This window comes from Schistocerca nitens, chromosome 3, assembly GCF_023898315.1.
Source record: "Schistocerca nitens isolate TAMUIC-IGC-003100 chromosome 3, iqSchNite1.1, whole genome shotgun sequence".
Classification (NCBI taxonomy): Eukaryota; Metazoa; Arthropoda; class Insecta; order Orthoptera; family Acrididae; genus Schistocerca; species Schistocerca nitens.
Genome location: NC_064616.1, coordinates 377586476 through 377874833, shown reverse-complemented (window position 1 = coordinate 377874833; position 288358 = coordinate 377586476). Strand labels below are relative to the sequence as shown.

Sequence of the window (288358 nt, the reverse complement as noted above, 5' to 3'; positions counted from 1 at the left end):
CTGCAGCCTTGGCTGCAGCATCCACAGCCTCATTCCCAGGCACTCCATGTCCGGGAACACACAGAAAGCTGACAGGAGAACCATTATCAGCGAAAGAATGGAGGGACTGCTGGATCCGGTGAATCAAGGGATGTTCCGGATAGTGAGCTCCAAGGCTCTGAAGAGCACTGAGTGAGTCAGAGCAGAGTACATACGAGGAGTGGCGGTGGCGGCGGGCATACTGAACAGCCTGATGGAGAGCAAAAAGCTCGGCCGTAAAGCTGGAACATTGGTCGAGGAGCCGGTATTTAAAGGTGGCGGCCCCGGCGACAAAGGCACAGCCGACACCATCGTCAGTTTTGGAGCCATCGGTGTAAATAAAGGCGTGACCGGCAAGTCGAGCATGAAGTTCGACAAACCGTGAGCGATACACTGCAGCCGGTGTACCCTCCTTCGGGAGTGAGCTGAGGTCGAGATAAATATGAACCAGAGTCTGGAGCCAAGGTGGTGTCGGGCTCTCACCCTCTCTGAAGGTGGTAGGGAGGGCAAAATCCAATTGTCGAAGCAGGCGACGGAAGCGGACTCCAGGGGGCAGCAGGGCAGACACATACAACCCGTACTGACGGTCGAGAGAATCGGCGAAGAAGGACTGGTAAGAGGGGTGGTCAGGCATAGACAACAGCCGGCAGGCATACCGACACAGCAGTACGTCGCGCCGGTAGGTCAATGGTAATTCGGCAGCTTCAGCATAAAGACTCTCGACGGGACTAGGGTAGAAGGCTCCGGTCGCAAGACGTATCCCCCGATGGTGGATGGAGTTGAGCCGGCGTAAGAGGGATGGCCGAGCGGACGAGTAGACGAAGCTCCCATAATCCAGCTTCGATCGGACAATGGACCGATACAAGCGAAGCAGGACTGTGCGATCCGCTCCCCAAGATGAACCGCTAAGGACTCTGAGGACATTAAGGGAACGTGTACAATGGGCCGCCAAATAAGAGACATGTGGAGACCAACACAGTTTCCTGTCCAACGTGAGCCCTAGAAACTTAGTTGTTTCCACGAATGGGAGAACAACGGGACCGAGATGTAAGGATGGCGGAAGGAACGCTTTATATCGCCAAAAGTTGATACAAACCGTCTTCTCTTCAGAGAACCGGAAGCCATTTGCCACAGGATCAACAAGGACCTCACAACCTGAGGACAGGCCAGGTACCGAGGAGTGGGCCTTAATGCCCGACAGCCGGCGCAGGCCACCCCAAACGACGGAAGAGGGAGCAAAACTGTTAAAGGATCTGGTGAAAGAGGCCCAACAAGCTTTTTGCTGTCTTTGATGACTCGACGGCATTGCGCTCGGAGTCGTTTGTATTCAATACAATTCGCCAACATAGGATGGCGGCGAAAGGTGCGTAAAGCACGTCGTCGAGCACGGATAGCGTCCCTACAAGCCTCGTTCCACCAGGGGACGGAAACGCGACGTGAAGAAGAGGTAGTATGAGGAATGTAACGTTTGGCAGCATTGATGATAACAGCCGTGAGGTATTCGACCTGACTGTCACAACTGAGAAAATCGTGGTCCGGAAAGGTCGCCATGGAGGAGTAAAGTCCCCAGTCAGCTTTCGGTATGTTCCAGCTCGAAGGACGTGGGGATGGGGTGTGGTGCAGGAGACGAACGACACAGGGGAAGTCGTCGCTCGAATAGGTGTCAGAAAGGACATACCACTCGAACCGACGGGCAAGAGTGGTAGAACACATCGAGAGGTCCAAGTGGGAGTAGGTATGAGTAGAGTCCGAGAGGAAAGTCGGGGCGCCGGTATTGAGGCAGACAAGATTGAGATGGTTGAAGACATCCGCCAAGAGTGAGCCTCTTTGACAGGATGCAGGAGAGCCCCAAAGGGGATGATGGGCATTGAAGTCGCCAAACAATGAAAACGGCGGGGGAAGCTGAACGATCAGGTGCATCATGTCAGCCCGACTAACAACAGATGACGATGGAGTGTAGATGGTACAAACTGAAAAAGTAAAAGCAGAAAGAGTAATACGGACAGCTATTGCTTGGAGTGGGGTGGCCAATGGGATGGGATGGTAATAGACATCGTCCCGAACGAGCAACATGACCCCACCATGAGCTGGGATACCATCCACAGGGGTGAGGTCATATCGCTCCGAGGTATAGTGGGTAAAGGCAATATGGTCAGTCGGGCGCAACATGGTCCCTTGAGACCAAGGACGAGCGGACAGTGCAGGCGGAGGAGCAGTTGTAATTCCTCCTGATTAGATCGAATACCTCTTACGTTCCAATGTAACAAAGCCATCGCTAGTCAAAAGAAAATGGGGAAACGAGACGGGGGAAGAGCTGGTCACCTCGACGGCCGCAGAGGGCCAGGTTGCGAGGGAACAACGCTACAACCGGCGGGAGGCGGATCCGGTTCCATCGAGTCGTCGCCAGCTGCGGCCGCTGTCCCTAGTTGTGTAGGAGGGGCAGCGTCAGTTGCCGACGAGAGGCCAGCTGAGCGCCTGGCAGCAGAGCGTCCCGGCGAAACTGAGGACGGCCGGGAGCAGCGACTCACGGATGGAGCGTCAGACGAAATGCGCCGGGGTGGAGAGGGGGATAGAGACTTCTTCTTGGAGGCCTTCTTGGAAGGCCAAGGAGGCACAGGGATGGTGGGCTGGATCCGAAGAAGGTCCTCACGCGCGGGGTCCGTTTTGGAACGCCGGACCTCGGAAGCTGGGGTCCGGAACGTTTCCCCGATGGATGCCTGAGAAGAGGATCGCTTCTCAGGTGGCGGGGGGAGAGGAGGAGGAAGGGTGGCCCCTGGGGCAGAGGGGGCAGGGGCCACGGGGGAGGAGGATTTGGAAGGGAGGGATTTGGGAGGTGGAGGCAGAGCCCCCTGATGGGTGGAGGAGGCGGAGGGGGGACAGGATAGGGGTGAGGATACCGTGGAAGGAGTGGACACAACTGAGGCAAACGAAGTGGTCAACGGCACGGGATGAAGGCTGTCATACTTCTTCCTGGCCTCAGAATAAGGGAGCCGGTCCAAAGTTTTGAGTTCTTGTATCTTCTTCTCCTTCTGATATGCGGGGCAGTCTGAGGATCTAGGCGAGTGGATGCCAGGACAATTAATGCACCGAGGTGGTGGGGTGCATGTATGTTCCTCACGAAGAGGACGTCCGCAATCGCCACAAAGGGGCTCAGCCTCACACCGTGACGACATGTGCCTAAAGCACAAACACCGAAAACAGCGCATAGGAGGCGGGACGTAGGGTCGCACGTCGCACCGGTAGCACATCACCTTTACCTTCTCCGGGAGAACGTCCCCCTCGAAGGCGAGGATAAAGGCCCCGGTGTCGATGCGACGGTCTTTGGGGCCGCGCTGGACTCGCTGGACTCGCCGGACGAAATGCACGCCTCGGCGCTCCAGGTTGGCCCTGAGCTCCTCATCAGATTGTAGCAGGAGGTCCCGATGAAAAATAACCCCCTGCGTCCTATTTAGTGCCAGATGCGGGATCCCTGTGTTGTCAGGGGGCTACACCCTAGAGGGTACATGATGACCCCACCACAACGGGCTGGCTACCGTGCTGGATTTCTGGTGCCATGGAAAGTCCATCATGATCGTAAGTGCAGATGGGGACGCACTATGGGCGTAACTTGTACAACCCATCAGGCGTTTAGGCCCAATTTGAGGAATAATGGGTATGGTTACAACGCCGGTACAATGCTGAGTGCCAAGGTCTTAGTGCACTTAGGACCAGTGGTACACCACCTAAGGTGTCCTTCCCCAAAAGGCTCGTACTTCTGTAGAATTTTGAAAAATGAAGGTCAAACCCCAAAGGGGGACCATCACATGGAAGGCCGAAACGGTTGAAACTCCTTTTAGTCGCCTCTTACGACAGGCAGGAATACCTCGGGCCTATTCTTACCCCGGACCCGCAGGGTGCCAAAGTTGGTGAGGTTGATGGGCTGGTAGCTACCTGCATCAAGTGGGTTTTGACCGGGTTTAGGTACCGAGATGATGGTGCTATCCTGCCATTGCCATTGGAAGACGCCATCGCACCAGATCCAGTTGAATATGACGAGATAATGTAGATTGTGGTCAGACGAGAGAAATTTAATCATCTGACTGTGGATCCGATCTGGCCCAGGAGCTGTGTCGGGGCAATGTGCAAAGGCGCTGAGGAGAACCAACTCTGTAAATGGGGCGTTATAGGGCTCACCGTGGCATGTAGCGAACGAGAGGACTTGCATTTTCATCCTCCGTTTGAGGGTGCAAAAGGCTGGGGGGGGGGAGGGGTAGTTCTGACACAGATGCTTCAGCATAGTGCTTGGCAATCGTGTTTGCATTGGTAGATAGCACGCCATTGATTGTAACTCCAGTGACACCTGTTGGGGTCTTGTACGCAAAGAGATGTTTGATGCTCATCCAGACTTGCGAAGTTGACGTACAGCACCCAATGGTCGACATGTATCTTTCCCAACACACCTGTTTCCATTATTGTATAAGCTGGCGAATGGGGGCACGGAGCTGCTTAAAGGGATCTAGGGAAGGGTGATACTTATGTCACTGTAGAGCTCGCCGGCGCTCTGATTGCCTCAGCGACTTCCAGCGACCACCAAGGGACTATCTTTCGCCAGGGGCACCCTAAAGAACGAGGGATAGCGTTTTCCGCTGCAGAAACGATCGTTGTAGTAGCCTGCTTAACGACAACATCGATGGCACCATGTGGGGGAGATTCAGCGGTGACAGCAGAGGTGAAGGCTTCCCAGTCTGCCTTGTTTAAACCCCATCTGGGTAGGCGTCCATGGGCATGGCGCTGGGGGAGTGACAGTAAGATGGGAAAGTGGTCACTACTACACAGGTAGTCATGTGCTCTCCAGTGGATAGATGGGAGAAGGCTAGGACTGCAAACAGAGATCAATGGCCGAATATGTGCCGTGTGGCACACTGAAATGTGTGGGGGCTCCTTTGTTTAAGAGGCACAGGTGGAGTTGTGACAGTAAACTTTCGACGTCCCTACTTCGACCAGTAAGCATGGCGCCACCCCACAAGGGATTATGAACTTTAAAATCTTCCAAAAGTAGGAAACGTTTAGGGAGTTGATCAATCATTGCAGCCACAGCTTCAAGAGTTGCTTGAAGGGGGCACAGGTTCACTACAGACTGGGTTTAGGACATAAACGCAAACTTCACCTGGCATTATTATAGTCGCTGTTGTTTCTGTAATATCCCTTATAGCCACAGAGGGCAGGGGTCCACATTGCTGTGAACCAGGTTTCCTGGAGGGCAATGCAGAAAGCTGGTGTAAAGTTGAACAGTTTCTGTAGCTCAGCCAGGTGGTGGAAAAAACCACCGCAATTCCACTGGAGGATTCCATGATCGTGAGACTGGGAAGGCATGAAACACTCAATGAGGCAGTCTACGCCTCAGGGTCACCTGCTGCCACCAAATGAGTACCTGTGCAATCGACATTGAGCGAACAGCGAGATCTAGGTCCTCAGCAGACGCCAGAATCTCCACCTCATCGACAGAGACAGAGCTTGTAGGTAGTGGTGGTGTGGGTGCCACCACCGTTCCTTGGTTCTTGGAGTTTTTTTTTCTTTTTACATTTCTCTCACTGCTCCTTGGGTTTGTCTGGCTGGGAGATCTTCACTGATTCAGTCTCAGGGACTGAGGAGCGCCGTGAAGCCCGACAACCAGCTAGCTGTGTTTGATTCAGACACTGGCAGATGTGAACTTTGCCACTGTTAGGAACCTGGGACAGGAGTGACCCAAGGGATCCCTTCCCAGCGAGAGGAGCCGAAGGAGCCTTACCCTTCTCCAGCTGAGAGATGGGGACTGATGTCCTCGATGGCTAGGGGGTGTTGCTCCTGAAGTAGGTTGTGCAGGAGCAACAGGGAGGGATGTGCCCCCACCATGAAGGGGGCAGGTGGAGTGACTGCTCAGAGCCAACTGTACGTGGTAGAACGGAAGAGGGTAGAACTGTCATAGCGGAGGTGTAGGTTGACATCATAGGCACAGGATGTAGCTTCCAATATTTTCTCTTAGCCTCAGTGTAGATCAGTCTGTCCAGGGTCTTGTATTCCATTATTTTTCTTTCTGTCTGTAGAATCCTGCAGTCTGGTGAGCAAGGCGAATGGTGCTCTCTACAGTTGACAGATGGGAGGCAGGGTACAGTATTGGGATGTGAAGGACGCCCAAAATCCCGACAGGTGACGCTGAAAGTACAGTGGGAAGACATATGGCTGAACTTCCAGCACTTAAAGAACCGCATTGGGGGAGGGATATATGGCTTTACATCACAGCAGTAAACTATCACCTTGACCTCTGGTAATGTGTCATCCTCGAAGGCCAAGGTCCTTCACTGGTGGCAACATTATTATCCCTCAGATCCCAGTGAGATCAGATCTCCCACGCCAGATGAAATGGACACTTCGCCGCTCTAAACTGGCGCGCAGCTCATCGTCAGACTGCAAAAGAAGGTCCCTGTGAAATATGATACCCTGGACTATATTTAAGCTGTTATGGGGCCTGATGAATACAAACATCCCCAGCTTGTCACAGGCGATTAGTGCTTGTGACTTGGAGAATGCTGTTTTGATGAAGACCGACCCTGACCGCATTTTGGACAAGTCGTCAACCTTCCCAAACTTGTCCTCTAAATGCTCCACAAAAAACTAAGGTTTCATTGACAAGAAAGATTCCCCATCAACTCTCATACATACAAGGTACAAGGTACTGGGGTGAATAAACTTCACTGGCATCCTTAGCCTGGCGTTCCTCCCATGGTGTAGCCAGTGGGGGGGGGGGGGGGGGGGACGATTTGGGGTCGTATTTCTTAGCATTGGAGTTAGACCTTGATCGCTTAGAGACTGCTGGTGTTTGACCACCAGCAAGATATGACTTACGTGTCATGGTGTGTCATCCGCCATAATGCCACCCACTCCGACCAGGGGCCCTCCCCACAGGCGCCACCCAGCCGCAGCAAAGGCCACCTGGCAGGATGGCCATTACCGGGAGTTCCTACGCCCCAGGGTGACTGGTATCTACTCCTTGGCATACGTGGGGAGTTAACGGCGCAGGCATCAGCAGAGTGACCCGTGTGTGGTCAGGGGACTACAACCAACATGATACATGGCAGCCCCACCACAACGGACAGGCTACTTTGCTGGATATCAGGCGCAAACGGGCTAAGTAGTCCATTATCGCCAGCAGCGCAGAAAGCGATACTGCACAGAGGATGCAGGAAAACTCACCCAAGAGGGTGACCTCACCCAACAGCTGGAGAATGAGCGGAAGTGCATATCCACATCGAAGTATGCGAGAGGTCTCAGCGCATGATTGACACTATGCATCATGTAAGGCGCCCTTTCCAAGTTGGCTCGCTCTTCGGGAAAATTGAGAAATGGAGGTCAAACCCTACAGGGGACCATACCAAAGGCCGAAGCGTCAGACTTCTTTTAGTCGCCTCTTACGACAGGCAAGAATACCTCGGCCCTATTCTTACCCATGGACCCGCAGGATGAGGAAACACTGTTACAGACCATTGTACACACCCTGTCCGAGGCTATAAGAACCATTTATATTCAAGTAATAGGCTCGATTTGGTGGTGTTTTAGTGTGCAAAAACATCGGAGGTCATAAGCGCCTATGTCGTAACTTAGAACACCAATAAGTAACATAGGTTAAAAGCGACTATACGTTAAGCCTAATCGACAGAAGGAAAAAGCTTAAAATAAGGACTTCCACTTTGAGAAAGGTCCACAAAATAGCCGTAGAGACAGCGGAGGTCCCTTACCAAAGATTAAACGTCCGTCATTGTTACGACGGATAAAAAATAAAATGCCGTCGACAGTCCTCATCGTTCGCTAAAACGGTCGCTAACTCAGATTGCAAGCATACACTAGAACGTGAGTGGTTAAAAAAGGACACTGGGTCAGGAAATGAAAGAATGTGCAGCACGACACGGGTGCAGACTGCTGGAGCAGAATCATGTTATGGGAGACAGTTTCCTGCGCCTGCATAGGACGTGTGGTAGTTAATCTAAGGCTGACAGCTAGTTGCGTTCCTTCATGGCTCGACATCTTCCCCGATTGTCATGTCAGCTTTCATCAGTGTAATTGTCCTTGTCCTGGAGCCAGAACCATGCTACAGTGATTTAAGGAGCATTATAGTGAACTCAAGTTGATGCCGTGGCCTCCGAATTTGCCTTATGTAAATCCTTCGGAACCCCTCTGGGTCGCTATCTGGCGCCATCACAGCGTACGCAAACCATCGGTCCCTTTTTTACGCGAATTACATAACCTGTGCGTAGACATCTAATGCCACATAACTTCACAAACCTACCAACAAACAGTCGGATCCCTCATATGCAGAATCAGTGGTGTATTTCGTTCCAAAAACGGACACACAAACTATTTAGCAGGTGGTCATAATGTTTTGACTTATCAGTGTATAATTAAACTGATTGTGTTCCGAGTGCTGCAGTGCAGGCTGTGTACATAGGATACTGAAATAGTTACAATGCTCATTAATCGCTGCTCTCGCGAGATACGCCGAAAAAATTCCACTTCCTGAAACCAGGTGAAAATATAGCGACGTTTCCTGTTTTGACGTCAGTATGGTGTTTGTCTCTTGGTGGCGCGTGTTTATTGCTCTTGTTAAGTGACTGTTGGTGTAAAGGATTAAGACGGTTGATTTTCCCCTAAGAAACAATTGCTATTGAAAAGAAAGACCGTGCACTGCTGCTGAAGTTGTTTTATGAGAACTGCAGCAATAGCAGTGTTGCGTTGCGCGAATATCGCCGACAAACAGTTGCGAGGAAGCCCCGTGTCAATAAATGGGCTAAGGAATATGATGAAATTTGAAGCAACGGGTGAATTATGTGGTGCAGCAGGGAGACTGAGGCAGTTGATTATCATGAAGTTGCTGTAGCTATAGTCGATTGTGCAGCACATGGCTTTTTTTTGGTTTTGGTTTTAGGGCGAAAAACTGCTATGGTCATTAGCGCCCGGTCCGTGACTTAGGAAACAGTAAAAAACCGAAAATGGAAACCAGCAGCAATGGGAACGAAAGTCATAAAATTGGAGAAACAAAGCAGAAGGAAGGCTTAAAAATCCACTACAGAAAGGGGTTGGTTGTCCCCAAAAAAGCTTCAAATGATTGACGTCATTTCACTGTCACTAATAAACTGTAGAACGCGATCGGCCGAGCGCGTGTCATCTGAAATGGACGATATATCAGTATGCAGCTGTAGACGGGCGCGTAACGGAATAAAATAGGGGCACTCAATTAAAAGGTGTCTTACCGTCCACAGCTGAGAGCAGTGGGGACAGATTGGGGGAGGATCGCCGCTTAAAAGATGTCGATGGCTAAAAAGACAGTGCCCTATCCGGAGTCTAGTTGAAATTACCTCCTCCCGACGACGCGTTCGGGAGGAAGAGGTCCAAGCGCAAGGAAGGGCTTTCACTTCCCGCAATTTATTATGGGGAAGTGTGGACCAATGCGCATGCCATAAATGAGCAACTTTGCGACATAAACCGCTCCGTAGATCGGTGAAGGGAAGCGACTGAATAGCTGGCCGAGGAAGAGAGACTGCAGCCTTGGCCGCTATATCGGCCGCCTCATTCCCACAGATACCAGCGTGTCCCGGAAGCCAGAGGAACGCCACCGAGACGCCCCCCAGGTGGAGCAAGCGCAGACAGTCCTGAATCCGGTGGACCAGAGGGTGCACAGGGTAAAGAGCTTGGAGACTGAGGAGAGAGCTGAGAGAATCCGAGCAGATAACGTACTGTATCCGCTGATGGCGGCGGATGTAGTGGACAGCCTGGAGAACAGCGTAAAGCTCCGCAGTATAAACCGAACACTGGTCGGGAAGCCGAAAGTGATTTGGGGTGTCGCCAACAATATAGGCACTCCCTACACCTAACGATGTTTTCGAGCCATCGGTGTAAATAAATTTGGCTTCCGTCATTTGTGCACATAGAGCAGCAACTGCCCGACGATAAACAATTGAAGGGGTACCATCCTTGGGAAATCGACAAAGGTCACGGAGCTGGCAGATCCGGGGACGGAGCCAAGGCGGTGCTGTACCCCAAGTTGTCAAGAAGGTTTTAGGAAAGCGGAAGGAAAGAGAAGAGCAGTTGACGGAAGCGGACTCCCGGTGGTAGGGAGGAGGGGCGGCCTGCATACCCTACATCAAAGGAGGCGTCGAAAAAATGTCATGGGCTGGATTAGCAGGCATAGTAGACAGATGGCTAGCATAACGACTCAGGACTGCTCGCTGATTGGACAGCGGAGGTTCAGCAGTCTCAGCATAAAGGCTTTCCACAGGGCTGGTGTAAAAAGCTCCAGACACTAAACGTAATCCACGGTGGTGGATAGAGTCGAGACGCCGAAGAATAGACGGCCGAGCAGAGGAGTAGACTATGCTTCCGTAGTCCAATTTCGAGCGCACTAAGGCGCGACAGAGGCGGAGAAGGACCACTCGGTCCGCTCCCCAGGAGGTACCATTCAGGACACGGAGGGTGTTGAGGGATCGCAGACAGCGAGCCGAAAGATAGGAAACGTGGGAGGACCAGCACAGTTTTCTGTCAAACATAAGACCCAAGAATTTAGCGACATCTGAAAACGGAAGGTTGACAGGTCCTAGATGTAAGGAGGGTGGAAGAAACTCCTTACGTCGCCAAAAATTAACACAAACGGTCTTACTGGGAGAAAAAGGGAAGCCGGTTTCGATGCTCCAAGAGTGGAGGGGATCGGGACATCCTTGAAGACGTCGTTCAAGAAGGCTGGTCCGTCGAGAGCTGTAGTAGATCGCAAAATCGTCCACAAAGAGGGAGCCCGAGACGTCAGGAAGGAGACAATCCATAATTGGATTTATGGCAATGGCAAACAGTACAACACCCAGCACGGAGTCCTGGGGTACCCCGTTTTCTTGGGAGAAGGTACGGGAGAGAGTAGTGTTCACCCACCCCCTATATGTGCGCTCTGCCATAAATTCGCGAAGAAAAAGGGGCAGCCGACCTCGAAAGCCCCAAGAGAACAGTGTGCGGAGGATGCCTGTCCTCCAACAGGTGGATACCATCCGGTCCTGGGGCGGAGGAGCGAGAAGAAGAGAGTGCATGTTGGAGTTCCCGCATGGAGAAAACAGTATTGTAGCTTTCGCGATTTTGAGAGGAGAAAGGAAGATGTCGCACTTCCGCTGCACGTTTCTTCGGGAGAAACGCTGGCGGGTAATTTGAAGAGCTCGAAATCTCAGCGAAGTGCTGACCCAACGAGTTAGAAATTGCGACGGGGTCCATTATTGTATCATGCACGACAGTGAGCCCACAGACTGGGGAGAAACTAGGCGCGCCTGAGAACCGTCGAAGCCGACTCCAAACTTCCGAGGAGGGAGTGAAGGTGTTAAATGAGCTAATAAAGAATTTCCAGCTTGCCTTCTTGCTATCGCGGATGACACGACGGCATCGCGCACGGAACTGCTTATAGCGGATACAGTTGGCCAAAGTAGGATGGTGGCGGAAAACGCGAAGAGCACGTCGCCGCTCACGTATTGCGTCACGGCATGCCTCGTTCCACCAAGGAACTGGGGGGCGCCGTGGCTATTCGGAGGTGCGTGGTATTGAATGTTCCGCAGCTGTAAGAATAACGTCGGTAATATGTGTGACCTCATCGTCGACGCTGGGAAAGTGACGGTCATCGAATGTCGCTAGAGACGAAAAAGTGTCCAATCGGCTTGGGCAAACTTCCAGCGTCGCGGGCGCATATATGGCAGTTGAGGCTGCAGTCTAAGGACACACGGAAAGTGGTCACTCGAGTGTGTATCATCAAGGGCGAACCATTCGAAGCGCCGAGCTAGCTGAACAGTACCGACCGCAAGGTCCAAATGAGATAAATTTGTCGTGGAGGCAGACAAATGTGGGGACCGCAGTGTTGAGGCAAACTAGATCCGCTTGGTGGAAGACGTCTAGCAATAGTGAGCCACGTGGACAAGGATGTGGAGATCCCCAAAGCGGGTGGTGGGCATTGAAGTCCCCAACCAGCAAATAGGGGGGTGGAAGCTGACCAAGAAGATGAAGGAGATCAGCTCGTGCCATTGGTGTGGACGATGGAATGTATACAGTACAAAGAGAGAACGTGTATCCAGAAAGGAAACGACGGACGGCGACAGCTTGGAAGGAAGTGTTTAAATGGATTGGGTGATAATGGAGATATATCGGACGGACTGAAAATGAGGGAGAACAAAGCGGTCATGGGGACGCAGCTTTGTTTCCTGAAGACAGAAGATGACCAGCGAGTAGGATCGTAAGAGGATCGACAATTCATCCCGATTGGCTCGAATGCCGCGGATATTCCAGTGGATAATGGACATAGGGTGAACATAAAATGGAGGAATGTGACCAAAGTTGCTGTCAACTCAACGACTGCTCAGAGCTTGCGACCGAAAGCATGGAATGGCATTCAGCCGATGGCAGAAGATCCTGATCCATAGGTAGTTCTGGAGCAGCTCCTGCCACCAGCGATCGGCCGGTTGATCGGCCGCCAGCAGTGCGCCTCAGCGACACAGAAGACGGCCGAGGGCGATTTCCGCCAGGTGGTGCTATAGATGGGACACGCCGTGGCGGAGAAGGAGATTAACTGGATTTCTTTGTAGCCTTCTTGGAAATATGATGTTTAGAAGAATGAGGAACCGATGGTTGTGAAGTTGGGGTACGTAAAAAATCTTCACAAGTATGCTCTTTTTTCGAAGTCTTTGTGTCTGACTTTTGGGCTCGAGATTTAGCAGAACCCGATGAAGGGTGAGCCATAGAGTGGGCAAGCGAAAGTGGTGAGGTTGAACGGGCGATCTTTGCGCTGGCCGATCTGACGACCGTGGCACTAAAGGTGAGGCCGCAAGTCTGCGTGGCTGCCTCCTTTGTTGGCCGAGGAGAAGCAAGGACAGTGCTGTATTTTCCCGTCTGAGGCACGGTGGGCTGTCGACTGGCGAATAATTTTCAAGCAGCAAAGGTCGACACCTTTTCCATCACTGATTTCCTGGATGAGCTTTTTCGTCCTTAAAAACGGGGCAATCTCGAGAGGAAGCAGCGTGGTCACCCATACAGTTGATGCAGTGAGGGGATGGAGGTGGACAAGCACCCTCATGGGCATCCTTGCCACACAACACATTTGGCCGGATTGGAACAGGACTGGCTGGTGTGATTGAACCGCTGACACCGATAGCAACGCGTAGGGTTTGGGACGTAAGGGCGAACGGAAATTATCTCTTAGCCTGCTTTGATTTTCGATGGTAGTTGAACTTTGTCAAATGTCAAGAAGACAGTGCGGGTTGGAATGATGTTCGTGTCGACCCTTTTCATAACCCTATGAACAGCCGTTACACCCTGGTCAGACAGGTAGTGCTGAATTTCTTCCTCAGACAATCCATTGAGGGAGCGTGAATAAACGACTCCACACGAGGAATTTGAAGTACGGTGCGCTTCAACCCCGACATGGAAGGTGTGGATCAGTGAAGTAGGCAGCAATTTTTGTGCCTGGAGGGCACTGACTGTTTGTAACAACAAGGTGCCATTCCATAATCTGGAACAAGACTTTACAGGACCTGCAATTGCGTCGACACCTTTCTGAATAATGAAAGGGTTGACCGTGGAGAAGTCGTGACCTTCGTCAGACCGAGAAACAACAAGGAACTGTGGCAAAGATGGAAGAACTGTCTGTGGCTGAGACTCAGTGAACTTACGCTTGTGAGCAGACATAGTGGAAGGTGAGGAAACCATTGCGGAAGAATCCCCCATGATTACCGGCGTCTCCGATGGCGCGCTCCTCCCTTGTAGGGGCCCTCTCTGAGGGCACTCCCGCCTTAGGTGATTGTTCACACCTCAGGTCACACATCCCGACAAACGGACGGAGGGACCAATCGGCACTTTCGGAAGGTATCAGCTCGGGTAATCACCCCTCCCTGGGCCTGGCCGTTGCCAGGGGGTACGTACGTGTCCTACCTGTCTACCCAGGGCGGGGAATTACGCGTTACCCAATCACCAGCTACGCACAAAAATGTGTGGGTCGGCCTTCAGACACGCACAGGGAGGAAGAAAGAGAAAGGGGAAGGGGAAAAACAAAGAAAGAGGAAGGAAAGAGGAGAGGTCTCAAACGCCCCAGCAGAGAAAAGGGTGAAGAGAAGAGGTAAGGAAAAGAGAAGGACCAAGGAAGGATGAAGACATACAAGCAGAGAAGGCGAAGAATGCGGTACATTTACGAGCGTCCGTCTCCGGATGTAGGCACAAACCATACTCCCAGAGGGGGAGAAAGGAAAGGAAAGAGCCAGAGGTGAGGGGAGGAGGGGCGAAGATGGGGGAGAGGGAAGGATGCGGAAAAGGAAGGTATGCAGCCCGGAAAGGAAGGAGGGCCACATTAGCTCGGGGTCCCGTGCTCGCTACGCACGTATCCACAAAAGAGTTGTGGACCCCCTGGGGGGGCAGCACATGCCTGAAATCCTGCAACAAGTGCTCGAGCTGTCACTGGGAATTCTCTCTCCCCGTAACACTTCAGAAACTCTTGCGACGCATTTTACACCGTTATCACTGCAAGATTCAAAATATGCAACACTTGCCCGAAATGGGCTTTGCCCTTCGTTTTTTGGTAGACGTTTATAGATGACATATGGACAAGGCACATTTTACTCTGCGCAGTGCGGTGAATGCACAGAACTTCCGCATACGGGGTTCTACTCCACCATGTGTTTCGTAGGAACAGCCACTCAGCTGATGCGACTGGTGTGGTTTCACTATCTCCTTCATTCTATGTTTTTCTTCGAGGAAATTACACCTCATGGGCGGGTTAGGTGTACAGTTACATCTGCACGTTATAAGGACCTCGTTGTACAACACTAACTCTAGCGTTGCATGAACGCAGCTCTGTCCAAACCACTGTTTCCATGCAAGATGGGTTGACACTACATGTCGCTTGCCAGGTGAAAGATTTGCTTTGAGAAACCTTCGGTAACGACTGTACATCTCTAAGCAATTTTAAGATGTGTGGCCTTTGAGATCCCCTGACCAAATCCATGTGGCTTCTGGCTAAGGGGATATGTGAAAGCTTGTGTTTAGACACTTTCTGATTTGATGCATAGCATACGATGACGTATCACTGAGTATAACAGGTATTCTTCGAGAAACTGTCTACCTTGCCGTTTTGCGGATGCAGCAATTTGCAGTCAGGAGACCATACTGAACACACGTTTTAACTCGCGACTGTGTCCTAATAAATGTGCCAGAAATACCGTTATCACGAGTGATCCTTCCAGTCCTTTTTCTGTACCCACACCACGTTCTGATAGCTTACAGAGCCATATTTTAACCTGGTGGCAGAACGTGGAAATTTTTTCAGCACACATCCCTATCGCACCGATTGATGAACCTATCTACAATGTTTCAGCGTTCTGCTATGTATACAGCCTGCACTACACCACTGAACTCCATCAGTTTAATTATAACCACCCGGTACATCCCACATGGAGCTGTTTACCATGAAACCTTTTGCTCGGCAAAAGGTTTATTTTCTAGGGATGTCAGGCTTGCGCTCGCAACCACACGCCCCAGCAAAAGTTTTTCCCCATGATCTCGGCATAAACAACTTTGCGAGAGGATGCACATCAACTTTGTCGGTCCTCCTCAGCAGGATGGTTATTAGTGGGGGATGCACACTAATTTTCCTCGCGTGGCATGTGTTGCTTGCACTGCACACACTACAATCCGAGTTCTAGATACCAGTTTCGCTATTCAGGTAACCGTTGCACGCACTCCCCGTAAAGGACCCTAGGGGTGTGTGTGTGTGTGTGTGTGTGTGTGTGTGTGTGTGTGTGTGTGTGTGTGTGTGTGTGTGTGTGTGTGTTTCAGAATGAGGCATTCCACCAATACGATAGACTACAGCACCTGACCACCGCCACTTTCCATCCAGCATCGAACTCTGAAGTTAAATGAATGGTCAGAACTTTCAAGGCGTAAACCAGAAAGGCACTGGCGTCGACGCTCGCTAAAGAAGCTTTAACGTTCCTTGCCACCTACCGGTCCACTCCAGCCAGATGGTAACTGACTGAGCTACTGACAGAGTGTAGGCCTTGTACGCTTCTTCATGTGCTGAATCTTTCACAACAGACCCGAACCCAAATTACATATCACACTACCAGCATTCAGCCGCCGTGTACGCAGTATTAATCAGAAACGGAGCGAGGACGGGTACAATGTTCACTGTTGTATAGCTTAAAAATCAAGGGTCTGCTGTTACGTCAGTGCTATATTGGCCTCACCGTCCCCTACACTTCCGAGAGTGCAATGGTCACTTCCTACTCGTCGACTCGTCCCCTGACTAAAACGTGCAGCGGTGTCATCAGCGTGCGAGTTTTCAGTAACTTTCACACTTCTCTCGTTACCATATTGAAATTTACGTCTTTTGCCAAAAGTTGCCAAGTTTACAAACATTCATCTTATGAACATACTACTACAACTGTAATAGATACGGAATACTGAATAAGTGGTTCAGTAAACGAGCAACAGACATGACGTGCAAAAACAGACAATGTCTGAAGTGATATCGCAATCACTGGCTATACAATGTTACATATAACCCGCCTTGATTGCAAAAACGTTTATTCACATAGCCGGTTTCGGTTCCTCTAGAACCATCTTCAGATCTGCAATTTCGGTTACAGGAGTAAACCGTCCACACACAGCAACCTTCACAAGCTGAGTCAGATTCAGATGCAGTGAACGCTTGACGAAAGAGCGATTAGAACTTCAACACCACTTCAATGATTGTTTAGTACGATGTACACTGCTTAGCAGTTTTAATCTTCGGTAGGCTTTCATCTGCTCTGTAAAAATTTAGTGGTTAACCCTGCGTCTTATAATTCTAGGTTAAAGGGTTTCCTTGCGACAGACTTTACTGTATGTTGGCTCGTCGCAGCAGCTGAGAACTATGTAATGTGTTATTTGGATGCTTTCGCATTTTCATGTTTTATTAATCCATTGATTGGTTGGTTGGTTTGGGGAAGGAGACCAGACAGCGTGGTCATCGGATTAGGGAAGGATGGGGAAGGAAGTCGGCCGTGCCCTTTCAGAGGAACCATCCCGGCATTTGCCTGGACTGATTTAGGGAAATCACAGAAAACCTAAATCACGATGGCCGGACGCGGGATTGAACCGTCGTTGGTTGGTTGGTTGTTTGAGGTTTAAGGGACCAAACAGCGAGGTCATCAGTCCCTTGATTCAAATATACTCCATTCTGCTAACGGGACATCGCGGAAAAGTCAGAACAATAAAACGGAAAAAGGGAAAAACGTAAAAGGGCAGTCACGTTGTCATTGGTAAAAACAAATGAGGGAAGTCGGCAAGAGAACGAACCCAACACTATGCTGAAGCAGCATAGGCAAGACCACCTGTGACTTAAAAGGTACAACTGCTATAATGCAGAAAATACGTATGGGAATAGAAAGACTAACCAAGCCTTAAAAAAAGGGTAAAAAAGAGTAAAAGGGGAAGAAAAGAGGATTCCTGTCAGGGAGGTGAATCGGGAATCTCTGAACACTGCCTACAGTGGGAGACACCAAAACACTCACCGCCCTGCCCCAACACCAGAGAGATTAAAAACCTGAAAACTGAGAATAAAAACCACTCTCCCGGAGGAAACCGAGAACCAGAGAGACCATCCGGGAATCGTCAGCCAACATCAAAGGTAAAGTGTGGGGGAGTCTGTACTTAGCACGCAGAGCCAAAAGAAGGGGGCATTCAACCAAAATGTGGGCCACTGACTGGAAGGCTCCACAACCACATAGCGGGGGTGGCTCATCACGCAAAATAAAACCATGGGTCAGCCTGGTATGGCCAATGCGGAGACGACACAATGTGGTCGAGTCCTTTCGGGAGAGGCGAAAGGAAGAACGCCATGGGCCTGGTGTCACCGTAATTGCACGAAGTTTATTAGACAGTGGAGTAGCCTCCCAAGAATTGGCCCATGACTGTGCGAAGTGGGATTTGATGTGAAGCCGTAAATCCGCTGCAGGAGGGGTTACAGAAAACGGGGGGTAAGTAACTGCTCCCCCAGCCAAACGATCAGCGAGCTCATTTCCTGGGATACCCACATGGCCAGGGACCCATAGGAAGTCAATGGAACAAGCAGCACGGTGAATATCAGCGAGATGGTCATGGATGGCAGAGACCAAGGGATGGCGCGAAAAACACCGGTCAATAGCAAGAAGGCCACTCATCGAGTCCGTACATAACAAAACGCGGTTGTGTGGGGATTGTTTAATAAAGGTAAGGGCCCGGGAAATTGCCATCAATTCCGCAGTAAACACCCCACATGTAGGTGGCAGCAGATGATTTTCCGTTCCAACAGAGGACGTGAAGGCATACCCTACATGAGCAGCAGATTTAGAGCCATCAGTGTAAAAAACAACAGCATCCCGAAACTCCCATAAAATTTTGCGGAAAAAGGAACGGAACACCACCGGGGGGATGGAATCTTTCGGACCGCGGCGGAGATCCATCCGAATTCGAGGCCGAGGAACTAACCAAGGAGGGGTGGAGGGGAGGGAGCGAGGAAGACAGGACAAAGAAGGAAGCTGAAAATCACGGTAAAGAGACGCAGGCGCAGCCCAACCAGTAAACCCGCCCGAGGGCGGGAGTCGGGTGGGCGACGTCCATGGTCTGGGAACAGGATAGAATAGGAAGGATGAGTGGGAGAAGAACGGATAGTGAGGGCATAAGACACCAGAAGCTGGGACCGCCGAACAGAAAGGGGTGGGATCCCAGCTTCAACCAGGAGACTATCAACAGGGCTAGTAGGGAAGGCACCGGTGGCCAAACGGATACCACGATGGTGGACTGGATCCAGCACGTGCAGTGTGGAAGGAGCAGCTGAACCATAAACTTGACAACCATAGTCCAAACGAGACAGAACTAGAGCACGATAAAGACGGAGGAGGAGGGAACGGTCCACACCCCAAGAGGAGTGGGCAAGGAAGCGAAGGACATTGAGTTTACAGAAACATCCTACCTTCAGGAGTCTGATATTGGGCAACCAAGTGAGCTTGTTGTCGAAAAGAAGACCCAGGAAACGAAACTGTGAAACCACAGGCAATCGTTGTGCAGCGAGATAGAGCTCTGGATCAGGTTGGACCATAGTACGGCGACAGAAGTGGACCACCCGCGATTTTAAAGGAGAGAATTGAAACCCGTGCGAGAGGGTCCATGCAGAGGCACGCCGTATAGCCACCTGGAGCTGCCGTTCTGCAGATGCCATCGAGGAGGAACTAACCCAAATGCAGATATCATCCACATACAGGGCAGGGGCGACCAAGGGACCGACAGAGGCCACAAGTCCATCGATAGCAATGAGGAAAAGGACACTCAAGACAGAACCCTGTGGGATGCCCGTCTCCTGGGTCCGTGGAGAACTAAAAGCAGTACCAACTCGAACTCTGAATGACCGATGGATCAGGAACTGGCGGATAAAAGTCGGGAGTGGGCCCCGAAGACCCCACTGATGAAGGGTTAGTAAGATGTGATGGCGCCAGGCCGTGTCATAGGCCTTGCGAAGGTCAAAAAACACTGCAACCAAATGGCGGCGCTGGGAAAAAGCCTGCCGAACTGCGGATTCCAAGTGAAGTAAATGATCGATTGGAGATCGTCCCTCTCGAAAGCCACACTGGTAAGGGGACAATAGATCCCGAGATTCGAGGACCCAAGTGAGCCAACGGGCTACCATCCGTTCAAGTAACTTACAAACAACATTGGTCAAACTAATTGGCCGATAGCTGTCAACAGATAGGGGGTTCTTACCAGGCTTAAGGACAGAACCACAATGCTATCCCTCCACTGAGAAGGGAAGTCACCCTGGAGCCAGATACGGTTAAACACCCGAAGAAGATGTTGCCGTTGTGGAGCACTGAGATGTTGAAGCAGTTGGTTATGAATGGAATCTGGGCCAGGGGCCGTATCATGAGAAGAAGATAGAGCAGAAAGAAATTCCCATTCAGTAAAAGGTTCGTTATAAGATTCTGACTCACAAGTGGTGAAACATAAGGTGAGAGCTTCAGCCTGCTGTTTTTGATGAAGGAAAGCAGCTGGATAGGAGGCTGACGCTGATGCCACTGCAAAATGGGTCGCAAGATGTTCTGCGATAACTAATGGGTCCGTACAAATGCCATCTGGGAGGTGAAGGCCTGGTAGGGTGGACTGCCGATGGCAACCTTGGAGAGAGCGAAGTGTAGCCCATACCCGTGACAGAGGGACAGTGGAACCAAGGGAAGAAACGAATCGTTCCCAACATATCCGCTTGCTCTGTTTGATTAAATAACGGGCTTTAGCGCGAAGGCGTTTAAAGGTAGTAAGGCTGGCTACGGATGGGTGCCTCTTGAAGTGTTGCAAAGCTCGACGGCGATCACGGATGGCAATGGCAATGGCCGGACTCCACCACGGGACGTGCCGGTGACGAAATAGTCCAGATGAGCGCGGGACAGCAACGTTAGCAGCGCGAACAATCGCGTCAGACACGTCACGTAGGACGTCATCAATACAACCCGACAAAGAGGGAGAAAACTCGACCTGTGCAGTGTATAGAGGCCAATCGGCGCGGTGGAAAGACCAACGAGGTAACCTGTCCATCGGGGAGCGCGAAGGGAGCGTGAGAATCAACGGGAAATGGTCACTATCACAAAGGTCGTCGTGTGGCGACCAGTGTAATGAAGGGAGGAGAGAGGGAGAAGAAAGAGAAAGATCAATGGCAGAAAAGGTACCATGACCAGCACTGAAATGAGTAGGGGAGCCATCATTAAGAAGGCACAGGTCGTGGTCTGCAATAAATTGGTCTATAAGAAGACCTCGTCTAGATGGAAAGGCACTGCCCCACAAAGGATGATGAGCATTAAAATCCCCAAGGAGGAGGAAGGGAGGAGGAAGTTGCTGAAGAAGGGTGGTTAAGGCAGCAGGTGTAAGAGCCCTGTCAGGAGGGAGATAAAGATTGCAAACGGTGACTGCAGATTCTAAGTGGACCCTAACAGCAACCGCTTCCAATGTAGTTTGGAGAGGAATCCACGTGCAAGCAATGTCGGTACGGACCAACGTACAAACGCCACCAGAAGCCCGCAAGGGTCCGACCCGATTGCGACAGAAAACACGGAACCCACGGAGGGTCGGTGAGTGAGCATCAGTAAAATGTGATTCCTGGAGAACCACACAAGCTGCAGAGTAGGACGAAAGAAGGGATTTCAATTCCGGAAGGTGTCGATAGTAGCCATTACAATTCCATTGGAGAACCACAGAACGATGGTTTAAATGAGGGCTGAACACGCTAAATCCAGTCATACTGCCGGGTCCCCACCCGTCACAGACAAGGAGGGGGCGACATCCATAAACGACAGGTCAGAATCCAGTTGTGAAGTCGGGGAAGGGACCTCCGGTGACACCAGAGGCTCTTTGTCCCGGGACTTATGTTTCTTCTTCTTTTCAGGCTGAGATCGAGGAGGGCTGTGTGGCATAAAGGAGCCAGCTGCAGCAAGATCAGGAACAGAAAGAGACCGGGCGACCTGGGGGCCGACAGACCGCGGCTCTCGCGGTCGCCGCGCGGCAGCAGACCTTTGACCTGGAAGGTGCCGGGAAGGGGCATCCCGGGAGAGGCGCCCTTGACCGGCAGACGCCGAAGGAGTGGGACACTTCTCCGGCTGGGGAGGGGGAGCAGCACCCAGAGGAGAAGGTGTGGGAGCCGCAGGGGAGGGGGGGGAGGAGTGGGGTCCGGGATGGGGGTAAGGAAGGGGGGGGGGAAGGGGGGAAGATGTAACCAAGGCGTAACTTGATGTCATAGACACAGGGTGCAGTCGTGCATATTTCTTACGGGCCTCTGTGTAGCTTAAACGATCGAGGGACTTATACTCTTGGATCTTTTTTTCTTTCTTATAAACTGGGCAATCTGGTGAACGTGGAGAATGACTACCACGACAATTTACACATACAGGAGGGGGAACACAGGGACTCCCCTCATGGAGTGGACGTCCACAGTCACCACAGAGAGGGTCCTGGGAACAGCGAGAAGACATGTGGCCAAAACGCAAGCACTTAAAACACCGCATAGGAGGTGGGATGTACGGCTTCACATCACAGCGATAGACCATAATCTTAACTTTCTCAGGAAGGGTATCCCCTTCAAAGGCCAGGATAAAGGCACCAGTATCAATACGGTTATCTTTAGGACCCTTCTGAACACGCCGAACAAAGTGAACACCCCGCCGTGCGAGATTGTCCCGAAGTTCCTCATCAGTTTGAAGGATGAGGTCCCTGTGGAAAATCACACCTTGTACCATATTTAGAGACTGGTGAGGGGTAATAGACACAGGAACTGTGCCAAGATGGGTACAGGCACGAAGGGCCGCAGATTGGGCAGCTGAAGTAGTTTTAATCAGCAACGAACCCGACCGCATCTTGCTCAGGGAGTCCACTTCGCCAAACTTGTCTTCAATGTGTTCCACAAAGAATAAAGGCTTGACACTGGTGAAAGTATCTCCATCAGTCCTGGTGCAAACTAGATAACGAGGGAAAGGTTTTGCCCCTAGACGACGGGCCTGACCCTCTTCCCAGGGGGTAGCCATGGAAGGGAAGGCCGAAGGGGCAAGAGAAGCAGCACTTGAGGAATCAGTACCACGCAGAGAGACGGCCGCAGAACGGCCAGAGTTTTGGACCCTTATGCGTTTCATCTGCATAGCGTCCGCCCTGATACCACCCACTCCGATCAGGGGCTCTCTTCACGGGCGCCACCCAGCCACAGCAAGGGCCGTCTGGCACGGCGGCCATTGCCGGGAGTTCCGATGCTCCAGGATGACGAGCAACCACTCCAAGGCATGCATGAGGAGGTCACAGCTCAGGTATCAGAAGTGTGATACCTGTGTGTTCAGGGGGCTCAACCAAAAGGGTACATAGCGACCCCACCACACGGGTTGGCTACCGTGCTGGCTATGCACCCTAGCATCAGACCACGACGTGAAAGAAAAGGTGGAATGTACTAGGAGGGCGCACGTCGGAGACACTAGGTAAGGTGCTCTTCCCCAAATGGCTCACACTACGGAAGAGAAATTTTGGAATGGAGGTCAAACCCCAGAGGGGGACCAAGGAATGCCAAAAAGAGGAGATAAGTACGCAACAAAGCCAGAGAGTTAAACCAACAGAACCAGGAGGATAGCGGGGCCAACATAAGCAAGGACACCAATAGTGGGAGAGGAGAGGGCGAGGGGAAAGGAGCATGGAGGGGAAAGGAGGGGAAGGAAAAGGAAATGCAGCCCGGGAGAGAAAGAAGGCTGCAATGGCTCGGGGCCCCGTGCTCGCCACGCACGTATCCACAAAAGAGTTGTTGACCCCCTGGGGGGTTGAACCGTCGTCCTCCCGAATGCGAGTCCAGTGTCTAACCACTGCGCCACCTCGCTCGGTATTAATCCATTGATTATAAATTTTCTAATCCTCTTTCTCAACGGTGTATTGATCCGTCTAATGACGAAGTAGCCCTAGCTTGCACTGTGTCGTGGATTGCGAAAAGGAAAGTACGTTTATGTGACCAGCGAAATACAGTACCGGATATGAAAAAGCCGACGGACGTACAGAACAAAATCTGTTCGTTTCTAATAGCCGAAGTAAATATTTGCAATGGTGGTTTACTAACGTGCCTTCACTACGTCACGCGTTCATCAGCTTACTGGCTGGTGTGCCTACATCAGTATCAGCAACGTTACTGCACTTTTGAAAATGCACAAAATCTTTCATTTTGCAGCGTAATTAACCGGTTTTAAATTTAGAGGGTCACCAAGAATCAGTGTCTAGATATCCTTTTCCAATGCTACTTTCTGAAACATTAACCTAACTACATTCAACAGGAACAGGTTGTTACGGGTTCAGATTGTAGTTCGCAGCGACTTTACTCCACAGCAAGTTGTCGTGTAAAAGACGCCGACCTCAGGGAGACTGACATCCTGGCTACAGTGATTTCATATCAAATATTTGCGAAACTCTGGCGTTAAGCATTAAAACAAATTTCAAAATACGATGGTATAATTTAACCTGAACAACCCCTTGTCTAACGGTTTAAGGTATCTCAAGGTTTCAATAAACGATAAGGATGATAAAGGTATTTTGGTGCTATCGAGTTACTGGAAGAACGTTTTCCTTCACATGGTATGAAGAACTTAGGGAACTCACTACCGTGATAGTCAATTCCTACGTCACCTCGTGGAGATGAACAGTTGGCTGAATGCGAGGCTAGAGTCTGCCTGCCTGTCTCCATTTCCTTATACACATCCCTTAACAGAGATGAAACAGTGCTACGAGTGCGGATTGTGACTTCATATTGACACATTGCCCAGTTATTCTGATGATATACACACAATGGAATTTGATGCGTTACTGTACTACCATCATCATTCGTATGTAGCTAGAAGTTAGATCGCGAACAAATAAAAACTTTAAATGTTTCAATATCTAAGACGAATTTAATACTAACAAAAGACTGGTCCTCTGTGTACCAGCATTTTCCATAACCGTCCTTATATCAAAAATGGCCGTTACCGAGTGACTCACTTTTTTCTGTAGTTTACCTGAAATTTAGGTATCATGCACTAAAGCTGCAGTGTGTATTCTAGAATATCATGTCTCTAGTGCAATGTCTCATTAGAATTTCATTGAGTAAATATAACTTGTGGTAATCAAAATATAAAACCGTCCAAGAAAGCGTATCAATGGCCAGCCTGCTGAATGCGTGGGAGGCGAGCCGGCACCAGGAGCTACGGCCCCGCCACCCGGCATCGCTGGTATCGCCGAGATTTTTTTTTGTTTGGGGTTTAAGGGCGCTCAACTACTGAGGTCATTAGCGCCCAGTCACAATTGTTAGAGCACATAGAATCTAGTAAAACTCAAGGGGAGAGGGGGGGACACCAGAAAGTTCTTACAAAGATGCAGATAAAATAAGTGAAGGAGTTAGATGTCTTTGGACAAGCCAGTCAAAGTAACGAAACGAAGAACACGAGCAGCTGCTCGAGCGTCATCAGCTAAAATATCCGGTAAAGTAGATGGCAGGGACAGGACAACACGAGACTGACTAAAGCGGGGACAAGACAATAAAACATGGCGCACTGTTAATGCTTGACCACAAGGGCACTGCGGGGCTGGGTCACCGGAGAGCAGGTAGCTGTAGCTAAACCGGCAATGCCCAATCCGCAATCTGGTCAGAAGGACCTCTTCTCGCCGAGATGGTCGGGAGGAGGATTTCCAAGCGGTTGGGAGCGGTTTTACTGCCCAGAGATTGTTTCCTTGGAGGGATGACCAAGCATCCCACAACGACACACGCTTCTTACAAACAACCCCACGAACGTCAGATGACAGGACACAATGGGAGGCTGGCCGAGGCAGGAGGACTGCAGCCTTGGCTGCAGCATCCGCAGCCTCATTTCCAGGCACTCCTACATGGCTGGGAACCCACAGAAAGCTGACAGATGAGCCATCATCAGCGAAAGAATGGAGGGACTGCTGGATCCGTTGCACCAAGGGATGGACCGAATAGGGAGCTCCAAGGCTCTGAAGAGCACTGAGGGAATCAGAGCAGAGTACATACGATGAATGGCGGTGGCGGTGGGCATACTGAACAGCCTGATGGAGAGCAAAAATCTCGGCCGTAAAGCTGGAACATTGGTCGAGGAGCCGGTATTTAAAGGTGACGGCCCCGGCGACAAAGGCACAGCCGACACCATCGTCAGTTTTGGAGCCATCGGTGTAAATAAAGGTGTGACCGGCAAGTTGAGCACGAAGTTCGACAAACCGTGAGCAATACACTGCAGCCGGAGTACCCTCCTTCGGGAGTGAGCTGAGGTCGAGATAAATATGAACCGGAGCCTGGAGCCAAGGTGGTGTCGGGTTCTCACCCTCTCTGAAGGTGGTAGGGAGGGCAAAAGCCATTTGTCGAAGCAGGCGACGGAAGCGGACTCCAGGGGGCAGCAGGGCAGAGACGTACAACCCGTACTGACGGTCGAGAGAATCGGCGAAGGAGGACTGGTAAGAGGGGTGGTCAGGCATAGACAACAGCCGGCAGGCATACCGACACAGCAGTACGTCGCGCCGGTAGGTCAATGGTAATTCGGCAGCTTCAGCATAAAGACTCTCGACGGGACTAGTGTAGAAGGCTCCGGTTGCAAGACGTAACCCCCGATGGTGGATGGAGTTGAGACTGCGTAAGAGGGATGGCCAAGCAGACGAGTAGACGAAGCTCCCATAATCCAGCTTCGATCGGACTATGGACAGGTACAAGCGAAGCAGGACAGTGTGATCCGCTCCCCAAGATGAACCACTAAGAACTCTGAGGACATTAAGGGAACGTGTACAACGGGCCGCCAAATAAGAGACATGCGGAGACCAATAAAGTTTCCTGTCCAATGTGAGCCCTAGAAACTTAGTTGTTTCCACGAATGGGAGAACAATGGGACCGAGATGTAAGGATGGCGGAAGGAACGCTTTATATCGCCAAAAGTTGATACAAACCGTCTTCTCTTCAGAGAACCGGAAGCCATTTGCCACGCTCCATGAGTATAGGCTGTCAAGACAACGCTGAAGGCAGCGCTCCAGGAGGCATGTTCTCTGGGCACTGCAGTAGATCGCGAAGTCATCGACGAAGAGAGCCTGAGACATTAGGTGGAATGCAATCCATAATTGGATTGATCGCGATGGCAAAATGGGCTACGCTCAAGACGGAGCCCTGAGGCACTCCGTTCTCCTGGAGGAAGACGTCGGACAATACGGAACCCACACGTACCCTAAACTTTCGATCCGTTAAAAAGGAATCAATAAAAAGGGGCAGGCGACCGCATAGGCCCCACCTGTGCATAGTGCGGAGGATACCTCCTCTCCAACAGGTATCATAAGCCTTCTCCAAATCGGAGAACACGGCTACCGTTTGGCGCCTTCGCAAAAAGTTGTTCATGATGAATGTCGACAAGGTCACAAGGTGGTCAACAGCGGAGCGGCGGCGACGAAAGCCGCATTGGACATTGGTAAGTAGCCGTCGAGATTCAAGAATCCAGACTAACCGAGCATTAACCATGTGCTCCATCACCTTACAGATACAGCTTGTAAGAGAAATGGGGCAGTAACTAGAAGGAAGGTTTCTATCCTTCCCGGGTTTGGGTATAGGAACAACGACGGCATCACGCCAACGCATGGGTACCCGACCTTCGGTCCAGACGCGATTGTAGGTACAAAGAAGGAAGCTTTTGCCCACCGGAGAAAGGTGTGCCAGCATCTGAACGTGAGTGGCATCTGGCCCCGGAGCAGAGGACCGGGACAGTGCAAGCGCACATTCGAGTTCCCGCATAGTAAAGTGGGCACTATAAGTTTCCAGATTCAGCGAGTGGAAGCAAGGTCGCCGAGCCTCTTCTGCCTCTTTCCTGGGAAGGAAGGCAGGGTGGTAATGGGCGGAGCTTGAAACCTCCGCGAAAAAGCGCCCGAAGGCGTTGGAGACAGCCACAGGATCAACAAGGACCTCATTACCCGAGGTCAGGCCACGTACCGAGGAGTGGGCCTTTATGCCCGACAGCCGGCGCAGGCCACCCCAAATGACAGAAGAGGGAGTAAAACTGCTAAAGGAGCTGGTGAAAGAGGCCCAACAAGCTTTTTTGCTGTCTTTGATGACTCTACAGCATTGCGCTCTGAGTCGTTTGTATCCAATACAATTCGCCAACGTAGGATGGCGGCGAAAGGTGCGTAAAGCACGTCGTCGAGCACGGATAGCGTCTCTACAAGCCTCATTCCACCAGGGGACGGAAACGCGACGTGAAGAAGAGGTAGTACGAGGAATGGAACGTTCGGCAGCATGGATGATAACAGCCGTGAGGTATTCGACCTGACTGTCACAACTGAGAAAATCGTGGTCCGGAAAGGTCGCCATGGAGGAGTAAAGTCCCCAGTCAGCTTTCGCTATGTTCCAGCTCGAAGGACGTGGGGATGGGGTGTGGTGCAGGAGACGAACGACACAGGGGAAGTCGTCGCTCGAATAGGTGTCAGAAAGGACATACCACTCGAACCGACGGGCGAGAGTGGTAGAACACATCGAAAGGTCCAAGTGGGAGTAGGTATGAGTAGAGTCTGAGAGGAAAGTCGGGGCGCCAGTATTGAGGCAGACAAGATTGATATGGTTGAAGACATCCACCAAGAGGGAGCCTCTCTGACAGGATGCAGGAGAGCCCCAAAGGGGATGATGGGCATTGAAGTCGCTAAATAAAAACGGCGGAGGAAGCTGAACAATCAGGTGCATCATGTCAGCCCGACTAACTGCGGATGACGATGGAGTGTAGATAGTACAAACTGAAAAAGTAAAAGCAGAAAGAGTAATACTGACAGCTATTGCTTGGAGTGGGGTGGTCAATGGGATGGGATGGTAATAGACATCGTCCCGAACGAGCAACATGACCCCACCATGAGCTGGGATACCGTCCACAGGGGTGAGGTCATACCACTCCGAGGTATAGTGGGTAAAGGCAATACGGTCAGTTGCGCGCAACTTGGTTTCCTGGAGACCAAGGATGAGCGGACAGTAGAGGCGGAGGAGCAGTTGTAATTCCTCCCGATTAGATCGAATACCTCTTACGTTCCAATGTAACAAAGCCATCGCTAGTCAAAAGAAAATGGGGAAACGAGACGGGGGAAGAGCTGGTCACCTCGACGGCCGCGGAGAGCCAGGTTTTGAGGGAACAACGCTACAACTGGCGGGAGGCGGATCCTGTTCCATCGAGTCGTCGGCAGCTGCAGCCACATTCCTGGATTGTGCATGAGGGGCCGCATCGTCCGCCGACCACAGGTAGCATCATTTGCCGTCGAGAGGCCAGCTGAGCGCCTGGCAGCAGAGCGTCCCGGTGAAGCTGAGGACGGCCGGGAGCAGCGACTCACGGATGGAGCGTCAGACGAAACTCGCCGGGGTGGAGAGGGGATAGAGACTTCTTCTTGGAGGCCTTCTTGGAAGGCCAAGGAGGCACAGGGATGGTGGGCTGGACCCGAAGAAGGTCCTCACGCGCGGGGTCCGTTTTGGAACGCCGGACCTCGGAAGCCGGGGTCTGGAACGTTTCCCTGATGGACGCCTGAGAAGAGGATCGCTTCTCAGGCGGCGGGGGGGGTGGGGAGGAGGAGGAAGGGTGGCCCCTGGGGCAGAGGGGGCGGAGGCCGCGGGGGAGGAGGATTTGAAAGGGAGGGATTTGGGAGGCGGAGGCATAGACCCCGGATGGGGGGGAAGAGGTGGAGGGGGGGACAGGATAGGGGTGAGGATACTGTGGAAGGAGTGGACACGACTGAGGCAAACGAAGTGGTCAACATCACAGGATGGAGGTGGTCATACTTCTTCCTGGCCTCCGAATAAGAGAGACGATCCAAAGTTTTGAGTTCTTGAATCTTCTTCTCCTTCTGATACGCGGGGCAGTCTAAGGATCTAGGCGAGTGGATGCCAGGACAATTAACGCACCGAGGTGGTGGGGTGCATATATGTTCCTCACGAAGAGGACGTCCACAACCGCCACAAAGTGGCTCAGCCTCACACTGTGACGATATGTGCCAAAAGTGCAAACACCGAAAACAGCGCATAGGAGGCGGGATGTAAGGTCACACATCGCACTGGTGGCGCATCACCTTTACCTTCTCTGGGAGAACGTCCCCCTCAAAGGCAAGGATAAAGGTCCCGGTGTCGATGCGACGGTCTTTCGGGCCGCGCTGGACTCGCCAGACGAAATGCACGCCTCGGCGCTCCAGGTTGGCCCTGAGCTCCTCATCAGATTGCAGCAGGAGGTCCCGATGAAAAATAACCCCCTGCGTCCTATTCAGTGCCAGATGCGGGACAATGGACACTGGGATGTCCCCTAGTCGGTCGCACGCCTGGAGCGCCGCCGACTGTGTGGCGGAGGTGGTCTTTATAAGAACGGACCCCGAACGCATTTTACTGAGAGCCTCTATTTCCCCGAAGATGTCCTCGATGTGCTGAACAAAGAACATGGGCTTGGAGGTGGCAAACGTCCCCCCATCAGTTCGAGAACAGACCAAATAGCGGGGGAAGTACTTCGCCCCAAGCCGGCAGGCCTGTCCTTCCTCCCAGGGAGTGGCCAAGGGGGAAAGGGCAGGAGAACCAGAACTAGAAACGGTACCTTTTCTTTTGAAAGACTCTGCCGCAGAGCGACCTGATACGTGTTGACGTTTCATCTGCGAAACGTCCGCCCCGATACCACCCACTCCGACCAGGGGCTCTCCCCACGGGCACCACCCAGCCTCAGCAAGGGCCACCTGGCAGGATGACCGTTGCCGGGAGTCCTGATGCCCCAAGGAGACGGGCATCTACTCCTTGGCCGACGTGGGGAGGGTGCAGCTCAGGTATCGGCAGTACGATCCCTGTGTTGTCAGGGGGCTACAACCTAGAGGCTACTGACGACCCCACCACAACGGGCTGGCTACCGTGCTGGATTTCGGGTGCCATGGAAAGTTCATCATGATCTTAGGTGCAGATGGCGACGCACTATGGGCGTAACTTGTACAACCCATCAGGCGTTTAGGCCCAATTTGAGGAATAGTGGGTATGGTTGCAACGCCATTACAATGCTGAGTGCCACGGTCTTAGTGCACTGAGGACCAGTGGTACACCACGTAAGGTGTCCTACCCCAAAAGGCTCGTACTTCTGTAGAATTTTGAAAAATGGAGGTCAAACTCCAAGGGGGACCATCACATGGAAGGCCGAAACGGTTGAAACTCCTTTTAGTCGCCTCTCACGACAGGCAGGAATACCTCGGGCCTATTCTTACCCCAGACCCGCAGTGGGAATCGCCGCGATCGTCTAGGCGCCGCGCTACAGGCACAGCACACGCTCGGACACACTGTCCAGACCATCAGTGCTGTTGTCTCTGAGGCAGTGTTGGGTAAAATACTGAAAAGCTCGAGATGAATTTGAGTCATGTCTGTGCCCAGAACAAATCAATAAAACACTATAAATGGGACGGAACTGCTATTACAGAGGCTGGTAGAAAAATCCAAGCAGCTTCAGCAATATCAGAGACGCAATCATCTGCCATTTCGAGATTCCAAAGAAGAACAGAGGTCACCGTCGAATTAGTGATGCCTCTCATCCAAAAGAAGCTAGCCGTGTAATTTACACTAATCAATACAGACGGAAGTCAAAACGGGACGTAGGATTTACGAAACCAAAACCCATGATCTCTTTTATACTGCACAGAAATATCCGTGTTCTTCTGAGTAAAGAAGAAACTAAGTCAAATATAATATGAGGAGATCCCATTTCTGAATGATTAAATATTTAGAGCAGTGCTATTTCTCGATTTCTGCGACAACGTGTGGGCAAGGGATGTCAGGTTAAAGGCGAAGGCAGATGATGGTGGTAACAGTGCAAATTTGTTCGAAAGTCTGTACTGAGGAAACAAGAACACGTCAGGTTTTGAAGGCCACTAATTGTGGCTGTTGCTGCTGTAGGTCGTAGTGAGCCATAATTTAGTCATGTATTTGCTGATTAATTGCTTTATTTTATTTCTTATTCGAATTATGAAATACTGTATTTAGTTTTACTTGCTTCCCCCCATGAACCATGGACCTTGCCGTTGGTGGGGAGGCTTGCGTGCCTCAGCGATACAGATAGCCGTACCATAGGTGCAACCACAACGGAGGGGTATCTGTTGAGAGGCCAGACAAACGTGTGATTCCTGAAGAGGGGCAAGCAGCCTTTTCAGTAGTTGCGGGGGCAACAGTCTGGATGATTGACTGATCTGGCCTTTTAACACTAACCAAAACGGCCTTGCTGTGCTGGTACTGCGAACGGTTGAAAGCAAGGGGAAACTACAGCCGTAATTTTTCCCGAGGGAATGCAGCTTTACTGTATGGTTAATGATGATTGCGTTCTCTTGGGTAAAATATTCCGGATGTAAAATAGTCTCCCATTCGGATCTCCGGGCGGGAACTACTCAAGAGGACGTCGTTATCAGGAGAAAGAAAACTGGCGTTCTATGGATCGGAGCGTGGAATGTCAGGACCCTTAATCGGGCAGGTAGGTTAGAAAATTTAAAAAGGGAAATGGATAGGTTAAAGATAGGTATAGTAGGAATTAGTGAAGTTCGGTGGCAGGAGGAACAAGACTTTTGGTCAGGCGAATACATGGTTATAAAGTCAAATAGGGGTAATGCAGGAGTAGGTTTAATAATGAATAAAAATAGGAGTGCGGGTAAGCTACTACAAACAGCATAGTGAACGCATTATTGTGGCCAAGACATACATGAAGCCCACATCTACTACAGTAGTACAAGTTTATATGCCAACTAGCTCTGCATTTGATGAAGAAATTGATGAAATGTATGATGAGATAAGAGAAATTATTCAGGTAGTGAAGGGAGACGAAAATTTAATAGCCATGGGTGACTGGAATTCGAGAGTAGGAAGAGGGAGAGAAGGAAACATAGTAGGTGAATACGGATTGGGGGAAAGAAATCAAAGAGGAAGCTGTCTGGTAGAATTTTGCACAGCACACAACTTAATCATAGCTAACACTTGGTTCAGGAATCATAAAAGAAGGTTGTACACATGGAAGAATCCTGGAAATACTAGAAGTTATCAGATTATATAATGGTAAGACAGATTTAGGAACCAGGTTTTAAATTGTAAGACATTTCCAGGGGCAGATGTGGACTGACCACAATCTATTGGTTATGAACTGTAGATTAAAACTGAAGAAACTGCAAAAAGGTGGGAATTTAAGGAGATGGGACCTGGATAAACTGACTAAACCAGAGGTTGTACAGAGTTTCAGGGAGAGCGTAAGGGAACAAATGGCAGGAATGGGGGAAACAAATACAGTAGAAGAAGAATGGGTAGCTTTGAGGGATGAAGTAGTGAAGGCAGCAGATGATCAAGTAGGTAAAAAGACGAGGACTAGTAGAAATCCTTGGGTAACAGAAGAAATATTGAATTTAATTGATGAAAGGAGAAAATATAAAAAAGCAGAAAATGAATCAGGCAAAAAGGAATACAAACGTCTCAAAAATGAGATCGACAGGAAGTGCAAAATGGCTAAGCAGGGATGGCTAGAGGACAAATGTAAGGATGTAGAGGCTTATCTCACTAGGGGTAAGATAGATACTGCCTACAGGAAAATTAAGGAGACCTTTGGAGAAAAGAGAACCACTTCCATGAATATCAAGAGCTCAGATGGAAACCCAGTTCTAAGCAAAGAAGGGAAAGCAGAAAGGTGGAAGGAGTATATAGAGGGTCTATACAAGGGCGATGTTCTTGAAGACAATATTATGGAAATGGAAGAGAATGTAGGTGAAGATGAAATGGTAGATACGATACTGCGTGAAGAGTTTGACAGAGCACTGGAAGACCTGAGTCGAAACAAGGCCCCGGGTGTAGACAACATTCCATTAGAACTACTGCGGCCTTAGGAGAGCCAGTCCTGACAAAACTGTACCATCTGGTGAGCAAGATCTATGAGACAGGCGAAATACCCTCAGACTTCAAGAAGAATATAATCCCAGTCCCAAAGAAAGCAGGTGTTGACAGATGTGAAAATTACCGAACTACCAGTTTAATAAGTCACGGCTGCAAAATACTAACGCGAATTCTTTACTGACTAATGGAAAAACTAGTAGAAGCCGACCTTGGGGATGATCAGTTTGGATTCCGTAGAAATATTGTAACACGGGAAGCAATACAGACCCTACGGCTTATCTTAGAGGCTAGATTAAGGAAAGGCAAACCTCCGTTTCTAGCATTTGTAGACTTAGAGAAAGCTTTTGACAATGTTGACTGGAATGCTCTCGAATTCTGAAGGTGGCAGGGGTAAAATACAGGGAGCGAAAGGCTATTTACAATTTGTACAGAAACCAGATGGCAGTTATAAGAGTCGAGGGACATGAAAGGGAAGCAGTGGTTGGGAAGGGAGTAAGACAGGGTTGTAGCCTCTCCCCAATGTTATTCAATCTGTATATTGAGCAAGCAGTGAAGGAAACAAAAGAAAAATTCGGAGTAGGTATTAAAATCCATGGAGAAGAAATAAAAACTTTGAGGTCAACCAATGACATTGTAATTCTGTCAGAGACAGCAAAGGACTTGGAAGAGCAGTTTTTTTTTTTTTTTGTGGTTTTCGGGCGCACAACTTCAATGGTCATTAGCGCCCTGACTACTCTAAGAATGCACCGCGAGGCACAAGTTGACAACAACAACTAAAAGGGAAAACACAATAAAAGACAGACTGACAGGCATAGGATTAAAAAACATCATCAAATGTCCTTAGCGAGGTTTGTCAAATTGATAAAACAAAGAACACGAGCAGCTGCTCGTGGGTCATCCGCTAAAATGGCATCTAAAGTAGTAGGCAGGTTAAGATCGAGGCGCAGTGTTTTAAGATCGGGACAGGACATTAAAATGTGACTAACCGTCAGCAAGTGCCCACATGGGCAGAACGGCGCCGGCGCAGCCGTCAGCAGATGGCGATGGCTGAACCGGCAGTGTCCAATTCTTAACCTTGCTAAAACGACCTCCTCCCGCCGAGAAGGGCGTGAGGACGTCCAAGGCACGGGAAGAGGTTTTAAGGCCCGAAGCTTGTTGTCGGTAAGTGCAGCCCAATCAGCATGCCACAGCGACACAACGCGCCGACAAATGACCCTGCTAAAATCGGACGAAGGGACACCACAAGAAGCTGTCCGAGGCTGGAGGACCGCAGCCTTGGCCGCGGCATCTGCAGCTTCATTCCCAGGGATACCGACATGGCCAGGAACCCACATAAAGCTAACCGGCGTACCGACGTCCACCAGCTGCTGAAGAGAGCGTTGGATCCGGTGTACGAAAGGGTGAACCGGGTACGGATCACTAAGGCTCTGGATGGCGCTCAGGGAATCTGAGCAGATGACATAAGCAGAATGTCGGTGGCGGCAGATGTACAGAACAGCCTGGTAGAGGGCAAAGAGCTCAGCTGTGAAGACCGAACAATGGCCATGGAGCCGGTATTGGAAACTTTGTGCCCCGACAATAAAGGAACACCCGACCCCGTCATTGGTCTTAGAGCCATCTGTATAAATGAAAGTCATGTTGTTGAACTTCGAACGAAGTTCCAAAAAACGGGAGTGGTAGACCGAACCGGGGGTGACCTCTTTTGGGAGCGAGCTGAGGTCGAGGTGAACGCGGACCTGAGCCTGGAGCCAAGGTGGCGTGCGGCTCTCGCCCACTCGAAAGGTTGCAGGGAGTGAAAAATGAAGGTGTTGAAGGAGGCGACGAAAGCGAACTCCAGGGGGTAGCAAGGCAGAGACATACAACCCGTATTGAAGGTCAAGAGAGTCGTCAAAAAAGGAACGATAAGAAGGATGGTCGGGCATTGACAGTAGCCGACAGGCATACCGACAAAGCAGTATATCGCGCCGGTAGGTGAGTGGCAATTCGCCAGCGTCAGCATGAAGACTCTCTACGGGACTGGTATAAAATGCTCCGATCGCAAGTCGTAAACCCCGATGTTGTATGGAGTTGAGGCGGCGTAAGATGGATGGCCGTGCAGAGGAGTATACGAAGCTCCCATAATCCAGCTTGGAGCGGACGATCGACCGATATAGACGAAGTAGGACGGTTCGATCCGCTCCCCACGACATACCACTGAGAACACGGAGGACATTTAAAGAACGGGTACAACGGGCGGCCAAATATGACACATGTGGAGACCAGCTAAGTTTCCTGTCAAAGGTAAGGCCTAAAAATTTGATTGTCTCCACGAGTGGGAGAGCAACGGGACCGAGTCGTAAGGACGGTGGGAGAAACTCTTTGTAGCGCCAGAAGTTAATACAGACCGTCTTCTCGGCAGAAAAACGGAAGCCATTGGCGACACTCCAGGAGTAAAGACGGTCAAGAGAACGCTGAAGACAGCGCTCCAAGACACGTGGACACTGCGCGCTGCAATAGATGGTAAAATCGTCCACGAAAAGGGAGCCTGATACATCAGCTGGGAGGCAATCCATTATTGGATTGATCGCGATGGCGAAGAGAGCGACGCTCAAAACTGAGCCCTGTGGCACCCCATTCTCCTGGCGAAAGGTGTCGGACAGGACAGAACCCACACGTACCCGAAACTGTCGATCCATTAAAAAGGAACGAATAAAAAGAGGGAGGCGACCGCGAAAGCCCCACGTATGCATGGTGCGGAGAATGCCCGCCCTCCAACAGGTGTCGTAAGCCTTCTCCAAATCAAAGAACACAGCCGCGGTCGGGCGCTTCCGCAAGAAGTTATTCATGATGAAGGTCGACAAGGTAACCAGATGGTCGACAGCAGAGCGGCGCCTTCGAAATCCACATTGTACATTGGTAAGTAGGCGGCGAGACTCGAGCAGCCAAACCAATCGAGAGTTAACCATTCGCTCCATCACTTTACAGACACAGCTGGTAAGCGAGATAGGTCGATAACTGGAAGGCAAGTGCCTGTCCTTCCCCGGCTTAGGAATCGGGACAACAATAGACTCGCGCCAGCATGCGGGAACATGTCCCTCAATCCAGATGCGATTGTATGTACGAAGAAGAAAACCTTTACCCGCAGGAGAAAGGTTCTTCAGCATCTGAATATGAATAGAATCAGGCCCTGGAGCGGAGGACCGTGATCGGCCAAGTGCGGTTTCGAGTTCCCGCATGGTGAATGGGGCATTATAACTTTCACAATTCGAGGAGCGGAAGTCACGTGGCCTAGCCTCCTCGGCCTGTTTGCGGGGGAGGAAGGCAGGGTGGTAATGAGCGGAGCTCGAAACCTCGGCGAAAAAGCGGCCGAAGGCATTGGAGACAGCCTCAGGGGCCACAAGGACTTCATTCGCGACCTTCAAGCCAGAAATTGGGGAGTGGACCTTAGTGCCAGATAGCCGGCGCAGGCTACCCCAGACAACAGAAGAAGGAGTAGAACTGTTGAAGGTGCTGGTGAAAGCAGCCCAGCTGGCTTTCTTGCTTTCTTTAATAATACGACGACACTGAGCACGTAATCGTTTATAATTAATACAATTCGCCACTGTAGGGTGGCGTTGAAAGGTGCGTAAAGCACGTCGACGAGCACGTATAGCGTCCCTACATGCTGCGGTCCACCAGGGGACCGGTACGCGACGTGGAGAAGAGGTAGGGTGAGGGATGGAATATTCAGCAGCAGCGAGAATGACTTCCGTGAGGTGTGCGACCTGACGATCGCAGCTTGTGAAGGTTTGATCCTGAAAGGTCGCCCTGGAAGAGAAGAGCCCCCAGTCTGCCTTGGAGATGGTCCAACGAGAGGAGCATGGAGAGGGAGTATGCTGCAAGAGATGGATAATACACAGGAAGTGGTCGCTCGAATATGTATCAGCAAGGGCATACCACTCAAACCGGCGTGCAAGTTGGGGAGTACATATAGAGAGGTCTAAATGGGAATAGGTATGAGATGTGTCCGAAAGAAAAGTAGGGGCGCCAGTATTGAGGCAGACAAGATTGAGCTGGTTGAAAAGGTCTGCTAACAAGGAGCCCCTCGGGCAGGATGCTGGAGAGCCCCAAAGAGGATGGTGGGCATTGAAGTCTCCAGTTAACAAAAATGGTGCAGGGAGCTGAGCAACAAGTTGCGTCATGTCTGCCCTGGTAACGGTAGATGACGATGGAGCGTAAACGGTACAAAAGGAAAACGTAAAAGTGGGGAGAGTAATGCGGATGGCAACTGCCTGCAGGCCGGTGTGCAACGTGATGGGATCGTAGTAAATATCATCCCGGACCAGCAACATAACCCCTCCATGAGCTGGGATACCTACCACAGGGGGTAGGTCAAAACGCACAGAGGTGTAGTGTGCCAAGGCAATTTGATCGCATGGGCGTAGCTTCGTTTCCTGGAGGGCTACGACGAGCGGACGATGCGAGCGGAGCAGCAACTTCAAGTCCTCTCGGTTGGAGCGAACGCTGCGAATATTCCAGTTAATAAGTGCCATCGGAAGAAAAGGAAGATGAGAGAAGGGGTCACCTCGAAGGCCGCTGAGGGCCTGGCTTCGAGCGAGCACTGCCGCCGCTATCAGTAGGCGGACAGTCATCGTCCATTGGTTCTGTAGGTTCATCGGCCATCTTGGGAAGATGGCCGGGAGGGGGAGCTTCCTCCGCCGGTGAACGGCCAGATGTTCGGCTACCAGCGGTGCGGCCAGGCGAAAGGGATGACGGCCTGGGGCGGCAACCGCTGGGTGGCGCAGGAGAAGAAATGCGCCGTGGCGGAGAAGGAGAACTGTGCTTCCTATTAGCCTTCTTGGATGGTCGTTTGGTGGAAGTACCGGACGAAGGCTGGGAGGTCGAGGTACGTAGGAAGTCTGCACGGGACGGTTCCTTCTTGAAGGCCCGTGCATCTGACTTCTGGGTCTTCGTCTTAGCAGAAGCTGATGAAGGGGCTGGTGTCTGTGGGGTGATGGGACGAAGAGGAGACGTCGACCGCGCGATCTTAGCACTGGCCGAACGGACGACCGTGGTGCTGAAGGTCAGATCGCATGTCTGGGTTGCCACCTCCCTGGTAGTCCGAGGAGAGGCGAGGACAGTACTGTATTTCCCCGCTGAGAGCAGCGTGGGCTTCCTACTAGCCAATAGCTTGCGAGCAGCCGAGGTGGACACTTTCTCTTTGACTCTAATTTCCTGGATACAGCGTTCTTCCTTATAGACAGGACAGTCGCGGGAGGATGCGGCATGGTCACCCTGACAGTTCACACAACGAGGAGACGGAGGTGGACAGTCACCCTCATGGGCATCCCTGCCACAAGTGACACATTTAGCCGCATTGGAACAAGACTGTCGAGTGTGATTGAAACGCTGACACTGGTAGCAGCGCGTAGGTGTCGGGACATAGGGGCGAACAGAAATAACCTCGTAGCCCGCCTTGATGCGCGATGGCAGCTTAACACTATCGAAGGTTAAGAAAAGTGTCCAGGTCGGTACAAGGTCATTGTTGACCTTTTTCATGACCCGATGGACAGCCGTCACGCCCTGCTCAGCGAGGAAAGATTGAATCTCCTCGTCAGTCAAACCGTCGAGGGATCTAGTGTAGACCACACCACGAGACGAATTCAAAGTTCGGTGAGCCTCCACCCGGACAGGGAATGTGTACAGGAGTGTGGCCCGAAGCAGTTTTTGTGCCTGAAAGGCGCTCTCAGTTTCTAGTAATAAGGTACCGTTACGCAACCTGGTACAAGATTTGACAGATCCGGCTATGGCATCTACGCCCTTCTGGATAACGAAAGGGTTGACAGAGGAAAAATCCTTTCCGTCCTCAGATCGAGAAACTACGAGGAACTGTGGGGCAGGCGGTAGTATTTTTGTCACTGTTGGCTGGTCACGTTTCCGTTTATGGGTCGAAGTCGAAAGCGATGGAGTAGAATCCATTGCGGAGGAATCCCCCATGATTGCCAGCGTCTCCGATGGCGCGCTCCTTCCTTGTGGGGACCCTCTCAGAGGGCACTCCCGCCTTAGGTGAATGTTTACACCTCAGGTCACACCTCCCGAGAAACAGACGGAGGGACCAATCGGCATGGTCAGAAGGTATCAGCTCAGGCAATCACCCCTCCCCGGGCCTGGCCTTTACCAGGGGGTACGCGCGTGCCTTACATGTCTACCCAGGGCGGGGACTTACGCGTTACCCCGTCACCGGCTACGCGTGCGAACGCGTGGGTCGGCCTTCAGACACGCACAGGGAGGAAGGAAGAAGAGGGAAAAGAAGAGAGAGGGAGAGAGAGGACAGACTGTCTCAAACGCCGAGGCGGAGACCAGAGAAGGCAAGGAGAAGAAGGCAATGAGAAAGCAAGGAGAAGGAGGCAAGGAGAAGGCAAGGAGAAGAAGGCAAGGAGAAAAAGGCAATGAGAAGGCAAGGAGGAGTCAAGGGAAAGAGTCAGGAAGACAGTGAAGTGGAGAAGAGCAAAGAAAGGAACCAACAAAAGGAAGGAAGAAACGAGAAGTGAAAAACCAAAAAGACCACGATTATAGGTCGTGAAACCGTCCGTCTCCGGACGCAGGCGCTAACTACCCCCGTGAGGGGGATTGACTCCTTTTAGTCGCCTCTTACGACAGGCAGGAATACCTCGGGCCTATTCTAATCCCCGGACCCGCAGGGGGGGGGAAGAGCAGTTGAATGGAATGGATAGTGTCTTGAAAGGAGGATATAAGACGAACATCAACAAAAGCAAAACGAGGATAATGGAATGTAGTCGAATTAAGTCGGGTGATGCTGAGGGAATTAGATTAGGAAATGAGACACTTAAAGTAGTAAAGGAGTTTTGCTATTTGGGGAGCAAAATAACTGATGATGGTCGAAGTAGAGAGGATATAAAATGTAGACTGGCAATGGCAAGGAAAGCGTTTCTGAAGAAGAGAAATTTGTTAACATCGAGTATAGATTTAAGTGTCAGGAAGTCGTTTCTGTAAGTATTTGTATGGAGTGTAGCCATGTATGGAAGTGAAACATGGACGATAACCAGTTTGGACAAGAAGAGAATAGAAGCTTTCGAAATGTGGTGCTACAGAAGAATGCTTAAGATTAGATGGGTAGATCACATAACTAATGAGGTGTTGAATAGGATTGCAGGGAAGAGAAGTTTGTGGCACAACTTGACTAGAAGGAGGGATCGGTTGGTAGGACATGTTCTGAGGTATCAAGGGATCACCAATTTAGTATTGGAGGGCAATATGGAGGGTAAAAATCGTAGAGGGAGACCAAGAGATGAATACACTAAGCAGATTCAGAAGGATGTAGGTTGCAGTAGGTACTGAGAGATGAAGCTTGCACAGGATAGAGTAGCATGGAGAGCTGCATCAAACCAGTCTCAGGACTGAATACCACCACAACAACAGTTTTACTTGAATTTTTATTTAGCAACTAAACAGACTAAGTGTTATTCATTAGTGCCATTAACAAAAGGACTCATTCTTTTTTATGCGAATTTTTTTCTATTTAGGGCAATTCGTTTTACTATCGCCCCTTCTATATCCCACGACAGCAGCGATCTCAACTGACCTTAGCCATAACACCTCTTACTCCTCTCACGCCAGCACATTCCTCATGTTGTGTAACCAGGCAGACATTGACCCGGAGCTGGATGTCTCACCTACCTGCAGTATCCTTGCGCATGTTGCACCTCCATCTATGTTATTGTTCTGCAACTCCCACTTTGGTGTTTAGCACAGGATTCATAGAACCACTTTCGAACTATTTCTCTACTGGCTGACACTGTAATACCACTTGACAAAAATGAACAATTATATCTTATCGTGGATACTCTTACTTTCATACACTGATAATTTCTCCTTATATAGAGGGAAATAAAATATTTTGGCGTTCTGAGGAGAAAGTTGGTGACTAACGATTGACACCACAACTAAAGTATCAGTGACACTCCCTATTAGGCGAAAATACATGGCGAGCTGCCCTTCTTTGAAATTTTTCTATGTCTTCTATCAATCCTATCTGGTAAAGATCCCATTCCGCACAACAATACTCCGGGAGCGGATTGACAAGCTTAAGAAAGGCAGCCTCATTAGTTCATTTTTTGTACCTTAGAAGTGTTCTGGCAATAAAACTCAGCCATTTGTTCGTCTTTCCCCTACAACATTGTCTAAGTTTTTATTTCCAGTATAAGTTCTTCACAATTTTAGTCCCTAGGTCTTTAGTTTACCTGCCAACCTCAAATTTTGGTTCATTGTGTAACAGGAATTTAACGATATTTTAGGGTCTATAAACTTGTTTCTTCATGATCACTTTTCGCACCATGCCAATGTCTTGTTCACATTTCAGTATTTAACCGTCATATGACAAACAGTAACCGAGAGTCTTCTGCAAACAACTAAAACAGCTAGTTAATTTATGTCTTAAGTCCTTTAAATACTGTAGCACACAATGCTTATAGAACTTCCTGGGGAAACCCATATATAGCTTCAGCTACAATGTGTGATTCGACTTATCAGCCAGTGACCTTTATGGCAATCTAATCGCAAGGAGACTGGTTCAAGTCCCAGCCACGGCAAACAAATTTTAATTCATTTCTTCAGCTATCATTATAGTAGATAAAGATGAGACAATTGCCACAAGGAAAATTTAATTACATCATATCTATAGATCATATACTTAGAGGTGGTATGAGCCCCCTCTCATATTTCCATCTTACTCTGAGTAATTCGATTTTCCTCTCTAATTGCATGCAGTGAAACGTTGCTATTCCTTCACACGCGGACTTGCCACGCAGCGTCCCTCGTCACTCGGGTGGTCCAGTGACAGGCTGGTTCTGCTGATCTTGAAATGGTTAAGCCGAAGGGTGTGAGGGAGTCTAGTGGATGCTTTCCAGATGCAGACATTGTCGTAAGAGCGGGATCGACACGCCCACAGGGGTCTGACGGAGCGGCTGGGCTAGAGATTCCGTTACTTCGCAGAAACTTTGTGAAATCACTTTCTGGCGGGCTACCAGCGAGGCGTGGGAATGACTTGTGTTCCCAGGCAGTCTTGGCGGGCAAATTCCCGCGTTTTCTGCAAAATCATAACTGTGATTGGCTTGCTCAGGGGATAGCTCCGTGACGTAGCAAAATCGGCGTAAAAATTGGCCCAAAGTATCTCCATTGGTGGAATAGTAATGGGTCGGCAATAGAGTGAAATTTTCCGCCGGTTTTCGAGTTGCTGATTGAAACGTTTAACCACGGCCACTGTCGTGGGGGCGTGAATGTTCTGTGTTCAGCTTGTATGGGTGCTCTTTGAGTAGGCTCTCGCCTTTCAGTCGGGGTACGTTACAAGACTGAGCTCTCGATGCTCTGGATAGCCTGCCTTCCATTGGCTGCCTAATATACTTATATTTAATTGTAACTGACGAATTTGCTGAAGTTTCGACTTCAACGTAACTTTCCGAGCACAGTTGGCAATTGAGCGTTCTGCGTTCAAGCGGCCTATGTTGTCCGTCTTTAGCAGTTTTGGCTAAAGTTGACTGTCTCAGAGTTACTGTGTGACTTCGCTTGTTAAAATCAGTCACTGTACCGTCAGTGATTGTGTGGCGAGCCTTCTTAGTCTCCCTCAGAGGCGCATTTGTATTGACAGGAAGTCTTTAGTCTGGAACAAGCAGACCAGGATAATTTGTTTCGGGCTATACTTGCGACATTATCACCACCACGACAGGATGTCGAAGCAACCAGCCATCTGCCTCTGGTACGCCAGATCGTGTCCTTGCAGTTAAGACAGCTTGGTAATGTATGTCCGCAGCACCGGCAGATTAGGGAATTTTGCTCTGTGATAATCAGAGCTCAGCAGAGCGCACCTGTTCGTCTTTCCTTACATGGTTATGTCTTGGATGTTCATCGAGTTCTCACTACTGTAGCAGCAATTAATGTTGGGTTGAAAGGAATTGGCTCCACATACCACTTGGCCATAAACTTCACAAGCTAGTTTATGGACAACTTCACCTTCACAACATTTGAGTATCCAATTTGACGTATTTTAAATGTTTCATGTGTTTTGTTTATTATTTTGAGTTTAGTCATAATAAATCAAATTGTTATTTTGGACAGAACTTTCATTCTGTGGATCAGTAAAGCAACCCTTTCATTTCTCACTACGTTAATGAAACTTTCCTTTATAAAATTAATTTCTATCAAATTAAATTATTGCAGGTGCCAAACTCTTCTACTCCACTTGCAGGGTCGATTACAGTCAGTTCACGTTCCTTCTTAATCCATGTGCAACAGCAAAAGTCGGAGTTAGAAAAGGGGGGGCTTAGAGCATCATTTCCATATGAAGATTCTACAAGAATTTAGTGTTAAATACACTGCTAGCCCCGGCACCTCGCAATACGTCTGAGGTACAGGCAGGATCACCCCATTACGTCCAATGCTAGGGTGCCATTCCAATACCGGATAGCTTCGGCAATAGCGACGATCTAAGAAGCGGAAAATAAGCTGAAAATGTGAAATGAAATGTGTGTCAGGGAGGACAGACTAGTGCAGTCCATGCAGCTGTGTTAATTAAAATGCTGTGGTGGTGTAATGGCTTGCACACTTGCCTAGGAAGCAAGGTGAACTGCTTTCAAGTCCTGGCCTTGGCACGAATTTTAATTCATTTCTTCAACTTCCATCATTGCTGTGGGAATTTGATTAGAAGCTGTTCGCTGAGAATGGCATAAAAAACCTTCTGGAAAATTAGGAATATGGAATCAGCATAAGATGATCTTTATGTCATTTAGTGCGAATAAATATCCAGTCGTGTTTTGCATGAACAGTATTTTATCAACCCGCGTTGGTTGTGTGTCAATAGATTGTTCGAACATTGTGAAATAGTTAGAAGAAAACACAGTCTTGTGTGGGAGCTCGCGCGCTTACTAGAAGTTCATGTCTATGATAAGGGCTTGTAATTCAGCAGATTACTACTATTTCCTTTCTTTTACATTTGTGTGGACCTGTCAACATGCGAATCCCTAAGTGCGGGTCTTGCGTCGAGCGAACGGTTGTATACGATTCCTAAATATGGAGATGCTTCATCAGTGTACTCCAAAAGGAATCCAATTCGTATACAATCCGTAGCAGATAACTTTCCTTTATTATGTGACGTTGCTTCGTTGGATCGAGAGCATCTGCCAGTCAATTACAAATGTTGCAGCTGTTCTTGATTTACATTCTTTAATATTTATTCCATATTCTTTGGTGATAATTTCTGAAAACCGTGTTTAGTGGAACACGGTTGTAGTAGCACTGTCGTGAACATTAACTATGCTATCACGAGTGAAAGGAACTATTCTGCCTTGAGGCTAGTGTACTTGGCATACAGCCAGAACCTCAGATTTCTGCCAAATTTCAAGACAGTTTAGTTCTGGAAACTACCATAGCATATGTAAAGTTTGTCAGATTTTGCTGTCTTGCTTCTGCAACTGTTCTAGCCCGTTGAGTACGACAGAGGGTGTTTCCCATGTCTTATTAATTTTCTAGGTACAGAACTCATTTGCCCTCAGTATTACTATGAATTTGGGCCACCTTTGGTCGACCGTTACATAATGTGGAAGGAATGGAAGCCGCTTCTTTAAGAAAATGTCAAGGGAATTTTCATCTTTTTTAATTGATATATTTTGCGTTTATTTTTCGTGAGTTCAGGCATAACGGTATTCAGTCTTTCTACAGCGACCTTTCTGTCACTAATACCTGCGTCAGTCACGACAAGCTGTCTCTTCCCTTGATTGAGTATCGCTGGAAGTTATAATGCATTCAGAATGAGATTTTCACTCTGCTACAGAGTAATATTTCAGTTCCAATGTATTTCCACAATCATTTACACTTAGTGTGGCTTAGTGAAAATTGGTCAGAATTTTCATACAGCACTTACTATAATTTCGGACTATTTTATGCCTACCAGCGACTTTAAAATTTATTTCTGCCCACCTATCCAGACCTAGATGCCTCCGAGAAATAAGTGAATGAGACGGGTACTTATTCAAAACTAAATTTGCTTTTATCCTTTCAATAACATATCTGTGTCGAGGCAGGGTGGGAGGTGGTCGGTAGATGGGAATTTATTTGGATTGCCGGGCATAACTCCTACCCCTGCTAACTTCAGGAATTTTCTGCTTCCATTTCACAAGACAAGCTACTAAAAGCAACAGACACGTGACCATCAACTGAATTTATAACTTACGTACACCGTTACGTCCTTAGTGAAGAAAGTCGACAGAACTTATCTCCGGCTTTAGCCAGCTTTCATTACCTACAACGATTTTGTTTTAATGCTTTCCATAGGTGTTTGGATTTTTGGTTCTGCGCCCTACAGTTACGAGAGTTTAAATTTACAACTACGACGCAGATATTTTGTGAGTATACTCACGCCCTGATCCTTGTGAGATTATACTCTTGTTTGATATTTCTGGGACATACTGTCGTTAAAAAATCTGCCAGTCCACTGCACACAGCCTTCGCTTCCTGTGTAGCAACATCATGCGTTTAGTGGATTCCTTATCTATTTAGCGGATCCCAATACCACCGTATGACAAGTCAGGGAATTTGCAATCCCCATTAACGCAAAACAGCTTCTGATTCAAATCCTCCCACCGCCTGTGTGCCATGATCCGCAATTGTACTATCACCTATGCTGCAGATGAACATCCTTCTAGCAAGAGTAGCTGTCTTCTTCGCTGCAGATAAACACCAGAGGGGAAAATCTTCGGAACCGAAGCGACACCTATTCCACAATTGAGATGACTCCCCAGTACGTGGAACATCCACACCGGATGTCCCACACCCTGGCAGCCATAGCCCTAAGCGGCTCCATCATGCACCTAACACTGGAGCTCCAAACTACCAATAATCCCACTATTAATGGCTAGGCCTAACAAGTTTAAAAGGATCCTCTGAAACCGGGTAAACTACATATTGCTCATGACCTTCATCGGCTACAGATGATGCCTGAAATCTGTGTCAGAATGAGGCTTTTTGACTGGTCTCGCAGTAAGTCTGTAGCTCTTTTGTATGTGAAAAAATGGGAGTTAACCTCACCGCGGGCAGTAACCGAGCCGACTACAGCAGTGGACCGAACGGGGAACGCTTGGAAGGTGCTTGGTGTCCCTTGGATCCCTAATGTTCAGCTGCCTCATAGTTATGCTCATTTTCAACTTCAAACTAAACCCATCAACCTCACGTTGCACACACAAATTTTCAATCTTCGCCTGCTTTTTTTTAAGGGATTCCACCACATATATTTCAACATTTAGATGTTCATAAAAAGCTATTTGAGCCGTGACTCAAATAAGTCACTCCCACCAGCTCCATATGTCTATGACGGCTGTGTATAAGAAACGACAGATGCAATAGATGGACGGTGTAGGGCGCCAGTGGATAGCGCGCACACACACACACACACACACACACACACACACACACACACACACACACACACAAGTTATGTCTAGTACTACACATGTAACTGCATTGAAGACGATTGTATACAGGGTGGTCCATTAATAGTGACCGGGCCAAATATCTCACGAAATAAGAATCAAACGAAAAAACTACATGAATGTTTTAGTTGCACCACTTTTTTCGCTTTGTGATAGACGGCGCTATAATAGTCACAAACGTGTAAGTACGTGGTATTACTTCACATTCCGCCAGTACCGGACGGTATTTGCTTCGTGATACAATACCCGTGTTAAAATGGACCGTTTACCAATTGCGGAAAAGGTGGCTATTGTGATCAAAATGTCCAACGGGCGTGTGTTATGTTGGTGCTCGGTATCCTGGACGACATCATTCAAGTGTCCGGACCGTTCACGGGATACGTTATTTAAGGAAACGAAGTGTTCAGCCACATGTGAAACGTCAACCACGACCTGCAACAAATGATGACGCCCAAGTAGGTGTTTTAGCTGCTGTCGTTGCTAATCTGCACATCATTAGCAGACAAATTGCGCGAGAATTTGGAATCTCAGAAACGTCTGTGGTGAGACTGCTACATCAACATCGACTGCACCCGTACCATATTTCTTTGCACCAGGAATTGTATGGCGACGACTTTGAACGTCGTGTACAATTCTGCCAGTGAGCACAAGAGAAATTACGGGACAATGACAGATTTTTGCACGCGTTCTGTTTAGCGATGAAGCGTCATTCACCAACAGCGGTAACGTAAACCGGCATAATATGCCCTATTGTGCAAAGGAAAATCCACGATGGCTGCGACAAGTGGAACATCAGCGACCTTGGCAGGTTAATGTATGGTGCGGCATTATGGGAGGAAGGATAATTGGCCCCCATTACATCGATGGCAATCTAAATGGTGCAGTGTATGCTGATTTCCTACGTAATGTTCTACCGATGTTACTACAAGATGTTTCACTGCATGACAGAATGGCGATGTACTTCCGACATGATGGATGTCCGGCACATAGCTCGCGTGCGGTTGAAGAGGTTTTTAATATATTTCATGACAGGTGGATTGGACGTCTAAGCATCATACCATGGCCCGCACGTTCACCGCATCTGACGTCACTTGATTTCTTGCTGTGGGGAAAGTTGAAGGATATTTGCTATCGCGATCCACCGACAACGCCTGACAACATGCGTCAGCGCATTGTCAGTGTATGTGCGAACATTACGGGCGGCGAACTACTCGCTGTTGAGAGAAATGTCGTTACACGTATTGCCAAATGCATTCAGGTTGACGGACATCATTTTGAGCATTTATTGCATTAATGTGGTATTTACAGGTAATCACGCTGTAACAGCATGCGTTCTCAGAGATAAGTTCAAAAAGATAAATGTGTCACATTGGAACAACCGAAATAAAATGTTCAAACGTACCTACATTCCGTATTTTAATTTAAAAATCTACCTGTTACCAACTGTTCGTCTAAAATTGTGAGCCATATGTTTGTGACTATTACAGCGCCATCTATCACAAAGCGAAAAAGTGGTCCAACTAAAACATTCATATTTCTTTACGTACTACACGAATATGTAATAAAAAAGTGCCCATTTAAAGAAAACTCAGTTGATGTCCGTTTGAGCTATGGCAGCGCCATTTAGCAGGTCAATCATAGCGCCATCTGGTTTCCCCCTTCAAGCTAGACAAGTTTCGTTCTCTGAATTTTTTCGTTTGACGCTTATTTCGTGAGATATTTGGCCCGGTCACGATCAGTCGACCACCCTGTATTTGTTCTTACCCCTTAACAGAGGGGCTACGTGGGGTTTCCTACAAGGATGCAGCAGGTAGCGAAGCTGTCCCGAGCAACTGTTTCCTTAACGAGGTGTTTGCGAACTCAGCCTCCCCCACTGCTTGTCTACCCGAGTCGCTCACTCTTAGTGCAGGTGTTGTCACCGTTTCTCAGACAGTGTCGTCGTCGATAGCTTTCGTTCCGTGCGTTTTCCTATACGACTTCTGTTCTATGCAGTGTACATGATGGAAGTGATAACGAAAGTGAGGCCGTGTCTTATCAAGGATGGTCATCGCTACCGTATTTATAGGAAAGATGAATATACGAACTGGATGTGCGTCAATTATGAACGGAGTAGGTGCAAAGGCCGTTTAAAAATTGCGAATGGTGAAATCGTTGCTCAACAGCAACATTCTTGTCCACCTGACAAAACAGATGTGGAGATAAAGGAAAGACTATAACTGCAGAAAAAGAGTTCGTGAAGAAAAGATAGTGCCTGTAGCCAAAATTTTTAAGCAGGAATTTCAAGATTTGAAAGATAAAGGATTAGAATTCGTTGCATATATTCCGAATTATGGCAGCTCCAAGATTCAATTGCCCAAGTCGAGGAGAGGAGCTATTGGGACAACCCAGAACCTTGGCTCTAGTTCGGAAATTTACCTTAGTGAAAATCTTTTGAAGTTAACGGAAGGTAATAGTTTTTTGAAGATAGATGATGGCTCCGTTCCAGGCAAGGGACTTCTATTATTTGCTTGTGAAGAAGCAGGGAAAATCCTTTGTGTCAATGGAATTTTGCTTATGGATGGGACATTTGACAGATGTTCGAAACAGTTCAAACAATTTTACGCAATCCATGTAGACATCGGAAGTACAGAACAGGCAACAAAGGTATTTCCTGTTTTATTTGCTTTGCTGCCAGACAAAAGTCAAAATTCATATGAAAGACTTTTCTCTGGATTGAAATCTAAGATGCCTGTGTGGTCACCAAAAATTGCAGTGCTAGATTTTGAAATGGCTACAATTAAAGCAATGAATTCATTGTTCCCTGAAACAACTTTCCGGTTGTAATTTTCAGTTTAACCAGCGTCTGTGGAAGAAGATACAGGAACTGGGATTAACGGAAGACTACAGGGATAGGGAGGAAGTCCCAGTGTTTTGTCGCATGCGTGCTGCAGTGGCACATCTTTCACTTAATACTGTCGAAGCTTGGATTATAATAATGGAACAAAATCCCAGTGGAGAGAAGATCACAATTTGTAGACTATATGGTTGATCAGTGGATGGAAAATCCTAATATACCTATTGAAATGTGGACTGTTTTTAATCAACGACACAGAACGACGAATACTGTCTAAAGTTGGAATAGAAAACTGAACTCAATAAATCGGAAACATCCAAATGTGTACTTTCTGATTCAAAATCTGAAGGAGAAGGAGGTGAATGCTATTTTTGAAATTAAAAAGATTCCATTGGTCTACCTCTTCAAAAAAAAAAAAAGTACATAGATCTTGACAAAAGATTAAAAGACATGAAAACATATGAAGACTGGAGATTCAAAAAGGTGTTTAAAATCTCTAGCCTTTTTACAAAAAATTTAATAAGAAATTAAGATTGATAAGAAAAAGTTATCAATTTGCTACTGTAATGTTGAACAATAACAAAATAAAATGAAAAATCATTTTAACATGCCTATGTACTACATGCATAGCCAGTCCTAAGCCTGGATAAAATGTGAAGGGATGTTATTTTCATGTCAGTCGGAAAGTTTACGTTTACGATATTTATTTGTAGTCTGAAACATGAGCGTTACCACGGAAGGGGTGTAGAGATTCGAAAAGTTGGATGATAAATTTACCGTTATGGTCTGTATGAAAAATTCTGGGATTTGCTGTGGGCCTTGAAAATATTATTTCAAAACGGTATGTGTAAATACAGCACACATTTTATCTGCATCAATAATTTCGCAAAGAACTTGCCGATTCTCGAGTTTCGTCATATGTCATACGAAACTAATTATTTGTATTTGGCGGATCTCATTCACAAAAGTACGCTTTTAACGGTATTTCTATAGTTCTAATACAAAATCTGCTATTTATTGAATTTTTAACTCAACAAAGTGAAATTTTACTTGGTAAAAATTTCTTACATAACATGGTCACTCGTCCTGTGAAGCTTCCAGAATTTTTCGTGAGGAAGGCGGAATGAGGACTGACAGCTGGTTGCCCAATTTTCTGTTAGTCTTTTAAACACGATCATATTTGCCTTTCTTGTGCTTCAAGAGGAGCATTTTTCAGCTGATTATTATGTAGTTCATTTTGTGAAGATGAAATTCCAACTAGATGAACTTTGGTGGAGTCATATTAAGCAACGAATTTTATCGTCTGTAGATATCAAGAACAACACTAGTTATCGAGACCTTATACGCCGCATCTAACCAAAGGAAAATATACTGTAATTTCTTTCACATGGACACGCCCATTGTCGCGTAAATCTTTAATTACTAACAGTAAACCCAGTGTTGCCCGAATATTTATTCATCCCAGTTTTATGTCAGTTCACCCCCTCTTCCCTCTTGTCCATTTAGTCCTATCTCGTCTCTCTATGCACCTCCTCCTCCTCCCACCCATCCATATCTTCCCATCTCCTCCATCCGCCCCCCCCCCCACCTCTCACAACACTTCCATCTCTGTCCACCTCCTCCGCTTTTTCTAATAGTACATCAAATTCACAATAACACCCCTAATTTATATATTTATTACAGTGTTCCATTAGTCATTCACCACCTTCCCACTTTCTCTGTTAACCTGCTGCTCTCTCTTTTAATCTGCTTCTCTCACTTCTCTGAATGCACCTCGTCCCCCCCTCCACGGCCCCATCACGTTCTCCTCTCTCCGTATATTTCCTCCCCGCCTCTGCCATGCCATCACCTCTTTCCCCACCTATGAAAAAATACGTATATCTGTCAACTTTCATGCTGATTGACGAAACGATGCTGTATTTATTTAAAGATAGGCCAACCCTCCGCCATCCAGCTTACGTTGGCTTTTATAAATGCCTTCACCACAAAAACATACATACATGAGCCAACTCCCAAGATGATCAGTCAAAAGGTGTGTAATTCTGTTGTAAGGTACTCGCCGCCATACACCGTATGAAATTTCACGTAGACGGTGAGGTTCCCCTTGTTTTGAAGATCAAATGTACAAAATTTTATCAAGATCGGAGCAACACTGGCTTTTGTTGAAATCCGTAAGTAAAGTACACTCCACCATGCACTGAACGAAGTTTTATGTAGACAGTGACCTTGCTCTAGGTTTGGGAAATAAGGATTCATTTTTATACACCCCGCTCGCTCTATGCCGACTTAGTTGCGAAACAAATAATAGATTCCAACAACAGAAACCATGTAATGATTTGTCGTATAAGGGGGCAACATAGCTATTAAATAAAAGCAACGAGATTACGAGAGCAGTCACTTTCAGTGTTACGTAAAATAACGTTATATCTTGTAAATTATCACGACACAAAATAAGCAATGTGGGACTTCCGTTTGCGTTTGAAACTCTGATAACGCCTGTGTGGTGAGGAGGGTTGGAGGGGGCAGCAAGGGCAGCCTCAATTTGTTTTGTCGGCCCGGGCCTCCGACAGGTTTAGTGCGCCACTGCGCGTAGGAAATCCCACGACACCAACAGAGGTGGTTCACATATCCTACACGAACGTCCGAAAGTAGCCTAGGCGAGTTCGCCTGTTTCTAAACTCACCCTTGAAGTGTCCTATCGACGTAAGAGCATACTATTGCTGGTAAACTAACATTCTGTCGAACAGCCACCCCTCTCCCACACTGCTACTAAATTCAAATGTATCCTTCCTTATTCAGATGTGACGGTAATTAAGCTCGCACTTACACATAAATAACCGTCACAGCCTCAGATACATTTACAACGGAATCTCAGAACCTCTCAAAAATCTGCACCTGGTGTGTGTGCGCGCCAACGACAATTTTCATAATCTGTTCATTGGCATACCCAAGAAAGAAACCTCGATTACATGTAGAGATTCAAACCACATCCGTCTATTTGAACTTACAGTTGACGCTTCCTTCCCGTCCCCGAACAAAAGACAGAATCGATTTAGTAACTTACTGGAATATGACATATGGCACCCTGGCAAGAAAAATGTTAAGTCGAACAATGGCACCTTTAGTTTGTCACTCAAAAATACGTGTGACGTGCCCAACGTGCACGAAAAGTACAATGCAATTTACTGTCAACAATACTTACTTGAAATTTTATGGAAGCTTATACTATATCGTTATAAGTTTTATAGGATTATTTAAATTGAGATCTCAATTACAACATTTTTGCCGGGGTGCGATATGCTACCCTGGAAACGTGTGAAGGGAACCTCTACCATAGCTAACATATGTAAAAATCTCTACAGCTGACCCCATTGCCCCAGTGGAAAAACAACCAGCACTACAGCCACAGCACAAATGAAACTTCTTTATTACTTCAAAGAGCTTAACGGGAGCGACGGAAAATCTGTCCTAAGCATTATACTGGCAATATTCTCAACAATCCATCATGCAGATAAAATTATTTACTGGACATGTTGCATTACAGTCCACATGATCGATCATTGAACTATTCTCTTACAGCTTATCTTCAAACACACTGACCACAAGCGCTTTCCTTGAAACCTGGAAACGGTGGTTTAAGCCATTATCCAGAAAGGACGCTGCCACAGCATCCTCTAGAAACAGTTCCCTTTGTATTCCTCCGTACTGTAATAGAAAATACAGTTAATTAACTAGCTAAATACAATCTGCTAGACGAATATCAAACAAGTTCTCGCCAGCATCGCAGAACATCTGCTTTAACAAAGTGACAAATTGCCTGAAGATAGCCACGGACAGGCAAGAGGCTACTATCATGTGCTTTATACTTTCAGGAAAGCCTCGCACACAGTAATTCGATATTGCACAAGCCAAAAGTAGTAGCGTAAATTTCTTTCCCAATGCACTGCAATGATTTTCCTCGTACCTGACATCCTGCCAACAATGCGGGGTGCATTATGGAAGTGAGCACAGAATATAGTGTTTAAGTTCAATCCATACAAAACCGAAGCGATCCTGCTTGATCATTCTAGACTCATTAGCCCGAAATATCTGGAATCCTTGGTATTTTTAATCCAAAATGGAACTAATATTTATTTCTCTCCCCCTCAGCTAAGAATGTAGGAGTTGTAAGAGATGAAAACCTAAAATGAGCTCAACATACAGCTACTACGTGCAAGAAGCATTCAGCTTATCTATGCACTAAAAAAAAAAATAGAAAACTTTTCGCCTGAACAACTTGCACTAACGCTTCTATTTCCAATTATTCTGTAACTTCTTTTTCAGGAAAGAAAGGCGCTTGCCACTGGAACCCCTGCGTACTAAGTATTTGTGGCGTTCGACTTTGGATAACATTTCACCGTTATATAGCCAGTCATCCAGACTACGTGAAAGCAAGCGCAGCGATTGTCCATATCATTAACCATTGTAGCGTGTATACACTGGTGTCCAAAATTAAAGCAACAAACTAAGATTTCCCTGTCCTGTCTTTCACGATTTAATCATGCAAACAGTAAACAGGTGTCCGTACAATCGTGTTCTGCATGGAAGATAGCATTCCATTCGACGAAAAACAACGCCAACGATAACGTCAGGACACCTCCCAAACGGTGTAGTCCCACATCCACAATAAATGTAGACAGTAACAGACGGTGCGGTATGGTTATAGAGAAGACGCCTACCAGGCGCTCTGCGCTGGAGGGCCATAGGAAGAATTGAAGCAGGACAGTCGCCAGCTGATGTGGCCCGATGGATTAATGTAAATCTTTCCGTTGCTTCTCGGACGTGGCGACAGTTTGTGGAGACAAATTGTATCCTGTAGATCATGGAAAGGCCCACCACGTGTGACCAGAAAGGGACGACCTTTATTTGGCTGTAAGGGCACGTAGGTACTGTCTTACAATTAGTACTGCATGGCAGCTGGCATCTGATCTCGCAACATGCACTGGATGTGTTGTATCGAGGCAAACGATGCACAGAAGCCTTCGGTATTGGCCTTGATTGAGACCGGTATGTGTACCTGTGATGTGTCTTCACATAAAGGAACGTGGAGGGTTGAATCGTCAACATTTCACCTGGACGGTCGAACAGTGGGCCAGTGTTGGTCTAGAGAGTAATTCTTGACGGACTTGCATCGGGAGGGAACGTGGAACACGATTTCGTGACCCAAACACCGTGGAAAGAGATCGATATCTAAGAGCATCAAATAAGCATCCTCCAACCACATTCCAAAACTTGCAAGCAGTTCTGCTGGAAGAATGGGCGTTCTTGTCTCAAAATAAGATTGATGATATTCACAGCATGTCCCGTCGTTGTCAGGCCTGTATTGCTCCCAGAAATCGTCACACACCATTCCAAGGACATTAACCAGTTGTCGGAATGTGTGTAAACCCGTTAAGTTTAAAAAAAAAAAAGAACTTTTGGTCTACCTTTATACATATAGCAGTTTACGTTCTGTATTCTTTACATTATTTCTGCTTTACTGTCGCCTGTTTGTAGTATTTTGTGTCAAAATAAACGCAATCTTGCGATATTTCCGTCTGTTGCTTTAATTTTGGACACCAATGTAGTCCCTCGCAACTCCACTCGATATTAACGCTCTTGTCGTAACATAGAATACTATCCTATCAGAATCAAATCCTTTCTTCCCCACTGCACCACTCAATCGCTTCCTCTGTTCTCTTCATCACCAAGAACCAGACTACCTTCTTGACTATCCGAGAACTGAGTAACTTCCGCAGTTGACATACGGAGTGGTCAGAAACAGTCTGAAAAGCTTTTAAGGGTGTTTCAGAGTAGGATGAACAGAGAACTGTTAAAAAACTATATGTTGCACCGTTTCGGAGTTAATTAGCACTGAAGTTAGTCAATCTGGCCGCTGCGCACGCAATTACAACCTGCCAGAGGTGTACCTCGTTTGGTTTCCTAGAATCGAACAAGAGTGCGATACAAAAAGTGGACATAGGACGGTTATACGGATCTAATCCGAGCCAAAGATTGAGCAGTCTCGTGCACTGTCATCTACGCTATGAGAAGAGCTGACACTAATGATTCGATGCAATTCGATTTGCGCACGCAGCGGCCTGATTAGCTAACTTCAATGCTAATTAACCCAAATGGGGCAATGTATCTAATTTTTTCGTAATTATTTCCAGGCACAACGTACTCTGCAACATCCTTACAAGATTTTCAGACACTCTGAGCGCCTTGTATATTGAAAATATCACCACCTATTAACACACAGTTCTCAGTACTGTTATTCACATTGTCAGTAGCCACATTTCAATCAGTTCTATTAATACCATTTACTACCATGTATTAAGTTGAAAGTTTAATTTCTTAAACTAACATGTAAGACGTACCGAATGTGTAAAACTTTACATGTAAGAGGTCCTGAGGTGCTGTTCTTATCAGGTTAAATAAAATCTTTTATGGCCTATGGACTGTCCACGTTACATGGCCCGTTGTCTAATCAGGTACGGTAATATGTTAATACTATGTACTTCAAAATGAATTATCAGCAAACCGCGTAACATCCGCGTATTAGGCAGATTTCGTCTGCGGTCACTTTCGCGTTTGCCTGATGAAGTGGTCATCTTACTGACATACTGTGCGATCCGCAGAGGTTTACTTACCGCTAAATGTGTAAACCAAGTTGACAAAGTTCTGCCTTCAGTAGCTGACCAATGCTATGCATATTACGAACGTTTGAATGATTTGAAGAATCATATCACGGTGAATGTCATGAGTTAAGATCGGGGGTCGAAATTAAGGTGATGAAGAAAATAGATCATTCTAGTGGCAGTCACCTCTAAGTGGGATGTGTGTAGTACACAGTCTCAAAGACTCTTGCTTCCAGAACCCGAAACGCTTTGCCATGAAGCACCAATCCCTCGCCGAGTGCGCAACAGAACGGTTAACGTCAATACAGGCAAATTTCAAAATACATAACTTGCATCGGTTATTTATTGTTATCACTGCACGCATCAGACTGTCTTACTACAGTCAGGTGGACTTCTGACAACAGGACATATTCGCTTTGCATATGCGACTTCACGGTAATCAGCATCACTATCTGGCAGTATAAGAAATTATTTTCTTCTGAAACCAAAATTTATGTGCATAATTTGATTGCGCAGCATGGCACAGCTTTTCGCCTACTGGCAGAATGCCACAAGATGGCCATCAAAGTCAGATGAACTTATGGCTTTATTTATGCAATGAAGTCACCTCACCGAGGCATAATACTCTAAAATGGGCAGTGGGAGGAATAAATACAACTTTAAAAGCAATTAATATTTTCAAATCTATATTCATAACCATCTATCAAATCTACGTACGTTGTTCACATGGCAATATACGAAAATTAAGGCAGATCAATGTTGTCAAAGTACCCAGATACATTTTTCATAGTTTATGCTGAGTATTGTACTAGTAGTCAACACATAAATTACTAAACATAACAGACGGTAAGGAGCGCCCTCTTGCTTTTAGTCCATCAGCGTCAGTGTATGTGTTTCACTTTATTACAAAGTTAATACGCAAGGCTGCATTATCGTTTTACGTATTTAATTCCATTACTTACAGCTTAGAGGTTTTTGCGAACTTTATTTACCATACTGATAGTTAAAATACTTTATACGAATCTTTTTCATGTCAGTTGGCATGAGAACTACTTTGCAAAAGCCATCGGCTTTAACTATGACTTATGCGTTGTGCGGCTAACACACATCATACAGCAGAATACTGACATTTGTTTGGTTTCCATATTAATTTTCGGACTGATGACAGTGATCTGTAACGTTACGAATTGTAGGTTAAGTTGGAAGGTTGGTTGTGAATTGGTTAACAACGAATGTGTCATGAAATAACCCACGATATAGCTATCATACACATGTATTCGACAACGGTAGGTCAAGTAGTTCCGGAAATTGCATGAGAGAAATACCAGTGGTATCTACCAGGTCAATATTTGCGGTTAAACTATTCTGAAACAATTGAAGCCATTTTCTTAAGGTAAAATGAAGAGTAAATCTCATGCGTAGACGGGATTTCGAACGACTTTCACAGTAATATCACATTGTTCTACACCTACTTCCTACGATTTACGACATTCCTATATACACCACGCAGACTGGGCGGTATCTTGGTTCAGTTTTTTGCATGTTCCGTAAATCATATTCGCCACAACTCGCTGTGACGAACGTGTCAATAGCTTTTTAATTATAAGACGATTAACATTCTTGTTGTGAGCTATAACACTGAAAATCCGAGATGAAATAGTAGATACAGTTTATCTGCGGATCCGACAAGGAACTTTGTCTTTATATGAATGTTCTTAAAAGCTGATTTACGACACATGAATGAAACCAATACTAGTAGCTTATCCGTTGACATCTCTATTTAATGTCTCTATCACTGTCCTAAAATTGCAGCAATAACTTTTGCATATAAGTTCTAAAATTCCCTTACCTGTCAACACGTATTAATGCCAGAATAAAAACAGGTTAGCAGTTTGAGGGAAAGGTCTACTCTTATATGTCAAAATATAGTCAAAGACTTACCGTACTGCAGGCGCAGTCTACAGCAGAAAGTTGAGAACAAATAACACAGCGTAGCTTGTGCTAGGATTGCTACAGTGGCGCCAACCCGTGGCAGTCTCGTGCCTTGCAGTGCTTTGAGGAAGTCGGAGTCCATGGCGGTCTCATCTGCGGTTTTCATTCAGAGATTTAAAACCGTAAACTGATGTTTATCAGTTACAATTCGTGACTAAGCAGCACGTTAATAGTACGGCACTGAAGCATGTCCTATTATTTTGGCAACACGAACATTTTTCATTTCAGAAAAAATAGGATCTGTTGGTCGTCAGAGGGCAAACAGAGTAAAGCAGTCGTTTCTATAACAAATATTAATGTGTTGCCTATGTCTTTAAAAAATGACTATGTTAGCAATGAGAGGTAACATCCACATCTATCCTCCACAAGCCACCTGTAGCGGAGCGTACTTCTGGTACCACTATGGCCTTCCCCTTCCCTTCTGCATTCACGAATAGCGCGAGGAAAACATTATTGGTGACTAAACCTCTGTATTAGCTCCAACTTATCGAATTTTTGCGTTGGAGTCATTTCGCGAGACATATTTGGGAAGAAGTAATATGTTGTTTGATGAACACACTCTCTCGGAACTTCAGTAGTAAACCTCTCCGTGATGGACTACACCTATCCTCCAGCGTCTTCCACTGCGGTTTGTTGAGCATCACCATAACGCTCTCACGCCGACTAAACAGCCCAATGACGAAACGCGCCGCTCTTCATTGAATCTGTCTCTCTCTTCTATTAATCGGGCTTGATAAGGGTTGCATAACAATATTCAAGAATCGGTAGAACAAGTGTTTTTAAGCCACTTCTTTCGTGGATGAACTGCATTTCCTTAAGATTCCTTCAGTGAATCTCAGTCTGGAACTTGCTTCTCCTACTATATGTTTTGTGTGGTTATTCCACTCAAAGTCGGTCCGGCTGGTTACTCCTAGATATTTTACGATAGGTACTGCTCCCAGTAATTTGTCATCAATGGTGTAGTGGTACACTGCTGGATTTCTTTTCCTGTGCACACACAAAATGTTGCATCTATTTCCGTCAAGGGTCAACTGCCAGTCCCTGCACCGATCCACAGTCCTCCTCACGTTTTCATGCTAATCGCTATAGTATGCTGGCGTTGCTATCTTCTTATAGACAAAAGCTTCATCTGCAACATCATCCGACATCATCCGACATCATCTAGTGGATCATATTTTCTGTATATGTAAACAGTAACGGTACTATTACACTTCCTTGGAGTACTGGTGAAATTACTTTTACCTCTGTCGAATGTGTTCCGTTAAGAACAAGGTGTTGAGTTCTGTCTGCAAGAAAGTTTTGGAACTAGACGGAAATCTGGCCTGAACTCCGTAAGCTCGTTTTTTCTCCACTAAATGCCAGTGCGAGGCAAAGTCAAATGCCACCCTAAAGTAAAGGAGCACGGCATCAACCAGAGTGCTGATGTCTGCAGTGCTGTGGGTCTCTGTTTATAGGCGACATTTCCGTTCTCCAGAAACTTCAAAAAACATTGTGAGCGTGTGGGTGCTATTCTGTCATTCTGCACAACGGATTAATCTGAGATGTACCCTTTACCTCGTGGCTCCTGCAAGATGCAATTTCCACCCCCACACTACTACAGAAGTCAGACAGACGCTCCTAACGTTCTAAAGAGAAATGCCTGAAAAACTTTCAGCAATAAATATCTTCTGGAGTCGTCTGCTGTAAGGAAATGACACAAAAATTCACAAAATTTCTTACGTAACTAGTGGGATACTTGGGTACTGGAGTAGTGCTAGTTAGTGTAAGAAAAACATGATACTTACGAAAATTATTATTTATTTTTGCAAAAATTCTGAGAAATCACAATAGCACTTTTAGTTATGAACTGAACAAGTTATTTCCCGTTTTTTTTTTCGGAATGTGAAGTTACCTCTTAATGATAGGATTCGCTAATGAAATTTCTATACAAAGTTTAAGATTGTTATTGACTTGGCAGAATGGCTGAGAGCCGCGCCTACTCAACTTGAATAATTATCCGTTAGAATGTTGCTAGGTATGGTCAAGGCTGTCGCGTGTGAAATGCAGTGAAGTGTATTGTTGTGGAGGAAATATGGGGCTCCCAAGAGCTGTAGCGCACAATACCGTAAGCTGCAGTGACTGCTGTCTGCGCCACTCGCTGCTGACAAATAAGATAACTCTCGTTCTATCTGGGTTGGCCTTTGCCAATCAAACTCTCCCTACGCCTTGATGAAGTTAAGGACTCCTATTCACTCCTAGTCTAACTATTGGCATGGTACACCGGTCAGATAACCAGACCACCGCGATGCCGCTCAAAAATTCACTCGCAGCCATTTAACTATAACTCTGTCCGTTCACACCGCACAATAAGTGTGGTGGCCAACACACAGTGAACAACACTTAATCGCAAGGACCCAATATAGAGTCACACTCTGATTCGCTCTCAACAGAGGTGCTCTCCCAGTGAAGTACTGAGGAGAGACTTGTCCCTCGCTCTTTGAGTACACGTACGAGCGCACACGCTCTCGTTATGTGTTCTCGCTCCAAGAGCGACAACGGAATGGCCCCTCTCCACACCAGAGGTGAAGGGGTATATCTTTCAGTCTCTTCCATTACTCCTTCAGCTCAAGGCATCAGGAATATTGTCTGCCAATCAGCATTGCTCTTCTAATATGGGAGAATGACGTTCCGTTTAAGGCGAACAATCCGGAAATCTGTAGCATCGGCGTTTGGCGTTTGCTGTCTCCCTGTGAAAACCTCTGAAACTGTGTGCTATGTTTGTAAAGAATGCATAAGCTGGGCGCTCCCACAAAATGTAGCGGAATTTGCTTTCAAGCCGAACACGGGGACGTTCTCCCCTTTCACTCGGGCAAACGCTGTCCGCTCCACAGGCGGTCGGCAGACGCCGTCCGACGTAGATAGGCTGAATCGTCCTCTGAAGGGACCGGCCTCTCGGCGTGCGGTCCGCCTCTCTCGAACTAAAAGCTCTTGTGACCGTCGTGTCTTGAATTTGTGTGTGTACGCCAGCCTCGAGTATGTCAACCCCGGTGCGCACTTGTTATTTGCGTATCGTTTACATGAATTCATACAACTTTATCTTATCGAGTTTGGGTTCGAATATAGCGTCTTGATGTGCGGAATATGATTGTGAGGGCGGAATATGTAAGCAATGAATGTCAGGAGACCACGACGTCTTACAACATGAATATAAAACATGTTTCATAATGCATCTTTTCTATGACCTTTCTTGAAAATGGAATGATTTGTACATTTTTCCAGTTACGTGGTACACTGCTTTGCTTCAGTAACCTACGATAAACTACTGCCAGGAAGGGAGACGGTATTTCGAAAAATCTCTGTAGGATCTTACAGATATGTCACCTAGTCCAAATTCCTTTCCACTACTAAGCGTTTGTAGTTACTCTTCTATTCGGTGATCACTTATATCAGTACCTGTCACTTTGGCGTTCATATGATGATACAAATAAAGGACATTATTACGAACTTTCGGGGTTAAATGATTTCGGAAGGGCAAATCCAATATTTCGTCCTTCTCTCTGTCATTTTCCTATTTGGCCCCAGTATGGGCACTGAGTAACTGAACAGATGATTCCGATCCACTTAGAGATTTTACGTAAAATCAAAACCTTTTACGGTTTGTAGTAAGGTCGGTTGGCAAAATTTTATTTTCAAAGTCATCGCTCTCCTTACGCTCATTTGCTCCTCGTTCAGCTCTTGCTTATGAACTGGGTTATGATATCCCTTAAATCTGTAATGAGGCTGTCTTTGTTTACGTAGCAGTCTTCTGACTGGGGTATTAAACCACACCAGGCCTTTCCCACTCTTAAAGTCTTGCTTGGAACATACTTGTCTAAGGCGTACTGAACAATGCTTATTCAGCAGTTTGTATCGCCTCACTTTTGCCAAGAAAAATTATTTTCCTACCTTTCTTCACAGTCCATAACACGCCAAGTCATTGATGCCATGATAGCCTTATGAACACTAACGCTCTCCCTTATGTTAACTGATTCGAATAAACCAGATCTATTTGTTGCTAGGGGGCCTAGGGCGTTACCCTTACACTTTGTTTCTCCCTGCTCGATGTAATTTTTCGGTAAAGATATTCAGAATTACGTCACACGAATCACTGTCTACAGCACCAATTTTTATCATGTGGCTCTCCTATTCTGTACCTGGGAAGTTCATGTTTCTCCCTATGACAATAGCGTGGTCAGGAAACTTATTCAAGAAATTCTGCAAGATCCCTCCAAAGCGTTCTGCCACTACAGCACCTGACATAGGCGGCCTATGAAAGTGTCTGACTACCATTTTTGACACATCTTTGATGCTCAACACAATCCAGATTATTTCACACTCAGAATCCGTAATAGCATCGAGACAAATGTCAGCTAGATAGCTATCTGTATAGTTTCAGCTGTTTAGGAGGTAATATACTTCACTAGACTGTAAACATTAGTAGTAAGCCAAGGAGAGAACTAGATACTCTTCAGATGACCTTTGCTGTGATATTACAACTGAGAACACTAAATAAGTCATACTTTGCAGACATCAGCATCAGTACTTCCATATGTCCAAGGTTGTTCAACGAATCATGACATCACTACACATGTCAGAGTCAAGGAGGGGAAGGCCTTCCCAGTCCTCTGCAGTTCTGCAAATTTACAGCAATTAGCTGAAATGAAGAAGGAGAATATCGCTACATATTATGTTAGTTTATCTCTAATTGTTACTATCTTTAGGTGTGTATGCTGCATTATAATTATTTTTTTGTAATTCTTACAGACATACAGCGGCAGCTGCAGCCTACAGGATGTTCGGCGTCGTTAGACTATGCCATAGCATGAGTAGAGCTGCTGTGATGAGCGCATGATATAGTGCTGAACAAGGACATTCAGTCACAGCACACAAGATGTCTTCCTGACATTTCAGACCTTGTGTCATTCGACTATGCCTTACCAAAACCACAGCAGCCAAGTCCACAAGAGTCTAGTTATTTGCTGACACATACAATGTACTCTCAGTTATTCTAAACATGTAAATGTAGATTTGGCACCTGATAAGACTTTGAAGCAGTTATAGAGGTGTTTTTCAAAAAGAGATTGCATAAGTGCAGAATGACTTTATTTACATAACAGCAACTGATCAACTACACAGAATTTACAGCAACTGACATAAATTATACTAAGATAATGTTTAAAATTATTTACAATATTTACAGCAGAAGCGGAAGCAGGTGAAGAACGACAAATAAGCAAACAATCTTCTTTTACAAGCACACACAGTGAGCAGTCATGTACATGGTACACGTAATAACATACAATTTTCATACATGCATCATCTACTTCATGGTTACGAAGTAGATGAAGTTAATGAATTCTGCTGCCTAGGCAGCAAACTAACCAATGACAGACAGAGAACATCAAAAGCAGACTACCACTGTCAAAAGAGGCATTCCTGGCCAAGAGAAGTCTACTAGTATTAAACATAGGCCTTAATTTGAGGAAGAAATTTATGAGAATATACATTTGGAGCACAGCATTGTATGGTAGTGAAACAAGGACTGTGGGAAAAGTGGAACAGAAGACAATCGAAGAATTTGAGATGTGAGGCTTCAAACGAATGTTGAAAATTAAGTGGACTCATAGGGTAAAGAATGAGGAGGTTCTGTGCAGAAAAGGAGAGGAAAGGTATATTTGGAAAACACTGACAAGGAGAAGGGTCAGGTTGATAGGGCATCTGTTAAAAATCAGGGAATGACTTCCATGGTACTAGAGGGAGCTCTAGAGAACAAACACTGTAGAGGAAGACAGAGACTGGAATACATCCAGCAGATGTAGGTTGCAAGTGCAAACTCTGAAATGAAGAGGTTGGCGCAGGAGAGGAATGCGTGGTGGGCCACAACAAACCAGTCAGAAGACTGATGACTCAAGAAAAATGCTTGCACACACACACACACACACACACACACACACACACACACTCACACTCAAAATTCAAATGATACACTTGCTGAAAAGTTCAAAGAAAACTAAAGTTTAGTTTCAAACACATACCCAACTTATATAATTATAGTTGGTGATAACTTTAATTTACCCTCAATATATTGGCGAAAATTCATGTTTATATCCGGGGGTACGCATAAAACATCACCTGATATTGTGCTAAGTGCGTTCTCTGAAAATTCATGAGCCCACGCGAATAGTAAACGGTTGTGAAAACACACTTGACCTCTAGGCAACAAATAATCCTATGCTAACAAGAAGCATCAAAACGGATACAGGGATCAGTGAAACAGGGTTGCCGTAGCGAGATTGAATATTGTAACCCTAAGTCCTCTAAAAATAGACGAAAAATATACCTACTCAAAAAAAGCAAATACAAATTCACTTGCTTCCTTCCTGAGAGACAATCTCCACTCCTTCCAAATTAACAATATAAGTGTAGACCAGATGTGGCTTGAATTCAAGAAAATAGTATCGATGGCAGTTAAGAGATTTATACCAAATAAATTAACAAACGACGAAGCTGATCCTCCGTGGTACACATAACGCGTCAGAACACTGTTGCAGAAACAACGAAAAAGAAAATTCCAAATTTAAACGAACGCAACATCTTCAAGTCTGGCAATCTTTTACAGAAGTTCGAAATTTAGCGCGGACTCCAGTGCGAGATGCTTATAATAGTTTCCACAACGAAAACTGGCAGAAAATCCAAAGAGATTCTGGTCGTATGTGAAGTAAGACACAATCAATGCCTTCTCTGTGCGAAAGCAATGGAAATACTATCGACGACAGTGCTGCCAAAGCAGAGTTACTAGACAAAGCCTTCCGAAATCCCTTCACCAATGCAGACGAAGTAAACATTCTAGAATTCGAATCAAGAACAGCTACAGACATGAGTAACGTAGAAGTAGATATCTTCGGAGTAGTGAAGCAACTTAAATCACTTAACAAAAGCAAGTCTTCGGGTCCAGACTGTATACCAGTTAGATTCCTTTCAGAGTTTGCTGATACAGCTCCATACTTAATAATCATATGCAACCGTTCGCTCAACGAAAGATCCGTACCCAAAGACTAGAAAGTTTCACAGGTGACTTCAATGTTCAAGAAAGGTAGTAGGAGTAATTCAGTAAATTACAGGCCCATATCATTAACGTCGATATGCATCAGGGTGTTTTCAATCCAAATGTAGAGTTGCTTCTCGCCTCTAGAGAGTAGCAATCAATCTACGTGTTTACGTTGCTGAAAACGTCGGAAAAGTTGAGAGGTCTAACTACCTTATGCTTCACATCTCCTGGCTCGCTTTTATTCTCATCTACTCGCAGACAGTAAACATGAACCAAGTAATTAGGATTCTGCCTTTCGAATTTTGGCAAACGGGGAATGAGATACGTTGAACGTTGTAATGCCCTCAGATGTTCGCTGTCTTGTATGTTCCCCAAGATGCTGCTTTTTTTCTCTTTTCTTCTTAGTTATATCTATTGCAAGCCAGAAGTGAACACGTGAGACAATATTTATCCCCTTACTTCGTATTACAGGAGTTAATACGTGATATATTAGTACAGAAATATCATCTGGAAGGCAGATGAAACTAGTCTGAACCCCCATATTAAATATTAAATGGAACAAAAACATACAAATACACATCAAGGTAGAGTACTTAGCTGATCGCCTTACCAGACCCTCTTCCCTTTATATATATATATATATATATATATATATATATATATATATATATATATATATATATATTCAGTAAATTACAGGCCCCATGTTGTAAAGGCCCCATATATATATATATATATATATATATATATATATATATATATATATATATATATATATATATATATAAGGTGGAAAAAATTGTGTCACGAAATTTTAACGCTGGATAGCTGATTGCAGTAGGAACCAAAATTACTAATGTGTAGGTCGACAACGTGCAATTTTAAACTACGGAAACTTGGCGCCCTGCGCCCCGATTGGCCGCGGAATTGCCCTGTTGCCGGATGCTCTGGAAAACGCATGACCGCGAATGCTTTGCCTGTCGAGAACGCGATGTATCCAAGGCGACCCGCACACTCGGTGGTAGCTCGCCAGTCTTCCACTCTGGGGGCCTGGGGGCTAATCCGCCAGGGTACCGACACATCCGTTGTAGTTTCATGATAAGACGTACCAGGAACAAAAACCGTCAACAGTTGTTAGTTCGCGTACATAAAGTCTTTCACAAATTGTGTCGGCCCTGAAACTGGCCTATTTTGTAGCTAGGACATGGTTTACTTAACTGGCGACCCTCCAACGCGACACAAGCTTGATAACGTCGAATGGTGTTTTGATGAACACTTTCAAAGATTCTCGGCATTGCCCTGATGTGATTGGCGGCGTGTTGAATGCGGCCCATTAATTCCTCTTTGTTTCTACGTGGTTCGCATTCGGGGGGTGGATGAACTAGGATCTTGAAGAGCGCCCCCCCCCCCCCCCCCCCGTCAGGAAAAAGTCCGGTGGCATGAGGTCTGGTGATCATGGGGACCATGTCCTACGAGTACCTCTGCCATTTACCCGGCCGTCGAAGGGTTCATTTAAATATCTGCGCACAGCACGACTCTTATGAGCGGACGCCCCATCATGCTACCACCACATGCGTAGCCGTATGTCCAGAGGAACATATTCCAGCAGTCCAGGTAGAGTTTTTTGCAGAAAGTGAAGGTAATTTTCTCTCGTAAGTCGAGGAGGTAGACGGACTGGCCCAATCAGATGGTCACCCACAATGCCTGTCCAAATGTTGAGCGAAACTCGTGTCTGGTGTCCGTGGGCCTACGTGACGTGAGGATTTCCCCTTACCCAGTAATGAAAGTTTCGAATGTTGTAAAGGCCATCCTGATAGAAGGTGCATTCGTCGGTAAACAACACAATGGCGGGGAAGTCGGGATATCGTGCAACACGTCGCAGAAACCACTGGCAAAACCCTAGCCTGTGTTCATAGTCCTCCACAGGACTTAGGTCTAGGACAGGGTGGAAACTAAATGGATACTGGCCATCGTTCCTCAAAACCACGTAGACTAACCGATTAGCAACCCCCATGTCGTGTCCAACCGCTCGAGTACTTGTCATAGGTACTTCCTCGAAGCGTTCGAGAACAGTCTCTTCAAATGCAGCATCCCATCGTGATCGAGGTCTTCCAGCATCACCATGATACCCTGCTAACAAGCCTGTTTCGCCAAGTCGCTGATGGATTGCTGTAAACGTTTGTGGGTGTGGGTGGCGTCTTCCTGGGTATCGTTTCTCATACAACCGTCGAGTTTCATGCTCATTACAATCGGCTAGTCCATAAATAAAAACTATATTTCGTCGTTCTCAAATAAATACTGTGCCACCATGCTTACTGTATGACTAAATCGCAGGTGACGTGTGTGTGCTCCGAAGCGAAGCTTACGTGTGAATGACTCTGACGTGAGGTGGAGGCAAAGAGCAAGACCTATTTACGTTGGGGCAGCGACGGGGCGAGGGACGTTTGTATGTGCGAACCGACAACCATAGCGCTGCCCGTGAACCGACGAACAGCAATAGGGCAATCCCACGGCCATTCGGACCGCCTGGTCCCAAGTATCCGTAGCTGAAAATCTACACAAAATTAGTAATTTTACCTCCTACTTGCATCAGCTATCCAGGGTTAAAATTTCGTGACACAATTTTTCTCCACCTTGTATATAACGTCTTAGTAGGACGCTCTCGGTGAAAGTTCCACACCACTCTGCAGTTAACTTATACTGCCGTATCACACCATCCTTCCCCCACAGTTTGACGGTACTTATCACTGCTGCCTTTTTTATGGATGTGCATCAGCTCACAGTAGACAAACACTTTCCCCCTGGTGGCAGAATACCTCTGGGCATTGATAATTCCATTTCCATTTAAATGTACAAAGGAAGGTAGCCGGATCTAGAAATCCAGCACTGATGTTATCAATTTGGCACTGTAAGGAGCTATCCGTGAAAACATCAGCAATCATGGAGTAGTCTAGCGTGATTTATCTGCTGTTGGTGAACACGAAGGACTTTGGGGCTGCTACAGCTACGTACTGGGTAAGGTGATGACAATGATATTGACGGTACCGCCCTGCTACCGCTAGGTCAGGGGCAATAGTCTGACAGCTTCGGACAAGGTGATCTAGATATCGTTGGCAATGCTCCGCTACCTCTAGGCCAGGAATGGTAGCCTGACAGACCCAGCTGAGGTTCAAATGGTTCAAATGGCTCTGAGCACTATGTGACTCAACTTCTGAGGTCATTAGTCCCCTAGAACTTAGAACTAGTTAAACCTAACTAACCTAAGGACATCACAAACATCCATGCCCGAGGCAGGATTCGAACCTGCGACCGTAGCGGTCTTGCGGTTCCAGACTGCAGCGCCTTTAACCGCACGGCCACTTCGGCCGGCCCCAGCTGAGGGGTGACGGCGATGACATTAACGGTACTTCCCCGCTACTGCTAGGCCGGGGGCGATACCCTAACGGCACCAGCTGAGGTGACGCAGATGTCGACGGCACCATTCCCCGCTACCCCTAGGCCGAGGTGATGCGGACGTCAACGCCCGCATCTGTGACGGTCTGGCGACAGTGTTGTGAGTCCGCCTCCTTCTTCAACGGAAGAAGAAGCGAAATTTATTAGTATCACACACAGATACAAGCGATAGACATGTACATCCCCCAATAATAATTAAGTTCAGATTCGTCGGGATTCACTGACCATAATTGCTTTCAGCCACTCATCATCCTCATTATTAATCATAATATTAGATCTGCTGTATTCTAATACTTTTTGGTTTAGTTCCGTTTCCACTTCGCTTGCAATATCAGTATCAAGTAAATCTAGAAAAAAAGTCTGTATCCAACAATAAAAAATTATTATTGTTGTTGATAGAAGAAACAGTAATACAACTGCTACTACTACTACTACTACTCATATATCTGCCTCTCACGAACTGTTTTAATTCCGCATGAGCTCTGAGAGGAAAATTGCATCACTGATGCCAGCTGTGACAGATCGATATCTATCTGTTCACCTATAGCAGAAAAAAACAAAGGAGCACGTAAATATCACATGCAAACACGAAGAAAAAGACAAATTAGACGCTTAGACAAAGAAAAATTTCTTACGTTCACCTTCACGTAAATCATTAATGAGAAATGCCATTTCTTCATTATCGAAAAGTGGTGACATTTTGCTTGGAACCAAGCTGTCATCGTTTGACAAACGAGCGCGTTTACCAGTGCCTTCATCATCAGCTTGTGCAGAGGGCTTTGTGGCTCATCAAGCCATTCAGCGTTGATTTACTGTATATACACGCGGCGTATGCTCTTTGATGCAGGTACATATGTACCGAGAGAAGTAGACTTTGTGTTCATGAGAATCCAACACAGTACTGACGTCCGTGCTTTTTGCGGGAACGAGACATGCACGTGCAGCTCATCTCTGCCTATACCACTACGTACACACTTTTCATGAGAGCGGGAGTTAGCTGTAGTTCACATATGTACGTATGTGAAATTCAAAACTGTTATGTGCTTATTCATGGTACTTGTAACGCAATGCCTCTGCATGTGGCGTGTATACGGCACGGCAATAATGTCCCGGCGTGATCTAACTTAGGTTGCACAGACAGCTGCTGCATTTTACGTCGCGTGCTCTGCTACAGCCGCCCCACAGCCCCTTGCAACGATCCCTGGCTCCTCTCCTCATGAGGAGTGCTACAGAAGAAGTAATGTAAATATTCATCTAAAACCTCCAAGTGCGGAGGTGAAAAATAGGAAGTGAATAAATAAACGCAAAGATCTTTTAAGAAGCAATTTATTTATTAGTAAGCCAACTGAATAATATTTGTTCATTTTCTGAATTACTCATAAACCGACATTGTTCATACCTCTTCTTCACTTGCTTTAGGGCAGGACATGCTTCTGTTTCCAGACTCTGCATAGACGCACATTTATAAATTTCTTGAAACCGGGAAATCTTCTCACCGCCTTTGACAAACTACGTTGTCTCTGTGATAAACGCTCGGAGCAACGACACCATATCTTCTCGCATCATCCCTTCGTCGTCCGAGCGATTTAAGTGGTAACATCGAGTCAACCACACAGCTGTATTTCGAGTTTTAACACACTACACTCGTCATGAAACCCTTGTGACTGCAGCTATCTTGCCCTCATCTCGTGGTCGTGCGGTAGCGTTCTCGCTTCCCACGCCCGGGTTCCCGGGTTCGATTCCCGGCGGGGTCAGGGATTTTCTCTGCCTCGTGATGGCTGGGTGTTGTGTGATGTCCTTAGGTTAGTTAGGTTTAAGTAGTTCTAAGTTCTAGCGGACTGATGACCATAGATGTTAAGTCCCATAGGGCTCAGAGCCATTTGAACCATTTTTTTGCAACTATCTTTGCTCTTTGAGGCATCATTTGTATGACACAATGTATATTGTGTAATGCCTCTACATCTACACCACATGTACAAGTCCAGTTAGTGGTGGCGAGTAGTTTACAAGATGGTCGTGTAGCATTAACGCATATGCCTCAGTGCCCCCAGGAAAGTTTTCGGATAATTCGAATTCGACACGTACGTCACATTTCCAGCCTTCCCTGCATCGTGTGGCTTTGAATAATCTATCCCCAATCAATCCAATGGATTTGAGATACTCGTAATTGTCGCGTGTTATCGCATTCTGCTTCCGCTGCAAAGTGGTCTTCTGATGGTTAGGCAATCCACATTTATATTTAATACGCATAATTTTGCTTCAAATGAAGATGTACTATAATTCCCTCACCGCAAAAATCGATTAGTATCGCGTTCTGATTGGTTGGTTGATTTGTAGGAGGGAACCAAACAGCGTCGTTCAAATGGTACAAATGGCTCTGAGCACTATGGGACTCAACTGCTGAGGTCATAAGTCCCCTAGAACTTAGAACTACTTAAACCTAACTAACCTAAGGACAACACACACATCCATGCCCGAGGCAGGATTCGAACCTGCGACCGTAGCGGTCGCGCGGTTCCAGACTGTAGCGCCAGAACCGCTCGGCCACCATCGGCCGGCAAACAGCGTTGTCATCGGTCCCATCGTATTAGGGAAAGATGGGTATGGAAGTCAGTTGTGCCCGTTCAAAGGAACCATCCCGGCATTTTCCTGAAGCGATTTAGGGAAATCACGCAAAACCTAAATCAGGATGGGTGGACGGGTGTTTGAACCGTCGTCCTCCCGAATGCGAGTCCAATGTGCTAACCACTGCGCCATCTCGGTTGGTTGCGTTCTGATCTACAATATTTAGCTCAAGGTGGTGTAATGTCTGAACAGTCACAGAAAGATATGTTAAATCCTGAAAACGTCTGCAGTTTTATAACCACGGTCACTGTAGGAAAGGCTGTGTACATACTATGGACTTATCTGTCGTTAACGTACGAATTCGACGCGATGTTACTCTCTACATGGACTGGCATTATGTCCACTGGTTGATCTGATTCGTAAATTTTATCAGTATTACGGGTACGCTCCAGCACTAGTCCCCCGAGAAACCTAGTAGTTATCCTGTTGAACCTTTGTGACTAAGTTCGCTGCCTTTTCCGTTGTTTTTATATCTGTTTTCAACGCTATTAACGTTTGCATGTAGCTCACATCCTTTTACAAATCGTTTTATATATGCATTTAAATCGTCACTGTCGTAGCAGCCGGAAGGTATTACCACAATTTCCCCATTCCCTAGATACAGTTAATGGTCTACCTAAGTGTCATTAGCTATGCTGTTTTACGTTTCCAGAGCGATCAATGTTATCCTCCACTTCCCCCTGATCAGATCTATTGGAGGCAAATAGTTCGATTTTAATTTAGATGAACGTTCTTTTAGAGGTAGAATGAACGACATCACATATCAACCTCAAATGATGCGGTGATGTGCATACTGCCTGTTTTTATGCAATTATCAGGACAAACAGTAGGCAGAAATGTCCACAGAGGTATGAACTGAAGTCTTAGTAGCGTGAAGTAATAGTACAGTCCTTCATGCGACTTAAATCACCGAATGAGTCAAAAAGTAGATGTTTTCCAGTTTTTTTTTAACATACGCAATCCAGTGAGTTCCATACACCCCCTTTAATGTAAATCGACAGTTTCACATTCTTTGCATTCCCACATTGCTTCAGGCAATATATCCTACATAAACAAGCCCCGAAACTCTGGACTGAGTTTTCTGACGAGTTTAAGCAGAGCGAAGTATGTGAGAAGTCTGTCCAGTTCTTTTACGTTTATGTGCAATCCAAGCCCATTCCTGTATGCTTTTAAATATAGGCCTTTAGCGATAGCGATGGTTTCCGTGGCCATTATGCCTTTGAGCTTCTAGTAATTGCTTCTCGGCGTTTCGGGCATTCTATATGCTAGAATTATGGCAGCGGCTCCCCCAGCTAACGAACCAATGGCCGATAGCCCAGCAAATGCAAGGATTATAAACGGAATTTTGCTCCAGATGTCTTTGGTATTGGCAAGATCCTGGGCGTTTTAACATGCCTTTTCCTTCCTCCTTTCTGCCTCAAAGAACCATTCGCCGATGCCACCGCTGATTCACTGCAATTTTTTAAACGTCCTATAGATTTTTTCTTCTTCTTTCGTGTGCGAAGAGCTAAATTCATTGTTTGCTTCAAGGTTATTCCAGCATCCTGTTTAAGTCTGGGACACATTGCCTTATCGACCACGAATGCAGCAATAAGTTGTCCTATACCAATATCCTTTCTTCGATGTTTCTGTCTAGCGTTATCAGCTAATATCTGCGACGATCTTTATTTGTAGCATAAGCAACGTCACGCTCTTTGCATGTGTCGTCTAGGATATTAATCCTCTATCACCACGAGCTAAGCGCTGTTTCAGTTTCGTTCCAGGTTCACAAAAATTGTATCCAAAGATATGAAGTTCGGATGGTAGATTCTCGAGTATACCGCCTGCACCTCTGTTGACACGTTTCGTAGCACTCACGTCGCGCTATTGTGTGGTTTGAGGTTTGATTATCTTATTATATAGCGAACTGCGAGCGTTCACCTAGCTGTTGTGTTTTGATGAGAAGCCGAGCCATTTCACCAATACCCTGTTCCCTCGACGCCTTATGACCCGCTCTACGAACACGTTCAATTCAGAGTTTTACTGTAATTCCTCCGTGTAAAAACTTTCTGCGATTTCTTCACCATCATTGTCTTTTGAGAGGTATGTTCTCAGGTGTTTGTGCTGTACCTTGGAAACTGTAAATATCTCTGTTGACCAGTCTGATAGAACTTCTCAAACGCGATTTTGTATTTCGAAATTATGTACCAAATCATCTACATTGAATTTCTGATTGTGAGGCTCCACAATCTTAATAATGTTGTATACCATATTTAGAAGTCCATTATCATGGCCGGCCGGAATGGCCGAGCGGTTCTAGGCGCTTCAATCTGGAACCGCGCGACTGCTACGGGGGACTGATGACCTCAGATGTTAAGTCCCATAGTGCTCAGAGCCATTTGAACCATTTGAACTAGTTAGTGCAAAACATCAAAACATGAAATGTATATCCATTATTACTAAACTTAAGTTTACTCATATTTCCAAATTGCTTAAGCAGCTAATTGGATGTCAACGAAATGCTACATAGCATAATCTGGTCTTTGTATTCTCTAAATTACTTCGGGAAAACTTAGCGTGAGTGTTAGCTTAGTTTGACAATGACAAACAAACATATAAACAAAGTGTGTGTGTAATCATGGGATTCTTACTTTGGGAACATGTGTAACTCGACACATTTACAGTACTCACTATATATACACTCCTGGAAATGGAAAAAAGAACACATTGACACCGGTGTGTCAGACCCACCATACTTGCTCCGGACACTGCGAGAGGGCTGTACAAGCAATGATCACACGCACGGCACAGCGGACACACCAGGAACCGCGGTGTTGGCCGTCGAATGGCGCTAGCTGCGCAGCATTTGTGCACCGCCGCCGTCAGTGTCAGCCAGTTTGCCGTGGCATACGGAGCTCCATCGCAGTCTTTAACACTGGTAGCATGCCGCGACAGCGTGGACGTGAACCGTATGTGCAGTTGACGGACTTTGAGCGAGGGCGTATGGTGGGCATGCGGGAGGCCGGGTGGACGTCCCGCCGAATTGCTCAACACGTGGGGCGTGAGGTCTCCACAGTACGTCGATGTTGTCGCCAGTGGTCGGCGGAAGGTGCACGTGCCCGTCGACCTGGGACCGGACCGCAGCGACGCACGGATGCACGCCAAGACCGTAGGATCCTACGCAGTGCCGTAGGGGACCGCACCGCCACTTCCCAGCAAATTAGGGACACTGTTGCTCCTGGGGTATCGGCGAGGACCATTCGCAACCGTCTCCATGAAGCTGGGCTACGGTCCCGCACACCGTTAGGCCGTCTTCCGCTCACGCCCCAACATCGAGCAGCCCGCCTCCAGTGGTGTCGCGACAGGCGTGAATGGAGGGACGAATGGAGACGTGTCGTCTTCAGCGATGAGAGTCGCTTCTGCCTTGGTGCCAATGATGGTCGTATGCGTGTTTGGCGCCGTGCAGGTGAGCGCCACAATCAGGACTGATACGACCGAGGCACACAGGGCCAACACCCGGCATCATGGTGTGGGGAGCGATCTCCTACACTGGTCGTACACCACTGGTGATCGTCGAGGGGACACTGAATAGTGCACGGTACATCCAAACCGTCATCGAACCCATCGTTCTACCATTCCTAGACCGGCAAGGGAACTTGCTGTTCCAACAGGACAATGCACGTCCGCATGTATCCCGTGCCACCCAACGTGCTCTAGAAGGTGTAAGTCAACTACCCTGGCCAGCAAGATCTCCGGATCTGTCCCCCATTGAGCATGTTTGGGACTGGATGAAGCGTCGTCTCACGCGGTCTGCACGTCCAGCACGAACGCTGGTCCAACTGAGGCGCCAGGTGGAAATGGCATGGCAAGCCGTTCCACAGGACTACATCCAGCATCTCTACGATCGTCTCCATGGGAGAATAGTAGCCTGCATTGCTGCGAAAGGTGGATATACACTGTACTAGTGCCGACATTGTGCATGCTCTGTTGCCTGTGTCTATGTGCCTGTGGTTCTGTCAGTGTGATCATGTGATGTATCTGACCCCAGGAATGTGTCAATAAAGTTTCCCCTTCCTGGGACAATGAATTCACGGTGTTCTTATTTCAATTTCCAGGAGTGTATCACAAGCAGAACAAAACAAAATATGACATCAGTATAAAAGCACAGAAAAATGAAGTTATCCTAATCTCTGAGTTTAACTGTCTTTAGACAGCACACATCTACTGAATCACTTCTGTTACAGAAGTGCAGTTGGAATTGACTGAGACACAATGTACAGTTTGAGGACAAGCAGATTACTTCCGTGCAATTGTCTGGTCGTCACTCACAACATGGGTGCGTTGCATCTAGTAGAAGTAGTTAGAACAGAGTGCAGCAGATGGACTGTCTTCCAGTCTTCCAATGTGCAGTCCACGGGGTGACAATGATGCTGAGTGACAGCAGCTCACTCGAAGATCTGTGGCTACCAGTCTCCCATCATAACAGTCCCTTTGCCACAGGTCTGTCCATGAACAAGCAGTTGGTATTGTCTCCAATGTTCACGCCGATGTGACTGGTGTTGGTCACAGTTGTCAATTCAACTGTACCTTGACAGGGTTAATACTTCACTTGCTAGAGCTAAACAAGAACTAGATATGGAATAGCTTGGGCAGTTATTCTGCACTATTCAAAGGTTCTATTGAAACAGGGTATGCTGATCTGTACCATACATCATAGTGCACACTCTGAGGGAGTTCTTGGTGCGGGGACGGAGATACTGCAGACGATGTTGTGCACCACAGTATTGTGTTGTGGTGTGACTGGCTAGTGCATACTGGTCTCCAGTAGGAGAAAAGATTAACTTGGACCATGATGTGGCTGACACATCTTGTCCAGAACTGACACAGTTAGAAGTTCATTCATTGTGGACCAATGCCAGCATACCGATTCTGAGGGCCCTTGTACGACACAGGCACTCTTTGTTGACATCAGTTCTGTTGCCGAAATACAGTGCAGCTCACCTTGGGCACCATGTACCATTCACCAGTTGCCATCCACCCCTTGTCTCTTTGGACCTCACATTTGTGGGCCTCTTCAAGCTGAGCACCATTCAGTGCCTCACTGAAAGTTGTTGGACACATGTGGCCTGGCTGATCGTGAGGGCGTCCACTGTCAGCTGGGCTGGGTCTCCCATGTCCCCATGCTGCTGTCCTGTGCCATGTGCTACCTTAGTTTTCAGTGTTCCCCTGCCACTCAGTGCCCCATTACGTCAAGCTGCCAGCATGCTGCATGTCGCCTCTGTTCAAATGGCTCTAAGCACTATGGGACTTAACATCTGAGGTCATCAGTCGCCTAGACTTAAAACTACTTAAACCTAACTAACCTAAGGACACCACACACGTCCATGCCCAAGGCAGGATTCGAACCTAGGACCATAGCAGCAGCGCAGTTCCGAACTGAAGTGCCTAGAACCGCTCGGCCACAGCGGCCGGCTGGTTGCCTCTGTGTCCCCGCTCATTGTCTCCATGTGGTTCTGCACATTCCACAATCTTTTCCATCCCATCTGTCCACTGGTGTGCTGTTGGTTGACTGATGATTGACTGACACCATGTGTTTGAGATGGAGGAAGTTTTGGTGGGAGCTACACCTTCCAGGAATTGCCAGCACCAAAACAGTGGTCATGTATATAGCGACAATATGAGGAATCACTGCTCTTGGTCTCCTTGAAATAGAACACTGACACATCTGGTACTCTGTCACTGTGGAAGATGAAATTAAATGTAGCAGCTGCTGGAAATGCTCCACAGTGCCACAAACTTTTCCAGTTTCTATATGTTATGATGTCTTCCATATTTTTGTCAATAAGAAACATTGCCTCTGTGTTTTATTTCTACCATCCTGTGTGTTGGGGGATCAGCATAGTTTACACCATGCGATGGCCAGCTTTCTGTGAAGGTCATTAGATTGAAATGTATTAATGTCCGTTTGGCACCTGACACAGACTTCCAAATCATGGTAGAAAACAAAATGTATTGCTGTGTAGACAGCTGTAGTCATACACTGCATCGACGTGTTAGCGCAAAAAACAATGTATCAAACTACTTATGAAGCAACAACAGAAGAACCCTCTTATTATGAGTGATAGTCTGTGGGATGCGGTCTTCCTCCAGTACAGGCAACAAAACTTCACGCAGATCCATGGAAGCGACTTCGATCACTGGCTGCCTGCTACAGTGAACCAATAAATGTATATTTATTGGGATCAACCCATATGATCAGTGTCAACACATACACAGCTTTTTTTTTCTGATATATCTGAAGAGAGAGACGTGATAAAATCTTATTGTGTTTTCTACTAGGCGACGATAGTGAGGTTTTTACAGTTCATAGTTTTACTCCGTTGGATGTTAAAAGAATAACGAGGAGAGAGAGAGACACAGTGCTGTCGATGAAGACTCAGACACCATTACCCTATCGTATTTGTAGTGCGGTAATAATTGGAACATGGTAAAGGAGCTTAGGTCATGTAGACAGGGATTTTTATAAATAGTCATTCTGTTATTAAATGAAACAACAAGTTTACTGTTACCAGTCACCGTTTTATTTTATTTTTTCCACGACGCGTTTTGAAGGTTTAAACCTCCATTATCGGGTGGATTTACATTAGTTAGTATTACATATGTGTGTATATGTGTGTCGTAACACAACATACACACATATGTAATACTAACTAATGTAAATCCACCCAATGATGGAGGTTTAAACCTTCGAAACGCGTCGTGGAAAAAGTAAAATAAAACGGTGACTGGTAACAGTAAACTTGTTGTTTCATTTAATGTCAGTAACAGTCACGGTAAAGCCTAACCTAAAAATGTTCGCATTTAAAGATAGTCATTCTGTATTGATGCATTGTAAGTGTTATGCTACTGAATTCCTTTGTGCAGTCCATGTATACTCTGCGTGGTTGTGAATTTCCTCCTGTATGTTAGTGTGCTATTTTTCTGATTGTGATAGCTCTCCACACAGTCATTGACGGGTGGAAGACTAGATGGTCTTGTAAATAATAGAACAGTGCTGTCGGAATGTGATGAGAATTCTAGATCATTTGCAGGGGTCTGTAACTTCGCAGCGGACAACTCTTACTCGTCGAAATAAGGTGGATTAAAAGGCTGGAGGATTCGTGAGAATATGGCAGGTAAGGGATACTCTGACGAAAGCGGAGTCGAGAGATGCAGCCTATACTGTTTCTTCTAAGTATTGTGGACCAATGTGTTACAGCTTCTCACATACGTCTCGCAAAGTGACTGAAGTGAGAAAATTAGGGGCTAATACGAAGGTTGCAACAGAGAGACAGCCAACAGTAGAAGTTCCATCTTTCTTTTTTTTTCCTTGATAAATAAGAAACAACATTCTTTTGTGAGTTTTGTGTGCCTGTAAATGGATGGGCTGACATCTTGATAGGTATACTAAATTTATATCTGCATCTATGTGCATATCCAGAAAGCCATCTTGCAGTGTGTGGTGGAGGGTACCCTGTACCACTAGTAGTGATTTCCTTTCCTATTCCACCAACAAAGAGAGCTAGGGAGAAAAAGACTGTCTTTATGCCTCCTCATGAGCGCTAATTTCTCGTATTTTCTTTCGTGGTCCATACTTGAAATGTATGTTGGCGGCAGTAGAATCCTTCTGCAGTCAGCTTCGAATGTCAGTTCTCAATTGCATTCCTTCAAAAGAATATTGCATTCTAACCAGTGGTTTCCATTTGAGCTCCCGAAGCATCTGCCCACTAATTTAGTGGGGGCCAATAGGAACACTTCTATAGGGCTGTATTCTGAGGGAAACCTAGGTCTGCAGACTCGTGTACGTTTGGGATGTGGTGGTCAGCTGATAGGTATTTTGCTATTGCTCACTGGGTCAGCATTTCCGGGATATTTTGAAAATATATCTCATAACGTTTTAGTTTGTAGGAGGGATGAGAGGAAGCATATTTTTCAACATCCTGGTATTTACCTCAGTGGCATTTAATCGCCCAGTTCTTCTGAGAAGGATAGGACAACTTTTGCGGGTCTGGAATCACTAACAGCTGTCCGGCATGGTGAGCAGTGGGTCGCCCTGATGCACTGTCAGAGGTTTGCGACCTGGTGGCAGCTGTGGCAGATGATCATATGGGACCCTGTGGCAGGGTTGGGCATGGGGGCAGAGGTGTTGTTGGGGTGGAGAGGAGAGTGAAACATCCTACTGCTCCCACAGACTGACAGGTCTCAGCAGGATTAGTTCAGGAACAGTATACCAGAATTCTAAGTGATGTACTTCCACCAGCATGACAAGGCAACTGAGAGACAGAACGCAATCAGTGTTGGATGTCTTCAGCTATTTGATGATGGTTACCACCAATGTTATTATCGGAGGTTCAAATGGTTCAAATGGCTCTGAGCACTATGGGACTTAACTTCTGAGGTCATCAGTCCCCTAGAACTTATAACTACTTAAACCTAGCTAACCTAAGGACATCACACACATCCATGCCCGAGGCAGGATTCGAACCTGCAACAGTAGCGGTCGCGCGGCTCCAGACTGAAACGCCTAGAACTGCCGCTGTCCACCTACACAGAGAGAGATGACCATCGTAATAAAATCAGCTATATTACCGAATTTATAAAGTGATACATAGCATAAACCTGATATTTACAACATATATCTGTGCTGTTATATTGAGAGACCACATTTGTGATGAGGAAGTTGTTTACTATAAGAGATTTCGAAATCGAGAAACGCATCCTGTGACAGAGGTAGACCATTCTCTTAGCACTCCGTCGTGAGCCAAAAATCAGTTTAATATTCTAGTCCAGTGATGCAGGTCATAGCAGATATTAAACTGTTAAGAAAAGATATTTTTTCACCTGATGAGAAAATTCTTACAGGATATATACCCTGCTCCACAATGTTGTATAGGATTTTCACAACAAGTAACGATACTTTAGCGCCGGCCGCTGTGGACGAGCGGTTCTAGGCGCTTCAGTCCGGAACCACGCTGCTGATACGGTCGCAGGTTCGAATCCTGACCCGGGTATGGATATGTGTGATGTCCTTAGGTTAGTTAGTAGTTTTTAGTCTAGGGGACTGATGACCTCAGATGTTAAGTGCCGTAGTGCTTAGAGCCATTTTTTTATACTTTAGCGATGTGAAAACGCGTGTATAGTCCGTGTGCTTCTGTCTTCAAAAATAACTCGTATAAAAGGGAAGAATCTACATTTTGCATGAGAAATTCAAGGTCCATTGACAAAACAACATCCCTAATTCGGAGTTTTTGACCTGAGGAGTCTACGTAAGAGGTGGAACTGCAGGTCCTTAAGTTACACCCGCTTGTCTTGCATTGTGCTATGGACAGCAGCAGAAGTGGTCACGAGGGAGTCGGGCAATCGGAAGTCGCACCTTAAGGCTGTCTCGAGCAGCAGCTTCCAGGCTCGCTAGCTCTTCAGGTGCACAATACACTTGGTAGATGGTGCTAGGCTAGACTGGAGGTGTCTGGTCAATTTTCTTTTTCATGTTGACACGCTGTGTACAAGTAAAATAATGAGCAGTTCATTCATAAATAACTGCTGGACGTTTCCATGTTTTTGTTGGTTACGATGCGACTTGCGACTCATAAATAGGTATTAGTTTGTTTCAGTCCCAAATGATGTTGCTACAGAAGTCCTGTTATAGGGGAAGGGATTTTTAGCCAAACTGTGACAGTGGGTTGGCGCTCTAATCCTATTACCCATCCTTATGTTCTTCCAAGCAGCTGTTCACTTGTAGATTGGCAGGAGGCTACTCCCCTGTACTTCAGTGATAGATTGCTCTCCTATTATAATTACCCATCCTTTCCATAGAGGGCTATTGGTTAGACTGGCTGGAGCACTTCTCTAGTGCTACACTGACAGCGAAAATACCCACTCCACATCAAACATTTATTGACAAAACCGGATGGAGCTACTGTGTACTGCTCGATCAATGGTAACTAGCACTACACAACTTACATTGTTTAAATAAACAATATTCCTCACTGCCTTGGCTTCTGCAAATTCTTTAAATAAAAAATATATAAAAAGTATCCCAGAAATTGTTTGAACAATAATCAATACACTGTAATCTACTTGATCAGATAATCTAATGTATTGAACACATCATACAAAACAGAGACTTACCCCTATCCTATCCAGCAGCTCAACATAGACTGAAGCTCCCTCAGAAGTGGAAGAGGAGAGGGAAGTAGGAGAGAGAGGAGTGTGAAGAACCAATAGTGCACTCTGGTTCTGGTATCGTGAGCTATGACAGTTGGCCTCCGAACCTCAAGGTGAACACAAAATTTGATATTCCCGCCAATAAATTTGAATTTCCCACCATTCCAGTGGTGGAGGAGGGGAGAAGAGGGGGAGAGACCCACATGCCAGCCAGGAAAAACCAGAGACATCACAAGGGTATGGGGGTAATTAATTGATCCTTGAATTAATTTGCATAATTAATTTGATATCAATTTTATATAAAATGTCCTCATACCCCTATTACCCTACTACTAAAACCAACACTGAGTGAGACTCGCTTTTAGAAACGACTTTGCTAGACCAAAAGCACTCTATGTTGATCGCTTTTTAAAAGAAGAGGCCAAGATTGTAAGTAATGCGGTCTATGTGAAACTACATGCAACAGAAGCAGAAGTCAGAGAAAGACATATCCACCACCTTCTGCAACCCATGTAGAAACAAAACGAGCTCTGTTAGTGCAACAGGACCGCGTTTTGACCATTCAGTGGAAATGCGCACAATGTGGTACATATCCGAACTAGATACAGATACTACAGACAAAGCAGATCTAGGGGACTGATGACCTCAGCAGTTAAGTCACATAGTGCTCAGAGCCATTTGTCCTGCAGCAACTTCTACTTCTCTAGAATGCATCAGTCAACCATTAAATCGTACCACGTTACAGCTCCATCTCAATCGATCACCCCATCCACTCTCTGTTATCCTTTAACTTAGATGCAACTAAGCTTAGAGGTGAAGGGTTCTCTGTCTTCCTGAAAAGCATCAAATACGGTAGTCAACTCGCGCCAATCACTGGTACCTCAATAGACATGCAGTATAATGCAGCCTCGACGGAAAAAAATTGACTGCCTCCCTGATTTCCTTTCTTTTCGATGTCGACGTTTTCTCGGATTCCTCTTGTTGCCACATACTTGTTCCCATGTACAAATTGTTCGGCCCGAGCCAGAAGATACACAAGTACTTCCTCAATTTCCCGCATTTCGGTATATATTCGGTCAATTTATACCTATTCACTCGTCATTTTTCTCAATTCTATCAATTTTATATTGGATATATCCATGCGATCATGGCATAACCTCTCGTTCTATGTTCTAAAATTGCTTGTAACTGTAGCACAGCTGCCAACACCTAGCCCAAATGCACTGATCGGGAAGTGTAATATAGCACTCTATTCGACTGTATCCAGTCACCTCCACGTTTGGAGAGCGTTTGCTCTCTGTCTTGCCATCCACCCCACATTCTTAGGTAAGAGGAAGAAGAGATTAGATTATAGACTTTCATGTGATGTCCGTTGGTGGCGTAGAGTACCCCTTCCCTCCCAAGACTGGGATTCCCTGAGATTGTTTGGTCAGAAGAGGTGATGGAGCTAGTGAGTTGTTATTTGAATGTGGTGGACAGTGAATAGTGAGACAGTTTTCGTTGGTTCAAAATGGTTCAAATGGCTCTGAGCACTATGGCACTTAACTTCTGAGGTCATCAGTCCCCTAGAACTTAGAACTACTTAAACCTAACTAACCTAAAGCCATCACTCACATCCATGCCCGAGGCAGGATTCGAACCTGCGACCGTAGCGGTCACGCGGTTCCCGACTGAAGCGGCTAGAACCGCACGGCCACCCCGGCCGGCTGTTTTCGTTGGTGTTTGCGCAAATATAAACATGTTATACGTCTCTGAAAGGCATGATGAGAGATATAAACAATGGTTTATGAGAATGGAGGAAAGCGATAAAAAACGTTATTGCAAAGTCGTGTTACTTGCCAGGTTGGGAGATATAGAGAGGTATAATAAAACAAATAAGCAAATAAAAGCAGCGGGAACATTCAGTGGTAACCGGCAGTGTGTTTTACCATACAAACCAACCAGACAAGAATCGGTATTGGTGGAAGGGCGGCTGGCACTTTTTATTGAAGAACATTGTTTATTTCAAACTGTAGAACACTCGTGTGATCTGTGTAAATCCTGCTTTTCTGTCAGTAAAGAAGCTGTGGATCTTAAACTCCACTGTGCAAAGTAAACAGCAATGGCCTGTAAGATGTTAGTACCGCATTTTGATCAGCTGTTAATAGATGATTTAAGAGGCCTAGGACATAGCTTAATTGTAGATGAAACAAATGCCATTTCTGTAACCAAACTACCAGAAATGGCGATTAGGGACTATTCCACAGCAATAAATATATAGGGTCATCCATTTGAGATGTCAGGGAAGTATAATGTTATTTTGATAAGTTAATATATCTATCATTGAGAAGTTTTCTGCGATGTACATGAAAATGGTCGGAGTTAACATTGACTGACCACACTCCGGGAGGCAAGCCAACAGCACATAATTTACAGTGAAGACTCAAGACGTCAGAAACAGACTGTATAGGTTAAATGAAAGAGCAGTATGCGGTACCTCAGTTACAGCAATATGGGATGCAGGACACCATTACCTAAAAACAGCACAGTGGTCAACTACACTGGGCTCTCACAGTGCAGGAACAACTAAACCAGACATTCAACGATTCCTGGTGCGGCTGTGGTGGACCTAATCCAATGCCCTTCTCATAGCTCCGACCTAACGCCTACAGATATTTTTCTGTAAGGCTACGACATATTAACAATGTATCCACAAAGACTACAGAATCTGGCTGACCTATGGAGGTAGATTACAGTGGCTTTTCACCAAATCACTCCCAGAATGCTGAGTGCCATATGGCGCAATACAGACACGAGGTACGATATCTGCCACTTTAGCAACAGCAGACATGTTGAGTGGTAATGTTCCGTGACACAAACTTCAGACACTCCAGACTCTCCTACACATGTGTGTACCGTTAAGAAGCAATGAATTTGCCAACACACAAAGGAATTACAGAAATTGGCTGCGAGTGGGCATTGATTTAAATCAACGGGGAACTTCAAAAATTTGAACTTGATTCGAACCCCGACTTTCTGCTTACAAGGCAGATGCTCTGGCCACTTAGCTATCTGTTTTTTTTTTATTATTAAAATCTTCTTGTGTTCAGTATCGTTCGTTGCGTTTGTTCGAGGCGGATATCCCATGACACCCGTTGAAGCACATCGTTGATCCATTTACTCAGTTTTTTTATTACAGAGGGCAGCTAACCCTCTGACCGAACACGCTGAGCTATCATGCCAGCAACCATCTGGACACAGTGGCCTTCAGAACTGCACAGATTACCCTAGCATGCATCCCATCAGACCCCAATTTCTCAACTTTTCCATACACTAATAATGTTGTGCCCCTTGCCCATTATCCTCATTACGCGCAGCATTTCGCCGATTCCCGTCTTTCAAACATGTCTGAAAGAAGAGACATCACATATATGTAATTAAGGCGAGAACGGCCAATGATATCTTCAGTGCGCATGCACACCAGGCTCGAACTCTTACGGGAAACAGCAAAAAGTCGCGCGTTATGAGGCTAATGAGTAAGGAGCACTACATTAGTAGTGTGTGGAGAAGTTGGGAATTTGGGTTTGCCAGGAAACATGGTAGGGTAATCCGTACAGTAACGACGACAACTGCAAACGGATGGCTTAGTGGTCAGAGCCTCTGCTTAGTAAGCTGGGGACCTGCGTTTGAATCCCAGTCTGGGGAATTTCTTTGTGTCTTAATTCATAGTGGCAGCTGGACCAAAATGGTGTATGTTCTTTCAGACATACATGTAACACATTTGCATAGTTTCTTGTACGTAGTGCTAGAAATTGTATGTTGGACAAACACACTGCAGATGGAATTACTGAGGCCCTTAAAAGCTGTTTTTCTAAAAGAGATATGAATTTAAATAAGCTTCTTGCTATAGGCACAGATAATCTCTCTGCCATAGTAGGGATTAACAGTGGCATTTATGCTAAACTGAAGTGTGAAATTTTGTTTCTTCTATTAATTAGGTGTGTGTGCCATACCTTGCAGCTTCCGATTACATGTGCTGCTAGTGACCTACTGTCAAGGGATTTAGAATTCTTAATTAAAGAGACATAAAACTGGTTCTCAAATTCAGCAGTGAGGCAAGCTACATATAGGGAACTATTTGATACAATAAACGATGGTGATTTGCCATTAAAACTAGTTCAAATGAGTCAGACGAAATGGTTATCCACTGAAAGGGCACTAACCCGAATACTGCAGCAGTGGCTGGAGCTTAGAACTCATTTTGAAATATCAACATTGAGAGAACGCTGTTATGCTGCTGAAGTTTTGTTTTCTATGTACAATAACGAATCTAATTACTTGTATCTTAGCTGTCTTAAGCCTACTCTACAGGAAGTTCAGAACGTGAATAAGAAATCTGAATCCAAACGTCATGATCCCACAAAGCTATTGAATGATCTAATCCTTTTCATCAAGTCACTGTGTTAAAAAATTATGGTTCCTGAGTTCGAATTACATTTACTGAATTCCAAAGTTGAGGATCACTTGCAGCCACATCCCTATCTTGGATCTGAATGCGAAACAAAACTTTCTTCGAGCAAACTTCTTGTTAGTGCAGTTAAACAGTTGTGTCATACATATGTTCAGTTTCTTGAGGAACTTATATAACAAGCGCGGCGACAGCTTCCTGAGAACCTTAAAGTTCTTCAATATATGTAGTTTTTTTACTCCAGGATAGTGTCTAAAATCAATAAAACGTCCTGTTATCGAATTGGCAATGTTCTTTGTTCGGAATCCAAGTATCACGACAATGATAGATAATAAGTGCAAGAAATGGATTGAAGAACAGACATGGCAAAATTTTGGATAAAGTTACTTTATACAGATATGCCAATGGGGAAAATCCATTTGCTAAAATTGTGAAAATTGCAACTTCCATCCTTTCCACATTCTAATGCGGATGTTGAAAGTGTCTTCAGCCAAGTAAGAGTAATGAAAGCAAAACAACGAAATAGACTGAAAGGGAGAACCTTGAATTCCATTTTGGCTATAAGATTCGGACTTATAAATGCAGGGAAATGTTGCTGTGACTTTGATTTATGCTACCCAAAGTCACTGTTGAGCTTGCGGAGCTACTCTCCGCAAGAATCATCTTCATTGAAGGATAACACAATTTTTGTGGCACAATCTGACGAAGAGAACAATTTTTAAAGTGAATACAATATAGGCCTGCGTAACTTACATAATTGTACTCGATTATATTCGATATGGTTACCACTATGTAACATTGTTAAATTGTAGCATTACCTCTGGGGCCATTTTAATTGTTTCACCTGTCAAAGTTCAAACTTCACTACATGTATATAACTAGTTTTTCTATTTTGCCAACATTCTTAACACGGTGGGAGAGCTATCGAATGATAACCGTGCTTGTTAGTTCTAATGCGTGTCTAGTGCTTTTTAGAGAAATATTCGGTGCGTTTTCATTTTCCGAGTTGGCTATACTGCTGCTAGCAGTCTGCCAGCGGTACGTGTTTATGTTTGCAAACAATTGTGTACCTACATCTCGTGTTATGGTTTCTAAAGTAAATTCTATGCGGTATTCAGGTGAACTGTGTGTGTGTGTTTTGTGTTTGGAGTGATACCAACGAAGTACGATGAATCGGGAGCGTCTAATGCTTTATAGAAAGTTATCCATGAAACTGTAGTACACATGACGTCTCTTAACAGAGGATACATACTTACAGGTGGTAAGTTTCGTTTGTCTTCATTTATATTCAAACTAAGTTTTTTGTTGAACAGTTCATCTCTTTGCACAACTAGTTCAGTGTTTACATTTCCGCATATCCACCACATTATTTTTTTTCTAGTCGTGTTTACTGAAAGTTTATTATCTTTCACCCAGAGCAACGTATTTTCCAGCATGTTGACAACTAGTGAAGTGATTAGTTAAGTTGTGTACTTTGATCATTAGTGAAAAGGTTACAGCATAAAAGCCAAAAATACAAAATAAATTCACTTGACTGTGCAGCAAAAATTAAGTCCACGATATCCACCAAAACGATTCATTAGCTCCTATATCCCACAAGGTTATGCCGTATGAAAGAATTGAGTGAAAGTGTACTAAGCAGCCTCGTCTGCAGTTCAACACAGTAAAACGCAGATCTACGTGAAAAGTATGCAGAACTGAGCTTTCTGGTTAACATACCATATGACATACTGGTGCCACCTCTGTTTGTTATCCATCTTTATGTCCAAGAGCTTCAGTGTGTACCTAGCCAGTTTCTTCCTATAGGGCACCACAGCCATGTACCTATTTGTTAAAAGTCATTTAAAAGCTTTCGATCATCTGTTATTGACAAGTATTCACTTTATTAAGTGAATACTGGTCAACAAGAACCGAGATGGAAATCTTTAAAGTGTCTTTTAATCACATACACCTCTTGTTCTCTATTTCTAGTACTCGTACTTAACTTTAGTTTGTTTGTAATTGCATAACATGGCTGTAATATTAAAGGTTAAGCAGTCAGCTGTGAACAAGTTGTATGTCTGTTCCATTAATCTTCTGGCTATATCCGGTATGAATGTGTTTCAGCCCTTTATAATATATATGTTACAACTATTGAAGAATTGTCCAGTGCCTTAAGTATAGTATATATGGAGACCAAGAATAAAGGTTCGCCAAGATTCAAACCTTGTGACACATCATCTTTAAGGTAGGCCTACCTCCACTCTGCATTTAATCAAAGTAATCCACCTCTCTCTCTCTCTCTCTCTCTCTCTCTCTCTCTCTCTCTCTCTTTTTTAAAAAAGATAGGCTATGACTCCATCCACACAAGGGACACCTTTAATCTCATACCATTTTAATTTACCTAGCGGAATTTTATGACTTATGCAATGAAAGGCTTTGGCAAGATTAGATTAGATTTACGTAAATACGGAAGCGTCCGATCCCGCCCGTCTGCTATGACCCATGACGTCACAAATATGGCGGAAACAAAAACAAACACACACACTTTCCACAAGAAGCCTAATGACACTAACGGGACAAGCGCGGGAAATGGGGTGTTTTGGGTGGGGGGGGGGGGGGAACTGAATATAAACAAATTTAGACGCCTTGCGTAGCTACAACGTGTGAGTGAAGACAGCCATGCATGAATACCCACCCACCTCCCCAGGGGTCGTAACCCCTGCAACCCATAGAAGATAAAGATGCTTCAGTAGTTGATTAGTGTTTTTTGTCTTTTTTTAAAAAAATCTCACGGGATAGAACGAACAGATCAGAAAGATAAATATAATAAACTAAAACAGAAATTGGAGGAAACAGATAATTAAAATAAGTAATAAGTGTTTTTAAATTTAAAAAAAATTCACGAGATAGAACGAACAGATCAGAAAAGTAAATAAAATAAGATAAAACAGAACTGGAGACAGCCACACTCAAACCAAACTGGCCGGCCGGTGTGGCCGTGCGGTTAAAGGCGCTTCAGTCTGGAACCGCGTGACCGCTACGGTCGCAGGTTCGAATCCTGCCTCGGGCATGGATGTGTGTGATGTCCTTAGGTTAGTTAGGTTTAATTAGTTCTAAGTTCTAGGCGACTCATGACCTCAGAAGTTAAGTCGCATAGTGCTCAGAGCCAAACCAAACTCCGCGCCGTCATGACGTCACACACGACAACACCCTTACGTCACGGGTCAAAGCCGACGCGTGGGATCGGACGCTTCTGTCGACCCAGATTTACTTTCATTCCAATTGATCCGTAGTGAGGAGGTCCTCCAGGATGTGGAACATGCCAGAAAAACAACAATACATGACAAATATTTACAACGAAAACAAATATGCTAATGTACCATTCCACAGGTCCCAAGTGGAATGATCGTCATTTTTTAATGAACACTAAGAGTCATTTTACAAATACTAATGCACTGAATTTAAAATAAAAAGGTTTTTTATTTATTTATAAGTTAATAAACATGTAATACAACTACTGTAATACTTATTTACAATGAACACATTACTGCACTGAAATGGTGCAGAAGTTAGATTATACTTACACACACACACACACACACACACACACACACACACACACACACACACACACACACACATTTTCAATGAACACATTACTGCACTGAAATTGTGCAGAAGTTATGTTGTATTTATATACAAATCAGTTGGTGTTACTAAGAAATTCATCAATGGAGTAGAAGGAGTTGGCCACCAATAAATCCTTTAGGCTTTTCTTAAACTGAATTTCATTGGTTGTTAAGTTTTTTATGGCTGCTGGCAAGTTATTGAAAATGTGTGTTCCTGAATAATGCACACCTTTTTGTACAAGACTAAGTGACTTTAAATCCTTGTGAAGATTATTCTTGCTTCTAGTATTGATTCCATGAATTGAGCTGTTGGTTTGAAAAAGTGATATATTTTTAATGACAAATTTCATTAAGGAGTAAATATATTGGGAAGCAGTAGTTAGTATCCCTAGTTCCCTAAACAGGCTTCTGCAGGATGTTCTTGAGTTCACACCACATATAACTCTTACTGCACGTTTTTGTGCCCGGAAAAATTTAGCTTGGCTTGATGAATTACCCCAAACAATAATCCCATATGACATATGGAATGAAAGTAAGCATAGTGTGCCAGCTTTTTCATTTTTATATCCCCTATGTCTGACAAAATTCGCATTGCAAACAGAGATTTGTTAAGATGCTTCAGCAGTTCTGTGGTGTGCTCCTCCCAGTTGAATTTATTATCAAGCTGTAATCCCAAGAATTTAACACTGTCCACTTCTTCTATCTTCTTGTCATCGTATGTTAGACATATACTCTTGGGACACCCCTTACAAGTTCTGAACTGCATGTAGTGTGTTTTTTCAAAGTTTAGTGACAAAGAATTGCCTAGGAACCAGTGATTAACGTCCACAAATATTTTATTGGCTGATCTTTCTAAGACTACACTTGATTTGCTATTTATTGCAATGTTTGTATCATCGGCAAACAAAACAAACTTGGTATCTGGTAATGTTACTGATGAAAGGTCATAGATATACACAAGAAATAGTAAGGGCCCCAAAATGGAACCTTGTGGGACCCCACATGTAATTAGTTCCCAGTTGGATGATGCCTGATAGCTTGATACATGTCTCTTTCCTAATAACACCCTTTGTTTCCTGCCAGAGATATAAGATTTGAACCATTTTGCAGCATTTCCTGTTACACTATAATATTCTAGTTTACTTAAAAGGATATTGTGATTTACACAGTCAAATGCCTTTGACAGATCACAAAATATACCAGTTGCCTGGAATTTTTTGTCTAATGAATTAAGCACATTTTCACTGTAAGTGTATATAGCCTTCTCAATATCAGTACCTTTTAGAAATCCAAACTGTGACTTTGACAGTATGTTATTTGAGATAAGATGGTTATAAAGACGACTGTACATTACTTTTTCGAAAATTTTTGAGAATGCTGGCAACAGTGAAAGTGGACGGAAATTTGATGCTATTTCTTTATCTCCCTTCTTAAACAGCGGCTTAACTTCAGCATATTTCAGCCATTCAGGAAATATTCCACTGATAAACGACTGGTTACACAGATAGCTTAATATGTTACTTAGCTCAGAATCACATTCTTTAATTAACTTTGTTGATATTTCATCATACCCACTAGATGTTTTTGATTTCAAAGATTTTATGATGGACATTATTTCTGTTGGGGTAGTGAGGGTCAAATTCATATTATGGAAGTTACTTGAAATGTCTGGTCTAAGGTAATCCATAGCAGCATCTACCGAACCTGACAACCCCATCTTTTCAGTAACAGTTATAAAATGTTTGTTAAAAAGTTCTGCAACACTATACACATCTGTCACCAATGTATCATTTACTCTTAATGCTATTTGTTCCTCTTCATGTCTGGTTCTACCGGTCTCCTCCTTCACTATATCCCATATTGTCTTTATTTTGTTATCTGATGTGACTATCTTTTCCTTTTAATATATTTGCTTTGACATCCGTATTACAGTCTTTAATATTTTGCAGTATTTCTTATAATGTGCTATAGCATCAACATTGGATATGTTTCGGATTGACAGATACAGTTTTCTTTTTGTTTTACAAGATACCCCTATTCCTCGAGTAATCCATGGCTTCTTTGTAGACTTTGCTCTAACCTTAGTAAGTTTTGGGGGAAAGCAGTGTTCAAATAAGGTAAGCACTTTATTAGCAAAAATGTTATATTTTTCATTCATGCCATGAGCACTGTAAACATCAGTCCAGTGAATGTCTCTGAGGAGTGTCCTAAAATAATCAATTTTTGGCTTACTGACTACCCTCTTGAGCTCAGATTTAACAGATTTTATATCCTGTTCAGTATTAACATTTAACAGAAGGAACTGCATGTCATGGTCTGAGAGGCCATTGACTATTGGTTTTGTAATATAATTTTGTTCATTGGACTTTTCTATAAAGATATTATCAATGGCTGTTTGTGAGCAAGTGGCTATCCTAGTGGGGAACTTTACAGTGGGAATTAAGTTGAATGATAGTGTTACTAACTCAAATAAGTTCTTATTGGGAGAGTCTTTAAGGAAATCTACATTGAAATCACCAGCAACCACTATTTCTTGGTTCTTGGTTGTTAAATGGGCCAGTACAGCTTCAAGGTGGTTTACAAACAGATTAAAGTTACCTGCAGGTGCTCGATATACACTTAATATTATGAAGGATTTTTTGTGAAATTCTAATTCTGTTGCACATGCTTCCATATGCTGTTCTAGGCAAAATTTTTGAATGTCTGTGTTCTTAAATTTATGACAGTTCCTGATGAATGTGGCAACTCCTCCTTTCTCCATTTCTGATCTACAAAAGTGAGATGCTAACCTAAACCCTGTAACACTTAAAAAAGTTCTATACCAGTGGTCACATGATGTTCAGAGAGGCAGATTATGTCAGCTGGGTTTGAAGACTCTAATTCATCTATGCAGATAGTTTATTCATTAATTTTATTTCTCAGTCATCGAATATTTTGATGCAATAAAGATAGCTGACATTTCACATTGACTGAGGTAAAATTGGGTGGAGTTAAAATATCTGCTGACAGTTGAAAATTCTTAACCAATGGCTGTTTATGCTGATGTAATAAGCTGGAATTATGTTTTTTGATTTCTTTCTCAAACTGAAGGTTTGTCTCAGTTCCAACCTCTCTTAAAATTTGCTTTCTTTCTGTCCTCCCTACCCTAAAAAAGGATCTTTTCTGAATCCTATAACCACTGGTATTTTACCACTCATGACAGTGCCTCCCCCCTTTAACTTTCCTGCTATTTCCCCAGCCAATTTACCCTTCCCCTTCCTGTTGAGGTGAAGGCCATGCATAGTATAATCCCACCTACTGAGAGAATCGACATGAACCACACCAATTTGTGACCCCGCACCCGACATGAGCAGCTATTCCAGCTCCAAATTAACTCTATTGACAGAAGAGTTCAAATGAGGTCGGTCATGGCGCCCAAGAACAGATACAAACTCAACACTAGTATGCTTCGATGCTGATGCAATCTTTGCCAGGTCACACTCTATACTGTACCCAGGATCTCTGTAAATACTGTTACCTGCCCCACCCACTATAACCACGGTGTCTTCCTTAGTGAAATCTTTGCAAAGTGATCCTAAAGACCACAGAAAATGTCAACAGTGAAATTTATGTTGTTTAATTCTACTAGAATTGAGTTCATGAGATCATATATTGGCTTCTCTGTAGATATATCTTTGTGGAATCCAAACTGGGCGTTTGTTAAAAGGTAATTTTCTATGTTCAGTACACCTACCCAGCACACCCTACTTCCATCCAGTCACAGGCTCACCATATTCCATCACAGTCACCTGTAAGGCAGTCATGTCATGTTATGTACCAGCTCTGCTTCAATTTGTGTACAGCATTTTATGTGCAGATGGCCCACAACACACTATCCACCAGAATGAATGGCCACTGTCAAACTGTTGCCAAGAACAGAGTTGAGCACCCAGTGGCAAAACATGCTGCTGAGCCCAATATGTTTGATTTCAGTGGGTGCTTCACAACCTGTGCCATCTACATCCTTCTCCCCAACACCAGCTTCTCTGAATTACATACAAGGGAGTATTCCTTGCAACACATCCTTTGATGCCATTATCTCCTCTAGACACCTGCCATACACACACCTCCACACTGCCCCAAGACCCTATTGTCACTCAACTTGCACCTCTGCCCTCTTCTCTGCAGTCTCCCCTTTCACCATCCATTCTCACACTCCAAATGCACTCCTCCATGTAATCTTCATTGTGCATTGCATGAACTTGCTGCTGCCTGTGTCACATTCCTGTACTGTGCAACTTATTGCATCTCCCTCCTACATTACTATTCCATGCAACTGCTGCATCTTTCTCCCACTTTCCTATCCTGTTCACGTGTTGCGTGTCCTTCCAACATTCCTGTCCCATGCACCTGTTGCCTCTCCCTCCCAGCCATCAGCTACATGCCTCCTTTCTCCTTTAAACAACTCCACCTAACCCAACCTCTCACCACAGTCAAGCTACAGAAAATCCTGAGTCTTATTTACGTGCTTTTTGATGACTCAATACCTATGATAGTTGCTGAGTTGTTATCTGTGCACCTAAATTGCTTATTCTCAGAAGAATAGTTCAGTATTTGGTTGTGAACTACCTTGCCATTTTTTTTAATTGGGGACCAGTTTGAAGTTAGAGGTCAGTGTCTTATCAACACGTCTGTATATTCGGATTACTACTGCATACTTCCGTCTTTCAGGAAATACACCTTGACTCATTGACTGGTTATGAAAGTAACATAATGGTGACACTACTAAGTGACATTACCAAGTCAGCACAATATTTTAATACTTTTGCTGAGATACTATCATAGCCAGATGAATTGGTGAAACTGATATCTGGTAGACTGCCTAAGTAAGGTTATTGGACATGCTTTTGATGGAAAATTTTTGTCCCTGTGTTTTCAACTACTGTTAGGAAGAATTCACTGAATTTATTAGTTAATGTATGAATTTTGTATCAAATATCTCGCTGCTGCTGTCATCTCAGAGTTCAGTATCACTTGTCTTGCCAGTTTTGTTCAGTTGATATGTAGTAATGCTTCAAATTTTCCTTGCTGTGTTCTTGCAGTTTGAGGTTTTTGTGCGTATTGTGGAACCGGGAGGGAAGGGGGAAGGCTTAATGCTTACCATACCTGTAGCCTTTGATGAGCCCCACTCAGGATTGTGTTAAGTCATATTTACTTTAAGCAGTTTGGCTCCTCTTGACTGAGTATGGTTTTGGGTGAATTTGGGGTTCTCAGCTGAGGGCGGTTGGGCACCACCAGTCCCCTGTGACCATTAGCTCTTTACCTGTTTCAGTGACCACTTTGTGGCCTGCTGGTAGAACATTGTGTGTCACATGAAGTATGTCACAGTGCAACGAAAATAGTTGGCGATTCTCAAACTTAAGAAACCTCCAGTGCATTGGGCAGACCACAATTAACACTAATATAAAACCAACTGAAACGGCCAAGGGTGAAGAGCCACATCTGTGCAGGGGTGAGTTGTGGTGGGGAGTTGTGGCAAGGGTGCAGGCCATTGGTAGCTCAGTAAAAAAAATATTACAAAGTTAAACATTTCATTGAGACTTGTGTTTCTACACTAGTAGCACAGCAGTGCATTGTCATGCCCCCTGGCAGCACTTTTGGTGCACTTCAGTGGCCAGCTGTTAGCCAAGTAGCCGGCCGTGATGTCTGCATCCAGGCATGCTGATGGCCAGAAACGTACTCAGCAACATGTGCCACAGGCGCAGTATGGCTGCTCTTGGAATGTCCCAATGCAGGAGAGCTATGGCTGTACTGCCCCAGACACAATGAGCTGCCCATCCAGGGGAAGAGTCTGGTTGCTGCTGAAGTGGGCCTGGAGGTGGGCCACTAATAGGAAGGCACCAATTCCAGAGAGGAAGATGTGATGCTAGAAGATGGTCTGGCTCTGGCAGAGGCCGAAACTCGTGGCTGCTTGCTGATCCATGGCACTCCAGTGCCCAGCATAGTCCTCATCGTAGTAGATGCTGTTGGACTGTGAATACCTGTACTAGACCTGACAGTTGTATATGCTGGTTGAAAGCTCATTTGCTGTGCCAACATACTGTTTCTAGCTACGCAAGTAATAACTAAGCCGTGGCTCAACAGTGTAGAAACTGCGTCACCTGTCCTGAAGGAGACCTGTCATTGCACTGTGTCTACAGGGATTCAGTGCTTGGTGTGACAGCCCACACAATGCATAAACACCCATGTTGCTGAACCAGCATGCTGGCAGCTTGGTGCCTGCCATCTGCTTATGTCTTCTTCAATTACTGTGACTGAGCTGCTGTTGCCCGCAGTATACCCAAAAAATAATGATAGTGTTAGAGCGCCTCCCACCTTTGAGAGACCCAGCCGCAGTTCTCTACCCTGGAGTGGTCTGCAACAGAACTCAGTGCACACGGACAACATTGTAAAATATTAACAGTTTTCTTGCTAAGTACTTGGCAGCTTGAGCCACCAGCTTCAGAGGCTTTGAACTTATCGTGTGTTCGTTTCCGTAGCTTCCAGTGGATCTAAAATGGTTGATGATTCTCAAACTTAAAAAACCTCCAGTGCATTGGGTGGACCATGTTTGACACCAACTCTGGCTAATTGTTCATCTATGCTCAATTCTTCCAAAAATCACAATTTTCACTAACTGGTCAAACCTCCTGTTCTCACCAGTTAACAGCCACTTAGATTCTCGTAAAATCGTATTATACAATACGTAACTGGCATTGCCTCTCGCTTGTCATACTACCGTGGCAGCTCTCTGTGTGCCATTTAACAAGTCACAATTATCGCTCCAGGGCTCTGTAGCGTTTACAACATCTTACATACTAGAAACGTATTTCTCACTACTACTCACATCTCGGTGTTCACACATATGATTATTTTCAGCTCTCTGCTATCACTCTTTGTACCTCATGTACCATTGGTGATGGAGTTTTCTGGTATCTGTACCACTGGGAGTGGGCGGTCACATGGATGGGTGGCTGTCCGGCTTAGATAGATAAAAGGTGCACAGAACAGTCACAAGTACTATGGTGCCAGATACTGTGAAACTCAAGGCCACAACCGTATGTCATTTTTCATGGTCCTACTGTACATTCTGTAGCATCCGTTCTCCAGGAATACTCCCCTCTTGGATTGCTATGAGCTGTTTCAGGGAGAAGGTTTGCTCAGGTTTTAATGTATTATTAAGAGAGGGCTGCTGGGAACACCCCTCGCAGTTTATCTGGTCAGTATAACTTTTGTGTTATGTTTAACCTGCTAACCCCTGTAACAGTGGCTGGCAGGTGGAATGTCAGTCCTGTTATGTTGCACGCTGTCCCATTAACTAATAACCCACTGCCATGCAGTTGCAGTCTCTTCACGCCTATGAGTCTACCCTGCTCATAATAGTGTGCTACTACCACTACAGTGTGTACGCACAGTAGATTTACAGCAACCCTGCTTGCTGGAAGTAGGTTTGAGGCTCCAGGGTGTCATGCAGACAGCGCTGACTGTCTGTTTTGCCTATAAACAACTGAACCTTGCATGTGACTTTGCCAGTCTGGTTTACTCAGATCGAGTATATTGTAATCCTTTCCCTCTGGCAGTGCTAGAGTTCCTCTGCTGGCATTATCACCTGTGTATCTCCAACCTCTAATATTAGCATTGTTTTTCCTTTTCTTGCCTGTGTGAATTTTTCTAAGGTTCCCTGCCTTAATGGGTAAGGGCGAATGAGGAAACACCAAAAATGTATGAGACCATTAGCAATCAGGAATTGAACCAGCATATATAGTCATACTGGGTCCATTCTAACTTCTGCTATTACTCTTTAATCGTAAATTATGCTTTTCTGGCTCTGCGAGTCCAAATTCTGTTAGTAGTGCCTCCTGTACCATCTGTAAGCCAACTAGCTACTACTACAGTGCTAACAATGCTGGACTTAGCTGTTGTGCACTTGTCACATAACTAAACGTACTCATTGTGATATAAGCCTACACTAGCTGCACAGTTTCACTGGATCACCACCCAAAAATGCTCATGTATGATCCATCCTTAAAATGAATGTTCTGACGCTTCTTTTTAAATTGGAGGTTTACCAATCTTTAACCATGTCTTTAGGGTCCTACTGGTGATGACTAGGTCTCTTGCAGTATCTAACAATGTGTACACTCCGGTAGACAGTATGGACATATGTGGAGCTTAATAGTTCATATTTCTTCAAAAAGCAAAATAGCACACAGCACAGATGAAGGGAATATATGTTGCTTCACATGCAGTTAACTAGGAAAATTCGCAGAACTGTCATTACAGTCACAAATATTATCAAATGAACCGAAACCCACATTTTGATGTCTATTGCTTATAACTGCACTACTGGCCATTAAAATTGCTACACCACGAAGATGACGTGCTACAGTTGTGAAATTTAACTGACAGGAAGAAGATGGTGTGATAAGCAAATGATTAGCTTTTCAGAGCATTCACACAAGGTTGGCGCCGGTGGCGACACCTACAACGTGCTGACATGAGGAAAGTTTCCAACAGATTTCTCATACACAAACAGCAGTTGACCGGCATTGCCTGGTGAAACATTGTTGTGATGCCTAGTGTAAGGAGGAGAAATGCGTACCATCACATTTCCGACTTTGATAAAGGTCAGATTGTAGCCTATCGTGATTGCGGTATATCGTATTGCGACATTGCTGCTCACATTGGTCGAGATCCAATGACTGTTAGAAGAATATGGAATTGGCGGGTTGAGGAAGATAATACGGAACGCTGTGTTGGATCCCAACAGCCATGTATCACTAGCAGTCGAGATGACAGGCATCTTATCCGCATGGCTGAAACGGATCGTGCAGCCACGTCTCAATCCCTGATTCAACAGATGGGGATGTTTGCAAGACAACAACCATCTGCACGAACAGTTCGACGATGTTTGCAGCAGCATGGACTATCAGCTCGGAGACCATGGTTGTGGTTACCCTTGATACTGCATCACAGACGGGAGTGCCTGCGATGGTGTACGTAACTACGAACTTGGGTGCATGAATGGCAAAACGTCATTTTCTCGGATGAATCCACGTTCTGTTTACAGCATCATGATAGTCACATCTGTGTTTGGCAACATTGCGGTGAATGCACATTGGAAGTGTGTATTTGTCATTGCCATACTGGCGTATCACCCGGCGTGATGGTATGGGGTGCCATTGGTTACACCTCTTGGTCACCTCTTGTTCGCATTGATGGCACTTTGAACAGTGGACATTACATTTCAGATGTGTTACGACCCGTGGCTCTACTCTTCATTCGATCCCTGTGAAACCCTATATTTCAGCAGGATAATGCACGACTGAATGTTGCAGGTCGTGTACAACCCTTTCTGGATACAGAAAATGTTCGACTGATGCCCTGGCTGGCACATTCTCCAGATCTCTCCCCAATTAAAACCGTCTGGTCAGTGGTGGCCAAACAACTGGCTCGTCACAATACGCCAGTCAGTACTCTTGATGAACTGTGGTATCATGTTGAAGCTGCATGGGCAGCTGCACCTGTACACGCCATCCAAGCTCTGTTTGACTCAATGCCCAGGCGTATCAAGGCCATTATTACGGCCAGAGGTGGTTGTTCTGTGCACTGATTTCTCAGGATCTATGCACCCAAATTACGTGAAAATGTAATCACATGTCAGTTCTAGTATAATATATTTTTCCAATGAATACCCGTTTATCATCTGCATTTCTTCTTGGTGTAGCAATTTTAATGGCCATTAGTGTATAATATATCATAACTATAATATATGTTATCACAGCTGGATTAAATAAACAGAGAGGCAATAGAAATGTTTCCTGGGGCTGACTAGACTGACAGACTAGCTAGCCAGAAGCTGTACTAGACAGAGACTAAGAGTAGAATGAATAAAATGTCTGAAGACTAAAAGCAGACTGACTGAAATGGCGTGAGCTTTGGCCTTATAAAGACACTCCAGGATATTACTGAACTTAGTTAATTTATAATAGTTTAAAAATTCTATAGGCCAGAAAGTTCATTTTTTATTGGCTGCTGTTTTTCTCATTATATTTTCTTTGTATATTATTTCTCATGAGCAGCATCTATTGCAATATGCAGTACTAATTTTTGCCCACACAGTGGGAATCCTGAGTTTATTACCACATGATCCATCTTGCATGTAAAAATTTAGTTATTGAAAATGAAGTAATTTATAATTAAGGACCCTTGCTCATTAATATGGGTGTGAATACATTCAGAAAAATCAGGTGATTAACATATACTGGGAATTTACAGTGGTTTGGCTAAAATTGGCACTGGAAGTTTGGACCAGCTGGAATCTTAACTTAATAAGATCTCTTAAACTAATTAAGTTTGGGTTAATGCAAATACATTACTGAAAAGGGTAGAAATCACTCTTTAATTTTAATGTGGTCTTTCCTTCTGAACATACCTATGAGAACATAAGATTTTCCCTATAGCTAAAGACACAGAATTTTGTAATGGCAATGCCATTTGATTGCCATTATTTCTGACAAAGCTAACTGCAACCAGAACAACAAACTGAATAATGTGAAAAATAAAGTTTTGTGGACTGATTTATTTCTACAATATTGATAATTCGCATAATATGTGGTTAATTTAGGAACTGGAACATTGGAATGTTGAAAAGAAAACTAGTGAAAATTTTATATAGACATGAATAAATGGTGTAGGAGTGCATACAAAGTAACATGGTGGGCGTAAGCCTGCTTTGATACACACTGCATGGTGGATGGCTTCTTGCAAACTAGCCATTACCACTCACTTGTCCCAAATGCTGTTGGCTAATGATTGTAACAGCTTTGTGACTATTACCGTCCTGTCCAACACATCAGTTCGAATCTCTATAATTCCTAGATCTTGGTTCATGATGTCAACAGAGGATTCTATAACTGCCTTTTTACGTTTTGCTATTTCATTCACTCTGTCCATAGTACCATTTAGCTCCCAGATGTCATTGTCATCCACAGTCCTGGACAAAGTTTTCAAATGCTTCCTCCAACACCTAACAAACACCTCTTTTGCTGCTGCAAGGTATGTGATACTGCATATGTTGCCTGCTGCATTTCTGTTGTAACTGTTCATATGACATATGCAATTAATTGTATCCCCCTCACACTTCTCTGAATAAACACTTCCTCTCCATTTCTCTTTGTAACTTTGAAAACACATCCTCGAACCTTCTCATCTTGTTTCCCATCTCCCGTGCATTAGAAGTTAGTCCCAGCATACATTGGTGAATGGCGAGTACCACATCCTCTTGCCTGGTAAAAAGCATTCCACTTTTCAGCCACTGATCCTGCAGCACTCCCACTGCACTGTTGGTGAAGAGGTGAAATACTGCCGTGACTAGGATTCTTTCCTTCCTTATCTCTGGTGCACAGTAATCTGGTAATAGGGAGCTGCAATTGCTTCCCCTCGTCCCTTTGGAAAGGTCTGGTGTCACCTGGCATAATTCTCTCAGTTATGTTGATAATGAAAGCTTGACATAAAACTCTAATAACTGCAGCTAACAAAAAAGCATATTTCCTAAAATCTTTTTAAAACAAAATGTCACCTTCTGATAACCACACAATACCATAGCTCAACTAATGTTACAGTTCAACCTAACCTGCTACTTACATTACAACATAACATGAAGTACACAAAATATTCCTTCTTATTTCCTCGATCTGAATCCATATGGTATTTCATGCAGGGTGATGCAACATTCCTGCACTCACCTTTTTTCTTAGTTTCTTTCATCTCCTCCTTAGCAGTGGATGATGGTGCTAATGGCAATGAATCAGAAGCGCCCTGAAATAATTGTAGGTGTCTGGCATGAACTATCATTGTCCTAGTTGGCAAATGAAGCCTGATGTTGACTAGTGTTGGTGATAATGTTTCTACTACTTGGTACAGTCCCTGATGCCTTGTAACAAACTTTTTTGTTTTGCGTTTTGGGATATATAGGCTCTATAATGTTACCCCTGGCCCTATCCTATACTGCCGATATAATCTGTGTGCATTTCCCTATTAACCCTTGGCATTCCAGGGCCTTCGTTATCTGCCCTCTTCACACATCTCCATACTTCCCTTAGTGTCTGGGCAAAATTACAAACCAACTTCCTGTCCTTTCTGATTTTTTTGTCTGACCATACCAGATGGCAAAGGCATCTTCCTCCCATACACCTCATAACAGGATAACCCAGTAATAGTGTGAACCTTCAAGTTGTAAGATGCTGTGACAATTGGAAAAGAGTGTATCCCAATCATTCTGTTGAGATTTTATGTAGTAACTCAACATACTACCTACAGTGTGATTCGCACACTCTCTTCTGCCATTAGTTTGCAGGTGCAATGGATTCTTGATTTCCAGACCTGCAGCAAATGACACAGTTGTGTTATATAGTCTGACATGAAATTTCTCCCTTGGCCTGTGATTACTGTTTCAGATACACCAAACGTGAAAAACCAGTTGTTGACCATGGCTTGTGCCACCATAGCTATTTGCTAATTCGGAATGGTGCTCATTTCCTTCTACCATGAGAAGTGGTCATTCTGGAGTCTGGTTAAATGAACCAAGGATATCGATTCCAATCCTTTAAAAAGTTTAGTTGCCTCCAGTAATATGTGAAATGGTAATTGTTGATGGTTCATGTCTGCTTGTTCTGCACACTTTACACAATTTCATACGTACTGGTCTGTTTCTTACTTCCCTGTCTTTCACCAGTACTGTTTTGCTACCTTCCAGTTTTGTTGCCCTACAACCTCCAGGCCCAGGTAGCGTGAGATTGTGTGTTTCTTTTAAACACTTCTTTTTTGAGTTTTGCTGGTACTACTATGCATGCCTCCCAACCTAGTTGACATATGCATTAGGCCATCACACATGCTGAAGTACAGTTGTGTCGTGTACTGCTTGCAGTAGGCATCAGCAGCGTGCACTGTCTGACTCCCAGCAATACTATGACCTAATGACTGCACTACATTCCTGCTCAAACCATCCATGTTTTCGTGTTCTTGCCTGGCTTATGCAAAACTTCATAGTCAAATTCTCTCTGTCCCAAAGGCCAAGTTGGTGAGGCTGCTAGAAGGGTCATTTAAAAATAACAACCATTTTAGAGCTGTATGATCAGTTACCACCCTGAATTTCTTTCCATACAAATATCACCAAAATTATGTCATTCTGTACATCAAGCTGAGCATTTCTTTTTCTTTCATGGAATAGTTCTTTCTGCCTTATTCAGTTGTTGCAAAGCATAAGCCACAGGATGTTCTTCACCATTCAATACATGACAGTGCCTGATGGGAAGCATCACATACAGCACAACTCCTTCTGGCAGTGTGGGAAAATCAAAACTGAGCCCAATGTCGAAGTTTTTCTCACCCCCCTTTGTCCGTTAGAATTTCACGCCTTTTTTTTCAGTTGTTGCTTAAGTGGCTGTGCAACATCTGTGAACTCCTTTTCAAATTTCCAATAGCAATTGGCTATCTCCAAAAATGATTGTCGCTCCTTACTTGACTTAGGAATCAGAAAAGCCCATACTGCTTGTACTAACCTTGTTTATTAAATACATGTCCTAAGTAACCAATTTCCTCTGAAGCAGAATGACAGTTTTGCATGCTTAACATAAGATGTGCTGTACATAACCTCTTAGAAACCTCTCTTAACCTTTTTATGTCCTCCCCCATATTCATCGAGAAGACAGTTTTATCATTGAAGTACACGATGTCTTTCCGAGGACACCTTACGACTAGAATGTACAGGAGCCCCGTCATGCTAGAGGAACATACGCATTCTTGTAGCCCAATGAACCTCTTCCAATAACGCTGGAAGCTCATTTTCAAGAAGTGTAGACAACTGGATCCTGTAAGGACCAACATACGAAACGAAAATGCATTGAACCCAGCTATATGTACACAATAAAAATTGGACACATGTTATATGTCATTTTTTCTGCAATTTGTCTATACTACCACCTCCTACAGTATTTACTATTTCTCCTGAAACATCCTGTATAATTATTTGGGTCTCGACGGGTCATCGAAAGTTTTCAGTGGTAGACGCACGACATCGTCCGAACCCTCGCGGGAATACAGTGTGGCTGCGAGCGAGTGGGATAATGGCTGGGGGCTTGGTCTCATAAGTTCTTACCACAAATTTACAAAATTTTAAATCCAAAATACTGCATCTCGGTTCTTAGAATAGCGCAATAGGTGCGCACTGGTTAGATGTAACTGAAGAGAGTCTCCAACTCGGATTGTAGTTAAGGGCGAATCCCAAGCGCATGACCACGAACAATTGGGAGCGGGAACTTAATTTCATCTGAACCTTGTTGAAGGACCATGACATGTGATCGTTAGACCGACTGCAGAAAGTTCAGTTTGTAAATACATATATACTTAGAAAAATATATCATGTCGCAGCAGTCTTACCGATACCGCAGGTCACTGCACATAAAATATTATCAGTAGCTTCTTGGTACGTGTGGAAACAAATTATCTGCAAAGTATCCTTCCACACGGCGACTTTGCAGAGGCAAAACGGGGGACTTGGAATTAAAGACGTGCTTTTAAACTAATACATGCCACTAAGACAGGCATCACGAAACTTCCGTTCCTCTCGTCAGATCCTGGGGATAGGAACGCTCCTGTTAATGTAGCACGCCAGCCTAGATTACGTCCGAAAGTACTACGGCGATTGGAGATGTATAAGACTTCCACCAGCCCAAATCAACACTAGAACCGACTATGATTGTATTACCAGACATCGTCTTCACAAACCAATTCCGGTAAATTAACCTACAAAAAACTGGAGGAACGTCTGGAAAAATATCAACAATAAAATTATACCAACTAGAGTCAGTGCCGTATGGTGCGACGTTGTAAACGAAACCATACCCACAGCGGAACGATAATGGTAAAAAAAAAATTGAGACCATTTCCATACTGCGACAAATGTCGGCTTGTAGAAACTGTAGCGCACGTCTTCATATGTGAGAATAGAATCAGAATTTGGAACTGGACTAGGAAGAAATTAGCACTATCAACAGAACCGCAGAAAGTCATATACCGATAACTGAAGCTTTACAACCCGATTGGAAATGTTACCCATCCGCAAAGAATACAGTTACTCGTAGCTTCTGGGACAGTTAATGTTTTACGTCGTAACAAACAGAACTTAGAAGAGTACATGTTTTATATTGCAGAAGAACATTTTACGCTGAAGAAGAATAACAAATATAAGGAATGGTTTCGAATTTTTTTTATCTATTGCTTTAAATGGGCTACGAAGAGGTAGACAGTTTTATTGATTAAAAGCAGAATACTATTCTTTCACTTTTTTTTATTCCTGGAATATTCTTTTACGTTGGTTCTAAAATCAGAACTGTTCTAATTTGGCAAAACCCCTCCGGCTCCGAAACTTCTTTCATTTTTTGAAAAATATATGGCTTCCTTACAGACCTCATATGCATCCAGTGCATAATAACTTAAATTGTGAATATATTTCTGAATGAATGTTTCTTATGTATTTTTCCGTCATCCTTTTCACTGTTATAAGTTATGTTCTACAAGGAACGCACGCCATTGGAGGCGGCAATCTGTAATTTATTTTACCTTAATTACTACTTCAATTTTGTTCTACAGTTTAAAGGAATATACGGGTGCAAACATGAAATACATGGGAATAATGCAGCTGTTCATTGACAGGTATGGGGGAGGCATTGTGGCCAGGCCTCGGATCTTCGACCCCTGCCCTCTTTGCCTCCGCCTACCTGGTGCTGAAAGTCTTCTCAAACTTAAAAAAAAAAATAATAGTGCAGTGATCAGCACGTCTGTCTAGTAAGCAGGAGGTCTAAGTTCGAAGCCCAGTCGGTCACAAATTTTCATCTGCCGTCGTTGCTGTATTTCACCGCGCTGTGACAGTGTGGACGTCGGTCCTCCGATATTTAAGAAGCAATTGTTTGTTGAGGCAATAGAGGTGATTTGCGAACATTTGTCTTGCCATCAATGTAACGGGACTTCAACGGCATCCAATCCTTTAGTCATTGCTTTGTGCCGGCGCTAACCCTGTCATACACATGCGAATTAGACTGTAGTTCATATTTAGTCAAATAACGAATGGTCAGTATACAAGTATACCGGCCGGAGTGGCCGAGCGGTTCTAGGCGCTACAGTCTAGAACCGCGCGACAGCTGCGGTCGCAGGTTCGAATCCTGGCTCGGGCATGGATGTGTCTGATGTCCTTAGGTTAGTTAGGTTTAAGTAGTTCTAAGTTCTAGCGGACTGATGACCTCAGAAGTTAAGTCCCATAGTGCTCAGAGCCATTTGAACCATTTTTGAAGTATACAAGTATTTAGAACAGTAGAAGCAGGATTGCAGCGAACTGATCACTTAACCAAGTGCAACATAGAGTACCTGAGTCATCCCAGCTGCATAGCTGAGGGTAATATTCGTTATGCAATTCACTGCTGAATTAATGCAATACCCGCAACGATGATCTCTGTAGTCATACTGTATCATTAGCAGCCCGCGAATGGAGTACTAAGTTCGTTAAATCGGATTACTCAAGATGAGGCCAAATAAAGACAAGCGACGACGCCACAACACTATCTTAAGTAGGTAGTCAGCGCTGAATTATGTGCACCACCATTAACGTTACTGTAAGCAGTTTGACAGCATAACAGCACCACAACTACTGACAGCCTGAACCATTATCATCACCCAGTTGTGACTCGCAGTGATTGCAAGTTGCTGATGTTTGTCAAGAATAGCGGAAAGCGCCTCTGAAGTTCCATTTGCATTACGACTAGGACGGAGAGAATCCTAAATAACAGTAATAGGTCACCCAGCGAAGAGTCCACGTATCGTCTCAAGTTCTTGCAGTTTGATATTAATGCAGTTCCCGATGGTTTCACACTAACGAGTTCTTTTGGCTATCGGAATACTCATATGGGAATTATAAAAGTGTAATTGCTAGATCGCTCAACTACCTTAATAACACCTCATTCTGGATTGAATACGACTCGGAAAGTGATGTTAATTTGACGTTTCCATCCATCTCCTGACGTCTTACTGAATGAAGTCTGAAGTGCACGCACAGTTGTGTTGCCTGCCGCAAGGATTCTGTGAAGTGTTGTGGCAGCTGGCAGTCATTGCTGAATACAGACATGTGCAAATATACCCACTGCTCTAGGGGAACTCGTCTTTGTTGCATTTCCATACCGCAATTAGCACAATAACATAAGGCTCGTTCTGCTGAAGAACTTGATGCCCACAAGCCCTTAAATAAGAATCTCCTAGCGGGAGTAATGCATGAAAGGAAACAGACTGTTGGACAAAAGAATGGACAGCTCCCTGCTTTTTGCGTTTCCGACAGCGCCTACGATAAGAATCTGATGTCATATTATGCTTCAGAACCCTAAACTGTTTATTTTTTTACTTCATACTAAAACAAAAGTTATGATATGAGAAGAGGAAATGACTTATATGCTTCTCAGGAACTTTAGTTTTTCGTGTTTATTTTCTCACTTCATACTAAAACTAGGGCGTTAATATGAGAAGAGGAAATGAAATATACGCTTCCAAGACATAATACACTCCTGGAAATGGAAAAAAGAACACATTGACACCGGTGTGTCAGACCCACCATACTTGCTCCGGACACTGCGAGAGGGCTGTACAAGCAATGATCACACGCACGGCACAGCGGACACACCAGGAACCGCGGTGTTGGCCGTCGAATGGCGCTAGCTGCGCAGCATTTGTGCACCGCCGCCGTCAGTGTCAGCCAGTTTGCCGTGGCATACGGAGCTCCATCGCAGTCTTTAACACTGGTAGCATGCCGCGATAGCGTGGACGTGAACCGTATGTGCAGTTGACGGACTTTGAGCGAGGGCGTATAGTGGGCATGCGGGAGGCCGGGTGGACGTACCGCCGAATTGCTCAACACGTGGGCGTGAGGTCTCCACAGTACATCGATGTTGTCGCCAGTGGTCGGCAGAAGGTGCACGTGCCCGTCGACCTGGGACCGGACCGCAGCGACGCACGGATGCACGCCAAGACCGTAGGATCCTACGCAGTGCCGTAGGGGACCGCACCGCCACTTCCCAGCAAATTAGGGACACTGTTGCTCCTGGGGTATCGGCGAGGACCATTCGCAACCGTCTCCATGAAGCTGGGCTACGGTCCCGCACACCGTTAGGCCGTCTTCCGCTCACGCCCCAACATCGTGCAGCCCGCCTCCAGTGGTGTCGCGACAGGCGTGAATGGAGGGACGAATGGAGACGTGTCGTCTTCAGCGATGAGAGTCGCTTCTGCCTTGGTGCCAATGATGGTCGTATGCGTGTTTGGCGCCGTGCAGGTGAGCGCCACAATCAGGACTGCATACGACCGAGGCACACAGGGCCAACACCCGGCATCATGGTGTGGGGAGCGATCTCCTACACTGGCCGTACACCACTGGTGATCGTCGAGGGGACACTGAATAGTGCACGGTACATCCAAACCGTCATCGAACCCATCGTTCTACCATTCCTAGACCGGCAAGGGAACTTGCTGTTCCAACAGGACAATGCACGTCCGCATGTATCCCGTGCCACCCAACGTGCTCTAGAAGGTGTAAGTCAACTACCCTGGCCAGCAAGATCTCCGGATCTGTCCCCCATTGAGCATGTTTGGGACTGGATGAAGCGTCGTCTCACGCGGTCTGCACGTCCAGCACGAACGCTGGTCTAACTGAGGCGCCAGGTGGAAATGGCATGGCAAGCCGTTCCACAGGACTACATCCAGCATCTCTACGATCGTCTCCATGGGAGAATAGTAGCCTGCATTGCTGCGAAAGGTGGATATACACTGTACTAGTGCCGACATTGTGCATGCTCTGTTGCCTGTGTCTATGTGCCTGTGGTTCTGTCAGTGTGATCATGTGATGTATCTGACCCCAGGAATGTGTCAATAAAGTTTCCCCTTCCTGGGACAATGAATTCACGGTGTTCTTATTTCAATTTCCAGGAGTGTATTTCCTTGTGTGCTACTACTGCATACATGAAAGCCCTGCAGTTAAGTTTTGTATGTTGGATAAATTTTTATATCACCTCACATTCCTTTGTGAGAAGGTTCCTATTTTCTTGGGATTCAACTAGAGTGGACATTTCATCAGTGGTTAATATTCTGATGACTACTGACATGATCCCCGTTGCAATTGCTCCATGGCACCTGTGAGTAGAGTCTCACGTTGGTTACTATAAGAATACGCAGGCAGTGATATCAGCTCACTGCAGTCAGAGCAAAGGTGATTTCTTTCTGTTTATGGCGAAGCGCCTGCTGCAGTGTCCACGCTCAGCCAACATAAACAAATCGCGGCGGCATTGGGCACTGCTAATCGCTGCACTTGTCGCGAGCCTCGACAACAAGATGATGATGATTAGTGTTTTAGGGCGCACAACAGCGAGGTTATCAGCGCCCGTCGACAACAAGAGCGCACTATGGAGTTAATACATCTTACTTAACGTAATATGCAGGACGTGGGTTGGGTAAAAATTCAGTTTGTAGCTTCCCATCGCATTAAAATACTTTACAGTCACATTTGATGCAATATTTATTGTTGGTTGTCTCTCTAATGTTAATAATATTGATTCAGATTGTACGTGAACACGAAAACACACACACACACACACACACACACACACACACACACACACACACACACACGCAGTCATTGATTCCAGTGAGGGTGACAACTAATGTGTGTTGAACAACACATGCACCAGTCAGTACCTCAGTTGGCGTCGAGTGGATGAGATTTTTCAATTACTTTGCATTGCAAGAACTGTAAGGAGGAGACTGAAAGTAAATGGACTTGTATGCTAAAGAGCTGCGACAAAGCAAAGCTTTACCGATATCAGATAATTGTCCACATGGGTTCTGTGGACGAGTATACTTTTAGTAACCAACCCATCGACGATCATTACGTAAGATTTCTCGAAGGCGTAGGGGCATCATTTTCATTAAGTCGTCGACAGTGTAGCGTGATGGTTTACTTCCCACCATACGTTTTCTATATTCGTCCAAAGGTCGCTTGCATTTGTAGGTCCACATGCAATGACCTTGTTACCTCTGCCCACATATTCTCTATCTGGTTGATGTTCGGTGATCGTGGAACAAACGGCAACAGCTTTATCCTCTCTTGGCCCTGAAACCAATCTCGCACTGCTCTGCTATGATGGATGGGGCTCTGCTCTTGTAAATAAACTGTTATCTCGTTAATTCATATATTTATATTTAAATAACGTATTTGTAATAAGCACATTGGATTATTATTTTCCACAGTGTTTAAGAATTCAGGCCCTGTCATAGATAAGTGACCTAGTTTCAACAGTCCGATTAAGAATGTAGTTTACCCAGTCTATCATATGATGAGAGTCCTAGTCGGATATCCACATTAAGACTGACTGGCTGAATCCGATTAGAACGATCTGGTATCGAAATGAAATTACAGAAATCGGATAATTTGAACGTCTGTATTGCAACAATGCTGCGCACATAAATTCCTATGATGTGGTAACAGGTAGCAACTGTCGAAGAAAAAGTGAGAAATATGTCTACTAGCAGCAATGTAACGTAATTATAACCTATATTTATGTGATGTGATGTAAATACTGAATCGAACAATACACATCTATTTCAGTGGTGGGAAGATACACCATATCGGATTTTCTGATGACATAATGACAATAATAATATTAATAATAATAATAATAATAATAATAAAAATCCCGTGTGGCCGATAGTGAAACCCTCCCCCATATGGGTGGTACCGAGGAAATCAAATACGTGGGATGAACCAAATACTAACACAATCCTAAACGGCTACTCAATCCTCTGAACCCAAAATTCGGACACATCTGAGTGAAAATCACCGCTACTCTGGTCACCGTCTCGGCTGAAAATATTTGCTTCCAAAGGCTTCAGCACCCTCTGGTCCTGTTCGGTCCTGGTATCACCCAAGCCAAACCAAAGAAACACAAGCAAAAATGAACTGTGCAGTCGAAGTCAACTTTACTCAAGGTGGTACACAACCCGCCTGTCGACAGGCGGCAGTTGGAATTTCGGATTCTGGCGAGTCCAGGTTAGCACGGCAGAGAATATCGAAGATCTCTGGTAAATTTCCCTACAAGCAGAAAACAAGCATTTGGAAACTAAACATCGATACATTGATCCAAACACGAAAACGAAATAATCTCACAAAAGAAATCGACCGACAAAAATTTCTCATCCTTGCTCTTCAAGAACCATGACTAATTGGCAATGAAACCTTGCATTACGGAAACCATTGCATCTTCAAGAGCAAAATACAACAAAAGGTAGTGAAAGGCGTACTAGTCTTCGGCATTTCATTTCTCGAACACAGATCTATCATCAACTCTGTCAAAGAAATCACGCCCATCAACAATCGACTTATGACTATTCTCATCCAAAGCCCCAGTAAAAAATATACACTCGTCAATGCACATGCCCCCACCAACATTGTCAATAAGAAAATCACCGAAAATGTCCAAAAACTCTGGAACACACTCGAAAATACTATGAGCAAAATTCACCAAGATGACGTGAAAATACTAATGGGGGACTTCAGCTCTCTATTTGGGACAGAAAAAACCTGTAGAAAAATCATTGGTACAAATTCAACACACCGAAACGCTTAGACCAACGGCATACGTCTTACTGACATTTGCCAACAATTCAACCACAAAAGGATGTCTTCCCACTTTAGGAGAAAACCAGTTCCCAGATAACAAACATGCTTGGCTACCAGGTACAAGCTGCTTTCGTTCGCCTTTCGAGACTCGCTGAAAGCCAGATTTTTAATTCGTTTGTAGCAGAGCTACAAGCAGACAGATACAAACTCAATAAGGGAATCGTATGACAACGCTCGAGCAAAATTCGTCTTGCTACTTTCAGTAACCCTTAGTGTCAGAGCGAAAACCTTACGGTACTGCCAAATTCACAGTGCCGCTTTTGCTTTCTGCGGACATATTTTTTGTTGTTGTGAATACACAATTTTATCCATGAAATGCCACATTTTCATAATACTTGCGAATGATACAGGAAATGAAGTAAAAACAGATCTTTTCGAAGTCAAAAGTCGGTAATATCCTACTAATTCGTGTTAAAATAGACTCAATCGTCTTACAGACACTTAATGATTCATTAAGATAGACTGCTGTCGTGATGTTTCCGTAGTAAGCTTAATTTAATTTGTATTAGTACAGTGAATATTTTAATTGCATTTTCCATTAGTTTACTAAACGCAACAATAATCATCAAAGAGAAAGTAATCAGCAGCAGAATTTTCTTTCACGATATCTAAAGCGATCTGACAATGCTAAAGTTGTTTAGAAATTCTACGCCAGTAGAAACATACTGGTTCTAACGATGTCATTAAACCAGAGTAGTTTTAAGAGTATTTTCGTCTAGAAATGAATTTTCTTGACGGTTGATCGATCAAGAGCGGGAAAGGTAATTTTTACGAATATATAACGAGATGGACAAGTGCTTGAGAGAGGACTTCCCTATCAATACAAGCGCCTGAGAAACGACTTTCCTATCAATTTCCTGGATAGTTTTGTTTCTCAAATCAACAGATTGCGTTTTCATGCAGTAGCACAGGTGATGTAGTTTTGTTGCTCGATTTTCTTACACTGCGACCGAAAGTGTCTCAGTTGTTGGCAACAAATTCCAGCTGTGTTGCAAACACCCCTTGGGGCAGAATTCGTAGCCCAAAACACACGTTTGGAGCTATCAGATGTAAAATTTTATGTTCACACTACTCTTTGCTCGAGTTTACCTCTTTTGGTGGGGCTCAGCCTTTCATTTCTTCTTAGGAAGTTAACGGTAAAGGCATCATAACACGTCACCAGTAACAGTACTGCATAGGAATGCTCAATGAGCGACCTGATGACGTTCAATAATAGTCACTCCGTTGATTTTTGTTGTTTCGAATTAGAGCATGCAGTACTCCTACACCAGTCTTCTGAACTTTGCCTGTTGAATGCAAATGTCGCATGATGGTAAAATGGTAATCTGTCACATATATCAGTAGTCGAGACTTCCTTAATGTGGAAAATCATTCATGCCAGAACGATCTTTGTTGAAACAAGAATATCTTTTTCTCGCGTATTTTTCCCAAAAGCACTCGCTCCACACACAATTCAAATCTTTCTAGCTGCCTCCTCTGCATTCACCCCTCTGTTATAACAAAAGTAAACGTTGTGTTGCAGATGTTACACCTTTTTCTACTTGCGACTCAATTTTACAATGCTTAACTGTAGTTCATGATTTTCAAGTATGCAAAATCTAATGCTTAACTGCAAGATGATAACTAGAACTTCAAATTCGAAAATGACAGTTGATACATACACCGACAGCGTGGCGCCGCGTTCACATGGGCGGCGCCGGATTTCAGGCGGCGGGTGGCGCCTGGCCGGTGGCCGGTAGCCGGTAGCCGCTGCAGCGCGAGGAAACGCTCGAGCGCGAGCTGTTATGATCGCGACGCTGCCACGAGCTGTCCTGCGGAATTGTTTCTGGAATACTTGTTATTGCTGGTGGGTAGAATGTTGAGCGAATTATCTTCGATGTTCAATCAGACTCATAACTTCAGACCGAAAAGTGGAAAAAAAAATACAGCTGGACGCGAACACGCGAATGCAAGTTTTGAATGCACGACCATTACCACTTTTTTTTATTTTGTATGATCTCATTTTGTTCTATATTGCTCGTGGAATTTGTTCGTGGCGGACGCCCGATGACACCCATTTAGGTTCTTCGTTGATCCGTTCACTCAGTTTTTTTATTACAGAGAGTAGTTAAACCTCTGACCGAACACGCTGAGCTACCGTGCCGGCGTCACTAGACCACGGGCTCCCACAACCCAGGAACATCTCGGAAGTAGATAACACTTCCTCCTAACACTTCCGCATCTTACAGTGTTGCCAGATTGTGCAGATGGCCGGACTTAGAGTTGTCAGGGGCGGTCAGTTTTATTGGCCACCCTAAGTGAACTACTCGGACTTAGTGTCTGTGGCGGCCGGCCGGCGGTCAGTTTTTATGTGTAAGACTGTACATTGCTTAAACTGAACCATCTCAACCTGAAAATTTAATACTGCTAAACCTAATGACTTTACATCAGTGTCTCCCACCCTATGCAATCTATAAAGCAGTGCATTCAATCGCTTCCAATCCACAAGTTCCAGACTTACCAACGACACATGCATTCCTGTGTGCAAGAAAAACTTGTGTTTTTTGCCTCCCACAATTCCCACTAAACCATATTCTACCTACACAAAAGTATTTGTAGCACCAAAATTTAGCAGGGACACCAGTCATCAGTGTGCATGTGGGGAGGGAGTTCCCTCTTGTGTTTAACACCTGCGCACTTCCCCGTATCTATATCTTCCATTACTTCTACAATCTCGTTGTTGATGTCCACATACACCATTTTTATGCCATTGACGTTGCTGACACTGCCACAGGAGATGCCATGAATGCCCACACCTATCATGTTACATTAATGGAAAATACCCCTCACGAATGACATTACCCCTGTTGATATGTCAATCTCTTCAAATTCCATAGCCAATCTGACAGCTGTGTATAGGTCATTTGGGGTACCTGTCCGAACCCTTGTTGACACCTCAGATGACAGGCCCTTCAAGAATGTATCTAATGCCCCATGTTCCAATTCTTGGTGCATAATCATATTTACCTCATCACTCCTATGTTTTCCATTAATTTTCTATATCCTGTGGGCACAGCTTTCCACTGTTTCACTAAGCCCCTTTGTAACACCACTCAATTGTTTACAGAACAAACTTATGCTATTTTTATTTATATCATTGCAGAAGGCATTGTTTCAACTGATCAACAATTTGTGTATTTCTCAACCCCTCCAAACATCTGATAAAGCTATTTACCTCCTCTATCAACCATAATTTTGCTATGTGCAATAATTGATAATCTGGCCAGTCTCTGATCTTTTCTAGGTCATCCAGGAAAGACATTATATCCTTAGCTGTCTTGCCAGAAAAGAGAGTGATTAAATTGATAGTGGCTGGATCTTTCTGAGGACTAGACTCTTTGATCAGTGCTAACTGCTCTTCTTTATTGGCAAGTTACCCAAGTAATCCCATCTTCTCTGCTCTCAACCACACTACCTCATTAAGTAAAAACCACAATGATTCTTGAAATTTACTGGCAGATTAAAAATGTGCACGGGACTGAGACTCGAACTCGGGACTTTTGCCTTTCGCAGGCAAGTGGTCTACTATCTGAGCTACCCAAGCACGACGCTCATCCCATGTTACAAGGTTCTGTTATCACCTGCTCCAGGAGTAGTGCTTTTGACACTCTCGTGTCTTCAGAAACTGTATGGGATTAGAATATAGGACACAGCATGCATTTCAGACCAGGCACAGGGTTTTTCTTTTTCCTACATGTGTTTGCTCTCCAGCCTTGCAGACATACTCAGTGGAAAGTGGTCAAACACATGCACTCCAATAACTATTTGGCTGTTTGTTGACTCCTAAGTGATTGAGCAGTGCCCAGAAGGAAACCACCAAAAGGGTGGTTCGGCAAGGATGTCTTAATACTGTGCAGCCAACTGACTGTATTTGAACACCATAGTACCATTGAGGAGTGAGTGGATCACATTGCAAAAGCTGCTGACGTATCCTCTACAGTTTTTAGACCAGCTAAATAGACATCATGTTTCCTGGTGATGTGAGGATTGCTTCTTCACAATCATTGTTAGGCATGCACCAATGTGAAACTTCAAATGCAGAGAATCTTGTAGCCATTCAGGATGTGAGGGCAAAAGCCCAATAAACAACTGAGGAGAGCAAAATGGTCATGGTGACCCTTTAGTGAGCCCCTCTGGTGGTTCATGATTGTGAGTATGTTCATGGTGAGCATCGGGCCCCAGGCTATTGCAACACGTCTTTCCTTCCTTGTACTACAATCTCCCATCTCTGACTGTCGTTACTTCTCTTACTTTTGAACCCATGGTGGCAGTCCTTGGATTTTTTGATTCTTTCATTTGCACATTTCTCTTTTTATTTTTCATCATAAACTATGTGGTGTGTTATTTTTGGTCCCCTTTCAGGTTTGACCTCAACTTTTCAAAATTTTACCTGTAGTGTGGACTGGTTGTGGAAGGACACCTTTAGAAGAAGCAACTTTTGTATGGTGAGAGTATACTCTATGCCAAATAACTAAGTTGACTCAAAAAACCAACATGGTAGTCAGACTGTTGTGGTGAGGTTGTCATGTACCTTCTCAGTAGAGCCCCTAGAAAACATAAAGATAGCATTCCTGACAACAGAGCTAACAGCTTCCCACATATGCCAAGGAGCAGATGCCAATCTTCTTGGTGCACTGGGATTCTGGGCAATGGCCATCATGCCACATGACCCTTACTGCGGTGGAGTGGTGCCAGTGGTACAGCCCTTGACTGGAATAGGTGGCATCGGGGCAAACGTTTCACCGATGAAATGAATCAAATTAACCTAGAACAATGGCAATAGTGGTGTGGATGTCTCAGTGGACAGAGAAGCATGCTTTAATGCAAAATATTACCCCAATTACGTTCCCATTCGGGCAATGCCAGGAATAAGTGACAAGCCCAGAGAAACAAAGCCTACAAATTCCTTCAGTACATAGTGTGGTCTGGAACTGATTGAGATTCCTATGCAACAACAAAACTGTTAGACTTTCTGAAACATACTGAAGGTAAGTGTAGGGAGGTAGGTGCATCAGAAAAAAAGAGAAATTGATCCTTGCTTATTGAAACATCAACATCTACACAATCAAAAGCACTGGCGAATTGTGAGAAACTGGGAGACATTTCTGAGGGCTCCGTAGTGGTGCTGCTGGAAACACATTGACTGTTACTAGCACCATTGGAGGGGAGGACATCATCCAAGGTGCCCTCCTCCCTACAAAAAGCAGAAGTGCAAAGTCACACAAGTCAGTGGATGAATGAGCCACAGGTGGTGGGTCACAGGACAGACTATGTATCGTCCATTCCAGAGCTTAAAGACAACAAACTCTCACATAGTCTCAAACACCAGAGAGACAAGAAGAAAGAAAAAAGAGAAATAAAAAGAAGAAAACCCAAATGGAAACATATCTGGCAGTTCTTACCAAACACCTTTTTACATATTACAGAATCTGCAATAACAATAGCTAACAATAACCATGTATTCGGAAAGATAAGGTTGTGAAGGAAGTTTCTGGCCGACAGCACGAGGTCAAGGATATAAGGTCAATACGTAGTAAAGATATTTTTGTTACCAGAAAGTTAGATATATGCACAATATTTAACAATCATTTTCAGAGTATAGCAAGTGAATTAAATGAAAACTCAGTTTCTACAGAGACTGATTTAACTCTCTTGGAAAATGGCTTTGCAAGATTTCTATCTGAAATACACCTCTGTGATTCTGACAAGGGAGAAACTGAGTGAATAATTAAATTGCTGAAGACTTTCACAGATATGAAGAGGTATGTAGTAGGATACTAAAGTGCTGTGCTGCATATGTTAGCCCAGCACTTTACCACATTTGTAATTTTTCCTTTAGGAATGGTTAGTTTCCTGAATGATTAAAGTACTCAGTGGTAGCTGTACGAGGGTCACTCCTAAAGAAATGCACACTTATTTTTTTTAAGATCCATCTTTTATTCTACATGTTTTAAAGTTTTACAGTGTGTCGATACATCCTTTAGGAACAATATGTTCATTACTCCACATAATTTCCATCCCTCTCAACTGCCTTATGCCATCTTGGAACCAGCACCTGTATACCCGCACGGTAAAATTCTGGACCAACCTGTTGGAACCACTGTTTGGCAGCATGCACAAGAATTTATGGTGGTTCCACTTGGCATGATGTTCACAAGCAAGAGTCCTTTGGAATCGAAAAACACCGTAGCCATAACTTTTCCAGCAGTAGGTGTGGTTTTGAATTTGTTTTTTCTTGGGTGAATTTGCATGATGCCACTCCATTGATTGCCTCTTCGTCTCTGGTGAAAAATGATGGAGCCATGTTTCATCACCTGTCACAATTCTTCCAAGAAATTCATCTCCACCATTCTTATACCTGTTCCAAAAGTTCGCTGCATACCATTTTTCTTGTTTCTTTGTGAGCCACTGTCAACACCCTGGGAAACTTTTTTAACACCAACACTTTCAGTATTCTGCAAACACTTCCTTCCCCTATCCCAATGTAGCGTGACAATTTGTTCACTGTGATGCGTCTGTCAGCAGTCACCAATTTGTTAACTCTCTGCACATTGTCTGGAGTGTGTGCAGTACTAAGCCGGCCGCTGCGAGGACAATCCTAAATTTTGCCGTGCCTGTTTTCATCACGTAACCTGCTTGCCCACCGACTAACTGTACTGCAATCGACAGCAGCATCTCCATACACCTTTTTTAACCTCTTGTGGATGTTTCCCACTGTCTCTTTTTCACAGCACAGGAATTCCATGACAGCACGTTCCTTCTGACGAATGTAAAGTGTAGCAGCCATCTTGAAGACATGATGTGACAGTGCCACTCACAGGAACAGGTTGAACTAAGTTTGAAAACAAGCGGGAAGGATGTATCAACACACTATGTAACTTTCACACATGCAGAATGAAAACTGTATTTTTACAAAAATAGTGTGCATTTCTTTTGAAGTGTCCCTCATATGTATAACTGATCAGTTCACATAATTTGCTGTCAAATGTACAGTTTTGTTTCAGAAGCATTGTAACAGTTGAAAACACATATCCTTTTTTCACAGTGGGGCACCTGAAGGATTAAACAAAAAGTTGTGAACACTAGGCATCTTCTTGGATTTAACTAAGGCATTTGATCGTGTGTATCATAAAATATTACACCAGAAGTTGGACATAGTTAAGTTGGGGGGAGGGGGATTGGGTCTCAGGGGTCAGTGCAGGGCCTGCTGCTGCCTTCTAATATGACAGTTGATTCTAAAATATTCCGCGATCTTAGGCATCTGTCTGATGATGTCACAACCTGACCATTGCGTCAATATGTATAAACAGTTTGGCTTGCTGAGTATGTTCTGAGTCTGTAACAGTTTTCTGAGTTGTTAAAGCCTCTGATGAAGACTCCAGCAATAGAAAATATCAGAAATATTGCAGATACCGGCTTTGAAAGCCTACATTGTATGTTAGATGTACCTGTGTCTAATCGAAATTTAATTGTTTTGTTAGCTAATCTTATGTGGACGAAAAATTTGTTCTTCTCTCCGTGGACTGCTGTAGACATCGTTTGTGCCAGTTGCACTGGCTCAACCATCAAAACATGCACTTGCTGAGAGCTGCGCTGTAGCCAGGCGGTAGACTTGCACCATGATTGGCAGCATTGTAAACAGATGATGTGGCTATGACCTTGCTTATCACAATTGAAACATTGTGCTTCATGACAAGGACAAACTTGTGTATTATGATTATAAAGACACCGGGGACAATACTTCTTCACATTTTCTGAAGGACACCTTGTGTACTATGTGACTGAAAGATTTTTACCTTTACTGTTTTGAGCCCTGTTTTTATTCATTTTAACATGAACTGTAGACTGATTGCCTTGTGCACAAGTAACAACGGAACTAGAGGGGACCTCAAAATTAACTTCAGTTGAGTCCACAATACTTTGGGACTCTACAATGACAAAACTGTTTTCAGTTCTGGCAATTTTAGGATATCAGTGCATACTCATGTGTCTGATATGTTCTGTCTGATTGCATCATGTAGCATAATATCGTTATAACTTTGTAGAATACTTGAACCTACTATGTCTTGTTAACCCTCTAAGTTCCGCAACCCACTGTTTCAGTGGCTGTTCAGGGTGCTTGTTAAGGCAAGAAAATTAAAATCTCATTGCAGCAACATGACTCATTGCCTTGTAATGCTCGTCAGTTTTTCTAACGAGTTTCTCATAGTCAACATCATCTGGACAAGAGTCGGGAAACAACTTTTTATGCAAATGATAGATGTCGGCTCTGAGAGTTGACAGAAAGAACACAATGTGCGTGATACCTTTAATGCTGTATGCAGTGAAGTATGCTTCTAGTTAAGCATGATATTCAGACCTGTCCTCTTCCTTGTTGCTAAAGTGACGAAACTTGGATGCAGCAACTGGCTGTGGTGCGGCTTGTTGCAACAGTAAGCTTGTCAGGTGTTGAACATTGAGCAGCAGTTGTTCAATCTGCTGTGCATGAAACTGAACAACTTTGTTTGGTCATGGGGACTCAGACATTGTTAAACACTGTATATTTGGTACTACACACAAAAATATTTTTGCCACTGGGACTAATGAAACACTGTCTTGGAACACACATGATAAAATCATTGCTGCCATGAAACTAACATCACACTATATTGGAACACACATGAGAACATCATCATCACCACCATTTTTGTATATGCTGTAGCAACTTAGATGACAGTTAAATAGTTTTACTCCTGAAGGAGGCCGAGTGATTACTACAACACATATAAAGATTACCACTTCACTCTAGTAAAACTCTTTTATACAAAATACTTAACTTGGATGCAATTTATGTACATGTGAATGACAATATATATTTTAGTACAGTTGCTGAACACAATGATAATTGTTTACTATTTTGAACAGCACTGAATGATGATCAAACATCACTGTAAATTTGACAATAAACTTTAGTACACAGTGCTGACTAATGATATTAGCTCGCTGCCAGATCTGAGCTATGTTGATGATGCTATCAGACTGGACTATCAAATAATGGGGCAAGCAGCGCTGCACTCTGATGTAAGTAGATTTCCAGCAGTGGTGGCGTACCGAACCACTGTAGGGTGTGTCTTGGCTGACATTTTTCTTTATGGCTTTATGTGGCAGTGACTGTCCTTAGCTTGTGGTTCTGTTATGAGATATCAACTTTGCTATGGAACCTCACAACCTCACTATTTGGGTGACACCACAGCTGTTGCACATAAAGCAGTTCAGGATGAACTTTTTATGGAAATTAAAGTCCATACACTTCCCTGGAAGAAATTCTTGGCTACAGATCAACAGGTTCTAGCAGTATCGTACCAGTTACGGATTTTAACCTGGTTCAACTGTGGCTGTCTTGCTTACAGTTCAGCACCTCCTACTGTTTGAGACCATCTAGACCCTGTGCTCTACCTTGCGATTGAAAACAGGGCTAACAGTAGTGGTTAGTCTAAAAGATGTGCATCAGGATCACTTTTTTCCCTTGACAACATGCATGCATATCCCACAGACAGAGCTTTCTTCATGGTGTATTCCTTGCCTTGTAGTGTGAATTGACTCTCAATGTGGCATCAAGGGTGACACAGATGCTAATATCCATAGTTTTAGCTTCAGTTCAGTTCTCCCCCATCCACACTATCTTTAGGTAGATATATTCTTATGGTTTGAAGGATGATGAGAAAGTTGGCTTTGCATTTGTTGACAAAAACATTTATGAATGATAATGCAGTTTCTACACAGTAGTACGAGTAGCAGCATGCGTACATCTCACTGGTATAATATATTTTTCTATGCAGTGACTCCCTCAGTGGTTCAAAAGTTACTCACATTGTCATCCACTGGTCTACACCATTCAAAATCTTTTATACAACCTCCACAGTACAGAAACCCCTATTGTGTTTCTCTAAACACTGAACCACATAAACATCCCAGGCAATGATTGTGCGAACTGGCATCATTGCTCTGCATAAGCTAAGGAAGCCCCAATGGATCTGCAGCCAATACAGAAACCAGTGGCTAACTTACAGGTGTATCTTAGATGGCACATCGTACAAAACTGAGATGAAGAAAAGATGACAAATGGGTGACCAACATTTACCCAACTCATACTGAACAATAGAAGCCTCCACCAAAAAGTGGAACTTGTCACATTACCCCACTTGAAAGGAATCTGTTGTCTTCCATGTCATCCATATTGGTCATACCTACCTCAGTTTACATGCAGAACGATGTCGATAGTTCACCATATTCATGAAGTATGTGCAGACTCAAATCAACAGTTACGCCTTTAGTCTGCAAACTGAAGAGCATGGCAGATCTGTAGATAGATTATTTCTTGACAAATTGTTACCACAGACCCTGACAAATTACACAGTGAAAGCAACCTACACTTTTACCTTCCCATGGGAAAGCGGATATTACCACTTGATTTGTTGAAACACTCATTTCAGTGGTTGACTTACAAGACAGAGTTGAGGAGGGGACACATAATGCCCCTCATTTTGCCCCAGGAAGATCCTTACCCATGTACACCCCTGCCCAGAGATAAATTCCAAAACTTATCTCCAAATACTTGAAATGTGTGTGTATATTATTTTTTCTTATCACCCATAAGAAAAATAATGTTTTTTTCCTGTTTCATGGTATGCTTTGACTGTAGTTTCAAAACATCATGACAAGGGAATCCATCCAAACTTCCATAACTACATTTTTCACTCTTTACTAATTCTTTACTGATCTGAGAGATTTATCCAGTGGCCCCACTTCAATAGCTCTCCAATGCCAGTGATCCATCTGTGCCATACAATAATCTTACAATTTCCCAGCTGCAGACGTTATATCAACCCACTTGTTCTGTAGAATGATCATATCATTTTCCCAGCTACAAGTGCTTTATCAGCCCCATATGTGCTGTAAAATAATCCTAACATCTTCCCAGCCACAGGGGGCTATAACAGCCCCACTGGTGCTGTCCCTATTTCTTCCTCAACTATATTAGCTGTATCAACCCCATATATGCTGTACATTAAAAAATCTCTTTAATTCCATTACTTCTACACATTTTCCAACACCTGATGGATTTTCCCACTAGGTCACTTCTTTCACTTGGTTGGCTATTGGTGATGGATCTGCTGGTATCATGAACATTGCTTCTTGAGGGACTTGAAGCAGTCTAATTGGTGACAACCATCTTGCAACCATGCAGTATCTCAGTGTTTTTGCTGGTCTGGGACAATACTTTTGTTATTCTTTGTTCTTATTCTATTTTATCTGCATTCTACCACTGCTTTAATCAATTTTAATGTACCAAGTCGTGTCTGTTAAATATTCTCCTGGTCGTAATATTTGCCTAGATTATATCACCTGCTATTCTTGACTTAGCCATGACATTAAATCTTTCATGATGCTTGTTTCTAATTACTAATATATTTGCTACTCCTCTCATTCTTACCCATACTAAAACATGTCTCTATACATTTCCTATTTGCAGCAAAACCTTGTGCCTCTTGTGGCTTATTCTCATGAAATTACCAAAATTTTCACGGTACCCAAGGTTTTCCACAGCTGAGGCAGTTATACTCTCTACACTGTCTGGTGTAATTCCCTTTTTTATGGCAAACCCAACAAACTATGGGATCTGACTCAGTGATGGAGTAGAGTGCCCAGGTAAATTGCATTAGGTACATATTACAGGATTTAATGGTTCAGCCCTGGGTCCCTTACAATAAAGTACAGAAATATCTAACTTGGACATTATGGGAGAGTATTGGAAGGGCAAGCCAAAGGATGTAGAGTGTGAGGTAATGGGCGAGTTGTGGCGCCCTGAAAATCAGAGTTGGCATGACCGCACGGGCCGCTTGGTGGGTGTGGGCCACTCGGCAGGCTGACCATATGGTGCCAGACATTGGCCGAAGCAAGAGGGGTCCAGCCCGAACATGTGGCTGGGAATTACATAGTGACACGATGAAAGAGACTTGTATGCCGAGAGTGCCAATGATGGTGGACTTTGTGAAACCATCATGGCAGACATTTCACAGTTTGTATAGAAATTAATAGTAGCCAGATGAATCATGATACCTCAGAAAGAAACATGTACATTACTATTATTTGCATGACAATTCTGATGGTGCAATCAGATTTTCAATATCTTTATTAGTTTAAAGTTTAGTATCTGACTGTAAATTATACAAGTAACAATCAGCAATGAATTTCCAAAATCTAAACGGTTCATCTGATGCCATCAATTGATGTGTCTTTAGAAAGCTATTAGTGTAAACCTAAATCGGTATGAATTACAGGCATGTAACTTGAATAGTACATGAGTTATTGGAGGTCAAAGCGGCCAATTACTATCAATCGCATCAAGACATAAGTACACCATAGTTACATGAAAAAGCGGTAGCAGAAAGCTTATAAATATATTTATTCATGTATGTCTTTGTTTATATCCAATATATGGTATTCATGAAGAAATTGGTCAGTGTTGTAGAAAGCTCAGAGACGTTAGGCTACTGGCCTACTTTTGCTTGCTATTCCTTTGATATATGTCTATTTAATTTGTTTATGTATTTAATAATGTGTGTTAGAACGTGTTTATGGTCCAGCCATAGGAATATTTATTTAATTTCAAGTTATTTAAATGTAAATCCAGTATTTTGAAAGTGTTTCAATATGTTCGTGAGTGTGCGTTGGCTTGGAGACAGGGCACGAGCGCTCTAGCCAATCACAGCACTCATGAATGGGGAGTTCTGAACAGTACGGTGTGAGGAGCAGTACAGCACAGGACACGGAAAGTGCTGGACGCGACAGACACCCGGTCACGGCAGATACTTGGAGAGTGTGGAGCGGTTTGCTTGTGGTCGCGGCAGATAGAAATACTTCGTAGTGCCGACTTGTGCCCATGTGAGATTTCCGTGGCTTCTACAGTGAAGATGTAGTGTGCGTTTAGAAGTGAATATCTCGCGAACTATGTTGTTGTTCATAACTAATTACATGCAGTAGGAATCTATTGTTTCCCTGTTATTCAACTTATATTTTATTTAATTGCTGGACCATCGACACCAATAAGTGTTTTGCAGAAATATACCACATTCTCAAAAGTACTTGTACTATTGTACCCATCCTTTAAAGTCGTTAGGGTAGTACCTGCAGATTTTATTTAATTGAAATCTTTCATTTATAAATTTCTACGTTACATTTGCAATTAATGAGTGATAGGAACCTTCGACCATTCGATTCATGTGTAAATTCATGTTGTATACTGTAGACTCAGCAGTATTTGCCTTGTAATGTGGCAACTACGTATCCCAGCCCCTAGACAACGAAACCAGCCAAAACTTTTCATATTTCAACAGTGTATCAGAGGGAATGTAGTTGGGGCCCATCACACCACACCATCACATCATTTCATTTATATTAGAAAGCTTGCAAGATAATCCCATGAGTGAAAAACTGAAGTTCATGTTGCTACTTACATGTCATGCTGTCCCTGTTGAATCTTCAGCACTATCTTCCATCCATCCACTTTCATTCTCCCTTTCAGAAAGACACTGCTACGGAACTGTGGTACTGGCTGCTGTCATCTGGTTGTTCATTTTAATCTTCAGCAGTCTTTCTTACATCAGTCATAACGGGAGAAAGGTTTGTGGGTGTGGGATGGGTGTAGTTCTCTGCTGAAGATGGGATGGATGGTCATGTAGCACAGAATAAGGTCCCTTTGAGGATACAACAACTTCTTTACTAATTTATACAGCTTGGACTCCACGATGTAACTAGTCCAAAGTGGCTGTGGATGGGCATGAGGACGAATGCCACAAGTCTTAAATTAATCCAGTGTCAGCGTCTTCAACAACATAGTTTTCATTGAACACCAGTTAGGTACAATTAAATCACAGGAAATAATAGATCTTGATTGTTCTTAGACCAAACAGAAAAAAGATTTCTTGAGGGGGATACCTCTTGGCAGTTGAAGTACTGTGAGGATTCACTAAATAACTCATTAGTTCTGAAGAAGACTCTAACTTAAGCCTTGTAACATGAATGTCCCATATGTACATGCACACGTGCACCCCCCCCCTCCCCAACACACACACTCTCTCTCTCTCTCTCTCTCTCTCTCTCTCTCTCTCTCTCGGTAGGCACAACTTGCGGTCAAACAAAAAATGGGAACTGCACCGCATTAGACAAAAAGGTATGTCCATTGCGAACCAAACGTTGACGGCTTGAAATAACAGAGACCAAATCAGTGTCCTTAATATATCCAAATATTGCAAGGTCATTGTTAATAAGTCCACTGGAGAGCATGCGGCGAGCTGAGACAAGTGAGGCTGAGACAGTCCACAGCAGTCATTAAATCTACCACAGTTGTTTTACCCATGTGATGTGATGCCAGCAGATGTATTATTCTGTGCTACAGCTTAACAGCCTCACTGGGCAGATGCGTAATTACGTCAGATGATCCATCTATATGTCCAGCAGGATTACACGATCCCTACCACCTTGAATCAACCCATAGGACTGCAAGTGTTCTGAATAGTAGAGAGGACAGAGGACATGGTGTGGCATGATGTGAAGGCTGTGGTGCAGCTCGTGCTGGTGGTGGTAAAGGAGCCATGCGCGCGTGCAGTGCCAGAGATGCAGAAAGTAACAGAGTGTCAGACTTGCAGCTTGCTGCTTGTTTCTGTGTGGGCTGTGGGTCTTCTGTCACCCAGGTTCGATTCCATAGGGGTGATTGACAACAGCTCAAGTACTGGGAATGGCAGGTGTCCACTGCCTGTGATGCTGTGTTGGGGCCATACCTTATGTGTGACAGATCCAGAGATGGAACTTGCACTGGATGGCACAGATGATGCTAGTTCCAGTGCTGGTGATGGATGCCTCTAGGTGTGGCCACTAGGGTCAGCTGGCAACCTTGCTGCATGGAGATGGAGTCATGTGTCCACCCCACCTTAAAACATATAGCTTCTTCTTCTTCTTCTTGCACTTATGGTGGCTGACAAATCTAGCAAGGAATGCAAGATCATCCATGCAAAAGTTCTACCAGGCTTTGATCTTGGAATGGTGTTGCCCCGTGTAAGAGTAAAAACGAGATCAGCACAATATCATTGGATGTGGATGTCAATATTTTTTGCATCTGCATTGCAAACATTCCTCATAAATGTTCTACCAAGCCATTAGGCACAGGGTGAAATGGAGGTGTGCTAACATGCTTATTCCATTCCAGGTACAAAACAATTGAAAACTCATGGAAATAAGTTGTAGGCTGTTATCTGAGAAGGAGTTCTTGGAACTCATTCAGTAATAAAAATGGTTGTGAGGGTGTTAGTAGTATTTTCCATCTTGGTATTATTATGTATAGGAAATGAGGATACACATTTATGAAAACCGACCACAGGTCCCCATGAAACTGGCTTGCAAAATCTGTATAAACCCAATCCCATGGCTGGGTAGGCATAGGCCATACCTGGTAGGCTTGGGTGCTACAGGTTGGTACAAGAGATAAGCCTGACATATTTGAGCCTCTCACACAATACTTTATCTACAAGTGGCCAGTACATGTACTGTTGGACAATATTCTTCATTCTGAATACGCCCCAGTGAGACTGATGCAGGATTGTAATATATATGAGTGCCAATCCTCTGGAAACACTACTTAACACTAGCAATTGTCCTGATTCAACAACAATATGCCTTTGAAAAGTTGAAGGACGTGACATCATGTGTGTGGTGAGGGGGGAGGGGAGGGAGAGGAAGGGCATGAGACTAGCCAGTTTGTCGAATAAAACAACAAGTTTACTAGTCACTGTTTATTTATATCCATAACATATCTGAAAGGTTTAAACCTTCATCATCAGGTTGATGTATGTGTGTTAATACAAATTGTCTTGTGTTATGACTTCGGAATGACCTTTGGCGCTATCTGCAGGTGTCACGGGCTCCGTTTTCCATCGTAAAACATCATATATAAACTGTCACATTTTCTGAATGAAGATAGTGACTGGTAACAGTAAAATTGTTGTTTCAGTCACGGTCCCCCCTGGTGGGGAGGGGGGCGGGGGGGGGGGGGCACAGCTCTTTTGTGGGTGTGTATGTGGTGCACATGGAGCCCTGAGCTCTTGCCGCCTTTCTTCTCACCTGGGCTGCATTTGCTTCCCGATATCCACTCCTTCCCATCCCAGGTCCTCTCCATCTTGTCCCACACCCTTCTTCCTCTGTGTTTCTCTTGATGATGACCTGGCTATTCCCTCGGTTCCACTATTCCCTCTCACTCCTCTGTCTCATTTTTGCACTCTCCCCCCCCTTTTTTTTTTTTTTTTTTGGATTTTCTGCTCACTCTTAGGATTTAATCTCTCGTTTTAAATTGTTTCCATAGTGTGAGCCATTTGGGGAATAACTCTCTCCCCAGCATCTACAGCATGAGTTCCTCTGCCCCCCACCCCCTCCCCACCCCTCTCACCCCACTAGCTCACCAGCATGGTAACCAGTCCATGTGGTGGGACTGTTATGTACACATCTGGCTGAGCCCCCTGACAACAAAGGAATCACACTTCCAGTACCTGAACTGTCACCATCAGGCAGCCCTCGCTGTGGCTGGGTGGTGCCCACGGGATATGCCCTTGATTGGAGTGGATGGTACCATGGCAGACGGTCTGAACATTAAGCGAGCTAAGCTCCACGCTTCTGGCCAATCTGCTGTGGCCATCTCACCAGAAAGGAACGGTTCTCTGTCTACTCCTAGTCTTGCTTCCTCGGCCTTCCCCTCCGTGGCCACCCCCTGGGAGGAGGGCCAGGCACACTGGCTTGGGGCAGAACCATCTCCCAGATAATTGGTTTGTTCCAGGCCACAATCAAACTGCTGTTTTTTGTTGAACACATAAAAGATAAGTTTTGTTAAGTAGACCCACTTAGTAAGATGCAATCTGGATTGGGTTGTTGTGATGGAGGAGACCAGACAGCGAGGTCATCGATCTCATTGTATTAGGGAAGAATGGGAAAGGAAGTCGGCCGTGCCCTTTCAAAAGGAACCATTTGCTTGGAGTGATTAGGGAAATCATGGAAAACCTAAATCAGGATGGTCGGACACGGGATTGAACCGTCGTCCTCCCGAATGTGAGTCCAGTGTGCTAATCACTGCGCCACCGTGTGATCTGGTTCCTTATTGATTAAAATCTCCCTATACTCCCTACGTCTCCCTCACTCTCCTTAACTCTACCCAGTCCCCCTTCCATTTCTTCCTCCCAGGTGGTTCCCATTCCCTCCCTCATGGAACTGCTTCTTCTCCTTGGTCAGAGAAATAACTCTCATCTCTGGTGCCCACGGGGATGGAACTCCCTCAAGGAGCCCCCCCTCCCCATTGTCTCCAGTACAAGAATTCTGTTGCTTTGAGTTGAATGTTGGACCCACACTCTGTGGGCCTCAAGACCACTTGTTCTTTGTCACATCCGGGTATTGCTGCAACTTGGTCTCTTCCCTACCACACTTTCTCTCACCCTCCAAAGGAGAAGAAGCAGAAGAAGAAGAAGAAGAAGATGTGCAAGTCGTAGGACTGAGGTCCCTCTCAACATCCCAGGGATTGTCACGCCCTCCCTCTCAATCAGGGGCTGATCTTATATTAAAGGACATCACTCCATCCTTACCAGTCATGGATGCTGACTTGGCACAATGATTGATTCTGGCCCATTCAGTGTCCATCTAGGCTCTTGTGCTACTCTCCTTCAATGGAAATGTAATTGTTACTATCATCACCTTCCGGAATGCAGTCTCTTCTTTCTCTGTACTGTGCATCTTGTGTTGTATTGCAGATATCTCATTTCGTGAATACTCATTTGCCAACTGTTTTGGGTTTTCAAGCCTTCTGCCAGAACCGAGTTGGCAGTTTACGAGCCTCTGGTGTTGTTATGTACCTTGATCCACATGGACATCATTAGTCCCTGGGTTCCTCTTCAGACTGCACTGGAAGTGATGACTGTTAAGATCCATTTAGACACTGTGGAAACAAAATGCAATCTTTATCTGCCCCTGGACCAGTCCTGCTCTTCTTGCCCTCCTTCAACAGCTCCCTCCTCCTTTCCTTCTGCTTGGGGATTTTAATGTCCATAATCCTATGTGGGCTGGTACTGACCAGTGTAGGTTTGTTGAAGACCTGCTGGCAGGGCTTAATCTCTGCCTCCTCAAGATTGGAGCTGCCATACACTTTAGTGTGGCACATGGCACTTTCTTTGCCATTGATCTCTCCATTTGTAGCCCTGCATTTCTCCCCTGTGTTCAATGGAGAGTTCATGACAATTTGTGCAACAGTGATGATTTTCCAATTGTCTTATCTTTTATTCAGTGTCACTTGTGTGGATGCCATCCCAGGTGGACCTTTACTAAAGCAGATTTGCATGGCTTTTCTGTGGCTGCCATCCCAATCAGTCCACCACATGACAGCATTGATGAGTCTATACAGAGTTTGACTGATACTATCCTATCAGCAACTGCTTCAGTGATTCTCTCTTCTTCAGAGTCTCCCTGAAGGATGACAGTCACTTGGTGAACTCCCGAAATTGCTGTGCCTATTAGAGGCCACCGTTGTGCCCCCCAACACTACAAATGGCATCCATCTCTTGACCATAAAGTCGTTGTGGGTTCTATGTCAGTGGGAGCTGAGCATCTTTGGTTGGAATTTGAAGGTATTGTCCACCATGTGCTAGGGAAGCACGTACATAGCAAAAGTATAGGGGAGGGAAAGGATTCACCTTGGTACAACAAACATATTAGGAAGTTACTGAGAAAGCAGAGAATTTTGCACAGTCATTTTAAACGTATTCACTGCCCCGCTGACAAACAGAAATTATGCGAAATCAAAGCAGCTGTCAGAAGGACAATGAGAGACTCTTTTAACGAATTTGAAAGCAATATTTTATCTTCAGATTCTAAAAATAACACCAAAAAAATTTGGTCGTACGTAAAATCTATGAATGCTACAAATAATTCAATACCTTCTCTTGCCGACAGAATGGGTAATGTAACTGATGATGATAAATAGAAGGCCGAAATTCTAAACCTAGCTTTCAAAAACTCGTTTACAATAGAGGATTGCAGCACCATTCCCACTTTCAATTATGGAACAAACGAAAGGATGGCTGACATAGTGTTTAGTGTATCTGGAATTGTAAAACAGTTAAGATCCTTAGACACCAGAAAGGCATCTGGCCCAGACGGTATCCCCGTAAGATTTTATGTTGACTATGCTACAAATATAGCGCCATTCTTATCCATCATCTGTCAGAGATCACTGGAATGGCGGAAAGTTCCATGGGACTTGAAGAAGGCCCAGGTCATAGCAATCTATAAAAAGGGTAGAAAATTGGATGCACATAATTACCGGCCAATTTCACTGACATCGATTTGTTGTAGAATCATGGAATATATTTTGTGTTCAGACATAATGACCTTTCTAGACTCTGAGAAGCTTATCTACAGAAACCAGCACGGTTTTAGGAAACAGCAGTCATGCGAGACACAGATGGCCCTCTTTGCGCATGATATACAACAGGCTCTAGATACCGGCTCCCAGGTTGAGGCCTTATTTCTCGCCTTTCAAAAGGCATTCGACTCAGTTCCGCACTGTTGCTTGCTACAAAAAGCGTGCGCTTATGGTCTGACCAATGACATATGCGGTTGGATAGAAAGTTTTCTAACAGACAGGGAGCAGTATGTTGTCCTCAACAGGGTAACTTCAACAGAAACAAGAGTAACTTCAGATGTGCCCCAGGGCAGCATAATAGGTCCTCTGCTTTTTACGATTTACATAAACGATCTGGTTGATGGTATCGACAGCGGCCTTAGACTGTTTGCCGATGATGCTGTAGTCTGCAGGAAAGTAGTATCACACAAAAGTTGTGAACAAACCAATGAGGATTTGCAGAAAATAAATGCATGGTGTAATGACTGGCAGTTATCTCTCAATATTAGTAAGTGTAACCTACTGCATATAACAAGGCGAAAATCCCCATTAATGTATGAGTACAAAATAAATCATCAGTCTTTGGAAGCGGTAACATCAGTCAAGTATCTGGGTGTGACTGTTCGAAATGATGTCAAATGGAATGATCAGATTACACAAGTAACGGGTGAGGTGAACTCTAGATTGTGGTTTATTGGTAAAATCCTGAAGGTGTGCGGTCCTTCAACAAAGGAAATATCTTACAATACGTTAGTTCGTCCAGTCTTGGAGAATTGTTCGTCTGTATGGGACCCATACCAGTTGGGTCTGGTTCAAGAAATTGAGAAGGTCCAAAGATGAGCGCCAAGATTTGTGACTGGTACATTTAGCCATCACGAGAGCATTACAAATCTCATAGAAAGTTTGAAGTGGGACACACTTGCAGATAGACGACGCACTAAACAGAAGGGGCTGCTCACTAAATTCCAAAATCCAATCTTCACCGAGGATGTAGAGCATATATTATTACCACCAACTTTCAAATCGCATAATGATCATCATTCAAAGATAAGGGAAATAAGAGCTCGTACCGAGGCGTTTAGACAGTCGTTTTTCCTTCATGCGATCCGCGAGTGGAACGGGGGGGGGGGGGGGGGGGGGGAATATGATGACTTTGGCGTGAATTGTGCCGACTGCCACACACCGCTTGGTGGCTAGTGGAGTATATATGTAGATGTAGACCATCACCTGGCCTTCAAATGGCTTCTTACTCGGGTCCGTTATCTAATTAAATTCTAGAAATGGATTTGTTGGGAGCAATGTGTCACTGCCATAGGGCCGCATACTCCCTCTTCATAGGTATGTGCAAAGAACAGGCACATTTTTTGCCGCTGTCCTCCTACAGGTATCCCGGGAATTTCCCTGAATGTTTTTATCCTCACCAGCACAGACTTAATCACTGAGTGTATTACCTAGGCTTCAGGGCAGTCTGCTATCTGCCCACATATTTTGTCTTCTCAAACACTGTCTGGAATGACTCCCTTTATCTTTCATTCTGCGATGCCTGAAGCCTTGTAACACTCCATTTAGTGATTGGGAATTTGTCAGCACCCTTGCTCTCTGCCGCAAAATTGCTCCTGGATCAGACTGGGTGCAGAACCAAATGCCTCAACATTTATTGGTGGCTAGCCAACGTCATATACGTGCCCTTTTCAATCATCTCTGGAGTGAGAGGGAATTCCCTTCCTAGTGGCAAGAAAATGTCATTATTGCAGTTTTAAAATCAGATAAACTGGCTCTTCATATGGACAGCTATTATCAAATCAGTTTAACCAATTCCCTCTGCAAGAGTATGGTGAGTTGAATTCTGTGTTGGATCCTTGAATCTCGGGATCTTTTGGCTCCAGGGAGGGTGGTTTTCGCTGTGGCCATTCTAGTGCAGATAATTATTGCAGCCTTCTTTGATCTGCTTAGAGCTTGTGATAACACGTGGTGTCACCACATCCTTGCCACCTTCCGTGAGTGGAGCCTGTGTGGCCTGCCCCCCCCCCCCCTCCCCACCCCATTTTTATCCAAACTTACTTTCATGTCGCACTTTTCAGGTACAGATTGGTGCCTCCTGTAGCACCTCCCATATGCAGGAGAATGGAGTACCACAGTGATCTGTTTTTAGTGTTCCTCTCTTATTAATGGCTATCAATGGTCTGGTGGTGGCTGTAGGACCTATGATGTCTCCTTCTTTGCATGCTGTTGACTTTTTCATTTATTTTTGTTTGTCCACGATGGGCATTGCTGAATGCAGTCTGCAGGTACCAATACATAGAGTGCAATCTGGGACTTTCACTCATGGCTTCCAGTTTTCGGCTGCCAAGACCCATGTTATGTATTTCTGTCATTACTGTACAGTGCATTGCTATCCAGATCTGTACCTTGATGGCCAGCCCCTCAATGTGGTGGACTCTCATTTTATTTTGGAACTGGTCTTTGATGCCCAGCTGACATGGCTTCCCCATCTTTGTCAACTAAAGTGGACATGTTGGTCACACCTGAGTGCTCTTTGATGCCTCAGCAATACCAACTGGGCTGTGGACCTCTCTCCTATGCTACAGCTGTAGAAAGCATTGGTCCAGTCCCGTTTAGATTATGGGAGTCTGGCATACAGCTTGGCGGCACCTTTGACGTTACTGATGCTTGACCCAATACACCATTGTGGGTTATGTCTGGCAGCTGGTGCATTTGTGATTAGCCCCATGTTTCCACTGTTGCGCGTTCTGCACCAACAACAGTTGATCTCTTGTGTGTTATGCATCCACTGCTCCCCAGAGCACCACAAACTACAGTCTCGTCTTTCCAGGTACAGAGATCCACTTCCCGCAATGGCGGCCAAGGTCAGGGGCTATGATCACCATCTGCATCCAGTCCCCCCCCCCCCCTTTTGTTTTTCCCCCTCTATCACCTCTTCTCTGGGCTTACTCACGTACACCATTGTGGTGCATCCTCCATCCACAGCTCTGTCTTGACCTATCACAAGATCAGAAACACTCGCTGTGTTTGAGGCCCTCCATTGCCAATTCTTCTCCATTCTTAGTGTGTTTTAGGATTCAGAAGTAGTCTATACTGTTGGCTTGATGGTTGCCGGTCACACTGGCTGTGCTTACATGCATGCAGGATGTAATGAACTCCGCTCCTTGCCAGATGGTGCAGTGTTTTTGCTGCGGAGTTGATAGCCACCTATCTTGCTCTTGAGTGCATCTGTTCCTGGACTGGTGAATCCTTCCTCATCAGTAGCTACACGCTGGTACTTTACGAGCTCTTTACAAGTGTTACCCATGCCACCCCTTGGTCCTGACTATCCAGGATTCCCTCTTTACCCTCAAACAATGTGGAATCTTGGTGGCCTTTGTTTGGACTTTGGGTCATGTTGGGGTCCTGGGGAATGAACTCTCTGACAGGCTGGCCAAATTGGCTACTGGCGAGCTGCCTCTTGAGATTGGTATTCCGACACTGGACCTTTGATCAGTATTATGCTGTCAAGTTCTAAGGATTTGGAACACGGAATGGCATACTTTGACTTCGACGAACAAACTACAAGTGATAAAGGAGATTGCGAATTTGTGGAGGTCCTCCATGTGGGCCTCTCACAAGGACTCCATCACCCTTTGCTGTCTCCAATCACCCTTTGCTGTCTCCACATTGGCCATACTTGGCTGGCACATGGTCATCTCCATTGTGAGGATCCTCCCCAGTGTTTTTGTGGTGCCCATTTGACAGTGGTTCACATTTTGTTGGACTTTCCTAACTTTGCTGTCCTATGGCAGACTCTTAATCCTCCTGACTCACTGCCACTGGTGTCAGCAGAAAATACTTCAGCAGCTGACATGGTTTTAAGGTTAATTCCAGAAGGTTTTTTCTGTCACTTTCTCTCTGAAGGTGCCTCAGTCTTGTTGGCCCATTTGGGGGTTGTCAGGATGTCTTGTTGCCTCCTGTGACTCAATTGGGCAATAGCTATATGGGATTGGTGGTCTGTCCCAGACATCCTACCTGTTCTTTAGCTTCTCTTCTCTTTCTTGCTTGTCCTGTCTGACTTGGTGTTCTGCCTGTGTTTTCCTTTGCTTCTCTCACTATGTCCTTGTCACTAGTCTTTACTGGGGTGCCTTTGGTAGGTGGCAGGGGGGGGGGGGGGATATATGTTTCCCATTGCAGTTTCTGTCCTTAAGGGTCTCCAACTGTTCTCTGGACAGAGCTCCTTGCCTACCTTTCTTTCTTTACTTCTTCCTTGTTTCTTTATGTGGGCCTTTTTGACCTTCAATAGACCAGGAGGTTTTCTTTTCTTAGGTGTCGTGCACTAGGTTCCTCTTTTGTGCATAGTTTTGTTGCCCTGCCTGTTCCATGTAGGAGGAATTGTGAAATAAATACTTTCTACAGTCAATGCTGAATAAGATCTCCTTCAACAACACTGATACTATATCTAAAATCTAAAATGTTTGTATTTATGGCTGATTTGTATTAACTGGAAAACTGTCTTAGGTGTGGATCTTCATGTGGCTGCTGTGACATCCGTGGAAGTGATGGGAAATCCTGTGACCAACTGTCCTGATTATTAATCACTGTGGGAAAGCAGTGGTTTGCTTATCAAATTTCTCATCCAGTCCCATGGGGAATCTTGACAGTGTGTCAGCATTCAGGTGCTGAGGTGAAGAAAGATGATAATGAATGGAATATTAGTATTTTGATAAGAAAAGAGCACAGTATTGTAACATCCAAAATGTCCATTCAGGCAGCTTTGACTTAGGACCAAGTATGGACAACAATGGCATATGAAGTGTATGTAACCAAATGAAATTTGATGCCATACATGGAAATGTGGAACTTATGAAAAATAATTGCTGATGCTTCTTCTCAATCTGTGAATATTATTCTTTACTGTGGTGAGCATTTTAGAGGTGGGTGTGATAGGCCATTTCAAACCATTTTTATATGATGGGACAGTCCTGATACCGTATGGTGACATATCCGTGGCTAACATAAGCAGTAAATGAGCTGATACCAGGTTAGGCATTGAGCAATTGGGAGACATTGCTTCAGCTTAAGGGCAATCCATAGACCACTAGAAAGGGATTCCTTTTCTCTAGAGTAGAGTCAGCAGATGGCATATTTTCACAATTGTAGGGATACATAGGGCATAAAAACCTGTAAATCCTTTGTGTTATTTGGTACTGGACTAAAGTAAATGGGTGCCACATTCCCTGATATTGGTTCAAGTCTTTCCTGGCTGAGAATATACCGTATATACTTAAAAGTAGGCTGAAAGAAAGAGCATTTTGACAAATAATACTTTAACCTGGCTTTCAAAAGGGCTGAAAATACTTGGATATTCAAGAAATACTCCTCCTGAGTTTTTCCTGTCACTACATAACACCCAGACATTTGACACATTGTGGAATGTTTATAGTAGTTCTAGAAATTTCTGAAAGATCTCTACTACACTAGCATGCCAAAAGGCAAACTGTTATATTAATAATAGAGGCCATAAGGAGTATTTAATACCAGAACGGCTTTAAAAGCATGTACTGTGTTTTTGAAGTCCCCCCCAAAGGCATAATGCACCATTCCCATGTGTTAAGTGAGAGGTGAAGGACGCATAATATGAAGACATAAGCTGTTCCTTACTGACAAAGAGTTTTAATCTGCATAGTAAGTAAATAACCAGCAATAATTTAGTGCACAGGTGAACTTTGTGTGCATCCAACTTCAGTTTTAGGTCCAAATATGTCCATAGTACTCTAAAAATTCACACTCATTTACATGGTCTAGTGAAACTAATGTGATGTCTGTGTGCAATAACCACTCACTGATGGCAGGTGACAGCCCTAGCAGTGGAGGGTATATAAAGCATGTGGGGGGATGTGAAGAACAGTGCAGTCATTGTCACTGTCCATTTACGAAGTGGTTTATCTGAAATTCAAAAGGGCATGATCATTAGCTTTTGGGCCATCAATGATAGGGGTGAACGACAGCTACGGAGATGTGTATAGGCGAATAGATGTACAACTGTTGGGCAACAAACCACCCAAATGAACCATGGGACTACCAACAGTGTCTCTTCAGTGACTGTTCAGTGAATGTTTCTGCATTTGGGTCTTTTCAGCAGGCACTTGGTTCATGCACATGTACTGACTGCTGTTCAACAGCAACGAAGACTGGAGTTTGCATGCCAGTACCACAATTGCACATCTAATATGAGTGGCAACAGGTGGCATTTCCAGACGAATCACATTTTATGTTCCATTGGACAGATGGCCATGCATGTGTACAGTGTGAAATGTTTAAAAGCAAGTAGCCTGCAACAATTGTTGGAATAGCCTAGGCTGGAGGGCATTCCCTGGATGATCTCGTCATTCTGGAAGGCACAGTGGATCAGTGCAACTATCCATCTATCCTTGGGGACCATGTCCACCCCTACATGCTGTTTCCTTGGCATGATGACATCTACTAGGAGGCCAGTGCAACAGGTCACACAGCTAACAGTGTATGTGAGTGGTTCGAAAGAGCACCAGGATGAGTTTACCATACTCCCCTGGCCAACAAACTCCCTGGATTTAATCTCAATTGAGAGTCTGTGGGACCACCTCGATTAGGCTGTTTTATCCATCCATCCACAACAGAGAATCCTATTGCAGCTGGCCATGGCACTGGAGTCAGTGTGGCTCCACATCCTGTTGGTACCCTCCAGAACCTCATCGACTCTGTTCCTGCATGTTCCATGGTGATCTGCATTGCAAAAGGTGGTTTTTCAGCTTTTGACATGGGATTACATTAATTTGACTGGGCAGTGTACTTTTTCGCTGTTTATGAAGAAAAGAGGATATAGTTTCAGTGTTGTTGAAGGAGATCTTATTCGCCATTGACTGTAGAAAGTATTTATTTCACAATTGCAGTTTTGACCTTTGGACCATTATCATGTGCTATTGCAAAAAATTTTTCTTCGTCACATCGGACTTTAAAATCATCTGGCATATATATATGTCATCATCAAAACTATCCTTTTCACTGTTGAAATTCACTAACATCAAACGAGTTCGAAGCTCAGTGCATTGTGAAATGATGTAAATTAGATGAACTATTACCAGGGGTAACATCTTTCATGTAAATTGCTATTTGTTCGAAGAGATATTCACAGTCAGTGGTGAATATGATGTCATTTAAATAGTTCTACATGGCTGTGAACCCTGACCATGAGAAGTTAATCAGTTTCCGTTTTGTTTCTGTGTACCACTGCCCAGATTTACCAACCATTGTCAGTGTTTTCCTTTTCACTTTGTCTACCTAGCTATTTATGATTTACTTTGTTAGTTACGTGCTAAACTATAGTTCATTTCTGTGGAAGGCTTAGTGATGTGGCTGATGTCATTTACACAAGAGAGGCACTGCAGTGTTTAGACAGTTTACAGCCATTTACTAATGTTTATTGGAGATGGAAATGAAGAATACCAAAATACATGGTTCTTGCTATCAAATTCAATTTGGAGATAACAGTTGAAAATATATGGCTTCCATTGTGGTTGTAGTGTGTGCTTTTGACTTTAATATCAAATAAATTTACAGTGACTTTTAAAGACAGTCTGGTGGCATTACAATCATTCCAAGGTACAGAACTTGTTATTATTATTATTTCTTTCTTGTGTCAGACGTTATGTCTGGTTAAAAATGGAAGGTGACGCGGACCTTGATCAAGCGTGACTTCCTTTTAACTGTACGGTATATGTTATTATTATTATTATTATTATTATTATTATCAATACCATCATCGATCAGATGTAGACAATTTACTGGAGTGAGCAAAGCTGATGAACAGTGTAGCACTAAATTTTTACATTAGGAACTAATTTGTGTATAGTGCGTGTAGTATGTGGAGTGATGAGTGTTGAGAAATGAATGAACAAGGTACCAATACTTTTTTACATCATAAAATAACTTCTTTGGAAGAATGTATTGTGCACTAGGGATAACCCAGATGGGTTTCACTGTTTTAAACTGACTTTCCTGGCATTCAGAAGATGGACGCTCAATCCCTTCCAGCCATCTTCATTTAGGTCATGGCCTCCATATGAAGCTTCAGGTGAATGTGGGGATGGTTCCTATGATAAACCTACAGTCAACTATCTATCACATACCTGTCAGACTGGATCTTTAAGTGTGAAATTGCATGTGTGTGTATGGCTTATGTTTTAATTCTTAAACTGCAATGTCATGGGGAAAAGACTGGTGCTGCTGCCGCTTCTGCTGCTGCTTTAAACAAACTGGATGAGTTACAAATTCTTTGATCTACATGTACATACATACTCCACAAGCCATCATATGGTGTGTGGTAGAGGGTACCCTGTATCACTACTAGCCCTATCCTTTCCTGTTCAACTCACAAATAGAATGAGGGAGAAATGACTGTTTATATGCCTCCCTATCAGCTCGAATTTTTGGTATCTTATCTTCATATTCCTTATGCCAAATATATGTTGGTGGGAGGAGGATCGTTTTGCAGTCAGCTTAAATTCTGTTTCTCCAAATTTTCTCAATCAAGTGTAGCAGCACACTCAAAATTGCTTCGATGTCTTCCTTTAATCTCTCATGGTGTGGATCCCAAACACTTGAGCAGTACTCAAGAATAGGTCATACTAGTATCTTATATCAAGTCTTCCCTATGGGTGAACCACACTTTCCTAAAATTCTCCCAGTAAACAGAAGTTGACTATTTACCTTCCCTACCACAATCCTCAGATGCTCTTTCCATTCCACATCGCTTTGCAACATTACACCCCAGTATTTAAACGATGTGACTGTGTGAAGCGGGACACTACTAATTCTGTTTCTGAACATTATGAGTTTGTTTTTATACTCATCCGCATTAACTTACATTTTTCTACATTTAGAGCTAGCTGCCATTCATTACACCAACCAGAAATTTTGTCTGTCATCTTGTATCATTGTACAGTCATTCAAAAATGACATCTTCCCATAAACCATTGCATCATCATTAAACAATTGCAGATTGCTCCCCACCTTGTCCGTTAGATCATTTATGTATATGGAAAATAATAGTGGTCCTATCACACTTCCCTAGGTCTTTCCAGATGATACCCTTGTCTCTGATGAACACCCACCATTGCGGACAACATATACTGGTTTCCATTACTTTAGAAGTGTTCGATTGCTGAATTTGGTCCCTGTGGCAGTTGTGGATGACGACCATGACCTTCTTTGAACTGAGTCTTTCTGTAATTTGTACAAAATGTACTTCTTTGTGTTTAGTTGTGAATCCACGTAGAAAAGTTACCACACAACTATTATCAAATAACTGTCTGAGATCTTTTCTTTGTTGTTTGACCATATTCAGATTTTATACCTTTGCTGATTAGGAATCATGTGTATTACAGGTTGACCAAGTTGTGGGTGCAGTAGATTAGCATCAGTGGCTGATATAAAGGAAAAGAACACAGTGGACTTGGGAAAACAAAGGATTGAAATTATCACAAGGTAGGAATTAACTACTTTTTTGTAATGTTGCCCTGAGCTGTGGTGCATGAAATATGGTGTTAGGTGTAGTGATCAGCATCGCTGTCTGGCATGCTGCTGGTCATCAGTTCAACCCCCAGTGCCCAGCAGATGTTTGTTATTTAGTGTTTTTCATTTCTGGAAGGTTCTTGAAATATGTTTGAAATGCTTGTCCATTCTGGAATATTCATTGTTTGTATAAATACCAGCATTTCAGAATATTCTATGTTTGTAGAAATAGCTCCAATGTCCATCCAGAAGTTCGGTTCTGCTGTGACTGAATGTTGGTGTTCTTAATAAACATGCTTTCAGTGCCAAATGTTGTATTTCAGTGATGACTCAGCTTTCGTATTTGGACTTCAGTTTGGTTATGATGTAACATGCTTTGGTATAAAAACCAGGTACTTCAGAACACCTACAGCACTGTGGCTTCAATTAGGCAATGTAAGAGTTGTTGCATTCGTAGACAGGAACTAGAATAGAAACAGCACATTATTCCCATGGGGTCCATATATTCATGAGACCAATAGATTCCAAGCCAGCAGTAAGTTAGCTGTACATCAGACATCAATCAGAGTTCTCCAGAGATACTGCTCAAGACTTGACAAAATGGCTGAAAGAATTTGACCGAGACAAAGAAACAAAAAGAAACTCAAATGCTGGTATAAATTCCAGGCCAAACTGAAGAAAACCTTTGGTGACAATCAGCAGCAAGTCTGCTTAGCAGAAGAACCATTAAAGAATAGGGCCAAACATCATGCTGAAACAACACAGTCATTCGTACAGGTTTTGGCCATTTGCTACATTGCTAATCTGAATATGACAGGAGCCGACAAGATCCAACATTTTAATAAAGGAGTCACAGAAGACATGAAACAAGCTGTTTTGGTAAAGAATATCACAACAACAGAAGAATTCATGAAGTGCTGCCAGTACATTAAAGGAATGCAACAGAAAGAAATCAGACAAAAGAGGTATGTTCGACTCATGGTCTCTATGTCAGGTATGGATGACCACCGTGACCTCGCTTCTCTCATACACCAGGTTGTAAGAGAAGAGATACAGCATTTTATGGCAGCCAGAACTGTTGAACCGAATACCCAAGATATAGCGCTCATGAACATTGACCTTGTGTGTAAGGAGGTAATAGGGAATGTTGAAGAAGGGATATAGACCTTTGGCACTGATATTCACCACCAGTTCAATGCAGCATGAATAATGGACTTGCCAACTCAGATGTACGCTTTTTTTTATTTAATCATTTGGCTAGGGCCCCCTGTCTGGCAGGCTGTTCACCGGGTGCCCGTCTTTCAAGTTGATGCCACTTCGCTGACCTGCAGTCAATGAGGATGATAGGATGATGATGAGGACAGCACAACACCCAGTCCCTGGATGGAGAAAATTCCCTGACCCATCCGGGATTCGAACCCGGGCCCAGAGGATTGACACTCCGTCATGCTGACCATGAATGTACGTTACCACCACCAAATGACAACCCAGCATGTAACCAATGCAGGTACAACCAACCCCTTTGCCAGGTAAAAAGTCTGGCAGAAGAACAGGCATTTGGGAACGGAGGACAACACACCCATCTAGTTACACTGTGGATACATTGTGTGCTACAGCAGAGAAAGAAGATACCTGTTCAATGAATATTATGCCACAAGATGTCAACTATCAACAACAGTCCTATTCACGCCAGTCAGCTGCAGATGATTGTAGCCAAACTATGGAACAAAGAACATCACTTCACCCTGGACGAAGTCACTCCTCAACATGCCATAGCTGTTCCTTGTTGCTCTACAGAGGTAACAGCTGCTTACTGAATCACCAAATTCAGGGAAACTAAGCCAGGTGACCATCAGTCGAGGTAAGGCTGCCACAGATGAAAATCCTCCATGTACACCGATTACCGAGATGACAGGAAATCTCATTGATGGCCATACAGTCTAGATGTTAGTCAACTCAGGGGCTTTTTTTAATAATGTCATATACGTATTGCCATCAGCTAAAGAAGACTGCTTCGTGATATGAGAGTGATAGAGCTGAAGATTGGAAATGGGAAATACATTCAGCCGACAAGAGCAAGTATTGCAAGAATAACTACAAGCCACAGAACACAGCCCTTCAAATTCGTCATTTTAAGAGACTGTAGCTATGATGTAATTCTTGGATGGGATTCTTGCAGCCGTCATAAACAGTGACAGACTGTGAAAAGTTTATGAAGCCATTCCAGCAAGCACACATAACCAAGACTGCTCTGGGTGGTTGTTGCCATTAAAAAGATTGTAATGTCTTGTTCATCACTAAGACAATTCCAGTCTTCATTTGAGAGACTCAGTTAGGTTGTGAAGCTTTTGTCATTTGCAAAAAGCTACCTAGCTCACAAAAGAAATTTATGTGAGCGTAATAAGTGGTCAAGTAGAACTTTGGATGACTTAACTGTTATGAGCAACCATAACTCATCCCTAAAGGTATGTGCATAGGAACAGCCGAACCAGGACAGGAAGGGCTGTTTAGTGTCAACAACGAAGAACTGTGCTGGACCTCCACTACAGAAAACACAGCAGAGGATGCTACTACTGAACTGCCAATAGGGTCTGACCTCACCAAGAACAATGTTGGCAAGTGATAGCCATCCTGCTTCAATTTTCGGATGCTCTGAAATCAGAAGTGAAGATAAGACATACTAAGAGGCACATAGCGGAACACCATATCGACACAGGACTGTACACCAATTAACCAGCATTCGTATATATTATGGATATGGAGACAGGCTATTGGCAAATCATGGTTGACAAGGCTGACTGGGAAAAGACGGGAAAAGACTACCTTCATAACAGCTGACAGCCTCTATGAGTTTAAAATTATGCCGTTTGCACTATATAATGCTCCAGCCACCTTTGAACATATGATAGGTAACCTGCTTCAGCACGATGGGTGTTGTGCCTTTGCTACAGACACTGTTGTTTCTGAGCATCTATTGCACGGTCATAATCCTGCTGAGCTGCTCGATTGGCCCCTGCTTCATTTTCTGATGGCGGCCCGTCCTGCAACCCACTCCTGGCTGTCCCAGCATTACGCACCTGGCACAGCTGTGTGGGTCTGCCTCTACGGGTCTACAGGAGTACTGTGGCTTGGACACCGGCAGTGGTAGTAGAGACCCACAGGTGGCAAGTTACATCTGCCCAAACATAGAAGAGGGTCGAGTGCTGCCACCACAGCCAGTTCTGGTCTTGAGCACAGGTGGCAATCTGCAGCCGCTCTCTCCCCCTTCTGGTGACCACAAGGCCCCAGGGCTAGTACCATTCGTAATTGCCGATGACTTCCCACAGATGCCCAGGCACTACCTTCTGCATCTGTAGTGATTAAGGGTACTCTACAGCATCTACACCTCCAGTGACATCATGATTGACACTGCTGAATACCCTCCCTTCCCAAAACCAGTCAGATGGTCTGGGTCTTCACCCATAACCCCCCCCCCCCCCCTGCCTCCCATGGTACAATCATTTTGGGGGAACGGGGGAGAAATCTTGTGTTAGACACTATAGAAACTGAATGCCCGGAGGAGATGGACTTCAATAGCCGTTAGAGGGTACTGTGGCCACACTGCACTATGCTCAAATGGCAAGAACACCACTATCTTGTCACATGACTGTGGGGCAATTACTGTCGAAAGTGGCCTGTATGTAGGCAGCCTCCCAGTTTATTGCTCACCCTTGATATTAGTGGATCTATCTTCACTGTACTAGTGCACTAGTACTGCTTGATAACTGTCTTGCTTGCTACCCAGTTAGTCTCTTTGTTCATGACTTGAATTTGTCTCTCCACTGGTCTTGGCCTCATTGTCATCATTGTGGTGGTGGCTTAGTGTGGTGCCTTGTTGTCATCTAGGTTATTTGTCCTTGTCCTTGCCCTTGTCTTTGTCTGTTGTCTCATTTGCAGTTCGCATGTTGCATTTCGTTCACCTACCATTAGTATGGGTTACACCTCTGCAGGCGGCTCTACCACCTGGAGGCTTCCTCCATTCTCCATTTTTCCAGAATTCCAACATGTGCATCGATATCTGACTTCCCGTGGATATAGCAGCAGGTACATCCAGTGGCGTATGTGTCTATTGTCTGTGAAATGTATTGTTAATAGAGTTAGTAGTGAAGAAGTAATAAATTAAAATGTCATGCATGGTATGGCAGTTTTTCAGGCATCTCAGTGTTTATGACATCATATCTCTAGACCTATGTGTCGTACAATGACATGATTTTTCTGATACATCTAGTGGTGTATGTGAATACTGTCTGCAAAATATGTTGTGAATGCAGTGAGTAGTAAAGAGGGAACACATTAAAACGCCATTCTTCATGCGGCTGTTTTACTGCATGAACAGCAAAAATGTATTAGATGATAAATATTTTTCCTTTCACCATTTTGTGGTGGTTGTCAGCAAGAAAAAGTTCATAAAGGTTTGAAATTATATGTAAAGTTCATTGTAAGTTTCTAAGTGTCCTCTTTCTCAAATACTGGATGTCTGAAGTATGGATATTTACACATTGTGGGCTACACGGCATTTTCACCCACACCTCTTTGATAGATAGGTGATTCTTACCCTCACAGAAATAACTTCCAGGCAGTAAGTGATATGTGTAACAGTTTTGGTTGAAATCGGTCCAATGGTTTATGAGGAGCAATACACAGCAAGATGCATTTTCAAATTTATTCAACCACTACATCGTCAAGTTTTCGGATCACACACTTCTGTTTCGAGTCCGACCCCCAGCCTCCAATGGTCTATGTTGTGGGTCTATCTTCCAGGCAATTTTCACTTTTGTCAGTATCTGTGGTTCTAACAGTACTCTGTGTCCATATACGTAAAAAAATATACAAAATATTCTATATTAGACAAATAACAAAATTTGTTTATAAGCCTGAAAGACACCAGTTTAATTTCATGGGAACAAATAGATACAGGTATAACACATTTTTTTTAAAACTATTATGAATTAATTCATGGAAGCTGTTCTCAGTCACTCATTTCTCTTGAAGTAAAATAAAAATTACTAAAATTCCCAGTCTTTACTTAATTACTCCAAAAATTATGCCTTCCCTGATGTTTATTCCTGTAAGTATACTACATATTTAATTCATTTTCTTTGAAGGCATCATTATTTTACATCACTTAAATAAAAACAAGTGTCCCAGGTTTTTACTTCATGAATTAGTTAAGCATTATACATGATCCAGTCACATTAATGAGACTGCTGCTTCTGTTCGATGTCAAAGTGTGATAACCAGTTGCAGGCAGCAGGTGGCAGCACTAGCAGTGGAGGGTATGTAAAATGTGTGTGGGATTCAGACAACAGTGCAGTCGTTATTGTAATGTGTACATTGAGCAATTTATTTGACATCCCAAACTTCTGGGCCAAGGGTGGAAGCATTTCCAAAACTGCTTAGTTTGTAAAATGTTTGCATGCCGCCACGGTTAAAGGATACTATGCATGGCAAAATGACGCTATCCAAAACTCGCGCTGTGCTAATTGTGGTGCACCAAGGTCCATAGATGACAGGCATGAACAACAGCTGCGGAGATATGTACTGGCTAATAGATGTGCAACTGTTGAGCAGCTGACCACCTAGATGAACCCGGGGCTACCAACAGTGTCTCCTCAATGAATATTCTGTGTATGGGCCTATGCAGCAGGCACCTGTTTGACGTTTCTGTGCTGACAGCTGTTCATTGGTGATGAAGGCTGGAATTTTTGCACCAATCCTGCAGCTGGATGTCCACTGAGTGGTGACAGGTACCCTTCTCAAATGAGTCATGTTTTATACTCCACTTGTTTGGAACATCTGAAGACAGACAAGGTGGCAGCAATTGTCAGAAGGGTCCAGGGCAGAGGAAGCAGTCTTATGGTCTGAGAAATTTTCTGTGGCATTCCCTAGGTGATCTCATTCTTCTGGAAGGTGCAGTGGATCAACAGAAGTATGCATCTATACTTGAGGGCTGTATCCACCCCTGCATGCAGTTTGTTTTTCCTCAGCATGATGGCATCTACCAGCAGGACAATGCAATATGTCACACAGCTCACAGTGTATGTGCATGGATGAAAAGAGCACCGGGATAAGTTTACCATACTCCCGTGGCTACCAAACTCTGCGGGTTTAAACCCAATCAAGAATCTGTGTTTCATCTGTGAAACTTAGTGCAGTTGGCTGTGGCACTCAAGTTGGCATGGCTCCACACCTCTGTCGGTACCTTCCAGCACCTCACTGACTCACATCTTGCAAGTTTCACAGTGATCCGCACTGCAAATGTGGTTATTCATGTTTTTACTAGTAGTCACATTAAAGTGATTAGACAGTGTATTTTTATGAAAATAGAATGTGCAATAATATATATTTGATCAGCTGTTAAACAGGCTAGGATTTCTTTCAACTTACTATTCACAGTGCCATGAATTACGTATATTACTCAACTATTGCCTCAAATTTTGTAGGTGTCTCACCAAAATAAAAAGCATATTTGCCATCACATAGTTAGATGCCATCATTTATTCACGTATACCGGTACATTCTCATTAAATTCTTCCCTTATAGATCTGTTGACTGAAGAAGTGCTGAAAAGACAGAATCCTTAATCTTCACTGCTTCACATAATAATCAACATCTACATTCATGTACATAGTCTGCAAACTGCTATATGATGCATGATGGAGGGTACCCTGTACAACTACTAGTCATTTCATTTTCTGTTCCACTCACAGATAGAGTGAAGGAAAACTGACTGTCTGTATGCCTCCATAGGAGCCCTAATTTCTTGTGTCTTATGTTCATGGTCCTTGTGCAAAAGCTTCAAATGCCGCTCTCTAAGTTTTATCAGTAGTGTTCCTCAAAAAGCACATCACTTTCCCTCCAGGGAGTCACATTCGAGTTCCCAAAGCATCTTTGTAAAACTTGCATGATGTTTGAACCACTGGCGACAACTCAAGCAGCCCACCTATATCTTCCTTTAATGTGATGTGGTGCGGATCCCAAACACTTGACCAGTACTACTGGAGAACAGATCGCACTAGTGCCCTATATGCAGTCTCCTTTACAGATGAACCACCCTTTCCTAAAATGCTCTCAATAAATCGAAGTCAATGATTCACCTTCCAAACCACAGTCCTCACATGCTTGTTTCATTTCATATTGCTTTGCAGTGTTATCCCCAGATATTTAAATGACATGACTGTGTCAAGCATGATACTATTAATGCTGCATCCGAACATTACGAGGTTGTTTTTTTTTTTCCCCTGCTCAGCCACAATGACTTATATTTTTTTTACATTTAGATCTAGCTGCCATTCATCACACCAACTGGAAAGTGTCTCTTCGTCATCTTGTATTCTCCTACCATCACTCATCTTCCACCCTTCTCATACAGTACAGCATCAACAGTAAACAACCACAGATTGCTGACCACCCTGTCCACCAGATCATTTATGTGTATAGAAATAATAGCAGTCCTGTCACACTTCCCTGGGGTACTCTTGATTATACCTTTGTCTGTGATGACAGTTCAATCCTGCGTCCAGCCATCCTGATTTAGGTTTTCTGTGAGTTCCGTAAATCGCTCCAGGCAAATGCCACGATGATTCCTTGGAAAGGGCACAGCCCACTTCCTTCGCCATCCTTTCCTAATCCGATGAGACCGATGACCTCGCTGTTTGGTCTCTTCCCCCGAACAACCGAACTATACTCTTGTCTCTGATGAACATCCGCCATCGAATACAACATACTGGGTTCTGTTACTTAAGAAGCCTTCTAGCCACTCACATATCTGGGAACCTATTCCATACTCCTGTAACTTTGTTAACGGTCTTTAGTGGAGCACCGTGTCAAATGCTTTTCAGAAATCTAGAAATATGGAATCTGCCTGTTGCCCTGCATCCATAATTCACTGTGTATCATGTGAGAATAGGGCAAGCTGAGTTTCGCACGAGTGATGCTTTCTAAAACTGTGCTGATTTGTGGGCATAAGTTTTTTGGTCTATAGGACATTTACTATATTCAAAGTCAGAATATGTTCAAGAATTCTGCAATAAACCAATGTTAAGGATATTGGTCTGTAATTGTGTGGATCTGTTTTTAATAGCCTTCTTATGTATGGGAGTCACCTGCACTTTTCTTCGGTCACTTGGGACTTCGCACTGGGCATGAGATTCATGATAAATGCAATAGAAGTAAGGGTCCAATGCCATAGAGTACTCTTTGTAAAACCAAATTGAGTTACCACCCATACATGGTGACTTACTTGTTTTCAACTGTTTCAGTTGTTTCTCTACGCCAAGGATGCTTATTATTACGTCATCCACACGGGACTCTGTGCGGTTGTCAGACGATGCCATGTTTTTACATTCTTTGGCGTGAATGGTTTCTTAAACGCGAAATTTAAAACTTTGTCTTTCATCTTTCTTAGTGATTTTACATAGGACCAGAATTTTCTCACTTCTTTTGCTAAGGTGTGACAGTGGTAGTTGTGTGTTTCACGCATAGATCTTTTTACAGACACACGACACACTACTAACCTTTGTCTGTTGTAATTTATGCATTCTCTTTTGAACTGATAGTGAAAAGCCTTTACAGCCTCAGCATTTTCTGAATTTTGTTGTTAAACCATGGTGGGCCGTTTCTTTCCTTAATCCATTTACTAGGCACATGATAGTCCATAGCATGATTTACCATCTGTTTAAACTTTGCCCATAGTTCTTCTGTGTCCGCCTTATTGCAACTAATATGATGTCAGTTCATTGTCTATATGAGATGCTAACAATTGCTTATTTTGTTTCTAGCAGAAATACTCTCCCAGCCTTCTTGACCAATGTATTAACTTTTGTAACCATAACTGCTATGGTGACATCATAATCACTAATCTCCATGTCTGTACTGACGCCATAGATAACATCTGGCCTGTCCGTAGCTACAAGCTCTAAAATATTTCCATTCTTTGTGACTGCCAAACTAGCTACACAAGACAGTTTTGGAAAACTCTTCAAGAGCACTCCACAAGACTGTCTGTAGCCCCTACAATGAATCCTTAGATGCCCCAGTCTATACTCAGTAAGCTAAAGTCACCTCTATCTAGTATTTCACAATCTAGGTGTTTATGCAATACTGGCTGTAGACTGTCTTTGAATGACTCTTGAACTGTCACAGCAGTTTTCGGTAGCTAGTAAAAATTTAGTTGCACCTAGACTTGTTTTACGTGACCAGATGACCACTTCACACTCAGTTTCGATCTCAGTAGGGATAATATTTTCATCAACTCCAATGAACACTCCCCCTCCACTGGTACCTATACATGTACACAAATGGAACTGTGTTCTTTGTTCCTCAGCACTTTTCATCCTCACTACTACTTCATTACCATAATGAGTACATATATTCAATCATTATTTTGTCCACATCTCATGGTCTAGTGGCTAGCATTGCTGCCTCTAGATCACAGGGTCCCGAGTTCGATTTCCATCTGGGTTTGGGACTTTCTCTGCCCGGTGACTGGGTGTTTGTGTTGTCCTCATCATGTCATCCTCCTCCTCATCATCATCATCATCATCATCATCATCAATATTTGTGACAGTGGCTACATTGGACTGTGAAAAAAACTGGGACTTTGTATGGGTGCTGATGACCGCGCCAAAAAACACCCCACTCCATGTCACTCCACATCAACAAAACAAAGAAACTTCACTCTTCCTTCACATAAAAGACAAAAGATTACTGATTCAAAGCTTTACTTTACTTCAGATAACATATTTCTCTAGACACCAGCCTGAAGGACTACTCCATGACAATTATGTCTTTTTATTAAACCTCGCTCTAAGCAATAGTGCTTAAATATCTTTAGTTCTCTTTACCTTAGTCTGAAGTGCAATCTGATGATGTTTTTATGAAACTGAAACATTACTATAGCAAACTGATTTATTTTTACTTTGATTTAAACCAATGACTTTAAATTCAGCCTCAAACATTTACACAAATGGAACTGCATTCGTTGTTCCTTGAGGATTGTTGCTGTATCAATTGCTCATAGCATACTTAAATTTACAAACCATTTAGCTAGAAACGATCCTGTAGTTATTTACACAAATTTTTCAGCATTACTAAATCCAGATATAGACAAGATATTCTTTCATAACATTTCTAGCTGAAAAAATCTTTTGCTTCCATCATCTCATGTAGTAATAATATACACAATATTTTAATAATTATTTAAATAACACACATTTATGTACTCTTCAATTAAATTCAGTAATTTTTTTTTTTTTTTTTTTTTTTTTTTTGGAAGTGGTACAGAATAAAAATAAAATCTCCTATACTCTCTCCTATCTTTCATTATATGAGCATGGTTTTTACGCATATGAAAATAAGCTTTACCAAAAATTAAATTTTCCATTCACAGTAACTCACTTGTGCCTCTCCCCCTTTGAGGAACACACTGGCACGGTCCTGTGTGTAGTTTTTCTGAAGCTGAGTAGTAGTGCATTTAATACAAAATGACCTACAATGTTATATTAACTTAAGTATGTTCTTAAATTAACCTAATTATGTCATGTATTGGAAAATTCGACTCGTTCCACATCATTACGAAATATCGTATTCATGATCCATGGAACTAGTATTAATCTAATCTAATCTAATCTAATCTAATCTAATCTAATCTACTGACAGTGATGGCATGATAGAGGATGTATGAAGAATAAAATGATTATCTCACCAGGTATACTACTTTCGCAGCCTAGTACAATGCAACAGGCTACCCAGATAACTAGTGACTAAAACATGTCAGAGGAGAGACCAGAAACATTAGAGAAGACAGAAGCAGTTTGAGCCTTAGATTTGGGAATGGAACCCTAAATGCAAGAGACAAGTAACCAGATTTGGACAGAATCCAACAGGAAAGATGTGAAAAGCAATGTACCAAAAAAGGAAGTATGGACATACTCAACTGGTGAAGGCACTACTCGACACATAGTGTGTTCACTAAAGAGTAGTGAACCCCATATCTGTTCATGGATTAACAATTAAATTGACCCCCCTGCCCTTCCATCTAGTTTTGCAACATAGGGTGAAATTCCACATTTAATTTTCAAACATTTGCATGCAATGCACCACAAAATCTTCAAACATACCACAGTTTTCAAATAAACTACATTGTACACAACATCTACAGTGAAAGATACCTTTTGCACATTTACCCCAAAACCACTTTCTACAATATACTTACTTTGTTCCCAAATTTTAAAAAAATTCTGGTCATATGTGTTGCTGGTAATTTAACAACAGATTTGCTTACTGTAGCAACTGTCTCCTTCTTTACCTGCCCACATTCCACTTCAACATTATTTACATTATCCTTTACTCATTTCTCTTTATTTACCTAATTGCTAAGTACACTAGCCTGCAATTGTTCTCTTTTGTATCTTTTTATGATTGATTCCTCTGTGTCTTGGTGCACTGAACCCAAAAATGACCTTAATTCTGGTCCATCATGTCAGAATTTTTTGCAAATTATGATTTAGCAAATGTAGTATATGTCGAAAAATATCACAAATACAAGACTTAATGACAGAGGGAAATAGGTTTGATTCATATAAAACATATTACTTTGCTGCATATGATAGACAATAATATAATATAATACAGAAAACAAAAAATCACAGTTTTAGTCATTGTGTCAACATCTCTTTGGACCAGCCATGCAATGTTTGAGGCTTTTCTGTGCATCTGCTTTCTGGGATCATCTCAGTGTAACATCTAGCAATAGTCCACCATCATTGTACAGCTGCATTTCCTTGGTAATGCTTATCTATTTCTTTGATGTTCTGAAGGAATCTCTCAACCAACAGCATGCAAATTCTTAGGAAAGTAGTGCAAATGTGAAAATAGGGAATGAATGAATGTAGGAAATGAACCTTCAGATTCATGGAACAGCATAAATTTTGATACTTCTGCAGCATAGCCTCAATGATAAACATGAAATTCGGATCATTCTTGTTGCTCAAAAGCTTGCTTACTGTGCCTTTAAAGGTGACCTAGGCTTCTTTTTGAGTAGCTTCCATTTCTTTCTTTGCAAAGTTTTCCAGTGCATGGATCTGTAAAGACAACCTCTTTTAGTTTTATGGTTGATAAGACCGGCATTTTGTTACAAATGTACTGGGAACATTTACCATCTTTTGGCAAGGCTTTTGCAGACTGCTTCATCAAGCGTAATTTAATATGTAGAGGTGGAAAGAGATCTTATGTTGACTGATGAGAGGTTTTTGAAGCACATTTTTTACTTTAGGTTCCAATAAAGCATGTTGTGATCAATCTTTCTGTTTCCTATGGTTTCCCTGTCTGTGCTATCCCTCTCACATAAGAAACAAGGAAACTTTGTTTACCCACCTTCCTATCCAAGGATCATCAGTACTAATTTGAGATCACTACACATGAGCTGCTTATGATCATCATACTTAGTTTTCTGGAGAAGAAATTGTACATTTTCATACTCTTCTTTTAAGTGTTCTGAATGCCCAATGGGTGTTGAGACATACCTGTTTCCATTGTGAAGCAGGACAACTTTTAAGGCTTGGTTTTGACAAAATGTTGAATAGTCTCCAACCAGTACTTTTAAATGGAATGTTTAATGTCTTAAAAAGTCCACACACATAATTGCAGAATATTAAGACTCCTTCTTTTGAAAAGTTTGCAATAAATTTTTTTTTTTTTTTTGTCTGTACCTGAACCAAGAAAACGAAGTGCCATCTGTGAGCAAATTCTTATCTTTAAGACTTGAACCAAGCGATACTGAAGCATCTTTGGTTGGATGTAAGCCATGAATGAAATTGTTCATTTCAGTTTGTGTATATGGTTGTGGTGCAGATTGCCAGGTTCATACTCCTCTTTGATACCTTCAAAGTCTTCACTTGATTCAAATTCTGAACCATCTGATCCAGCTAAATGTTCTGTTTGTATAGACACTTTTGTGTCTGAACCATGAGGGACAGAATGTGAAGCCAGTGGCAGATTTGGATAGATAGTGTTCTTTTTATTCTTTACATGATGCCAGGGACACTGGTTGAGCAAATGCAACAATCATCACTATGATTTTGTGGCTCTTGCCAGACCATTAGAATGCCAAATCTGAAAGCATGTTGTTCACCCTTTGATGACCATCCCAGTCCCTCAACACATGTGTAGCAAACATAATGGGGTGCCCAATTTTTGTCTTCATCTTCTACTTTTATACTGAAATACACATGGTACGCTTGCTGCATGAATGATGTGATATATCTTTTTTTTGCGGTGGCAGTATTAACTCACCACAAATGTAACAAAAGTGTATATCCTTGAACACAAACAATTGTGATTGTGGAGGACACATACAAATGGTTGTGCCAACACTGACAGTTGAGATGTACAAACATTTAATGACAAAAGTGCTACCATCTGTCAGTTTATGTTGTCAATGATTCATTTTCATCATAAACTGACAGATGGGAACATTTCCTATGTATTTAAATCTGTCTGTATGTCTTATATTTGTGATTTTTTTCCGACATACACCAAATTCTGACAAATAGCAATTCGCAAAAAATTCTGATGTGATGGGAAAAAAACTAAAGTCGTTTTTTAATTCAATGCACAAACATACATAGCAATCCATCATCAAAACTTTGAAAACTTGATACAGCTAAAAAATGCAAGCCTGTGTTACCAATGACTTACATTCTTCTTCTACCCTGCATTCAGTTAGACTGTTATCTACATTCTCAAGAATATCATTCATTAATGGCAAAAATTCTGTCTCAACATCATGTGCATTAACTTTTATATGAACAGTCTCTTTAAGTGCCCCCAGATTCTGAACCTCAGCAATGTGCGTGTTTTGCATTGAAAATCCTTTCATTGACATCATTTGAACAAGTTAGACCTACTTCTTTCATCTTAGGCTGACGAGAATTAACAGAAACTTCCATTGCCTTATTAGTATTGTTTTCAATTTCATCTTTTCTATCTTCACATTCTTTACTAACAATATTTATTTTTACATTGATTTCTTTAGTCATCTTTTATAACTTATTTTCAAGACAGGCTTTCAGTGGCTCTATCATTTTGTCAAAATTTTTAAATTCTTGTTTAAGGTCACTATTATTTTTGTCCATTTTTGTATTTAAATTACCAATGTCTCTTTTAAGTTTGCTGTCAATGTCATTAACCATTGTTTCATTCATTCTGCATAATGCTTTCAACAGCCACACATAACTGTCATTATTTCCTCATCCGTGTCTTAAATATCTTGCTAATTGTACTGTTTGATTTTCATCATAAAATTTATGTTTAACGTTAATTTCTCCCCTCTTTTCAGAACTATCTTCTGTACCCACTATATCGCAGTACAGTATTTTATATTTCATCAATCCCCTGGCTGTCATTTACTTCCTCAGAGCTGAGTCTACTCTGATTTAAAACTGCTATATTCCTGTCACTCATTTTTACAAAATAGTAAATAACACTTGAAAATAGAAACACTTTATCCTATGGTGTCTTTCAAACAGGCCACTGTTGTTGCTGACATGTCACAGAAGGACATTTTCAGCATTGTCACAACCAATTGCATCTACTACATCTGAATGCCCAGCTGACTCCTCATTGGCTGCTACCCAATTTGAGATGACATCATTCTTGTTGCCCTCCTATTGGCTGGAACTTTTTCCCAAAGATGGCAGCTGCTTCCTAAGTCTCCATTAGCCAACTTCTAATTTCATCCCCACTGCTCAACAGAGGGAAGATACAGCTCTGCTGAAAACAATAAAATCCTTCAAGGAGGAGGAATTGACCAAAGGGAAATTTGAAGTAATAAACAGAACATTTTGTAAGAGAAACTATGATCACATGGGGTGGATGTGGTTGCTTTTGCACCTCATCTATGGCCAGCTCTCCTGAAGTATTTCCATGATTTGAGACAAAGGAATCATTGGCCAGGTCTCTGTCAATCTGTTACAGACTATGTGAGCCACTTTAAGGAATGCTAATGATAGAAACACATGCTGCAATTACCTCCAGGCAATGCAGTACTAATCCAGTCTGCAGCAGTGCTGTTCTGCCTAACTGGAATTGACCTCGTGGGGAGATTGTGTTGGTACTAACCTTGTTTGAGCCTCATCTTCTTAGTGGTTTCTCTATTTCATCAATTTGAAGCTGAAAATCCTTTTTGGGTATTGAACAATGTTAAACAGTAATGGACACACCACTGATTGTTTTTGGATTCACTTATTTCACACATTTATTGAATTCACATTGATTAATTAGGAGGATGACCAGGTTCTTAATTCTGCTGTTTACACAACACATTCAGTGTCAATTTCCATGACAATATTGTAATAAAACTCCTCATATCACAACTCACAATTTGCACAGCACAGTTTGTTGATCCCAGTTTGTTAATAATATCACTGTATATATTCACCGAGGCACAAGTTGAAAAAAAAAATAAAAATAAAAAAAAATAAAATAAAAAAAATGCAATGTGTGGTCTCTGGTAAACACAGTTAATGCTTGCAGCAACCACAAAAGTTCACACAGGTATTTCACTAAGAAATATTGTTAATGAATGAAATGATGTAGTCAAGTGATTTGTTCCAGATGTAATGGTTAACAGACTTTTATACATTTTTTGCAGCACTTAATCTGGGTGAGCAAGACTTGTATTGCCATGTTAGCAGAGTACCTTTTAGGCCCAGGCTTCTCTACATAATTGCAAATACCAACATGGAGATGCTAGCGAACTTTACTATATTATGTGAGCCAAGTGGTTACCAGGACAGACTGAAGATTTTTAGTGCGGAGGGGTATTTCTCAACTGATGTAAAGTATTTTTAGATTTTGAAACTATATATTTGTTGAAAAAACTGTATGCTTGAAATTTACTAGAATAGATGAGCTATGTGTTCCAACAGTGACTTGGTTTACATGATGAGTAGCTAGTAAAGAACAAAAGGTTACATGACTACTTTATATGTCTATGCTGGGAATTACCTGTTTATGAATAAAGTTTCCATATTGTAAATTACAATAACTTATCTAAATTCTTACTTAGTGGCTTCATTTATTAATGATGGGTGTCTTTTGGTCCAGAAAAATTATAGCTACAGAAGTATAATTTGGCAAATAAACAAGCATAATGGCAGAAAAAGCAACTGTATTATTGGGTGTATACCAACAGTACTACTAATTATCTGTTAAGTTAATTAGTTTGTGGAAAATTAAAACATGTTACTGTAAGGCCTGCAGTCATAGGTTTCCAATGGTACCTGCCAATATTCTCACAGCTCATTCTTGAGTTTGTGCGTGGCGTACACAGGGCCCCGAGCTAATGTGGCCCCTTCTTCCTTCCCAGGCTGCATTCGCTTCCCTGTGCCCCTCCCTCCTGTCCTCGCTCCTTTCTCCCTGCCCCCTCCTTCCTCTTTTTCAGTGTCTTCACTTACATCAGCCTGGATATCCTCCTGGTTTTGGTACTCCTTACCAATTTGTTCCTCTTGTTTTCTTTTTTTCCCCCCTTTGGTGTTTGAGCTCCCGTTGTAAATTTTGCCTCCATAGTGTGGGCCAACTGGGAAAGAACACCTTACTTAACATCCTTGGTGTGTGGCCTTACTGCCTCCTCTATCTTTTACTTGATACCATTGACCTTTTCACGTTGTATAGCAGGAATGGTAGCCAATCTGTATAGTGGAGTCATTATGTACTCTTGTGGTTTAGCCCCCTGTCAACACAGGGATCACATTTCTGATGCATGAGCTGCTACCTTACCGTGTATGCCTAGGGGTGGGAGTGTCGGAACTCCCAACTATGGCTGCTGTGTCGACAGCCCTTGCTGTGGAATGGGTGTTGTCAACAGGGAGAGTCCCTGATCAGACCAGATTGTATCTGGAGAGAGGCTTTGCATATGAAATGTATTAAGCTCCAAAAATTTGGCTGTTCTTTTAGGGCCATTTCCTTAGTTGGGGCTGGACCCTTTAATGCTGCTTACAGTCTAGTGATGTTAACATCCCTGGCTACTCTCTGGGCAGAGAGCCAGCCTCACCAGCTTGAGGTGAAACACTCTCCCCACTACCTGGTCTGCACCAGGACTGACAGGGATACTTTCACCACCACCAAGCCATTATTTTTTGTAGAAACTATCAGTGATAAGTTTGGTGAATTGGACACTCTGAGTAGGACACACTCAGGTTTGCTGTTGATCAAAACTTCTTTGCCACTCAGTGTCACCTATCCTCCGCTGGTCTTATAACTTTTAAATGCCTTTGCTACAAAGCCCATTACCTAATCAGAGCAAGTGGGTGTATCGGGAATGCTTTGTCTCCTCCCTAGGTTCTTCTGTCCGTTCCTCACAGGTGTGGGCCATGCTCCACAGCCTTGAAGGCTGCCAATGGCCGTCTTCCATCCTGGGCCTTGTCCTTTTGAGTGGCCTTTTTGTACGATCCATCAGGCCTTGTGGAACATGTTGAGCCCCAATTTTATAAAGGCTTCAGTGGAAGCCTCATCTCTGCCTGCCTTCCTCCTCCAGAAACAGTGGGCCAAAGCTTTCCCACCTATGTTTTACCCATTGTCAGGCAGAATCCTACAGGGAACCTTTTATCGACTGGAAACTACTTCTAGCCTTTTCTTCCCATAATTCAGCCCTCAGTCCCTATTCCACCCACAACCAATTGCTTCGACACCTCAGTCCTTCCCAACAACGGTATCTCGTCTGGGTGTTTAACTGTATCTGGCTGCAAGGTGTCTTCCCCTCTCAATGGAGGGCAGTATTGTGGTTCCTGCGCTTAAGCCTGGTAAGGATCTGTTGTCCCTTGATAGTTATCAATCAGTCTTGCCAATATCCCTTGCAAGTTATTTGAACTGATGGTGGCTCATTGACTCTCTCGGTCCTCGAATCTCGGGACCTTTTGTGTTCTTACCAGTGCAGCTTTTGGGAGGGACGGTCTCGAATCAATCATGTGCTTCAGTTGGAAACTGCTGTTTGGCAGGCTTATTCTGAGTGCTGCCATCTTGTTGCAGTTTTCTTCGATCATTGTAAGGCCTACTACACGGCTTGCACTGTCACCTGTTACTTGCACTCCCAAGTTTTAAGTGTCCTTCTATTCCTCATCTCTATTAATTGACTCATGGCTTCCGTCGGACTGTTGGTCAACCCTGCTCTGTATGTGAATGATTCCTGTATCTGGACTAGTTCCCACTCTATGACCACTGCACAATGACAGCTTCAGGGTGTCATCCAATGCACTTCTGTATGGACTGTTACACATAGTTTTCAATTATCTTCCCTTAAATCGCAGGTGGCACATTTCTGTGACCATACTATGGTCCTTCCTGATCTGGAGCTGTACCTCGATGCTCAACGCCTGACCATGGTCCCCGTGTTCCATATCTTGGGTCTTCTTTTTATTTTTTGTTTTGACAACAAGTGTGCTTGGTTGCCCAAATCTGCCTTCGGAAGATTGGCTGATTCCATAAACCCACTCTTCTTTGCTTCCTTGCCCACACCTATTGGGGTACGAATCGTTCATCTCTCCTCCGCCTTTATCAGACCTTGGTTCTGACCCATCTGGTCAATGGTCGTGACGTTTATGGCTCAGCTGTCTCTTACACACTGCTCCTCTTCGATCTGGTCTACCATCATGGTATCTGTTTGGCCATCAGTACCTTTCACACTAACCCTGTTGATAGTCTTGTGGTTGATGCTGGAATCCCCACATCACCCCCCCCCCCCCCCAACTTTCATCCCCCCCTTTTCTTCCTTTGTTTCCATGGTCTCACATCCAAGTTTACTATGCTCTCATTACTTGCGCTTTCCCAGCTCACCCCTCCTGTTCGATTCTTTTCATGGCTCCGGGACATTGTCCCCATCCTCCCTCTGGGGGGGTTTGCTGGTTGGGCTTCTTCCTCCTCGTCCTGTTCCCCACGTTCTTTTCGAATCTCCTCCCCCATCCCGTGGTTAGTTCCTGGGCCCCAGGTTCAGATGGATCTCTCTCAGGGTCCAAAAGCCTTCATTGCTCTGATGGCATTCCATTATTTGTTCCAGCAGCTTTTATGGAAGTTATGGATTTTTTTATTTTTATTTTTTTTTTAATTTTTACACCAATAACTCTAAATCCCCCAATCACAAGGGATATGCCTTCACGATTTCTGTTGGCAAAGAGCACCATCTCTTGCTTGCCAAGTGTGGGGTGTTTACTGGACCCTTTGATTTATTAAACAGTTCTCCCTCACCTGAGTGGTGTTATGTACAGACTCGTTGAGTGGCCTTCAGGCTATCGCCTAGTGTTTATCTCACCCTCCTTGGTCTCTGCCAATGACGACCATCTTGCCCATCTTGCTGGTAGTCCATATTTTGCTGGTCTCCCTCACCTTTTGGCCCTTCATACTAAATATGCCCTCCTACTCTCCTTGCCACAGGTGTTAGTGGATGAACATTACATTGTACACCCATTCTCGGTTTTCTTCACTAAAATGGTTTGTCCTCCCAGGTTTATATTCCTTCTGGAATTGGACTCCCTCAGTTAGTGTTGGCATTGGTTTCGTAGGCCTGCTTTTTTTGTGGTCTTTTGTGCTGTTTTGTTCCCCTCTTTCTTATACCTTCCTCCTCTGGTGTTGTCCCCAGTGTGTCATGATCATGAAATGATGTGGGGTTTGGGAAGGGTTGGTGGTGGTGCCTGTCCCCTGTAGCACATTGCTCCTCTGAGACACACCCACCCTGCTCTGCTCCTCCTCCCCACCCCCACCCACCTACAACACAGCAAAGCAAGACATTACAGTCTTCACATGGTTCTTTCTGTTGCACGATTGCAAGGCTGAAATGACAGTGCTTACACTGTTCCCATGTCAACTGGATGATGCTGAGGATGACTATGTGAAACACATCATCTCCAGGGCCAAAGAAGCAAGACATCTGGCTCAGGTACAGAACCTCGACACCGAGGAGAAGGACCAAGAGCACTGCAATGCCAAGCACCAACTAATGAAATGCAGTCCTGAAGACTTGGCACACATATGCCTGTGTGTGGAAAATAGGACTATTGGAAAAGTTCATGAAGTGTTACTTTGGACTGAATTGTAGCCTTCTTCACTTGTTGGACATCACATATGAAGTCTAGGATTGTGACACTTCTCCAAGAAGACAAAAGCACAGAGATATCATCCATGTCTTCCGTAAAGCCCTCCTACTGCCCAGATCAGTGATGGGAGGTTTAAGGAAACTGAAGAACCATGTGATGATTGCGAAGTTTCAACAGAAGGGGCTGTCTCCAATACTCATTGAAATGAAGTGGATGTAGCAACATGACCAGAACACGAGAATCCACCAGTGCCACACTAAAGAAGATTATTGGTGAGCTCTAGATTCATGATGCTGTAGTCAGCACCAATCAGAACTTTAAATCATCGGGTTACTGTTTCTCCAGAAGAGTGAGCAATGCCTTGAGTTGTAGTGCATGTAATGTGGTGTAGAAGTTAGTGTCACTGGTTGGCATGCTGTAGGTCACCAGTTCAAACATTGAGCAAGTTGGCGCAGTGGTTAGCACGCAGGATGGGCATTCGGGAGGACAATGGTTCAATCCCACATCTGATCATCCTGATTTAGGTTTTCTGTGATTTCCCTAAATCGCTCCAGGCAGATGCCAGGATAGTTCCTTTGAAAGGGCATGGCCAACTTCCTTCCCCATCCTTCCCTAATCCGATGTGACCGATGACCTCGCTGTCGGTCTCTTCCCCCAAAACAACCCAACCAGTTCAAACCAGGCCACTGACAGTGATATTCAATGTTTGTAAAAATACCAGCATTCTGGAATATTCGATGTTTGTGTAAATAGCTGCACTCTCTGTCCAGGCATTCAGTTCTGTTCTGGCTGTATGTTGGTGTTCTTAGTGAACTTGCTTTCAGTGCTGAGTGTTTTACTTCATTGACAACCCAGCTTTCAGATTTGGACTTTAGTGTGGTGACAACATGACAGTATCATATTTGGACTTACTTTGAATAACTGGCAGTGTGAGGAATACCATAAATGTGCATTGCTAATGTAATTATTACTAGTGAAAGTTACAGAAGATAGATTGAAATATCATCTGTTTGCAATAGAACTTCTGGAAATGAAGTTTGATACATACATGTATCCAAAACCTTTAGGGTTAAAACTGTACAGATAGCAGAAGATCTTAAACTAACAAAGGAAGGCTGGAACATTTGTATCATGGATTTTCTTCAAACTTTGTACACTTTTAATAGTCCATTAGGACAACATAATGTGCAAATAGGTGATTTTGCAATAATCACAAGAGAAGTTTTATACGTCAGTAATGCACCAGTGTTTTGCAACCATGAACATGAGCTGGCGGTTGTCACATGGTTAGCATTTAAGCTCCACAATTGGTAGATCATGGAATCATGCTCATGTTTCTCTCTCTGTCCCCCCTCCCCCCCTCTCTCTCTCCCCCCTCCCTCCCCACCCCCTCCCGTCTCTCTCCCTCTCCCCCAATACCAGTCATATTATTTCATATATATTACATATGAAAGGTAATATGGTAAAAAGTTACATGTATTTGCATGAACTTTTAGTGAACTTCCAATGTTATTTGGCTGTTTACACATTTTTATTATTACAACAAATATTATGCAGTTTTATTTCTGTAGGCAAGTTAAAGACTTTATCAAGTGTCTTCAAACTTGTTCATGTTTGAATGACAACAAACAAGAAATTGCTTCTTGTGAATATGCTATTAAAATACATTCAATTGTACATTGCCAAATTTCAGCAATGATATTTACGAAAATGTTGTGTTACTCATGGATAGCATCCTAATTGTTGGAAGAAAGAAGTTTTTCAAAATGGCAATGAGGTGCAGTCTTTCATTGTGCAGGCAGGAAAATTGCATTCGTTCGATGTAGTATATGCCATTTTAATTTGTTTTCCATGTCTGCATGAAAAATATCATCCTGCAACTTGTAATGTTGGAAGCACATCAAACAGTTAATTGTACAGTACTGTCATATTCTGGTATATTGTAACTCATTGTGTCATTGAAGAAAATTATTTGTACCTTCATTTATCAACATTTGATTTGGACTTTCCAAACCTGTCCCTTATTCTTGAAACCTGTCTCTGCAGATCGAAGTGCCTTACCCAGTTGCAGAAATAAGGGATTTCAGAAATCATGACAGGCATATGTTTTCAGGAAAACTTTATGTGTTGGGTGTTTACTTGGTGATAAGTATAAATGTAATATTTATTATGATGATAAAAATTAGCAAACAATCAAATAACTCCAGAAATTTAATAAAATTTTATGCAAATACACCTGGCTTTTCATCGTATTATCTTTCAGTTATAATATGTATGAAAGACTATGACTAGTGTTGAGAAAAATATAAATTAAAAAAAAAGAAATACATGAGCAGGACACAGTCCAGCGATCCACCAATTACGGAGCATGCACACTAACCACATGACTGCCCCTATCTCGTGCTCAGGGCTACAATGCAGCAGTACATCACTGACGCATAAAACTTCTCTTGTTATTTTCCCAAAATTGCCTAAGTAATAAATACACCTTACTATTTGCACATTATGTTATCCTAATTGATTACTAAAAGCATATAAAGTTTGAAGTAAATCCATGACCCAAACGTTGTAGCACCCCATCTACGTTCTTTGAGGCAAAGATCCAATTCTTGGAAAGAAGTGTATAGTTTTTTATTGACATAAACAACTTATATCTTATAAAAAAAACACCTTAAACATGCATATCAACTGTTCAAAAAGGTGATGACCGATCTCAGAACATGCTTTTCAATGGCACATAAAATTTTATAGCACTCTCAGATATCATTATTTTCTGTCATGCAGTGAGACTCCATAAGCAAAATATCTATTGTTGACACATCACAGATGGTAGTGTATTGTTTTCCAGGCTAATATCACCATTGCTGATGGATAAACATAAACAAATTACAAACACATGCTTACTGAATTTTGGATCTTGTGCCACCTAATTCCTAATAAATAGGGGAAAGAAAAATAATTGTTTCATTTTATGGACAGTTTTAGTTTTTTTGGCAAATTTGATGTTATTTTCTGATAGTTTTTTTGCAGGTCTGTCATCTTTTATTGTTTTTCAGTGTTTCATTGACAATTAAAATACATCTATCAGTTGTATTATATTTATTAGACAGTACTCATCTCATTTACTTACATTATAGGAAAGAAAAAACACCATTTACCATAAAGCTGTTAAATCAGTCCTTCATCTTCCTCAGCATTTGTCCAGCAATTTAGCAGGGTCCACACTTTCGGCTCTCTCTCTATAACCCCCCCCCCTCTCCCTCCCTCCCTCCCTCTCTCTCTCTCTCTCTCTCTCTCTCTCTCTCTCTCTCTCTCTCTCTCTCTCTCTCTCTCTCTCCCCCCTCCTCCCTCCCTCTCCTGCTCTCTCCATCTCTACCTCTACCTCTCTGCCACTCCCTCTACCACTCCCTCTACCACTCCCTCTCCCTCCCTCCCTCCCTCCACTTGACGCGATCTTGTGCTTGGTCAGGATAGAGACCCACAACTGTGGGAGGTTTATATGGTGATGCACAGACTGTTCCATTGAGATCAAGCAAATTTGAATCATGAAGAACTAAGATACAGTTCATCTCCCTGCAAAAAACCAAGTGTTGTAAGGGAAATGGAGGCCCCTGTGCTCAAAGACAGGTGTATAATAATTGAGATGGTAGCGAAAAAAGTGAAAATGAGTTACAGATCAGTTTTCAGTATCTTGCATGAGATATTGAATGTAACAAAGTTGTCACAACTGCTCACATACATTCAAAAAGCCTGCCGAACCAGGGCAGCAGTAGAAATCGTGCAACTGTGTCAGGCCAATCCAGATGACTTCTTTAGCTGTCTAAACACCATGGATGAGTGGTGGGTGTATCACTATGGCACTGAGACAGAGTAACAAAGCAAGTAGTGCAAACATGTTGTTTCAAAATTGTCAAAAGAAAGATTATCAGTGGGCAAGGTGGTGCTAAGCATTTCTTGGGACTGTCACAGTTTGGTGCTAACAGATAATGCTTGTAAAGGATAATCATCCCAGTAAAATACTGCCGAAATCTCCTGATAAGGTTACAGAAGGCTCTCAAAGAGGCAGTGTCGTGGGAAGCAGCCTGAGGTGAGGCGTTTACTTCATGACAATGCTCCAGCTCATTGTGCACATAACACACTCACTCATGCAACTTCTTTTTGTTTAACTTATTTTGGCAATTTTTCCTTTCGTCCCTTTTCCCCAGTTCATGTTCCCCTATTATTTGTCCTACTCTTCCTTTCCCTACCATTTGATTCCAGTTCACCATAACAATTAAATGTTTGTCTCCCTTAACTATCTGAATACTTTTTTTTTCTCTCATCATAGATTCTTTCAACCTCTTCATTTGCTTGCCTAATAGCTATATAAAGTTGTACTACTGTGGTAGGTATTGGTTTTTATCTATCTTGGGTGTGATAACTCATTCATTATACTGTACATAGTAGTTCACCTGCATTCATATTTGTTATTTATTATTAGACCTACTTGTGCATTACCCCTATTTGATTCTGAGTTGATAACTCCGTACTCACCTGATTACACACTTCAGTGATCCCACTATATTTGACTTCAACCTATCCTTTCCTTTTTTGTGTTGTCTAAGCTCGCTGCTTGATTTGGTACCTAACATTTTATGTTCTGACCTGTGTAACATCTGTTTTCTTTTTCCTAATGAAAACATTCTCCTGGGTCGACATAAACGTTTTCTGGTTATAGTGCCACGTCATAATGTATAAAACTACCGCTGCTAGAGAAAAACCAATGTTTCGGCCACGGTTGAAGTGGCCTTCTTGTGTGTCTACTGGTGCATTTTAGCTGTGCTGTGTCCCTTATAGTTTGTTGTTACTGTTCACTGCCTATGCCATTACATCATAATTTTAAAAAGATAGTTTGTTTCATTGGTCAGTTAAGGAAGAAGGAGAGGGAACTTTATTTTAATAGGTTATTGCAGTGGAGGGAGAGCGTAATCTCTGTTATCTATTGGCTCTTGTGTTATGTGCCATGATTGGTGGCCACTATCGAGTGAGAAGTGGGCTCCTGTTTACCAAATGCTGGACAGCAGCTGTGCAGCATCAGTACTAACCAGTAATGATCATGCCTTGTGTTGACAGTGCGGTCTGTTGGGCTCTGATTGCTGGCAGCGAAGATGGGGAAAGTCTGAATCCATTCTCTCTATTCATGTCCTTCGGGTGGTTAAGTATTTCGATGGCCTCTCTTATTTTGCATTTTGTCATAATCAGCTGCTTGGCCAACTCACAGGCTTCGCTGAATTTTATTTCTTTTCTGCAATCTTGCTGATGTTCTGCCACTGCAGATTTGTTGTGTTGCCCTAGACGAATATAGCGCTCGTCTTCCCGAATGCGTGTTGCTATTGGCCTGCCAGTCACGCTGATGTATGCCTCTCCACATTCGCATTCCACCTTGTACACGCCTGCAGTGTGTAATGCATCCATCTTGTCCTTAGTGAAGCCTAGCACGTCCTGGATACTGTGACCACTATAGAAGGCAGGCTGCACCCCAACCCGGCAAAGGTGTTTGTCTATTCAGTCAGTAACATTTTTCACATAAGGTAAGTCCACTGGTGGCTGCAGTTGTCTATTTCTTGCTTATATTGTTTACTTGTATTCGTTGACAAGGCTGTGTGGATCAACTTATGGGGCTGTAGCCATTGACTAGAAACGTTGTGCATAGCCTTTTAAGCTCAGGTGTTATGTTTCGAGCATCACTTGGACACTGCACATGGATTGCCAAAGAATGGATGACAGAGTTCTTCTGTGCTGGTGGTGGTAGGACTGGGCGTGCAGATAACTGTCTGTATGTGTAGGCTTGCAATATACTCGGAGCCCCAGTGTGCCCTCCGTTGTCCTGTATACTTCAATGTCTAGAAATGGAATTGCCTCATTCTTCTCTCCTTCAATCGTGAACTGTATCTTCCTGTGCTTGTTGTTCAAATATTTGTGAAACTCGTGTAGTTCCATTTCACCATGAGGCCATATAGCGAACGTGTCATCTGTGTATCTGAACCAGCAACGTGGGCGTAAAGGAGCTGAACCAAGGGCCAGCTTCGCCATCTGTCTGCTCGTAGTATTTTCCTTGCCTTTTGAAGTACATTGAAGTCAGGCACAACTCAACCAGGTCACATATGTCTGGGGGAACATTCTCCTGAAGGATGAGAATAGTTTCATCTACTGGCACGTTTGTAAATAGTGACTTCACATCAAAGCTGACCATCATGTCCATAGGTAAAATTGTTTCTCCCTTTAGGTGTTCTATAAAGTGCATTGAGTTCTTCACATACGAGCCTGTTTGCCAACTAGACCGCATTGTCAACACGAGGCACGAGCACTACCGGCAAGTAACTGTCACCACACGGCCGACGTCCAGCATTTGGTAAACAGGAGCCAACTTCTCATTCGATGTTGACCGCGAATCATGGCGCATAACACAAGAGCAAATAGACAACAGAGGCTACACTCTCCCTCCAACGCAATAACCTATTAAAATAAAGTTCTCTCTCCTTGTTCCTTAACTGACCCATCAAATGAACTATCTTTTTAAAATTATGATGTAATGGCATAGGCAGTGAACAGTAACAACAAAATATAAGGGACACTGCATAGCTAGAACACACCAGTGGACCCAGAAGAAGGTCGCTGCAACTGGGGACAAAACATTGGTTTCTCTCGAGCAGCAGTAGTTTTATAGAGTATGACGTGGTACCATACCCAGAAAACTTTTATGCCGACTGCCTCTGGTCATGGAAGCCTACACAGTTATATCCTCCTGGGTGTTCAACATCTGGAGATTTGAAAGAGGAATATTTTATTTCCAGAATATTTCACCGAAGAGGATGCCTTCATTATTAAGCCTTACAATACAAATGCATGCCCTCTAGAAATATAATGTCTCTAGCTTCCCCTTGCTTTTAGCCATTTGCAGTACCAATAAAGTGAGGCAATACTGACTACTGTTAGAATGCCACATCTGACAATCCCACATGCCTGTGCTACTTCTGGAAAGCCCACACCACCTATTCAAGAACCATATGTTCGTTTTCTACTGCAGGTAACTATCTTTTCAGTTGGTTTCTGATAAGTTAAATTTATATAATTGTGCTTCTATCCATGGAATCATGAAAGAAGGTTGTATACATGGAAGAACCCTGGAGATACTAAAAGGTATCAGATAGATTATATAATGGTAAGACAGAGATTTAGGAACCAGGTCATAAATTGTAAGACATTTCCAGGGGCAGATGTGGACTCTGACCACAATCTATTGGTTATGACCTGTAGATTAAAACTGAAGAAACTGCAAAAAGGTGGGAATTTAAGGAGATAGGACCTGGATAAACTGAAAGAACCAGAGGTGGTAGAGAGTTTCAGGGAGAGCATAAGGGAACAATTGACAGTAATGGGGAAAGAAATACAGTAGAAGAAGAATGGGTAGCTTTGAGGGATGAAGTAGTGAAGGCAGCAGAGGATCAAGTAGGTAAAAAGACAAGGGCTAGTAGAAATCCTTGGGTAACAGAAGAAATATTGAATTTAATTGATGAAAGGAGAAAATATAAAAATGCAGTAAATGAAGCAGGCAAAAAGGAATACAAACGTCTCAAAAATGAGATCGACAGGAAGTGCAAAATGGCTAAGCAGGGATGGCTAGAGGACAAATGTAAGGATGTAGAGGCTTATCTCACTAGGGGTAAGATAGATACTGCCTACAGGAAAATTAGAGAGGCCTTAGGAGATAAGAGAACGACTTGTATGAATATCAAGAGCTCAGATGGAAACCCAGTTCTAAGCAAAGAAGGGAAAGTAGAAAGTTGGAAGGAGTATATAGAGGGTCTATACAAGAGCGATGTACTCGAGGACAATATTATGGAAATGGAAGATAATGTAGATGAAGATGAAATGGGAGATACGATACTGCGTGAAGAGTTTGACAGAGCACTGAAAGACCTGAGTCAAAACAAGGCCCCCAGAGTAGACAACATTCCATTGGAACTACTGACGGCCTTGGGAGAGCCAGTCCTGACAAAACTCTACCATCTGGTGAGCAAGATGTATGAGACAGGTGAAATACCCTCAGACTTCAAGAAGAATATAATAATTCCAGTCCCAAAGAAAGCAGGTGTTGACAGATGTGAAAATTACCGAACTATCAGTTTAATAAGTCACAGCTGCAAAATACTAACACGAATTCTTTATAGACGAATGGAAAAACTAGTAGAAGCCAATCTCGGGGAAGATCAGTTTGGATTCCGTAGAAACACTGGAACACGTGAGGCAATACTGACCTTACGACTTATCTTAGAAGAAAGATTAAGGAAAGGCAAACCTACGTTTCTAGCATTTGTAGACTTAGAGAAAGCTTTTGACAATGTTGACTGGAATACTCTCTTTCAAATTGTAAAGGTGGCAGGGGTAAAATACAGGGAGCGAAAGGCTATTTACAATTTGTACAGAAACCAGATGGCAGTTATAAGAGTCGAGGGACATGAAAGGGAAGCAGTGGTTGGGAAGGGAGTAAGACATGGTTGTAGCCTCTCCCCAATGTTATTCAATCTGTATATTGAGCAAGCAGTAAAGGAAACAAAAGAAAAATTCGGAGTAGGTATTAAAATCCATGGAGAAGAAATAAAAACTTTGAGGTTCGCCGATGACATTGTAATTCTGTCAGAGACAGCAAAGGACTTGGAAGAGCAGTTGAATGGAATGGACAGTGTCTTGAAAGGAGGATATAAGATGAACATCAACAAAAGCAAAACGAGGATAATGGAATGTAGTCAAATTAAGTCGGGTGATGCTGAGGGAATTAGATTAGGAAATGAGACACTTAAAGTAGTAAAGGAGTTTTGCTATTTGGGGAGCAAAATAACTGATGATGGTCGAAGTAGAGAGGATATAAAATGTAGACTGGCAATGGCAAGGAAAGCGTTTCTGAAGAAGAGAAATTTGTTAACATCGAGTATAGATTTAAGTGTCAGGAAGTCATTTCTGAAAGTATTTGTATGGAGTGTAGCCATTTATGGAAGTGAAACGTGGACGATAAATAGTTTTGATAAGAAGAGAATAGAAGCTTTCGAAATGTGGTGCTACAGAAGAATGCTGAAGATTAGATGGGTAGATCACATAACTAATGAGGAAGTACTGAATAGGATTGGGGAGAAGAGAAGTTTGTGGCACAACTTGACCAGAAGACGGGATCGGTTGGTAGGACATGTTCTGAGGCATCAAGGGATCACCAATTTAGTATTGGAGGGCAGCGTGGAGGGTAAAAATCATAGAGGGAGACCAAGAGATGAATACACTAAGCAGATTCAGAAGGGTGTAGGTTGCAGTAGGTACTGGGAGATGAAGAAGCTTGCACAGGATAGAGTAGCATGGAGAGCTGCATCAAACCAGTCTCAGGACTGAAGACCACAACAACAACAACATCCATGGAGGTAGTTTAGTGTACTGTCTTATACATAAGATCACTTAAAAATTGCCTAAAAGGTAGAAACCAGTCCTGAACCATTAAACTAAATACAGAAAAAGTGGAAATAATAGCTTCTTTTAACCACATGTTAGTTTGACCTTTCAACAGATACCCCTCCAATGTGCTTGCACCATCTGTATTGTTGAAGCAAGAATGGCACACCACCATGGCAAGATCAATTGTTTTGTGGGGGTAATCTGTGCAATTGCAATGACCTCTGTGTCTGGATGGATAAGTGGTTAGAGCATCAGCCCAGCAAGCAAGAGACATGGGTTCAAATCCTGGTCTGGCACAAAATTTTAAACTTTTCCCATTGGTTTAAATCAATGCCCACTTGACGTTAATGTCTGTAATTCCTTTTTGTCTTAAAAGGCTGTAGTGAAACGAATGGTGTTCCGAGCATTGTAGTGTGCTCTACATACATCACAGAATGATAAAACGTTGTAGGTATGTTCATTAATCAGTGCACTCAAGGAGTGTGCTGGAGAAAATAATAGTTCCAATTTTTTACTTTTTGACACGGAGTGAAAATATGGCACTGTAAGTAGCCAGAATGTGAAATGTTTCCTGTTTTGATGTCTGTATGCTGTTTGTTGCTTGGTGATGCATGTTGATTTCTTTTGTGAAGTGAATATTGGTATAAAGGCTTAAGAAGGTTGAAGCATTCCTCACAATACACTATGGCTGTTGAGAAGAAAGCCCGTGCACTGCTGGTAAAGTTGTTGTAGCAGAATGGCAGCAGTAGCAGTGATGCATTCTGAGAATATTGCCATCAGGAACAGCTGTGAAGAGGTCCCATGTCAATAAATGGTCTAAATAATGCGATCAAGAAATTTGAAGAAACAGGTGAATTTGGTGGTGCAGCAAGGAGAGGGAGGCAGCCAATTCCCGTGGCAACTGATGAAGTTGCTGTAGCTATAGCTGACTGTGCAGTGCATTCTGCAGCCAGTGCTTTAGCTGTGTCATCGGAATTGTCTGTCCCATGGTCAATTGTTCAGAAGATATTGTGACGCATTTTACACTGGTATCCCTACAAGATACAGAATGTGCACCAAATGACATTCCAAAATAGGCTGCAATGACGTGACATTGCTCTTTTGTTTTTTGGCACACATGGAAATCAAAGACATGTGGCCAGGGAATATTCTTTGGATGGCTGAAGCATATTTTTTCGAAATAGCTCATGTGTGAACTGCCAGATATCGGTGTCTAATGGGCACGATATCTCGTCAAACAACCATGTTGCCATCATCGGATGAACTGATGAACCAGTATGCTGGGAGGAACAGAAGAATCACATTTTACCTTGTATGGTGCCATGAATGCACTGTTGCATATGGGGTTCTACTCCATTATATGATCTGTAGGAACATTCACTGCACTGAGCTTATGTGACTGCGTGGTGTGTTTCCACAAGCTCCTTCATTCTCGATCCATTTTTATTTGAAGAAATGACACCTCGCAGGCCTGTTAGGGGTTCAGTGACATCTCCATCTTATAAGGACCTCCCTGTGTGCAACATTTGAGTCCAGTTTTGCAAGAACACAATTGTGTCCAAACCACTACTTTAAAGCCAGAGAGGGTAACACTTCATGTTGCTTTCTAGATGAAAGATTAGCTTCGAGGAACCTTCATAATGACTGCACCACCTCTAGGCAATTTCAAGATGTGTGGCCTTCCAGATCCCTTGACGTAAGTCCATGTGACTCATGGTTGTAAGGCACCTGAAAGATTGTGTCTACCAGGATATATCTGGACTCTCCCTGATCGGAAGGATAGCATATGATGACATATGGCTCTCATTACACCAGACATGCTGTAAGCAACTGCTGATCATACTGTGCTACAGATGCAGAATGTGACTTGAGTCAAGAGACCATATTGAACACACATTGTTGCTTGTGACTATATCGTAGTAAACATGCCAGGACTACCATCATCATGTGTTTGATTGTTCTGCCCCTTTTCCTGCACTCACAGCACATTCTGCATGTTTGCAGCTAGTGACAGATAGTGGCACTATTATTTTTTCAGCACACTCTGCAAGTGCAGTGATTAATGACCTTACCTCTGATGTTTCTGTGTCCTGTGTTGTACACAGCCCACACTGTAGCATTCAGAACACAGTCAGTTTAATTATAGCCACTGAATATGTCAAATGAAATGCTAATCATACATATATGAGGAATAGGAGTGGCCCCAAAACTGAACACTGTGATACTGCGTATTGCTTTCTTCTCAGTCACTAAGATTTTTCTCTCCTTCCCTTTACAGTCTTTATCATTGGAAGCAGGTTTTCTAATTATTATGTGATCAAGGAATACTGCATTCATTCTGTTGCTGTAGCAGCACTAAGAAGATGAGTAGTTTAGATATCACTACAAATGGTGTTGAAGCTAAAACACTAAAATATCCCATAGATGAGAGGAGTCCATTACAGTTTGACATAGGATTTGCAAATGAATCAGTGCCACACTTAACCATAATTTACCTCAAATACACTTTTGGTGATGGGAATGAGCATGGATTTCAGTAGTATTTATTGTGTGAAATGCAACTGCTGATGTTCACATGTTATCGAAAGGGCCACAGATAGAAGTAACCAGGTGGGTAGCTTGTGTCTAGATTTTTTGAAAAACTTTTATTTCAGTGCCAAACTGAAGTCTACCAAGGAAAATATGTTTGTATGAGAGATCTTTGCACTTTTGTTACTGGCAGGACTCCACATACTAGTAACCATTCAGATCTTAACAAAATACTTGCCTGCTACTGAAACTGGAAGTTAGCCCTCAAGTAAAGAAAAGCAAAATGCACTTCACTAATTGTAAAAACATAGTAGCCTTTCAACGCACAACTGAATTGCTGCTGCACTGTCATGAGACACATAAAGGCATGGTTTTAGGTAAAGCAAATTGCAGAGATCCATTAATTGGCAGGATACTGGGAAACTAAAGTGCGCGTCATATATCTTGGCGGCCGAGTTTAGGTTCGTTCTGCGCATCTGACGTCACAAAACACAGTCAGCCAATGAACAGAGAACGACGTTGCCAGATCTCGACTGCAGTGCAGAGCACGGACGAGTATCTTCAGTTTTAGAAACGTTCAGTCATAAATAAAGTAATAGAACAAAAGCAATGTCTTGATAGCAGACTTTATTTTATAGAAAGTTTGGAAAAAGCATTCTTTATACCAATTGCTTCATATTCTATTAATTAATTAAACCAAACAAGCAATAAGACTCCTAATTCAGGCGATAGCAAGGAAAGGTGTTTGTTTCAATCTCACGAACTGCTTTTTCGCAATAAAGAACAGCGGTAATTGTTTATTTCCTATTGTACTTCGAAGAAGCGTGAGTAATTCATAATCATACCAACAGTGTTTATAAGTAGTTGCGAGCAGTGTTAACGTCGATATGGAGTTATACTGTTCAACGAGCAGAGGTAGCGTAACGGTTAAGGTGTTGAGGTGCCAAGTGAAAGGTTATAAGTTCAAACCTTGTGCGGTGCTTAATATTTTCTTTATTTAAAAACAATATTGGAGTGCCTTACTTCACGAATTTTATTCGTTTGAATGAAATTTCTAGTGCTTTGCCTCTTCATTAACTTTTTCGCTGCTGCAGACACGTGCTCCCCGCATTCCGCGCTGTGCGCGATTTTGTCATCACTGCACTTCTCGCCTGTGCAGACACATGGTGTTCCCACTGCTTTGACACACTTATCATTCGATTTCACAAAAACTATTTGGCCAAAAAAATTGATTTTTACACGTCTTCTTTACTGATACCTTGCCCCCATAAATGACTTAATTTTGTTTTGATGCGCAGCATTAAATGTAGTAAACCATTGCACGAAATTTTGAAGAGTTTGCAGAGGTAAAAGTCCATAGCGTATACTTTCCGTATGGTCGATTTTAGTTGCCACAATGTTGAGAATGAAATGTGGACAAGATACCTAAATTTCATATAATATTTACTGTATAACAATATCTCATTTAATTTAAGTACCACATAGGTGTCGTATGTAATATTGAGAAATATTCCGTCTTTCGCGACTGTAATAAAAGTTTTATTTACACAGGGCGCGTTTGGCTTTATTTTAAAGCACTTCCATCGGTAAAAGGTATGGCACATACACGATGGTATTCATGTTCTATTTCTTGTTTTTGTTCCACAGTCGCAGTTTTACCAATGGTATTGAAATATATCCCTCTTCTGCAACTGTAATAAGCGACTTATTTAGACCAGACGCGTTTCTCTCTTTTGAAGCATCATAAGAGGACTGTATTTTGTATCCTCCATTGCCAAGTCACCTTTAGTAGTTTTGTGCTGCGGTAGCACAATATTCAACGTTTGTGTTGGCTCATCAGTGTTTTAGCAAATAAATGCTGTTTGTGTGTGCCACACACAAAATTATATTTGACATAGCTCTGAGCACTTCACTGACAGACGGTATATTCAAGTCCTAATGTTTTTGTAAGTCCACAGTTTTGTTTAATGTATTTTGTCTACTTCCTTTTGATTGACTGAAGTGCTTTAAAATAAAGCCAAACGTGCCCAGTGTAAGTAAAACTTTTGTTACAGTCGCGAAAGGTGGAATATTTCTCAATATTACATACGACATTTATGTGGTACTTAAATTAAATGAAATATATAGGTATCTTGTCCACATTTCATTCTCAACATTGTGGCAACTAAATCGACCATCCAGAAAGTTTACTCTATGGACTTTACCTCTGCAAACTCTTCAAAATTTCGTGCAATGGTTTACTATATTTAATTCTGCATGATAACTGCGTTGAACATCGAAACAAAATTAAGTCATTTATGGGGGGAAGGTATCAGTTAAGAAGATAGGTAAAAATCTAATTTTTGAGCCAAATAGTTTTTGTGGAATCGAATGATAAAGAGTGTCAAAGCAGTCGGAACACAGTGTGTCTGCACAGGCGAGCAGTGCAGTGACAAAATCGCCCACAGCGCGGAATGCAGGGAGCACGTCTTCGTAGCAGCGAAAGGGTTAATGCGGCCGTGGTGGCTATACTTCATGAACTGCGCGCTCCCCCCTAAACGTAAGCTTGCGAACTATGCTATACTATGGCGCTGCTTCTCTTGGCGCGTGCGTCGTGTGCAACTGGCAACGCAGCAATCTCCCGCGTCTAGGCGGGCATGTGCGAGCCGCCAAGATAAAAGAATTGAACTATAGTTTCTCTACTAAAGGAAATCCCTACACAACACTTGTACAGCCCATATTAAAATTAAAAGGAGACATCGAAGATAGACAAATGAGGACAGTATAAATGGTCTCACACTTCTTTGCCTTATAGGAGAGTGTAACAGAATCATTGAAAGATTCTAGCTGTGGGTGAAGTAAGGTGCATAATGCGTAATATCTAGCAAAACACAACTAAAAACTTCTAAAATCTCATTTTCATGTTCAAAAGCTGTGAATATTCTACAATTTTGTACTTATCTCTTCTTAAACAGTGTGAAGATAAATTTTCAACAGGATGGAACATAAAGAGATATAAATGTAGGGAACAGTAAAATGTTTGCAGTAAAAGGTTTGCAGATTTTAGATGTAAATGTAGAGATTTCACCCTAACTCTTTTTGTGGGCATAATGTGTCATCGCATCAGTTATTTGCCATACAGTATAAATCTAATTTCCAGGCTGTGTACAGAAGTTTAATTATGAGGGGTAGTCTGATGTAAACCAAACACCTGCCACAGTGGGACCCTGAGGTGGTTCCATTCAAAACTAATCACCGTATACATTAAGACATTAATCCCATTGGGAAATGAATTGACCAATTCCTGTTTCGTACAACACTGTCAGCTGCTGAGGGATACACAACTGTACCCACTCTTGTACTTCATTGTGTGATTGAAACTACCATACACACATCTTTCTTCGGGTTGCCAAAGATGTGAAAATCACATGGAGAAAGATCCGGGCTGTGCAGAGTGTGTTGTGTTTCCCAACCAAATAGCTAAAGCATAGCCTTTGTCCAATTGGCAGTGTGGGGCAGGCATTATCGTGGAACAGTATGGTTCCACCCAACAGCATTCTGACAGCCCAAGAACAAATGACAAAGCCAATAGTGGGAATATCTCATATCTTCTCCATCAAAGAAATCAGAAGCTGTTCACACAAGTTCTGGTAAAGTCATGATGACCTTCCTCTTTGACTGCAGGGTTACTCTGGTCATAGAGTTCATCGAGCGTGGAACCACAATCAATTCACAGTGCTGTGAAGACACTTTTCAGAAACTATGATGTGCCTTAAAGTCAAAATGGTCAGAAATACTGTTGTACAGAACCCTCGTGTTGTACAATAACCCGCACCCCCCATACTGCCAATCAGATGGCTACATTTCAGTGATTTGGTTGCAAAACACTGCAGAATTCTCTGTACAACCTGAATCCTTCACTGTGTAATTTTCACATCTTTGGTGACCTGAAGAAAGAGAACTGCATGGACGTTGGTTTCAGATGGTTGAGGAAGTGCAAGGGTGGGTGCAGATATGGATATGTCTGCGGCTGACCATGTTCTACAAAACAGGAATTGATTGTCTCATCTCCCAGTGGTGTAAATATCTTAAACTGTGTAGTGATTACTTTTGAGTGGAACCATTCCATAGTCCTGTTGTGACAGGTGTTTGGTTTTCATTTGATTTCCCCCATGTAGAAGCATGCTGGTAGCCAATTGCCTCCATTGAAGACTGTGTACAGTGCCTGTAGAGACAGGACATAACTAACATTATTGGGGCATGCCTCTGCTTTTCATCAAAATCGTAATGGCACCAACAGGTAATAGGGGAATTCATGAAAATTGTCTCCAGGTAATTGAAAGGAAATATGGGAATGGTGCACGCCTATTGTCAGTGTTGGTCATGTGGTGAAAATGTGCCCACTTGCTCAGCCTGTTGATCTTGTTATGCGACAACGTGTTGACCAATTTCAGGACAGTAGCCACCATTGTACTGGCAACAGAAATATCAATTTTGCACCCCATGATTTCAGAGACACAATCCTTCTCTTCGAGAATTAAACTGTGGGATCTTGGCTGCTGCATAGCTCTTGCTGCCTATGCATTGCTGGAAAGTTAGGTGCTGGCCAAAATTCACTGTAATGCTTACAGAAATCTCTCTCTTTCCACCAGGCTGTGCAGGTTGTGAAGAAAGTAAATTTTTTACCTCATGTAATCTATAAGATGGGGAGAGTTATCAAAAAAGATGTGCAAGGTTATATTTTCCTTCCATTTTATCTCATTGGTAAAGCAGTGTGTAATGTGGGGAACAAGTAGATAGGTATTTGATAACATAATGAGTTCCGAGATCCCCTTTGACTGTGTGAATCATAGTAAAAGTTTATGCAGCCACAAAGAAGTCAAAAAATACCAAAATCAGAGGATCATGTTGCTACTCTGTGCATGCTGGCTGCTCTAATCACAGCTGGTGGAGCGGCTGCTGTAGTTCATTCAAGTGAAATGTACTTCAGAATTTCAGATGTCTTTCCAGAGTTTCTTGTTATGGTGGTTGGATAGCCATTTCACAGGATATGAAAAACAGATAACTTTTTAAAGAGCATCTGTTGAATTAAATGCTGTGTGAAGCAGTGTAATGGATATTAACAGTAAATAAAGTAATATGTTATGTTGCTGGCATTTTGAACATGCTGTAGTAGTAGATTTTTGGCTGATGCTGTAAGAGAACTCATTAATATTATTTCCTTGCAGTTAGGAGAGCAGGTGTAAATTGAGAACTTACGTTGAAATTTGGCAGCTGACAACTGAATTTCTGCAAGAAATGTACACAATTAACATGCATCAATTTTTTCGAGTTACTCTCTCTCTCTCTCTCTCTCTCTCTGTGTGTGTGTGTGTGTGTGTGTGTGTGTGTGTGTGTGTGTGTGTGTGTGTGTGTGTGTGTGTGTGTGGCCCGGGGGGGGGGGGGGGGGGAGATGCACGGCCATCCTTCTGTGAGGTGGGTTAATTGTTTTATTGTTTTACAGTGCAAGTACTAACGTATTTAAAATTATTGTGTGGTCTTAATGATAATTTATTTTGGTTGCATGCACACTAGGGTACTGTTAATTAAATTTATATTTCATCAAATTAAATTAGTAAATTTTTGAGCTTATAAATTTAGGAAGTAAAATGAAGCTGTGAAAGACAGTTAATTAAAATTTATTGCTTTTTACAGGATGGCTGAAACCAATCATTGCAACTTTTTCTTGGAGAAAAAGAACAGATTCTGCAGAATGCTTACCAAAGACGGAAGTGACTATTGTGGTGAACATCAAACATTTGCACCTACTGAAGTAAGTAGTTCACTTATGTGACATAAATGTATTAAATACGTTGAAGGAGCAAACTGTGCATGAAGGAAGCAGAGGGATCGTAGATGTAATTATCAGTATAGTAATTTTTGATGGGCTGAAGTGTCGTGGAGCTCGACTGATTTAAAATAAAGGTGGAAGGAGAGTTGTGTCTAGAAATGGAATAATTTGTGCTCATGTGACTCATGTTAGTGAAAAAATTTAGCCAAACGCAGCTGTGAAAATTCCCATTCAATAAGACACCTTATTCCACTGCCTCACTCATTTTAGTTGCCTCAGTATGAGACCAAGACATTATATCTTTCTGTTACAATGTTACTTCAGTTATGCTTAATCATTCTTGGCGTGTATGAGGGCTGTTCAAAAAATAAGGTGACTTTTCAAATTGCGTGGACAACGTGTATTTGATTATCAATCTTTTCTTTTGTTATGTTGGTTCACATGTCCTGAACATATATTCACAGTTTCAAGTGTACAGCATACTTCATTTGTTTTTCACAGGTAGAAAGGTTAGATGTGTTTTAGTATGCTCAGTGATTTTTGATCATTATAAAAAATGGAGCAAAGAATTTGCATAAAATTTTGTGGGAAACATTTGAAATGTTGACATTGGCATACAGTGAGTCTGCTGTAAGTAAAAACAAATGTTTACAAGTGGTACAAGCTCTTCCAAGATGGCCAAGAAGATGCAAATGACAAACTTCACTCTAGGACACCCCAGCACATCAACAACAGATGATAACGTTGAAGCTGTGAAGGAAATTTTTTTGGAAAGTTGTCAGATTACCGGAAGAGAAGTTGCTGAGAATGTTGGCATATCGGTCAGCTCGTGTCATGCAATTTCTTCGTATGTTTTGGGCATGTGTCACCGAATTTTGTTCCAAAACTTCTCAATTTTGATCAGAAGAACTGTCACATGAGCATTGCTCAGGAGCTCTCGAACGATGTCAGTGATGATCCTGATTTACTCAAAAGGGTCGTAACTGGTGATGAAACATGGGTTTATGGTTATGATGTTGAAACCAAAGCCCAAGTGTCCCAATGGAAGCATCCCGGAGAGCCAACACCCAAAAAAGCATGCCAAGTTCAATCAAATGTCAAAGTTTTCCTCACTGTTTTTTTTTTTTTTTTTTTTTTTCAATTACCATGGTGTAGTGGATCATGAATTTTTGCCTCAAGCTTGTAGGGTCAATAAGGAGTATTATCTTGACATTATGTGTTTGCAAGAAGCAATATGCAGAAAATGTCTGGAATTGTGGAAAAACAATTCATGGCTTTTGCATTATGACAATGCACCTGCTCATTGGCCAAAAACAACACAACAATCATGCCTCGGCCACCAAATTAACCGAATTTGTCCCCCTGTGACTTTTTCCTCGTCCCAAAACTGAAGAGACCTATGAAAGGATGAAGATTTTCAACGGTTGAATAATTAAAAACTGCATTAGTGGAAGTACTCAAGGCTGTACCAAGAAGTGCTTATGAGAAGTGCTTTGAGGACTGGAGGAAGTGTTGGCATAAGTGTACTTTTTTGGATGTGCCACCACAGAGATCTGGTTTTTATATACTCTCCTCAGCACCTCTCCATTGATAACACTGTCTCTACAGCTGATCTCCAACATCCCCCAGTGTCACCAAACCTCCAGGGCTTCTAGCAATCTTCTCTCTTGATTTCATGTTGTCCAAGTTTCACACCCATATGGAACCACCATTCAAACAAATGTTTTCATGACCCATTGCTTTGTTTCCAGACTGGTGTTCTTGCTGATGAGTAAGTTCTTCCTCAAATTAAACACAGTTTTAGCCTACTGCATCCTGCTTACAATTTCTTTCTGGTTTCTACCACCCCTTGTGATCCTGCATAACAAATAGATAAATTCCTCTATCATTTGTAACTCCTCTCTTTCAATTCTTATTCTTAAAGGTCCATACTGTCCTTCAGCTCTACATTTCATTACTGCAATCTTTCACTTGTTTATTCCCTACCATACTGACTGCAGAAAATCCTTTCCATTGTGTTGAGGACCTTCTCTAACTTTTCTCTTGTCTCCATGATCACACAAATATAATCTGCATAATGTAGCACATATATCTTCCGCCCATTGATTTTGATCCCCACCTCAGGTTTTTCATGAATTTGGTCTACAGCTTCCTGGATGTAAGCATTGAATATAAGAGGAGAAACGGCACATCATTGTCTCACACCTTTTCTAATTTTTGCTTCTTGTTCCTGATGAAAATTCATAATCATAGCACTTTTTTTTTATGGAAGCTGTGTATCACCCACATGTCTTTCTGTTTTAGTTCTGTTTTCTTCAAGATTGTGAATATCTCTTGCCAGACCTTTTGCAGATTTACAAAGGCAATATAAGTTGATTCACTTTTCTGTATTTTTACAGTAAGAAGCTTCAGTTCCAGGAACACTTCTCTTGTTCCTAATCCCCTCCTGAATACAAACTGATTTTCGTTCAGTTTATCCTCCACCTTCCTCAGAATTAGCTTGTAATAATTTTTGATGCATGCGATATTAGGCATAAGGTTCGGTACTGTATAAATTTTGTAACTGCTGCCTTCTTCAGTTTAAGAACCATGATGCATTTCTGGAAATCAGTTGCTGTCTCTAATTTTTTTATAGTTGGATCTAATTAGTTTCAGCAGCATCATTTTCATGTTGTCACCAACATTCTTCGTTAGTTGTGCAGGAATGTTGTCAGTACCCATTGTTGGTTCTCCCATGGATCTTTAAGAGCTTTCTCAAATTCTTCTTGCAGGATGTCATATCCTTTGTCATCTTTGTCTACTTGCTCTTCTTTTCCTATTACGTCTGCTGATAAAGGTGTTCCATCATACAGTTCTTCAATGTATTCTTTCCATCAGTCCACCAGTTTCCTCATTGTATTCTACTGTACCCAAGTTGGTTGTTTTGTGTTTATTAAAAAATTTATTTGCTGTACTGTAGGCTATATCATTTCTTCCATTTCACATATTTTCTTCCACTTCTCTTTGCATTTCCTGAAGAAAGTCTTTGCTTTCTCAGCTTTTCTATTGACTAAATTCTGTAATCTTCTGTATTCAGCTTTTCATTGTTTGTCAGCTGCATTTTTGTATAGTTTTCTGTTTTTGACAAGCTGAATAACATCTGCTGTAATCTATTTCCTCTTGTCGTTGGGGTTAGCTTTTCCAACTATCTTTCCGGCTGCTTTTTATTTTATTTTATTTATTTATTTGTTTATTTTTTTCTGAATTTGGCCAAATATAGACTGCTAAGAACTAAAGACTTCTTGGCTTTTCTTCTCGTCTCCTCCCAGAACATCTTCATTCTCTCACTCCCCCCCCCCCTCCCTCTTCCCTCCCCCACACCCATGAAATGATCCATTTTGGCCTCCTGTGTGGTGGTTTCTCTTGAAATGATTTTATATTGTTAACCCTGCTTCTGAACTCTCTTCTATTGTGAGCCATCTGTGGTGTAATTCCAACTTCCGTTGCATAGCTCTTCACCTCATCACAGATTTACTTGTGGCCCATGATGTAGTTGATGATACTTTTGATCAGTCTGCATTCATCTGTCCTTAGTGGGTGTCCATAGTACTTCAGCCTCTGCTTCCTCATTGTTTCTTGTGATCTTTTCAGTGTACTTGTAGAGTTCTGGATTTTTCCTTTTCTTCCAAGTCCATCAGTGGTCTTCTGTGGTCTGAGTATTTTCCTAAGAATCTTTCTTTCTTTCTTTTTGAGTTCATAAAGTACCCTGTTTTTATTTTAAATAAGACACTCTAAAGCATACAGTCCTTCAGGTTGTACTACAGTTACAGGTCTGATTTTGGCCTTGTAGGATAACACCTGTTTGCTGTACTTGTTGTGTGTTACCTTGTAGGCCAGGTCTAGTACTGTGGCTCTACCTTTGTTTTCCTCCTTATCCATTCTGTTGGGTTGGATCCATTCCCCCAGGTGTCTGAACTTTTATATTCTTTTAATCTTCCCATGTTTTACTTCCATGCATTTTTCAATTTGATGCCTGTACTATCCTTTCATAGGAGATTTGAAGACTAATTTTTTCTGTGATTTCATGAAGATTCTCAAGCATCTTCTCAGTGTCTTCTTGGGAGTTGGCTAAGAGAGCAGGGTCGTAGGCAAAAGCTAAACACTTGATTTACAGGTTATGTCTTTTCCTCCCATGACATATTCCTCTTATTCCTTCCAAATTCAGAGTCTGTTCCCGAGTTTTCGCTATTTTCTCCACATGAAATTGAAGAGAACTGGGGATAATCAATCTCCTTGTCTGACCCTTGTCTTAATTTCAAATGGATCAGAGATTTCTCCGAAAAACTTGACTTTTGAGGTCAGTATTTGTTTAATGATTTCTCTCATTTTTTGTCAATTCCAAACACTTCCAAGGTTCTAAATAATATTTGTCTGTCTATTGAGTCGTATGCCTTTTTGAACTCACCTCAGTGTTCTAGCTCCTTAGAGCTCTTGTTCACAGAATGCTTTTTACACTGAATATTTGTTTGGTACATGACCTTCCTTTCTTTAAACCGGGTTCGTATTCTCCAATGAGGTGATCAGTGTGTTCTTCATCTCTGCTCAACAGGGCTCTAGAGAGTAGCTTATAAGTGATTGGAAGTAGAGGAACCCCCCTGTAATTATTTAGATCAATTTCATTACCTTTTTTATGAAGAGGGTGTAAGAGTAGACATTTCCAGTCATTTGGCATCTGTGTGGTGTTCCATATTTCTTCTATAAAGTGACAGATTCTTTCTGGAGCAATCTCTCCTCTGATTTTCCACATTTCTGCCGCAATGCTATCATCCCCTGGTGCTTTGTTAACCTTGAGCTCCTTGATCATCTGTTTGATCTCCTCTAAACTTGGCGGTTTGGAATGTGAGTTCGTATGGATTTATTGCTTGCGATCCATTCTTTCTGAAGGTTCTCTGCAGTTTGTCAGCATTTCAAAATTGGGGATGGCATTGGACTTGGGTTGTCTGTGCATCAGTGTCAGCCATAGTGCTGTGGTGTTGTAATGATCAGCATTCCTACGTAGTAAGCAAGGACACGCAGATGCAAGTCCTGGCCATGGCAGAAATTTTAATTCATTTATTCAGCTTCTATCTTTATCATGGATAAAGATGAAACTTAAATGTCTTGAGGAAAATTTAATTATAAGATCTATAATTCAAAATAGTTCACCAAGAGCTCACAGTTTTCTTTGTTGCTAGTAATTCTACTACAATCTGTGCATTTAAGCAAAAGAGTTGGTTATATGCAAATTTAGACTTTCTCGGCAAATCTCAATGATGAAGTCTTCTCGGGTTATCAGCCAATTCAAGGCATCGTTCTTGGCAACATTTCAGCAAGTTTCATACTTGTCGTCTTCAGGCGAAGTGTCAGGTTCATGTCCTGTCCGCTTCTTTATAGCCACTGGACTACAGGCTCCTTTACCTTGTCTGCATTGGCAGCACCAATTGCATGCCTCCAGAAGGGGTGTCGCAGCCCATTGTCGGGGGGTGTCATGGCTGGTGGTGGTGGAACTCCCTGCGTACTGGCGGGTGCGGGTGTTGAGTCCTGTTGGGGCCTGTCCATTCTGTCTGCTGCCTTCACCGGTTTTGCATTGGAGTGTTCTTGTCATATTTTTATTATCGCTGCATCCCATGAGATGCTAAGTTGGAAACCACTATCTCAGTTGACATGGTTATCATGGACTTTTGTCTCCACAGCCTCGAATCCCAGAACCTGTTCGCCCTACACAGCAGCTTTGTTTGTTTGAAATCAAACACATCATTTGCCTTGAGACTGTGTTCCATCACTGCAGATTTCTCCATTTGGCCTAGGCGAACGCTCCTTATATGTTCTGAGCAGCGCTGCGATATACCTCACTGTATCTGGCCAATGTACTGTTTGCCATACTTGCAGCTGATGCTTTAGACTCAAGGTGTCTGTATTTCTAGTTTATCCTTCACTGAGCCCAGCATATTCTTGATTTTGGCTGATGAGTGAAAGATGGTTTTAATGTTGCTCTTTTCTAATAACCTGGCAATCTTTGCCATGGGCGGCACAGCATACAGAGGAACACCAAGATCTTAGTGTCTTCTTCACGAATGTCTTCTCTCTTCTTATTGCTCGGTTGGAAAGCGCATCTTATCTGCATCTCAGAATAGCCGTTCTTACAAAACATTTTTCTCTAGTGATGCTTTTCACCAGATTGACTCTCCTTATCACATATGTCTCATGCTCTGTGCACTGAGGTGGTGAGCATGGATTTGCGTTGTGCTGGATGGTGGCAGCTAGTGACATGAAGGTAAATGTCGGTGTGTGTCTTCTTTCTGTAAACAGAATGATGTAACATGCCATCAGTATTCTTCTTCATCATGATGTCAAGGAAAGGTTGACATCCATTTTCTTCCACTCTTTAGTAATTTCAAGGAGTCCTCAAGCGGTACGCATGTGAAGAGCGAAGTGACATCAAACCTGACTAGGATGTCACCTTTTTCCAGACATGCCCCTCAAAGTATCTTCACAAACTTAAGTATCTTCACAAACTTCATCGCATTTTTGGCATGGTGAGGACAATGACCCATGAGAGACTTCAATAGCTGCAGCCTGCATTAAAGAACCAGACAGGACACAAACCCGTCACTTCGCCTGAAGATGACAAGTAGGAAACTTGTTGAAACGTTGCCGCAGAATGATGCCTTGACTCAGCTGGTAACCACAGAAGACTTCATCATCAAACAGTTAGTTGTTGATATCCCTGCAGCTTCTGTCTGAAGGTTCGATAAAACTTCCTGGTTTTGTTCTTAACAATTTTTTTTCCTGTTTTTCCACTCTAGATGTGTCATATCTTCTCTTATCAGCTCGAATGATCTTGGCTACTTCTTCCTTTTCACTCCTGGAGTCTTCCCATTTGTCCTTGGATTTGTCAGAATTCTAACTCTTCCAGGATTGTAATCTTCTTTCAACTGCTTCATCACATTTTTCATTCCTCCACCTGTGCTTCCTTTTTCTTGGAGGGTTTCCCAAACCTTTGGATTCATTGATCAAGGAGTCCCTGATCTCTTCTCAGCTGCTCGTATCCATTTAAGACAGGTTTTCAAGGTATTTATCTTTTTTTTTTATATGTCCCTGTACTGATTTTGGGCTTCTCGATTGTTCTCGGCTTGTGTCTGTTCGGCTACAATCTTTCTTTGAGCTCTGAAAGGTAATGATCTGATTTGATGTTGACACTTTTTCTCACTTTGATGTTCAGGATTTCCTTATGATTTTGGGCTGTTATTGTGACACGGTTGATCTGGAACATCCTGAGCATTGTGTCCCAAGAGACCCAAGTCTTCTTTTCCTTTGGTAGAGCCTTGAAGTTTGTGGTCATTAGTTTCAGAGTGAATTTTCTACAAAATGCGATAAATATTTCACCATTTCTGTTTGTTCTTCTCTGTGCCAGGTAGTCCCCCACAACTGTTCTGTATTTCTTTTCTCTGTCCACCTGAGCATTGAAGTCTCTGAGCAAGACTTTTATTTGATGCCGAGAGACATTGGAAGTTGCTTCCTCAAGAGTGTTCCAGGAAGTCATCCACCTTTTCAGGGTTTCTCTTGTTAACTTTGTTTGTTGCACCATCTGCATAGATAAAGTGTAAGGTCTGTCTTAATCAGTTCTGGAGTGAATGACTTGATATTCTACGGACCCGAAGTCTTCTGACTGGGGCCATCTCTGATATGCCAAATGTATTGATTTCTAGTTGTTCCATTTCATGTTGTAGGTTTTCTAGTTTGCTGCTTTGGAGCAGTGTTCTAACTTTCCAAGTGGCTATTTTAAAAGTGATTTCTGCTTGCTTTCTGTATCTTTTGCAGTCCCCACTCAGAGACTCGATTGGGGGACTATTTTCTCTCTGGAAAATTTTACAGAAGGTATTGGCATGTTTTACAGCTGATGCTTGAGATATCCATAGATCTTTAAATTGGTGGTTTCTACTCCACAAGCCACTGTGAAGTGTATGGCAGAGGGTACACCCCGTTATACCAGTTATTAGCGTTTCTTCCTGTTCCAGTCACATATGGAATGTGGGAAGAATGATTGTTTAAACACCTATCTAATCTTGTCCACACAATTTCTGTGTGAGTGTTATGTAGAGGGTTGTAGTATATTTCTTTAGTCATCATTTAAAGCAAGTTCTCAAAACTTGGTAAGCAGGCTTTCTTGGGATAGTTTTCGTCTATCTTGAAGAATCTGACAGTTCAGTTTCTTCAGCATCTCTTTGACACTCTTTCATGGGCCAAACAAACTTGTGAACCTTCCTGGCAGATTAAATCTGTGTGCCAGACCAAGACACGGACTTGGGATCTTTGCCTTTTGTGGGCAAGTGCTCTACCACTTGTCCGCCAAAGGCAAAGATCACGAGTTCGAGTCTAGGTCCGGCACACAGTTTAAATCTGCCAGGAATTTTCATATCAGCGCACACTCCACTGTAGAATGAAAATTTCATTCTGGTAACTTGTGAACATTTGTGCTGCCCTTCTCTGTATACACTGAATATCCCCCATTAACTATATTTGGTGTGGATCCGACAAAGTTGAGCACTGTACTAGAATGGGTCACCAAAGTCATTTGTAAGCAATCTCCTTTGTAGACTGATTGGATTACCACACTACCCTACAACCTGCTTTACCCATGACTGTGTGTATATGATCATTAGACTTCATATCCCTACAAAGTGTTACACACAGGTATTTAAATGAGTTGGCCGATTCCAACTGTGACTCATTGATATTATAGACATAGGATACCAAGCATTTTTTTGTCCATTTTGTCAAGTGCACAATCCTACATTTCTGAATATTTAAAGCAAGTTTCCAATCTTTGTGCTATTTTGAAATCTTATCAAGAGTTGATTGAATATTTATGCAGCTTCTTTCAGACAGTAACTTCATTGTGTATAAACACATCTGAAAAAAAGTCAGACATAAGTGGTAATTTTGCTCACAAGATCAATTATTTATGACATGAACAGCAAGAGTTCTAACACGGTTCCCTTGGGTGCACTTGGAAGTTGCTTCTACATCTGATGGTGACTGTGCATTCAAGATAATGTGCTGCATCTTCCCTATCAAGAAATTCATAATCCAGTCACAAATTTTGCTTGATACCCCATATGATCATACTTTTCATGATTATGATCATACTTTTCATGATAAATGTAGATGTGGTACTGAGTCAAATGCTTTTCAGAAACCAGGAAATACTGCATCTACCTGACTGGTGTTATCGAAAGCTTTCAGGATGTCATGAGAGAAGTGTGTGTTTCGTTGTGCATGATCAGTGTTTTCGAAATCCATGCTGTTTGGCATGGAGGAGGTCCTTATGTTCGAGATACCTCATTATGTCTGAGCTCAGAACATGTTCTAAGATTCTACTACAAATTGATGTCAAGGATATTGGATGGTAGTTTTGTGGATCACTTCTACTACCCTTCCTGTAAATAGTTGTGACTGGTGCTTTCTCCTAACTACTGGGCCCAGGTTTTTGTTCGAGGGATCTATGATGGACTTTAGTTAGAAGAGGGGCAAACTGAGCTGCAGATTCAGTGTAGAATCTTATATGGATTCCATCATACCCTGGAACTTTCTTCAATTTTAACAGTGTCAGTGGTTTCTCAATGCCACTAACACTAACACTTATTTCACTTATCTTTTCAGTGGTACAAGGATTACAATGGGGCAGATCTCTGGGTTTTTCTTTGTAAAGGAATATTTGAAAACTGAATTGAAAATTCAAGCTTTTTCTTTGCTACCCTCAATTTCATTTCCTATCTCATTTGCAAGTGCCTGAACACTATCTTTGGTGCTACTAATAGCCTTTACATACAATCAGAATTTCTACGTTCGTGAAAGATCATTTGACAATATTCTACTGTGGTAGTCATTGAAGGAGTCGAGCATTGCTCTTGTGACAGCCATACACCTTTCATTCAGCATCTCTCTCTCTATAGTCCTATGCTTTGTTTACTTGTATTATGCATTAGTCAGTTTCTTTAGAAGTGTCCTTACAATGACTGTATAACATGGAGGGTCCCTCCCATTTTGAACTGTTCTACTTTGGTACATATTTATTTAGTGTATATCACTGTTCTTTAAAACTTGAGCCATAGTTCCTCTTCATACTCCTGCCCTGTGCTGAAAGTTTCATGTACCTCATTGAGATACAACACTACTGCTTTTTTATCTAGTTACCCTGAACATGTATACCTGTCTACTTGTTTTTGTGTCTTTTGTACTTTGGTAATCATTGTTGTCACAGCTGTGTCGTGTTTGTTTTGGTCGGCAGGAGAGCCAACACCGTGTTACTAGAAGGAGGCCGAAAGGCACGCGTTTTAGCTCACGCAGGCTGGCATGAGGTCTGAAACAGGACAAGGAAATTAGAATTTAGAAAAACGGACGTAGCTGGTGGAATACTTAACTTTAATCTGTTAATGAAGAACTTCGGTCTTGACGGTACATGATTCATAATATCAATAGTAACTGATAATGGCGCCTTGCTAGGTCGTAGCAAATGACGTAGCTGAAGGCTATGTTAAACTATCGTCTCAGCAAATGAGAGCGTATTTTGTCAGTGAACCATCGCTAGCAAAGTCGGTTGTACAACTGGGGCGAGTGCTAGGAAGTCTCTCTAGACCTGCCGTGTGGCGGCGCTTGGTCTGCAATCACTGATAGTGGCGACACGCGGGTCTGACGTATACTACTGGACCGCGGCCGATTTAAAGGCTACCACCTAGCAAGTGTGGTGTCTGGCGGTGACACCACAGTGTTCACTGATACTAATTTTGATGTGTACATCCTGGAAGGGGTCACATCTATTTGTTGCCATTAGATCCAGTATATTTCCATCATGAGTGGGGTTCTGAACTTTCTGTTCTAGGTAGTTTTCAAAGAAGGCATTTAGTAATGTTTCAAATGTTGCTTTGTCATACCCACCACTAACAAAACTGTAATTTTCCCAATTGATTGTTGGATGGTTAAAGTATCCACCAATGCTTATAGTATGATGGGGGAACTGACGTGCAAGAGAAATGAGGTTTTCTCTAAAATTTTGCTTGCATCAGGAGATGAGTCAGGTAGGCAATAGAAGAATTCAGTTACCATTTTATGCCCATCCCTGATACTGAATCTTAATCAAATGATCTCACATGCATCTTCAATTTCTATATCGTTAGATTTGAGTTTCTTGTCTGCTGGAACAAATACTACTCCTCCATTTCCCCAATCCTTTTGGTATTCAGTTAAATTTTCCCCAAAAGTCTCGCTGCTATCAATTTCATGTTTTGAATGAGCTTTCTGTACGTAGTATTATGTGAGCTTCACAGGTTATCAGGAGCATTTCAAACGTGAGCAATTTGTTGTGAATGCTTCAGCAGTTAACTGCTACTATTTTAATGCTCTCACATGTGGAACACATTCTTTTAGATCTTACTCTTAGACTTTTGGATCTTCTACAGTTGTCATTATCTGTATTGGATGGAAAGTTGTCTAGTCTAATGAATGAGGCCCCCAGACATACATGCTGAGTGCACCTGGTGTTCTTTCCTGTTCCTTTCTGCCAGTTCCTGGTGAGGTACCATTATTTGCCATATGTTTGAACTGCCAATGATAATTAGACCCTACCCTTTTGTGTTCGCCTCCTCTTGACCCAAGACAAAAGCAGGTTTACCCCAAACAGGTTAAGTTTATCCCACTGGCTCAGGCTCATTTTCAGTGAAAGTCAGCATCACGAACTTGTTGGTTAAGGGGATCAGTATAACATCCTGAGTCCTCCCTGGTCCAAATCTACCCTGTACAGAACAACTAGATCCACCATTGACATGCCACTTGCAGCCAAGAGGATGAGTAATGACAGATCCCATACTTCCTGCAGAGGAGATAGGATCGATAGGAAAGCATTGTACTTGAGGTACCTTTGCTACTGGTACCACATGTACATGACTCTCAGGAGGTCTTCCAACACACTGATTTGCAGCAGTTGCCAATCATTTGACAGTAGTCAGGACAATTTCCAGCTGCTAATGAATATCAGCCAACTGTTCCTGTGTTCGAGAACAGCAGTTGCAGCGGGTCTGCATTGTAGCTGGTGCAGTATATTACAGGACAGTGAGCAAATAACTTTAAACTAAGCCTGCCAACTGTCTTTTAATTTCTTCATCTAAAAAAATTACTAATTCCCTGTAAGAATTGAAGGATGTATACAGAACAAGGTTTTCCTGAAGGCAGCAGAAAAACCTATGGTAAAAATTACTAGTTCCCTAAAACTTTTTGATGTTAACTAAAGTCATTAACAATCTTAAAAATAGAGTTAATTTGCAATAAATGTAGGTAATATATACTTCTCTTGAAAGGGAAACTAGATGTGACACAGTGTGCAAGTTACAATATCTGCTACAGTAACTAAATCACAAATGTTGATTTACTACAAATTAGGTTATGCACAGGACAAAGGAAACTTCTGAAAATTGTCAAAAATATATGTTTATTTGCACTTATATGCATGCTACTTGCCGCCAAGTTGACGGGTAATGACATATCTCATACTTCCTGCGGTGAATGCTGTTCTTGAACGCAGTATGAGTTGTTTGATATTTATAAGGAGGTGGAAATTGCTCTGAATACTGTCAAACTTACTTATGAACATTTTCAAAAATATAGCTTTGTAAGCATTCAGAAATTCTCAGAAAGAACCTATTTCTCATGCAAGTAGAGAAACCGTTGTTTTGAATGAGGGTAGGCCTACTGTTCTCAAAAATTTGAAAAGAGTGCAAATAAGTTTGATGATAACTATACGGGCTTAATGCTGCACTCACAATTGTTTGAAATTTCACAATGTATCACAATCAATGAAGGATTATGCAAAAGTGACATGAACAGTAAAATATTTGAATCCAGAATTTCAAATCAGCATACGAATGTGGCAAACATGGTCTCACACAAAGAAGGATTCCTAAGTTGGCTTTTACGTATAAAAAACATGTAAATTGCATAGATTTTTTTTACTTGGCTGATTCTGTGATAGCTTTTATACTGGCGTGCCAAAGATAAATTCTGCAGCATTAGTTTATCTCAGTCAAAATCTCAAAAAATGTGCAGGGCCAAGAAAGCACATATTGTGCCTGAAGCATCCAACATTTCCTGTGATGGGTTTGGCCCAGTTGCCATGGGGTTGGCTGTGATGTTGCAGCCTGCAACAAGGCACCCTCTTGAGAATTGCGGCTCCCATAGGCAACAATATCTGTGAACTCTGACTGCAGTCAATATTGTTGCCAGGTTCAAAATTGTCAAATGTGTACCATTCTCGATAGTTACAACTTGCTGCTTCTGCTCTCCACAGTGACTTAAGATTTAACCTACTTAATGTTACTTACAATCCCAGCTTTGCTATTTAGTTTCCTGTAAAGTTAAAGTAGATGGTATGAGGAATGTAGTGATTTGGAAGTAAAACTGACATTAGCTGAAAAAAAGTGTTTATCAGTGTGTTTGAGCGTCAATGGGATATATTATTAGATGAAAATTATCTGTTGATTGCAAATTTATCCATGGACCTTAAGCACTGTGTCTAGAACATGCAGTTATTTCTGTTGCTGGCAGAACTCCGTCAGCAATTTGATCATAACTGAAACATAGAGTAAATGGTTAATTTTGTTATGCAAGTTTGAGTCCTGTGAAAGAAAAGTTAAGATTTGCACTGTGCAGGAATAACATTCCAAATTTTTGAGCAATGAAGATGTGAACCTTGTTGAAATTAGGACTGGGGATCGAGTATGGTGATACATGTTCATCACTTCAGGAAATCGATAAATGAAGTAGGAAGTTCACAGATAATGTGACTTTTGTATTGGATGTTCCTTGTTCAGATCTGATACATACAGATTTTTAATTCAGAGAATGCAGTAGTTGAAGCCATAATGCTAGGAAAAACTACTGGGTGATATTAACTGAAGCTGTGGCAGATTTAACCACTAAAAACTGTCCAACACACCAAGTTATTCATAGTGTAGCATATGATCACAAGGTGACAGTAGTGGAGATGTATGAGCAGCTGACCTCAAAATTGAAAGAGAGGTATGTATGTGATGAACTTTTACTACCCTTCAAACATAAATGTAGTTGTTTCCTTAATGATCTTGTTGACAGCTGGTGTTGGGATGGATCAACAGACTGTAAATACAGGGTGTAGATAAAGTCCAGGAACACTTTCAATTATTTATTGCACAAGAACCAAACACTGTACAAATATCATACATTTGTCATTTTGAAGAGAAACCCTGAAAGTCTTTTTTTTTCTTCATGTGTACCACCACAGCATAGTTTGGTAATTTGCCAATAGTCAGCGCTAGTCACAAACATGGCGAGTTCACATGCGGAGTGAGCTTTCTGTGTGATGGAGTTCAACAAAAACAAGTGTGCTACAGCTGTTCAATGACTGTTTAGAACCAAGTACAGTAGGAAGCCACCAACAAAGAAGACCATTTACCACTGGCACAACAAATTTGTTCCAACGGGTTGCTTGTGCCCAGCAAAGAGAAGCGGACGTCCCAGTGTGAGTGAAGTGAATTTGGAGCATATCACTGTCACTGGATCTTCCTACTTGTACATGTTGCAGCAATGGCTGATGCCTCAAATGCAATTGGACTCTCCGTTCATCTTTCATCATGAAGTTAGTGGGTACCTGAACATGGAGCTACCGCATCGATGGATCGGCCGAGCTACAGAAGGGGACAGCTGTTTCATGAAATCGCCTCTCCGATCAGCAGATCTCACTCAGTGTAGCTTTTTTCTGTGGGGACACATTAAAGATCTGGTGTATGTACCGCCTCTACCACGTGATGGAGCAGAGCTCCGGGAGTGAATACGGGAAGCGACTGCCACAGTCAACGATGCCATACTGGGATGGATATAGCAAGAATTTCATTACCATATTGACGTCTGCTGGGTCACTCGTGGTTCCCATATCGAATGTTTGTACAAGAAACTTTCAGAGTTTCTCTTCAAAATGCAATATGTATGACATCTGTACAATGTTTAGTTCTTGTGAAATAAATAATTGAATGTGTTCCCAGACTTTATGTACACCCTGTAATTTGGTTATATTTAGATCCAAGTCATTTGTAAATGCAGGATGACTTGCATCAGGGGAGAGGAATAACTTGAAGATATACAGTTTTGGCTTGTTAAAATTGTCTCATTTGACTAATTCTCGCATATGGGGATATAGCAGTGTTAGAAATAAACGTATGCAAATGTACAATATATGGGATAAAAACCAGAAGAGGATTTGAGCTGTGTTAACAGCTGTGGACAAAGTGAAAGAGACCATAGACAAATAACATGATTCTCAACACAGTCCGGTATAATTTCATGAACTCAAGCAACAGGATACTGGATATTGAAGTTCTACCTGAAACTTAATGCTGGTACTAAAAGTGTACTCTCCGTACGAATGCTGCAGATTGTGCAGTGTGAAGACACTGGCTGGTAAAACAGGTATCGAGTAAAGTGGCACACTGGTAAGCCGCTGGACCCGTATTCAGGAGACTGGTGGTTCAAATTCCTGTTCAGCATCCAGATTTAGGTTTGACATTACTTCCCTAAATCACTTAAGATGAATACTTTGATGGTTTTTGGAAAGAGCGTGACCAGTTTCATTCTCCCTTCCCCAGTCTGATCTGGTACTTCGTGTGTAATTAAGCCCATCCTTCCTTGTAAAATATGAGACTACTCCTTCAAAGTCTGGACATCAGAGTTTATGTTGTATGTGGTTTCTGCTAAAGTGAATACAACAAATATTTGTAGAATACAGAGATTAGAATATTTTAAGACATATTTGATAAATTAAGAAAAGAAACTGAAGGGCCCAATTGAAGGGATCGGTAAAAGAAAGTGCAAACCCTCAATTTAGTAAGGATTGGTCTGTCGCACTATCTGTTGTGGTTTTAAATGGACCACCTGATAGTAACAAGTTTTTCCCACATGTATTGCTATAAAGAGCTGTCTGTCTTATAATATCTTTTGTTTTAATGTACTTTTTGTTCTTTCCTTTGAGTTTAGCCAAGCAAATAATACACAACAACTCAAAATATATTCTTATGGGCTAACACTTTCTTCTGCTGACCTCTTCAGTTATAGCTTGACAGTCAGATAATATTTTCCCCGTATTGGTGCTGGGAATAGAGGGAAAAATGAATTATTTCAGAAAAAAGGCACTTTCATAAATTACAGTATAATGATGGATTGAAATGTTAGATAATAAGTTAATAATTATATCAGTGTCCGCCCTCGGTAGCTGACTGGTCAGCGCGACGGAATGTCAAACCCAAGGGCCCGGGTTCAATTCCCGGCTGGGTCGGAGATTTTCTCCGCTCAGGGACTGGGTGTTGTGTTGTCCTAATCATCATCATCATTTCATCCCCATCGACACGCAAGTCGCTGAAGTGGCGTCAAATCGAAAGACTTGCACCCGGCGAATGGTCTACCCGACGGGAGGCCCTAGCCACACGACATAAAAAAAATAAAATAAAAATAAATTATATCAGTGTAAGGTAATTACACTTTTGAGGAAGAAATTCACAGCAATTACACCCCAAAATACAGGGCGAGTCACTAACTATTGCCACCTGAAATAACTCCAAAAGTATGATAGTGCTTGAAAAGTTTGTGGGACAAATGTTGCATGGGACAACGGGGGCCATAATATGACGTTGGTTTTTTGTTGCTAGGTGGGGTTGCTTCAGAGATGTGAAGGTCAGCTTTTTTTTAATGGGATGCTATAGTTTGGTACTTATTTTCTGATAGCGGCTATCGAGACGAAGCCAATGATGTGTAACAGTAAGGTCTCTGAAGGTCGCAAAGGTGGAATGAACGCCCATTTACAGAAGGTGTTAGAAGTGATGACCATTGGTATGAATCCAGTGCTGCAATCTTCTTATCATGGATTGAGTGGTAGTCCTCATCACTTCGGCACTTATCGAAGCACATGCATCCCATTAAAAAAAAAGGTTGACCTTCATATCTCTGGAGTGACCCCATCTAGTAACAAAAAACCAATGTCATGTTATGGCCCCCATTGTCCCATGCAACTTCTGTCCCACAAACTTTTCAGCTCCTATCATACTTTTGGAGTTATTCTTGGAGGCAATAGTTAGTGACTCACCTTGTATATTGGGAGGCTACATAAGTGAACTGAGATCAGGTACCAGAATCTGGCTTGACTGGCATTTAGTGTAGAAGGTAGTAAGTGAAATATTTTGTAGGGCTTCTGACCAATTAGATGAGGCCACAGCATATACAAGGAGAATGAGCACTACAAAGTAACTGTAGTAATGCGTGCAGCAAAAACTGAAATATTATCAAACAGGAGATATAATCAGAAAACTCGCAAGTCAAGTCAGTCACAGAACCAAAAATTTATAATGAAAAAAGTGAATAGCTAAAATAACAACACAAAAATAAAGCAGTGTCAGAAATGAGCATATTTTTGCTAACTACACAAAATTTAAATTTTGTAGGTGAAAAATTTCATCACTTTTGGACCCAACAAAAATGCAAGCAACATCGCTACAATACAGGAAAATCCTGCATTAAATACCAACAGTGGAATGAATAAAGATAAATACTTACTGTGTAGTAGAGGTGTAGGTTGACAGCTAAACAAGATTTGGATCTAGTAGTTTTTTGAAATTTCAGTGAGACTTCAGTTTCACATACAAGTTTGACTGCCTCGGACTACTCAAAGACCTGCTTTGCTTCACATGCTTTCTATAGTGGAAACACTTTCTTGCCACCCAGAATATTGACGAGAAGTGCCCCAAAATCCTCGTTGAATCATACCTCTCCCAATTCACACCTCCACTCATGACCCTCTCTCTCTTCTCACACAAACACTACATGGTTATTTTCTAGGAATTCCTCACCTCCAACGCTGCCTCATCTTCATTTCTCAGGACCCTTCCCAGTGGCCTGAGTCTCCCGGCATGTGAAAGAGCAGTATCTGCAGTCTCAAAATAGCTCCCAGCCTGATTATCCTCTCTATGAATAAAGACTCCACCGTCATCATCATGAATCAGTGATTATTGGACAAAAGATCTCCAGTAACTGTCTGACATATACAATTACAAACTTTGTAAGAGGGCCCCTATTCCAGAAGTCCAGCATTTTCTCCAGTACATGCTAAAAATATTTCTATGCCTGTTGCACAAAATTTCACTTGAATCTATCTCCCCCCCTCCCCCCCCCCCCACCTTACACACACACACACACACACACACACACACACACACACACACACACACACCATCTACAGGAGTTGGACAAAAATACAAAAATATAGAAACACGATGAGAAATGGATGCTTAGACATAAATGCAAATGCTAGCAAAGTCTGCAGGTTGCACTGTTGTATGTGACCATTAATGGCACCTGTGTTATGTCTTCAGTGTGTTTCAACTGTCAGAACAGTGTTCTATATAGTTGTGAGCACATTTATGTCAGAGCTAAGTCAATTTGAATATATTCAAATAGTTGGTGCTCGTATGGTAGGTGCTTTCGTAACAACTGAGCCAAAGCATTCAGGGTATTGAAGATTTATACTGCTTATAGAGAAAGTGGAAAAACGTCATCTGCTAAGTCACAATGTGGATGAAAGTATGTGTTGCGTGATTGTGATGGATGGTCATTGAAGAGGATTTTGATGAAAAATAAGAGGAAGACAGCTGCAAGTCACTACAGAACTGAATGTCACAGTCACAAACTCTGTCAGCACCAAAACCACTCATCAGTAATGCAGGTGCTCATAACAGGAAAACATGGTATCAAAGCAATGAAACCTGCACTCTGAAGCAATGGAAGAAAGTTATTTAGTCAATTGAGTCTTATTTCACACTTTCCAATTTCTGGCTGATTTCATATCCCAAGAGTGAAATATGGCGGGAGTTGGGTGATGATCTGGGCAGCCATTTCCTGGTATTCCATGGCCCCATGGTTACCATGCAAGGTTACATTACTGCCAAGGGTTATGTGACCATTTTGGCTAATTAGGTCCATCCCAATGTACAATGTTTGTTTCCTAATGGTGATGCTGTGTTTCAAGGTGACAGGGTTCCTGTTCACACTTTGCATCATATAGGGCTGGTTTTGTGAGCATGAGGATGAGTTGTCACATTCCCTCTGGTCACTACAGTCACGTGATCTCAATATTATCGAGCCGTTGTGTTCTGCCTTGGACAGAAGGAGAAGAGTGTGTGATTGCCATCCTCCTCCATTGTTCTTGCCTGAACTTCCCACTATTTTACTGGAAGAATGCTATATGATTCCCTTGAAAACCATACACGACCTGTATTAATCAGTTCTGAGACAACCGGAAGCTATTTTGAATGCCAATGGGTTTCCTACACCATATTAGATGTGGTAATACATTGTATTTTTGGTGTTCCTTTATTTTTGTCCAATCCCTGTATGTGCTGTCTAAAACATAAAAACCTAACCATTTTGGATACTCCACCCCAGCTGGTTACTGTGCTCTGATTAAAGGAAAGTTTATCCTAGTTGACCGACACTTTCAACTCGTTTGCAAGCAATCAAACTTCATACACTGATGATGACCATTCTTTGCATTATCATCATCCCACAGCTATTGCCCTACCACTTCCTGCTCGCTACTCTTGATGCCATCTCCCTCTACACTAACATTTCCTGTCATGATTTTGAATGCTACCTCACTCAGCATCTGGCTAATACTATATGTTCACCCACAACTAAGGTGAAGATACACCAACAAACATGTGGCATGACTTTCAAAATTCACCCTCATGCAACAATCTGTTTATGTAACACCTAGAACAATTGTTTGTAGTCATTGAATGAAGTGTAGGAGCAGTAAGACATTGGATTTGCTTTTGAGAAGATGACAGTTCAAGTCCTTGTTTGACCATCCAGATTTAAGTTAGCTACGAGTTCCCTAAATCGCTTAAGTTTGTGGGTGAAATGGTACCTTTGAAAAGCACATAGTCAGTTCCCTTCCCCAGTCCAAACATAGGTTTCTTCCTAATGACTTCATCATCATTAGGGTTTAAACCATTATGTTCCTTCATTCCTAGCCATCTAAAATCCTAAACCCCTTTAGCTCATTCAGGTTTATTAATAATATCTTAATGACCTGTGTCCAAAACTAAAAAATACTGCCCCCCTCCTTCTGTAGACTTACGACCATGTACGGCTCGTTGAGTCAACCTGGGCATTGAGTTTCACATCTTTCTTAACAGACTCCATAAAACCTTCCATCCATATTAAATCTATTAATCACAAACAGTACTTCCATCCATGTGTGGTACACCCACAGTGATGAGCAACAGCCATCCTAAAATGCTGCAGCCCTTGCCAAGATCTTCACAGGTAGGCACTACTCTCAAATCTAGTTCACATGCGGAAGTAAAACTGTGAGGATGGGGTGTGAGTCATGCAGTCGTGCTTGGGTAGCTCAGATGGTAGAGCACTTTCCTGCGAAAGGCGAAGGTCCCGAGTTCGAGTCGCAGTCCTGCACACAGTTTTAATCTGCCAGGAAGCTTCATATCAGCGCACACTCCACTGCAGAGTGAAAATCTCATTCTCTATATTCTTGCAGGTTCATAATATATTTACAGTACCCACTGGTTAGCTGCAAAGGAGTTACATCCTCCCCACCCTTTTTTTTATTACACAATATCACCCATAACTGGAGGCATGAAATGAGGAATACCCTCCCACAAGTCCTCCCCATGTACCATATCCAAAGAGGTATTGTGTGACACACTCAAACTATAAAGCATATTGATTTATTCTTGTGCTTCATGTTCACAACCCCTTGTCACACAGATGTGAAGACCGAAATGGGAGTAGGCCCCTTGTGAAAATATCTACATCATATATCAACACTGCTGCAACTGTTGCACAGTTTTTTACTTATCATTTAGTGCTCATTACAGATACTCTGTGTGTTAGCCAGATCAATGACATTAAATCATGTTATGCAGATATAAATATATTGTATGAACCAACCACCAACACAGAATCCATTGAAGCTCTAATAACAACCACTGTCAGCAAGATTAGCAGAATAAGCCTTACCCTGCATGATGGTAGTAAGGGTGTGCATCAGCTTAATTTGCATTAGCAAACATGATATCTCACGTAGGATTCATTAAGTATGAAAAACCCTGAGCAGGGGTTGCCTCATGTCGTCCTATATGTGATTAATAGGGTAAACATCAGTACATTTTACTGGTCACCCTATTCTTTGGATATTTCCTTTCTTCATGTACAGGCCCAACAAATATGACAAATGAGGAGAGGAATAATTGATTTGCGAATAGTGCCTTGTGTTTGTACTTGTGTAAATTATCTGTCATGATTCATCCCAATATCTCTGAGGTTTGATATACTTATGCCACACCATGTAGTGCAGTGGAGAGATCCCCTAAATAACAAGTACAACCGCACCTGCTTCCATTTGAGGAATGCTGAACAGACAGTAATGTATCCTAGGTTCTGTCCCACTAAGTGCACATCATCAGTCAATGTCTAGAAAAAATTAGGGCTTGCCATGTAAAGGAAAGTGTCACTGCTCATAACTCCAATTTGCAGGTACTCCAGCTTGTTGGAAACAACATTATTCTGAAGTGTTATGTAAATGTGATGCATACCATTAGTCTCCTAACATACAGGCTACCTTCTAGAGGCTTCTGCAAATTGTATTTGTGGATATGCATTAGCCTGTAGCAACTGCAACTTCTGCACAAAGTTAGTTTGTTTGATGTTGCAAATCTGTTTTGTGATCTCTTGAGTTAATGCATTTTTTAAATAACTAGAGTTTCTTTGAAGCTCACAGGCCACAAAGGACTAAACATGAAGTCATCATGTGGCATTGGCATGACTTTCCCAGCCCTCAATCCTGTACACAAGTGCTGCAAAAGTTCATTGAATAAAAGCTTCCAGCTGGCCATTTTGATTATTTGTACTCTTCAAAATGCTTAAGTACTCTTAATTCACAAGTTCAATAAGGGAAGAACCTAAATCTAAACTCTGACTAACGTACAGTGGTGGGGTGTCAGTGTTTCTCCTGCCACAAACATGCCTGCATAATCCATTTGTAATTCATAATCTCATGTTGAGGTATACATTCATTTATTTTTTTCCAGATATTTTTGTTGTTGTGCCACTTTTCACTTCTTGTTCTCAATCCATTAGACCAAATTATTTTACACTTTAATTTTTTGTGCTATAAATTAGTGAAGCATCTGTTTTGAACCATTTTAACGTAATCTGTCCATTTATTTGGCTTTCCCTTTTAGAGTACTTAAAAAAAACTGTCACCATATCAGGACATTGTGACATGGTGTGCAGAATTTTTGGACTTAGAAAAAAAAATCAGCTTTCCATTGGTTTCAACATTTAATTTGACTATTATTTCCAATATTTTTGAAAATAGACCAATTTTAGTATTCCAAAACAGACTTTCAACACTAATTTGCAGTTAAAATAGTTTCACTCAGAAGTATGTTATATACAAAAGAAAATTAGTCTACATTTTATTATGGAATATACAAAAAAATTCAATCTATAAAAGGACATTGCATTTACTACAATGTGTACACACATGTGTGGTTTGGGTGTGCAATGTTTAATTTGGCATCTTCTTTGTTTATCTCATTTACCACTGCTTGGCAGTACATTAATTTGAGTTACAGTGAAGGATCTTGAAGGTCTCACTCATGCAGTTTAGTCATCAAGTCCTTTCTTGAAATATGTAACAACTATATGTCTTATGTAGTGTTTTGTAGTTATGAATTTTTTTCCATGAAACTGCTCATAACTCCAATTTACAGGTATGTCAGTTTGTTGCACTTGAGTACCTCATCTTTCTTCCTTTCGCAATGGTTTGTTTCCGTAGGAGCCAGTCATGATGCGCATGTCATTCAAAATAGCTTCCAGGTATCTCAGAATGGATAAACACAGGTCCTGGTTTTCAATGGAATCATGTAATGCTCTTCCTGCAAAATAGTGGCAAGTTGAGGTAATGATGCTGCAGTTGGATAGCAATCATGTACTCTTCTCTCAAAAGTAGACTACAAAAGCTCAATAATATTGATATCTGGTGACTGTGCTGGCCAGGGGAGATGCAGCAATTCATCCTCTGGCTCACAAAACCAATCTTGGACAATGCAAGCTATGTGAACAGGGACCCTGTTGTCTTCAGAACAGCATATTTGCGAACAAACATTGTACTATGGGATGGGCCTAATCAGCCAAAATGGGCACTTATTTCTTGGGAGGACAGCGATCTTGCAGAGTAACTGTGGAGCCCATGTAATACCACGATATGGCTGCCAAATCATCACTGAACTCCCGCCATATTTCACCCTTGAGCTATAAACTCACCAGAAGTTGAGAACTTTGTGAAATGAGACTCATCTGACCAAATGACTATCCTCCTTTGTGCCATAGTCTATGTTCTACAGCGTGGGCACCATATTTTCCTGTTACGGGCTTTTGCGTCACTGATGAGTGATTTTGGAATTCCAGCTCACAATGCACGCTGCTTATGGATCTCCCTTTGTGTTGTTTTGGTGCTGACAGGGTTTGTGTGTGTGTTATTCAGTTCTGCAGTGACTTTTGCAGCTGTTGTCCTCTTGTTTTTCCTCATAATCCTCTTCAGTGACCATCTATCACGATAATTTAACACACTGTGTCTGCATTGTGATTTAGTGGATGATGTTTTCCATTTTCCCTGTATGTGGTATAAATCTTTGATGTGGTGCCTCCTGAAACACCAAACACTCCAGCTACCTTGGTTACAGAAGCACCTATCATACAAGAACCAACAACTTGCTCACGTTCAAGTCAGCTTAGCTCCAGTTTAAAGCACTTACTTCTATACAGAACACTGTTTTGATCATTCCATTTTTTGTGCAATCCTGTAGCTACGGAAATTATGAAGAGGTGCTGGTTGCTCAATTTGAACCGCTTCCTCCATCCCTTCTTCACTGGTCAGTTCATCAACATCAGATGGTATTGCTAGTATGTCAGCATAAATTTCTTTTGACATAAAGTATTCTGCTGATTCTTCTAAAGAGTTAAAATAAAAACTTGTGTTAATTTCTCTATTTTCACTCCTCCCTATCCATTGATATGCTTTAACCTCCCAGATATTTTAAAATTATATTCTAGTATAAATTTTATTTCTGTGACCTTGAGTTACTAACACTAAATGAGGACACTATTTACAAGTTACCCATATGAATATAAAAAAATTAAATTAAAAACATTATACATCCATTATAGAAGTAAAAGTATTAAATGATTACTGCACAGTGGACACTAACCAACTAACTTCAACAGACACTTCCGCTAAACTGAACTAATCTTTTGAACTTGATTTAATTTTCACATTATTAACATGCCTTTACATTGTTGCTAACTCTTTCAGATGTGTAAAATTACAAAATTCACTGTTGTAACATTAAAAACTGCAGCTGTCCTCATACATGAAATTATATTATCTTGAAGAAGTAAAGCCACCTGTAAATTTATGAAAGTCCAAAAATAGTCAAAGTTATAAACACTTCCTGATGGTTGACATAAACAGCTGTGAACTTGAAACTGAATTTAATCTTCATGTGAGTACAGTCTGATTCAATAAGATACAAGGAAATCTTCATTTACAACATATGCAGGAGCACAGTATCCAGCAGTTCTGTAGATGGCAACATGTATACCATACCATTGAGATCTTGCTCTAGTACCACAATTTTTTTCTCACTGACACTTGGTTATAGAGTAATGCCATCTGACCCCATGCTAACAGCTCCATTGTGAGGTGAAAAATGCAGATAAAAATCTACTTAATCAGCAGAAGAGGATCGGCACACAGTGTTCCTTGTATTCTGTTGATCAAAATTCAGTAAAATAGGATATTAAGCTGACAAGGCATTAAACTAATTTTTGACTGTTGAATAAAATCTGAGAGATGTGCAATATGAAGGGTAGTCATGCCTTCAGAGTCATAGGTTTTTATAATATTCTGTATGAAAGTTATAGTAGATACATGATACAGTTTATTCAGACTGTTTTCCAGTGCTGCAAAAAGCACTAGTGATACAACAAATACAGAAATTTATAAAATCAATGTTAGTTGAACATAAGCCTCTAAAGAAGTTAAGAACCTTGTTTGTACATTTTACATCTAGGAAAAAATAATGCTTCAGGTGACAGATCATTATTGGCACTCGTGTAAACATTGGTCATATGGCCAGAAGTATAACACATTCAGAGATGCCTTCATCTCTTTGACGGTCAATTGCTTTCCTGACCGAGAGAATGGAGAATATAGTCACATACTTGGTAATTTTTACCGGTTTTGTGCAATAAGTTCACTGAAAACATTTAATAAAAGAAATCTGTCACAAACGACCCCATGGATAGACTCAAAAATTAGTGGAAAGCTTGACAAGGTGATATTTTTACTTCTGCTATCCTAGAAATCAGTACTCTCATCACTCATCAGAGGTCTGTCTGACCTTTGAAACAGTACACACCATTTAGTATATATGTTAATAACCTTTAGTGGTTTATTTGTATTATACCAGGATTTTTTTTTTTTCATTTACTTTTAATGTGGTAAGGAATGGCTATAAAACAAACATGTGGAAGTATTGTATCAGTTTGTGTGTGTGTGTGTGTGTGTGTGTGTGTGTTTTAAAGAATGTGAAAAAAAAAATTTGTTTTGTTGCAACAAAAGTATAATTTACAGAGATAATTAATTATGAATTCTATCCAAAGGAACAGATTCTTTTATATATAAAAATGTTGAGCTTTACTGATGGAAAGTTATCACTTTGTTCTTCTGCATGACAATGCAGTGACACACTTTTTCAGTTTCTTCAAATTTTAGTGAAGCATATGATCCCATATTTATTTGGTGCCATTTGAGTTTCTTGCTATGTGAATTAATGTATCACTGAATGAAACAAAAGGTGAAGGTGAATGCTTTATTAAATGATAATGATTTCATAAGGGGCATGTCATCTTCATTCACTTCATTGGAAGAGTTCTGGTGGGCTGGATGTTATATTGATAATTATGATAACACATGTTGTTTTTTTATATTTTAAGTAATGTATATGGGTGTACTGTAGGAAGCCATTGTTACACAATATGTCATTTACTAAAACCCACTTCATTTCTTAGTAGAACTTACACAACAGGGGACCTGCATTACCAGTCTGAGTTGTTGCCCCTTTCTGTGACTGCCCCTTTATTTGACAGTATTTTAAACTCAAGTGCACCGTTGATATGATTAGATTAGATTAGATTAGATTTACTTTCATTCCAATATCTGTAGTGAGGGGGTTCTCCAGGATGTAGAACATGTCAGAAAAACAATAATACATGACAAATATTTACAACTAAAATAAAAAAGCTAATGTACCTTCCACAGGTCCCAAGTGCACACTATATGAAAGGATCATTTTACAACACTACACTCATTTACTAAGATCACATTAATGCACTAAATTAAAAATTAAAAAAAATGTTTTTTTTATTTATAAGGTAATAAACATATAATAGAACTACAGCAATACTTATTTACAGTGAACAAATTACTGCATTGTAATTTTTATGTTCTGAAATGTTAATTCCATTTCTTGCATAGCTTCAAGAAGTTGCAGACCAATTTGCTCGAATGGTGTGCCCCCTAGACAGCAGTCAGTAAGTATAATTATGAAAAACATTTCAGTTGTATCAACAATTATACTGAAAATTTTGTAAACTTTTCTGGAAACCTGTTTATTATATATCTGTTTGTCATTATGTACTCTCACAGAGTGAAATTTAATGATGTTTCCAATTTTGTTGGTTAATTTTGCTTTACGTTATTACTCATGTCTTAAAGCTGTTCCACATATGATACAATTCCTCTCCACAATGTTTTACACCAGTTTTGTCTTGTCCATGTATTCATTGTGACCAACTGTTTGCTACCCAATTTCAACTATTGCACATGTTTTGTCTTTGGAGCTTCTTTCATAACTGATTCACTGATAACCTCCTCATTAGACTATGTCTTACCATCCTGTTTCTGGTTATTCACAAGGACTTCCACCACTATCAGTAATGGGTAATGTCACCAGACATTTTCAAGTAGTTGTAATTACCTTCATTAAGTTTCTCGCCTTTTTTTTAACTGCTATGTTTTGATTTTCCTTCTGCCTTTGTTCTGTAAATAACAGAATGTAATTTCTTATTCTGCTGTATGAGTAGTAGTCATTAAGTTATAAATTATCATCTCAAAATATTAAATTCCATAAATAATGTTTTGTTCATTTATGGGTACATGTCTTCAGTCCAGATACATGCTGAAATCCCCATGCCACTGTACCACAAATTCTGTGAAATTTATTTCAATTCATTTGCTAGTAATCTCTATCACGAGTTGTGATGTTTTGGATCCTTTCAGTTTTTCTTTTCAAATTCTTACTATTTTCTCCGTTAAACAGCTGAAAAGAAATGAGGGTGAACCATTGCCACACATGACAGCTGTATTTATTTTGAAAGGTCAAGATATGTGTATTATTATGCATTCATATAAATGATCCCTCTCAGCCATTTATGTACAACCAAACAACATACTTCAAGTCACCACTAAATAGGCTATACATTTCCTAAAAAATCTTGTTGACTAAACAAATCTTACATTTATTAATCATAAGATGCTTCTTTATTGTGTGAGTGCCTTATCAGTTGCTTGAAATATTTTTTTGTAGCTTATTAGAAGGAAACATACCTATATTTTTCTTCCCCAAAAGAGGTTCAAAGCTTTGCAGCCTAGGAGGTGTGTGTGTGTGTGTGTGTGTGTGTGTGTGTGTGTGTGTGTTTGTTTGTTTGTTTTGTCCATTCTTCATCAATACTCTGGTTTGTATCTGTTCTTCCTTCCTGTTTCAGTGACATTCCATTATTTTACTTATTTTCTGTGAGTGTCTTCTCTCACTTTTAACCATAAAATTTTGTTATGTGCCTTCTCACACTAAATCTCCCTCATGTCTTGCAGTACTATTAAACTTTAAGAAGCTTAATTTGCCTCATACAAACTAAAATGAGTGAGGCAGTGTGGTATTTAACATTCTGGACTCCCATTCAGGAGGAACAAGCTTCAAGTTTCCATCCAGCCATCCAGATTGTGATTGTCCTCAAATGGACGTGGCTGATTTCCTTCCCCATCCTAGTGTATTCTGATGTTATACACTCTCTTGAATTTCCTTGTTATCAGTGGGAAAGGAAGTCCTAACCTTTCTTCCCCACTAAATTCCCTTCCTGTGTTATCTTATTGTAATCCAGTTCAGTTTCCTTTCAACAATCAAATAAACATTAAAGGTTAAGTTACTTTTGCCGTGATATAATTAGGAAAAGTCACTTGAATTTCCAATGGAAGGTTGATGAGCACAATAGCTACTGTTACATATAATTTATAGGCATTAATTTGATTTCACTTAAATACCTACAATAGATGTTAACCATTTTTGAAATGCTGCCAACATTGTTCCTACAAATTGATATTTGCAAATCTAGTTTTTCATCACTTTCTTTATCACACTACACTTTTGATCCATTTGTTCATATAATTAGTTGCTATGGGTTCTATGGTATTGTTTAGCAGAGTTCTGGCTGTGCAACATGTTGGTTTGGGATCTTACAGAGGTTTAGTTCTACATCTACATCTGCATGATTACTCTGTGATTCACAATTATGTGCCTGGTAGAATATTCATCAAACCACCTTTAAGCTGTTTCTCTACTGTTCCACTGTCGACCAGCATGCGGGAAAAATGAACACACAAATCTTTTCGTGTTATCTCTGATTTCTCTTATTTTTTATGATGACTGCCTCTATGTCTGTAGGTGGGTGCCAACAAAATATTTTCTTGCTCTGAGGAGAAAGTTGGTGATCATAAGTTGCTAAGTGGTTTTGTCTTTGGGATCTATATTTAATACTATTATTTGCATTCTTTGCAGAAGATTTCACTTATTTATTGTGCATTTCCAGTTGTAATGCTGTGAACAAGCAAGTCCATGCTGTGCATGAATATTCACTAAAGCTCTAAATGCATGATTATTTCATTTAATCAATACATACATATGATAGTGCTCGGTGTGAGGAAGTTTCAAAGTATTTTCATGTATGTGAAAACTGAAACACCAATTAGAAAGGGTCAGAATGGAATGGGACATGTTACACATGGCAGTAGTGACTCAAATGTTGGGATTTAGTGAAATCTCATTGAGTCAGACAAAGAACTTATTTGAAGTATGTAGTCAAAGAGGAACTGAGTGTTTCTAGGGTACAGCATATCAGACTACCACCTCCAATCCTGCATTTTGTTAGTACTGATGACTGGAGGATAGTTATGATCAGTTACTGGGGTGACTAAATGTGCTTTGTTCTCTGTTGATGAAGCAGCTGGTGATGGGCAACTGTGGAAATTTGTAATACTTTCTTGGAGAAGCAAAAATATTTGAATGTTATAGGAAAACTCATTCAGTCATTGACTTCTTGGAATGCAGCTGAAGAATGTGCATGGCTTCTGCCTCTATGATTTGCTTTAAGTCGCAGTCAGTGTTAACAGTACATGTAATTTGTGGAAAATACCGCCACATACTGTACTACATTCTCTACCTTTATGCAGCAATTGCAGCTGTGATTCCCAACCGGTGGGTAATTACCCCGAGGGGTGAAATGAAATTTTCTGGTGGTTAAAAACGGTTAAGCCAGGAAACTAAATTGTTTTAAAAGATCAATATCACTACCTCATTAGAATAATAATTTTCAGACAGATAAATAAACTGAGGTGACAAGAGTCATGGATACCTCTTAATACCATGTTGGTCTTACTGCTCCCCGGCATAGTGCAGCAACTCAATATGGCATGGACTCAACAAGTCATTGAAAGTCCCCTACAGAAATATTGAGGCATGCTGTCTCTATAACTGTGCATAATTGCAAAAGTGTTGCCAGTGCAGGATTTTATTTACAAACTAATCCAATTATGTCCCATAAATGTTCGATGGGATTTATATCAGGTGATTTAGGTGGCCAAACCATTCACTCAAATTGTCTAGAATGTCCTCCAAACTGATTGTGAACAATTGTGGCCTGATGACAGGGTGCAGTGTCATGAAGCTTATGAATGGCTGCAAATGGTCAATGATCAGTTCATTTGGACCAGAGGACCCAGTCCACTCTTTGTAAACACAGTCACCACCAGCTTGCACAGTGCCTTGTTGACAACTTGGTTCCATAGTGTCATGGGGTCTCTGCCGCACTTAAACCCTGTAATCAGCTCTTACCAATTGAAATCAGCCTCTTCTGACCAGACCATGGCTCTCCACTCGTCAGTATGACGTCAGTATGATCGTGAGCCCAGGAGAGGTGTTAAGCAGGTGTTGTGCTGTTAGCAAAGGCACTCACGTCAATCTGCTGCCATTAATGCTAAAATTCACGACACTGCCCTGACAGATACATTCGTCATACGTCCCACATTGATCTCTGAGGTTATTTCATGCATTGTTGCTTTTTTTATCTGACAAATCTACACAAATGCAGCAGCTCTTGGTCATTAAATGAAGGTCATTGGCCACTGTGTTTCCTGTGGTGAGTGGTAATGCCTTAAATTTGGTATTCTCGGCACACTCTTGACACTGTGGATTTCAGAATATTGAATTCCCCAACTATTTCCAAAATGGAATGTCTCATGTGTCTAACTCCAAATGCCATTCTGTGATCAGAATCTGTTAATTCCCGTAGTGCAGCCATAATCCTGTCGGAAACCTTTCCACATGAATCACCTGAGCAGAAATGTCAGCTCCAACAATGCACTGCCCTTTTATACTGTGTGTATGTGATACTTCTGCCATCTGTATATGTGTGTATTGCTACCCCATTACTTTTGTCACCTTAGTGTAATTCTAAAATTGTCAAATATGAGCATTAACACATGACAGGACATGGCAGAGGCCACACTGAATGTCATAACAACATTACCTGAAATTTGTGCGCATTTGAGGATGACAACTAAACCCAGCAGGCCACTTGCTTAGTGTGGCTTATTTATTAGTTGCTCCACCAGGTTATCAGCTCACTCACTGTTCATTTTTTGGTAGCTTGTCATTTGCTCACCAACCAAGTTGATGGAAACATGAAGTGAATGCATTTTGGCATCTCCAATTTCACTACCTTCTCAACATACTTTAGATTGTTACATGAGAAACAGAACCAGTTGAGTGAAATTTTTACCTATTGAGTAAAAAATTGCTAATTTACAGTGTCACCTTTTGTTTACTATTCGACATAAAAAGAGTCAAGTTGTAAGTAGTTGTGTGAGTTTGTTTCTTATTTATAGTTGTGGCACTGCTGTGCAGTAATCATAAAAAGATAACTGTAAATGACATACAGTTCACACAATCTAAAAATTATGTTACACTAAGAACAGAACTGAATGCCACATGTGATTCAAGGCTACTTTTTCACTGCAGAATAAAAGTTGCACACACATCTCTGTGGTTTCAAATATGGGTGTGATCACAGTAGCAAGCTGGTGAGGTTGAGGAAATTTAGCTCTGTCTGATTAGAGGCCTTGGAAGGCCCTACAGAACCCACTGACTTATCAACTGATGTCACTGAATGCTGATATGGAAGGGCATGTGATCAGCACACTGCTCTGACGGCGGTTGTCAGTTTTCGTGATCGAAGTGCCAGCTTCCCAGTCAAGTAGCCCCTCAATTAGCCTCACAATGGCTAAGTGCACCTCGCTTGCCAACAGCACTCTGCAGACCCACTTGGTCACCCATCCAAGTGCTAGCTCAGCCTGACAATGCGTAACTTCAGTGATCTGACAGGTCACAATGCCCATGTAGTACTAGGGACAGAAAGCTGGCTGAAATCAGATGTAAACAGTAATGAAATTCTAAACTCAGATTGGAATGCATACTGCAGAGACAGGCTGGACAGTGAAGGGGGAGGCATGTTTATAGCGATAAGAAGTGCAACAGTATCGAAGGAAATTGATGGAGATCCGAAATGTGAAATAATTTGGGTGAAGGTTGCAGTTAAAGCAGGCTCAGACATGGTAATCGGATGTCTCTATAGGCCCCCTGGCTCAGCAGCTGTTGTGGCTGAGCGCCTGAAGGATAATTTGGAAAATATTCGAGTAGATTTCCCCACCATGTTATAGTTCTGGGTGGGGATTTTTATTTGCTGGATATAGACTGGGAGACTCAGACGTTAATAACGGGTGACAGGGACAAAGAATCCAGTGAAATTTTTTTAAGTGCTTTATCTGAAAACTACCTTGAGCAGTTAAACAGAGAACCGACTCATGGCGATAACATATTAGACCTTCTGGTGCCAAACAGACCCAAACTATTTGAAAAAGTTAACGCAGAACAGGGAATCAGCGATCATAAAGCGGTTACTGCATCGATGATTTCAGCCGTAAATAGAAATATTAAACAAGGTAGGAAGATTTTTCTGTTTAGCAAAATTGACAAGAAGCAGATTTCAGAGTACTTGACGGCTCAACACAAAAGTTTGGTCTCAAGTACAGATAGTGCTGAGGATCACTGGACAAAGTTCAAAACCATCGTACAATATGCATTAGATGAGTATGTGCCAAGCAAGATCGTAAGACATGGAAAACAGCCACCGTGGTACAACAACCGAGTTAGAAAACTGCTGCGGAAGCAAAGGGAACTTAATAGCAAACATAAACACAGCCAAAGCCTTGCAGACAAACAAAAATTACGCGAAGCGAAATGTAGTGTGAGGAGGGCTATGCGAGAGGCGTTAAATGAATTTGAAAGTAAAGTTCTATGTACAGACTGGGCAGAAAATCCTAAGAAATTTTGGTCTTATGTTTCACAGAGGAAGACTGCTCTGTAGTTCCTTCTCTAGATTGTTGCACAGATGACAAAATGGTAGATATCGAAATAGATGACAGAGGGATAGAGAAACAATTAAAATCGCTCAAAAGAGGAAAGGCCACTGTACCTGATGAGATACCAGTTAGATTTTACACAGAGTACGCGAAGGAACTTGCCCTCCTTCTTTCAGCGGTGTACCGTAGGTCTCTAGAAGAGCGTAGCGTTCCAAAGGATTGGAAAAGGGCACAGGTCATCCCTGTTTTCAAGAAGGGACGTCGAACAGATGTGCAGAACTATAGACCTATATCTCTAACGTCTATCAGTAGTAGAATTTTGGAACATGTATTATGTTCGAGTATAATGACTTTTCTGGAGACTAGAAATCTACTCTGTAGGAATCAGCATGTGTTTCGAAAAAGACGGTCGTGTGAAACCGAGCTCACGCTATTTGTGCACGAGACTCAAAGGGCCATAGACACAGGTTCCCAGGTAGATGCTGTGTTTCTTGACTTCCGCAAGGCATTCGATACAGTTCCCCACAGTCGCTTAATGAAGAAAGTAAGAGCATATGGACTATCAGACCAATTGTGTGATTGGATTGAAGAGTTCCTAGATAACAGAACGCTGCATGTCATTCTCAATGGAGAGAAGTCTTCCGAAGTAAGAGTGATTTCAGGTGTGCTGCAGGGGAGTGTTGTAGGACCGTTGCTATTCACATTATACATAAATGACCTTGTGGATGACATCGGAAGTTCACTGAGGCTTTTTGCGGATGATCGTCAGGGTATATCAAGAGGTTGTAACAATGGAAAATTGTACTGAAATGTAGGGGGATCTGCAGTGAATTGACGCATAGTGCAGGGAATGGCAATTGAATCTCAATGTAGACAAGTGTAATGTGCTGCGAATACATAGAAAGAAAGATCCCTTATCATTTAGCTACAATATAGCAGGTCAGCAACTGGAAGCAGTTAATTCCATAAATTATCTGGGAGTACACATTAGGAGTGATTTCAAATGGAATGATCATATACAGTTGATCGTCGGTAAAGCAGATGCCAGACTGAGATTCATTGGAAGAATTTTAAGGAAATGCAATCCGAAAACAAAGGAAGTAGGTTACAGTACGCTTGTTCACCCACTGCTTGAATACTGCTCAGTAGTGTGGGATCCGTACCAGATAGGGCTGATAGAAGAGATAGAGAAGATCCAATGGAGAGCAGCGCACTTCGTTACAGGATCATTTAGTAATCGCAAAAGCGTTACGGAGATGATAGATGAACTCCAGTGGAAGACTCTGCAGGATAGATGCTCAGTAGCTCAGTACGGGCTTTTGTTGAAGTTTCAAGAACATACCTTGACCGAGGAGTCAAGCAGTATATTGCTCCCTCCTACATATATCTCGCGAAGAGACCATGAGGATGAAATCAGAGAGAGTAGAGCCCACACAGAGGAATACCGACAATCCTTCTTTCCACGAAAAATACGAGACTGGAATAGAAGGGAGAACTGATAGAGGTACTCAAGGTACCCTCCGCCACACACCGTCAGGTGGCTTGTGGAGTATGGATGTAGATGAAGCTGTAGATGTAGAACTGGTGTTACCACTGTGGCACAGCTGTTGGCCAAGGAAATTTAGTTTGAAGATTATACAAATCTTGGACGTACTTAGTTACAGTATTGCCATTAACATAAAAAGAGAAAATATTCACTATGATCATAGCACAATGAGTGGCTTTGTTTGTGATCAAGAGTATAACAAACTTAACATCTGGTCATGTCTCAAGAGACAGCACACAGTTTGTGCTACATAACACTGTGTGTTCATCCCATTTATCACAATACTCATGCTCACCAAGCCACTTCCTGAACATGCCTGATGTAGGTGTGTAGCTCTTGACAGCACTTCTCATGTAAGAAGTAATTGCCGCAGTTCTTTGTCACATACTATTTGTTGCAGACTTTTTCATACTGCCATGCAAAGAATCATGTCGCATGGTAGATTTGATTAAAAAAAAGCAGTGCTGAAAAAATTTCTTCATGTAAATGAAGCAAAGCTGCATCCCTTACTGGTTTTTCAAGAAACATTTTACTTTTGGCATAAAAAATTAAAAACTTCATGGTTTTCAATTTGCGTGTTTCTCCACTATGTAATCATTGTCAAGTGATTGCAGGGAAACTATTTAGTAAAAGTATTTGATTCTTTTGCATCTTATAGTCTTACATCCCAGTGTGACAGTGAAGTGGCTATGTTTTCATTATTGGTTATATTTAGTATGATACTTCAAAGTTAAGTAATTCACAATCCGTTTTCAAAGAATTTGCAGTGAATTATGTGTGTAGTGTGTGTAAGCAATATTACTATCAAAAGTAGTGTGATGTAATAAGTTGTATTTTTTACACATCACTAGTTCTGTGGAGCATTCAGAACTGAGTACTGCTTTTCCCGGCTTGGCAATTGTCTTGCTGTTTCATGTTCAATAGTGTCCAAGCATTACTGGTCACATGCTAGAATTTGAGGAGATAGTTCTTTGGATTTCTCACAGAGAACAGTTTGCTAATGTGATGGATTATAAGTTTGAAAGTATTCTGTCCTTTGGTGGAGTAATAGTGAGTAATTATTGGGTTTATTTGCTGGTGAAACATATTATTATTTGTGTTGCGACTTGGCAAGACAGCCAAGCCACTATGAGGTGAAGCTGAAAGGCACGCGTTTAAGCTCACGTAGGATGGCGTGAGGTCTGGAACAGGCCAAGTAATGAAGACTACCAAATAAAGTACATAGCTTCTGGAATACTTAACTTTAATCCATAATTGGTGAACATCGGTCTGACGGTACATGCATCACAAGATAAATAGCAAATGATAATGACGCCTTGCTAGGTCGTAGCAAATGAAGTAGCTGAAGGCTATGCTAACTATCGTCTCGGCAAATGAGAGCGTAATTTGTCAGTGAACCATCGCTAGCAAATTTGGCTGTACAACTGGGGCGAGTGCTAGGAAGTCTCTCTAGACCTGCCGTGTGGCGGCGCTCGGTCTGCAATCACTGACAGTGGCTACACGCGGGTCCGACGTATACTAACGGACCGCGGCCAATTTAAAGGCTACCACCTAGCAAGTGTGGTGTCTGGCGGTGACACCACAATTTGAACAATTATAAAGGCTACAGTGGACATCATAACATTAAAGATTAATTTAGAAAACTGATGGTTTGGTTGAATCTGGGAATTGTTAGGAACTGTGAACCTACAAAAATCAATAAACATTGTAAAATGGTATGTACTGTTATCCTTTTATCTTTTCAGAGCAATATTTTTCCACCTAAATTTCAGGAACTGGAATATTTTGAAGTAAAGAGGCATGTTTTCATTTTAGGTAACATGGTAGGATATATTTTACAAAACAGTTATGTCCTCTTTGTTAACCATCACATACCCATGTCTGAATGCTAGAAAAATGAAATATAGGGGAAGAGAGGTTAAAAACATGAACAGTAACCAGAAGGAAGCAGAAATGGCAGTCTGAAATTTTCCTCTTTTTTTTTTTGAAAAATGTCCAGCAACCATCTCCAGAAGTCTTTTGAAATCTTCTGTAGTCGTTTGCAAGGAATTTCTGAATCCCATTCTGTTCTCCATTTTTAAAGTGTCAAGAAGATTTTGTCCATGTCTGTTTCCGTTTATAAGAAGCCCATGAATCCACTAGTCTTTATGACCAGTGTTGCTACTTTTCAGTTGGTCACTGTAGAACATACATTGCTGTGTGTGAAGTGTAACTATGAAGTGACTTTGAAAAGTAAGTTACAAATTACTATGGTAGGTGAAGTAACTTTCATTGAATGTTATAGTACACTTGAAAGTGACATGGATACATTACACTGTATTCCAACATAGCCATGAAGTCTCTATAAACAACAGCCTAACAATCTACCAGTCATTCAGTGTCTTGATGATGGACGTCTGCTCCTTGGTCATGGAGCTGCTTGAAAAATGTTGTGTGAACATCCTCGTTATAGGAAAATCAGTTTTTGCCAGCTGTTTTTCAGCTTACCAAAAAGATAGAAATCACATGGTGTGAGATCTGGACTTCCTGATCAATATCAGCCACATCTATGAGGTCTTGGTCAAATTATTGGCACAATTTCACTACAGCTGGATGAGGCATTGTGTTTTGGTCCATATGCTGCCAGAATCTCATGGGTGAATCTGCATGCAATTTAGGTGTTTTGCCCACAAGAATCATACTGTACCACGTACTTCACTCTGGAGTGTGATTACAGTTGCTGTGCCATCTCAGTCGCCACTTGTGATGCACCTGTTATCAGTACTACAGCAGAACTGTACCAACAGGAAACCTGGAACATGTACTTTCTTCTGACAATGTGCCACTTTTTATCAAAGAAAAATCGCCAAACGCCAAACATGCATATGGTTTTGCTATTTCTATGTCCTGAGCTAACACAGTTAGACCCTTGTTTCACACTGTTCATGATGTGTACTACAGTGGTTGTCCTTTGATGGTGACACCAGTGGTATTAGCAGCAGTGGAGAATCAGCTTTTGCTTTACTGCTTCATGGATCATTGGTTAACTTATAATGTAACATTGCTATAACTGAGATTAGAGCAACACTTGAATGTTTAAAAAGCATTTCAATAAAATTTGGACATTATAACAAACTAAAAATGACAACTTTGTCAAAAGTGGTAAATAAAATATTCATATACACCTCAATATATGTTGAACTACTAATATTCAGAAGGTTTTACTTAATATATAATGTGGTAGGAAGAGTCATATGTTTACTCTTTTATGCCTTACTGTTGGGAGTCTGTGAATCAATGGTTGGACTATCATTCTTGTTACATCTGTATGCTGCTAGTCACTGCAAAAATAGCTGATGGTTCTCAGATTTTGTAAATTTGAGATTATAATTGACTGTATGTGATAATCACAAGCAAAGTATTTGTTATTCTTGTTTTACTCTGTTGATGATATTTATAGGAGTGATATATGCAAAGAGATGGAAGGGAAACTAATATAGGAAAGTTAATAGTGAATTGGGCATCTGAAAGAAGGCCCATGCAAAAAGCCTACAATAATTTTCACTTTCACATCTGGGCAAAACCTTAAGTAGATTTGTCATAAGCAAAGTGAATGAATGGGTCAACACCTCCCATTCAATCTCCCATGGATCTGGTGGTGAAACTGATGACAACAGAGAGAAAGCAGAAGTTCTAAAAATGTATTCATGCAAGAAGATACTACCATACCAATCTTGGACCACTGCACAGGCTCTCAAAAAATACCATTGATAAAAGCATGCCCAATATTGAAAAACAGTAATTACTACTTAAAACGAACAAGACACCGGGCCCTTATGGAATTCCAGTTAGATTTCGCATTGAATACATCATGGAATTAACTCCTTCCCTTGCTCATATTTATCTGAAATCTCTCGCAGTATGAGTTGTCCCATGCGACTCAAAAACATGGCAGGTCACTCCTTTTTACAAAAGGTTAACAGATTGGATGCACAGAATTATCATTATGGTCCATCTATTTCAGGATTCCAGGTCATATTCTAATCCCTCTCTCTTTCTCTGCCCCCCCCCTCTCCTCCCCCCTCCCCCCCTCTCTCCTTCTGCTTCTTCATTGTTCTGAGACTACTAATTTGGACTATAATGCTTTATAAAGATCTGCTTGCTTTTCCAGCACTGTACTTTGAAGACATAGATGTTTAGTACCATTTAATTTTCTTGAAATAGGACTTAAAACATGCCCACATAAACTATCAGCACTTTACTAGAACCTTTTTTTGCACTTTACAATTCATGTCCTTTGTAGCAACCGGTTTGTAGGGGCTTTCCTTCAGCTGTACTGGACCAATGTTTGTCAAATAAGTCTCATTCTTCAGTAACAAAATATTCCTATCAGTTTATTAACATAGCAAAGTTTATCATTTACATTTCTAGAGACATTTCTACATACTCTACTTCTACTTATGAGAAATACAATTATTGTACATGTTCTGATGGCACTTGTGCATTGTTAATTGTCTACAGATGAATAAATCAGATCAAATAAAATCACTATTGTCATTCTTGTTTTGTTGAATGTGTGGGATACTAATTACTTTTGATTGCTGATAAATTGACTGCAAGCAGTTTGTATGCTAGAAGTTGTACTGTACACATACATGACCAGAACAAATTCAGCACCCTCAAGGATTGTGTTCAGTGGCACCAGGGTATAATTTGTGCATACTTAGGGGTTGTAATTGTTGTAATGTTGTACAGATACCATGTCAAAAGTAACACAAACAAAGTTTTATTCCACTTCGACATGAAGAGAGCCACAGTAACACTAAATGAAGTTTAGAACAGCACAAAGTCTCATAAATAAAGAACACATCAGTATAGAGTCCCGCAGGTGAACATACAAGTAAATGTAAGTGAGGCCAAAATCCCGACACACCGGGCTTCTATTAGACTGTTGTGCACATGGCACAGCGCTTGCTGTGATGTCTGTCCAGGTTGCGAGGCGATCTCTCTAGACTGGCCACAGAAGCACTTGTATGGTGGTGTATGATTATGTGTGCTCAAACTATAGTGTTAGTGATTTATTTGTCATGGTCACCAGCAGTCTGATTGCGCTCAGGAGGCCTGTTTTTGTGCCCTCTGTTTTGACTCTGTAGGCAGTAACTATGCTGAGTTTAGAGGTGAACGGTGTTTGTAACATATCAACATTCATTCTAGGGTACAAACAAGCCCCACTGATGGGTATGTACTCCTGTTAAGAGAACAGCTTCATCTACTTGAAGAGGGTCACATTGTGAGCCGGCAATGAGCTGGGTGGACATATCAACAGAATGCTACACATTTTGTGCACATTGCATTGGTGGCACATTCCTGCCTACAACAATGGTCTGTGGGGCATTACCACACCTGTAGACCAGGTTCTGGACATCTGCATAGTACAGACGCACATCAAGATTGACACAATTTGTGAACAGTGGTGGCTGACCTAACATTTTCCTGGGACAAACACTGGCTGCATGTTGCACCTGCTGTGTCATTGGGAACTGCCTGGTTGCAGTAGGATTAAGACCACATGTGCCTCTGACCAGGCTGACACTGACACTACAGCACTCCCAAGCATGAATACTCTGGGGTCATGACAAGAGTTGACTGGGAAGTGGGGTGACTCTTGTCTTCAGTGATGAGATTAGGTTATACGTATTTTTATGTGAGTGATGGACCTAAATTTGTATGGCATGGGCCTGGTTAGCTACCTATTCCAGAGTGGATTCACCCACAACACATAGGTCCCATCCCAGGCTTCATGGTGTGTGGGGGCCACCAGTTACAACTGACAATCGAATTTGCTGTTTCTGCAGGGTAAAGTCACCAGCGCACTATTTTGCACAGACTGTTATCCCTTTGCTACTGCCATTTCTTCGACAGAAATGTGATGTGCATTTTCAGTAGGACAATGCACATCTACATATGGCCGCTGTGACACAATGTGCTCTTTGTGAAACATAACTGCCCAGGCCATCAATATCACCAGATCTCTCGCCGATTGAAAACTTAAACACGATGAAATGGGAACTTCCTCATTCTGCAGAGCTTGCTAGAACCAATGACAAATTGCAACAAAATGTGCAAAATGCTAGGGACAATCTGTCACAGGATTCTGTTTGGCACCCTAAGAGCATTGCTGCTAGAGGTGGGGTGGGTGAGTGGGTGGGTTGTACACTGTGTATTGAGATGGCTGTTTGGTAACCATTTACCGTGACGTGTGTTTTATTTTGTCTGAATTTGTTTTCACATACTCCTACAATGATGAACTAACTGTCACCCCACTTGTCATTAAAATGACCTTGTCCTTGAGCATGTTGAATTTTTTTCTGGCAGTGTAATTTTTCTGCTGTCTGTTTAATAAAACACTTTTATGCAGCTCATTAGCCTATGTGGATATTACATTTAAATTTTTTGTATTTCTACTTTTTGCAGCACCTGCTATGTTCGCCATTTAAAAAAACATCTAAGAAAATGTAATGCCAACAAGAAAGATCCCGTCTATATAACTCATGGACTGAACAGAGGAAGTTCCACAGTTGACGAGATCCATGGGCCAACTTTGTGTACCATTGATGATCTGGCTTTAGTGCAGTTAATTTCTAAAATAGAAACAGTGTGCACAGGTATTTCATCTATGATTGTACAGCTCCTGTATTTATACATGACAGAAAACTAATCAAAATGTCAGAATGCCAGTAGTTTTAGATACTAGGGTCATTTGCGGTTTTGGATAGTATGGTCATTTGTAGTTCGTGCAAAATGGCATTTTTCTTCTGTACAGACTAGTGTCAACTCTCATTTTGTGGGCAACAGGTTGGTTTATAGTGAATACAACAGAAGATGAAAACAGGCCACAGCAGACTGGTATTTTATTTTTGATTTATTTATTTTTTGGCTAGAACAGAAATAAAATCAGACAGAAAAAGGAAATTCTTGCTTCTAGGTAGCTGTCATGGGAGTGGTGTAGGGCAACAGTTGCAGAGCAGGAAAAGCTAGTATCAAGTTTCCAGGTCAGAAGTATTGTGAAACCAAGTGCGAGCCTTTTATAGGCAATAGAGTACCTTAAGACATTAACTAGGGATTTGAATGTGGAGGATCAGGCACAGATAGCTGGAGGAACAGTTACCAACATGGCCATAAATATGAGGTATAGCATCAGGATTGATCTGGACACACTTGGAGCATTAACTGTGCACTCAAATGTGAGCTTCATCGAGGTTCTTTGGCAACATGATCAGCCTTGACTTAACAAAGTTGTACAGAAAGTAAACTGGGAACTGAGAGGGTTGGTGTAGACTTCAGGGAGAGCTCATGTTTGGAGTTGCCCCAGTTGATGCTTTGGGAGGTGGGAATACAGGAAGAATGGTCTACACCTTCAGAGCAAGGGGAAAGATGGGTTACATACTTGTTAGCCTATAAAATAATGAAGGTCGCAGTACACACAACAAAATTTCTTTAGTTACTGGTGTGAGATAGGTTCCTTTTTAGTTTAACCTTGTTATCCAGATAAGTGTTACTCAAAGAAATTAATCCTGCAGTTCGCATCATGATTTGTATGGTTAGTAGTTGCTGTGGGCTGTCAGTCTGCATGGAGATAAGTGCAGATTTATAAGTAAAAATCCACTAAGTATATGTGAAGATATAATTTACTATGTTTAAATTTCAATGGCAGTGTGAACTTCCACTTGTTCTGAAACAAGCTGACAAGACAACAGGTGTAGAAAATCTCTTCATCTAGTGCAGCTGTCTGGTTTGTTAGCAGGATGGATTACTAAAGAACTGCTACCTCCAACATTCAGTAGAGAATAAAATATGACAATAGGTAAACAGCAAGTGTGTCTTGTGCAGTTGTAACAGCACACAAGTGTCACACGTAACTACCCCTCCTTTTGTCATGTTGTAGAGAATTATCATTTCTGCTTTGTCCATCTCTTCATCAACATTGTCATCATGGTGATGATATTTGGTTTGTATGGCAATCAACTGTGCAGTCATCAGTGGCCATACAAAGTCCCAATTTTGACATGCTCCAATTTTTACACAGTCCAATTGAACCACAGTCATGAATGATGATGATGATGATGATGATTATGATGAAGACAACACAAACACTCAGTCCCCGGGCAGGGAAAATACCCAACTCAGCCGGGAATCAAACCCACGACCCCATGTTTGTCATCATGGTGCGACTCGAAACAAGTACAACCTTTTTTCCTTTCTTAGGAATAAATGGCACAAGAATAAAAGATTTTTGAAGGCAGATTTGAACCTACTGGTTGCTTACTTAGCTTCATGAATTCAATTGGCAGTTCCAGACCATAAAAATATGTAAATAGAATAATTAACTGACCTGTCCCTAACAAAACAGTGAAACTAACAGAAATTAGCACCGCAGTAATAAGAAACCCCTTGAGAATAAAGTATAATAGGCTACAATGGCTTCTCTTTTACTGTTTCTCATAATGGCAACACTGCAAATTACATCTAATGCCACTGCTCACGTGGGACTATTGGTCCGCAATTCTTGACCAATTCATCAGTGCTGCTCTAGCAAAATGAAAAAAAGGATTAATGTACTGGCAATGGAAGGTACTCTGTTCATGAAATTCCTGGGTCTGAAGAGGTGAAAAGAAAAGGAAAGAATACATTCGTATGATATGGACTGTCAGTCCACATGGGACTCCTGTAGGGTTAAAATAACTGAAGTTTCTAATACTGTAAGAAATTGTAAAATATATTTATTGCCAAGCACCAAAATATTAGAGGCTTGGAAAAACAAAGCTAATCTCATTATACATGTAAATTAACTATGAAATTTAATTTAGTTGATGTGCTTTATTTGTCTGAGCACCATGTGAATTGTATGTACATTCACCAGCACAAAATGCCATTCTGATCATGTAACTGTTCTGGTTTATTAATGAAGTGTCAAATTAAATTGCCTCCCACTGTTTAATTATGTATGCAACCAACCATGTATATAGCTCAGTCGATGTTTATCGATGGACGCTATAGACTGATGGGATGATCTGTTTTGTGAATAGAATATTACAATTGTTACTAACAATGTACTGAAAATCCTTCAGAAGGTAAAATTTCAGTACTGCCAATAAGCGCATATAAAAATATGTGAAACTATTGTAATTCTCAAAACTAATGGTTCCTTCTTCAGGGAAGAGAAAAGGGTAAGTTGGAGACAGTTAAAAAAGGAAGGGTAGGTCACTCGGACCCCAGGGTTAAGAGGACCTACCTGTTGTGAGGATGAGGGTGTTGGTTATTAACAAAAATAACCAACAACAATGTCACTGATTAATACCCCTCAAAGTGGAGTGATAGGAAACAAACTCTAAAAACACATATTTAACTTTGATGTCATCTATAACAGGTTGTTATAGATGACAAAAGTCTCAGCTGGTTGTGTTAATGAATTTATTGCATCATTTTCATGCCATCTACCTTTTAAAGTTGAGTGGCATTAAAGATTTATAAAATGCATTTTGAAACTTATGTTTTGGATTGTTTGAGCAAAGTGTAATCCAGGCTGGCATTTGTCGAGATGAATGTGGGAAATCTCCAAAAACAAATCTCAAATTGTCCCACACAACTAACACTTCAGTAGCCTAGGACTGAATGAAGATGACCCTTGTCTCCCAATGTTGAGACCTTATTGTGCAGCAATGCCAACTGGATTGTGGATTTTATAATGTTATGAAACAGATGTTGTGCTGTATTTTATGCACTCAATGGTGTTTGAGAAGATCTCAATTCCTGTAGTGAAGAGCTCGTCAACCTCTCTTTTCGATTGTTTCATTTGGGTCCATAAATGACGTGGTGATGAACACACTTATGGGTATAGCAAGGCTGTATTCTTCAGAGTCAGTTACAACCACTATGTGATTGTAAAACTAACTGTGGCCACAGCATGCTGTGACAGATATTCTTTGATGACAACTGGTAAACTACGGTTGTATTACGTTGTGCAGCAGTATGAACTGGTGTCCCTGTGCAAATTAGGGATGTATGTGGGACTAATATACTGTAGCCATGTTCAGTTTGTGATGGAAATAGACACCAGATTCAATGTGACAGCTTGTTGGAATGGCCCTCTCCTGCACTTCAGTAAGGGCTGTGCAAGGAAGGGACAGAGAATACCGTATTTACTCGAATCTAAGCTTAGAATCAAGTGCAAAGTAAGCGGAAGTTCTGAAAAATGTTGGTAGGTGCTGCCACAGCTAACTTCTGCCGTCGAATATATTTAGCGCTACACAGGCATGCTTTGCAGGCACAAAGATAAATACTGGCTCCAAAACCTCTGCGTCAGTAAATAGATTTTTAAAAAAAAGTGTAAGACGAGCTTTTTTCTCCTCCCCGAGTTTTGACCACTGCATTTTCATACATTATCCAACGAAGTAAATACAAATTCCGCATTGTTAATCTTCGAATGTAGCAGCATTTCAATGTACTATGAAAATCCGACTGGCAAGACTATTTGGGATGTTTGTCAATATGGCCAACTCTATGTTCTGAATTTTTTCCTACCTGTGAGAAGAGATGGTTGCTAACAGGAACTTTTATGAATTGCGAATCACATGCAGTATACTCTTCAACATAAGAATAATACGAATATAAACATTTTGCCATGTATTCTTTCGTGTTTGCTGCTATCTCATTTAAATCCTGTCTGCCTAATAACCTACGAAACTAGTGTGAGACAGCAGCAAATGCGGAAGAATATACATATCATGTCATGTTTATATTCGTATTATCCTTATGCCTAATAGTGATACAATCAGAAATGAAGCACGGCAATTGACTAGATTTTTAAATCTAAAATGACTCTAATTTCTGTGCAGAATGTAATGTACAAAAGAGGCATCTGCAAAGATTTTCAAACGGAGAAAAATTTCAGTTAAACTCTCGTTCAGAACATCTATCATACGCAGTCTATTATTTGGTTCTTGTTGATCATTATCAAAGAAAGCAGCAGTGTAAGTGACAACAAATAGCAGTCTCTTGCCATTGTTTTGCTAATGAGACAATTCCTCTCCTTTTTTTTTTTATTGTAAGCGGCGGTAGCGCGCACAAAAGCAAGCCATACCACGAGCAGCGACAGGTCGTAAACACTTATTATCAGAATGCAACAAACAATGCATGACACAGTACAATAATGCATTTTCAGCCTAGAGTGACGTAAACACCTATAACAAAAGAGAACAGCACTTATCAGATCAAAGAAAAATAAGCAACCGATTCAAACCAGACGAAGCACGCCTGATGCATAGCAATGGCTACCTGGTAAATCTTAACTGCTAAGCTTACGACTTGAACCAAATTACTGTAGCTGTATCGTCATTTATTCCACCTAAATTGTGTCTCATATTACAATAGACCAACTTTGTTTCGATTTGGAGGTGCGGCCTAAAACTTTTCTCTCCCCTTGAATTTCAAGTCTCAAATTTCAGGTGCGGCTTAGATTCGGGAAACTTTTTTTTCATTGATTTCGAGTCTCATTTTTCAGGTGCGGCTTCGATTCGAGTAAATACGGTAGATTGGGTACACTATTTTGAAAATGTTATGTAAATCTTAAGATCTGCTTTGACTGCAGAAAAGTGCCGAAACCACTGTTGTACCAAGGAAAAGGTATTATTTCCTGTGAATAGCATTACAACCAAAATAACATGTTGATAAGCCACAAAACTTCCCATTGCACTAGGCAATGCTACCTACATCCGTTGTTCATTATAATCACAGTTAATCATACATAGAAATGTTTGTGAATCCTTTAAAGAATAAAAAGTCGAGAAGTCTGTATCCAAGAGTCATCCGAATTCGTAAACATTTATAAAGCGTATGTTCTCATATTGTCAACTAAGAAATGAGTGGCTGAATTCAAATATGGCTGTACTTCTCTCTGCACTGACAGATAAGAAGGTCAAGAAACTGCATTTTATGGTATTGAACTCTTGATGATAAAATGTATATAAAATTACTAGTGTCAGAGGGATATCAAAAGAAGAAGTGTGTGACATTTTATACCAAGAATAAACTACAAGGAAACTTTGTGAAAATTGGGTATCACATTTGTTGGATGGTGACTGGAAGAAATGAGAAAATAAATTCTCAGCAATATTTTAGAAAGAAAGGAGTGCTGAGCCAGATGTGAATAATAAAATTATATTTTGCTGAATCTGTATACAAACTCAATATAATAATAACTCTCTCTCTCTCTCTCTCTCTCTCTCTCTCACTCACTCACTCACTCACACACACACACACACACACACACACACACACACACACACACACACTCTCTTTCTTTCTCTTCAGGCCACTCCATGCTGAGTATTTGTCTTTACTCATTCCATTTTTCACATGTATTTTTTTTTATTTCTCAGATCTAGTGAAAGAGATGTAAGTTTTATTCTTGTATTGTTGGTTGTCCAAGCCCACAGGCTAAAGAAAACAAGTTGAATTAATTTCTATAAAAAAAATGTATATATATATTGAACTTTCAGGTATCATTCCCTCTGTTACTGAACGATCATCAGTACACCCTCGCTTGCAAAAGGAGATTGAAACACAAGCGGATGGAGTTAATTCAAAGAGACAGCTATCACAAGTGTCTTCACTTTTGTCACTCATTGAGAAGTTCAATAGTATTCACACGGATACCTGTTTCCTCGAATTTGGTGCTGGAAGAGGTGAGTGACTACCATTACTTCATTTGCTATATTTGAAATACATTTCCCCAGAAAACACAAAAGAATTCTTTTTCATTCTTGTTCTCTTACTTTGGAGTTAATATCCAGATTCCATATGTTAGTTAATTCTAAACATTTTTGTGTGTAGACTAGTCTGCTTTGAGTTAAATTGAAATATTTTTTTGGCAATAGCTGCTTTTTGAAAAAGTGAAGGTAAAGTAACATGTCCTGCTTTAAGTATTTTACAAATACATGGACTAGTTTTGCTGTTCTACACGATCCATCACATTAATGTGACAGTGCCTATGTTCGACATGAATGTGCAGGCAGCACTAGCAGAGGAGGATATATGTAGTTCGGAGGGAGGGGGCCGCCATGCGTCAAAATGTGCAGTCATCATTGTAATGCAGAAAACAGTGTGATTTACATGATGTCGTAAAGGGCATGATCATTGAATGTCTTTTGTGCCAGGGGTGGAAGCATTCCCGAAATGGCTAAGTTAGTAAACTAGTTGCACGCTGGTGTTGTAAAAGTATACTGGGCATGGGAAAATGGTGATTACCAGGTGTGGCAAAATGGTGCTATCCAAAACTGGTGCCAAGACAATTGTGGTGGACTGTGGGCCATAAATGACAGAGGTGAACAATGATTGTGGGGATGTGTATGGTTGATTAGCTATGCAACTATTGAGCAACTGATCACCCAGATAAATCAAGAGGCTACCAACAGTGTCTCCTCAATGGCTGTTCAGCGAATGTTGCTGCATATGGACCTCCAGAGCAGGCACCTGTTTCTTGCACTGATGCTGAATACTGTCTGTCAGTAATGAATGATGGAATTTGCACACCAGTGCTGCTACTGGACATCAACTGAGTGGTGACAGGTGGCGTTTTTGGATTAATCACATTTTATGCTCCATTGGACAGAAGGCCATTGGTGTGTATGGTGTGAAACATCTGAAAGCAAAGGGTTCAGGCTGGAGGAGAGAGCGTTTTTGTCTGGAGAATGTTTTTGTGGCGTTCCCTGGGATCATTATTCTGGATGGCACAATGGATCAACACAAGTCTGCACCTATGTTTGGGGACAGTGTCCGCCTCTAAATGCTGTTCGTTTTCATTCGGGACAATGGCATCTACCGTCAGGACAATGCAACGTGTCACACAGCTTTCAGTGTACATGCGTGGTTCGAAGAGCATCAGGATGAGTTTACTGTACTCCTCTGGCCACCAAACTCCCTGGATTGAAACACAATTGAGAATCTGTGGGATCACCTAGATCAGGCCTTTTGCACCATATATCTTCAACCAAGAAACCTAGCACAGCAGGCTACAGCATTGGAGTCAGCATGGCTTCTCTTATGTTCAGGCTTTTGACAGATGATCAAAGTAATGTGATTGGACAATGTATTATTCTCTCACAGATGGTGCAGATAGTTGAAATAAAATGCATAGGAGCAGTAAAACATGATTGTGTAAGTTGTTTCCCACAAATATTGTATTATTTGAATCCATTAGGAATTCTGATAGGTCAGAAGTGGTAGTGGCAGAAATTCATATGTGTTGAAACACTCTATAAGTAACTGAATGACATCAGATCCCCAAATGATCTGAAGTCATGTGTACCTTTACAACCTTGTACCATGCTGTTACATATCACCACCTAATTGATTAAATACCTGCCTGCATAGAGAATATTCCTAATTTACACTTGTGTGGTGGTGCTCGACTTGGAGGTAAGTAGTACGAGTCCTTGTGGTGAATAAATATTCAAAATATTCAGTGTCAGTGTTTGTCCAAGAAGGGGAGGATAGGTTGTGATGTACAGTTTCTGATCAACAAACTATACACCAAACACTTGTGTTAAATTCAAAACCTGTTCACAGCATGTTATGGAATTTGTGAGGAATAGGCTATATGTTAACGATGGGTTACAGTCTCTCGTTTGTCTCATCATCATCATCATCATCATCATCATCAAGAACAACAAGGCAACAAACACAAACTATGCTATGCATGCACTGATTAGTCACCCATGTGAGTCATTCCCACTTAAAAAGCTTAAAGTACAAACTGCTGGAGAGATGTTAATCAGAAAAGGTGTACACCAGGCCATCACCCACCTGAGTTCATCATCTAGTACTCAATTAAAATTTAAAAAAGCGCATTGGTAAGCCCTTTGGTATGGTAAGCCCTTCAGTATTTCTACTTTTATTGTTGTATCCGTATGCAGTATCTGCAAGGACTATAGTAACAAGTTCTTAGGTTCATACACTACGTGATCAAAAGTGTCCGGTCACCTGGCTGAAAATGACTTACAAGTTCGTGGCGCCCTCCATTGGTAATGCTGGAATTCAATATGGTGTTGACCCACCTTTAGCCTTGGTGACAGCTTCCACTCTGCCAGGCATACGTTCAATCAGGTGCTGGAAAGTTTCTTGGGGAATGGCAGCCCATTCTTCATGGAGTGCTGCACTGAGGAGAGGTATCGATGTCAGTCGGTGAGGCCTGGCATGAAGTTGGCGTTTCAAAACATCCCAAAGGTGTTCTACAGGATTCAGGTCAGGACTCTGTGCAGGCCATTCCGTTACAGGGATGTTATTGTCATGTTACCACTCTGCCACAGTCCGTGCATTATGAACAGGTCCTCGATCATTTTGAAAGAAGCAGTTGCCATCCCTGAATTGCTCTTCAACAGTGGGAAGCAAGAAAGTGCTTAAAACATCAATGTAGGCCTGTGCTGTGATAGTGCCACCCAAAACAACAAGGGGTGCAAGCGCCCTCCATGAAAAACACGACCACACCGTAACACCACCGCCTCGGAATTTTACTGTTGCCACTACACACACTGGAAGACGATGTTCACTGGGCATTCGCCATACCCACACCCTGCCATCAAATCGCCACATTGTGTACCATGATTCGTCACATCACACAACGTTTTTCCACTGTTCATTCGTCCAATGTTTACACTCCTTATACCAAGCAAGGCGTCGTTTGGCATTTACAGGTGTGATGTGTGGCTTATGAGCAGCCGCTCGACCATGAAATCCAAGTTTTCTCACCTCCCGCCTAACTGTCATAGTACTTGCAGTGGATTCTGATGCAGTTTGGAATTCCTGTGTCATGGTCTGGATAGATGTCTGCCTATTACACATTATGCCCTCTTCAACTGTCAGCAGTCTCTGTCAGTCAACAGACACGCTCAACCTGTATGCTTTTGTGCTGTATGTGTCCCTTCACATTTCCACTTCACTGTCACATCAGAAGCAGTGGACCTAGGGAGGTATAGGAGTGTGGAAATCTCATGTACAGATGTATGACACAAGTGACATCCAGTCACCTGACCACGTTTGAAGTCTGTGAGTTCCGTGGAGCACCCCATTCTGCTTTCTCACAATGTCTAATAACTACCGAGTTCGCTGATATGGAGCACCTGGCAGTAGGTGGCAGCACAATGCACCTAATATGAAAAACATATGTTTTTGGGGAAGTCCGGATACTTTTGATCACATAGTGTATGTGAGGATCAGTCCTCAAGATTTTAAAAGTGTTCATTTCATTCCCTGCAGCTTTATTGTATTTTTTTTAATTTATTAAGCATCTTTGCTTGTTTGTTCCATGTTATGTGTGTATATAAGTCTTTTGATATTCATTCCTTCACCTACCATCATCAATGGCCTTGCCGTGATGGATACCCTGGTTCCCATCAAATCACCAAAGTTAAGCACCGTTGAGCATGGCCGGTGCTTGGATGGGTGACCATCTGGGTAAGCCACGCGCTTTTGGTAGTTTTCCATTTACTTCATGGCAGAGGGGGCAGGAGGGTGGTCGTGTCAAGTCCCTGATTGCCAATTTTGGTGCCAGTGCCCTAGATTCAATTCCAAGCCTCTCTGCAGTGTCTCAAGGAGTGAGAGCGTGCAACACTGTTGATGGTGATCTATTTGTCAGATGGGAACATTAAGCTCAGCAGGCCACTTGGTGCTGTTCGAGAGGAGTGAGGAGTAGGCTATGCGCCAGCACTGGGTTTCACCCCCTCCCTTCTCTCATCATAATCCAGCGCGCGCATGTGCCTGCGGGTGTGAAGGATAGAAAACAGCTTTCTAATTCAGATAGCTGAAGTTGTGCTTTGGGGTTTCTCAGTCATTCACGCCATATGACTTTACCTACCATCTGTCTCGGGCTATTCCAGATCATGTGCCCAGCAGCAGGCTGGTAGGTGCCCAAGTTCACATCTGGATACAGCTGATGTGTGGGCAGTCATGCAGCCGGGCTGTAGAATACACAACTGTACTGCACTGGCCAAGAGGGGGCACAATGGTTAAGCCATTGGATATGTATTCTGAAAGAGGGAGGGTTCAAATCCCAATCTGACACTTGAGAATTGTTTTTCACAGTTTCTTCAGATTACTTCAGGAAAATGCCAGTATCATTCTTTCAAAAGGGTCATTGATAATTTCATGCTTAAGTCTTGTGCTATCCAAATTTGTCACCCATCTCTAATAACATTGGTGTTAAAGAGACATTTAATCCACCAACATCTCCTGGTACTTCCTTGTTAGTCCAACAAGGGTAATTCTGTGACTCATTCCTATTGCTAAATCCAATCCTATTGCTAAATCCAAAACTACAGTTAGTTTCAAACTGCAGACAACATAAAGATCTTGGATAGAACTAACACCTGTTTTTTATTGAAATCTGGTGTTTGTAAAATGCATGCATCCAGTGAAAGATTTACCGGAAGAGGAAACATGGTTTTGAAATTCTATGTAGCTGTGAATATGTGTTCAGTAATCTGCTTGTTTTGCTCTAGCACTCTAGCCAAAATCAATGAAAAGTTCTTTGAGAAATCCTGATGAACATTAATTGTTTATTGCTAAACAGGTATGCTGACATATTGGCTTGGAGAAATAACTGCTGAAGTACCACAGTCTTCTTTTTTACTTATTGAACGATCTGCGTATCGTCATAAATTTGATGGACGCCTAAGCACTAAAAGAGACTGTGTTGTAAGAAGAGTGAAAGCTGACATTGGTGATCTCAACCTTGATGAAATAGAGTTGCTAAAAGAACACCAGCATCTAGTTGCACTCAGCAAGCACCTATGTGGTGCTGCTACAGGTATGTGTATTGACGTTTTCTAGGTTCCTGCAATCTTTGTAATGTGTAGTTTGCAAATACATTAGTTTGTGTAGTTGTGATAATTATAGCATCTCTCCCAAGTTTTAATGCACATTGAAAAACTTTGTTCAATGACATACATATGTTTTCTATTTCCTGTTCTCAGATATGGCTTTGAGATGTATGACCATGACATCTGAAGATATTTCTATGAAGTTTCGTAGTATATTTATAGCCACTTGCTGCCATCATCGATGTGACATTTCCTCTTATGTAGCAATGGATTATTTAATGGTAAGAATACTTCATTTCTGTAAATTTGGTGTTTTGCTTATTGACAAGACTTGGCACGATTGTAAGATAAGTTCTCAAACTGTGCACGTCTCAGATTCAACAGCTTTTTGTAAATTCTTTAAAGGATCATATAGGATGCTTTATTATGTGAGATTCAAGAAAATGGGAGCCAGAATGGGGGAACCAATTGAAGGGATAAGGTCTCTAAGGAAACTGCCCCTGTTACATTTATCATTGATGAGCTGCTTGAGTTGTGACAGACCTGCTAACTTGGCATGAAATTCAGTTTGTCCTGTTGATGAAAGTTAAGAAGTATGAAATCAGGTCATTCAGGTGGTGCATGTCAGCCAATCCAGTTGTTAGGACACTATATGTTCAGTAATTTTTGCCCCCACAGGCCATAATGGAGACACTCATGCTAAAAATACACATGCAACTGCAGTCTAGACTTACAGACCTTAAAGATCCATAACATCTTCTGAAATACAGTCATCAGCATCTCAGCTGTTCTTTGGGATGTGAACTCCCAGAGTAAACTTTGGACTGAACAACTTTGTCATATTCTTAATGCTTCCCCTACTGGTTGGGATAATGATCTCTGTGTAGTCATTATGGCTTGAGTTTGCCATTGCCATTCCCTGCATTAATACAATCAGAATTGTATCTTCTTATCCTTGAATTTTGTTTTCCACTGCAAGAATGCTGTGCTACGCTCATTTCGTTGCCCCACTTATGGTTATTTCTGTCGGAGCCAGTTATAATTTCATGTAATATGTTTCTGCTTTATGTTGAAGATTTTTTTTTCATTCTATACTTTACAGACATGTTAATAAAGTGGGTTTTTGAGTTAAGTCATTACCGTACAGAACAATGTAAACTGGTTTGAACATTTGTGACAGTCTAAATATCGTTCCTTCTTAAAGATTTACACTTCCACTAAAGCAGTCTGAGTACAATTCACAGACTGACTCGAGGTTTCAGTCTGACAGTGCTATGGTAGAGTTATTGCAATGGAGGTGTGGCAGGGGCAGGGACATGAACTCACTGATGTGGCTGTCAAGGAGGTTTGCTTCCTTCCTCGCCCTGCTAGATGTTCAGTCACCCTGCAGGCTGTCACTTCATTTGTGACCAGAAGGACCATGTGTTGGTGGGAGATTCAGTGGCTGGAAGTGAGGAATAATAAACTTCAGTGCAACCATGGTTTACCTCCTTCTGCTCATGAAAGTCTGAAGAAGCAGTCCTTACACGGCTTAGAGTGGGACATTGCTCATTGATACATGGCTTCCTCTTACATCAGGAGGAGACCCCATTATGTCAGAAATGCGAGAAACAGCTGTCAATATGTCATATTTTAACTGAGTGTGTTTTACATGACAACCTGATGGTTGAACTGGGTCTCCCACGGGATCTGCCCTCTATTTTAACTGATAACAAGGCAAGTGTTGTTCATGTTTTGAGATTTTGTGTGGTGTCCAGAATTCTTCCCAAAATATTGGGGGGGGGGGGGGGGTGAGATCTTAATGTTTCACAGAGTGGCTGTGTCACATATTATTTGTAAGTAGCCATCCAGTCACAGTTATCTATCCATTTTTTAACTGTGTCTTTACAGGTATTTTATTTATGATATTATCTAGTAGTTATTGTGCTGTGTCTGGTTGGAATTGTATTACAGGCTTTTCTGAATCTCACCTTATTAAGATTGCCTTGAAATTCTTGTGGAGGGATGAAATGTGGTTTTCTGTTTTTTTTTTTACCTTTTTCCAAAGATTTTCACCATGTCCTTCAGTATATCATTAATGCAAGGGTGCTGATGACCTTGCTATTTAGCCCTCCACCATCAGTCATCATCATCATCATCATCATCATCATCATCATCATCATCATGAGGGTGGTCTTTAACATGTAAGCTAAGGGTGGTGATTGGCTTTTGGATTGGCTCATTTATTGACAACACAACGATGCAAATATCTGTGACAGGTTAAATCATGTGCTGGGATAGGAAACGAAGTTCAACACTTAAATGTCATAGAAAATATTCTTCCAATTGCATCAGACATTGCCCAGTGAAGGGACTTTGTGGTTCTTCTTGTCACTGGTTCCTATCCACAGTGCCAAGCTCACAGTTGTCTTAATGTGTGTTATGCATGATGATTCTAGTTGCTTCTCTGTATTTCATTTTATGCTGGGGGAGGCAGTACCTCGGAGAGTTTGTTTCCGCCATTCTCTATATGCTAAAAAAATTACTAGTATCCTTTAAATAGTTTTATTCATTAGAACAAAAGGAACATATCTGTTAAACATGGACTCTATCTTTACAGCTTTTAAAATATGAAAATGGCAAGTGTGCTGGACAAGGACTTGAACAAAGTTATCTAACAATCATGAAAAGAGCATCATACCCTATAATGGTGATCAGCAAAGGGTCTAAGCAAAAAGTTATGGCAAAGTGCTAAAAGTTTACTCCTTTATATTTTTTGGGGTGCTAATTGTGGGTATAAATTTGATACTTCGAATTCTCTCTGAAAATATAAAAAAAATTGCAAGAAAAGGAAAAACCTAGTCCCTTCTGTTTTTCCCCCTGTAACCTAAAAACAATGGATTTTTGAAAAGCATCATTCAGTACTAAATGATGTTGCTGTTGTGCTCTTCAGTCCAAAGACCAGTTTGATGCAGCTCTGTGTCTTTCAGCTCTCTGTCCTGTGAAAGCCTCTACATCTCCGAATAACTATTGCAACTTACATCCTTTTGAATCTACTTACTGTATTCATCTTGCAGCCTGCCCCTATGAGTTTTACCTCCTGTGCTTCCCTCCATTAGTCTGCAAAAAAGTCTGCCAATTTTGGAGTTCCAAAAATACTCATTTGTATGAAATGAAACCACTGCATATTCCCTAAGTACCTGTTTGGGCTGCAGTATTCAGCAGAGGCCTTATTGGCCTTTTCTTTCATGTGAGAAATAATGACTTTTGATTGTTACATTGCAATCTTGGAACAGTTTGTCTCCACACAGCTGGTGTTTTAGGATCAACCAGACCACACACACCAATCAGGTGTTTCTTTTCTGGATGAATACTTAGGGAATAGAGTCATTGCATTGGATTATTGCAAATTTACTGGTGCAGGAATGGATTGGCCTGACTCCTTGTGACTACTTTTTTGGGCGCCACATTGAAAGAGACTGTCTGTCAGAACCATCCCACCATGCTGTATGAGCTTGAATTGGTGATCGGTGTGGCATCTGAATCCTTTCCATTGAGACATTATGGATTGTGAGGTCAAAATTTCATTGTCTATTTGTGCCACCTCCACACTGCAAGTGGTGGACATTTCAAAAAGATTGTGATGTGATTGTAGAGACAGCTTGCAGAGAACAAGTTGTAGGCTGATACTGTGTGAGCTGCACAGTGTACAGTGCCTTCTGTTAGCAGCTTTTTGAACTATTTCAGAACTTTTATAAAAAAAGTTTTTACAACTTTCACAATAAACATGCCATTTGTTCCACTCCTCTATCAATTTTAGTTTTTGAAATATATACAAGGGAAGATCTGAAAGTAACTCACAATAATTTTATTACCAAAAAGATTAATAGGTAGCAAAACAAAGAAAATCACAAATGAACTTTCATCTTTTACCTATTTTTCTATGTAGTCACCAAAGTTCTCAACACATTTCTCCCATTGTGGTACCAGTTTCAATATACCCTGTTCACAGAAATCCATTTGGTTGGAGTATAGCCACCTGTGAAATGCTGATTTCACTTCTGCATTTGTTGCAAAGCATTGGCTGGCCAGGGATATCTTCATGAGACCAAACAGATGAAAGTCTGATGGTGCAAGGTCTGGGCCGTATGATGGATGCTAGAGCATGTCCCACCTAAATTTGGTGATTTTCTCATGAACAGGAGCAGCAACATGGGAGCAAGCATTATCACAAAAGTCATGACACAATGTAACCAAAGTTCTTAATGTAGGCTACAGCATTCACAGTGGTCCCATGTTCAGCAAATTTCACCAATAACACACCATGCATATCCCAAAACAGTCCCAAGCACATTCCTAGCAGATTGAGTCACTTCAAATTTTTTTCCGTACTGGGGAACCAGCATGTTTCCACTCTATAGGGCCGTGCTTGGTTTAGGTCTTGTAGGGGTGTGCACACAACTCATCACCAGTGACAATTTCATTCAGAAAGTCATGCCCTTCTGCAGCATAACACGTTAAGTGATCCAAGCTTCTCATCATTCACTGGCTCTTGTGGTTGTCTGTCAGGTTCTTATGCACCAAGTGAGCACTAACTTTATAAAATTTCAGTGTGTCATGAACATGACAGTACACCACAGCATAGGATATGTTGAACTGCTGCAATAAAATTTGCAATTGCACACACACTGATCATTCAAAATTGTTGCCTTGATGGCTCTGACATTTGTGAGGTTGCAGCCATCACTTGCCCCCCCCCCCCCCCCCCAGAGCATGGCCAGTCACCAAGTCTCACATCACCCCCATGTAAGAATGCAGACCACTTGGAGACATTGCTATGGTCCGTACAGTTGTCCCTGTACACACAACACATCTCTGGGAATTTTATGTGGTTATGCCTTTGGCCCACAAATATCAAAATACACTTTGCTGCTTTTCATAAGCTGATGAGTGCAAACTTCAAGCTATATTGTTGTGAAATTCCAACATTCCAGTTGCAGTACCAAGGGAGAAAAAAAAAAGTTATTGTACATTGCTTTCCCAATCTTCCCTAATAATTTTGAAATCAGGGACTCTTTCAATGGACAAGCTCTAAATTTATTTATATATAAAAACTTGAAAAACCCCTTGACATGTATTGAGAACTTATTCGTTATTCATTCAATAGGTAAAACTTTATTAGGCAAGTTTGGTAGTTATATATTTGCCAATATTGATCATAAACACACAAAATCATTTTTATGTGTTTAACAGCTGATTTAATTGAAAACATAGGCAGTAATTGAGTTTGTACTTATGTACTTGTTTTCCTCTGTTTAACTTAGCTTCCCCTATAACTATCAGCTTTGGCTATTCTATCTTGTATGTGAATATTACACATTTTAGTTAAGATTGTGTGCCACAAAACTGAGAAGAGGTGGTGGTGGTGGTTGAGTTTGATTAAAGGAATCCTAGTGCAACTATGATAATTATTTGAAGGTTTTTTAAATAGTTATTGTGACTATTAATGAAGGAAACTTGATCTTTTGTATTGATTTTATTGTAATATCCATTGCATATCCTGCAACAGTATCTTTTTGTTAACAGGAACTGGGTTTTGAAATTTCTGACTTTAATGTCATGTGTGGTATTACCAGTTGGGCAACATGTGGCTCTCGGAAGAATGAGCTAATTCCCAAACCAGAAGATTCAGTTGATAGGTAAGGCTTTTGTTTCTTATCTGTTGTTTATTTTGTTATTTGTGGGTGAGGTGCACACTGCCTTTATACTGGACTAACTGTAAGTGTGATTATGATTTTATAAGTGTTATCAGCCGTATTTGTATGTATGATTAATTAGTTTCTGATATCTACTTGTTTAGGGCAATATGGAACAATTATTAACTAATTACATTTTAAATTAGTATCTCTTTTATACTTATTTTTTTGCCAAGTGAAGTTGTACAGTGATTAAGGCACTGGACTAGTATTTGTGAGGAGTGGAGATCAAATACCTATCTGGCCATTCAGATTTAGGTTTTCTGTGGTAGTCTTAAATCTCATGGACAATGCAAACACTTCTGTGAAAAGAACATGTTTGATTTCCTTCCCCATCCGTGTCCAGTTGTAGGTGCTCAGTCTATAATAACTACGATGTCATTTTTAATACTAATTTCCTTTATTATTATTAAATTATTATTATTATTATTATTCAAAGTTATCAGTGAATATGTGCATCTCTTCCAGTAAGATGTAGCATTGGCAAACCAAGCGAGGTGGTGCAGTGGTAAGCACACTGCACTTGATTCGAGAGGACCATGGTTCAAACCCGCATCTGGCCATCCTGATTTAGATTTTCCATGATTTCCCTCAATCATTGAAGGGATGATTCCTTTGAAAGTGCACAGCTGATTTCCTTCCCCATCCTTACCTGATCTGAGCTTGTGCTCTGTTTCTAATGACCTTTTTGTCAACAGAATGTTAAACGCTAATCTCCTCCTCCTCCTCCTCCTTTCTTATCATCTTAATGACTCTCAGAGCTTCTTTTCTAAATAGATAGCTATGGATAAGGCTCCATATTACTAGCATAGTTTGCATTACAGTAAATAGCACTTTTGGTTGAATGGTTTAATGTGAATGCAAAAAGAATGCACTAAGTATAATTGCTGTATAAATTCAACTCGGAAAAATTACTAAAATCTCTCAGAGACAGGAAGGCTGTCCAATATCTTCAGGAGTTGCAACTCCCAATACTGCCAGAAGAGACTCTTAAAAAAGTACACAGAACTTTAGTCTTTGAGAACAACAGTTTCTTTTTTTTTTTCTTCTCTTTTTTTTCTTTTTTCTTTTTTTTCTTTTTTTTTCTTTCTTTTTTTTCCGAGGAGGAAAGAGGAATTGTTTGGGAGAGGTTGGAAAGAGGGGGGAGGGGGGGAGAAGGCATCTAATTACTCGGGCGATTAACTAATGGGGGATCCACATCTCCCAAACAATTCCTATACCCTCCGTGGAGAAGGAACTTACTTTTCCAGAAGCTAAGAACAATATTTTCTTCATACAGTGTAAGCTTTCATGGCCAATATTGTCTTCACTTAAAGTTTTAAATGAAGAATATTTTCTTCTTTAAGTATTTTTAATGCACCTTCTGAAAGTAAATACTGTCCACCATTTTTATCTGGTGTTTTGGTGTGCAGAGTTTTGTATTGAATAATGGAATGTAAGTGCAGTTATTTGTTTCTGCATTGTACCATATCTGTTGAAAGTGCTGTGAAAATAGCAATTTCGCTGTGCATAATGGTGGAACAAGTAAATGTAACACTCACATTTTGCTCATTGGCTAGTGCATGATGAGCAAGGTCTGTGCAGTACATAAAACGAATAATATGTTTCAGGTATGCACGACTGCAGCTGACACACGAGAAGAGAAGAAAAATTGGCAGAATGTGCAAGTTAATATTTGACTATGGAAGAATCAAATTTCTAGAGAAATATGGTTACCATGGGGTATTGACATACTATGTACCTGAATCAGTTTCACCAGAGAATGTATGTTTAATAGCAATAAAAAATTGATTGATTTTATTAATTAAAAAGTTATTTATGATCTTATTTATCATCTTATTTATGATCTTGTTTCATAAGCACAGATATTTTGATTTCAAGATCACTCTTCCTCCAAGGTTTGTTTACATCCCTTTTTAGCTTTTATTTCTACTTGACTTGTTGACAAGTCTTGTCACTGTGCATCCCAGCTGTACTGAGGAATTACAAAAATTTTACAAACTGTAGAAATCAGACATAAGTAACAAGCTGATGGCAAGTAATGACACATGTATCTGTTATAATAATGAGCAAGAGAACATTTCGTAACACAGTTGTGGTAGTGTAATGAGGAAAACCAATTAAATGGACTGTTTCATTCTTGTTGGTTTGCATCTTGTTCTGTAGTGTGCTCACCACTGTAACTGATATCATGCCAGCTAAAAATTTGTCTTTATCAAACCGTTCAAAGTCAAGTCAAATATTTATGCTATCCAGCTACTATCTTAAAGTAACCATTGTGTGTAACATGGTCAGCAGGTGAGTGGTCCAGAACGCATTGATTATGTGCTACCAAATAATTACAGATATTGGAATCGTGCTATGGTGCACATCACAGCTGTTGGAGGATGCAAGGTGGAAGACTGCAAGAGCAGTAGGATGACTGAGGAGATCCAGCAGGTGCTTAAATGAATTCAGGTCCTGTCTCTCAAGTGAATTAATGCTATTGACACACATAAAAGGTTTTTAGGGACAAATATTAATAATTTTTCTGAGGCAACTGCTCCTATGATGAGATAAGTGTGTGTGTACGTGTGTGTGTGTGTGTGTGTTTAACATTTTTATCATAGATATCTGTATAACCACAAATCAAAAAGGCTTGCAGGAATTCATTTAAGACCTTTGTAAACACACACACACACACACACACACACACACACACACACACACACGCACACACACACACACACACACACACTCTTTCAGAAAATCTTGTATGGTGCAGTCGCAGCCACTCTCCTGATGCTCTCAGCTAACTAGAGCATGTAGTAATCAAATAGGGGGTAAATGCTGGAGACGTGCAAGAGTTGTTTGATGTGAAAAGCAATGTACATTTTATTTGTTTGTTGCTGATATACCTTGAAACTAGAGCAAGTGATACACAGTAACAATGTCCAAAATAAATGTTAGCTTTTTTCCACTAAGTCCTAATTTCTGTCGTATGCTTTCTTATTATTTAATTCATCTACATATTAAATTAAGTACTTACCTACTAGCGTCTCACTCCTTTCTAGAAGTACCACTGTTACTTACATTCTGAGGTTGTATTGTGTACATGCATTAATGATAATAATAATAATAATAATAATAATAATAATAAGAAGAAGAAGCTAGGAATAGATGATAGCTGCTGATAGTGCGAGACTCAGAAGGAAACCACAATGCATCTGGATGTAAAACACCAACACCCACAAAATATTTGTAAATGCATGCTGATATCATCAAAATCATCCACTAGAAGCTAAGAAGCTATGGCAGAAGTATCAGTTAACATCAGTGAACAGAAGACTTCACTCTGTGCTACATATAAGATTCTCTCACTGTCATAGAAAATGACAAATCCAAAATTTACTGAAACTCCTACATGGCAGTAGATGACACAGTCTGATGCAGTTGACCTGATGTAATTATCAACAAAGCTGAGTAAATGGCCTACTTTCTGGACATCACTGTACCCAACACACATAGTTTGTAAAACCACCTGTCTCACTTGTTTGCTTGTAGTAAAAGGATCTGGCAGATGAAGTAATAAAAGCTATAGGGAAATCTGCAGAACAGATACAGAGTTCTCAAAGTACACAGTTAACATACTGATTTCAATACTGTTTAAAGTGAGTAGACAAACAAACAAATAAATAAATAATAATCTTTTTTTGTGAATAGGTCATGTGAGGACCATGTCCCAGTTTCAGTTCTTCCAGTTTGCTTTCGTCTGTTCACTATGTTTCTTCTTTCTGTCTTCAGATCATTTTGAACCAGTCTTTTTAGCTACTCTGCCTTGGAATCCTCCCATTTTCAATACTTTTTCGCAAAAGGCTTCTCTGTTGTTTGTATCTTATGTTTTTATGTTATTTCTTTCTAAATCCTTTTTTACTTCCATGACCCAGCTTGTTATGGACTTCTTATCCCACAAATATTTGAAGATGTTATTGGTTAACCTACTGTCTTACGTTCGAAATAAATATCCAAAAAGCATGAGTCTTCTTTTTTGTCATTACATTTGAAATATTTTCTATATTTTGGTAATAATAATAATAATAATAATAATAATAATAATGTTGTGTGACGAGGGCCTCCCGTTGGGTAGACCGCTCGCCTGGAACAAGTCTTTCGATTTGACGCCATTTCAGCGACTTGCACGTTGATGGGGATGAAATGATGGTGATTAGGACAACACAACACCCAGTCCCTGAGCGGAGAAAATCTCCGACCCAGCCTGAAATCGAACCTGGGCCCTTAGGATTGTCAGCCTGTCACGCTGACCACTCAGCTACCGGTGGCGGACTATATTTTGGTATATTTCAGTATTATTTTGTAATTTCCAATCTTCTACGTTGTTTTGTGGTCCTAATTATTTTCCTTATAATTCACCTTTCTATTGATTTTTGCATATCTTATTTACCAACCACTGAATGAAGCTAATTACGAGCAGAAATTAAGAAACTACTACATACTTCCTTGAAATATCTATTGTTTATGATGTACTTTTCACGTCATCTATTTGGTCAAAATTGATACACACACCTCGGCCCTTAGGCCAGCATTCCTGGAATGTGGTAGACCTTGCAAAAGCCAAAGGGTCCAACATTCATAATGTTCTAGATCTTATTAAGTTTTCTTAGTGATCCTTTATAATTCTGTACTTGTCTTACATAATCATAGTTTCACCCCTTGACACCAAGTGTAATGTGTAGTGTTTACCATGCTGCACTATGTCAAGTAGCTCATCCTGTTCTTGTCTAGGTTTCTTGCAATACAGACCACAGTAACATGTTGCAGAAGACAGTGTTGGGGGCAACAAAAATCGTAAGATCTAGTTTGAATCCTTATGGAACTGATGTGCTTAGTGACTATGTTTTTTTATTTATTTTTATTTTTTATTGAGAAAATGTGCAGCAGTCAGACACTAATAATCTGTTTATTTCAGATCTAGATTTCAGCCACTGTGTGGCTATCATCAGCACTAAAAACATATAGGACTACATTACAATAACACATATGTATGAATTAAAATACATTATACACTACTGTTTGTGGAACTTGCAACACCAAGAAGGAAACACATGAATTCAATTAATTTAATACCACAGGTTAGGTACATGACAAGTAACAAATGATTATCTTTACAAATCTGTACATGTCCTTTGAGCCCTACTATTCAGTATGTTGTGTGGCAACCATGCACTGCAATTAGAGCTGCTATACGCCGTGGCATTGAATCAGTAAGGTTCTGAATATGTTCCTGAGCGATATCCCTCCACACATTTTGTATCTGAGCCCACAAATCTGTGACACCAGTTACTGGAGGACCGTGACGGACCAGGTGCTGACCAACCATATCCCAGACATGTTCGAAGGACGACATGTCTGGCGAATGTGCACATCGGGGAAGCAATGGTACCCGTTGCTCTTTGAAGAAGGCCTGTACATTTCTTTCAATATGTGACCGGGCATTGTCATGTTGAAATGTGGCTTGTGGAGATGCCTGAAGCAGGGGGAGTACCTCAGGCTCCAAAATTTCCGTTAGTTACCGGTTGCTGTTTAAAGTGCTCACAAGATGTATGAGGCGAAATTGGTTGTTGTAACCAATGGTGCCCCAAACCATCACACATGGTGTTTGTCCGCTGTGCCACTCCACAATGCAGCTCTACATTTTGCACTCACCACAGTACCGCTGGACACATATACAGCTATCACTGTAGGACACGTTGAAGTGGGACTCATTTTAAAAGATTACATGTTGCCACTCAGCACCCCAGTGATAGTGTTCACGTGTCCATTTCAGTCAGAGCAGTTTGTGGTTTCTGGACAATGGAAGCCAGCGTAATGGCATGCGTGTAACTAGTAGCACACGGAAATGAACTGTCGGTGCAGACAAGTTCACACCCGCTGCAGTGCTCCAGCGACAAGCCAACACTGTGCATGACGCTGTATGGTTCGTAATGGCCATCCGGACAAGATGACGGTCATCTCGTGCTGTGGTCATGTTCCATGGTTCAGTTCCCACTTGTCGCTGTGTACGACCTTACGACCTTCCGCGATCCACTGCTTCCACACACACACACACACACACACACACACACACACACACACACACACACCACTGTCATAGCAGCATGCCCTGTGCGAGCCGAAATGTCACAGTATGACCACCCTGTTTCCTGGAGACCAATCATTCCGCCCCGTTCGAACTCACTCACATGCCAATATGGCTCCCTGTGACATCGCCGAGGCATACTGGCACTCACTGTATTGTTTCCACCTTGTGTGACAACTGTGCACCAACCACACTAGGCACAACATCAACTCTGTTGTACTGACACGAGAGGGCTCTGCTTGGCCTACGTATACCCCATCTCATTGCAAAATGTATCACGTATTGCTTGCACATCCATCGCCACTTCCACCAAGTGTGGTGCTACTTGGGTAATTCTTTCTCGGTGTTGCACTTTTCACAAACGGCAGTGTAGTTTGAGCTTTGTGCAAGAGTAGATGATTAAGTAACGTACTGGTAAGATGCAAGTCAGGTCATCATTATTGCTTGTCCTTACATATAGCCCCTACTAGTTCATTTGTGTCAGCATTTAAGTTGACACTGAGACTGCTGTTTTCAAATATTACACAGCTAATCTCAGTGTATGTCATAATTACATTACATTACATTAATACTTGTTCCATAGCTCATGAATACAACATTTCGTAATGCTGTGGAATGTGTCAGTTTAACATAAGATTTCTTTACCATGGTATAATTAATGCCTCCCCCCCCCCCCTCCAGAGCCCTCTATACATATGTAGTTTAAATTACAGCATTTACTAGCCTAATGTTGGCTAGTATTTGGAAAATATAAAACATAATAGTTAAAAACATTGCTAAAAATATTTATGATAGGTATTATTTAAAAGGAGTCACTACCCACTCCACAGTCAGTCTGCATTGTCGTTGCTGTGTGCACTGTTATATGTCATCTTATGAACATGTGGAATCTCAATTGGTTGATGGGAGCATGGAGCACAGTGCACTAATAACATAAACACAGATAATTATCTTTTATTCTAAGTACTAGTAACATTAAGAAAAGAATGAATACATATATTTCTGGTAGCAGCTGAATATAAAAGTTCCTTGTTAAGACAATACACAAGTTCTGAATTATCCAATCAGGCTTCATGTTGTAAATGATAAATTACAAAGCCAATAAGCCGTAGCCAACAACTGCATGTGAACACTGAGCAGCAAGTACAAGAACAAATCACAAGTGTGTGAGAGAAGCTATTTTCACAGCTTAAATACATCCACTACTGGATCTTGGAGGGGGCGGGAGTGGGGTGGGGGGTGGGGGCATGGCCCGCAGATTATTGTGTGTATAGAGAAGCAACAATGATGGTTTGACTTGCATTTTACCAGTATGTTACTTTATCACCTATTCTTGTACAAGGCTTATACAACTGTAATATGTTTTGACTCATGCATGAGTCTTGTTGTAATGTATTCTTGTATGTTTTTAGCCTGATGATAGCCACACAGTGGTCGAAATCTAGGTCTACAATAAACAGATTATTAGTGAATGGCTGATGTACATTTTCTCAACTGTAATCAATACACACACAAATTTTATTCTGGTTCTATAGTATCTCTTCTGATGATAATCAGTCATTAGGTGAATGTTTTTCTGCCAGTCTCCATTATGTAATCATTTATTGCCTGTTAATTAGATGATTAATTCTTTCTGATGAATCAGTTCTCTCTCTTTTCCACTGAGATAAGTTCCCAGCTCCTCTCTGAATACAATCTTAGCAGTTTTGGTTTGCTTGTGTCGTCGTGATTTGTACTATACAATGTTGAATACTGCTGTGTTGCCTATTTCTCATCTTTTGTATTTGCTGACATGTCTGATACAATACAGTACTGAATGTTGTGTCTCAGTAATCAAAAGCCTCCACAATCACTGTTATTGTTTGTTGTTATTATTTTCAGGGCGTCAGTGTTCAAACCATTTTGTAAAAAGTCCTTGAGGTGGAAAATGTACTTCATTTTAAGTCTATCCGTACACTGGGAAATAACTCAGACACATTTCCTGTTGTCCTCTTGCCATTCTCATTTTATGCATATATTAATATTTTTGATGTCTGCACTTTGCCCTAATATCTCTCTCACTTTGGGTACCATTTCTGTAAACACTACAGCACTGCCATCTTCTGCATTACAACATCTAAGGTACATATGCCTAATATCATGAAAAACTCAGCTGCAAAAGTGGCCCTATAAGCACCAGAAAATTCAGTAGCACAATTCTCGGTAGAGAATATTTAGGTTTCATTAGTCTTGTTCTGCTTATATACACACTTGCTGATAGTACAACCTTCTATGGGTGAGAGTATGCTTCGTAATGCAATGTGAATGTGTCTAGTGGCAGATAAAACTTATTCGAGTGGAGTAGAACTGTCTTCAGTGAAAGTCCCTCTTTGAACTGAGCCCCAATGACCAGCTAAGACATGTCTGGAGATGCTTCAGACAGTGGTAGAATACCAACCTGACTGTCACCTGCAATACAGCCTGACAACAAGGAGTGATGGTCTGTGGTCGTAACATGACAAAGCTGGAGAGAAAGCATAAGGCTGCTGTTGAGAGATATTTGGAGCTGTGTAATTATTAGTTAAAGCTGGGGAAATTCAGTAAGGTTACACTGCTACAGTTAACGCCCAAAAGCATGAACAATAACGGACAGTCGGTACCAGTGTTTTAGAAACATCGAAGTGGTTTAGGAGCATAACCTTTAGTATAAGCTGTTGAAGAATATCAGGACTGGTTCCCTTCCTGGAAATGCATCCAATATGAAATTACTGTAGACAACTGTTGGTTGTGCTGTGTGTATATGAACAGAAGCTGGGCAAATGGTAATGGAATCTGCTGATGTAGGCATGATGATGGCCTATGGACAAAGGAATCTCCTGATGTAGGGATGATGATGACCTATGGACAAAGGTGGGATTAGCAGTAGTGAGCAGTAGTGGTAGGCACTTATAGGTAAAAACTAAGAGGGCTGCTAATTGGTACAGATGTCTTAGGCTGAGTGTTGTTTAGAAATACCAAGAATATTGATGCAGTAAGCTTAATGGCTGTCCAAGAAAGGCAATGCTATGTACACAAGCATCAGCTGTTAGTAGATGCATAACTGGACTGTACACCATAAAAGTGTACATACTATAATAACAAGACAGACATAATATCAGATAATGGCATTGCAGTGTAGCCATTATCATGTGTAACAACGCAAATTACATTAGTATTAAATATGCTGTTATAACCTTTAATCACCAATAATTGTGTGGATATTCAAACACACTCACTTAGAAACAGTAGCTGGTTACATGATAACAACTCAGTATCTCTCATTCGACTGACGTGCCGTGACATGCGGCCGGCACCGTTCGTAGCTAGGTAGTGCTCCCGCACTCAGCCGAGTTGCGGAGCGCCTCTATCACCGTTTGCACGTACTGTCGTGGCGGCACTGTTAAATGTCGTGGCACTGTCACAACACTTTTTTCCCCTTGAAAAAAAATCACTCACTTCCTTGGAGACATGGACAGTGCAGAGACATCAATGGCCTCTTGTGAGGCCCCGAGAAGATCCCGCGGAGAGACACGCGAGTATGGTCGAAAATGTCCAGGACGGAAGCTCGTGCATGGAACGTGCCTCCTGGACGAGATGATGGGTGAAAACTCCGGAGCAGCATCCATAGGTGTCGTGGACCTGGGGGTGTGCTCCAGCGAGATGGGTCCCGGAGAAGGCGGCGTTGCGACTGGGGCCGGTTCCGGCGTACTCGGAAGCGGTAGCGACGTCGGCTGCATCAACAGGACTGGCTTCTCGGGCTGGTGGAGGCGAAAGAAGGGGCGGTGGCACCGGTGCGGCCACCACTCGTGGGCGCATCTGGTCGTAATGGCGAACAAGCATGTCGTCGTCCGTACGTATTTCACAAAGCCGGCGGCCGCGAAGGGCCTTGACCACCCTTGGAATCCATTTAGGGCGAGATCCATACCCTCGTTCCCACACGTCAGCGCTCACCGAGTATTTTCCCGCACTAGGGGACACAGTACAAGGCCTGACAGCGTGAAGCAGGTGCAGTAGAGTGCGCGGTTGGTGGCCATGCAAGAGTTCAGCAGGGCTGCAATCACCCAGAGGTGTGAAGTGATAAGAACTCAGAAATTGCACCAGAGCGTCATCTGTGGAAAAATCACTAAGGAATTTTTGCATCTGGCTTTTGAAAGTGCGGACAAGGCGCTCGACCTCCCCATTCGATTGCGGATGGAAGGGCGGTTCTGTAACATGATGAATCCCTTGTCCAGTACAAAAATCACGGAAGGCCTGCAAAGAGAACTGAGTGCCATTGTCCGTGATGATCGTGGATGGAAGACCTTCTAGCGCAAAGATTTTGGACAAAGCCAGCGTCGTCGCCTCAGTGATGGGTGACGGACATCGAACAACAAACGGAAACTTCGAGAAGGCGGCAATCAACAGTAGCCAATAAGTACCGAGGAAGGGGCCGGCAAAGTCAGCGTGCACCCGTTCCCATGGCTGCGCCAGATCAGGCCACGGAGAGGGCATTGTACGAGGTGCAGCCAGTTGTTGAGCACACTGACCACACGCAGCAACGATGTGGGCGATGTCCAAATCAATACCGGGCCAATAAACATGCCTGCGGGCCAGGGGCTTAGTTTGAGAAATCCCCCAATGGTCTTCATGCAACAGTTTGAGAACATCTTTGCGAAGAGAGGCTGGCACCACGACCCGTGGAGATGCGCCATCCGTGGCCAGAAGAACAACACCATCACGAACAGACAGACGAAGGCGCAAGGCATGGTAGTTGCGAAGGGGATCCGATGCCCGGCCCTTGGTCCTGTCTGGCCAACCCCGTTGAACAAAACCGATCACCTGACGCAGGACCGGGTCCCGCGCAGTAGCCGACGCGACCTGCGAACCTGTAAGTGGAAAACCCTCGACCGCACGACGTTCTTCCTCATCAATGTGGAAACAGAGTAGTTCATCACGATTGAAAATCGGGTCGGGGGCCCATCGGCAATCGCGACAATGCGTCAGCGTTGGCGTGCTGGGCCGTGGGGCAATAGTTACTCTCATAGTGAAAATGAGACAAGTATAAGGCCCAGCGTTGGAGGCGGTGAGCTGCCTTATCCGGAAGCGACGCCGATGGGCTGAACAGAGAGACCAGCGGCTTGTGGTCGGTGATGAGGTGAAACTTAGAACCATACAAAAAAACGCTGAAATTTTTTAGATCATAAATGACAGCGAGCGCCTCCTTTTTGATTTGAGAGTAACGCCGTTGCGCATCGTTGAGGGTCTTGGAAGCATAGGCGATGGGTCTTCCGACCCATCCTCATACCGATGGGCGAGAACAGCCCCTAGGCCATACTGTGACGCGTCAGTCGCCAGAACCAAGTGCTGACCCGGACGGAATGTGGCAAGACAAGGCGCCGACTGCAAATGAGCCTTCAGGTGGACAATAGCCTGCTCACACTCGTCGGACCAACAGAAAGGGACGTTTTTGCGTAACAGCTGATGCAGAGGATGAGCTACCGCCGCCGCAGATGTAATGAATTTGTGATAATAAGCAATCTTGCCTAAAAATGCCTGAAGTTCTTTGACCGTAGACAGCCGGGGTAGAGCGTTAATGGCCGCAACGTGCTGACGTAGAGGACGTATACCCTCACGGGACAAGTGGAAACCAAGATACACAATGGAGGGTTGGAAGAACTGTGACTTGTCCAGATTGCACTTCAAACCAGCCGAATGCAAAACCCTAAACAGTGAACGCAAATTGCGAAGGTGCTCCTCACTGGAGGTCCCCGTGACAACAATGTCATCCAGATAGTTGATGCAGCAGGGAACGGAAGCCGTGAGCTGTTCCAAAAACCGCTGAAAAATGGCCGGCATGCTAGCGACGCCAAATGGTAACCGCTGGTACTGATACAACCCACAAGGAGTGTTGATGACGAGAAATTCCTTGGAAGAAGCATCCAACGGCAACTGATGGTACGCCTCCGATAAGTCAAGTTTGGAAAAGACCTGGCCCCCAGTGAGCTTGGTAAATAACTCCTCAGGACGGGGAAGAGGATAAGTGTCAATGAGGCTCTGAGCATTGACGGTGGCTTTAAAATCACCACACAATCGCAGACTCCCGTTTGGTTTAGAAACCACCCCGATTGGCGATGCCCATTCGCTGGAGGTAACAGGAAGGATAATCCCTGAAGCTGTTAACCTGTCTATCTCAGCCTTGACAGGTGCACGCAACGCCACCGGAATAGGGCGTGCACAGAAAAACTTAGGGCGAGCTGTAGGTTTAAGAGTAATGTGGGCTTCAAAATCCTTGGCACGACCCAGACCAGCAGAGAACACGGACGAAAATTCAGAACACAATCCATCCAGCTGTTGATACGGAATATCCTCAGATATGAGGTGCACATCATCATCAATGGAGAACCCGAACAACTGGAAAGCATCATAACCGAACAGGTTTTCAGTGCCCGCATGATCCACCATATAAAACGTGAGGGGCCTAACAACAGACTTGTAGGCAGTGGACACATCAAACTGGCCAATCATAGGAATTTTCTGTTTATTATAAGTTCTCAGATTTCGCGTAACTGGAGGCAAGGTAGGGGAGCCCAACTCCAAATACGTGCGAGAATTAATGAGAGTTACTGCAGAGCCAGTGTCCACTTGCATGCGAATGTCTTTATCCAGAACACGAACAGTAACAAACAACTTATTTGTTTGAGAAAGCACACAGTTAACATCCATGTCCGATGCCTCGTCCTCGTCGACACGAACTTTAGGGGACTGACACACAGAAGCAATGTGGCCTTTTTTCCTACATGAATTACACGTGGCCCAACGTTTTGGACACGTGGCCCTGTCATGCTGTACGAAACAACGTGGACAAGAAGGAAGTGCGGAACGAACCTGCTTCTGTGGTTGCTGTTTTCGCTGCGAGCGTTGCGGCCCAACGCGACGTTGTTTACGCGAGTGAACCGCCGCCACATCTTCGTTCTCCTGTGAAACAGGCAAATTGTCCATGTCGAAAGTTGACTGTACAACGCCTACATCGCACCACGCGTCTATTTGCGTGCCAGCAGCGTGAGACACTTCAAAGGATTGAGCGATGCTTAGAACTTCCGACAACGACGGGTTTGGCAGTTGTAGGGCACGTTGCCGAACTTCTTTATCAGGAGCAAGCCGTAGAATAGCATCCCTAACCATTGAATCAGCATAAGACTCATGATGAGTGTCCGTGACAAACTGACATTTCCTACTCAGACTGTGTAGTTCCGCCGCCCAAGCCCGGTAAGATTGATGGGGCTGTTTACGACACCGGTAGAACGCCATGCGGGCGGCAACGACGTGGGTGTCTTTGCGGTAATAGTTAGACAATAAGTCACACATTTCTTGGAAGGACAGGGAGGCAGGTTCCCGCAGAGGGGCTAACTGAGATAGTAGCTGATAGATCCGTGGGGAAATCCAAGATAGAAATAACAACTTACACATAGGAGCATCGACAACGCCGAAAGCCAAGAAGTGTTGCTGCAAACGCTTCTCATAATCCTCCCAGTCTTCAACGGCCTCGTCGTAAGGAGGGAATGGAGGTGGAGAAGAGGAAGACAGACGATGAGTAAGCGATGTTGACAATGCCTGAATAGCAGCCGTCAGCTGTGTTTGTTGTTCAATGAGCGCTTGCATAAGCTGTTCCATGTCTGCCCCGTCACAAACACACAAATCCACAACGCAGTGAAAATATCCCATCCTCGTCGCCAAAAAGTGTTATAACCTTTAATCACCAATAATTGCGTCAATATTCAAACACACTCACTTAGAAACAATAGCTGGTTACATGATAACAACTCAGTATCTCTCATTCGACTGCCGTGCCGTGACATGCAGCCGGCGCTGTTCGTAGCTAGGTGGCGCTCCTGCACTCAGCTGAGTTGCGGAGCGCCTCAATCGGCATTTGCGCGTATTGTCGTGGCGGCACTGTTAAATCTCGTGGCACTGTCACAACATATGCCATGATAATAAGTGTCTACATTAAGTGTGTCATACCAGAAAGTACTCCCCACACACATTTGTAAATGAAGCGGTAGTTGTTATTATGGAGGGAGAGGCACACAACAGTCAGTTGCAAAACGTACTAGTTTTCACTATACTTGCAAATCTAATTTACAGCTATTAATAGCCATCTTCAGTGCATTTTTGTTACAACTCAACAGGCTCACGGCTGTGCACATCACCATATGTTCGGACAGGTGTGTATGGGGAAGGAATGTCTAAAATGTAGTAAAAGATACATTGCTGTGTACTGTAAACATAACACACTAAGTTGCAAACGGGCACAATTAAAAGACACTTACACAGAAGCTTTCGGTGACAGCTTTTTGTCGAAAAAAGAGAAATACGGATCATTCAGTCAGTTATTCATGCACACAAGCAAGCACACTATACGCACACACTACCGCTAACTCCCACCCCTCCCCACACACACACACAGAGGCCTATACACCTGTAATAACATATGGTGACATGAAACTTTACAAATTTGTTGAGTTGTAACGAAAATGCACTGAAGATTGCTATTTATAGTCGAAATCTAGATTTGCAACTATAATAAAAACTACTGGAATTGCAACTGACTGCTGTGTGCCTCTCCTTCCTTACAATCTAAGTCACTGTGCACAACAGTTCTTGGTGGAATCAAAGTTGGTTAAGTTATTAGTGTATCAAATTAATTTAACATATTAACCTTGTCAATGGTACTTGAATGAAAGTGCAATAAACACACATCCTTGCCTGTGTAAATCCTACATCCAGGTTTAAAGGAACAGTAATTTGTTTCAGTAGACATGCTATGAAATAGTATTTCGCATAACACGTGTAAAGTAATTGTAAGATTATTAGTGTAGGAATGGTGCTCCACTTCCATTTACATTTATGTTTCTAATTAATTTTCATCTCATTTCAACTGCACACAATGTGTCAAAGTATTGTAAGAAATGTGTTATGTGATGGGGAGCTACTTGAGGTCCCATTAGCTAAAGTTTGGTGATGTCAGTGGATGCAGTGGTGGGAGAGGGCTCATTTGATTTTTTTGATGTGAGAGTGGATGTTAGATTATGACCCTCAGTGACTCATGTTTTTCACAGTCAGGAGTGCTGCCAAATGTTTTATTCTGAACACAGACTTGTGATTATGACTTCAGATGTCAGAGCATGAGACTATATTTTGTTATACACAGATTTTAGTTTACACATCTGAATGAGGGGTTAGAAGAACTGGTGTATAAGTGCACTTAGTAATTTGACCATATTAAGTGGAGACTATCATCACTCATGTGTTGCTAGTTAAATTGAAAATAAGGCATTTTTACTTTTACTGCAATTTCCATTATCTTTTATGTTTAATGACCTTTAATGCACATTATGTGTCTGCCCTCAACTTTTTGACCACAGGATCACCAGTGTAGTGGATTAATTGGTCACTATGATGTCAGGGCATAAAGCAGACAATGTACGGTTCCAGCCTGAAACATCTGTGAGCCAAGTTTTAATGAATAGTGAGGTACATTAGCCCAAGGAAGTTAAGTTACAAATGGGGCCTTTCTTGTCCAGGATGTAGACTTAAATTCATTTAATTCTGAACTTACAAGTGAGAAACAATGATCCAGGTCCTGTGAGCTGTTGGAAGTTTGTGAAGGGGCTCTTAGCTTAGTGACATTCAGCAGCAGTAGCACACAGAGTTGATAGTGATTTGAAGCCGTGCAAGAGGGAATAATACAGCAACATGAAGGTGTGTTGAATACATGTCATCTGCTTTAGCAGTGGAGATCAACAGTGCAGACATCAGATACAACTGCGAGAGCTTCACCATTAGCATTGGCAGCAGATCCAGCATCGGCAGCATCTTCGCTTTTCAATAACAACACCCAGCAAAGTGTCAATGTGTGTAGCTTTGTAGACCTACCATCAGGAATGGAAGAAGTTATGTTCAAACAGTCACCAAGCACATGTGGTTTAGTGAATAATAGTCAACTGGATAGTCTGAAGTCGAACGGGAAACTTTGGATTTGGAAGATCCAATCACTAAGATGTCACAGATGATGGGGGTTTTACAGCTTAGTATGGGAAAAATGAAGTGTTGAAACTGTACCATATTCAAAGATTGATAATGGAAACATTAAATTAAAATAATGAGTGCAAAGCGGAAGTTGATAAAATTAAAATAGATGTAGGGGGTATGATTGAGGGAAAGTTAACTGAAATTAGAATGAAAACGGACAAAATTACAATGAAGTAGGCCACTTGGTTTAAAAAATATATAAAAATTAAAATTAAAAAAAGGTAGAAAAGATGCATGATGTATTGAGGTGTGGTGTAGATAACTGTTTGCTGTGGCAGAATGCACTTGCAGGGGAAACACAGATGTCACTCTAGAATGTGTGTGAAAAAATTGTAGACTGTGAAAGGGTCATTAGAAAAACCAGTGGGGTTTGGAGGAGATTAGCTTGAAATTAGATTTGTTAGTGATAGGTCACGCTGCAACCATAATAAATGCACCATGGGAACTTCACAGTGCTTTGCTTCTTATGGAAAGTGTCATCTGATAGATTTTCTTGTTTCGTGTAAAGACAGCTTCACACTGGGAATGTCTGATGTGACAAAAATAAAATTAATGAAAAGACAGTTTCAAGGAGACCACAATAATGAGCAAATTTGTTGAATGATTTGTGTACCAGTTATGAGTCATTTGAAAGATGTTTTGTAAATGAATTCTGGAGTGAAATGAAACAGACAAGATCCAAAACAGTTTCTTGCACAGGCCGATTTATAGACATGGCAGTATGATTATGAGAGAATTTTGTATACAGGAGGTAGCTAAACTGGGGCACACAACTCGACAGCTAGGCATTCTAATTGAAATTATAACATCCAAGCAATGAATACCAGAATTGTTGCAGTGGAACATAGTACATAATGCAACGCATTCAACAGACAAATTCTAGAATTTTTTTTAGAGAAATTGGAACAAGTGCTGAAATTTAAACTGCAGAGTTTCAGCAGAAAGCAAGAGAACAGGAACTACAATGGAAGTTTTAACCAGCACAAAAGGTATCAGTCCAATTAATTTCACAGGAACAGCAACAATAATGGAAATAATTATGAAAGAGGGAATGTCCAGGAAGGAAATCTTAGAAATGATGATAGGGAGTGAGGCTGGAGGGAGCAACAATGCAAGGACAACATAACTGTAACAAGAGACCGTAAAAATAGATTTCGCCACATCTCAGATCTGGAGATGGCAGTCTAAACCAGTGTGGAAAAGAACAAGATGAGCAGCAAATCTGAAATGATATATGGAATTAGAGGGCAGATCTGAAATTATGGAAATGGAGATTGTAAAAGAGGAGAAGAAAGTAGAGAGAAACTGGAAGCAGAGCAACAGTAAGGGAAGAGAAATATATGGTAGAGATAGATTAGATGATGTGGAAATGGGAGTAAAAGATTTATTTGATTCAGTGGAGGAAGAGGCTAATAGTAGCAAACTTTTGGGAAAAAATTTGAGACCAGAAGGAGCAAGCCAATGGTTTTACGTGATGATAAAATGTTGATGAGAGGTTCTGAGTCAGACTCAGAGACCATAGTATGAAATCATGGGGAAACTATTGAGCTGGATCCCAAAATTAATACTGAGTGGTTAATGAAAGAAGAAATGGAATACTGTGTTAATGATTGCAGGTCATATGGGTAAATTTGAAAATCACTGTTATCAAAGTTGTGGGAGAATGAAAAGTTTAAGTTGGCAAGAGCATTTGATGGAAGGTGAGAGGGGCTAGGCCCAAGAGAAGCTTATGGCGAATTGTTTGCAAGATATTGAGAAATAGAAGAGATGTCCATGGTTAACATGTATGATATGAACATCAGGTGCCAGGCCTTAAAGGAAAGGGTGAGAAGAGGTCCTAATTTGATGGAAATGGAAGGTCTTATTAATTTTGCAGGAGTACTCTGTGGTAGCAAGAAAAATTTAAGCATAAATATATATTTAAGGGCAAATAATGTTGGTGAAGGCGATGTAACATTTGCCTCATCAGCTGGAGATAGTCAAGGTGATGGTTTGGAGGAATAAGATGAATTGCTGTTAGAGGAAAGCAAAAAGTGTGAGGTAAGTAATTACATTTTATGTGTAGAGGGTAAAGTTAAAGAGAGTAATATGGTGGAGGAAAAGATGAGTACATTAAAATCTGTTGAGGGGATCGAATCTCTGGCTCCAAATGACAAAGTTAAATTAGGTTAGGTTACAAAAGATATAGGTGATTACACTATAGAGGACTGGAGATTACGTAGTCAAAATTACAGACATCTTTTAGGTATGTGGGATTTTGAAAAGGCTGAGATAGGTCGGGAACTTGATAAAAGAAAAGGTGAGCCAGGGATGAAGGAATTGATAAGTTATTGGAAGGAAATAATGAGGTTTAAGATTGTTTGACAGATGAGATGAATGCATTGGAAGAGGACAAAAGTGGAAAAGGCATAGGAAATGATCTGTTATGGGAAAAATGTCTGGGGAAGCATAGAAATCAATGTCTGTGATTGGAAAATATATGTACTTGATGCTTATATGAGCAATGTGTCAGACATATTGGAAAATTTCATAAGTAGACCCAAGAACAAGATACTGATAATTTTTACAGTGAAAAATAGAACTGAAACAGGTGGGCTGAGCAAGCCAGTAAGAGAAGAAATGTTAGTAGGATTTCAAACTGACAAATCTCAGTTTAGAATGACTTGCTTTATTGTGACACAGTTAACAAAAGATGTGTTGGGCACTGATTTCACAATGAAGTATAAAACTGTGCTAAATTATCAGAAAAAAATGATTAAAATTTGAACAAGAGGGTAGGAACGGAAGAATACAGTTAAACAGTGTGCTCAATGGTGAACAGCGAATGGCTGATTTCCATGTTACAGTTACCCCAGGGGTAGTAACAGGAAAGCTATTTCACTGACCATAAATGTTTGTAATGTGTATTTGATTATGCATAAAATTATTAAGTATTACATGTTTAATATAGTATTTTTTTGGGATATGTGTGTTTTGTATTATGGTGAACTTAAAAGTACTAAAAGGTAAATAAAAAATAAGATGGCACCCAAAATTTGGTGCCAGGAGGTAGTCAAAAACAATCAGTGTAAGGTCAAGAAAGAGCGATAAATTAATCAGTTCAAGTAGGGATGATGAAGAAATAATGTAATTAAATTGTTTACGTATGTGTATAATTGTAATTATCATTTTGTTGGATTTAAAATTTATCAAGTGATAAAAATGGTTATTTACAATAAATGAACATGCAGTTCTACCAAATCATTAGGTGGTTTGCATTGCCTCTTGTCTTATCTGTATGTTGATTGTCTGGGGAAAGTATTCAGAATAAGAACTTTCGGGATTAGTTCAGACTTAGTATTCTGGTGGTTGCTTTGTGGTCCAATTTTGACAGATTCCACATCTTCTGTGCTGATGGTGGGTGCAGAATAATACATAAGAGGTTGCAAAACTCAACATCAGGTACCAGACTCGTTGCCATGAAGTGTGTAACTGGAAAATATAGGAAGAGCAACACCAGGTGCTATGAGCAATTGGCTACTATGAATGAATTAAGTGTTGTGGAGGAACAACTGTGTGTGGATATAAATCATTCAAATAAGTGAAAGCTGCAAGCCAGTAGTGATTTGCATAAATTAATGCAATTTCACAAAAGAGCTTTCATGATAATATATAAAATTACTACTTGTTTCAGCAAAAATATGCAAATTAACTTAAGTTTGAATGTATAGGATAGTGTATTTACGTGTACTGGACCATTATAATTCTATAGCTGGTAGCACTGCTTCATTCTCCACTTCAAGCTATTTGCATTGATGGTCAGACATGTATTGAAATTATGCTAATGCCAGTGGTATGCTAGGTGCTGCTGAATGTGTTATCTAATAAATTAAATGTCAAATTAAGGGGAGGTTTTGTAATGTGTCAAGGCTGGAGAGGAAGCCTGAGGCTGCCATTGAGAGTTGTTTGGAGCTAAGTAGAAGTTAAAGCTGGGGAAATCAGGTTAGATTCCACTGCTGTTGTAAGGCTCAGAAGCGTGAACAATTATTAACAGTCCGTAACATGTGTTGTGGAACTGACAGAGCAGTGGAGGAGTGTAACCATTAGTTAAAGCTGTTGAAGAACACCAGGGATGTTTTCCCTTTGGAAATGCATCCATCATGAAATTGCTACAGAAAACTGTTCATTGTGCTGTGTGTATATGAATGGGGTGGGACAAATGGTAATGGATTCAATTGAGGTAGGCATGATGAATGCCTACTGACAAAGGTGGGATTAGCAGGAGTGACCATGGGGCCTTAGCTGACCATCACTTACGGGTAACAGCTGACAGACCCGCTAACAGCTGCAGATGTCTGAAGGTAAGTGTTGTTTGGAAATACCAGGAGTCAGAACAGAACAAACATGTTAATAACTTAGAATGAGACAAGGACTATTGATGCAATAAGCTTAAGGGTTATATGAGAACCCAAGAACGGCAATGCTGCATACACAAGCCCCAACACCAATTACACCCTGTAATAACAAACAAGGCCGTCTTACAAGGTAGACATAACATCAGATAATGGCCTACCATAGTAGACTTATCATGAGTAACAGCACAAATAAGGGACCGATGATCATGTAGTTTGGTCCCTTTAACCTTCAAACCAACCAACAGCGCAAATTGCATTATTATTAAATATATTATGATGACAAGTGACTAAATTTATCATATTAATTTTACAAATTAACCTCATTGATGGCATTTGATTGAAAGTGTGATAAATGCACATCCTTGTCTATGTAAGTCATACATCTTTGTTTAAAGGAAGAGTAATTAGTGTCAGCAGACATTTTATCATATAATCTTTCATGTAGCATATGTAAATTAGTTGTAGAATTAATAGTGTAGGAATGTTGGTGGCGTGGATGGCTTCTCATTGGCAGGATGACGTCACGGTGAAAACAGCATATGAAGGTGGTGGCCTCTATGTCTATAGATTTTGTTTGCACGCTTTATCGGGCATTGCTTGCAGCGCCATCCATCGCAACAGGCGGAGAACTGCAAGGAATGTAAGAAGTCTCTCTCTGCACTATTTCTTTATCAACTGCGTGCTTCCATGCATTGCTGAGTGCATATCCCGAGTCTCTGTTGAAATTATTTTCACATAGTCTAATTTCAACTGCTTCCCTGATGACAGAGTCCCAATAGTTTGAAATGTGAGCAAGTATTCTTGTTTCATCCGATAGAATATTATGTTTGTTTAACAAACTGTGCTCAGCCACTGCTGATTTTCCTAGATACCTGTATTTCAGGTGACGATGATGTTCCACACAGCAATCAGCAACAGTTCTTATAGACTGCCCATATAATTTTTGCCCCACTCGCAAGGAATGCTGAAAATTCCCAGTACTCTCAGACTGAGATTACCTTTCACGGGTCGCAACATTTCCTTAATCTTCCTGGGTGGCCGGAAGACTGGTCTCATTCCCTTCTGGCTCAGGACTCTACCGATCTTGCTGGTTGTTGCACCGCAGAATGATAGCTGTGCAATGTGTTGGTCCTCTTGATCTGTTCGAACAGCATCCTTCCTAGGTTTCTTTACCAGAGTAGATCTGATATCACGATCAGAATATCCATTTTTCTGAATACCATCGTCAGATGGTAAATCTCGGAGCCAAGATGATCCTTGTACGAAATAGTCCTTGCTCTGTGTACCAAGGTATTCAGCATAGCTCTCTTCTGAGCTGGGTGGTGAAAACTATGTGAATTTAGATATAAATCTGTATGCGATGGTTTTCTGTACACAGAATGTCTGAGACGTGCATCTGATTTTTGCCCCACCACCACATCTAAGAAGGGTAACTTCCCATTCCCTTCTCCACCTCCACTGTAAATCTTATGTTCTGGTGTATACCATTCAAATGATCAATAATGTGCTGCAGTGCCTCATTGCCATGTGGCCAGATTAAAAATGTATCGTCAACATACCTGAAGAAGCAGGATGGACGTAAGCGAGCACTGTTCAACACTCGTTCTTCGAAATCCTCCATGAAAAGTTTAGCTATGGCTGGTGACAGTGGCGAACCTATGGCTGTTCTGTCAGTCATTTCATAATGTATTCCACCACACAAAAAATAGGTGGTCATCAAAGTGTGTCGAAATAAATTCAGTGTTTCAGGAGAGAAATCAGCAGCCAACAGTTTTAACGTATCTTCTACCGGTACCTTTGTAAACAAAGAGACCACATCTAGGCTGATCATGATGTCATTTGGAACTATCCTCATCTGCTTTATGATGTCAACAAACATTTTTGAGTTATTAATATTATGGCTACAGTGGCCGACTATAGGTGCTAATAATTTGGTTAAGGGTTTTGGCAACCGATATGTAGGAGACCCAATAGCACTAACAATAGACCCCATCCTAATGGACCTTGGGTAGACCCTATAACATGGGTGGCCTTGGTGCTTTTGGTTGTATATTCTTGACTAGTTCTTCTGGGAGGCCAGAGTTCTTCAGTAGCTCCCCTGTCTTCATGCTAAGTGCTGCTGTGGGATCCCGTTTAAGAATCCGGTACATGGTATCTTCCAATGATAGGGCCACTTTCTTATGATAATCAGTAGCATTGAGGATAACTGTGGCATTCCCTTTGTCAGCTGGTAGCACAACTACATATCAGTTGGCAAAATACTTAACCAAATTATTAGCACCTATAGTCGGCCACTGTAGCCATCATATTAATAACTCAAAAGTGTTTGTTGACATCACAAAGCAGATAAGGATAGGTCCAAATGACATCATGATCAGCCTAGATGTGGTCTCTTTGTTTACAAAGGTACTGGTGGAAGATACGGTAAAAATGTTGTATGCTCATTTCTCTCCTGAAAACACTGAAGTTATTTCGACACACTTAGATGACCACTTATTTTTTGTATGGTGGAAAGTATTGTGAAATGACTTGAGAGAACAGCTATGATTTCGCCACTGTCACCAGCGATAGCTAACATTTTCATGGAGGATTTCGAAGAATGAGCATTGAACAGTGCTCCCTTACGTTCATTCTGCTTCTTCAGGTATGTTGACGATACATTTTTAATCTGGCCACATGGCAATGAGGCACTGCAGCACTTTATTGATTATTTGAATGGTATACACCAGAAATCCTTGGGTAACAGAAGAAATACTGAATTTAATTGATGAAAGGAGAAAATATAAAGATGCAATAAGTGAAGCAGGCAAAAAGGAATACAAACGTCTCAAAAACGAGATCGACAGGAAGTGCAAAATCGCTAAGCAGGGATGGCTAGAGGATAAATGTAAGGATGTAGAGGGTTATCTCACTAGGGGTAAGATAGATACTGCCTACAGGAAAATTAAAGAGACCTTTGGAGAAAAGAGAACCACTTGTATGAATATCAAGAGCTCAGATGAAAACCCAGTTCTAAGCAAAGAAGGGAAAGCAGAAAGGTGGAGGGAGTATATAGAGGGCTTATACAAGAGCAATGTACTTGAGGACAATATTATGGAACTGGAAGAGGATGTAGATGAAGATGAAATGGGAGATACGATACTGCGTGAAGAGTTTGACAGAGCACTGGAAGACCTGGGTCGAAACAAGGCCCCCAGAGTAGACAACATTCCATTGGAACTACTGACGGCCTTGGGAGAGCCAGTCCTTACAAAACTCTACCATCTGGTGAGCAAGATGTATGAGACAGGCGAAATACCCTCAGACTTCAAGAAGAATATAATAATTCCAATCCCAAAGAAAGCAGGTGTTGACAGATGTGAAAATTACTAAACTATCATTTTAATAAGTCACAGCTGCAAAATACTAACGTGAATTCTTTACAGACGAATGGAAGGACTGGTGGAGGCCGAGCTCAGGGGGGATCAGTTTGGATTCCATAGAGGTGTTGGAACACGTGAGGCAATACTGACCTTATGACTTATCTTAGAAGAAAGATTAAGGAAAGGCAAACCTACGTTTCTAGCATTTGTAGACTTAAAGAAAGCTTTTGACAATGTTGACTGGAATATTCTCTTTCAAATTCTAAAGGTGGCAAGGGTAAAATACAGGAAGCGAAAGGCTATTTACAATTTGTACAGAAACCAGATGGGAGTTACAAGAGTTGAGGGGCATGAAAGGGAAGCAGTGGTTGAGAAGGGAGTGAGACAGGGTTGTAGCCTCTCCCCGATGTTATTCAATCTGTATATTGAGCAAGCAGTGAAGGAAACAAAAGAAAAATTCGGAGTAGGTATTAAAATCCATGGAGAAGAAATAAAAACTTTGAGGTTCGCCGATGACATTGTAATTCTGTCAGAGACAGCAAAGGACTTGGAAGAGCAGTTGAACGGAATGGACAGTGTCATGAAAGGATGGTATAAGATGAACATCAACAAAAGCAAAACGAGGATAATGGAATGTAGTCGAATTAAGTCGGGTGATGCTGAGGGAATTAGATTAGGAAATGAGACACTTAAAGTAGTAAAGGAGTTTTGCTATTTGGGGAGCAAAATAACTGATGATGGTCGAAGTAGAGAGGATATCAAATGTAGATGCAATGGCATGGAGAGCGCTTCTGAAGAAGAGAAATTTGTTAACATTGAGTATAGATTTAAGTGTCAGGAAGTCGTTTCTGAAAGGATTTGTATGGAGTGTAGCCATGTATGGAAGTGAAACATGGATGATAACTAGTTTGGACAAGAAGAGAATAGAAGTGTTTGAAATGTGGTGCTACAGAAGAATGCTGAAGATTAGATGGGTAGATCATATAACTAATGAGGAGGTATTGAATAGGATTGGCGAGAAGAGATGTTTATGGCACAACTTAACTAGAAGAAGGGATCGGTTGGTAGGACATGTTCAGAGGCATCAAGGGATCACCAATTTTGTATTGGAGGGCAGCGTGGAGGGTAAAAATCCCAGAGGGAGACCAAGAGGTGAATACACTAAACAGATTCAGAAGGATGTAGGTTGCAGTAGGTACTGGGAGATGAAGAAGCTTGCACAGGATAGAGTAGCATGGAGAGCTGCATCAAACAAGTCTCAGGACTGAAGACCCCAACAACAAACACCAGAACATAAGATTTAAAGGGAGGTGAAGAAGGGAATGGGAAGTTACCCTTCTTAGATGTGGTGGTGGGGCAAAAATCAGATGCACGTCTCAGACATTCTGTGTACAGAAAACCATCGCATACAGATTTATATCTAAATTCACATAGTTTTCACCACCCAGCTCAGAAGAGAGCTATGCTGAATACCTTGGTACACAGAGCAAGGACTATTTCGTACAAGGATCATCTTGGCTCCGAGATTTACCATCTGACGATGGTATTCAGAAAAATGGATATTCTGATCGTGATATCAGATCTACTCTGGTAAAGAAACCTAGGAAGGATGCTGTTCGAACAGATCAAGAGGACCAACACATTGCACAGCTATCATTCTGCGGTGCAACAACCAGCAAGATCGGTAGAGTCCTGAGCCAGAAGGGAATGAGACCAGTCTTCCGGCCACCCAGGAAGATTAAGGAAATGTTGCGACCCGTGAAAGGTAATCTCAGTCTGAGAGTACTGGGAATTTTCAGCATTCCTTGCGAGTGGGGCAAAAATTATATGGGCAGTCTATAAGAACTGTTGCTGATTGCTGTGTGGAACATCATCGTCACCTGAAATACAGGTATCTAGGAAAATCAGCAGTGGCTGAGCACAGTTTGTTAAACAAACATAATATTCTATCGGATGAAACAAGAATACTTGCTCACATTTCAAACTATTGGGACTCTGTCATCAGGGAAGCAGTTGAAATTAGACTATGTGAAAATAATTTCAACAGAGACTCGGGATATGCACTCAGCAATGCATGGAAGCACGCAGTTGATAAAGAAAGAGTGCAGAGAGAGACTTCTTACATTCCTCACAGTTCTCCACCTGTTGCGATGGATGGCGTTGCAAACAACGCTGGATAAAGCGCGAAGACAAAATCTATGGACATGGAGGCCACCACCTCTGTACGCGCTGTTTTCACTGTGACGTCATCCAGCCAATGAGAAGCCATCCACTGCTTATAAAAGTGGAAGCCTGATGAAGATGATGGAGGTAGTCATCGAAAGCCTGGGATTTGATCCAAATCTGACACGGCAAATAAATGGAGAACTTTTCATGCAAGGACTGTGTTGCGAAAGACTTCATAGTCACACATTTAAATTTCCAGTTAATGTTCATTTCATTTGAAATTCACACAATGTGTCAAAATGTTGTGAGAAATGCATTGTGTGGTGGGGAGCTACTTGAGATCCCATTGGGTGGGAGATATGCTATTGGGAGCTGCTGTAAAATCCAAAAGGGAGGTTATGTTATGGCTATCGGACTGTGTGGACTGGTTTGGTTTTTGTAATTTGAGAATGGATGTTCGGTTATGACCATTAGGGACTCATATTTTATATGATTGGGAATGCAGCCAAGGAAGAGATTCTCAACACAGACTTGTGACTGTGACTTTGGTTGTCAGAGCATGACACTGTATTTCATCATACATGGACGTTAGTTTATGCACCTTAGCATGGGGTAAGGAAAACTGGTGTAACATGTCCTTATTAATTTGAGCATATTAAATGGAGAGTACTATCACTTGTGTGCTGCTAATTAAATTGAAAACTGGACATTCTTACTGGATGAACTCATATTTTATTTCATTAAGGAACATGGTTCAGCAGGAAGCTATATCTTGCTGAATAAATAAATTATTTAAAATATAAATTTGGAGTGTACCATATGTTATTATTGTGATTCCCCTAATCTTGTATTTTTAATAATCTTCAACTTGCATTACATATCTGCTCTCAACCATAAGATGACCAGTGACTGACTGGTCACTACCATATCAGGGTGTAAAGCAGACAGAATACGGCTCTAACCTGAGACATTTGCTAGATAAGGTTTAATGAACAGAGTTGTATATTAGCCCAAGGAAATTAAGTCACAGGTTGCCATTCCTTTTTATAGCACGACCCCTTTATTTGTCATCCATGGTACCTTTACAGCACAGCAGTACATCAATGATATCCTATCACTTATTTTGTTGCCTATCATGGCAGGCCAGGGCAGCAGTACTTTCTCTTCCAATATCTCATCTGTCAACCATGTAATCACCTACTAAGTAACTCAGTAACTTGTGTTAAGTGTGTCCAATGGTACCTACTTATATGCTGAAATGCTAAAACTATGTGATACGAAGCTGTGCTCCACATATAGTTTTGTCACCTCTGGTTTTTAACATTTCATAATGTAAATAGGCACATTTGGACACACATAACTCAAGTTACTCATTTCCCTTCAACATGGCTGCAAGACTGACAGATGAAATGTCAGAGGAAGTAGTATTGCTGTCTTGGATATACTCTTGAAAAATGATGGAACACACTTTTGCGCTTAAGTCACATTTTAATACCCCATTTTAGTTCAGCAGACTTTGGGCAGTATGCCATTATCATGAATACTACAAGCAACCAGGTCAGTAGTACTGCTCACAAGTAATGGAATTGCAAGGGCTGAGTTGATGCTGTGATTTCGCTTGTACGAACCTGTCTTGCTAAACTTCACATGCAGATCCTTTGATCTGAGACATAGTGGTTCAGTTGGCTACTGGCCCAGAAGTATGCGCTGCAGCCTACAAACTAGTAGCATACTGGACTCGCATTCAGGAGGATGACAGTTCGAATCTGCATCTGTATTCTCAACACAGACTTTAGGTTTTCTGTGATTCCCCTAAATTGCTTCAGGCAAATGCCGGGATGATTCCTGTGAAAGGGCATGGCTGATTTCCTTCCCTGTCCTTCCCTAATCCGAGTTGTGCTCCATCTCTATTGACCTCATTGTATGCGGGACATTAAACACTAATCTCCTCCACCTCCATGGACGATATTTTGAAAATTGCACTCTCTTTATACATCATGCAGGTAGCAACTGAACACTTCATGGTTCGATCCCAAGCAGCGGTGTCTCAGCCACCATCTTAGTGGCAGAATCCTTGTAAGTCACTTTCCTGATGACAGCATTGTTACTGCTCAATTTTGGACATATCTGTCATACTCCCTCAGTGTAAGCAGCTTAGTCTCACATCATCCTCTGACTGCTTCGCAGCACATTCACATGTGGAATGTCTGGATAACTAGGTGCAGTGCCCCTGTTGTACAAAAGACAGCCATCCCCACATTGCGTGTCAACTGTTGGAACGGCTGGATACCACTCCTCATATGCATCAATGGACTCTAGGCAGTTGATTCTCAGGGTAATCTTGATGCCAATATGTTTATCAACCCCACAATTGCAAACTAGGAAGTCTTCCAGGCTTACACAGGAGCTACCATTTCCTTGATTAACCTCCAAATCTATACTAACTTTGTTCCCTTGGCTTGACCTCTCCCTCCTGTATGTTGGTCATGTATGGTGACAGTTCAGTTTTCTTCTGAGGTCAATTCACAGTCAATGCTACATACAAAAAGGTTGTATGGCTGATAACTCTTTTTGTTGTCCATAGTCCCTCAGCTGACCTCCTTGCTGTTTGGATTCTGCATCACTGATGAGGTTCAGGTTTTCTCAGACACAGTTGTCTTCCAGGAGCTCAATGATCTCTGAACCATCTTTGTGCTTCTGTTCGAACCTGGGCTGGGGTGCATCACAGATTTCCAGGCTACTTTTCCCTTGCATACAGATGTAGTGTTCTGTTTTTGCTGAGTGCAACCTGTTCTGTCTCTTTACAGGCAATCATTAAGCAAGAACGTGATTTCCTCCACAAAGCTGGGGTAATAGAACTCATTAAAAATAGTGCTTGGGCCATGCTCCTAGTTGTGGTCAAAAAAACCAATTGCTCTCTCTGGCTTTGTGGAGATTTTAAATCAACTATTAATGCTCTGCCACAAGTGGAAAACTACCCCATACCCCATCTGGAGGATCTCTTCATGAAGCTGGTCAGAGGTGAATATTTTTCAAAGATACCAGTGGATGGGGAATCACAATGTGTTATTGATGTGTGGTGTAACCGCGTGGTCTGAGGTGCCTTGCTACAGTTCTTGTGGCTCCCTCCATCAGAGGTTTGAGTCCTCCCTCGGGCATGGGAGTGTGTGCCGTCCTTAGCATAACTTAGTTCAAGTTAGATTAAGTATTGTGTAAGCCTAGGGACCGATGACCTCAGCAGTTTGGTCCCATAGAAACTTACCACCACCACAATGTGTTATGGTTATCAACATTCCCTTTGACTTATAGAAATACAAGCACTTGCCCTTTGGAATCTTTTCTGCTCAGCAATCTTCTGGAGTTACCTGGAACATTTAACTATATTCATCTCTGCTTGTACTATCTATCTTGACAACTTAATTGTCATAGGCACTACCCACCAGGACCACTTGTCCAACCTTTGTACCCTGAGTGTAATGTTTTGTAATTTCTTAGGAATATATTCAACAAATATTCAATGATTAATTAGTATAAGCCACAAACAGTGCAAATGTTGGACTGCAATGCTCAGTAACTTTCTTGGCGGAATCAAAAGAACTAACCAACTTCACTGCCATACAACAACAACAAATGACATCATATGTATGACAAATATTAGTAGATAGGCACATAATGTTGGTAGCTTGTTGCTGAAACTAGTTGTGTTAGACCAAACATTGTTATTAATAAGTCACAGAGGTAGGAAAGTGTGTTGTGTATAAAATTTTATTCTTTTATTGCAAGATCCCTTTGAATCTCAGCCCACACAAATTTTCAGTATACAGGTGGTTTGAAACATTTTTGAGCAGTTTATGACCATATTCTGAACTGATCATGATTGTGGCTTCCAAATTTTCAAATGCAAGGTTCATGCCAGATTATGGGTGTGTATACTAGTGTCGACTGCTATGTGCTTTGTATTTCATCCTGAGATTTGCATCAGCAGTGGGTGACACATTGATCTAATGTGTGCTGAAGTATTTCATGCCATTGAAGTTTGAAAACCTATTATTTATTGACATGTTCAGAAATGTCATTTATTGCTTAAAAATTATATAACTTTGAGACGAAACACAGCATTCAGCAATGGCTACGATAGTATTAATGCATAAATTAATATTTAATCAATAACGTTGGCACCAACTGGACACATGACAATAGTGGCCCTATTTTGTGAACTTCCTCAAATTCAGAGCTAGGGAACCAAGACCCCTCAAAGAAGTGTGTGTACTTGTAAATATATGAACTTCCAGAAAGCACCATGTTGTTACTCTAGTACCTTCCACCGCGGAAGTCGAACACGCGCCAGAACAAATGGATGTGGTCAGCCCATAGAGGGCTCCGCCTCCGCGGCGGCTATTCCGCGCAGCGGCTCTCATGCAGCGAGGGCGCCACCGCTACGCCACATGCAGACAGCGGCCAATAGCCGCTCCCCTCAGTTTCGTATATAGGGACCCGCTGTGCCCTAGTCCAGTCAGTCTGGTACTCGCTCTGGATTTCGTTTCTATCTCGGCGGTACTGCGTTCTGGTCGTTGCTCGTTGTTGACATTTGCCTGGCTCTGGTTCCGAGTGGATTTACTGTTGGTGTTTAGTGTTGTGGTTTCCACAAGCCTCCGTTGTTTATCTCTTTCTTGTTGTGTCGGTCATAGTCGGTCGTGGTCGGTAGTTGTCGTTGGTCTGTCGTCCGACTCGTCCTGTGTTTACCCGGTGGTGCGTGCTCCACTGATGGCGGCTTCCTCGCTTCGTGGCTCCGATCCGCAGCCCAAGGCGTTCCCGCATTTGGTTTTGGTTACTACATTGGCGACGAGGTAAACGGAACATAGGAGTATGGAAGAGAAATTGCTTACTCTCTTAGAGCAACAGCAACAGCTCATGCGACAGCAGCAGCAGCAGCAGCAGTTGGAGGTTTTACAGACGTCACTGCAGTTGCTCTCGGACAGGGTCAATAAGCGGGATTCCCTCCCACCTCTTCTCCCAGGTGCCCCGCTTTCAGACACGTTCCCACGTCCGCCGTCGTTCCCACCGTTCAACGACGCCAAAGAGGATTGGGAAACGTACCTGCATCGTCTGAAGCAACATTTAACGGCCTTTCAGGTGTTGGATGACTCTCTGCAGCGGTCGTTATTCTTGTCTTGGGCCTCACCGGACACGTTTATCTTGCTCCGCAAGTTGGCACCATTGGCCGACCCCGTGGCTCTCTCCTTTCACGAGATCTGTGTGTTGCTAACTAACTATTATTCCCAGCGATACCACGTGGTTGCGTCTCGCTTGGAATTCCATCAATACCACAAGCAGCCGGGTCAGTCCTACCGTTCCTGGATGACGGATTTGCAAGGCCTCAGCTGCAAATGCAACTTCACGTGCACCAATCAGCAGTGCAAGGCGTCACATACAGGTTCGTTAATTTGGGATGTGGTCGTTCAACTGGTTCCCGATCCAGAGGTCCGCACTGCGGCGTTAAGGTTGGACAACCCCTCGTTGGAAGACATTCTGCGTATTGCCCATTCCTTCGAAATTGCTCAGACGGCAAACGAACGTCTCATGGCGTGGCCCCAGGTGGCAGCGGTCGAGTCCACTTTCCGATACACTCCTTCCCACCGTCGACGGGGCACAGTCTCCAGAGGGCACCGCCGTCGAGATTCCTCGCTGTCTGATGTCTCTATGGCGTCCGAATCGCTGGTCGCCCCTCGACGTCGGCCGCGTGGCCCCCTCCCGTCGTGCCCCCAGTGCTTCTCGGCCCACACTCGAGCTGACTGTCCCCATCGCTGGAAGACCTGTTCGCTCTGTGAGAAGGAAGGCCACCTTCGATCAGTCTGTCGTAGCCGCTCGACCCGCCCCTGCAGGCCAACAGGAAGCCGTCCATGCTTTACACGCAGTCGCCCCTTGTACCGACACATTGGCTCAAAAGTTATTCCTCACCCTACGCATCTTTAACGAGGGCGTCCGTTTCCAGGTCGATACGGGGGCCACAGTTTCTTTGGTCAATCTGACGACGTATGCATGTCTTGGGTCTCCAGAATTGTCCCCACCCTCTCGGAGGTTGGTCGCCTACGGCGACGGTTCCATCCCTCTCCGTGGGCAGTTTTCTGTTATGGCCATCTACAAAAACGTTCCCCGGCCCCTTACCCTATTTGTGGTGGACCACCCGTCGGCTTTGGACATTTTTGGACTAGATGCGTCTACACGGTTTGGCTTTTCCATTCAAGACGAAGTGCAGTTCGTTTCCACTACGGTTCCATTTCAGGACCTAGACAATATGTGCGCGTCCTTTTCCTCCCTGTTTTCGGCAGACCTGGACTGCGCTTCCGATTTCCAGGCACACATCACTTTAATGCTGAACGCACGGCCTCGCTTTTGTCGGGCACAGCCTATTCCGGTAGCTTTGCATGCGGCCGTCAAGCAGGAACTCGATCAGCTCCAGGCTGCGGGGGTTATCGAGCCAGTACAATCGAGTGCCTGGGCAATGCCCTTAGTGGTCATCAAGAAACCCAATGGATCGCTTCGTCTTTGTGGGGATTTTGGGGCTATGGTCAACGCTCAGTCTTTGGTGGAAACTGATCCCATTCCTTGACAGGAAGACCTTCTCGCTAAACTGGCAGGTAGTGAGTACTTTTCTAAGATTTATCTGGCAGAAGCCTATCACCAATTGCTGTTGGATGAGGAGTCGCAGGCCATCGTCGTCATCAACACGCCTTTCGGTCTCTATAAATACAAGTGTCTTCTGTTTGGCATTTCTTCTGCCCCTGCGATTTTCCAGCGGTATCTCGAGCAACTTAAACAACCAATACCGGCTTGTGTCAATTACCTCGATGATATCATAGTCACGGGGTGCACGCGCCAGGATCATTTGGGCAACCTCAGTACCTTATTTCACGCCCTGCAGACTGCGGGTTTATGTTGTCGGCTGGAGAAATGCAGTTTTTTTCAGCCGGAAGTGGAGTACTTAGGACATTGGCTCAGTAAAGATGGCATTCGCCCTTTGGACCACAATGTCGCAGCCATCGATGCCCTTCCACGTCCACAAAACTTATCCGAACTCCAGTTATTTTTGGGGAAAGTCAATTATTATTTAAAGTTCTTACCCCAAGCCACCCACGTCGCGCATCCCCTAAATCACCTGCATCGCAAAGGGGTACATTACACGTGGACTTCTGCCTGCGATCAGGCTTTCACCCGCCTGAAGATGATGCTGAAATCTGCCCCTTGCCTACGCCTTTCTCCCCGGATTGTCCCTTGGTGGTGGCAGCTGATGCCTCAGCGTACGGGATTGGGGCAGTCCTGGCACACAGGAATGAGGATGGGTCGGAACAACCTGTGGCATATGCATCCAAGACGTTAACCCCTGCGCAAAGGAATTACTCTCAGATCGAAAAGGAGGCTCTTGCCATTATTTTTGCAGTTCTGAAATTTCACATTTACCTCTTTGGGGAGTAGTTCACCCTCCTCAGGGATCACAAGCCCTTAGTGTCGCTTTTCGGGCCCCATTCGCACCTCCCAGAACGGACGGATCAGCGTCTTCAGCGCCGGGCGTTGTTCTTGCGTAATTCCACTTACACCATCTGCTATAAGCCCACCAGTCAACACAGTAATGCAGATGCCTTGTCATGTCTCCCAGCAGGACCCAATCCGGCGTTCGACCAGCAGGAAGTCCTGTGCTTCCACATGGACACTGCCTGCTGAGAGACTCTCGATGGATATCCTCTGACGGCTACGCAAATCGCCACTTCCACGCGCAGGGGCCCCATGCTGCAGCAAGTGCTCCGCTATGTGATCCATGGTTGGCCTCCCTACCTTACCCGACATTTGAAAACTGACTTCAGTCCATGGCGTCACGTCTCAAACAGACTTTTGGTGATGGAGGATGTCCTCCTGTTGTCCACGGACTCGGACGCCCATCGGGTGGTCATTCCTCTGGACTTACACCATCGTGTCCTGCACTTATTACACCGCGGACACTGGGGGATGTCTCACATGAAGGCGTTGGCTCGACAACACGCCTATTGGCCAAGGATCGATGGAGGTATTAAGCACCTGGACCGTGGTTGCACAGTGTGTGCGCGTCATCAGGCTAGTCCTCCACAATCGTTCGCGCCCTGGCCACCACTCAGCCAAACCTGGGACAGGACCCATCTCGATTTTGCAGGCCCCTTCTTTGGCTCCATGTGGCTCCTCATCATTGATGCCTATTCCAAATACCCATATGTGGTCCGCATGTCGTCCACCACCACTGACACCACCCTCACCACCTTGGCCCAGGTGTTGGCCATTGAAGGCCTTCCTCAGACGTTGGTCACAGATAATGGGCACCAATTCACGGCGTCCTCGTTCCAGACCTTCTGCTCTGCTAACGGTATCAAACACATTCACTCTCCCCCCTTCCATCCTTCATCCAATGGCGTGACAGAACGCCTGGTCCGCACTTTCAAACAGCAGCTGATGAAATCAGTGGAGCCATCGGCCACCACCTTGGCCCTCATCTTGTTTCTCAGCACCTACCGCACTACGCCGGTGGCCGGTCATAGTCCTGCCAAACTCCTTCACGGGTGCCAACCTCGAACCCTCCTCCACCTGCTGACACCATCCCCTTCTGGGCCATGCTCTCGCCCCTCCCAGTGCTACACCCCGGGCATGGCCATGTGGGCCCGCTCCTATGGCAGCACACCTGCATGGATGCCCGCTACGGTGACGGCGGCTCATGGGCGGCGAGTGATGACCGTACAGACACACAGAGGGCTTGAGCGTCACCACCAGAACAAATGGATGTGGTCAGCCCATAGAGGGCTCCGCCTCCACGGCAGCTATTCCGCGCAGCGGCTCTCGTGCAGCGAGGGAGCCACCGCTACGCCATGTGCAGACAGAGGCCAATAGCCGCTCCCTCTGGTTTCGTATATAGGGACCCGCTCTGCCCTAGTCCAGTCAGACTGGTACTTGCTCTGGATTTCGTTTCTATCTCGGCGGTACTGCGTTCTGGTCATTGCTCATTGTTGACATTTGCCTGGCTCTGGTTCCGAGTGGATTTACTGTTGGTGTTTGGTGTTGTGGTTTCCACAAGCCTCCGTTGTTTATCTCTTTCTTGTTGTGTCGGTCATGGTGCGTGCTCCACCGCTGCTGGCTTCCCCGCCTGGCGGCTCCAATCCGCAGCCCAAGGCATTCCCGCAGTTGGTTTTGGTTACTACAGTTACTGTTTATGTGTTAGTAAGAACATACTTACATTCTTAAACTCATAATCACATGCAAGATCATTTCACATTTGATGTGACAGAAAGTTTCCAGCAAATCTGGTCAGTTCACACTTGACATCAATGACATCATCAAAGCTCTTTGTTTTTCTCTTGACTTTTCATTCTGTCCATTAACTTCACATTTTAGCACTCAGATTTTTCTGTGGGATGGGAATGGACCCACCAACCTTCATGAAAAAGTTGTGACCTAGTACCAACATTAAATAATTATCAGGTACCAATATTACACCACTGTTCTCAGATTGACAGTGTTTCCATCTTGGAACAGAGACAATTACATTTTTTTAACATTTAATTAGAAAATTACTGTTTTTTTGTTATGTTGTTAAAACCAAGTCGTTTTCGTAACTCATTTTGTTGTCATTTAAATAAAATTTTCATTCATCTAGGGCATTTCTATCTCTCTAGATATTGTATATTTGTGTTAAGGATTTTCTTGATTATAAATGCTTTAAAACTTAATTTCTCAAACATATTTGCTAATCAGCCTTTGATTATATTTCTGAAATTTGTGTGTGTTTCATTTTACTTCTTTCAGTTTGACCAGTTATGTAAATTTCTGCATAGTGTTTTTCACATCATTGTTGTCCATTGGATGGATCATCAAACTCCAACTTATTCTGCTCATCTTGACTCCCAGTTTTGCTGCTTTTGCTATCTTCTGAGGTGAAACAATTGAAGTGTCTACATTCAGCCTTTTATTTCTCTATGTTAGTTCTGATGTTTCTTACCTTAGCCTCCTGGTGTCTGTCTAAAACTCTCAGTTTGTCCCATTTGGAGGTACAATATTTATATTCTGATGATGTTTGATTGTGTAATATCTTATTCATACTTGTAATTAGTGCTACCTTGTTTACCCTTTCACTTTCAGTATTGGCCTCATTCATAATTAATGCTAGTCAGGCATCAATCATAATCAAGGCTAGTCAGGTGTGAGAGTGCTGTAAGATGCTGGCTCACTCTGAGATGTAACCAACTTCATACTAACTACACTGATGCAGATGTAAGTTGAGAGGCTCTTCCATCATTGTTGAGCAATTGCTGAATTGGATGTTATGTAATCCAACACAACTTGCTATGTTACTGATAACAAACAGCAACTATTGCATTCAGACATCTCTGTAAAGAAACATTGACATGTTACATTTGGTCATAGTGTATTTCACATGTAGAACTTTGTCTAACAGTAAGAAGTAAGTCTACTTTGTGCGTGCACCAAGGGAACTTCAGTATTAGTGAGTGATGTTTACCACCGCAAAAATCTGACAGAACAGGACCAATTTTAAATCCTGGCTAATTTAGCTAATTCAGCAATGGAGGTGCCTGAAAAATATCATAAAGATGTAGGACATGTAGATGCACACAGGGAAAGCAACTGGCACTTACACCACCATAACCACTGAGAATCCGTATCACCTCTCATTATTCAGTAATACTGGTGTCTATTGATTAAGGGCAAGGACACTCTCTTTGCACTCTCTCAGAATCTCAGTACCTACTTTCTGTATAAGTCTGCAGTCATGAGCATACTTTATTTGCCTTATTGCACAAACACAGTAAGGACGATAATGTATAAGCTCGATGTCACACAAACAGAAGATAGCCAGCCAATATTAAAGTCCATACATAGCTTGAAATCAGAGCAAAAGTTGCAAACAGATAATAGGCAATACAGTGAACATTCCATCAAGTGAGTACACAAGAGAATGAGTCTGCTGCATGGCAGGCACACAGTTATAAGCGATCAGTGGTCACAGGATCATCCCAGGTGACGTGATGTGAGCTATGGGAGCATGGCCTCTTCCCAGAGCAGAGGCAGCTTGTAGATCGCAGCACCACCAGTGGTTAGGGTTGGAGGTAGGAATCAATCTCCAACAGCTGTAACAGCTCCGTGTATCTGTCAGAGTCTATTATTATGATTTATTATTAAATTCACTGCTCCTCAGATCAGTGATTTATCTTCCTGCACATTGTCCTGCTGCTTAATGCCTCTTCTGCTTGTTGGTTAGTGGACTATACTCAGATGAATATTTGTATTGTGTGCAGAAGTTTCCTCTACTGTATGTAAAATAAATTCAGGAATGTAGGAACACATGAGGCAATAATGATGCTCGAACTTATCCTAGAAGGTAGAATAAAGAAGGGTAAACCTTCATTTATAGCATTTGTGGACTTAAGGAAAAGATTTTAACAATATTGGCTAGAACACACTCACTGAAATTCTGAAGGTAGCAGGGATAAAATACAGGGAGCAAAAAGTTCCCTACAACTTTTTCAGAAGCCAGACGGCAGTTATAAGAGTTTAGCATTAACAGTAGTTGAGAAGGAAAGAGTCAGGTTTGTTGCCTCTTCCCAGTGTTATTCAAGCTGAGCAAGTTGTAAAGGAAACCAATGAGCAATTTGCAAACAGAGTAAGTTTAGGGAGAAGAAATAAAAACTTTGAGATTTTCTAACTATATTCTAATTATATCAAAGACAGAGAAGGGCCTGGGAGATCAGTTGAAGAGAATGGATGATGTCTTTAAAAATGTGAGATAAACATCAACAAAAGTAAAACAAAGGTAATGGGATGTAGCTGAATTAAATCAGAAAATGAGACACTAAAAATAATCAATGAGTTCTGGTATATGCGCAGCAAAATAACCTACAATGGCTGAAACCAAGAGGATGTAAAATGTAAGTTGACAATGGCAAGAAAGTAATTTTAGAAGAGAAATTTATTAACACTGAATATAAATTTAAGTGTTGTAATTTATGTTATGTAGGTATTTGTAAGAAGTGTAGCCTTGTGAGGAAGTGAAATGTGGGTGGTAAACAGTTCAGAAAAGTAGAGAATAAAAAGCTTTTGAAATTTGGTGCTAAAAGACATTACTGAAGGTTAGATGGATAGATCAATAACTAATGGAGAGGTACTGAACTGCAATGAGAAAAAGAAATTTGTGGCACAATTTGACTGAAGAAGGGATCCACTTACGGGGCACATCCTGAGGCACCAAGGAATCAGTAATTTAGCAACTGAAGGAAAAGGGGGAGGGGGATTTGTAGAGGAGACCGAGACTTCACTACAGTAAGCAAGTTCACATGGATGTAAGATGTAACTTGCAACAGATAAAGAAGCTGAGGTCTCCACAGGATGGACCAACATGGAGAGCTTCATATATATAACACCTGTGTCAATGACCTGCATGAAGGCATATATTTACTAAAAAAATTTATTTATGTGTAAACCTGTTCAAACATTCCACAATGTAGCAAGCAATATTGAACATGATTTGTGGAACTGCACATTCTCAAGTAAAATCTCAAATTTTGATTCCTTACCTGAAAACAAAATATATTCTTCAGTTACATTTTTTTTCCTGAGCTGTGATGAAAATAAAAATGGTTATGCATAAATGAACATTTTGAGAAATATCATTTCTTAATTAATACTGTTTTAATTCAAACAAATGTTGTTTCATAAATAATACTCTTAGATTCCAAAAAACAAACCTTTTTCCTCTATTTTGTTTTCTCATTAATTCTTAATGAAAGATTTAACTATGGAATTATCATATGTACACTAAGTGAAGAATGAGCATTTGTGATGTAGTAAATGTTTTTTTATGCTATTGTTGCTGCTGCTGCTGGTGATAATGATGGTTAGACTGCACAATACTTCACACATCAGTGCCTGATTTGTGTTGGAGATGGTTTTATTGACCCACAGCCAACTATCATTATCTTTTTTTATAAATATATTTGTTGGTAATTTTTCAGCTATTCAAAAACTAATAATTATTACATTTTATAAATCTTATTTATATTAATTTTCATACTATTTTTGGTGTTTCTCAGAGTAATCTCTTTTGGATAGATTACATGAGTCCAGTAATTCCTGCAGATCCTCCAAAATATGATGGAATCCATTTTCCAGTTATCATCCTAGCAACCCTCAGTACTGTTTCTAATGATGAGATATGAATCCCTTGAACTATTTCTTCTAACTGTTGAGAATAAAAACAACCTTTTATTTTCCCTGTATCCCATACCTACATGGTGTCAGCATTGCTATCATCAGATTTGGTACTGTTAATGTTAGAGGGTGGCCTGATGCTTTCTCAGTTCGAATAGAATAAAGTTTCTTGAGACAGAAAAGGTTCTGTCCAAAAATCAGGACAGCATTAGAAAGGCTCACTTATGCAAAACTCAGCTTGCAAACTATGGATGCAGAGCAACAGGCAGATTCCATATTCTTAGATTTCCAAAAAGCATTTGATGTGGTGCCCCACTGCAGAATGTTAGTGAAGGTACAATTATATGGAATAGGTTCCCAGATATGTGAGTGACTCAAAGACTTCTTAAGTAATGGATCCTAGCACATTGTCCACAATGGTTAACATTCATCAGAGACAAGGGTATCATCAGGATGGCCTAGGGAAGCGTGATAGGACTGCTATTGTGGCAGCCATACCACAAATATTCATGAATGGACCAGAGCCCCTCACAACCAGCACAAGACAAGCACTCTGTCTTCAGGCCACAAGTGGCCCATCGGGACCATCCGACCGCCGTGTCATCTTCAGATGAGGATGTGGATGGGAGGGGCGTGTGGTCAGCACTCCCGGTCGTTATGACACTTTTCTTTGACTGGAGCCGCTACTATTCGGTCGAGTAGCTCCTCAGTTGGCATCACGAGGCTGAGTGCACCCCGAAAAATGGGAACAGCGCATGGCGGCCTGGATGGTCACCCATCCTCCTGCCACGTGCTACACCCGACAGCGCTTAACTTTGGTGATCTGACGGGAACTGGTGTATCCACTGCAGCAAGGCCGTTGCCAGCACAAGACAGCTGCATGAAAATCCATCGGTGTGCGTACTTACTGGTAGGCAAAATTCTGGCAATGTGTGGTGCGCATGAGCACAGGTCAGGAATGAGCAATGACAGTGTGAACTGAGCAGCTGCACAGTACAGACATGTTTTTTCAGTGTCTGTAACTGCAATCCACAGACCCCATGTGTAGAGCTTAATGTGAGGTGCCCACCGACTAGTAAAAAAGTTTGTTTGGTGCTCTCTGTTTGTTTTTGCTTTCACTTTGTTGCATGCACAAAATACATGGCACCCCATGATCATAAATAAAGCTCATTTAATTCCAGACATGTCCAATGTTCTCCTGCAGTCATGTGATCAGTTGACGCACTTGTCACTGAGGAGTGTATATCCTCCAGGACCATGTTCAAGTGAAACTGCAGTGCAGCGCCACTACCAAAATTGCTAACTAGTAGATATTGCAAACAGAATTAATTTTGTCAAGTCTTCATTTACTCATTCATGTAGAATGAATACTTTTTTGACAAATGTGTAATTGTCAATTCATGTCACCACACCATCACCATATCCTACATCCTGAACATAGTGCACGGGTACGGCAATAAAGCCAACTCACTGCATGTAAGCGGTGATTCTCACATGGTCCCCCTTCAATGGTGACCCCCCCCCCCACATGATCCCTAGACTAAATAGATGTTGATGAACTTTGATTGGCGTGAGTGATATTGAACCACAAGTGATGAAACACTTAGGTCCTTGGGTACGAACAGTGAGTTTTATATGGACAGACTATCCAGAACTAGGCACTAAAACAAGATGAAGACCTTGGAAGAATTGCAAAAGACCATTGATGAGCTACTAGCATGCAGCCAGAGGCTGGATAACAAACTAAAGGCAAGCTGTCCACTCGTGATCTCTGTCACCTAGAGGCAGCTGAAAAAAGCTTCAATGCACGAATCATGGCCACTCTGCCACCTCCCACTGTTACAGGAGTAACAGCAAGTACATGACAATTGTTGATTAGGCTGCTGCCCTTTTTGCTCCATGACCCTGTCATGTGGTTAAGCCAAGTGGGGTTGGTTTCCCTGAGCCACAATATTACCTGTGACCTCACCAAATTTGTACATATTAGCCAGAAAGATCAACACTATGTGGCTGAATAGAGGGACATAAGCACTGCCCCACTGATGCAGTCTTCATAAAAGTGACTAAAAGAGGAGTTAATCAAGTGATTGGCTTTGTTGCAGGAACAATGGGTGCATCAGTTGCTGCACCAAGAGGAGTGTGGTGACAGGAGGCCATCTCATTTCCTGTGCCATCATCAGAGGCTTTCACAGTCCGATATGGGCCTGTACTCACTGTCTGCTGCTGTCTGCATGTGCAGCCTCCCAGCCAAGGTGCAAGTGGCCATTGCCATGCAGACAGAAATGCTACCGGATGGTGTTGTGGACTTGGCTGATCAGGTACATGATATGCAGGCAACAGCATGCAATACCACTGCTGTGATAGCCTTCAGTGCCATAGATTCCCCGGCAAATTTGACTCCATGGCTACATGCATCTCCTGCAGGTACTGGCACAGACACTAACCTGCACCACCTAGTTCAGAACTTGGCTACCGAGGTGGCAGCACTCAGCACACAGGTCAACCAATTGGTGCACTCATGGACAGAGGGCAGCAGGCACTGTAGTGGCAGCAAATTTCACTACTGCTGATATAGCTCAAGCAACTGGCACTGCAGTGTCAGCTATTCTGGTGGTGCACTGCCAACGTCAGAGCAGCTGGCAACTGGCTTTTATTGGTACTATGCCTGCTTCGGAAATGAAGAGACAAAGTAGCTTCTTCCCTGCTCACACCCAAATACCAGCTGCAACCGGGCCTAGGTGCACCCGGCTGCAGTGTAATATCCAGGTATCTCTTTGTAGCAGAATGGGCTGGCAGTGTGAAATACCTTGTTGACACGAGTTCCAATCTGTTTTCCCCCAATCTATGCTAAGAGACTGCCAGAAGACTGAGGTGCTGTTTCTTATGGCAGCAAACAATTAAAACATACGACACACATCACCAAAATTTGGATCTTTGACTGCGCTGCACTTTCGCATGGACGTTCACCGTGGCTGATGTCAACAAACCAATCCTGGGTCCAGATTTCCTTAGCCACTGCAACTTATTAGCTGACATCACAAATGCCAAACTGATCGATTTCACAATAAATCTGAAAATAATGGGAAAGCTATGGCAGGCCACTTTCTTCAGTGTTAAACCAATGAAGTCCCCAGACCACGCGCAGACATTCTGAAGCTCACTCATCCACTTGGTACAATGAAGGACATCAAACAATGGACGGTTCACTTCATCATGACTACACCCAGCCCACCCATCTCATGCTGTCCACGCTGGCTTGTGCCTGAGTGCTTTGCTGTACCAAAGGCTGAGTTTGAGGCCATGTTGCAACAGGGTATCATTTGACCATCAAGAAGTCCATGGTCCTCTTCCTTGCACTTAGTTCTCAGAGAGACAATTCATGGCAGCCATGCATTCAATGCAAGAATGGTGCTGGTCCGATTTCTGATACTGCACCATAACTGTATGCCAGCGTGACAAAGTCAAGAGGTGCTGGTGCATTTCCTGACATGACATGACATTTTGCACATGTGCATGTGGAAATCGTGGGCCTGCTCCCTCTGTCCCAAGGCAAATGTAATCTTCTGATGATGGTAGACCCCTTCACACACTGACCAGAGGCAATCCCTGTAGTGGACATCACTGCTGAGACTGTCGCCACCTTCTCTGTCAACACCTAGGTGGCAAGCTTCAGCTGCGCCAGTCTTGTCACAATGGATCATAGCCACTAGTTTGAGTGACTGTTCACATAGTTGGCCCAACTCTGTGGCATGCAGTTACACAGAAGCATTAGCTATTACTCAGTGTTTAACAGCATGGTGGAGCAGCTCCATTGAACACTGAAAGCCTCCCTAACTTGCTATGATGCCACCTGGATGGAAGCACACCCACTGTTACTGCTCACCCTGCGAGTAACAGGAACAGAAGAGATCAGTGCTTCACTTCTTGAACTTGAGTATGGACAATCCCTTTTCATCCTTGGTAATTTTATGGAAGAAGTACCACCACCACATGGTGCCTTGGGCCCTCCACTGGCAGAAAGTGGGTGTACCCACATTAGCCTACCCCAGGCCACCACCACCACATCTGTCAGAGGACTACATCATGCACTTCAGTCACTGCGTCCATTTCAAACACCCATGCCGTGTCATAACAATGCCCCAGCCATTGCCTACTGTAGACACCCTGTCTGCAATGAGCCACATTGTCAGCACAGTGTCTCCAGTCGAGCTCCAGAAACCGCCTCCTCCATTACCAGCTGCTTGTCCATCACATCTCTTGGACTCCCATTCACTTACCTGTGTCTCCATGACATAGGGCATGAGGCCACATTAACTTCTGCACTGGTTCTCTGTCAAGCTCTGGACTCTGCTCTCCACATCACTGGTCTTGTCAGTCCCAGTTCTTGGAACCATGTTCACGTGATGACACAGTACTCATGCAAATACAGACACTTTACGTGATCTCTGAGCCTCCTCTGTGCCATAGCATTGAGTACATATTGAATCCCATGCCATGCTACCAGAACTGAGTATGTAAACAATTTTTGAACAGTGAATGCTTTATTTTGTTACATTTTTTTATCAGTGTTTTATTTTGAGCTGACATCTTTTCATGTGAGTCGCAGTCTTGAGGCCAACCACTTGTTACTACAGACAATTCACAGCCAGAACTATCTGCCACTACTGTCACTAGTCAGTTGCATGAGGACATGTCACTATGTCCCTACCCAGACCCATGTGCTGACATCATGTGTGATCCACCGCCATCACATTCGTGCGGCCATCACAATGACACAGATGGAACCCAAACATCTGTGACATAATCCTGTGCTTTCTCTCAGCTCCAGAGCTCCACTCTCCAAGGGGGGATCTGTGTGGCAGCTGTGCCACAAAAATGCTCGCGCTATTCGTCCACGAGACTCAGAGGGCCACAGATACGGGTTCACGGGTAGATGCCGTGTTTCTTGACTTCCGCAAGGCATTCAATACCGTTCCCCACAGTCGTTTAATGAACAAAGTAAGAGCATATGAACTACCAGACCAATTGTGTGATTGGATTGAAGAGTTCCTAGATAACAGAACGCAGCACGTCATTCTTAATGGAGAGAAGTCTTCCGAAGTAAGAGTGATTTCAGGTGTGCCGCAGGGGAATGTCATAGGACCATTGTTATTCACAATATACATAAATGACCTTGTGGATGACATTGGAAGTTCACTGAGGCTTTTTGCAGATGATGCTGTGGTCTATCGAGAGGTTGTAACAATGGAAAATTGTACTGAAATGCAGGAGGATCTGCAGCGAATTGACGCATAGTGCAGGGAATGGCAATTGAATCTCAATGTAGACAAGTGTAATGTGCTGCGAATACATAGAAAGATAGATCCCTTATCATTTAGCTACAAAATAGCAGGTCAGCAACTGGAAGCAGTTAATTCCATAAATTATCTGGGAGTATGCATTAGGAGTGATTTAAAATGGAATGATCATATAAAGTTGATCATCGGTAAAGCAGATGCCAGACTGAGATTCATTGGAAGAATCCTAAGGAAATGCAATCCGAAAACAAAGGAAGTAGGTTACAGTGCGCTTGTTCGCCCACTGCTTGAATACTGCTCAGCAGTGTGGGATCCGTACCAGATAGGGTTGATAGAAGAGAGAGAGAAGATCCAACAGAGAGCAGCTCCCTTCATTACAGGATCATTTAGTAATCGCAAAAGCGTTACGGAGATGATAGATAAACTCCAGTGGAAGACTCTGCAGGAGAGACGCTCAGTAGCTCGGTACGGGCTTTTGTTAAAGTTTCGAGAACATACCTTCACCGAAGAGTCAAGCAGTATATTGCTTCCTCCTACGTATATCTTGCGAAGAGATCATGAGGATAATATCAGAGAGATTACAGCCCACACAGAAGCATACCAACAATCCTTCTTTCCACGAACAATACAAGACTGGAATAGAAGGGAGAACCGATAGAGGTACTCAGGGTACCCTCCGCCACACACCGTCAGGTGGCTTGTGGAGTATGGATGTAGATGTAGATGTAGAATGCATGAATAGACTAGAGACACTCTCAGCCAACACAAGATAGCTGCATCAGTATCCTTCAGTGTACATACTTACCAATAGGCAAAATTCTGGCAATGTGTGGCACGCATGGGTGCAGGTCAGCTACAAGCACTAGCAGTGTGAACTGAGCCACTGTACAGTACAGATGCATTTTTCCAGTATCTTTAACTGCAACCCGTGGACCACATGAGTAGAGTTTAATGCGAGCACCTCACTGATGCATATGGAAGTTTGTTTGGCACTCTCCATTCATTTTTGCTTTCACTTCATTGCACCCATGAAATACATGACACCCCATGATCACAAAGAAAGTTTATTTTGTTCTGGACACATGTCCAATGTTCTCCTGTGGTCACATGCTCATATACCCACAAAATACACGACACCCCATGATTGTTTTGTTCTGGACACACGTCCAATGTTCTCCTGTGGTCACATGCTCTGTGGGCGTGCTCATGTCTGAGGAGTGTATACCCCAAGTCAGTGTTCAAGTGGAACTGCAGTGCAACACCATTACTTCAACTGATAACTAATAGTCATTGCAATGTGAATCTATTTTATCACGTCAAGATTTGCTCTTTCATGCAGAATAAATGCATTTTTGACAAATGTGCACTTATCAGTTTCCATCACCATACCATCACCATAGCCCATATCCTGAATGTAGTGCATGGGTGTGGCAGTAAAGCCAACTCACTGACCAACTAATGTGTAAGCAGTGATACCCATATGGTCCCTCTCACTATCATTCTCTATATACATAAATGACCCAACAGGTCAGCAATCTATGGCTGTGTGCTGATGATGCTATGATATAGGGGAGGTGTCATCACTGAGTGTCTGTAGGAGGATACAAGATGACTTGGACTAAATTTCTATTTGGTTTGATGAATGGCATGGAGCTCTAAATGTATCAAGATGTAACATAATACAAATGTGTAGGAAAAACAACCCTGTAATGTTTGACTACAGTATTAGTACTGTGCTACTTGACACTGGCCAGTTAGATTAAATATTTAGGTATAACATTGCAAAGCAATAGAAATGGAATGAACACGTAAGTGTTTTAGTGGGGAAGGCAAATGGTTGACTTTAGTTTATTGGGAGAATTTTAGGAAAGTGTAGTTCATCTGTAAAGAAGAGCACATATAGAACACTGGTGCAAGCCATTCTTGAGCACTGCTTGAGTGTTTGGGATCTCCACCAGGTCAGATTAAAGGAAGACAGCAAAGCAGTTCAGAGGCTGGCTGCTAGATTATTTACTGATAGGTATGATCAACACACAAGTATTACGGTAATCCTTCAGGAACTCAAATAGAAATTCCTTGAGGAAGACGACATTCTTTTTGATGAATGCTATTGATAAAATTTAGAGAATCAAAATCTGAAGCTCAATGCAGAACAGTCATACTGTCCCCAATGTACATTTCACAAAATGACCACCAGCATATGTTAACTGAAATTATGGTTCATACCAGTGGCATAGCATGAGGGGAGACTTTGAGACTTAGTCTCCCCTGTATTTGTACTTAAAAAAGATGCAATAGTAATTCATAACAAAAATGTAAACAACTTTCTACTAAGAGCTCTAAATGTGCAAAAGACATCAGTTTTGTAGCCCACACCGCACCCTGAGTGTTCGTGTATTTGCCTGCTTGAGACTCGACTGCTCTCAGTCTCTGCCTCCCTTCCTTTACCTGGCTGTGTGCGCCTGTACGTTAGTGGCATTCTCGGCTCCCCTCCACTTTCCCTCTTCCACAAAGGCCAGTGTGCTGCACTTGCTAGCAGGTATCGAGACCAGTCTCTGCCACTTCTATGGTGGCTTTTAACAAGGATGTGAACAGTCGCGCAGTTTGTGTTCATAGTCATTTTTGTGTGATTTTAGTGCATATTTTCGTTGTGTTGCCAACATGAGTGAGCCAGCAACTGAACACCTTATAGAACTTTTATTAAAAACGCCTTTTTCTACATTAACGTACGAAAAAAAAAGTGCGAATTGAAGGACAATCTTTTGAGACTCCCTGGTACGAAAAGTGTACTTGACTGACTGCGAATGCAGTTAATAACAGATTATATTGTTATATATATCGTTTGTTTGGCGGTGAAAATGAATGGTGCAATGGGGGCATTTGTACAATAAAGAACTTTGACAGGAAAGCACAAAAGCATCAGATATCAAAACGTCACCTGCAGAACAAAGATTCCTTTCAGTTATTGGGCAAAAGTGGAATTGAGCATGCCCTTTCTGAAGCCGCTCGTCTGACAGCAATAAAATACAACGAACAAGTTGCATCCAACAGGAGAGTATTGGCTCGTCTTATTCAGGCAATTGTATTTCTTTGTAAACAAGAACTAGCCTTTCGCGGCCATTGAGAAGACGAATCCTACAGCAACAAAAGTAACTATCTGGACTTGTTGGATTTACTAGCTCAAGGAGAGCAGTTAATTCAAGACCATCTGTCATGCTCTTCAACCATTAAAGGAACTTCTCCAGATATACAGAATGATGTACCAGAAATGATAACTCTGGCAGTTAATGAGAAAACAAAATCTGAAATTCAGAACTGCAATTTAATTTTGATTCCGGCTGATGAAACATTAGATGTGTCATGCAAGACTCAAATGAGTATAACATTCAGATACTGTATTGCAGACAAAATTGAGGAAAGATACGTTGGATTTTACAATGTTTCTGAAGATAAAACTGCTGAAGGTTTGTCAAACATTATTCATGCACTATTGAAATTTTCATTCCAGAGCAGTTTCAACAATACCTAGTCATTTCTCAGAGCTATATAGTGTTTTTAATTATATAACTGATGATACAGACTCTCAGTGGGACCCAGAATCTTTGAGCTGTACTGTGGAAATGAAACGACAGATGGATGATCCTACGTTTGTCTACATGCTTTGCTTCTACCGAGGGTGCTTTGTGTATGTTGATCATCTCTTTAATGTTCTTCAGTCAAAATCTGTCACTAAAACTGCTTGCCGCAAGGAAATAAGAACTGTTTTGAGAAACTTACGACAATTAAGAACTGAAACATTCGCTGATGAATGCATTAAATGCAGCTTGTGTTTGAACGGCAACTTATCGTTCTGTGACAGTCAAAAGACATCTCTCAGGGCACTAACTTACGAGATACTGGATTTGCAAATTGTTCAGATGGAAAGAAGATTTCAAGACTTTCCCCAAATTCAGTTTGTTGAATGAAAAGTGTTTCCCAAACTATCAAAAAGAATTCCCAAAGTTGACACTGCTTCAGCTATTAGAACAGAATCCTTTTTTCAAATAAGAACAACTTGAAAATGAACTGTGTAACATATACGCTGATGAAAAAGAACACTTATCTCCAAGAATCCTCTTAAAGTACATTTTAAATAATGATTTAGACTCTGTTTATGAAGAAACAACGAAGTTCCTGCATTTGGTTTTGACCCTGCCTGCAACTACAGCAAGCAGTGAACAAAGCATGAGTACTCTTAAATGAGTGAAGAATTATTTAAGGAATTCAATGTCCAACACCCGGCTGTCATGTTTGAGCATGTTAGCAATAGAAAAGACACTACTTGGACAGCTATGCAGTGATCATATCTTTGCAGACCGAGTTATAGACTTATTCGTGGAAAGAAAAGACAGCCGCATTGCACTTGTGTACAAGAAAATGTAAGTGCTTCTTCTCTTGCTGCTGGAGTACTTCACATTTGTCATCATTTCTTGAACAAGTTAGTTAGTTATTATTATTATTATTATTATTATTGGTGGTGGTAGTGGTAGTGGTCGTAGTAGTAGTAGTAGTTGTTGTTTTATTTGATGCATTTCATGTCATTTGTTTAAATTATTGTTTATTGTACTATTTTGTCTCCCTATAATAACTATAGAGTCTCCCCAACCTTTACAACCATGCTACGCCACTGGTTCATACAATGTCATAAAGATAGTTGTCATGCCCTTGCTCTATTTGTGAGTGTAACAGGAAGGGAAATTACTAGTGGTGGTAACATAGACCATCTGCCATGCACCATGCGGAGTGTGTGGAGTATGTGGGTGTAGATGTAGATGCCTTTCCAGTCGCCAGTTTTACGTTAAAACTGTACAAGAGGTCTACATTGTTTTCCTCAAGAAGAGTTTCCACATCTCCATTATGAAGTTACAACCATGCTTAAATATTCTGATCAACATATGTGCATGAAAGGCTTTCTTTGATTATGAAATTAAGTGAGTCATGACTACATGGGAAACTGAGTGTGAAAATCTGTGAAACTGTCTGAATCTGTTGATATGCTGGAAATTTGTACAAGTTAAAAATTATATTATGTATTTAGAGTGACAAAATACTTAAATAATTCTGAAGAGTTGTTTACTTTATTTTCGATGTTGTTGACAAATATGAAAACAAGTTGTATGCACTGGAACTGCATTGCCACCTACATGTGGTGCACTTGCAATTTCCCCCTCTTCCTCCTCCTGATGCTCAGACAGCATGACGTAGCAGTGGGGAAGTGTGTAGTACGACAAGAGAGCTATGCATGTGTGCAAGAGCATTGCTCATGTGCTGAATTCTTGGCCATCTGTTGTTTGGATAAATTACCAGTGTGTGTGTGTCAAAACAATGTATACTGAGTATACAAGCTGTCTTAAAAAATGTAATAAATGAGTCATTCGCATCAGGAAAAGTTCCAGAGTATTTACCACAGTCAACAGTTGTACCTCTGCTGAAGAATGACAAAGGAAACTACTCACCTATTTCCCCACTGTCATCATTCTCAAAAATAACTGAATCACTTACAAAAGACAGATTAATAAATTATTGGAATAAAATCACAGTTTGGTTTCTGAAGTGGTACAAGTATTATAGAATTTGGAAAAGTGGTACTAGATGCTCTTGAGAAAGATATGTGTGTCACATGAGTATTTTTTGTGCCTCCTAAATTTTGGATACTGCTGATCATGAGATTTTACTGTATAATGTAGGATCATTAGGAATAAGAGATGTAGCTAATGACTGGTTCTGATCATACATACTCCTAGGTTTCAAAGGGTAGAGATAACATCTGCTTCAAGTAAGTCTAAACTTTTAGTGAAACATTTAGGAGAACCAAATATAGGAGTTCTTCAGGGTAGCATATTAGCATCAATACTGTTCCTGATATATGTCAGTGACTATCTGGATACTGTTAGTCATGAAGGAAAGTTCTCTTTGCTGATGGCAGAAATATTATAGTCACTGAGAAAATGAGGATTCATCACAGAAAAAGAAAATGAAACAGCTGTAACTATCAATTTTGTTGTGTGCCGTTCCATAGTTCATGCATGAAGTTTGTGCTTGATTCAGCCACTAGAGGCCACCTGGGCTACTACTATGACAGCAGTTGCCTGTGCAGCCTGCTGGCTGTGCCGCCTGTTGGAACTAATGAATATGTTGGCTGGAACGCAATCCTCTGCCAGCCACTCGTGTATTGCTAATTATATTGTACTTTGCTGTTCATATGTGTGTACTGTTTGAGCAATAAATTACAGTGTCCTTGGGTTATAACACTTTTTGGCGATGAGTACGGTATTTGACTCCAAGCATTCCACTTCATTAGTACTCTGAGTTAATTTCCGTGGAGGCAGTACTTAAATCTCTTCTTGAGCAACAGCAGACACTGACAATTGCCACTTCCAGTTTAACAATTACATTGGCACAATCTGTTGCCCTGCCAGTAACATATCTGCCACTGTTCCCTGCATATGATGATGCAGCAGAGTACTGGGATGCTCATGAAAAATGCCTGCAGAAAAATTTCTGGACATCTGGGATAACAGATGTAAATTTGTGCAAGGCCCTTCTTTGTCTAGGTTTCATTTTGTGGGTATTAATTGTAGTGCAGCTAGCCCCCTTAGAAGAACTGTCAAGTCTTTCTTTTGATCAGATGTATGAGTTACTTTCTATCTATCACTGTAAATGTACTCACATTATAACTGCTTGTGTGGAATTTTACTGCTGCCAGAAATGGCCAAAGCAGTCAGTCATACAAGGCATGGCAGCAGAACTACATGGACTTGGCCATCATTTTAATTTTGTGAAAAAGGTTCATAAGGAATCTTATGCTGATCAAATGGTTCGTGAAGCAATCATACATTTTGCTCCTGATGGGAAGTTCGAGAGTGAGCTCTAGATTTTGAAAGAAGTACTGAACATAGTTCAATCATTTGAAATTTCACTGGCTGCAGGTAGTCATAGTTCCTCTCAGTCTTCCCAGCCTTCAGTCAGTTTACAAGGTAA

At 42.6% G+C, this 288358-nt stretch overlaps 1 protein-coding gene and 1 pseudogene across 2 annotated transcripts; one reads left to right on the top strand and one right to left on the bottom strand.

The window, feature by feature from the left end:
• Positions 1-80247: 80247 nt before the first annotated feature.
• Positions 80248-80430, bottom strand: LOC126250435 (U2 spliceosomal RNA; annotated as a pseudogene).
• A 6766-nt stretch (positions 80431-87196) lies between these two features.
• On the top strand, positions 87197-238465 carry LOC126249605 (tRNA:m(4)X modification enzyme TRM13 homolog). Of its 2 annotated transcripts, XM_049951270.1 has the most exons (10): positions 87197-87435; positions 140484-140583; positions 178413-178530; positions 205256-205311; positions 219528-219718; positions 225611-225796; positions 230677-230913; positions 231080-231207; positions 236492-236604; positions 238272-238465. In XM_049951270.1, the coding sequence occupies exons 3-10, from the start codon at positions 178414-178416 to the stop codon at positions 238450-238452; spliced, it is 1209 nt and encodes a 402-aa protein (XP_049807227.1). In that variant the 5' UTR covers positions 87197-87435; positions 140484-140583; position 178413; the 3' UTR covers positions 238453-238465. The 2 variants fall into 2 exon arrangements, with proteins under 2 accessions (XP_049807227.1, XP_049807228.1); XM_049951271.1 differs by lacking the exon at positions 140484-140583.
• The last annotated feature ends 49893 nt before the right edge of the window (positions 238466-288358 follow it).

Coding starts and splice junctions, on each gene's coding strand:
- LOC126249605 (XM_049951271.1), top strand. CDS start 178,414: ATGGCTGAAACCAATCATTGCAACTTTTTCTTGGAGAAAAAGAACAGA. Junction 225,797..230,676: donor CGAATTTGGTGCTGGAAGAG/GTGAGTGACTAC, acceptor ATTGCTAAACAG/GTATGCTGACATATTGGCTT. Junction 231,208..236,491: donor TAGCAATGGATTATTTAATG/GTAAGAATACTT, acceptor TTTTGTTAACAG/GAACTGGGTTTTGAAATTTC.